Genomic DNA, 288358 nt, shown 5'->3' on the forward strand with positions numbered 1-288358 from the left:
TTTGAATCGTCAAACTGTTTCGTTTACTTTTACTCTTTCGCAAACTTTATTCATTTCTTTTACACTCTTTCAGAAATTCATCTGATAATTTTTTATATTAAATTGAATATGATGTAAATAAATTCTTTATTATTATTAAAATGTATTTATTTATTAAGAATTTTTTAAGTCGTTCGTTAAAAATTATTATTTATTAAATAACTTATTAAAAATATAAATGTATTTTTTTTATTTATTTTTTATTTATTTTATGTTTGCATAATTATTTTTCATTTGAAAGAAAACGTCTCCAACAGTCGAAAATAATAGAAATACTTTCATGCAAAATTTGAATAAATAAATGTTTTTATGTTATTGCGATTCGAAATAATATTTGACTGCAAGGACTCTCCATATAATATATATATATAAATTTTTTACTATATACAAATTTTTTTCTAATAAAAGAGAACGTGCGTGTGTGTCTGCAGAGAAGAATAAATATGTTTTTGAGGGTGGAAAAGTATAATGTTTGGTAGAGCAAATTTTTAATTTTTATTATTTAAAAGCAGCGAAAAATTTTTATGCTTTCTGCAATAACTTCCGAAAATGTTTCCAAATTAAAAAAAGATTTTAATTCATCTTTAAAATAAAAGTATATTTATATATATATATCTTTTTAATTATAAAATCTTAAGATATTCTTCCTTGGTTTTAAAAATTTTTAAATTTTGATTTTCAGCAATATCGTAAATGAAAGACAAATCATTTTCATTGTTCAATCAAAGCTGGACGATTTTCCTTTGTTAAAAAAAAAAATGAGACAAAATTATTTATACTTTTAATATAATAAAATTTATAGGCTGGCATGCTATCAATAAATCGTGTCTTCCGAGGCAGATTGTTGGACTTAGAGCTTCCAAATTTGGTTGGCAGTTAACTATTTCTTATGTAGCAATATTAAGAAATCTTGTTTCAAAAATTAGATTAAAATTTTAATAAAAAATTAACAAAATTCCAGCATTTTCTTTAATAGCTTCGAAATATATCACTGACTGAAAACATTTTAAATTTTTAAAAATTAGTTTTTCAGTTATCCTTTTTTTTTTTTTTTTTTTTAATTCCACTCAATATTTTTCTTTTTTGATTTTAGCATTTTTCAAAATACTTTTAAACATATTTTTCAAAAATATTTTTCATTGGTTTAGTAAAATATACTTCAATATGAGCACATTGCAGTGATACTAAATACAGTTTTATGTGGATATTATTGTCATTTTAATTTTTTAAAAATAATGTAAAACTAAACAATTAAAATCTACAATCTTGGCTTCCTATGTTAAAATATGTTTAAAAGTATTTTGAAAAATACTAAGATAATATAAAACTAAAAATTAAAATCTATAATCTTGACTTCCTATAATGTTTTGCATGAAGATTCAAATCTACTTTATTATTTTCATTTCTATTATTTATTTTAAGTTAACATAAAATTAAAAATTAGGTATAACTGGAGCATCATCTTTTTTTTTCCTAATAAAATACAGTTGATTTTTTTTATTTGACCAGTTTTTATGGCTTTTTTTAGCATTTAATAAAAAGTAATTTTAAAAATTAACTTTCTATTAGTTTTAATATATTCACTTCTTAACCCAATCATTAAATAAGTCTTCCATCAACTACAAGATACTTCTTTTCGAAGGTTATGATAATTATTTATATATTATAGTTTCCTTCAAGAGTAATTCTCATAAAAAGCTAAAAAACAGTATTTCTTATAATAATTTACAACTATGTATAACTTGTTCCTTTCTTGCAATTCATGCATTAATTTAACAAAAATTAAATTTATTGCAAATACTTTATAATTAATTGACATAATTAAAGTAATACTAAATGTATGATGGACAGACCAGCTGGTCACCGAAAGCAGCTGGTACACCCATAATTATTTCGATTTCGCTTCCAAAGTGTACGTCTAACAATAATCATTCTTATAATGTAAATGTGTTTTCAATGTGAAGCAAAACAGTGTATATCATCGGGGAACGCAGTGTTTATATATTAAATAATTAGCTAACATTAGAGCTCATGTTTCTTCTTCGACTCTAGCCATGTCATACATGGAATACCTGCTTAGTTATGCACCGACTCCTCTTAATATCCAAAATTAATATTTATTGACTGATTCTCTATTTAGCATTTATGTTCAGCTGCCGGGTATGCGCCTATATTGTTATATTAATGTTGAATGCGTAGCATGGACCTTTAATTGTTCTATAAATTTCTACATATCATTTCTAATCAACTACTATTCTTTAAATAATCCACATTTATTCTCTGAAAATGTAATGAACTTGCTTGTAAATTATTTGATGAAAATAAGCTGGAATGTATAAACCCCTTCAAACCCATAATGGGATTTATGATATATGATTTTATCAAGTAAATTCTTCCAATCAGACTTCAAATCTTAAGAAATAAAAAATTAAATTAAATTTGCACCAAAAACTATTGTTATGACTGTTTCAAACGCTATCAATAGAAGGATATTGGAAAACCTATCAGGAAAAATGATAGAAAAAAACCACGAAGGGGCCCGAAGTGGAGCAGTTCTCTTAGTTTTCGGAAAGGGGATATCCTGGAATGGCAAATTTTCAGGCATTGTGTTTTAATTTTGTTCAATTAAATCCTATTAATCCTTCCAATGGTTAATCCATTAATCTTATCCGGTATCAATAACATCATGTAATTGATCTTGACCACTTGTTATCTGCTAGGAGAAAACAGAGTAAGGAAAAAATGTCTTTGACGGCAGTTCAAAAAGATCCTTATATTTTCTATAGACTACTTATATTCTCTTTTCAAATTTATCACAGAAATTATACAAAAATGAATATTATGGTGATTCGAACCTTTAATTAGTATGATAATATTTTAGGTTTCATATTAATCTATCTTTATATTATTCTTTTCCTTTAATTACAACAGCAATAAAGTAAAATATCGACAATATCAAACACATTCTTGAGTATAAGACCAAGAATTAAGCAGGATCGATCTTTAGTCTATTGCTTCCAATTGGGCGACGTTCATAAGGTCTCTTTCATATTTCCTGCATACAGGGTTAATTTTTTTTCCGCCTTGCCATGGACATTAACAAACATAAAAGAATCCTAGTAGTCTTTTTACGAAGGGTATTATTTGTTCGTAACATAAAATTTATAGCTACTTTGTAGCTTTAGTAGGGAAAAAAAGGGGGCACGAGAAGGGCATTGGGACCGGATATTTCTGTACGAGTCAAACGTCCAATAAATCTTTCTTAGCTCATTGAAAAAAGTGGTTAGGGAGTGATTAGTCTTTGCTAAAAACATATAATCCTGCTGGGAAGAATGTTTAGTGAGAAAATGTATTGGTATTTTAACTAAATTTTGATACTTAAACATAAGGGAAAAGCTTCTGTCTGTTTGTACCTGTGCTGACTTTACAAACCAGTCTTTTTGACATGTATCAATCAAAAATGGCAAATATTTAGTTTGGTAGGTAGAAATGGGCTTTTCAGAGGGATTTTTAAAAAAATTTAATTAATTAAAAATTAACCGAAATATTGGTCTTTATTCGGGATAACTTTTTTAAAATTTACAGTAGAAAAAATAGTTTTTATAGCATTATAAAATTAAAAATATATATATCCTTTTAACGATACCAAATTTTTTTATCATACAATTTTTCTTACAATATTTCATAAATTTTTTGAAACGTATTTTAAACGTATTTTGCAACAATATATATTTTACTGTTGGAAAAAAAAAAAGCTAAAAGCCGTTTTCAATGTTGCTACTAATTTTGTATCGGCTTTTTTTTTTTTTTTTTTTTTTCATCAGTATTACCAGTGTTTTTGTCTGTCATTGTTCCTATCTTTTTTTTTTTTTTTTTTTTTTAGAATTTACAATTTAGAAGAATTCGGAAAGTTAAAACTCTTCACTCAGCAACGGAAGTTATTAACTTCTTGTCCACTTAACATACTATTTACTTTTCTAAATGGATCTTGGCGAAACTTTTCATGAGCAGAAAAAAACTTTCAAGGCATTTCTTTATTTAAAAAATAATTAGCGTTTTATGCATTGGATTCTGGTTCATTATAAAAGTGGCGTTTTCTATAAAATTTGAATAAAGGAATTTTAAAATAAAAGTTTTTAACAAGGAAATGTTAATGTTTGAAATTATTATTCTGCACTGAATTTATTCAAAAACATGATATTTGTTCTAAATTCGAATTCTCTTGTAATCCTGAAGGGTTATTTTTAAGAATTTTATTTTAACTTTTGCGAGCTTAAATCTCACAAAAATAAGTATTTTTTTTTTTTTTTCAATTTTAAAAACATTTTTTTCTATATGGTAGATATGGATATTCTATCAACATTTTTCTTTATTAATCACCATTTTAACAAGACGCATTTATCCATATGTCATTAATGGGAACATCTGCAATAATAAATAATTTTTCTCCTGAAATAATTTGCAGAAGGGGGGGGGAATCCCATTCCAATTTCTTTTGTGAATGAAAATATGATGTTTGAATGCTTTGTGAGGAAATTGAAGAATGCCTTTGGAAATTAAAAAAAAAAAAAAACATGAAGATTTTTGAATTTCTTGCTTCTGATAACAGATAAGACGCATTTCATATTTATATATTCATCTACGGATTCTCTTGACAATTTCAGTTTCTGCAGAAAGAAAGTTTTCCAACTTGAAATTAATTATAAAACATACTTACGATCATTAATTCAACAAGTACGCTTAAATTATTGGGCAGTTATATCGATTGGATCTGAAATCAGCCGGATTTCGGTTTTATGTAAAAAGTTCACAAAAGGAAATAAAAGGAAGAAAAATTGCTCCCTAATAATAAGCGGCAATAATGATCTATGAATTTTCAGTTATTTTTTATGTAAGTCCTAAAAATTATTTATTTCTGACAATGTTCTTGCATTTCAATTTTCTTTTTGTGCCAAATAAAGAATTTTCATAAATCTTTGTTAAGTCACTGAAATAAATAGTATAGTGACCTATTTATTTATACAAATACTTATACAAAAAAATAGTATACAAATTTTTGTTCATTTGTTGGCTAGCTTAGGTGCATTCATGAATTAAAAATTAAAGCATATGTATTAAAGTATATATAAATTTACGAGTATGTTTGGTTCATTTATCAGTGTAACAAATACGTTTTAATCATTTTCTATTTAGCGTTAATTTCTATTTGTGATTTCCATTCTATTGCTAAGTTATATCTATAGCAACATTTTATTTAATACTTGTCACTGTCCAACTGGCTAGCCAAAGTTAATGGCCGCTAAAATTTTCAATTAAATACCTTACATAACTGGGTCTTATAGCTTCTTAAGCAAATTATTTATAAGCAATATTAGTATAGCATTTTTTAAGGTGGAGTAAATGTTTCTTATTTTATTAATCGTTTGGTTAACTAATATACATTTCTATATTACAATAATGAATGTTTCTGAAACAAATCACTTTTATTTCATGAATTATTATTGAAAATCAAAATGAGAAGGAATTAAGCTTAAAAAAAACTAAGAAAAAGAAAAATTTCTTGAGAAAAAATAAGTGTTGAATAAAACATGACTTAAATATTATGCAAAAATTAACAAATGATATTTTACAATTTAATTGAAAATTCTATTGACTAATTTAGAATATACTAATATTTTTATATTAAATTAAAAAATAATTTTTATTTTTTGAAATTAAAAATTACTTTGCAAATTTTCTTTAAAAGTTTTAACTTCTGTGCATTATTATGAAAGTAGAAAATTCAACATTTAGAACAAATTTATCCAAGATACTAGAATTTTTAATACAATTTTTCTTTTAAAATATTATTACACCAATCGTATAATTAGAAACAATTGATTCTATTACCTGTTCAAATTTAGTTTGGCTACTTTCAATCAAAATTCTGATTTTTAGCATTAAAAGAAGAATTTAATTGCTGTATGCATAAATAAATGTATTAAGCATTTATGAAAAAAATTAATAAATTAGAATAAGAAATATATGTATTGAAAAAGTACTTTTTAAAATAATGTAATATTAATCAGCTTATGCATATAATTTTTAATTCAATATAAATCTTATTTTAACAAAACAAAAATTAGTTTTATTACAAAATTTAGTTATAATAAAAATTGTTTTATTTATTATAAATAGAAAATATTGAATATTTTGATGATTCCTTTGAGGATTTTTGGTTATCATACTTTCTTAACAGAGAATAAGCCATATTTTATCAAAAACTTAGCTAAAATTATATTATATATATAACTTTATAATGCATATTTTTACAAGTATGAATTATTCAATTTGAAAACAAATTTTAAAGAGTTTATCACGCACATTATCAACATTAAAAAAAAAAAAAAAAAGAATAGACAAAACTGCAAGAAAGAGATTACAGATTTTTATTATTGCAATTTTTAGACCCCAAAATATAAATGCTTTATTGCTACTACAAATACTAGCAAATAAGAAAATCAAAGCATGCCTGCAGTTTTTAGCTAATTTTTTATAAACATTTAGCTTTGTACATTAAACAAAATATGAGCATTAAAATTAATAGTATAAAAAAATTAAAATACTTTCCAATGAATACAGCCAAATTGCAAGAAATAAATTAAAACTACATCGAATTTGTATTCCGAATAAAGCATCATTTTTAGCTCCCATTAAGAATTTAAATGAAACTTGTAAGTTCATTCCATTACTTTGTGAAAACTTAAAATTTCATTTAACAAACCAATAGATGGTAGAATTTAATTATGAGTTAACATATTAGTTTCTTGCCATTTAATTAATTATAAATAGAAGGCGCCTGTAGAAAATTCAGCTTTTCCAAGTTAACACTGTTCTCAGCCACAGTCAACATTCATTTCTAGTCAAAAATTACATTCATAAAACGTAATTATGAGCAAAAATAAATATATTATAACACGGTATTATTCTTTTATTAAGAAAGATCGTGCATAAATATGTTCTGCCTTCATCATAGATCCGACCAACAGTCGTCCACAATCCACCCTATACATTCCAAAAATGCGCTTCATTCTTGACGTGTAAATAAATCTTCACCTTTTGGCGAAAAAAGCTTTTCCGTAAGCAACCATACATCGATTCCCCCATTTCCATCACTACCGAATGAAATCCGTCCACCAGTGCTGCTCCCTCCCTCCCGTTTGCTGCTAAAGCTCCACCCCCCCCCCTGTGAACTTCTAGTGGGGGGGTTCAAGCGTCCTCCGATTAACGAGTCTCTTTGTTTTTGTGTGTATTAGTCCTCTCTGTTTTATGAATTTCTTCTTTTCACAAAAAATGCTGTAAAATATAGCATTAATCATTTCATTATTGGCGGGAACTGAATTTTTATTTGATCGAAAAGATATTGACTCTTATCTGATTGATAAGATTGCATGAGTTTAAGTAAATATTTTTAATCCATTTACTAGAATATTTTCTGAATGTTTTAATTAGCATTAATTATTTTCAATTACTGATATTAAACTTATCTTATGACCATTTTGATGATTAATACATTAATAGTATCGAGTAAGAGTGTAGGAAGTTATCCATACTTATTACATTTCAGTGAAAGATATGTCAACTCTTATATTAGTATTTTCAATATCCATTAAAAAGTATTTCAGTATTGCTAATGAAGAAAGATAACTGATTCATAAGTCAAATAAGGAAGTAACCTAATAGAAAATGCAAATAATTATTTAAAAAATAAAGAGATAATTAATAAGATTAATTTAAAGAGAAACAGTAGGCAGATAATTATGATACAGTGTTAAAATCATTATGTGAGCATTTTGTAACATGTTTTTCCTACATTTCTGTATCTAGAAAATTATATAATTATATAAAAATCATTGAAATTAAATAATGTAGTGTATTGTACCATGATTTTCTTATTATCAGTAACATTTCTTTTATGTGTTGATTTGTTTATTCATTTAAAGAATTAATGTTTCTCTGATTGATGATGGACTTTTTAATGTTAGTTAAGCATTCAGATAAAACTCTTAGTGTTGATGCAAATCATGGCACAAACTTTTGACTTTTATCTTCTTTCTCTCCATGTTCAGGATGAGTATGGTCAAGGTTATCCAGTTGCACATTTTATCACTAATGATTTAGATTACAATACCTTAATTGCTTTATTTTCAAGTTTACATTGTTGGATTCCTGATCTGAATGTAAATTCTGTAATGACCGATGATAATGGTTACTCCTTTAAAGCATTTAATTCTGTATTTGGTCCAAATATAAAACATCTACTATTATGTTTTTCGTGCTTGGAAAAGGCAGTTAACTTCAAAAGTGTGCAATAAGTTTTGCTGTCGATAAATGTTACAAGAGTTATTAAAAATAATGAAGGAAGTGTCTGAAATAAATTTTGAAAATAAACTTTCAATGTTAATCGACTGCACATGCGATTTCCAAATGAAAAAATTAATCCTCAGATGAAAATGAAAAAATTAATCCTCAGATTAAGTTTTTTAAAACTTCTCATAGAAAAAGAAAGGAACTGCTCGGCCCATAAAAATTGCAATAAGAAGCAAAAATTAAATAAAGGACTTCTTGATGAACCTAATAATCTTTTTGAGCAAGAGGCAGATATAAAATCCTTTTATATTAAAAATTCTGAATGTGTTAATCTTGATGTGTTTCATAGATTTAATAAGTTTAATGTCACAAATCCTACTGCTACAATATTAACTAATTAATAATATTGATCTTTCATTTTATATGTTAAAATCTTTAGATCCATATGTTACTGTCAAAAAAGAAAAATATCTTCAATCAATATCATCAAAGGTTGTCTATACGATTCAGTTATTGATGCATTTAATTTTGTATTAACTAGAAGATTCACAAATTTCAAAGCTATAGAATCTTTACACTCTCTTTTGATTTTTAGTCAAAAAAACATTCTTCAATTTCCTTGGATTCAAGAAATAGCAAATTTTGATTTTCTAATAATACCTGTAAATTTAAATTCCCATTGGACATTAATTATACCCGATTTAAAAAATAAAATATTCGAATATTTTGACCCATTTTGTTATAAGCCAGATAAGAATACGTCAACATTAATAAACTGTTGGTGTATAGTATTAAATTATTCGCTCAATTCAAATAGCCACTGACAGATTGTTTTTCCACGTCATGTAAAACAAATAGATGATTTTAATTGTGGTGTCTATATTAGTTACTATATGTATCAAAAATTAAACAATTTATCATTGACTGAAAATTTCAATATAGTTTCTTTTAGAGCATTAATGTTTGTACCAATCACTGCAGGCTTAAATTTTTAAAATGCTAGTTTTGTTTTGAATACTCATTTACAGCATTGTATGCTCACTACATTTCTTTAAGTAATTAAAAATAATGGGAATTGGACTGTACGCCATTAATATTTTAAACTTTAAATTAATGAAATTCCCAATGGTTGGGTTTAGGTGATTGTCCAGACATTTTCTGGCTTTCACTTAAGCTTTTAACTTTTAGGAAAAATCCTTGTTTGTTTCAGTAACAATCAAATGTGAATTATCACTGTTGCATTGATGTGAGAATGGAGAACCCAACTTCCTAGTAAGTATATGGAATTTTAATCTGTAATATAAATTAAAAGATAATATGTGAATTCTAGATATTGAAGTGTGTGCTTTTTTATGTGCTTGAAGGGTTGGAAAAATTGTTAAGTATTCATGTTGTTGCTTGCATTATTAAAAATCCCATTTTATTTATTTTGTCTTCTAATAAAGGAATAACATTCCCAGTGGTTGGGTTTAGGTGATTGTCTAGATATTTTCAGGCTTTCTCTTAATCTTTTAACTTTCAGGAAAGTTAGTTTTAAGTATTTTAGATTCAGCTGAAGTAATCAATTCTGCATTGAAATTGAAATGGAGAACTAATTTTCATGAATGTTCAAGAACCTTTTTTAAATGTGGGAAGCTTTATTTAATGTAAGCTGAAATGTACTGCAAATTTTTTGAGTAATCGGAAATGAAAATTCAATTAAAGTGGTTTTCATTTGCATCTGAAATAAACCTCTAATAGGCATTGAAAATGTAATGAAATTTGGTTCATGGTATTTACACCAAATTGGTTTTCTACCAAATTTTGTTCGAAATCCATTCATATATAGTCTATGTGTCCAGCTGTGCGAATATAAATTAACATGATAAAAGGAATAGAGCTGGAGGGATAAAATTTGGTGCATAGATTTAACATGTTATGTATAGATATCTATCACATTCGGATCCAAATCAGTCAGTTGAACGTATATTAGAAATAGGATTTTCAAGAGCATGTAAACTCTATTTGCTCTTTGAATTTGTGGCTACAATTATAGTTTTGTATCAAATTTTGTTTTCAATGGATTGGGGAAAAAATTCCTCTAAAACAGAAATTTGATTTCCGGTTTCTATTAACCGCATGCTATGGAGTAATCCTACTAAAAAAACCGTCGAAAATCACACGATATATTCAGTAAAAACACTAAATTTACGCCAAAGATTTATATTTCATTACCGTTCTTTGCAAATGTTATAATAAAGGTACAAGCTTTTATCCAAGATCCGCAATTTTATGTGGGAATAGGGAAAGGGATAACGCCCTTATTACAGCATAATGATGAAGTTTTGGTAAGATCACTCCAGCTGGCTTATTTAATTTCAAAATAAGATTTAATTAAAAATAACGGTTTTTTTTAGTAGACAGGGCCCTGTCTATATAGTTTACTAGTATTCTTAAGTCCAATACTAAGATTATTTTGCAAAGTTTCCGTACTTTTACCTTTACTTTAAAATTACTTTTTACCCGATTATCTGAAAGATTGTAATGTTTCCTTAGTAAATAAAAACCACCCTCCTCAAAAAGGTCATAAATGTAAATGTTCTAATTTTGGGATAATTCCGAATGGGGTGTTCTAATTTTGGGGTATTTTCCATTTTTTATATTTCTGAAGAAAAAACTTGGTTTTTAAAAATTATTCGAAAATAGAATATCTTGAAGTTTTTATTTATTTGGAGAGTTTTAAAATATCTTGCAGGTTACACTTTCATATGCTTACCTTCATTTTCTACGCTATTGCAAAATATTGCACCAATCGGTAATTAATAAATGAAAATGTTTGATGTTTCTTTTTAAAGAGTCATTTGAATATAAAACCAGTATTCAAATAATACATATAATTATTAGTATAATCAAAAATATTAATTGATTATCATCGAAAGATTTTGTTCTAAATTAATGGAGTTTGCTGAAATTTTTAGTTAATTTTTTTTTTCTTGTCTATAAATATTTTAATAGATAAAGTTTTATCAAAGTAGATGTTACAAATATTAGTTATTTTTTATTCAAAATCGACATTCAATTGTTTCTTTGACGATCTACGCCTTATTTTTTGCATGTTTTATTGATTAATTTTTTTTAAAGAAATTATACAGTCTACCATTCAAGGACTTCATTTTTATTTTCATTACATAGTTAAAATTAATTGACTATAAATTATTTTATTGTTTGAATTAAACACTTGATTATAAATCAAATTGAAATAAACTGATTATCAAAATTTATATCTCGAAATAAATCATCGAAATCTCCCCGGCGTGTAAATTTTAATTTCCAGTTATCAAACTTGATTTCCTTAAATATCCTCCATGTATGGCGAAGATTTGATTTCCTTCTCCTCTGGAAGTTAAGGTAGCTTTTTTTTACGAATTCCTTTCCAAAATAAGTTTTGTACTGCTTTTAAAAGGGACCGAAATTTAGCTGCATTAAATTCTTTAGAAGGCTACGGTGACTTAATGGGAGTGTCAGATGTTTGAAAATTCTTGGCACAAAACTTACTTTTATAGAAGATTTACAGTTTATGTGAGCCTTTTCAAAGTTAAATCTACCGTCCAATTAATGAAGAATCAAACATCTTCGCAATGTTATAGAAAAGAAATTTGCAGAGTAGTATACCATCTGAAACATCAGTGAGGTTTCAACCAAGTAATTGAAGCAGTGTTACAGTTACTTTTAAACAAGACAAGTTTACGTATCAATAAAAATGCTACAAAACAAAGTGATAACTATAGTTATTTCAAAAACTGAGATTTGGGATTTAATTTAACATCTAAAGCAATTGAAATAAAAACATTATTTTTTTTATATTGTTCTCAAATCATGACAATAAAAAAAATTTAAATGCTAATTAACATCGTTAAATACAATGCTAAGTAGATTTCCAATGTTGAAAATTAAATCTTCAACGTAAAAAACATTACACCAGAAATGAAACTATTGCGTAAGATGTCTGAGGTCCTCTATCATGTGAATAGTTACGAATTTTGTTACGACTGTAGTTACGAATTTTGTCACTAAAAAGTGCGAGCGCTGCTAAAGTTTTGAGTCTCTATATTGATATTATCTCTTATTTATTTCTAATCTGTTTTTGTTTGTGTGTCTAGTTTCATGCATCGTTAATAATTGCTTTTTTATAAAATTTTTGCATAAATAGTAACGGAGTTAAGCTTTGCTTGTAGCAAAAATTATATTTCTGTTCAGTTAAAAAAAATCATATCATTTATTTTTCTTTCATAATTAACCGAGAAATTCTATACTAAATGGCTAAACTAAAATTATAGAACGTAATTCTTAAAAGTGAGCGGGATGCTATGATTAGCGTTAGATAGATTTGGCGAGACAAAGGACGAATTAACAATATTCCGACCAAACCAAATATCGTGTATCTCAAATAATAATAATAATAATAATCTTAAATGTATAAAATTTGTTAGAAGCTTAATTGATAATGCAAGTCTGAAAGAAAAGCATATCCATTTGATACTCAAGAAAAACTACATAAATATAAAAAATGCAGTAAAGCATGCTGAAGAAAGGCAAATCCTCATTCTTATTATTATGTGTAATATGTATCCTCATTCTTATTATTATGTGTATATCTTATGCCAAGTCAGCTTTCCATGTTTAATTCAAAGGAAGCTAATCCATATTTATTTCTCTCTATATATTTTTAATTCTGTAGTTCTTCCAAGTAATAGATTCTACTGTATGCTAGAAAGATAAATTACTCATTAAAAAAAAATTGTTACTTAGAGATTGAATTAACACATTCAAATGATTGTCTTGTTGAAAGATTTACAAAAAAAAAAAAAAAAAAAAACAAAAAAAAAGATTTTAAAAAAAAAGTATTTATAAAATATGAACCAAAATATTATTAAAATTGAACTTGAATATTCATTATACATTTAGGTACTTGGATTCAACAGATTGTCTGAAACTTAGATTTTAAATCTTTGTAATAATTCAAAGTGCTATAACATACAGTTTGAATTAAAAATTCATTAACTAGCATAACATATAGGACTCGCCCTTCTAGTACGATGTGGAAACTCAAGTTTGTTCTCGTCATATGAATGTAGATCTAAACTATTAAGTCCATTCCAAATCATTTCTTTAAAATAATGATTCAAATAAAGACTTTAAAATAACCTAAACATATGATAGCTTAAATTGATGAAATTCAGTCTTGAAAATTAACTGAGACGGTCAATAATTCAGTTTCATGGACCAGGCAAACATACTATGAAAAGCAGCTGTTAATTAATAGGAACATAGTACTCTGTTTTTGTTGTGATTTATGGTTTTTTTACAAGCCCGCTGACAGTTATCTCTCAGTTATTTAAGCAGAGTGAGTGTCTCTTGTTTTTTCAGTAGTGCCAAGAGTATGACTTAGTTACTTCATGTGTCACAATTGCTTGTAGAACCCCCGTTTAAAGGGAGGGCACATTCATACACCTTACAGATAGAACACAGAAGAAGAACAACCATGCCCAAACTAGGACACCCAGGTCATGGGGAAAACGCACAATGCCTATGCCAGAACGCCGGCACTCTATATTTGTTGTAGATCCAAAGTCATACTAGTACTTTTCATTAACTTCCCCTACTCATTTTTCAAAGCCATGAGCAAAGTGTTTTCTCAAAAAATAACTTGAAACATACATTGTTTCATATTTCCAAAAGAAATCATACAAATGCTTTTGCTGCAAAGCATAAAAAAAAAATAATTCTTTCCCTAGTTGATTTTTTTTCTTTATGAAATACTTCAAAGATTCTATACTATATTTTACAACTTTATAGTTCTATAATTGTGATGACTAGAGTGATTGCTAATGAAAAAAGAAAAATGTCTCCTCAATGTAATAGATAAGATCTTCCAATAATTTAAATAAGAAAAAAGAAAATTCTTTTTTTTAAATCAAACTTTCACGATAAAGAAGTACGATAAGTATTTCAACTCATAATATGAAGGTTAATTTTTATTTGATCTACTATTTAAATTTTAATTATTTATCTACCATAAATTAATTAATCATTGTTTTGATGACAACAGTTACTTCATATTTACAGATCCTCTATCACTCTCTTTTTAGTTTTTTTATGATACAGTTTTGACTAATTTTTTCAATATTATAACGTAGTTTTCTCTTTATATAATTTTTTATATTAGATCTATAATATTTATTAACAGATTGATAAAAAGTAAGATAAATTTAAAATAAGACAAATTTACTGAAAACATATTAATCATCAACCTTAATTCAGATAATCATAAAAAATTTTAATTTCGAGTTGCATCGTGCTGAGTGTGAGAGTGATCAGGATGTGCTTGGTTGTCATCTGGGTATTAAAATCTTTTGATTATTTTTCTGACACTCTTTCTTCATTCATTCACAATGAGCATGCATTTTTACATTTGGCTAGACGCAGCTTGAAGACTGTTATTGTCATTGTGTTTGAAATGATGCGAGTAAATTCATTATTATATGTTAACCTTGCCTAATTATTGGATTCTATACTAAGGCAACCTTAATAAGCTAAGAACCATCACAATGACAAGTGAAGCTGCATTAATTTATTAAAAGTAAAATAAATTGCTGAATGCAGAGTTTCACATAACTCTGTATTTTAAAAATAGATGAAACTACTTATCAAGTCATTCATTGATGATGCAGATCTATGGAACTTTCTTTTGCTTAAACTGTTATTAACAGTAAATAATAAGATGATTTTTTTTTCACATCATAGCAATTTTTGCAAAATATAAATACTGCCAAAAGATGTTTTTTTTCTGTTAGAAAAGCAGTTATAATAATATATGAATGAATATGTCAAGAATATAAAATTTGTACTGCAGTTGCATTCTTTAAAATGACAGATTATTATTTTTTCTAATAATTTAAATTCTTGTTCAAAGAAAAGTATCAAGAGTGCCACTGTTTAAACATTCAAGTTAAATTGGCATATTCCTAATTTTATTGAATTTAGATATAACTAACATTCAACTTTTATTTCTTTTAAATTTTTATTAATTTGGTTGAAAAATATCTGTTCATAAATCATGATTCAATAACTAGTAAGCCATTAAAAAAAACCCATTGGCCATTGATTGAAAATTTTAACAATTGCAATTTATTGTTTATTAAAAAAAATATTTGATAACTGTACACCTAAAATATTAATGACAACTATTTTGCAGAACAAAAAAAAAAAAAAAAATTGTTCAGCAAACGAAAGAACATGAATTGTTTTATATATATAAAATGAATTTTTTGCCAATTAAATCTTTAAAATATTAAGTGCTTACTTCATTAAAAATAGTATATTCCTTCTTTATACAATATATAGCTTTTGAATTTTCATTTAAATATATCAATACAAATGTAGCAAAATTAATAAATCTGCTGGTAACAATCAACACTGAAAATCACTCTGTTCTGTGCAAGCATAGAATAATAACTAGCAGATAAATTGCTATTATTCATATAAAATAAAGAAATATATTAGAGGATGCACCCCAATATTAAAGGGCCAGTAAAAAAAAAAAATGTTAACATTTATTTTGCAGATTTTACTTTCAAAGGTTAAGCTTTATTAACAACATTTATATTTTCACTTATTCAGCAGAAAAATTATTTATACATTTAAAAAAAAACATTTGTTTCTAATTAAATATGGCATTGATAGAAAATATCATTACGTCAACTGTGCTATTAGATAATAGAAAAATACCAGGTTAGATGATAGGCTGCTAGAAGCTATGAGAAAGTACTATGGAAATAAGTAGTATTCATTAGAAGGTTCTGGTAAAATAATCCCCCCCCCATAAAAAACCACATTAAATATAAAAAGATGAATCAACAGTGACAAAGGCAAGATCTTTTCAAACCAAAGAGTTTTCAACAATCATATATAGCGACCTTTTACCTGTGTTCAATGATTATTGTATTCTCACAACAGTTACTTATGAAGCAGATTAATTTAATTGTTGTAGAAGTCTCAATCTCTAACTTCTTCAGATTTATTCGAATAACCTGAACACAAAGTTGCTGACATGCTTAAATATAGCAATAAGTGGAATTTTAATCAATCATTGAGCTCTTGTTATGATTTCAACTTATTATACAAATTGCTCTGTCATCCACATCGTTTGGTAATATATTAAAGTCCAAAAAGTCAAGATTAACTTTTTAACATTTGAAGTTAAAATAATGAATAAAAAAAGCATCATGATATTTTATTCCTATTAGCATAATATATAATATATCTGCAATGTTGTTGAGATATTTTGAATGTTGTACAATATTATTATAACATTGCAAAATATTCTATGCTTATTTTAGATTTGCTTTATTCAATATTAGATACTTTATGCACTCAACTTCCTTATTGTTTTCAAGGTGCAAAGAATGTTCTTGGTACTTACCAAGTAATTCATCATGACTTTCTCATAATTGAAAGAGATCCAAAGCAAAGCATTTAATTTTGTAGGAAAGTTTTTAGAGTATATATCAGCAACATCTCAGTTATCTTTAAATAAAGCATAATTTAAAGAGGAGATAAAATTAATAACATTTAAAGATTAACAGAACTGATGATGATGTATTTCATTTTTATTAATGTGACTACATATATGCACTATGTACTTAATGGGTCTTACATTAATTATATGGTGTATGGTACACATTTTGTTTTTTCATTTGTATCATTTTGTATAAAGTCAAATAATTCCATTTTTAAAAATTTTATTCAACCAGATTAAATAAGGATAAAAAAATAACATATAAAAGAAATCTATTGAAATTTTTTTCATTTGATTAAAGTATAACTATATTAATTAAGAAAATAATCAACCATAATTAGGAAAAAAATGGTTAAATATGAAGAAAAAATACAAAGAAAAGATCCATTAGGAGCCATTACCACAGGATTTCAAGTTTATGATTCTGTTAGTGAAACTGATTAGCATTTGCACTAAATAAATCATTTTTTGAAATGGTTTAAGACAATTTTCTTTTTTATGACTCTATGAATAACTTTCAGTGACAACTGTACATATATGAAGCACTTTTACAGTTGTAACATAGACATAAAGTAATGTTTTAAATGTTCAGTTTTTTCTTAACATTAAAGGCATTGTTTTCAATATAAAGACGTGTTTATTAAAGCCAGTATGGTAAATTCATAATTCATTGAATTAATTCAAAAATGCAAAAGAAATTATTTTGTGTTTTCATTGTAGTGAAACCCTAGAGTGGAACGATGATGATTACACTTTTCAATCTGTGTTTACAAATTTTGAGTCAGATATCAAGGATTATTTTTCATCATTTATTTACACACAATTTTTCAAATTCTAGAGGACAAATTAAACCACAGAATCCTTCCGGTTTTAAAAACTTAGTTACAGATTTGAATTGATAAGAAAAAAAAAGTAAAATAATGAATGTCATGTTTCTCTAATAATTCAGAGCTGAAAGAACTATTTGAAACTATAAAATTTTTTAACCTAAGACAAAAAATTATGAGCAGTAGACACTTTGATACAACAGTAAAAAAGAAAATATTTTTAAAGAAATCTTGTTATATGCTTTATCAAATATAAGCCTAGTTATTTATTTAAAAAAAATCATCTAGTGCATTCTTGAATACTGCACTTTCAAATTTATAAATGGATATCGAAATTTAATGATGTGAATACAATACATAAAAACTAATGAATGAAACTAACTAATGACCTGTAGAGGAATTACCAACACTCCCTTAATTTATAAAAATAAGAATATTGTTGGAAAATATTTGACGACTTATATATTAATAGAGATATTTATTATCACAGTAAAACAATTTAATCAACTATAACTCTTTGGGGCTAAGCAGATTAACAACTGTCTTAAGGCTTGCTCATTGTTTTATTCATGGGAGAAATTTATTTAATCCTTTCAAGTCTGATGAAAATATTAAGTATATTTAAGATTATTTTTAAAAAATAATAAGTCATGAAATGATATAAATTTTTGAAATAACTAATTATATACAATTCGATATATTCTAATATATTTCCAATTCAGTTAAGCATAATATGAATTAAAAGAAAATTTATAAATTAATAACAAAATTTTATAAATAGAACTATTTTAAATTACAGTTAATCATGAATAAAAGTAATTTTTATTAATAATATAAACTATGTAATTGCAATCACTAATTTTTTTATATAAAAAATTCTGCTTAAGTTGGAATTTTTATGCCCATTAAAAAGTGAAACAGTTTTTTTTTCAAATTATATATACATATATGTAACATATGAGGAATTTAACTATCCAAATAATAGAAAATTATCTTAGTATTTTTCAGGTCTTTATCAAATAGTAATTAAACTTTTGTGTTCATAAAAAATAATATTGGCAGACATTTTTCTCCTCAGTTATTTTACTAAGAGATTTCCCCCCGAGGGTGGCACCTCGAAATGAGGATGAGATGCTTCCGGCATGGTGGTTGGATCTCGCCACCCTGGAGGGTACACTAATAGGTGGGGGATCTGACTTCTCCCATCGATGACAGGACATACTTCTTTAGTGGAGGGTTGTACCATGGCCGGTGTCGGCCCTTAAGACTCAACCAAAGTTCCCGCAAATGTTGCTGTCATTCAGTTTTATGGTTTAAATCCACATGCCTTCGTGGCGGGTTGGAGAGTTAGATGGCTGACTTACTAAGATATTCTAATAGGGATTTCTTCAACATTTGTAGACTTAGGGAAAGAGAATCTTGGGTATCTTCAAAAGTACGTCATACACATTAAGGAATTTTATCCCTTTGCTCTGAGAAATGCAAAAGTCATCAGTTTTTCAAAGTGCATGTTAGAATTAATTAAATAAAAAAAGTGGGAATTGGATCAGAAAATGAGAACATTTTAGAATTAGCTAACATGGGCTAATTTAAAATAAATACTAGAAAATTATTTAATAAAGATTTTAAAATATTATTTTAAATTATCCTATAATTTTGATATTGTTAGGTATTTTAGATTTAACTATAAAACCACTGAAAAGTTGATATATAGAAAGTTTAAAGTAACACAACACATATTTATAGATATAATGTTACAATGCCTTTTCATGCTTGAAGTTCATTTGTTTTGTGGCCTGAAAGAATGTTGAATTTTATTTTAATGACAAATTCTTAAAATTAACATAAATGCTTTCAAATTATAAGATAACTATCTGCTGTGTATAAAGTAGTAGTATTTCCTAAAATACCCAAGGAAACCACACCATGAAATTATTACTGTGAAATTAAACTGCTCTGAATTCCTGATCTATTATTATTTCTACTACATTTTCACTGTCTTTAAAAACCTCCTGTTTAGAAAGCATGATAATATAACATACATTCAATATTTAATAATGGTTTAGATGCAAGTAATATTTCAACCAGCATTTACGGAATTGAAAATTAATATAATACTATCCTAATTCTTTTCCTAAGCACCATTTTCTTATAAGAGTATCTAAATAACAATTTGAAAGCAATTTCTACATCAACAAAGCAGAAAATTCTAATTCTGAAATATAAATGGATACTAATTCTTAATACAATATAAACACATTGACTATAGCAATTGTATTTCTTTATATTTCAAAATTAAAGCACACCTTATGTACTATACTCCAGTGAGTTTCTTTTTTCTTCCTTTTTAAATGATGCCATCAATTATTGTGATTAGTTAAACTTTTGTTACTTTACGAAAATTGGGAATAAATAATTTATAAAGATTTTAATTTCAAAAATTTATTGGGAACTGCCAAAAAAATACTTTTATATGAATCTTGCAATCCAAACTTTCAGCATATATTTTATTTACAAATTTCAAGTACAGCAATACTGATAAATAAAATTTAAGGGAATTAAATGCTTATATAAGTAATAATAATTTAATAATAGAATATAAAACAAAGTATTATCATGACCTAAAATTAGAACTAAATTTATATTGCAGAGAGGAAAAAATTTTGAAATATCATTCCATTATAGAAAAATTAAAATACATTCCTTGTTATTCATATTGTTTGACAATAAATCAATAATTCCTTTTGCTGTTTGGATTATCTCTTCTTGTCTTTCTTTGCCATAAATATAAGCATAAACCATGATATGATACATATAGGAAATGTCAAAGTATTTTTAAGGTGACCAGGAAGTAAACTGATTAGTTCAGCACTCTAGTTTACTAATTGATGACATGTTTTTTATTCTATCCTACATGAGAATAAACCTTCTATATTAATTCTAACCTCCTATGAGAATAAAGTTTAAATCTACAGGCACAGCATTAATACTATCTATAAGTAATAAGTGATTGTAGAAACCGATATAAAAATAATATATTATGGTAAACAATTTAATGAAACTTTTAGACTTATAACAGTAAATTTGACTAGTTCAAATATGATTTTTAAGAAACTCCTCTGATATTATAAATAAAAATTTTAAAATAAGAAATAAACTTTAAAACATTCATTAGCTATTATTATTGCAACCATACTTCATTTTTGTGACTAAACATTTATATCTTATTCTTTTCAGTTCCAAAATAGACGTTTATCATTATTATTTTGTTATATTACATATGAATATAACAATTCAATAACAAATTAAATAAATTAAGCTTTAAATGATCAAACAGTGTTAAAATATTAATATATGTCTATTTATAAATATAGAATTAAATATTTGAATAATGGTTATGCTCCAACGTTTCATAAACATAATGAATGTTAAGATCTACAAATCCCAAATGAAACAATATTATATGTTAAACTATGGATGTGTATTTATAAATTCTAATGTGTATTTATAATTGTATTGTAATTCTAATGTGTATTTATAAATTTATCTTAGAATTTCTACTCAGTATCTTAAACAGATTAAATACAAAATAATCAAGTTAAATCTTGAAAAAAAAAAAATTTATTTTCTAAGAAGGGGAAAAAAAAAAGAGTAATAAATGAACGAAATAGCAAAATTGCAGATATAACAGTGATAGTTGATTTGTACTTTAAATTGGAAAAGATAATATAGTAATAATAAAATAAGCTGAATTCAAAGAGAGGAAAAAAGCTTGTGAAGTAAAGACATTTATTTATAAAACAAATTCAGGAATATTTATTAATTATTTTATAGCATTCATCCAATTAATACTCAAAATCAAAGTCATAATAAGGTGGGTCAAAGGTTTGAACTCGAACATATCCATCTTCTCCACCACTGCTGTAACTTTTACCATCTGGATGAAAAGCAACACTGTTGATAGGTCCAAAGTGACCTGTTAATCGAGCAAATTCTTCTTCAAATATTAAATGAAAGAATCTGGCATAGAATTTACCAGCTCGTGTTGATGTTGTTGTTACATCCATAGCTTCTTGACCACCACCCAAAACCACATGATCTCGGATAGGAGATATAGCAGCAGAATTGACAGGTCGTTCTGTCTTGTATGTTTTCAGCAAATCCATTGTTTTGGTGTCAAACAGCTTAGCAGTATGATCCTTAGATGCAGTGATGAACATGGTTTGATCTTTGTAGTATTGAATGTCATTGATGACATCACGATGCTCATGCTTTGATGCAAACTTCTGCAAAGATTTCAAATCATACTTGCAAAGTGCACCATTATCAAGGCCTGTAAGCAAATATTCATCCAATGGACCCCAAACTGAACTTGTCACTTTGTGACCTGGTAAGGGAATTGAACATATTTGTCCATTGCCGCTCATCTGAGATGGGTCCAGGGTGTCAACAACTTTGATCTCACACTGTTTTCCCATAGATTTGTCAGTGGAATACATTAAAATTTTTCCAGAATACGAAAAATTGCAAGTACGTACTGATGTATCCGTATCGATCATAGTCAGGCATTTTCCAGTTTCAAGATCCCAGAAACCACATTTGGCATCAGCTGCTCCAGTGGCTACTTTAGTTGAATCCCAGTTGACATCTATGCACCAAACCGCGCCATTGTGCCCATCAAATGTTCCAAGCCTTTCACCGTTGATGGAATACCAGACATTTGGAGTAGGATCTTTAGAGCATGAGAAGAGTAAATCCCCTTCTCTATTATACTTAATTTGGGTGATGGCCCTTTCATGACCGTGAAGCATAAGCGGCCGCATTTTTTTCTGATAGTTTTCAGATCAAACTTGATAAATTTATCAATATGTTAACAAATCTGTGTTGGACAACCATCAACGTGCAGCCACAAGCGGAAGAAACCAGTTACAGTCAAAGATCATAAAAATTTTGAAAAGGTTTTAAACTTTTTAGTATTTTAAAGAAAAATTTACTTTGAAATAATGAAATAATATTTATCAAATCCAAAATGTTACTATCCTATACATTTCTTGCATTTCATAGAAGGATAATAATAAAATTGGGGCACACCTTACAAAAAGATTCCAAAACATTTAATAATATTTATATATGCTGACGTTTTTGATAATTCTTTCTCAGAATGACAATCAGAAAATTCCATTAAAATATTTTTTATTAGTGTTACATTAAAATAACTAATTTACAAACTTCACCTAAAAATTTATTCTGACAGATAAAATCTGATTCTCCTTTATGTAAATAATTTTGCTATTGTTGATTTTATATATCTATTCCAAATAATTGTTATTTCAATTACATTTTAATTTTTATAAAGTTTTATTAAATGCATACGAAGTATTTAGAAAGCAAAATAAAAATTTTAAAAAATGTCATTTTATGTTATAATTCTTTCTTTAAAATTTATTTTTAGTACAGCATATCGTCAGCAGATGGCGACTATAGTAAAATCTACTTTTAATCGTAATTTCAGAAGGTAGAAAACGAGTTTCTGATACTACTTAATTCTTGTGTACAATTTCAAACATTTTTTACCGAATAGCATTAAATAACAATAATATGCGGTTTCGAATGATTACTAAGATTCCGCAATTCAAAAAGAAAAATGAACAATCGCTTCCATCATTTTTCACTTCATTAACGGAATTCATTGGTCAACTTTGGACGACAAATGGAGTCCACTTTTCCTTCCTCATTCAATGGTTCCAATCCTCGAAAAAGGATTCTTACGTTCTTGGAAAACATTCTTTTTCGCTTTAAAGTTGGGATCTTTTACATGAAACATGGGATAGTGCTGAGGTTTCTTGGGAGGATTCTTCTTCTAAAGGGATTCAACTAGAACTGAAGACGAAAAAGTTATATTGTATGATACTTATGGAAATTATGCGATTTTATCAACAATTCAGCTTTTTTTTGCAAATGTTATTTTCTAAATTAAGTAACAAATAATTTTGAAATTAAAAGAATAGATGCATTTTTTTTCCTCCAAAAGGGATATGTACTAATAAAAAAAAATTATTAAATCAAATTTTTTCCGCACTTATAGTTAAAATTCAAGTATTTCACACATTGTTTTAGAGCTGCTGAAAAAATGATATAAAAGGCCACCGCCTTCCAGAATATGTGAAAAAGCTTTTTTCTTTTTTAATTATACTGACAGCTGAGTTTCAAAACTGTGTATGAACCTTTCTTCAGTATAATATGGATTCCAGATATTCCACTGTCTCAAGCAGCACACGTATAGAGATGCATAATCCACGATTTTTTGAATAACAAATAATTTTGCTGTTGTTATTTTTAAATACTTGTTCTAAATATCTGCTATTTCAATCATATTATTAATTAAAAATTATTACTTAATATTAAATATAAAATTTATTAACTGTAATTAATACTTAATTTACAAATTTAAGTAATGTGTGATTGAATTAATTATCTATTTCAGCTTACTTCTTAAATCTGATTTTTTTTCAAAACTATTTATTTAATTTCTTTATTGGAATAAATCATTTTCTGAAAAATTTGAATTAAATATATATGTCATTTCTTTAAATTGTTTACTTTATTTCTATATTCTATCAATAGATGGCGCCAGCAGTAAACGGAATATATGCAAAATCAAGTCACAAACAATTAAAAAGGATTTGTATGAAATAGTGCATCATCAAATGCGAATATTGGAAAGTCAAGATTACTCTCATGATTCACTTTTCCAATAACCGGTACCGTTCACTTTTCAACCCATTCACAGATTTCTTCTTTTCTGTTTTGTTCGAGAGCTTCCATTGGACAGATCGTATCGATTGTTACTTTCGATCGTGATCCAAAACCTGTAATCGAAATATCACCAGTAAGATCGTATCAAGGATTTGAATCATACCCCTCTTTGAAAAGTATTGATCACTGTATTTGTGGCTTTATGATATTGGTTACGTAATAACCGCTCGTCAAATATTTGTCATCCCTGCACACGTATAATATTTTATGATGTAAAACAATATTCTCAATATTGTTTAATATTGAATAATTAAACATTATAATATAAAATTGTACAATAGTGTGCTACAGGCTGTGCTACCTGGGGTTATCTGGAGATTCTCCACATGAAAAGCAGGCTTGTATAAAAAATATACAAAAATGAGAAGCTAATAAGTTACTGAAGTTAAGATAGACATTCGATTCAATCAACAGCATGCACCGTTACTTCATAAACTGTAGTTGAAAAAAAAAAAAAAAATTCTAAAATCGCGAAAAATATCTCCCGAACCTTTGAGTTTCATATTTATCAATATTTGCAAGTAAAATAATAATAAAAAAATACCTTTCATGATTTTTTTTAACTTCCTAACATTAATTAAAATTTTCTTTATACAATCTGTTTACAATTCCACAGACGCAACTAAATACAAACTACTCCAAAATAAGGGATAATCATAAATTAGTTTCGTGGTTCTTTAAACCATATATGGCAATACATGTCCCCAAGAAACACTTATGAGAACTGTCACATCAATTGAAAGTAGTTATAATGGGGTGTTACTTTTAGCAGTAATACGGACGGTCACTAGCAATATAAGCAAGAAAGATTTTCCTACCATTTTTTATCATAATCGAACTATTAAAATACATTCCTCTTCAAAAGAATGTATGTCATGCATTAAATGTCCAACAACTTGTAATAGAGATTTTTTTTTAGCATAGGAATGTTTACTATTTAATAAAATCAAAGATCAGTTTGAAAAACGGTGTTATCTAAAGCGTATCAAATTTTAAACATACGCACGGTGGAGGAACTTTAAAATCAGATTGTTATCGTAGAAACATATCTTTTATAACCAATAAAGCAGATTTGATTGAGCATATAATTTTATTTTATAGAATATTTTAAAGTAAATATTTCAAAAATCATTCGTGCAATTCCATACGCTCTTTACACTCCAAAAAGAAAATGGAATCGTAAATCGTATGAATTTTATAAGAGAGTGAAAAATTATCGCATATCCCATTGGTTGTTTTATCAAATAAAAAAAATGAATTCTAATTTCTCATTAATTCCTTGTTTTTATTCAGAATAAAGAGTAAGAGGTCGATTCTCTATTTTAATATATTATCTTTGCTGTTTGGAAAAATCGATTATTGAATTCAAATATATATTCAATGCGCTGAATTCTATTTATTTATTCAGATTATATTTTTAACATTTTCGAGTTTTTTATTTATATTACTTAATATATTAAAATTATTTAATTTGTTTATTTATTGATCATAATTAATTAAAACTCAATGAAAGCTTAAAAATTTTAAATGTAAAGCTTTTAAACAACATTTTTTATTAAAAAAATCTTAAAAACAAATATTCGTAGCAATAATTATTTTGGAATACTGCTAATTGAAAAGACAAAATTGTACGAAATTTTGATATACATCTAAATTTTGTAGAACAAGAAGCAGTTTGCCAAAGAAAACAAATAATTCATATACGAGTATTGGAGTAATCCTATAACTTACTCGCATAAAATAAATTTTTAAAAATTCTATTTTTTTCAGTTATTAAAGCCACTATTACAGTTTGAATGATAAATTCAAACTTTTGTTTGTTTCTTAAAAGTAATTTTATAATAGTTCTTATCAGTAATTTTGGAGTTCTAGTAATATATAAGAATTGCTAACATGAAAACTATCTTTTTCTGTTATTGTACTGATTTTTTAGATCCACTTTAAAAGAATATTTAGACAAATTCAATTTTATTGTTGCCCCTTCAATTTTACGCTGTCAGAATTTTTATAAATGTAACTATTAGTATAAAAGTAAACGAAACCCTTTAAGCTCAAGAAATTGAAATTCGTTGCATTTTAAATTATATGGCACAATTTGTTTTTTGAAACAAATGAGAACATTAGATTTTAGAATAAAAACAGTGATGATCAGTGCAATCTATATAATAAATGATACGAAAAAAAAAATTCTTAATGAGTGTTGGAAATGTCAGTTATTTTGAAATATTGTTGGCTAATATAACAAAATTCCAGTAATTTTTGGTATATCACCCAATTTTGAAAAAAAAAACATTCCGACAAAGTAAAAATTCTTGAACAAAAAGAAGAATAAACTTGTAATTTACTTGTTTAAAACAACTAAAAATTTCAAGATTGATTCTTTTTCTTTTTTCGCTATTAAAATCTCTATCGCAGTTGTGGATAATAAATTCAAACTGTTGTCTGGTGTTCTTACAAGAAACTTTGGTGTTCTTCTAAATGCTTATGAATTTCAATATCCTTTGAAGAGCTTTTAACAGAATGTTTAACTTTGGTAAAATATTTTACTCACAACAATTCTCGAGTTTCTGATGAAACAAATTAAGTGACGAATTTCAGGTTAAAGCAAAACGGATATTCAGATTTTTGTTCTCTTATGTGCATTTCACCATAAATTCGACAACATCGCTCCAATATATCTAATTGTGGATATTTACAACATTACCAGTATCAGAAAGAATTTCTTTGACACTGAAATTTATAAAAATCTGCAATAGACCGAGCATGGACTAAGAAAACATCAACTGAACAAGAAAACAGATCTAATTTTGATTTCACGTCGATATATTAATTCAAATATTTGCTCGTATAAATAAATGAGTATAATGTATTTATCTTTTATTATTAAAGTATTATTTTGCATATTAATGATTCATTGTTGTTTAAAATGTAAGTTTCTGAGGATTCTTACTCACTAGCCGCCTTTGACGACCAATATGAAATAAATGAAATTCGCCTAGATTATTGACTTTTTAGACTGTTAAATTATTAACATAGGATGCCCTTTTTTAAAAAAAGTTAGTCTTATAATTTGATGCGACAAAACATGCAAATTCAATTAAAACAATTTACTGCAATTTACAAAATGTATATATGACGAAATAAAAACCGAACTAAAAAATCTTGCAATGGATTTAATGATTGACAAAAGTATATGCTTGAATATTTTGAGAGTTTGAATTCCATTATAGTATTTAAAAATATTGTTTCAAATAGTGTATCAAATTGTATTAAAATATTATTGTAGGTAAATAAAAAAATTGAACGAAACGGAAATATATATAATTAAAAAGGTCTCTCTTTTTTTTTCTTTTACCTTAAGATAATACATAAAGCTTTTTATAAGATAATTGTTTTGGAAGAAATGAGTATCAATTTCTATAGGCAAATCACAACGATTACGGGACTTAAGATTAATATAAGGCTCCAAAATTGAAAAATTTTGGAGCGTTTTCTCGCCAAATATAATAGGGACAATTTTTTATTGCAACTTTAAAAACTGTTTAACATTCCTGGAATACACCCAGGATTGCAGACTTTTAGAGAGCTTTTTAAAGATTGGAACGATTTTGATGTGCTTGGCGGAAAACCGTACATTAAGCTTAAATCTTACCACGATTGCTTATCTGGTAACAGTTAAGCCTATATTTGCGCTTCATTAAACTTTTTATTTGAAACCTGTTTTTTTTTTAAAAAAAAAAATATTTCTTTTATATCTTCTTTGCTCTGACTGAATATCCTCTTTGGTGACATGGCGAAGTATCTTCAGAACACTTTTAATAATATTTTGAAGCTCCATTAATTAGCTAAGTGAAGCGTTTGATTCAGTATAACTGTAAAAATGTTTAATGCCTGAAGCAGTCTGAAATTCGTATTTGTCTGTTCGCATTGTTCGCAGTCTGAAATATTTTGTTTAGGTTTGATTGTTGCCATTCGACAATTTGTAATAAGCTCGATTTCTGTACCACGTACGTTAGCGTTTTATATAGATAGATAGATGATTTACACTAGAATTTATTAAAAGAAGAAAATCAATAACTTCTTATAGTGTATTAAATAAGCAAAAGCGCGAGTACTTAATTATACCAGAGATGAGAGAGGTGCATAATTTTTCTTTGCCAAGGGAATCAGGAATAGGGACAGCGAGAGATTTAAAACTAATTTTGCTTCAAGGCCTCATATTTTCAAAATCCGTCACTGCTCTAAAGGTAAAAAAGAGCTCTGAAAAGCTTAAAAAATATTTTATTATTTTTAATAGAATTTTTTAAGGAGTAACTTCTACAGGAATTCTCATCCGTTCTATTGCTGGAAAGTATATTATGATATAATAAATATGATATTGATATTATGATATGATAATAAATAATAATAATAATAATAACTTTTTATTTAAAGCCTGGTTTTTTTTTTAATATTTTTTTTATATCTTCTTTGCTCTGACTGAATGTCCTCTTTGGTGATATGGCGAAGTATCTTCAAAACCCTTTCAATAATGGCGATGTATTTAGATTGCCCAATTTTGTGTACATAATTCCAGGTAATCGACAGTTGTTGAGACGAATTTTCACAAATTTTGTTTCAGAATATCTTGGTCACCTAGCTATCTTGATTTCACTTGATGTGAATCCAGGTAAGAGTTTCTTAAAAGACCACGTTTATTGATAAAAACCATGTATATATTTTTAGAATTTTTTTTTTTATGTATTACATTTTTTTTGGTATTTTTTTATTTTACAATTTTCGAGAGCATCATCTGAAATCATTTTCGTTGAATCGAACTTTGTCTCCTATTTCTTTAGTAAATAATCTTTCGTGTACTTCATTTTATTCACAGCTTTGTTTTTACCCACAACTTTCGAAATAGCAAACCGTGCACAGAATGGATATACCATGTACATGAAATGGACATTCAATCGCTATCAGCACAAGATAGTGTACGATATCTACAAGATATTTGATATTTCGAATGCCAGATAATGCCGTGAAGATATCAGAACGATATTGTTAAACATTTATACTAATAAGGATAAATGCATTGAGAGAAAAGAAGGAAAATACTGTTATTACAAAGAGGAATTTCCAAAACAAGTTGTCAGAATTTTATAAAAAAAGCAAACCTTTAGAATAAAAAAAAAAAAGAAAAGCATGTTTATCGCCATTTCACGCAGTTAAAAGATGCCGAGCAGTTTTAAATTGCCTGATATGTTCTAAAAAACATTTTCCTATAATGTGTGATGTGCTTGATTCGCAAAAGATGTCTGTAGAGGGAAAAGAAGATAAACCCGCACTAGATGTTAATATGGCTAATTTTAATAAACACAGCCCTAAGATATTTCTTCAAACTCTCAAAGCTAAAGTGGTATCGGATAATAAACAGAAAATTGTGAGGTTACTTTTTGATTCTGCATCACATAAATCTTACATTTTGAAAAGTGTAGCTGAAGAAATGAATTATACACCCGTTCGATGTGAAAAATTGGTACATTCTCTTTTTGGTGGCGTTATCACTAATGAATTTAAACATAATTGTTATAAAGTAAAATTGAGAAATTTGATTGGAAATTTCGGCTGTAATTTTGAAGTTCTGGATCAATATATCATTTGTGACAATATTAGACCGGTTTTTAAAGGTCCCTGGATAAAAGAATTAGAGGAAAATCAGATTAATCTAACTGATATTAGCGATACTTGTGAAGGCATTGATATTCTAATTGGAGCTGACGTTATGGGGAAAATGTTAACTGGCAAAAGAAAAGTCTTATCTTCAGGTCTTGTCGCTGTAGAAACTTTCTTAGGATGGACCTTAATGGGTAAGGTACCACAGGAAGAATCTTCGGAAGAAAACCTGGCTTTAACAGTGCTGTCCTTATTTGTAAATGAAGCTGAAATCACAAATTTATGGAAATTAGATTCAATCGGAATCAATGATCCTGTTGAGAAAAAATCTAAGAACGAGATTGATCTTCGGACCAAGGAGCATTTTCTAGAAACGGTAACAATTAATAAAGATGGTCGATATGAGGTTTGTTTACCATGGTCTGATGATAAGTCACCTTTGCCCGACAACTTGGATTTGGCGAGGAAAAGGCTCGACTACACTACCTCAAAACTTATAGCTATGAATATGTATGAGAAATATGAAAATATTCTTCTAAATTGGTTAGATGAAGACATAATCGAGGAAGTTCCTACCAACGAAATGAACTCTTATGGTAATTATTTACCTCACCGTGCAGTGATAAAACTAAGCAGCAGCACTACTCCAATTCGTCCGGTGTTTGACGCTTCAGCGAGATTAGCAAATTATCCATCTTTGAATCAGTGCTTGGAATGTGGTCCTAATCTCATTGAGCTTATTCCAAATATTCTTCTTCGATTCAGAGAGGGACAGCTTGGCGTTATAGCTGACATCAGGAAAGCTTTTCTGCAAATTAGTATTCGTAAAGAGGATAGAGACTTCCTTCGGTTTTTGTGGTGGGAAAATAGAGAAGAAAAGAAATTGAGAGTTTTTCGTCACACAAGAGTTGTTTTTGGGGTAAAATGTAGCCCTTTTCTTTTAGCTTCAGTAATTGAGTACCATATTCAAAAATGTGAAGGATTTGAAAAATCTTTGAAGAAAAGACTTTTGGAGAGTTTCTACATTGATAATGTCGTTACTAGTGTCGACAGTAAAGACCAATTAGATCGATTCATTGACAATTCTAAAACCTTGATGGCAAAAGGTGGTTTTGATCTTAGAGAATGGGAATGGTCTGGCGACTGTGAAACTAATTCAAAGGAAGAAACTCAGGTATTAGGTCTTATTTGGAATAAGAAATTAGACACTTTGAAAATTAACATGAAATGGCTGGATGGCATTAATGTGGAAAAAGTAACTAAAAGGAGTATGTTATCTACAGTACATAAAGTATTTGATCCTTTTGGATTCACTGCACCAGTGATGCTCTGTCCGAAAATAATGCTACAAAAGGCATGGACATTAGGTACAAGTTGGGATGAAGAAGTAACTGGTGAGCTTCGTAAAGAATTTCTACAGTGGTTTCAAGAACTTAAGCATTTGTCTGACATACAGATTCCTAGGTGTGTTCAAGCATCTTCAAAAGATATAAGCAACTGCACTATTCATACGTTTGTTGATGGAAGCAAAGATGCATATGCTGCTGTTACATTCCTTAGAATAGAAAATAATGGTCGAATCGAGCTATTTCTACTTGCAGCGAAATCTCGAGTGGCTCCTTTAAGAGGCACAACTATCCCAAGAATGGAACTTCTTGCGGCGGTGATTGGAGCGAGGCTAGCGAATTCAGTTGTTGAAGCTCTTGGTTGGAAAAATGTTACGATATATTACTGGAGTGATTCTACAACAGTGCTTGCATGGATATTACGAGAAGAAAATTGGTCTGTCTTCGTTAGGAACAGAGTCCAAGAGATAAGGAAGTTGAGTAATCCTACATCATGGAGACACATACCTGGTGATAAGAATCCGGCAGATTTACCTTCCAGGGGCTGCAAGGCAAAACATCTAGTCTCCCTAAGATGGTGGGAGGGTCCACAATGGATGAAAAATGCTTTTGAATTTCAAAACATTATGGGTTCCACCAACCATGATTGGAATGAAGAAGAGATTAGAAAGGAAAAGTCTAAGACGACTTTTATATTATCAAATAATGAAGCCCGTGGTGTTGCAAACTGGTACTACAGATATTTTTCGAACTATGATAGAATAGTTCGTCTTGTTGCATGGATCCTCCGCTTCATGAACAACTGCAAAAATATAACTGAGAAGAAGCATGGTGAATTAACCGCTACAGAATTTCAGGAAGCAGAAATGAAGGTTTTATTTATGATACAGAATGAGTCTTTTCTCCCAGAAGAAGAAAAGAGATTAAAAACCCTACAAGTATTTAAAGACGATCGTGGCATCATCCGTTTGAAAACTAAAATTATTTATCGCAAGGACAGTGAAGATTTTCTTAAACCTATTGTTCTTCCTCCGAATCATGAAGTGGTAAAGCGGTTAATCTATAATGCTCACGTTAAGAACTGTCATGCTGGAGTCCAGATACTATTGAATGCACTTAGAGAAAAGTACTGGATCCTAAATGGAAGAAAAGCGGTGAAACATGTGGTGGCCAATTGCATTACGTGTAAAAGATATAGCTCAAAGAACATAGAAGTTATAAGTCCCCCCCTTCCAGAAAATAGAGTAAAGGATGCTGCGGTGTTTCAGATAACTGGCGTTGATATGGCTGGACCTTTATTCCTTAAAGACAAGAAGAGCTGGGTTCTGATTTTTACTTGTGCAGTGTACAGAGCAGTTCATTTCGAGCTTGTTACTGCTGCATCGACTGATGTTTTTTTAATGGCCTTTAGGAGATTTGTTTCTCGCAGAGGAAGATGCACAACAATATACTGCGATAATGGCTCCAATTTTGTTGGAGCAGCCAACTATTTAAAACAACTGGATTGGAGCCGCATCCAAAAATATGGAGCAATAAACTCTATTGACTGGAAGTTTAATCCTCCAACTGCTGCCTGGTGGGGCGGATGGTGGGAGAGATTAATTAGAATTTTAAAAGATCTTTTGAAGAAAGTGTTAGGACAGGCACGTCTCAATTATGAGGAGATGATAACGGTTTTGGCAGACTGCGAGCGTGTAATCAACTCAAGACCTCTAACTTACATTTGCGAAGAGGAAGCTATAAAACCAATTTCTCCATCGATGTTCATACAAGATGTGCATGAATGCAATCTTCCTGATATAGATGCTGTAGAGCAAAATTCTGTGAGCAATAGATTCAAATACAGACAAGCAGTGCTTAAAGACTTAAGAAATCGCTTCAGATCTGAGTATTTGGGTGCTCTCATACAGCGGAGAAATAAAAAATCAAGAAAATGTACAGTTACTGTTGGTGACATTGTTATGGTGGGAGCAGATAATAAAAAGAGACTTGTCTGGCCTTTAGGTCGTATCACAGAAATCATACCAGGTAAAGATGGACATGCACGACTTGTTCGAGTGCAAACTTCACAGCAGAATTTCCTGCGACCAATTCAAAGAATATATCCATTAGAGTTAACATCCTCTGATGACTTCTCCACTTCGATGACACCAGATGATTTGAATAAGTCAAATGACATCACCAAAACTTCTGACAGTACTTCTGGCAACGAGATGAAATTTAGTAGAGCCGGAAGAAGAATTAAATTGCCAGAGAGACTGAACTTGTGATTTATTTTGTTTTTTGATTGGACATTTTCACATTAATTTTTCATTTTTATATTTAAATATTAATTGAAAATTTGTAAAACGTTGCCATTTATTGAATCTCTTAACTGTGTTTAACTAATAGTATTATATTTTGATTATTATTTATAATCAAAAGGTGGGAGGATGTTGAAAATGTATTAATATTTTATTTTATTTATTTGTTTATTTTAGAATGGCAACGTTATTTAAGAAATATTTTTTGCTGTCTCATTTTGTAGATGGCAACTTGTAGATCAATCCCAAGATGGAATAAACAAAGTTTGAATTTTTTACCGGTGGGATATCGTTTTTCTATTTTAATATAAAAAGCGAAAGAAAACGGTGTTTTTTCTTAGGCAGCTTTAACACACCTAGCTATCTTGATTTCACTTGATGTGAATCCAGGTAAGAGTTTCTTAAAAGACCACGTTTATTGATAAAAACCATGTATATATTTTTAGAATTTTTTTTTTATGTATTACATTTTTTTTGGTATTTTTTTATTTTACAATTTTCGAGAGCATCATCTGAAATCATTTTCGTTGAATCGAACTTTGTCTCCTATTTCTTTAGTAAATAATCTTTCGTGTACTTCATTTTATTCACAGCTTTGTTTTTACCCACAACTTTCGAAATAGCAAACCGTGCACAGAATGGATATACCATGTACATGAAATGGACATTCAATCGCTATCAGCACAAGATAGTGTACGATATCTACAAGATATTTGATATTTCGAATGCCAGATAATGCCGTGAAGATATCAGAACGATATTGTTAAACATTTATACTAATAAGGATAAATGCATTGAGAGAAAAGAAGGAAAATACTGTTATTACAAAGAGGAATTTCCAAAACAAGTTGTCAGAATTTTATAAAAAAAGCAAACCTTTAGAATAAAAAAATAAAAAAAAATCTTACGCTTTTTCTAAATAAATAAATGAAAAATTGAAACAGGAAATAATTTGTGCTATCATCTTAAATATCTTCAGAGTTGTTATTATTTTGTGCATTTGAAGTATTCTTGTAGGGCAGTTCAAAATAGTAAGGCTGTAGGGGAAAGGGCGTAAGAATTTAAACGTTGGGAAACATTGCAAAAGCTGTAGAGATTTATTTTACTTAATTGTGTCAGATATAGCGATAAGCAAAAAACAAAACATGAATTACTACAATGGCATTAGGACAACTATATACAATTATAAAATTTACACTGAACAGTTATTTACACTTATTTTAGTTGTTTTGGTTCTTGTTCCGAAATATTTTTTAATATTGTGTGATCATTTTCACTACTTCAGTAGTCTGTGGTTCTGTTTTTTTCCCCTTCTCCTGTTAATTTTTTTTTGTCTGAGGAATTGTGCGAAAAACACGATTATTACATTGCATTGGTTTTTATTAGTGCTTGATTTTAAATATTCATTTAAAATAATTCTTTGGGATAATTTATTCTTACATTTTGCAATTAGGAAATAGTCAACAACATTTGCTGTAAGATTGTTGTATTCTTTTATACGTAAGTTGAACTTATTTTTTTAATCAATCGAAATCAAGTGCTCAAATTCATTTACTTTAGTTACGGCTTAAAAGAAATTTTTTAAAATTAAAAACGATAGATGGCACTGCTAACACTATGATCGAAATCACAGGAAAGCAGGTGAAAGTTGCCGAGATTCACATTATCTATACTTATAATAAAGCTCAATGTGTGTGTGTGTGTGTGTGTGTGTGTGTGTTGGCGCTCTACAGGCCAGGTCATTTGACATACAGCTATCAAATTTGGTACATGTATACCTTAGAGGTCGGGAATGTGCACCTGGGGTCCCTTTTTTTGAAATTTTAATTAGAATTTTAATTATTAATTAAAAACTAACTTTCCCGCCAAAAGAATCTTCCATTTTCCCCACCGCCAACTTTTCCGCCAAAAATATCTTCCATTATCCCCAGCGCCAAACGAGAAAGGCTTCCGTTGTTTTTTTCTCCCAACAGTAATGAGGCTAGGGTTAAAATTTTTCGGCGGATTATTTCAATCGGTTCTGTTTATTTTCTTAATGTTTGATGCATTTAAAATTAAACATTGTTAATGAATCAATCTTTCAGATTCATTCTGAAGTACTTTTGAATTAAAATAAAACAGAATGAAGGAAATTAAAAATTTCTAATCCGGATAGCGTTACCCCAACTGGCGTAGAAAAAATCACGTATTTGCGTTACGTAACCGGCGAAGAAAATTCACGCATGCGCATTCTGTTCGGATTGTTGCCATGACAACATGTATATGCTTATAGTTTTAAGTACAACGTTTTTTAAGTAGTTTTTTTAAAACCTGTTTTCAACCGTTTATTTTAAACGATTCGTTTTATTTTCTTAGTGTTTGATGCATTTAAATTTAAACATTGTTAATGAATCGATCTGCTCATAATGAATCTAAGAAAATTTTGTTGACCAACTCTTGAGATATTACATAAATTTAAAAAAATATTCTTTAGTGCCCATAAAGTTTAAACGCTGAGTGACTCTATTTTCAGTAATCAGATTATAAAAAAATGCTTTGTTTCAGTAAAAAATATTATTATATTAATTGAAGATAAATTCTTTTCACTTTAATTTAAAGCATAAATTCTACGGGTGCTAACAGAAAATGAGAGAGATACATATTACGTTATGACTGAAGGCCTTTATAATATTATGAATGAATTATATGATAATCAAAATTTGAAGTTTTAAAATATTTTGATGAAGAAGCTATTAAAGTAGAAATTGCATAAAATATTTAATTATTAAAATTTTAACGAACATTAAGATTGGCGAACCGGCTGGTCGCCAAAGGCGGCTAGTAAATAATAATAACGTCTGAAACGGGGGAAAAAAATCCTGAGAAAGATGTAATATTTTTAAAAATATCTTTTGTTAATAGCAAAATTACCATCAGGAAATTGCCATCCACTTTGATGAAAATTTATATCGAAAATATTACATTTTAATCCAATTTAAATTAATTTCAATAAATATGAGAAAAAAAAAATCCACGTTCGATTTTTGCATTTATTACAAGATTATTTTTCTTACATAATTTACGAATCTGAAATATTCTTTATTTAATTGTTTGCTCCTGTGATTTTTAAGGTATATTTAAAAAAAATGAATCAAAATAAGAAAATTATTCGCAAGAACATTTCTTTTAGGTTCTTAAGAACATTAATTGTAAATAGAAAAATTGAAATTATTATCAACTACGATTACGAAGCAAATTTTATATTTTATACTGAGATATGTGCATATATATTAGGAAACTACTAGATATAGTTAGATCAATTTATGATCAAATGATATTACACATAAAAAAATCTTCTTTATTTTTATTTTGGCATCCATGATACAGAAGAAAAAGAGTCATGATGACAGAGTAAAAGAACCTGCATTTATATATGTTAGATTGAAAGACCAATTATATATTTTATATGACATTGGGCGCTAAATTCATCCATTTCATTTACCGTTTCGAATAGAAAGGATCAAAATTCGACGAAAGTTTAAAATAATATTAATAATTAAATAAATTTAATTAACATTTAATTAAAGACAATGCCTAATTTAAAGATAAATCCACTTTTTCAGAAGCAAGCAGTTGTTGCGAATTGTAATGATAAAATGATAATAGAACCATAGCAGAATCTTGCTTGAAAATTCTGTATGTGATTTCTGTTGTAAAAAAAAAGGTTTCTTAAATAGTGTAAAGTTCATAGAGATGAGTAAGGTTTCAGTGATTAGAATATTTTTAATAATCTTTTTCAATCAATAAATCTTTTAAGAATAAATTTAAAATCTTTAAGAATAAAACTTTTTTTACTGAATTCTAACAGTATATTCATTTACATTAAAGAATTCAGAAATACATTGAATATTTCGGTTTCATTCAATAACTGTAAAGATTTATCTAGAAATCGACATATACATATATAATAATTTCTGAAAAGCTGCGGATTTTTTAAAAAAGAAACACAGTTAAAAAATTAAAATAATCATTAAAAAAATGTTCATTTTGAAATCAATAAGGATTTAATGAAATTATTCAGATACTAAAATTCTCTTTTATATTTCACTAAATTTCTCTGATCCGTGTCATTTTTTAAAATTTTTGTTTTGTTTTAGCTCATCGCACGTTTCATTCACCTTTGGTTTTATAAACTAACCTTGGGAAAATCTCTTTGTTGATGAAAATATTTCTTGAAAATAATTATTTTCTTTCAAACAATGGAACTGATTACCAATATATAATAATATTTCTCAAAAAAAAAAAAAAAAAAAAGAAGGAGAAGAAAGAAGAAGAAGAAGCAGAAAAGAAGATATATAGAAAAGTTGCTACAGAATTTATTCACCTGGAAATTTTCAGGTCAATAACACAATAGTTTCAAACGGATAGAAAACTTTAAAGAAAATGTGCAGAAAAATAATTCTTGAAAATGTTCTTTTTCTATTTTTCAAAGTATACAAAGAAATACCATACTGTAATCACCAAAAAATTCGAACTTGAGATTTTGACAAATTTTTACGTTTCAGATTTTCCTGAATTAGAAAAGCACAGTTTTGCGTGTTGTCTATCTATCTGTAAACCCAATGATCCAAAAAAAGCTTTGAGCTAGATGGATGAAATCTGGCTCATACTCTTTATACTAAATGTGTATGTTTCTATAAAATTTTGAAATGTATTCAGAAGAAGTTATGAATATCCGGCTGTCTGAGTATAGCTATGATTACAAAACACAAAGAGCTAGTTAGGTAAAATTTGGTACACAAGTTTAGCATCTAAATTGCAGATGAGTATGAAATTTTGAACTAAATTTGTCAAAATGTTGTCCACTGTCAGTCTATGTATTTGCATACTCAAAAACGTAATGATTTAAATAAATGAAATATATTAATTATATTAGAAACTCTCTTCAAACTGTGTTGGACTCCGAAAATAAAAATCTGAAAACACTTGGTGTTCACGGTTCAAAGCTGGAATGTTTTTGCTGGGATGAGAGGGTAATAACGCGTTCATAAGAGAGTATGTGAGAAAATTTTCTAGAGACCCTCCCTCTGATGGTTCTTTTTCCTTTGTTATCGAAATGTAATGAACTTGATGTCTATATTAAATTTTTTATTTTTACTTGTAAATCTTTATAAAATAAAGGAACCAAACATAACAAAATTTGGAAATATTTTAATAGAAATAATCGAATTTTGACACAGAAAAAATATAAACAAGCAAATAGAAATAGAAATAAGAAACAAACAAATATTATTGGCGCTTCGTTCCGGCACCATTCCTCCCGCGAACATGATGCTGTGTACGTAATTGTCAATATCTCTTTTCTTTTCTTTTAGTTTTCTGTGTCTAATAAATGTGCTGTCTTCAAGAAGTTGTAGCCATTTAAATTCATGAATTATTATTTTTTTTTTTACTAATGAGATAAAGTTTAATTCTTTAAAGTGATGGAAGTTTACTTTAAGAATATCGAAGAGTTTTAACTAAAACCAAGCTATAAAATTGCTTTAATTTTGAGTTCAAAAAAAAAGTCACGGACACTGCGTGACTTAGGTGAGTCAAAAGTGGAAACTTGACTCACGCAAGTCACGGAGAAGAGTCAAGTGTCGAGGAAGAGCATGGGAAGTGTTCTCACAATTTTTATGCTTTCGAATCTGGAGAATCCGAAAATTTGTATTGAATCGTCAACTTTTTGGAGATCTAAGATGCTAATTTAAAGCAGAAATAAGGTTTATTTTGTAGAAGTATTAAAAATTTATCAAAAAGGTACGAATAAATTAAATTCATTAAATGAGAAATTCTATAAAGCGCAATAGCCAAAATATTGATTCTGTACATTTAATTAACTTTTTTTTTGAAATTTTATTGAAATTAAAGGGGAAAAATTGTACTGGAAGGAAAATAGTTAAAATGCACATTGTAAAAATGACATTTTTAAAATTTTAAAGGGAATAAATATGCTTTTTTTGCATTAATAGACTCCATAAATACCAAAAGAAAAGTTTGATGTTTCGATTAATATTTAATTAAAACTGAATTAAAATTAATTTTGAAATTATTTTCTTAATGAACCGAAAAGTAATTATATTTCACATTTGATAATTCTAGGTTCAGATCTAGGTCGAGTGCTTTGACTTATGATTTTCCACGTGCAAATCGCAATTTATAGATAGTATCAGTAATTTATAAATCGCATCATACTAAAAAATTAAATTTTTTTTTTTAAATCATCGTCTGAAGGAAATGACTCTGATTGTTAGTTAAAAATCAAGAGATTTTGAATAACAAAGAGTATTGTATCAGTTATCAAAAAATTCCAAATATTTTTGAATAGTTTGTAGAGTCCAAAACGAGATATGGGTTATCTTTTGGCTTGTATGGACGAATGCATTTCTTAGAGGGGGGGGGGTATGAAATGAAGGATTTATTAAGAAGAAATAATACCTACAATAAATAAAGCAATGCTGGAGATTTGTAGCTTATCAAAATTGACTAGTTTGGTATAACGTGATGCTTACTTCATAACCAGCTTGTAATGTAAACTAACTTTATCACATAAGAAAGATAAAGTTTTTCACCATTTCATATTATCCGCTATCTGATTTTTCAGAAACACACACACACACACACACACACACACACACACACACACACACACACACACACACACACACACACACACACACACACACACACACACACACACACACACACATTTATATATTAAATTTTTCATTTTTCATTTTTCTAAATGGCAAAAAAAGTTTTGGAGCTCAAAAGATTTTGGGATGAAAACTAAACATCGTTTTTCTAAAAATTAGTGATTGCGCAATACAATAGTCATGTGATCATTCCAAACCAGTTTCAATCAAATTTTCACAAAAAAAAAAAAAAAAAAAAAAAAAAAAAAGGTTTCCCCCCCCCCCCCCCCTTTTTTTTTTTTTTTTTAGTCTCGAGGAAAAAGTTTTGGAACTCGACCGATTTTGAGAGGGGGAGGGGGGAGGAAACTGTCTTTTTCTAAATATCGATGCATGCGTAATCTGATAGTCACGTGATTGTTTCAAACCGGTTTAAATTGGTAAATGACTTAAATCAATTAAGACAAACAATGACTTAAAAATAATAATGTTCTCACATGATCATTTGAAATTTGAGATAGCAAATATCAAATATATATTTTTAAAATTTCATGCTATTCAATGAGACTGAATAAAATGAATCTAATTGAAACGCTGTACTACAAATTATTGCGTGGGCAAATTATCCTACGAAATAAAATTAAAAATGAAAATATTACCTGAGTTCCTATTCAAGGAAAGTAATTTCTTTGAAATTTTAATTTTAGCATTGGCATAAGCGCACGATTGCACATTTTGATAAATAAGTGTGAATCTCATCATAAAACATTGTTGCCTCAATTAAATTTGATATTATGAAAAATTGACATGAAAAATTACGGAAATAAAATTGATATAAATAAAGATATTAATGAATATCATATCAATTAAGAAAGAATTTAAGATAATGAAAAATCCTTTTATTGAGAATATAGTTGAGTAAGGTATGAGTATCATTCTTTAAAGACAGGTCGTATTAAATGATTACCTATCTGGTGACATTTAAATTTCACTAAAGCTTTTGCTGGACACCTATTTCTATCATCTTGATACATTCTTGCATCTTCTGACTAAAGCCTTTGCTGGACACTAGATTTTGGTGATACGGTGAACCTTCCTTCTGGCATTTCTAACAATATTTTGCAATATCATCTAAGCTAAGTATTGAATTAAGTGCAGCGTAAAATCATCCAGTGAAATAGCGAGTAATATTCGTATGACAATTTGTTTCCGTCTGAGAGTTGCCATTCGACAATAAGTAATAAGAACAATTTCTCTGCCACCGTCTTATATTTGTATTGATGCAATTAGCCAATTAGTCTTGGATAGCAATATTTTCCCTGCTTATATGACTTAGTTCTGTATCAATGGGGTGACTTGCTGTAATTAAAAAGAAAGTCCTGGGTATAAAATTGTTTGTAATTCGCTATATTATCATTCGTATAAACTCAGACACGTTCAGCAAAGCAGCCAGATAATGCACGTGCCTACTCAAAAGCTCAAGAATTAAAAATTTCTTAGTATACATTCTGAACTCTTTATTAAAGAAATTTTCTAATTGTTGTGATGTCGGAGAGTATTAAGATAATAATCGTAAAAGTACTTAAAAAATTATTATTGTTTTGTTGCTTAATAGATATAAACAGACTGACATAACACCTCTTCATGTCCTCGTTCTTGTGTTTATAATCATTAATATTACTGAAAGTTGAACAAATAGACCAATAGATAAGCTAACATAATTCCAGAAATTGACTTTTCGAGCTTGAAATGAGCTAATGTATGAAGTTTCGTCCAGATATTGAAGTCAAACTTTTGACGATTACAAATTTTCTCTTTGTATATATATTAAAAATTGCACTAAAAAAAATCCTATTTGGAAATTAAGTGTATGATCAATCTGATATGGAATGTTGGGTATAAAAAACTGAAAGTGTGATAAGCGTCACTGTCGACACGTGATTCTTGTATTCCAAATGAATCATCCAAATATTTTAACATCTGAAATTACTGAAAGGATTTTTTTTTTTTTTAACTTTCTCTCATACGTAATATAGAAAAGTATAGTAATTGTCAAAAACTTCGTACTCGAGATTTTGACGAATCACTATATTTTAGAGTTTCCTGAGGTCGAAAAACACATTTTTGGAAAGCGTCCGTCTGTATGTGACAAAGATAACTCAAAACCGCATTGAGCTAGACGGTTGAAATTTGGTATGTAACCTTTACGCAAAATTTACGCAGATATATATTAAATTTTTAAAAAAATCCATTCAGAGAAAGTCCGTTTGTTCGTCTGTTTGAATATAATGTAACACGATAATTACTAAACGAAGAGAATCAGACAGATAAAATTCGATACATAGATTTGTCTATAAATGTACTGTAGATGTTAAGTCTAAATTGATGTAGATCTATAGTCTACACTGTACTTCACATGATAATTCAAAAACGCAATGACTCAAATAGTAGTTCAGATAATTGAGGTCTTTCTATAAAATAAAAAAAAGAGGAAGTCTAAGTTAATGAACAATTCTTTATACATAAATGAGAAAAAAAAATTTAACATATTCATGATGAATAATGCTTCTTCATTAAGTAAAACAACAATCCGTGTCTCACACCAAGACAACGAATGGGAGATTTAACTACTTCCGCAAAACCATTCAAGACTTACAACGAGCCAAAACGTATGCATTCTGTAAAAGTGATAAACGGCGTTAAGGACCAAGTGTTTGAGAAGAGGACAAACGAATCTGTTCAAGTTGCTAACGAGAGAAAGCAGGTCAGAAGCGGAAATTGCAGTTTTTTAGCGTCCAGGATTATATTCTCTTGACTGGTTTCCGGCAGACCCGTTTTCCTGGGTTTTTAATTACCTATTTATCACTTTCTCATGCTTTTCTTTATTTCTTTCATTCCCCCTCTCACATCCCCACCTTGTAAAGAAAAGGAGCAGGTGGTTAGAATGCTGAATTAAGTAATTGTGACGCCTGGAGCCAAAGAGTCGCGATTTTGACATTTTATGTGGTTTCTGGAATGCTGCATTGCAAGAAGAATGTTGTCACGTAGATGAGTCACGTGATAGCTGCTTTTAATTTTTAAAAGAATGGTAAATAAAATTATTTTTTCTAATCTTTTCTTATACGAAGCGTTCAAAATAGAAGTACTGCAAACGAAAATACAAAAAAATCCGAACTTGAGAGTTTAACGAATAAACCTGTCTGAGACTGAAAAACACATTTTTGAAATATGTCTTCTGTGAACACAATAACTCAAAAATGCTTTGAGCCAGACGAAATACATTTCGATAAAGTCCCCGTATGTTGGATGTTTGTTGGACTGTCCGTATATTTACAAATGAACGCGACAATTCTAAGCCACGACACACTGGACAGAAGAAATTTGGTATATTTATTTATTACTAGCATAGAATAAATAGATATGTCGAAACAAATATTATAATTGTTTGGATGGAACAAATATTATAATTGTTTGGATAGAACAAGTATTATAATTGTTTGGATGGAACAAATATTATAATTGTTTGGATGGAAAAAATATTATAATTAATTGGATGGAACAAGTATTATAATAGGAACAAGTGGATGGAACAAGTATTATAATTGTTTGGATGGAACAATTATTATAATTATTTGGATGGTACAAATATTATAATTGTTTGGATGGAACAAATATTATAATTAATTGGATGGAACAAGTATTATAATAGGAACAAGTGGATGGAACAAGTATTATAATTGTTTGGATGGAACAATTATTATAATTATTTGGATGGTACAAATATTATAATTGTTTGGATGGAACAAATATTATAATTAATTGGATGGAACAAGTATTATAATAGGAACAAGTGGATGGAACTAGGTATTATAATTGTTTGGATGAAACAAATATTATAATTTTTTGGATAGAACAAGTATTATATAGGAACAAGTGGATGGAACAATTATTATAATGGTTTGGATGGAACAATTATTATAATGGTTTGGATGGAACAATTATTATAATTATTTGGATGGAACAATTATTATAATTATTTGGATGGAACAAATATTATAATTGTTTGGATGGAACAAATATTATAATTGTTTGGATGGAACAAGTTTTATAATTGTTTGGATGGAACAAATATTATAATTGTTTGGATGGAAAAAATATTATAATTGTTTGGATGGAACAAGTATTATAGTTGGATGGAACAAGTATTATAATTGTTTGGATGGAACAAGTATTATAATTGTTTGGATGGAACAAGTATTGTAATTGTTTGGATGGAACAAGTATTATAATTGTTTGGATGGAACAAGTATTATAATTGTTTGGATGGAACAAGTATTATAATTGTTTGGATGGAACAAGTATTATAGTTGTTTGGATGGAACAAGTATTATAATTGTTTGGATGGAACAAGTATTATAATAGTTTAAACATGTTAATTAAATGTAGATCTGCCTATTTGTTGTTTCCTGAATGCGGTATCTCAAAACTGCAATACTTGAAAAGAAGATTTTATCATACTCTCTGCCTTTGACGAGCAGCTTGTTCTTCAAAATTACTGACTTTTTCTCATGTTAAAATTTTAACACGGAATCCATTTTTTAAAAACAAAATCCATTTTTTATTTCATAAGATTGAAAAACACAAATTTAATGGAATCGGTCTATTACAAATCATAACGCGTGCAAATTAAAAAGTGTATACATTACGAAATAAAAGAAATGAAAATGATTTATAACTGTGCTGTGAATATGCCATCGCTTTTCCAAATGAAGATCCCGAAGGATTTCAAAATTAAGTGGAGCCAACTCATGCTTTACAAGGTATGCTTGTATTGATCGAATTTACCTTTCTTCAATTCCATTTTCGAATCCTATGCGAATCACACAGAAGATAAAAAGATTTAAATTACAACAAATTTTATCAGCAGTGAGAAGTAACATGATAGATAGCAAGAAAAGTTTGGTTTTATTCATACATTTTAGTGACATGGGGATTTTGAAGCGCAATACTTGATTCATGAATCAACCTTTTTTATTTAAATTCCTTAATTACCGAATTACTTTGTCTACAACTTCTTATTCGTTTTTTTTACATCATTGGATAAATTCTGATGCAGATTAATCACTAGAAAAAAGAATTTTTAATTAATTAAAATAACTTAATTAACACAGTTAGTTATTAAGGATTTTTAATTTTTGTCCTTAGCTAATATCCACTGCTTGCTGTCAGGGCTGTATTTTTCGTGTACTTTTGAATACTGTCGAAAAAAAAAATAGTGCGATATCAGAATGGTTTAAATGGCATCAGAATTATTTTAATGGCAGTCCTTCCGAAATATAAAGGGTTAAAAACAGTTGATGAAAAATTTTCAGACAGATATAATAGTAGTATTAAATTTTAAAAATCCCTGTGTTCTATCTGTGAGGTGTGTGAAAGAGCCTTCCTGTAAGAAGGGGTTGTGCAAGGAAGTGTATGAGTGTCATCTTCCTATGAGCTAGAAGTCAGATTTCTGGTCTCGAGTGCTCAGGGGCCTTTACTCTTAGAAGCTACTGCACAAACTCGGCTTAAATCGCTGCTTTCGTCAGCGGGTTTATTTATGGTAAGTGCCATAATTAACAACAACAACAGTTTAAAAAATCAGATTACTCATTTTCTTATGAAATCTTTTATTTTTATGGCTATTACAAATATCTTTTAGCTTTGTTTTTATTTACTTAGAAAAACCAGGAGATCAAAACATATAATTCGGAAACAGCGCTTGTTTCAATGACAAAACTAGGACACAGGACAATAAAGACTTAAAACCGATGAGTTTAAAATCAATAATTTGATTCAGAAGAATGGCACCAATGGCAATGATGTAACCGCCAAACATTTGCAAGACCCAAGGAAAGCAGTTTCTCACCAAAACAAGAAAATCTGATGACTGCTGCAGTAACTCGGCGAAGACTCTTCTGTTAGACATGTAGTCCAGATGGAAATGGGAAGAGATGGCCATCTTCGTCAGTAGGCAAGCTGTGACTGTCGCGTTAACAACGCTGTAGCATTCCAGTATTTCATACTGACTGAAATCTGGAATTTCCACTAAATTGAGTTCTGGGTTGGTTTTGTTAAATAATTTGGTGTCCCCAGAGGTACAGAAGGTGTTCCGAAGTTCTGATAGAAAAGTTCGATTGTTCGCATCTAAAATGAAATGAAATAAATTGCAATGAAATCAATTCATATAGTTTTTTTAAAACTAATAACATTAAATAATGTTGTCAATTTTTATAAAACTTAATATGATCCTGGGACTGCCCAAAGTCGACTCAGCCTTTCATCCCTTCCGTGGGTCGATAAACTGAGTGCCAAGCATGCTTGGGAACTGAACACTGGGGGTTGCGTATTAGGCTGACCACCTAACCGGGACATATTCCTTGCACCCCAGGATCCTCTGTCAAGAAAGCAGACCTGGTCACTGTAGGCCTCGGCCCACATGGGCTGTCGTGCCACTGAGTTTAGTTTCATGTATATCTTAAAGTGATAATGTTTATATACTGGATATAAATTGCTCAGTGCTGTAATAATTTTGTATCATGTGACATACATAATGGAACATGTTTTAAAATGCTCCAAAGAACAAATCTTTGCATCTAGAACTTTAAATTTCGTATGGAAAGGTTCATTGAAAAGGTGTTTTCAAAATTTTATTAAATTATGAATTAAAAATGAATCGAAATTACACTATTTGCCCCATTTTGAAACAAATTATGACGCAGAAATTACATTTTAAAATAAAAATTGAGCTTTTCAGTAACACCCATTTTATTTCCTGTATATTTTTCTCTAACTTTAATAACTTTAAAATATGTTTTACGTATATTTGACAACAATATTTCTCATTGTTTTATTCACTGTAACTGTACTTACTCATATGTGTTGCATCATTATTGAATGCATGTTTTTTGTATGCGTATTATCATTGCCATGTATTTAAGAGAAATGAAAAAAAATATATATATAAAAACTAATAAATTTAATTCTGAGTTTTAAAAGTATCGGGTGTACTTCACTCAATAGATTATTACAAAAATTTTCCTAAAATCCGACCTTGGACTAAAAAGCGAAAAACCCAACAAGCTCATTAACAAATAAGGGCGCTTTATTTTATACAAAATCTCTTAACACAATAGAATTAGAATATTTACGAAGTCGTATAACAGTGGAATTGTATACAGTGCCATACACTATTGCATAATATCATTCAATATGTTTACCTATCTGATATATCCATAAATTGTAATAGACTTTCTTGGTAAGGATCATCAAAATATTCTCCAACCATTAGGCTTAGTCGGCTATCCTATAGAATGGAATCTTTTGATGAATGCCATAGTAATGTGTGGACAGAAATTATTGCTTCCATGTTTAAAATAATGAATAAGCTTTGTTGATTTCAGTTGTCATTTACAGAACCTAATTCATTACTGAAAAACATAATCAATGCCAACAGCACAAGGCAAACAGAAGCCTGTAATTTTTAGAAACCAATGTACAAATTCACCAATATATGCTTAAAACCGTTTCACCAATATATATTTAAAATTTTGTAAGGTAAAAACTAATTACCTAATGAGTATTAACTAATTAGGATAACATATATGCAGTTATTAAGCAAAATGAAATAGGAAGGATAATTAAACTTTTCAAAAAGATTTAATTGTGATTAATATACATCAGTATACATTTGTAAGAAAGCACTTATACATTTACTATTCCTATTTATTGCTTAGTATAAAGATAAATTATAATAAACACTTGTGCAATTACCACTCCTATTTATTGCGTAGTGTAAATGTTAAGAAAAAGCGTGTGCACTTACCATTCCTTTTTATTGCGTAGTGTAAACAATAGGAGACACATTTCTCAAGAAAAATAGCACTGATTAACAAAAGCATAACACATTTTATTTGGTTACTTCTATTTTCTGGAGGAATTTCTTTTTGTATCTTTTCATATTGGATTAACCCAAGTTGCGGGAAGCCAGGCCAGAATGGACAATCGTTACTTGCCCTGAAAGACATTGAAAGAATTCCTGATTACATTTCTTCATTTAACAAGATTATTTTATAAAACAAACAAATCAAAATCATGACCTAGTTATAATCATAACATGAGCGCAGTCTCAATACAAATAATACCTTACTTTAAAAATATAATAACATTTAACATGAAGCCGTATTCCAACGACCTGTCGCCTTACAGACAAGGCACGCTTTCCCCTTTGACCCTCTCTTGCGGTTGTCTGGGGTGCTTTGATGCCTGTCCAGTTTACTGACAAACTGGTAAAATCAAAATACCCCAGAAAACCATAAGAGAGGGAAAACAGTGAAAAGCGTGCTTCGCCTACACGCTTATCACTGGTCGTAGGATAGGTCATAGGAACGTTGCTTTAAGCCATATCATTGACTCTCCAACCCACCCGAAGGCACACGGATAATGAATACTGAATGACCAGACCGCCGCGACAGCAACACCGGCGGGAACTGTGGTTGAGTCCTAAGGGCCATCACCGGTTATGGTACACTCTTCCCTAAGGAAGTACGTCCCGTCATCGATGGGAGGAGCCAGACCCCCGCTTTTTCATGTACTGTCCAGGGTGTCGAGATCCAACTACCATGCCAGAAACATCTCATCCTCAATTCAAGGTGCTCCCGGGGGCGATAACATTTAATTATAAACCCTTTCACCTACAGGTTTCTAATTGCAGAATTTTTGGTGTTTAAATCTGTAGTTATCTGTTAAATCTATTTTATCAAAATAGTTATTTGTTTAAAAGACAAAAATAATCTGAATTTAAGAATCTCAAGTGTATTACTTATATGAATGGAAATTAAGCAAATTCTTACATATTGTATTTAACGTAGTTCAGCTTAAACGGAAATCATATTCAAACAAAATATCAAGATCATATGTGTGACTCAGATTAAAAGCAAGAGTTTTATGTTACTTTGTTTCATCTATTCTCATCAAAAAATCAATTCTGGTCGTAGAGACGATGAAATTAACCGGTTGTTCTTAATCACACAAACAGAAATCAACCAAAAATTTATAACAACAATCTCTGTAATTACCTATGCAAAATTGTAATAATTGCAGCAATAATTCGTAAAATCTGTTTATTAGAATTTTTATTTTCTAGCATACGAACCATGAAATTAAAAAAAAGTCTTCTTTTTCGTGTTCTTTCCTAAACTTTTCCGCATACTCCCTAATATACCGCATATGAGTGTAATATATATGCGGTAATATATATGAGTGTAATATAAGAATGAAACTAAGCATGCATTTTGAATGTCTTTTAGTTAACAGATTAAAACCAAAATTTAACACAGAAATACAATTTTTATACCAAGAACACTTTTAAAATTTCATTTCATTGTGTTTTTTAGTTATTGTATTTACCGGTCAACTCTATGGCGGATTCCATTCAAAATTTGATAAAGATCTATATCTTAAATTCTGAATTTGTGAACCAAATTTTATCCATCCAGCTCATTCTGTTTTGTAGTTAAAGTGTTACCCTGTGATCAAATAGTCAAACAAACTAATCTCTAAATGTATTAAATAAAAAAAATTGATAGAAATCTGTAAATTTTGTGAAAAATACATACCAAATTTCATATTTCTAGCTCTAAACATTTTCGAGTTATTATATTCGCAGGCAATAGACAGAATAAGAGACATTTTCAAAACATATATTTTTTGAACTCAAAGATGTGCGATATGTAAAGATTTGTCAAATCTCGAGTACGAGTTTTTCGATGATTACAATACTTTTTCTTGCATACGTTTCATATATCAGAAATTGAATATATATATATATATATATATATATATATATATATATATATATATATATAGTTTTCAAAAGATTCGATCCTAGAAGTTCTGATAGATCTTAACATCACGAAAAATAAATTATTGGAATTATATATGTGTTTCTGAAAGAGAACAAGCTAAGTAAATGAAGTTCACTATGTGGTGTTTAATATTATAATTGTAGATTCCTATCGTGCATAAAACCATTTCATATACGCTTTAAATAGAGGCTATGGGTAAAATCTATCAGATATATTTCAACTAAGATTTATTTAATTATATTTTTACTCTGCTTTAAAGCAATACAAGGAATATTTCGAAAGGAACCTTAAATTTTGAAACGTGGTCAGATGATGAGGATAGCATCTGAATTTGATGGAGGCGATTTTAAATTTGGATCTATATGGTTCCAAAGTTTTGTGGCTCCTATCCTTTACAGATTTTGGCGTCTGCTATTATTATGGGTAGTAATCCTTTTTCATCACCAAACACAGTAAATGATATCTAAAGTTTTCTTGAAATCAAAGTCGATCGGATTCAAAATGTATCGTTATAAAATAGTGTAAAAATGCTTCTTGTCCATATTTTGCTTCAAAATCATCGAAGAAACCTTAAAATTTAGATTAATCTGTAATTAAATTAAAATTTAATTTGTATTTAAAAAATCTCTTTTTTAAGAAGCAACAGCATATTAAATATGGTAACTGGTTTCCATTTCCAGCCATGTAGAACATTCGGAGCAATTTTTGGTTCATACAATTTACAGGTGGTATGTCAGCTTATAAACATTATTATGTTGAAATTTTCAATAAATAAATAATTAAAATAGTTACAACAATAAATGGAAACTAGTTGGTATTTACCTAGCAAGGATTATAAATGTCTATTAAATTCTGATGAATTGTGAATGGCAATGATTACATTAAAATTTTTTTACTGATATGGTTCTTTTTGCATTGTTTGATAATTTATCAAGTCTAGATTAGCTTACTTGCGACCATCCAGTTTAATTTAAAATAATTAATTAGACTGTTATAAATGTTATTATTAAAATCTGTTATAAATTGAGTAATAATTTACTATCCCAAGATACTGAACTTTTTTATGAGCCATCAATTTTGATGACGCTTTCAATTTAATTTAATTTTTCCTATTAATATCCTCATTTATCAGTGAGCAGTAACACAAATTTAAACAATTTTGGAAAGAATTAAGACTACGCATTATAATAATCTTTTATTCATGTTGAAAGTGTACGCATTCATTCTGTTTCATAATTTTAATTTTAAGTTATGTTAAAATTTATAAAATTCATCTTAAAATTCGTACACTATTTCTATTTTTTGATATTCTTTTTCTGTGATAAATTTTTAAAACGTGAAATACAATACCTGAAATATACGGTACTATGTACTAAAGAAAGAAAAATTTTACCTATACTATGTACTTAAAAAGTTAGAAAATATAAACAAAATGGTTTTCTTGAGTAAAAAGAGATACATAGAGCATTTAAGAATGATTTTCTTGCTTTTTTGCTATCTATCTAGCCTATCCTAGGCTATTTTATTAAGGTGCGTTAGCAAGAAGCCAACAATTGCGCACAATGTTTATCTCTCTGCTGTTGTTCCGCACTGTCGTAATGTGAATAGTTGAAGCAATGTTTATCTGGACAACAAAGAACAACCATTTGCCATTGTCCCATTGGGATGACGTAATGTCCCTGAATTAGGCATTGCCTTCTATAGTTGGCTTCAATAATTGGCCCTGAGTAAACGTTGCTTTAGACTGAATAGTTTAAAACTTTACTATACATTAAAAAAATCAGAGCAAATAAGATTTTAAGAAATATTTGAAACTTCTTTTCCCTCTTTTACTGTCGCACTCTATGGACAATTATGATTTAATACATTCGCTTATTTTGTAATTACTCTGAAATAGCTTTATTCCCTTATCGTTTTATATCATCCTTTATCTGATGGTTGAATTTATAGTTAATGTGGGTTGAATTTACAGTAACAGGCAAGCTCTTCGAGTGTGATCAAACGGGACAATAATCTAACATTACAACAATTTGAAAATCGAGAATAATTTTTCATCTTTCAGCTAGATTTAGGATTAAAAAAAAATTAGTTAGAGATTTTGCTGTCATGTAATATTAAAATAATATTAACCTTTTCACATTAGCACAAAAAAAGTAAAGTAGTTTAATTTTCATCTTAATATTTAATTTAAAATGATATAAGATTTATATTATTAAATCTTAAATGGATTTTAATTGAAATAAAATTCCATTGGAATTCCATAGCAACTGTCGAGCTAGGACTTACTGTGATTATTTATTTTACAGAAGCATTGAAGAGAAAAATAAAAATAAAAATAAAAATGGCAACAGTGAGAGAAAGAATAGCAAATAAAATATTATTGCAGAAATGGAAAATAAGACTTTGGAAATGTTTTTAAAACAGTGGATGCAAATTTACTTGGAAAACAAAAATTAACGTTTTTGGAATATTCTATGAATAATATCACTGTTGAATTTCACAATGCCATTCGCTTTTTCGAATATTTATTGAATAGAGCGAGAAAAACATTTTCGAAAACTCATTTGCAGACAATGTAGCATTTGAAGATTTACACGACAAAATCTGATCGCGTGTAATAAATTCGTCAATACAAAGTGTAGCTATTTGAAAGGAAATAAAAACAAAGCAACGTTAAAAGTGTTTTAATTTTGCAGCTGTCATCAAAACAATATAAAACGAATGATTAGCATACACATTGTAAGAAAAACTGTTGATGTTTTATCTCAAAAACAATCGTCTGCATCTGTCTGAACATCGAATAACGTAACAAACAATTGAATTCGCCTTTTATCATAAAAGACGACTCGCTCGGAAAGCAGCCAAGCGTTCTGTTCTACGATCTGTGAAAATTGAAAATGACTGCTCTTTTTCTGCCGAAGACAAGAACACCAATTACGTTTCCTTAATAATTCAGATCTAGGGTGCAGATATAGTGAGAGGAAGGAGGAAGAAAAATAAAATAAAATAAGACCTTTCAATTTGTTACTAGCGAATGGCAACAGGAAAAAGTTTAAAACGGTTTAATGTTCTTCCTGTTACAAAAATATGAAAATTTCTTGAATAGAGTCTTGAATGGCTGTAGGAAATAAACAAGATGACTAACAGTTGCCACGAATATGATGGAAAATTATTTTCCTTTGTATCTTAACATGCCTCGGAAATATTTTGTTTTATTTATTAAAAGAGGAACTAAATTATTATTTTAAAAATGAGTTTTTCATATTCTAAAGAATATTATTTAATAGACTGAAAAATAATTTAAACGTAATATTTGCTTTCGAGCTATCTTTATAGATGGGTTTACCCTCAGCAAGTTATAAGATTCCAGAAAATCACACATGCGCAGAAGGAAAATTGCGCATGCTCTGAGAGTGGGGACAATAGAAAGTTTTTGTCTGGTCGGAACTTTTTATTGTACAGTTTCTACGCTCTTACTGGATGGTTTATAGCTGGCTGAATGTAAACCCACTTTATAGTTAATAAACAACATTTTTTTTAAGATGAAAAGATATATTTAAGAATTTAGCAAAAATAATAGCTATTATCTTGCACATGCTTATTTTGTTGTTATTATCCAAGTTTATGTGCTGGTCACTTTAGCTATTAGTTATCACTGCTTAGTAAAAACTAATGACATTTTTTATTTTGCCTTTTTTACCTTATAAAGTCTTGTTACATTTCTAATTTATAGTTAACATTTTTTTTTAAAAAATGTAATTCAAACTGAATAATCTTATATTAAGGAAATAAGAAGAATAAATATCTTATACTAAGGAAATTTTTCTTTTTTATGAATATTTAAAAAGATAATAAACCAAGTCATGTAGAAAGAGAAGGATTTAAATTCATTATTTGAAAACACTTTATAATTCAATATTATTTATTGTTTGACTAAATTATAATGGCAACATTCCCACTCTTTATATTAAAACACAGAGTAAGAAATTTTAGAAGACAATCGATTTTTACCTACAACTGTGATTCGCCTGCATTGATTCCAAGAAAAATACGTAAATAATTTACCATATCATTATATTACAAATAAAAATCTTTCAGTTTATTGATATCAATTAGAAGAAAACAAAAGTCTGAAACTCTTACTTATATTCCTGTTACAATCAAATTGAAATTTAATGAGTGGGATTTATGAATAACTATGGAGAAAGGGAAATTAATTTAAATAAACAATTTTTGCTGCTAAAATTGTGAGAAACCATTTCCTTTCAGTTCTTAATATTATCAAAAAGCTTGCTCCTCACGAGAAATGAAATTACTCAAGGGAACATTCTCAAATAGATTGATAACAATTCATTAGACAAAGTCTCTCTGTAATCCATAATACCGGAGTTCGTGTCTGCTTTCTTCGCTCCATCAAGGTAATAATCATTGCATGTTAAGAAAAAGGATAAAAAAAAATCCACATCCTTTTATTCATCTTCTTAATACTTCCTCTTAATATGTTTCGAGTTATTCGTGAGCCACTTTTGAGCATAAAAAAAACTTGTAAGGAAAGTAATAAAAAAAGCATAAGAGCTTGATTTCACTGAGAAAGCATGCTTGCTAATCATAGCTTATGAAGCAGGAATTTTAATTATAGCGCGGATATTAATAACTTACTGAAGAAAATTGCTCTCTGTTGTTTGTATATCCAGGAACAAAAAATACCTATAACAAAGAGATTAGGATTATATTTGCTTACATTTGGTGAATGAAAGAAGAGTTCGGAAATTCTGTCGCCAAGAGACCGTGACGTAGATGGTAAGAATGTTTATGTTATTTTTGCTGATGGAGTAAGGCAACTTCGGAAGTTTATTTTTTGAGAAAAAAATTTTATGAAAGAAACCCATTTGTTATTTAATATAATATTTTTGTAAGGGAAACAGTCAAATGAAGCTAATTATGAATAAAAGAAAGGTCCCTGGCATGTTCCTGTTTGGCAAGTACAAATTTCAAAACATTAGGAATCTAACATTAACATAACACCATACCGCATTCTATTTTTTAAAAAAACAACATATTGACACATTTTATTAAGTATTTTAATTCCCATTTATTTTCACGTCCTGTCATACTTAGAAAAAGTATTGTAATTATAAACAAAAATCCATCTCGAAATTTTGATATGTCTCCACGTTTAAACTCCTGGAGTCCAAAACACCATTATTATCATTGCGTTTGTATTTCTGTGATTAAGATAAATGGAACGATGTCGACAGATACATTCTTTATTTTCCACAAAATTGTAGATTTGCTAAATTTTGGTCGATATCTATTAGTCTTCCAAATGCATATAATAACTTAGAAACGATTACTAGGATTATAAATCATCATCTAATTTTGGCCCAAACCAATCAATGAACCGACTGTCTTCAGATTTTTAAATTTCTCGAATATTATCTTTAAACTGTAGATATTGGATCTGGCATAGGTATAGATCCAAGATTGTGTCATATTTTGTAGTAAATCCTTCAGCCAGTAGTCTGCTGCTTTGTTTGTATGTTAGAGAATGATAGCATAAAAACGAACTGTACAAAATAAACTTCATGACACCAATATAGATTTTTATCGATTTTTCCACATCATTACATTAAAGAAAGATATTCAAAATCTAAATTTGGTTTTCTTCTATATATTATTATGCTTAACACAAAATGTTCACCATGGAAACCAGTTGATACATCAAAAATTTGAGAGAAAAATATTGATGTTAATGTATTAATTTTTTAAAGTTTTTTAAATATATTTTTTATAACAATCATATTAATTCCTCATGGTCACACGGCAAGAAATTGCCAAATACTTCATATAAAACACTTCATAATTTCTTAGACTCTGGTGTGTATACAATGGAAGGCCACCATGCAAAGTGGACATTTTCAATGAGACCTTCCCTCCAATTCATCATTGGACAAATGCCATTCTGGACTGCATAACATTAAATTTGAAGGTAACATTCAGAATCTTGGAAAACAAATTTGAAAGTTAAGAAGGAACGCACAAGGAAATAACACAAGAAATGCAAGAAATATATTTTATCTTATATGAGATATACGACTAACTCTTGTTATCGTACTTCAATATCAGCAGTTGGTAAGTCACTGTTTTTAATGCATCCTAGAGTGTATTTGAATTTTTTAAAAAATTTGCTAGCATTCGAATAGTTTTATTTTTTATTAATATATTAATTATGTTCGAAAGAAATTTCTAGATAAAATATATAATAAAAATCTTTAAGGCTTAATGGTCGCAAAGTTTCTATTAAAAAATTTATTTAGATAAAAAAAATATTTGATTGAAATAGAAATTGTTAAGCGAACAAAATCAGAAAGAAATGCAAACGTTTTGAACATTTTGTCCCATTTTTTGTTTGTTTCAGTTTAATCACAGTGAAAATCGTCTGGATTTTTAACACTTACGTAAGAAAGAAAGACTATTATCGTTTGCACTATTAAAATTCCATTGTGCAACTGTTAGAGAGCGTGCAAAACATTGCCACCTGTTTATTCTCCGTCCCGTTTTATAATCTTTTTTCATACTTACAGAATTTATTTCAGGACTAGATTTTAGATATATACAACAGAAAAAGAGGAAAGTTCAAGCAAACATGAATTCAATTACAGTAAAATTATTGATTTCTTTAGGCTCTTAAATAATTAATATAAAATACATTTTTTTAAAAATCACCTTGTTATTTGATTCGCTTGAAAAACATGAATGAAAAAATTGAGAATACATATATGATACATACATATTATGATATATAATATGATATACATATTATGATATGAAAGTGGAAATGAAAATACTTCTACGGAATTAATGATTCAAAAGTGAAATTCATCACACTGTTTAAAAATATTGTATAACAAAATGAATTTAGAAATATTATTAAAACTTAAGGAAAATTGTAAAAGAAGTGATGTTATTTAAAAGGTAATTATTCAATCTTATGAAAATTAAAAACATTTTTGTAGATAATCGTTTTGAAAGAATATCTATTTCCATTTACAAATCATAGCAATTATTCATCTGGTGACGACTAAGTTTATTTTATCGATCGATTGAACTTTCTGTTTGAAAATTGTTTCTTTATTTATTTTATTATATCTGTTTTCTTTTGACTGAATGGATTGCTTGACGATATGGCAAATTATCTTCAGATTATTTCCAGAAATATTTTTGCAGCTCTATTTGGAAAGTTAAATTTAAATACAGCTGTAAAAACGATCAACGAAGCAGTTTGAAATTCGTGCGATGGTTGGTTTATATTGAACTGCTGACATTGGATAATAAGTAATAAGAATGTACAATAGCGTTTTTTATATATAGATAATTTTTCCTCATTCCAGAGACAAAAGAAAACAAATAAAAAAGCAAGCAGAGTTGTTCACTTTAACAATAATGAAAATTGGATTGTAAAAATTTGTGTAAACTCCGTGACTGAAAATTACCTTTATCTTCGAATAAGTATAAAACTAAAAGCATAATACTAATTATAAAATTCTTTTTTTTTTTTTTTTGAAAACGATGTTTTTTTTTTTTTTTACTTTTTATATAGAGAGAGTATGATAATAGTGAAACATTTGTGTTCCAGATTCTGAAGAATATCTAAACTTTAGATTTGATTTTCCTAAACATGAGAAAAACAAAACAAAAAGGCTGCCATTGTGTTTTTATAAATACAATAGTATATATACAAAAATGTTAAGAGTAATTGGTAACAAGAATCATATTCAAAGTTATTTTATTATTTGTTAATTTTTCATCTTATATAGAAAATCAGTGCAAAAGAAGAAGAATATCTAGTAAAAAAATATCTTAATTGATACTAAGATAAGGTTTATCGCTTGAATAAAATAACATTTTATATGGTGTTTTATTTTTTAGTAATAGTTTGTTTTCAGCTTTATTTCACATTTTTTTCCCTCATATTTGGGAAATTAAAATAGACTCCAGCAAGACAAAATGTTCAGAATATGATTTCAAATTGATGTATGAATTTAAATAAGAAACATGCCTAAATGAGAATGAGAAAGTAAGAAACGATTAGCATAATTATTTCAATCCCACAAATATGAATAGGGATTGCAATACCGGACCAAAATTTCAATACCGGTATTCGGTCTTTTTTAAATCTTAATACTGGGATACCGATTTTAATACCGGTATTAGAAATTTTAGAAAAAGGAAGAAAACGCAGGTGTTTCTTTGTTTTATTTGCCAGTTTTGTTAGAGAGTGTAAATATCACAAAAATAATTTGTAACTTATAAATTATAACAGTATATAATCACAAAAATGTAAAGGAACATCTTATTTATTTAAATCACAAAAAAGGGTAAATATCACATTCAGTCTGTGGTACTATTACAAATTTTTGAAATGTGATCTTAAAAAACATAATGCATCAATTGTACTGTCATTAAGCCTGAAAAGTAATTTTGTGTAAAAATGACCAGCTTTCGAAAACGCTGTCTTTCGGCATCTACGCTAGTGGGTGGTACTGTTAGCAATGAGCGATATATTTTTTCCAAGTATTTACCTCTAAATCCCTCATCTTCAAATAAATCGATTTCTTGTCTGATGGTTTTGGATATAGATGATTTCTGTATTGCATTTTGGTTCGTTGAAATTTTTTTATTTATTGCTAATTCTAATTTTTGTTCAAGAGAAAATTCTTTATCTCTATCCACAGTAGTGACATCATAATCTTCGATAATTGAACCGAATTTTTCTAAATGTGGATAGGTTTGTGGGTAAAAAAATGTTAATTTAGAAATTTACTCTAAACTTAAATTAGAAAACTTACTCTAAACTTAATCAGATTTGAATTGGTTATTTTCTTTTCTTCTATTTCATTTTCATTTTTAAAATCATTATAATTATGTAAATACCATAAAACATTTTCTATTTCGGTGTGCCTTTCTTCTGTGCGATTTTTCAATGTAATATATAATTATTCAGATAGTGATGTGTGCTGTTCTTTCAGTGATTGCAACATGAAATTTATTGTTGCATTAGCTGTTAATAAATTAGAACCTCTCCGACATAATGCCTCAATAGACAGTTTTATTGGAAGTAGAGCTGATATAGTTTTGGATGTTAAGTCGAATTCACTACCTGAAAGATTAATTTTCAGTTTAAGTCGATTATTGCTTTTTGGATTGGATTTCTCAGTTTCAAATCGTCCCATCATTAGAAGTAAACTATTCCAACGTGTTTTAGAATCTAATATTAACATATATTCTGTTTTATTTTCAGTTAGTATATATTTTAGTAACATATCCTTTTTTTATTGGGGAACGTTTAAATATCTTAACAATTTTTCGAAATCTATAAATTATAGGAAGCAATTCTTGATAGGTTAATATTTCATCCTCATTAACAATATCTTCTTCAACAATTACATTGTCATTCTCTTCATTGTAAATATCACTCTCACTCTTAGTCTCTTCAAAGTTGGAATCCGAAATTTCTATATCCACAGTATTTGGATTCTTCTATTCTTTATTTTTTTGGTATAATACATCTATTAGTCCTAATTGAATTCCATGTGCATATCACAACTGCTGATTTGCACCAATCAACTTTTCTCATAATTGTTTCTCCATCAGTCGTTATGGATACAATATTTTCTTTCAGGGATAATCCATGTTTCGCTAATTTAGATTTAAGCAATGAATTAAGCCATTAATTAGCTAATTAATTTCGACCGTTAGGGAGACATAAAAACAAAAACGTATACTATTTTGCTATGTTTGCGATTCCTGAACATATAGTAAAGACAATTGAAAAATTTTTTAGTAAATACCGAAAAACCGGTATTTAAACTTGTGAATACCGGTATTACAAAATTGTACAAATGGCTCAAAATACCGGTATTCGGTATCCCGGTATACCGGTATTGCAATCTCTAATTAGGAATGAATAAATTTCTGGTTTGTATTTCTGAATAAAAAAGTTAAACCTGTCAGATATCCGGTAAATTGCTATTAATAAGCGTGATGAGAACGAACAAATTCTGGACGAGATTAAAATAATTATCATTTTTATACTATTCTAAATACACTCTAAACATTGATCTCTAATTTTTATGTAATGTAAATAGGTACATTAATTAATATAATATAATTGCAAAAATGTTATCCAATTATTAATGTAAGATAATTTAGCCATAGACATGAAAACTATTAACATCGAACTGTAAGAGATGGTTATAATCGAATCTTTAAATTTCAATTAGATCAATATACATATAGAAACTATATAATTTCATGTATATAGAACAGTTCTAAGCTGAGTTAGTTGTAAATTTTTACTACATATTTCTTCTTCTTTTTATATCATCCTTTCCTTTGCGATATGACACCCATACCATAAGGAATTAATATTTTTATGGGTATCATGATATTATATAATATTGTATGGCATTTAACAATATTGTACAATATAGTCTAATTGTATATGATAACGAATAATAATTTACAACAACTTGCATACCTGTGGCACGTGTATCCAAGGAGTTCTAGAAATGGTCTCGGAGTTAGGCAGAAAAAATATAATGGTAATGGTTAATATATATGTATGAATATGTTGGTAATTATATATCAATAATGTGGGTGATTTGTGGTACGTTGAGAAGTGATGATAGATCAAAATAAAACATAAAAAAAGAGGGAGTGGTCACCCTAAAACTTTCCCGCATACTCTCTAATTAATTTGTTATGAAAGAAAACGCCTTACATAGCAGTGGCGAACAATAGTTACGAAATATGTTTTGCCGTGAATTCAGCATTTTTACTGAATCTATCCTGTCACCCTTGGAGAGTTATTTAGCGATTAATCCTTGGTATGTAGTTAATAGTATCCGAAAATCGAATTTATATTTTAGAAGCATTTTTCCCAACCGATTGAGACAAAAATTTGACATAACATTATACTTATAGTCTAAAATTTCCTTCAAACTTGATATATTTAGGCCATTGCGTTTTTGAATTATCGCGTTTAAATGTTTCTGAAGGTATAGATCGATGGACAGGCTCCCGTAGTTGGATTTGACTTAAAATTTGACAGGTGTCTATTCTATAGATGTAAAATCTATGTACTGAATTTTATACATCTAGCTCTCTTCGTTTTGTAATTATCATGTTAACCCTTTCTAGAGCCGTGGGAAGTATGCTTCCCACCAAATTTATCAATATTTGTATGAAATTATGTAGGTTGGCATAAGTTCTGACACATTTTTTTAGAAAGACAGAAACTTAGATGCTTTAGTTCTTTATCTCACACAAAATGATGTGTCTTGATTTGTCACTTAATTATGAATTAACTAAATTAATTAATTAATCAAATTAAATTTATCTAATAAGCTAAATGAATTCCTTTTCTTATTCTAATTTCAAGCCTAAAAATATTTAAACATAATATGACTAGAAAAAAATGGCCCTTTAAAGGGTTAACTAATATTAGAACAGCTGGATGGACAGACTTTCTCTGAAAGATTTTATCCAAAATTTGATTGAAATCCACAAATTTGGTGTAAAGACCATATACCAAATTTCAACCGTCCAGCACAAAGCATTTTTGAGTTATCATTGTCACAGGCAAATGGATATATTCCAAAAATGTGTTTTTCGAAATCAGAAAAGTCTAAAATGTGGAGATTCGTTATAATCTCGAATTAGATTATTACTATACTTTCTTTATACTACATATGCTAGAAAGTAATAAATTAAAACATTGGTATACAATATCATGCAACGTGTTGTGCTACATAATTACTCTTTTCTCTGCAGGAATTCTTTAATAAGTTGCATTTTTTAACTTTCGCGTTTTAATTTATATTTTACCTTATGAATATCAATAGCAATCTCTTTGGTCTCAAGAACAAACTGAAGTGGAGCGTTTCGAGATTACAGCAAAAAAGTCGGTCTATTGTTTTTTCAGGAATGAGGAACAGGACCCACAGTTATTCTAACGTCAAACACAGACACACTGGCAGGACAAACAATAAGCAATACTCGACAAAACCGACCACACTTGATATGTTTGGGCGTGTATATAAGCCAATTTTTGCCGTCATTTTGCTCAATGAATCTAGACAAAGAAGTATCTTGTCTATTTCGAAGGATTAAGGCTGGATGTAGTTTCTAGTTTTTGCGTGAGCGGTCAATGAGATATATTATTTTGCGTAGCGTGGGCTAGCTTAATCGTGTGGCACATGAAGACAAGACAGCTGATGATTGTTCAATACTTGACAAGTTTCTGTGAGGTAACTGAATGAATCATTAAGGTGGAAATTGTATGTTAATAAGTTAATAACTTTTATTGGAATAGGCCAATCTTATACGGAGGAACTTGCTGATTCAAAACTGACGATGATAATTTGATTTAACTGAAAAATCATATTAAAAGGAACTATATCTAAATATAATTACAGGCAAGATAAAATAATAATTTTTTTATCTAAAAAGAGAAAAAAATGGGCTGGCGCCAGAATTATACACGCATCACCATGTAAAAAAGGGCAACAAAAGTTTAATACTTTTAATAAAACAATGAATAAAACATACTTAAACAATAAGCAATTTTAAAAAAATAAAATAATCCTAATCCTAGTTAATCTTTGGCATAATTTAAAAAATGGTGTCTGTAAACAAGTAAGGAATTTTAATAAATAAACATTTCCAAGTATTTTGAATAAAAAATTCTATGGTAAAACTTCAAAATAAACAAAACAATTTACATATAAGTTCATTTTTTTTGAAAAATAAGAATAAGTTTTTATTGTTCCATTTATTGTTCAGCCGTTAAGTCTTAGAATGAATTAAGGGCTTCAAAACTCTTCATTGGTAATTGCTGAGAACAAAAGTTTAACAAAATTAAATATTGACGCATTAGCCTGAATTTATTTGACTACTTTTCATGATAGGGTTCTTGGAGAAAGAAAGAAAAATTGGGTTTAATACATTATAGGAAAAAACTGTAATAATTCAGAAATATTTCTACTGTCTAGATTTGATATCTTGTATTCAGTTTTCAAATTAGACAATTTTTACATCAAAACATCGATAACGAAGCAATCAATACATTTATTTGAATACCATGATTTGACAGTGGATAAAAAATATCTGCTTCTAAATTTACAAAATTTTCTAAATTTCAGATTGGTAAGTACGTTGGAGATAGAAAGAAGCCATTGACCCAATATCTAAAATATATTTCTACTTATAATAAAGATTAATGTATGTGGAGGCTGGTGCTCTACACAAATTGCCAAACCATTTGATTTACATTACTAAATAAGGCTCATATGTATAAATTGGAGTGTGGAAACGTGCTTCGCAGAATATTTTCGTTAGAATTATAATTAATTAAAGTTTAAAATGAATTTTCGAGTTTTTTCGTGATAAATTTTGGAAATGTTATCCTGTAAAATTTTACACCATTTCAAAATTTTGATTAATTTAATTCAATATATTTTTTTGATTTTTTCCCCCAGAAATAAACGAAACGAAATATTCACTTTTAGCATTTTTACTGAATCTACAGGGTCATCCCTGGCATGAGTTAATATCCCAAAATCGAATTCGTGTTTTAGACAAGTTTTCTTTCTTGACCAATTGAAGCAAAAATTTGACATAAAACTGCACTTGTAGTCACAAAATCCCGTACCAAATTTGATATATTTAAGTCAATGCGTTTTTGAGTTACCGTGTTTAAATTTTTCTGAAAGTACAGACCGTCAACCCCTTGTTGGATTTGACTCGATCTCTGACAGGTGTCTATATTATAATGTGAAATCTGGATACCTAATTTTATTTATCTAGTTCTCATCATTTTGTAATTATCGTGTTTACTTATATTCGAACAATAGGACAGGTGGACTCCATCTCAACAGATTTAACTGAAAATTTGATAGAAATTTGCAAATTTGGTGTAAAGACCGTATACCAAATTTCAACCGTCTAGTTCAGAATATTTTTGAGCTATTTTTATCACAGACAGATAGACGGATATTTATTAAATATGTGTTTTTTGAACTGAGGGTGGTCTAAACAATGGTGATACGTTAACATCTTGAATTCAAGTTTTTTATGATTATTATACATTCTCTATACTACGTATACCAAAAATTAAAATTTATATTTTAAATAATACCAATTTTTTAAATATATATTTTTCGATTTTAATACATTTTTAAATAATATTTTAAGAATTATTTTATTGCAGTATATTTGATTGATATAAAGATTCGGTTTAAATTTCCAAGTGGAATAGATTTCAGTTTCCTGGTTTTAACGGCTGAATTTAAGGAATAATTTTAATTAAAATCTTCAAATCTTGTGGCTTTTGCAACTTTTGTTAGTTTTTAAATTAAGGCTATGATTAAACAGTTATAAAGCGTATCTAATATTCAATATTGATGCTTCATCTTGTGATGGTATTGTATATATAAAGATAGGGAAAGAATATTAGAGAAATGCATAACGCAATTGAGAAGAATAGTTTAAGGTTTCTAAAATAGTATGCCCATCAAAGTTTAAATTTTAAAAACAGGCTGCCGTGGAAGATATTAAGACAAAGTTACGCAAAATATTCGATTGAAATTATTAGTAACCATTAATCCTCCCGGAATCAGCTGGTAGCCAGAGGCGGCTAACATAGAAGTCAGTACAATCAAATTTTAAGGATAGGATATTTACCAATTTTTATCCCTACACGTCCAGAATTCAGAAACTTTCTTCTTAAATATATTTTTTGTATATAAATATATTACTATTTATAACTTAAAATATTTTTAAGTATTGGAAGACTTTAAAAAAGTTTTGCCTTTCAAAGTACGCACAGCGCGGTTTACCCAATTTAAGCGAGCAGGATTTTTCAAGTTACAAATGCACAATTTTTTTTCAATTAATTACGAAATTTAGCGAAATTGAAAATCTAGTTAGAACTAAGAATCTAATTAAGAATTTGAGGAATGTTATTTTCAACCACAGATGAGTTTCTGAGTAGCTGTCCTTATAAGAATCTTCAGTTTCACTTCTAAATTACTGACTTTCTAAAGCCTTCACTATTTTCACTATTCTTCAGATTTATAGAATACTCGATAATCCTATAGCTGTCTTCATTTTTCAAAAAAAAAAAATCACTTACAGCTCTACTAATACTTGATAAATCCATGTTTTTTGCAATACACAAAAAATAATTGAAGGCACAAGCAAATACGTACCATTTACAAATCAGCGGAGTGGTCCACCCAAAACTTTCTCGCATATTCTCCAACAGACTTGTCATGTCAAAGAGCGCATTACATGGCATTGGAATACAATAGTTTACAATATATTAAATTTTGTCGTGAATTTATCATTTTTATTGACTCTATCTTGTCATCCGCGGAGAGATATTTGGCAAATAATCTCAGGCATGCGTTAATAGTAGCCAAAAGTCGAATTTATGTTTTAGACGCATTTTTCATAAGTGATTGAAACAAAAGATTGACACAAAATTTCACTTGTAGTCACAAGCTCCTATACCGAATTTGATGTATTTAAGTCATTGTGTTTTTGAATACCGTGTTTACATTTTTCTGAAAGTACGTACCTTCAGACAATTAAACGATAGTTGGATTTCACTGAAAATTTGACAGGTGTCTATATTATAGATGTTAAATATCTGTACCGAATTTTATCTATCTAATTCTTTTTGTTTTCTATTTATCGTGTAAATATATTTGAACAGCTGGACAGACCGACTTCTTTTGAATAAATTTTAGTCAAAATTTAAAAATGTGTCCATTTGATGCAAAAATTATATACCAAACTTAAACTGTCTAGCTCAATAACTCTTTTTAAGTTGTCTTTGTTACAGAAAGACAGACATTTTCCAAAAATGCGTTTTTTGAACTCAGGGGGATATAAAACGTGGGGATTCATTAAAATATTGAGTTTGAATTTTTTGGCGATTACTATACTTTCTCTATACTACATATATGTGAAAATAAAATAGGAAGAAACATTAAAAAGCTCCAAGCTTTTCCGCAAAAATGGATCTATCAGGCCTAAACTAAACTTGAAATATTGTATATTAAAATATTTCTTTTATCCTGCACGTAGAAAAAACGGAATCGGCATTGTCAACTATCTTCACGCTAGATTTTCACGAAATCTATTTTAGAGGAATATAACACTCTTCGTAAAACGCTGGAGCTGTTTCCAGAGGATCAATTTCAATTAATTTCTCTAATTCTACTATCTACGCCACAGGTAAAAAGAAAAAAATACGATAGCGGGCAATGTATTGAACACTGGAACATGCACAACTGACATATAAAACAAAATTCCTTTGAGAAGAAGGCGAAACAAAAATTTTCTTATAAAATATTAATTAAATCTGAACTTCTCACTTATTGATGACTTTATATATTAAATGAAAATCTTTTCAAATATAAGCACACTTTATAATCCTCTTTGCATTAATTCTAACAAAGTAATCAGATATAATCATATTTGAATTTCATGCGTAAAATTCTTATCAACGTATTTGCAACTTCCGAGATAATTTATATCCTTCTGAGCAGCCGAAAAAGTTCCATTTTTTTACCGCCTTACGAAACTTATTCTTTTTTCGTAACCTTGACACCGATTTGATTGCAGTGCAGAACGAACGTTTCGATGTCTGTAACTGCCTTTTCGTCGTTCCGAAAACGCCTGCTCGAAGGCTGTTGCCAGCATTGAAGAGAAATGTCATTATTATTATATTAAATTTTAAACGACGGTTGTTGTGATTATGACTTCCTTCCTGTCAGGTGAAAAGAATGGGATGTTTCGAAAGTTCAAACAAAATGTCGATAGCATTTTGAATATTAAATGCACGTTTTATTTTTGTTGCTTCAGTGGCAAAGAAAAAATTAATCTTAATCCATTGTTAATAAGTATGACGAGGAGCTGCGTAAGCGGCAAGTGGGAAATTACATCAAGAAAACAAACGATGGAAGGAAGCGTAGGCGAGGGAAAAAGATGAAATAGATTAATTTGAATTTTAAATGTAATAAATTAATTTGATTTTTCAAATATTGCATTCATAAATTGCGTTTTTTTATACAGTTGATTTTTTAACGAATACGTGTGTAATAAATTAATTAAAAATTCATTTTTATAAACAACACATTTTTATTAGGGTACAAAAATGCAGATTTTATTATCATGTGAGAAGACGATGCTGTTTTGGGAATGGGATTTGTGATATCGAAAAAAATTGGCCAGATATAATTATTACTATATTGTCATATTAAAAAAATATTAAAATTTCTAAATTTATTACCTTATTTTGAAAATAATTAAAAACAAGTGGATTAAAATTTAAAAATGTGAAGAAAACTAATTATAGAAATAAATAAGAGAACAAAAATATTTGAAAGTAATATTATGTAAAACTTCACAATTTGTTGGATATTCCCAAAGCTGAACGTGCATTCTTTTGGTTGTATTATTATTATTTTTTTTAATCTTTGAAGTGAGATTGTGAACGTTTCTTTTTGTCTTGCTTTTATTTTAACTTACAAAATTGACCGAATTAATATGTTAAATTGTATTTACTTCATAATGGTCTTAAGACCATTGATTTTAAAGAGTTATCAGCAGGAGAACCCAACAAGAAAGACCAGAAGCTGTTCGAAAATATCAACAAAAGTCTGAAAATAAAGAACAGCGAGAAGCTCAAAGAAAATATCAAGTTAAGAAAAGAAAATTGTTGGATCCATTGAGTCTGTTGATTTGAAAAAACAAATCAACGAGAGAAATTATAAAAATAAAAATAAATAAACCGAAATCGTAATCTTGGTTGGAATCAATCAAATATCAGCATGAATTGGCTTGGAGTAACTAAGTGAAGAATAGTAATAGTAAGTAACAATAACGTAAGAAAGATTATAGGTAAGTGACAATAACGTAGGAAAAGAAAAATTTCGGAAATATTTATGATTTCAAAACTGTAAGCGTTTTGAACTCTGAAACAGAACCTTCAACCTCTACATCTTTTAGAATTAATGAATATATTTCTGTATTAAGGTATGGAAAAAAGCACAATCTTAATGATGTTCTCTCTTTTTTTAAGAATATTTCAACGGGGCAATTTATCCATGCTTGTGTTTTGACCAATTATAGTTTCCAAAAATCCATGTCTCGCCAGTTTAAGGATGCTATACAAAATAAAAATATATTGATAAAAATGTGAGAACATGTTGTTTTGGGAATGGGTTTTATAATGTTGAAAAAAACTGTTCAGATTTAAAAATAAAGACCATGGATCATTGGAGATTATCAACTATAGGAAATAAATTTGTAAAAAAAATGTTAAAAATCAGAAAAATTCCAAATACATATATTTGAATTTAGATTTTGAATTACAACTACCTACTTTCAATCCTAATTAGATTATTGAAAATATTTCTGCAAAAAGATAATGATATGAGGATCAATCTATTTTTTTCAAAATATTTCGAATGGTCCGATTCATTAAAGCATTTCATGTGACCAATTATAGATTAAAAACACACACCAAAACTAGGTGATCAAAATTTATATTGCAAAATAAAAATGTTCTCACGTGATTGATCTAGCGGATTTCAGTTAAAAAAATTGTTCGAGTTTTTTAGTTTTTAATTTATAATTCATCATTAAAAAGCATTATGGACTTTTGTATTTATTTAATTGATTTACGAATAATTAAATCCTTAAAATATTGAAATTGTGCATTCTCATCATCAAAATACACTTACATAAAATTTCAATATTCTAATACATCAGGAAGTACATGAAAAATCGATTTCAAAATTCTTATGTTATAAACATAAAAACAAACAAATAATTTTTTTTTCAAAAGCAATGTTTTTTTAAGACATCTCAATTTAAACCTTATTAATTTCTTATATGTAAATTATACAAAGAGGAAGTAGTAAAATAGTTAAAAAAATCGAATTCGAAATTTTGAGGCTTCAAACTTTCTTTTCTCCGAAAAACACATTTTTGGAATTATGTTTGTCTATGAAGCTTACCCCAAACCCCTTATGCTAGACTAATGAAATTTTGTACACTAAATTTATAGCTTTAAGTCAAATTTTGAACGAAATGTATTACATTCAGAAATCTGTCCGGCTTACTGAGTAGTAACGAACATGGCAACTAGAAAATGTAATTAATTAGATAGATAAAATTTAGTACATATATTTAGCATCTAAAATGCAGATACGATCAAATATTTGAATTCAAATCCATCAAGGGGTTTACAATCTGTCGGCCTGTATTTTCTCTTGTACGTAAATATGATAATGCTAAAATGCATCGATTTAAATAAATGAAATTTGATAATTGTAGTTCTATGTCTTTTGTTTTAATCGATTGTGAAAAAAGAGTCCAAAATCCGTATTTGATTTTCTGCTACCTGTGTATTGTATTAACCGCATGCCTGTTATTAACTGTCAAAAATCAATATTTCTGAAACATTTTTCGAAAATTCATACAATTAATACACAAATATTGGTTTACTTTTCTATACTATGTAGGACAAAATTCTCGTGAGTGGGGCTTTGAAAATAAACACGTGAGTACTGTGTCATTCACATCCTTGTACAAGATCCACAATTTTATACTAGGAGAAGGGGTTAGAACACTCTTTATTAGAGAGTATACGAGAAAGTTTTAGGGAAATAATTCCTACTGGTTATACTTATATAAGATTTTCACATCCAATTTCAAGTGTTCGAATTTGGCATTACTTTTCTTTTTACAAAGCCCGATTTTCAAAGAAATCAAAGGATCCTTTATTTAAAAATGCATGGAGGTGTGCAAAGCTAAATTAATTTGCCTTATATATTACAAAATATGTAAGGTTGAGTCATAGCTCTAGAAAGTGTCTTTTGCAATATTAAACAAAATTATAATGTTATAAAAGCTCTAGCTATAATTATAATAAGTAACTATATTCTAGCTATAATTAGCTCTAGAAAGTGTCTTTTGCAATATTAAGCAAAATTAGTTATATTAAAGTCTCGTTTTAAAGCAATACTAGGGCTATTTTGGGATGGACCTCGTAATTTGAACCGCGGTCAGATGATGAGGACGACACCTGAGCTTACAGCCCCTCTCCAAACTTCCATACCACACCAGCAAGAGGACGTTTGGCCCCGATGGATTTAACGAACACCAAACCCGCTTATACGACTGTTCTTCGGTAGAATCAGGTCTCGAGCCTGAAACCCACTGGTTCCAAAACCGAGGCCTTACCACCAGGCCACCACGGCCTTTGCAATATGAACTAAATGATGATGGCTATTACCATCATTTCCCGTAGATGAATTTAATTCTTCAGTGATTTTTTTATTCTGACTCTACAGATCACTTTACTGTCATAATAAACCTTTAAAAACCTATAAATAGATTTCTAGAAAACAGAATCGAATATGGCGATCTAATATACTCAACAATATTGGATCTATAAATAGGATCAAACTTTATTAGATCGCTATTAACTGATTCAAAAAAGTATTGCCTTTTGTAAAATTCAGAGGATTAGTATGGAATCGATTTCTGAATAAACTTCAAATCATAAACATTCTTATGAAAAGCTATTTAGGAAATAAATACTGGTTTACTGCATCTTTATTTAAAAACACTCATAAAATCTCATCACGAAGTAAAGACTAGCTTGGAATATATGATTCTGGTTGTTTGTTTGCTCGTTGCCGAAACCTATTAACCTTTAAGAGTCCTTCCATCAACATCCATTTGAGAAAGCAATAAGCGGCAAGAAAGTCCTCTGCCATCACTTTTTACCAGCAAAAACATCTCATTACAACAGCTCATTTCCCCGAGACCTATTCCAACATACTGTTTAATTCTAACTCACAGTTAAAATCATGACAAAAGCACCTGCCTCATTTAAGGAATCACCATAAATTCTGAACGTCCAGCTGTTCGGTAACCATGAAAGTCGTGATTCCAAGTCCGAGATACTTTATTTTTCTCCCTCATGAAACTGCTAATACTATCTCATAGCTTCTGTCAAATGATAGTTGGAAACGATTAACGTCTCGGATCTAACTTGGCATCCTTTTGGACGGATAAGCCTATTTCGTAGATAGGTAGCGTAGTTAATAGAAGAAAATACTTTTTTAAATGCCATGATGGATAAAAGTAAATTGAGCACATTTTTTAGATATCAGCCACAGACGCAAAAATATTAAAAGATTGTGCTTGAAACCTACACAAAGAGTTTAAAAGCTGCGCTTCGCCAATTAATGGACGTCTTGTCCATCTCTCATTTATAGTGTTAGTAACATCGGATAGCGGATAACACAAATTAAAGATATAAAAATGAATTACAGGATTGACCGATTTGATTAATCATCAAAATAGAATAGATATATTCTGCATTTAATACAATAAATAAAGAATGATTATTCAGAAATTATTTTTTTTAAAAATTGATATCTGTTATTTCAAATGTCAAGTTATCATGAGAAAACATTTTTTTAAAGTCAAGTGCTATCAAACCGACAGAAAAACATCATGTTCTCACATGACTAATACTTCGCAATCACCAACATTTAGAAAAGCGATGGTTTTTGACCGTCTCAAAGTTCGAAAATTTATTTCTCGAGGCCAGAATTTTTTCGTGAAAATTCGGTTTGAAATAATCACGTGAATATCAGATCGCATGCGTCAATATTTAGAAAACGATGGTTGTTTTTCATCTCAAAATCTTTCGATTGCCAAAACTTTTTTTGCCAAATAGAAAAATATGACCCTGGCCTTTATTGGCCAGACAGGAGAATCAGGTATATGGCGGACATTCGCACCAAATTGTAACTTTTTATTGGCGATAAGTCGCCAAATGTGACAACTTTCTTTATCGTTTTCTAATAATCCTGAAACCGAAAAACTAATGCCTCAAAAGTGATAAATCGTCAATTTCCAACTCGCGTTTTGTAGTTTCAAAAACCTCAAACCATAACAATATCATTTTCTTTAATGATCACATGATAAAAATTAAAATGAGTTAATTAGAATTAATTGTTTGCAATTATTTGACCAGAATTTAAAAACACAACTGCAGTTATCGTTTTGTTTTTAAGAAGCAATAGTGTCCGAACTAATTCATGAAAATGTTTCAGCTTAAAAGATTAAGTTGTGCCTAGGTTACCTCTCTCTCCGATAGCTGTTAATAGATCTTACATCTTTTCGATTAGGCTAGTTGTCCGGGAGTGAGTTGCTGGAAATCTAATGTATTGAAATCTTTTTTTCAAAATCATTGTTAGGAAAAATTGTATTTATATTTTGTTTACAATCGGTCACATATCTGTTTACAATCTGTCACATATCTGTTTACGATCTGTCACATATCTGTTTACAATCTGTCTGTATTTTGTTTACAATCTGTATGCTTCTGTTATTCTTTGATAAACATATTTCATTCTCAAATGCTTTTAAAAATTCTGACTACGTATATTTCTGTAGTAGGTGAATGAGTAGTTGATTGCATGCTAATAATTTTAAAATAATTTATTTTCAACTAAAAGGGAATTTTGGCGACTGACAAAATATCAAATGAAACATTTTTGAAAACAAATAAATGAATCGCCTTGAAATAGTATTTTTAAATTCTTCAAATGCGTGAATTTTACTCCAAAAGAAAAGAAAAATTTTAAAGGTTCTGATGACCACCTAGCCTAAACAGAATGTTGAAAATCGTACCAATTTTGATAATGGTTCTGAAATTAAAGTTTGACGCCGTATGTCTGGTAGACCGGAAGGGGAATAATTCTACGTGCCCTGACCGCCTGATATCGCCCCGTTCGACATGGGGGTGAGGGTGACTCAAACGCTTTGGTGCGGTTAAATGAGTTTAAGGGGTGAAGAATTGTATTTCTCAACGAGCGCTTTTAAACTCACTTTAACTTCTTTAACCGCCTAATTAGAGTCTAAGTGAGGGCCCTGTCGAACGGGGCGATATCGGGAGGTCAGGGCTCATAGGGATGAAGTGAAAGAGAGAGCCAGAGAAAAGCAGGACAACAATGAAATCCCTCTTTATTTGGCTGAAAATGACATAAAATTGTTTAATATGGCCTTTTATTTCCCAATGATTTTGAATTCTATGTAAATTTTAAAATAAATACTTTTTATAGATACCTTCACCAAGACTATGTTCTATCTGGAATGTAAATTGTAATTCCTTTAACATTTTCATCGCGGCAATGGCGCGCTCCTTTATCCCATCCTCTGCGCTAAGTCGCTCTCTCCGCAGATTCTTAGCATAGAGGGTAGGACTAATATAGAAAAATAGAAAATAAAAAAATATAGATCATATAGAAAAACCTTGAGTAGAGTTCGAGTTATCTCATCCCTCGCGCATAGCGAATATTCCTGGAAAGACGAGTTATCTCGTGCATCGCGATGATAGTGTTAAGCATTAGCCGCATTATTAAGAATTCCGGAGAAGCGAAACAGGCCTGCGAGAATTGCCATTTATTTTTAAAAATTACTCAACAATTATTCTTCAAATCATCATACACCAGTTTCTACATAGTTAACTATGCAATTATATGCATAGTTGCACAGTTAACTATCAATCATCAATCTAATCATCTTCCAATTTTCTGCTTAAGCATTTCAGAGTAGAAAGTGCGTTTCAAAAAATAATTGCCAACAAAAGTTTTCATATAATATAAGTACTTTCTGAATAACTCTCGACTAATAAAGTTTGAGGGGGCCACACTGCTTACCTACGAAAAAAAAAAAAAATGGATTCGTCCTCCATTCCATAGGATGCCAAGTTGGATTTGAGACGCTCGAGAGTATTTTTAGCATTTTTTGCATCAATGTCTTTTCTGTGTTGGAAATCAAGGACTCATTTAAAAAAGAAGAAAACAAGGACAAGTGAGAAGGATTCGTCTCATCCATTTGAAGGCCATCTGGCCATTTCAGATGAGCAAAGAGAAGTTGGAACAATAACATCTTTTCTCTTTTCCACCTGGAGCGATTATACAGGTTCTTAGTCAGTGGGGAAAATATATCTTTTTACAACTATTCAATTTTTGTTAAAGATGATTAATGGGTTTTAAATGACTCCTCAAATGGTGGGAAAGCAGTTTGATTTTAATGCAGCAGAGAAAACGAAATTATATGCTTAATTAAAAAAATGAGTAGTTATTTTCGATGCCATTGTTAATTGACTTCGCAGTTGAATTTTACGAGCAAATATAATTTGATGCATGAATTTCAGTTTTAAAAAAATCTATTTTTTTTCTATTTGTATTTTTTAATTTGTTTTTTACTACTTTTATTTTTCAAGGCAATTTAGTTAATTACATAGAATTACTTATTTTCTTTAATCTTTATTATTATAAATATATAAATTATTTGTTTACGCAATTAAAGCAATTTTTTCCTTAAAGATGAAATAGACTTAAAAGCATTTTTTTTTTTTAAAATTCCAACTTATCGTTCTTACTTTTTTGGTGATTACTTTCACTGATCATTTTCTAATAATATTGAAAATAATTCAACTGTATATATTGATGGAATTTCACTTTAGTGCTAAGAAGTCTTCAGTGTTTATTTAATTATTATCTGGTTTCAAATTGCCTCATATGAATTAAAAGTTGATATAACAAGCATTATATGTTGCATATTTTAATTTTGTTCCATTTAATTTTTCATAATTGATATCACTAAACGTATAAATATGGATTTGGTAAATAAAGATTTGGATACAAATAAAAGAATTCGAGTTTGCTTTTTTTTAAATCTTCATTAATTCCAGTTATTTTATTCTTTATATTAAAGTAGTTGTAGATATCACGAATGCATTCGCTGATAAATTCAATTTAGAGGTATAAAACAGTTTTCAGTTTTCATTTTACCATCCTTATATGTATGCATTATTCATTTCTATCACGAATTTTTTTGTTTTTAATACTTTTTTACGCTGAATTTCATAAAAGGTGATGGCAGCGTTCAGACGATTCAAGGGAACGAGATCCTTCAAGCTATTGTTATTTTTTGGATAAGGAAATCTTCCAAGTTGTTGCCTATGCATCAGGATGCATTTATTTTACTAAAATAAGGGTTTTCAATAAGATTAACTCAGATTATTCGCAACATTAGGAGAGAAAAAAACCCCACGAACAATCCGTAACTTGCCGGAAAAGGACACATATTTAACCTAAAATATATTAAAATAATATAAATGAAATTTAAATCTCTTAATATAAATGAAAATTAAACATAGAATTATGACTTAAAAACCTTAGATTTCTGTTAAAATTTGTCAATTCAATTTTTTAGATATAAGGACGATTTTTTATATTAAAATATCTCTATTTATTTGCTATTGAATCTTTTAACACCACTATCATAAAATTATGTCATAATGTTATACAAAATAGGGCCACATTTAGATTATCCACATGACCAATCAATATACAAATTTCGAATTAAAATGATAAGGTCGAAAACGACAAATAGGATAAAGTATTTGAAAAAAAGTCCTCAGAAGGGATGTATGTCGAGATACTTTCCAACGAAAAGTTACAGACATGTGCTAATCTTACTAAGCATTACCCCTTAGCGAAATAAAATCGTCCAAAAGTGCTTGCTTTAGGATCCTGAAATGAATAGTACAATTGTTGTGTTTCTTCGAAATTGGTCGTTTTCTCTATCTTTATATATATATATATATCAGAGAATCTTTGTATGTGTTTTTTATATAAATTAATTTTTGTCATTTCTTAATGAAATCTTGAATATGCAATTTCGAAGAATAATAATTAAACCACCAACAATTTTTCAAGGTCCAAAAGTAATCGGAAATTTCAGTGAATTAAAAAGTAAGCAAAGTTTTTTTTGTTTAGTTTTTTTTAAGATATTTTCCAAAGATACAATATAACGAAAATGATTTTTACATTCTCTTAAAAAAAAATAAATCTATTAATACCAAATTAATAGTGGTTCTATTTTCTTTAAGTTAAAAACAATATTTTTTATGATTCGTAATAATTTTTTTAAAATAAAAGAATTGAAGTAACTTCATAACTTTGAATTATTCTTCTGTGTGGTTTTTAAATTTGCACGTGAGTTATTTTATCATCCATATTATTTATGTTGTACGAGACAAAAAATCTTTATACAGCGATTAGTAACACCGAGATTATTTATGCTTCAGAGTTTAAATTTATTATTTTTCCATTAATTAATTTTTTCTTTAATAAATTAATTAATAGAAATTTATCCAAAATTATTATTAATTTTTAATATTTATATTATTTTTAATAGTTTATATATTATAATTTTGCAAATATTTTTGGCTTCATTTAAATTTTTTCTAAAAAGTGCAAAAAGATATTAAAATATGAAGAGATTCAAAGTTTCTTTTTTGAAATACGCTAAATATACCCATTTCAAACTATATTTTCACTTACCCAAATTAGATCTTATCACACGCTGTTTAAAATTTGTTTCAACTGAACTCATTGAACAAATTGATTTTTATCTTGTATGATAAATATAGTGCAGTGAAATATCTTTTCTCACCATATTACAATTTGAATTTTTTTTAATGTTCTGGAATATTTCCTTTTTATTTTACTTTATAATTGTTGATATTTTGTTTCATTATAATTTTAAAATTATTATAATTAGTGTATTTTACACATTTTAGCTAAGAAAAATGGAAATAAAACACTTTTTAAAATTTTTTTATATAGATTTAAAAACATGGTTATGATCTCCAAACTTGAATTTCTTTCAAACAATAATGCGTCTTATTTGACATTATATTTAACGTTATTAATATCTAACAGTTATTTCGGTGCTTTATGCTTTATTTCAAAAGCAGCCATAGAAAAAGTTAATCCAATTTCAGACAAATTTCAATTTTTATTAAATTTAGATTTTTTAGTCTTATTTAAACAAAAAGCTTCAGTATTACTTAATGTGTTTAAAAGTCAAGAAATCCACATTCTTTATGAATAGAGTGGTTTTCACTGGCAGTTAGTTAAATAATAATAATAATTAATATTTGCTGGCGTTCTAAAAAGTAGACCATTAGAACAGAAGTACTAAAATTGGAACGAATATTCTTTGGAATGTGAGGCAAAGTTAGGATAATTAAGTAAATTTTGTAAAAAAAAAAGTTAACAAAAAATTCAATTTAGGATAAAAAATCATTCTTAATTATCTCACAAATTAAAAATAAAACTTTTCAACGGTTTCTTCTTTCAAATAAATTTAATTCAGCAATGAATAATTATGATAACTAATAGTTCTCTGCTGTTTCAGTTGTGATGAATTACACTGAAGAAATATGCGAGTAGACAAAATGTAATTACCGTATTTTATTCTTGTTGAAGAGAGCAACATGCTTCTACGTTAATTTTTCTGATGTCAAGAATTTTTGCATAATGAGCCGAACCGAGCCTTCGCTTAGCAAAATTTGCCATTCTTATAAGATGCAAATAACTGCTATGACCTTCACCATTAATTTTCAGTTAAAATGTTTAAACATATGCTTATAATTTCGAGTTATTTGTCATAGTCCAGGCAAGTTTTTTAGTGACAGGGGAATGAATAGTGTTATTTTGTTGCTCCATCATCAGTGCATGAATTATTCTGCAAAGAGCATTTTAGCTGAACGATAGATCATCAATGATTATCATGTAATTTATCCCATCATGTTTAACCTGTTCTTACAGCATGGAATTGCAATGATTTTAATATAAATTTTTGCTTTGATGCTGATTATCTTATTGGGAACATACATTTACCCCGTCATTTTTCTCATTCGGATTCCAATTAGATTATTTTTAACTGTCTCATATACATGTTTTCTCATATACATATCATATACCTCATAACACAAAGAAGAGAAATAGACAAAAATTCGAGTTTGAGACTTTAATGAATCGCTACATTTCATACCTTCCTAAGTCCAAAAAAAAAACATCTTTGAAATGATGTCTGTCTGTTCTTTTGTAAATACGATAACTTCAAAAGCGTTTTAAGCTTGACGGATGAAACCCCTTACGGTTTTATGCTGGACGGACATTAACCCCTTACCTGCCGAGGATAACTTGCGAGATTCGGTCCCCAGTGCCACGTATATATATATATATATATATATATATATATATATATATATATATATATACACGTTTATAATTGCGAGGGGCAGGGGCAGTTAAGGGGCAGTTAAGTTAACACATTGACTTAGGGAGACGTATATATACGCCCGCGACAGGCAAGGGGTTAAATTTGTAGACATCTATTAAATTTTGAATGAAATCTAGGCAAAGAAAGTCTGGCTGGCTGTCTAAATAAAAATTTTAACAACAAAACGTTAAGAGATACACAACGTAATGTAACATAATGTAAAAAAGCTATAAATAAAATTTGATACGCAGATTTAGAATCTAAAATGTATACCCGTATCAAATTCTGAACACGCCCCACCAAAGGGTTGACCATCTGGCGATCTTTATTTTAGCATATAAGTGAAGGCATTCATTAAAAATGCTATGACTTAAATAAACGAAATTTAATATGTGATTTTTGAGATTACAGTTGTAGTTTTATGTCAAATTTTGGTTGAAATCAGTCAGAAATACATGTTCGGTTTTTAAAATACATGTTCAGTTTTCAGATAATTCTGTATTATCAGATTTCCATGAATTTATTGCCTAACAGTACCAGCTAGATTCACGTCGAAAATCGGTCTTTCCTTACTAGTTTTTGAAAATGCCCTGCAGGATATTTACGACTTTATCCTAGGTTCTCAATTTTATGACTTGGCGTAATTAGATAAAATAAGGAAACATTTTAGGGAGACCACACCCGTTGACTTTTTATTTTCCCGTATATGTAGTATAGTGAAAGTATAGTAATGGTCAAAGATTTCGAGTTTGAGTCTTTGACGAATCCCCACGTTTTAGCCCCCCCCCCCTGAGTTCGAAAACATATTCTTGGAAAATGTCCGCCTATCTTTGACAAAGGTATCTCAAACAGACTTTGAGCTAGACAGATGAAATTTGGTATACCGTCTATAAACCAAATGTGTAGATTTCTATCACATTTGGAATAGAATCTGCTACGCTGTTTGAATATAAATTAACATGATAATTACAAAAAGAAAAAAAAAAGGATAAAATTCGGTACACAGATTTAATATCTACATTATAGACATCCTATATACTATGAAGCAAATTCAACTGTGGGTTGACTATCTGCCTGTCTGTATTTTCAGAAATACGTAAACACGATAATTCAAAACTGCAATGACTTAAATGTATCAAATTTAGAATGGGATTTTGCGATTATTAGAGCAGTTTTATGTCAAATTTTTGTTTCAGTCGGTTGGGGAAAAACGTGGCTAAATCACAAATTAGATTTTTGGATACTATTAACACATGCTTCGGATTAATGACTAAATAACTTGCCAAGGATAACACGATCGTTTCAGTAAAATTGCTAAATTCACTCCAGAGGTTAATATTTCGTAACTATTGTACGCCATTGCCATGTAAAACGTTCTCTGGAATAACGCCTTTAATAGGGAGTATGCAGGCGTCCTGGCATAGGAGTAGCGCGTCTTTCCCGTGATCTGGACGTCCCGGTTTGGGCATGGTTGATTTTCCGTTGATCTATCTGTGAGATGTGTGAATATGTCCCCCCCCCCTGTAAAAAGGGGTTGTGCAAGCGAATGAGTGATGCGTGAGTAGCAAAGTTGTACTCTTGGACCTAGTTGGCGTTACTATAAAAACAAGAGAAGCTCCCCCTCCGGCTTAAATCGCTGTCTTCGTAACAGCGGGCTTATCCGTGGCAAGTGCCAGAAGAAACAACAATGAAACAATATAGGGAGTATGCGAGAAAGTTTTAGGAAGATCATTCCCTCTGGTTAATTTCTTTACGGAGAAAGTGCTGTAAATCTTTAACATTTTGACCTCAAAGTTTTTGAGGAATCTCAGCATTTCAAATATCTTGAATAGAGGCAACATGCTTTTGAAGTTCTGTTTGACAATTCAATATACGGCATTATCCTTTCGACATTCTCTTATATCGAAGCAATATAACTCATTTTATACCTCATACTTCTGTGAAGAGGATCAAGAATGAATTTCGGGTGTTTTTTTATAATGAGATTCAAAATTTGGAGCCAAAACTGGAAACAGATCTACGATTTTGGCGACAAGAGCACATATCACACTTCATTCGTCTTTATGAAATTTCATGTTCACAAAGACGCTAATGCTTGGATTAACTGATATTACACGATACTTCATAGTGTAGTGGAAACAACAAAATACGCGTTTTGGAAGCCACCCGACGATTACTAAAATTTATTATAAAACTGCAATTTTAGCAAAACAATCAGATAAAAAATTTGATTTAATGAAGTCTGCGCATTTTGTAGTTATCGCGTTTACATGCTTATAAATGTACGAACTGACAGACGGTCGACATTCTGGCAGATCTAACTCAAAAGTTGTTAGAAATCTATATTTTTGGAGTTAAAATTGTGTATCAGGTTTCATTTTCCAAAAATTGTGGAGTTTTTAATTATCGCGTTTACATGCATACGAATGTACAGACTGACAACAAAAGTCATTTCCACAAAAGATTGGGATCACAGTTAAGTTTTAATGCTTAAAATTGTATCTAAATAAATTTTATCCAATTATAAATTTTGCAATTACTATATTCAATTGTATTCCAATATCTAGACTTCCTTAGTTAGACTCTAACTCAAAGTGTTTCCATTTTGACAGACAGACATAATGTCAAAAAAATATTTTTTGGAATCGAGGACGTCTGAAACGTTTATAGCCACACGCGAAAATCAATTTACCAATTTTTTAAATGTCACTCACGTCTTCGAAATATGTTTTCGTTTTGTTCTGTCTCGCTTGTGACGAAATCGACTGGTTTGCTTCGAATTTGTACATGATAAATACACGGAAATGGTGAAGATGACATTTAAATTGCTTCTTCTTCTTCTATTCATCAAAGAACAAAGTCGCAAGGACGGAATTCAGGCTCCTCTGTTTTGCTTTCTTTTGATTGTCCTTCTTTCGTCTTCATTCTTTATTCATAGTTTTCCTGATTTCTTCTTTTTTATGGTATGCAACTGATTTCGGAATGAGATTTTTTGAAAAAAATATTGAATAAATTATATTGAATACTTTTTGAATAAAATATTGTTTTGAATTTTCGTATAATATAGATGAAAACCAGGAAGAGTAGTCTCCTTAAACTTTCATGCCAAAGAACACCCTGCATAGCACTGGCTCACAGTAATTACGAAATATTAACTTTTAGCTTGAATTTAACGTTTTTACTGAATCTATGTCATCCTTGGCGAGGTATTTGGCGATCAATCCCTAGTATGCAGTTAATAGTAACCGAAAATCAAATTTGTACTTTTCTCAACCCACTGTAGCAAAAATTTGATACAAAACCACATTTATTGTCACAAAATCCCATACCCAATTTGATATATTTAAGTAATAGCGTTTTTGAATTATTGCATCAACATGTGTCTGAAAGCATAGACCGACATTCAGTCAACCTGTTGTTTTATTTGGCTCAAAATTTCACCGGTGTCTATAGATATAAGTTTATTTTACTGAATTTTATCTGTCTATCTCTCTTCGTTTTGTAATTTTTTTGTTAAATTATATTCGAACTGCCAGACGGACGTACTTAATAGATTTGGCGAGACTTGGGGACATCGGCAGTTCTGGCATTTTCTAGGTATTTTATATAGCTATTTATATTCTCTTTTTTTTTGTTTTGTTCCAAATGAGTGAAAATCCAATATGTTCATAATGATAGTGACAAAGCGTATGCAAAGATTTTAAAAAAATTATCAACATTCTGATTCTATTAATGTGATTTGTTTATGCTATATATATTTATTCCGAATTCAAAACTGAATTTTCTTCAGAACATTATCTATAGAATATTATCTTCTGTCAAATCAATCGTTTGTAATAGTAACAGATAAGCTAAAATTGCAAGAAAATATTCATACTTTTGTCACATGATATCCTGACTACCATTTCAGCCAATTCGTCATTAGAAAAATAATATTTATTCTTAGTAATATTTTTTTCTCCTAAAGCACCCAACAGTGACCTGAATTTAATGAAATTTTTCCAAAATTCAGTTAGAAAAGATATTTATAAAGTTAAGTTCCACAAATCCTTGAATGAATAAATTCCTATTCTTTCGGAAAACAAAAGCGCGGGAAAAAAAAGAATTTGCTTGGAAAGTGGAACGTGATCAAAACAATGGTTTCTCTTTTTAAATGTGAACTCTACAACTCTACGTAGAATGAGTACTCTGTGGTTATTCTATAAGCTTCCGAATTACAATTTCATAGAAAATGCACCTAGAAAAATTCACAAATTTTCCGTTAACTGAATTTAGCGGGATTCTCATAGCGCCTTTGTTAATGCAATCTTGATTTTTCAAGGTGAAATATCTGAACAACAAGCTATTAATGGCAGAGTGCTGTAATAATTTTTAAAAATCCAACAGTGCTAAATATGATAGATTTATCTCTGAAATGTTAAATACCAAATAAGCTGAGTAGTAAATGAACCGACATCAATGAAAATTCAACAAATACTATAAACACGATTCAAAATCGTATTCTTTTTTTTTTTTTTTGTAAATACGTTAAGCCTAATTTTAGAACATCGGCTGAATTTCTTTCCCCCTTTTTTCCGTTTCTATAAAACAAATCTTCCTGCTTGGATCTACTACGATTTACTCTTTTTTTCTTCTCCTTTCTTTCTTCCTTTTTTTAATTCTTCCAGGAATCATGGCGGTATTTTTAACGTCCTTCGAAGAACTTAAAATGGTTGAAAGAAACACAAAAGTAAACAGAAGGGAAAAAATTGTTGTCACGCGCTCGGATTAACAAACATAATGCTTTTCTTGCTTTCCTTTGAATTCGAAATGGTCAGCGGTTTTTTTTATCACCGAATAGGTAAGCATTTCGGGGTCGTTTTTATCTTATCACCAATATCTCAACCGGTTTCTAAAGACTTTTCTATTTTGACTTGGCCGGAAAATTACATAATTTTTATTTTCATGTTATTTCATTGTTGTTGAAATTGAAGAAATGAATGGATATTGGTATAAAATGCATTGAAATATTTTCCTAAAGAATTTATAAATCCTATGGTTCCTTATAACATTAAATATAATCACACAATTAATATCATAATAATTATAATCACACATTTATTAAGTATCAGAAAACTATTAACTGAAAAAATCATATTTGTTGTTTTTTAATAATTCAAAACTCTATTTAAGTTTTTTTCTTTTTTCTTTTTTAACATAGAAGTTGCCAAAGAATTGCAATAGTAAAATTTTCTTCATATAATTATAACCTGATAGGAATAAGGAAGAGAAGGATTCTTTTCACTTCTGATCTGTATAATAATTCATTATTTATGACTAAAAAACAAGCAAAAAAATTTTTTGGTGAGCACGTGCAATGATTAAAAGTGAAAAAAAGGAAAAGAAATAATATTAAATGGAAATTAAAAGTAATAAATCAAAGAAAAATTATTTCACTATTTAAATAGAAAATCAATAAAAATAGTTCTAACTATTGGATTTCTGCATCATCTGTGTGATTTAGTGGAACTGTTGAGAAATGAGTTTCAAAATTTCTGAATTCATTGTGGAACTTTAACGCCGAGACATCAACTCATTTAGATTCATAGATCAAAGTTTTTATATAGTTAAGTCAATATCCCTTTTGAATTTATAACAAAATATATTGAATTTTATATCTATAATTACTTTTATTTTTTAATTTTCAGTAATCACCAAGACCATCCTGATCAACCGAGTTGTGAAAAAATTTAACTAAGGATGGCAGATTAAAGAAAATTTTTCCCAAATAAGTGGCACCTGGCGTCAAAACCACAGTCATTTTACACCAATACATAAAATTTATCCATGTTTCCATTGTTCGATTATAAGTTACATAAACTGCAGTTAAGGGCCCGAACTTTCTTATAAAGGACTAAAAAATTGCCCTACTAAGCAAGTGTCATATATGCTAAAAGTAGCAAGTAGCTTAGGATATCATCAAGTTTTAATTTGGCACTGATCATGCCTCTAGAGTTCTATGTCATAATTGTAGAGGGTGACTTACTCGTAAGCTGTCACCGTTCTACCCTTTTTTGTAGATAAAAAGACATTTTCATCCCTCTCACTTCTCTAATTCTTGTTCTACTGCATTTAGAACACCATTGTTCTTGCCTGGTGGCAGCCAGCGCACAGATTTTCCACAAGTTTTCTATTTTCATTTAATATAAATGTATTAACATAATTCCCTATCTTCTAATTGGTTCATCGTATCTATTTCCATAATAATGTTTTTATTTTACATCAACAAAAATAATCAGAATCAAAATATTCCATCCAAGGAAATAAACAATAGAGAATATTATGGAAAGAACATTTTATTACACATCTGCGTGATGTAAATTTTTATTTCCTTTAGTAAGATATGATAATGTTATATCGTAATATGGCGCTTCGTTTAGCAATGTGAATAAAAGCTTTCTTCTTTGGCGATCCTCTTACAGTTTTAACATTCCCATCTTTTGAAGGACAGCGAGATCAATTGGCGTGAAATACAGTCTTAAAACTGCATGAGAATGACATGCAATTTTATTCCTTATCGCATGGGTGATTTCAAAACCAAAATCTTAACAGAACAACAAGAAAATGATTGTTTTCTGCGTCGATGAATGATTCCAAAATAATCCGAATAAAATCTTTCAACAAGTTCGGACAACTTGTTCAACAAGGATTAGTTGCTAAATGTCATTATTGCAAAGGTCGGTTTTTGATATAAAAGCAAATAGAAGTGTAAGGCGATTATTCTGCAAAGAAAGAAAAACATTTGTCACGTTTCCCAATAGTTAACATTTGAATTTGCAGCATTTTCCTGTTCCATTGAAAAGATTCTTTTGAAATTTCTGCGGCTTTCGCAGAAACATATTTTTAACCATTGCCTCACGAGGTCAAAGAACATAATGCGGATTTACTGTCTTTCTATTTCGCCATTCCATCTGATTTATAAAGTCTTTCTGTGGGAATCTGAGAAAAATAGTTTAAAAACAGTTTTGAGAAGTATGGATAAAATACTTTATAATATAGAAATTTTCAAAAGTTTTTACACAATTGTGCGTTACGACATAATAAAGTTCAATCCCGAGTATCCGGTTCGTGATTATCCGACTTTCGTACCATCCAGCCTAGTTTTCTTTCATCGTAACTAAATGAGGAAGGCAAGGTGTCTATTAAGCCATCTATCAAAGACTTTTTCAAAACCTAAAGTTTTGACTCTTATCTTAGGATTAATTTTTTATATCTGTGTAATCAATTATCAGCGAAAAATAAAAGCAGTTTGAACCAGCTTTCTTAAGAAGTAAGCCTACGATCAATATTTTGCTTCTGCAATTCACCTGGCCGCAGCTGCGTTCACAATGAGATTAAATGGAGGGCTTAGTACTCAATAAGAAGTGAGAAAATACGTATTATAACATATTATACGTATTATTGATCAAAACTCTTCTTATATTAATGGGCAAAGAAATGAATTCATAGAACTTCGGCCTATCCGGCTTTAAACGGGGATGGAACGTTTGAGAAATATCTGAGCGCTCAGCTAGCAACTTCCTACACTGGAATTAGATTTTTAATCTGACAAATAAATTACTTTAACTTTTTAATTAAGTTACACAAAGAATCCATCCTAAATTGTAGTCTAACATAACATAACGCCATTCTGTGCCCACCGTGCCTATTGCACTGAGGTTATCTAAATAGATGGATGGGCACAAGATGGAAGAAAAAAAAATAAGGAAGAAGCGCAAAAATCTCCCATGGGATTTTCACAGTGGGTTCAACTGAAAAAGAAACATTGATGTTTATAGATTACTAGTTAAAGAAAAAATTTTTTAACAAGAACAACTTACAAAGTAATTGATGATTGCTAATTGACAAATAATAATTGAAAATAGTATAAAATTTGTAAATTAACAGAAAAATATATATATATAAAGAGAGAGAGAGAGAGAGAATTGAGAAATATCTACAAATTTGATAGAAGGATCGTATACCAAATTTCCTCCACTTAGTCGAACACAGGTGTCAACAGGTGTTGAAACTGGTGTTTTAAGTCATAGTGTTTGCAGACAGACAGACATATATTATTCCAGAAATATTTTTTTCGAATTCTGAAACGTTGAAACAAGGAAACGTAAAACAAACTTCAGGGAATAATCTTAGAAGATTTCATATTAATACTTTAATAACTTTTTGAAAAATCATTGTTACAACCGATCGTTTTCTTAAAAAAAAATCGTTTCTCAGAAAACGTATTAAAAGTTTTTATACAACACAAAATAATGATTGTGTAAATGTAATAAAATAGTTACAATTTCATTGAAAAATCACATAGTGTAAAACATAAGATAGTTTTAGAAACCTTATAAATAAAAAAAACTATGAATTAAATCATCAATATAATTTAATTGGAAACGATACTCTTAAATCAACCTTATATATATAATCTAATCGGATATCTTAAAAAGAGGGGAAAAGTTTCCTTGCGTAAGGAATTATAAAACATCATATTTGAATTATATTTTGTTCATAAAAGAGAGACTGCAATGCTTAGGAAAGAACGAGAAGTTCACTTTTATTTGAGATGGAAGTTGATCATGTGTATATAATAGTGTTGCCACTTCAAGGCGATCTGGTTTATATTTCAATTGAGATATCAAGTTTTCAATGTTTATTTACTTCACTTGATGACTCCATTAAATGAATGAATCAAATCTCATTGTTGCCGTTATCATTAGAATGCCCAAATAAATATCTTTATTATAAACACTACTATTGTCCGTTATTAAATTTCCATCAGCGGAAGTGGTCTTCGTAAAAATTTCTCTTTCATTCTTTAATAAAGGTGTTATACGAAAGAACTGCTTGTTTGGAATTGATTTTCAATAGTTATGAAATATTAGCCTTTGAGGTGAATTTTAGCACTTTTATTGAATCTATCGTTTGGTTCTAGGTGACTTTTCTGGCGATTAATTTCTAGCATACGATTAATACTACCCGAAAATTGAATTTTTTTCAACCGATTGAAACAAAAATTTGATATATATTACACTTATATTCACAAAATACCCTGCCAAATTTGTTATGTTTATGCCTTTGTATTTTTGAACTATCGCGTTTATATATTTCTGAATGTACAGACCAACGGACGGTCAATCCCTAAGTGGATTTGGCTCAAAATTTGAAAGGTATCTACATTATACATATTAAATCTACACGCCGAATTTTATCTATATATATTTCTTCATTTTATAATTACCATATTAATGTATATTCAGACAGACAGACAGACTTCCTCTGAACGTATTTTTACTCAAAATCTGACAGAAATCTACAAATTTGGTGTAAGGATCATTGGCTAAATTTAAATTGTCTAGAAGCGTTTTTGGGTTATCTTTGTTATAGAACAGACAGACAGACGGACATTTTCTAAAAATGTGTTTTTCGAATTCGGAGAGATCTAAAACGTGTAGATTCCACAAAACCTCGAGTTCGATTTATTTGATGATAAATACTTTCTCTGCACTTCGTATACGAGAAAGTAAAAAAAATAAATAATAATACTAATATTATAATAAAATTCTAAATAATCATGCATCGCCATCTCTAACTCTATTAATAACCAGCGGGAGTGGTCCCCCAAAACTTTCGTATGCTGTCTAATAAACTCGTCCCGCAAGAGAACACCTTACATGGCACTTGCGTACAATAGTTCCGAAATATTAACTTTTGGCGAGAATTTAGCCTTTTTACTGAATCTATCATGTCATTACTTTCGAGTAATTTGGTGATTAATTCTTGGTATGCTTTAGTAGTAGCCAAAAATAGAATTTGTGCTATAGATGCGTTTTTTCTCAACCGATTGAAACAAAAACTGCACTTGTAGTCACAAAATCCCATACCAAATTTGATATATTTTAGTCATTGCGTTTTTGGATTATCACGTCTTTTTATTTCTAAAAGTACTGATCGACAGATGATCAACCCTTTGTTGGATTTGGCTCAAAATTTGATAAATGTCCACATTACAGATCCTAATTCTGTGTACTGAATTTTATCGATCGATCTCTCTTCGTTTTGTAGTTATCATGTTAATTTATATTCGAACAGACAGACAGATGGACTTCTTCTGAACAGATTTTAGTCAGAATTTGATAGAAATTTGCAAATTTGGTATAAAGATCTTATACGAAATTTCATCCGTCTTGGTCAAAGTGTTTCTGTATTATCTTTATCACAGACAGACAAACACGCATATTCCAAAAATGTGTTTTAGGAACTGAGGGAGGTCTGAAACGTGGGGATTTGTCAAAATTCAGAGTTCCAATTTTTTGACGATTTCTGCGCTTTCTCTACACTATATGTACGCGAAAATAAGAATGCAGCATGCGACATAAATGAAATTTGGCACGTGGTTCTGATAACCAAATAGTTTATGAGTATCAAATTTTGGAAATAATTAACCAAAGGGACAAGGCGCGAAATTTCTTTTCAGTTTTTCTTCCTGATACACTTTTTAATATGAAATGAACTTGTCACAAAACGCCCTGTATAATATAAATACAGCGAAAATACTTTCGAGAATGCTAATAAACTGGAAAGCAGTTAACAAGAGAATAACTAACTTTAATTTAAAATAGTATCATCTTAAAAATTCTTTTTCCTAATTTTTACTATTTATAGGCCATGCCAATCCTATTTTAAGGTAAAATGACAACTCATCCACAGAATTCCTTTGAATATGATTAAATCCCTCTAAAGCTAGGATCAAATTATATCTGTTCACAAAAGCGCATGTGATGGATTAGAATTGGAAATGAAATAAAAAACATCAAAATTAAAAAAAAAAGATAAGTAAAGAAGAGCGAGTATTTACCCTCTTCCCCTAGCATAAAAACTGTGGATTTTCCGCATGGCCATGAACGCAATGAGGGCTCAGATTTTTATTTTCAAAGCTATGAGCGTTTTGTGCTTCGTAGTATAATGAAGAAAATTTGTACACATTTTGAATTCTTTTTTTTCCTGATATATATTTGATATAACTAAAATGTAAGCAACACGATTGCATAACAAATTTTATTTATCTGAAAAGTTGGGTTTTTAATTGATCGTATATAAATACATGTGATTGTATGCAGCGGTAAACTGTCAACCTGCTGATAGATTTTGTTTAAAATTTAATATGGGTATGATCTTTAGATGTTGAAAATGTGAATCAAATTTCATACATCTAGCTCTTGATGTTTTATAGTTGTTCTGTAGACTTGTTCTCAAACAGGCAAACGAACATATAATAATATTTCCTTTAAATAAATTTCATTCAAAATTTGAAAAAAAAAAATCTGCATATTTGCTGCAAAGACCACAAACCAAATTTCTCCCGTCTAGATGAGAGTTTTTGAGTTATTGTATTCGCAGGCAGATAGACAGAAAAACAGATATAATTCCAAATATGGGTTTTTCGGGCTGAGGGAGGAATGAAATGTCGTTATATGTTAAAAGTCGAGTTCAAATATTTCAACGAATACTTTCACTTTGTTTAATTGTATGAGAAAAGTAAATATTAGGAGTGTTATATTATTTTTAATAATGAGAGCTGAAAGCGATTTTTTTTCTATTCTTTATTTGTAATATTGTGCAGAAATTTCCTTTAATTAAGACAAATCCTATCATCCTCTCTCTCTTATTTTTCAAAAAAAAAATCATTCAAAATCTAAGAAAAAGTAGTTTTAGTTTTAAAAAGATCTTTTCACTAATTAAACCCAATTAGTCACAAGAGACTGCTAAACACGTCTAATTTTGAAACAGGACAGACTAATTGCAATTATTCCTCTATTATCGCATAGGATTCTTTCTATTTTATGATGAAATCCAGAGAGAGCTGCCCTTCAGTTCTGGATGGAACAACTCAAAATTGCATCACCCTTACCTGCTGCACCTGGTGAAGAAAAACGATCGGGTGCATACCTCACCAGGCACGGAAAACGTCGAAACGCCCTCAACAGGTCGCGATCTTTCGCTGCATCCCTTTCTTAGAGGGTGGACGCTAAACACCGAACGAGGAAATTCGTGCCACTGTGGCCGAGCATGCGAAGGACGCCGCAGCCAGCGTCGAAATTAGTTCAGGGACGCTGGCTGGCCAAGAGTGTTCGAAAGGAACCTCTGTTTCTTGTTCTTCTGTATCTCCATTCACTGCAACAGAAAGGGCGGCATACGCTATTAAAACAGAATCATCCTCAAAATTGAGTTTCTGGCGGATATGGGTCAAGATGTAATGGCAATGGACTCTTGAAAGTTTACTGGCTTTCTTGAAAAAGATGTCTTTTTTATTTTCTGTGGGTGCGTGGGAGAGGAATTCGGATGCTTGAGCCTGTAGAACAGGTGGTCGGTGGAGGGTGTTCGGGAAAGTCAAGTTGTTCGATATATTTATACGTCTGGTTTGGGTGATGTCTGCAATGCCACGATTTGGAAAAGTTAATAGAAGTCTTATCTCTTTTATTGGGTGACGTTTAGTGTGAAAATTTGCAAATATGACTAAAATTTTTTTTAATAGTATTATTTATTGTAATTTCTTAAAAATTTCCACATTCATAGAACAAATTGGTTAAAATACCATAACTGATTAAAATGTTTCAAGATATTACAGTTCTCATTGTTTTCTTAGTGTAGTTGAAATAGTTTTACATTCTACTGTGGAAATGTTTTCAAATGTCAAAGTAATGCTATTGTATAAAAAAAAGCAGAATTCTATCATTTTTATGTAATTTAATCATTGTTGATAGTTTTTAAAGTCAGTAGATTGTTTTGATTTAACTTTACACGCTATGGAGAAAGTTGTTCAAAATTTCAATGCAATTTAGAGTGAATAAAATGTAGGAACTTATAGAATATTTAGATTTTTCAGATTATTGTTGTTTATGCATAATTTTATCCAATTGAAGCTACTAATTCCAGATATTTATTTTAATAATATATATTATAAGGGGTTATTTGTATTTATAAATTTTTTAATTCCATTTTTTTGTGAGTTTTTTTTTCTCCAAATATCATTAAATCCTCATAACCTAAAATTTAGGAAGGACAAATTTTTAAAAATCACCTCATTTTCAAAAGACAATATAAATGAAATCTGATAAAATTGGTCACTGGAATAGTTTTTTGAAATATGAATTTTTTTAGTAGATTTAACAGATGAAAAGTATTTTTGATACTGATGGTCTTTTTTCATTGAGTTTTTACTTTTGGCAAAGAATATTTTTTTTTACTTAGCTTATTTTCATTCAAATATTATTAGTTTATTAATATTAAATTTATTTTCTATTAATATCAGTCCACTTAACATGTAGCTTCCAATTTTCAACTCTAAGCTGCTTAAAATCTTTATAACTTTAATCAAACTAAAACGGAGGTATAAACGACCCTAGTTGCTTATATTTTTACTTTACAAAATGCTGTTTCGGAATACCATAAGATGTAATTAAAGTATTCAGTTGTATTTTGCGCATTCTTATGCGGAGAATTGCATAGTAATGATCGATTTCTTAAAAACAGACCTTATTTATTATGTCTATTATATGTTGTGGGGGCTAGCCACTTTATTCTTGAATGAATTTCTTGTTGATAGCACCAACCATTAACAGCTTTTGGGCAATGATAATGCAACAGTGAAGAAACTTTGTTATAAGAGGAGTTAGCATACCTTGTTAATTGTCTTTGTTCTTACAAATTATAATTTCATAGTAAGATTATCGATATAGCGAAGGTTGGTTTATTTCCTACATAGCACTTTAGTGCAATTTTTTAAAATTTAATTTTTGAAGGACAGCTCCGAACCTTTTCTGCATACGCCCAGTTAATTAAAAAAATTTTTCTCAGAATTTTCACCATAAATGTCTTTTACTGCATTGTATATAAAGCCGTAGAAAAATATAATTTTACAGCCAATTTCTATTTCGGAACGATGCCTCCTGTTTGGTTTTATTTCGGACAAAGTATATTAAAACTGTAATAGCTTTTTTTTTCTAATGCACTTTTGAAAAAAAAATGGTAAGCGGTTCTAAAAAGAAAAGTGTGATCTCGAAAAGAAAAAAAAAAGTACCAAACATTTTTTTTTCGCTAAATTTGTCAGAAATCGATATTTTTAACATGAACGGATATCTACATAGTCGGATATATTTTGTAGCTATTTAAAAAAGAAATAATCATTTTGAGTCATGCAAAGTAGCCATATTCAACGTCTAAAGATATAAGAAAACCATGAAAGGAATATCATAAAACTTAGCCATTAAAGTTTTGAAAACACTATTGAAAAACGCGAATGGAATTTCTTTTTCATTATTCGTTTTTGTAAAGTATTTTGAAAAAGATTCGTGCAGTTTAGTTAACTTGAAAGTGAAAACGTGATTTTGAGCCGGCATTTATAAGCCAAAGAATGCAATCGTGAGGGAAAAGGCATATTCTCTCAAAATGATAAATGTTCACGTTTTTAAAGCCGTATTCAACTTAAGAAATTAATTTTTCTTCATATTTTTCTGACATACTTCTTTTAAAAAATGGAAATTTTCTTTTACGAGAAGATGGCGAATTTTTTCCTTATTTTAAAGTAATACCGTACTATGTAGAAATTTTGTTATACTTTTAGATATAAAGACATTTTTTCGCAAACTATATATTTATATGAATTTACTAGCTACCTTTGGCACCCAATTGGTTTACCGGAATTAATGATTGCTAAAATTAAATACTCTCTGTAATTTGGTCTTAATGTTTCTTTCATATATAGCTCTTATTGTTCCAGAAATTTGTCTCTATTCTCTTCATTGGTCATTGCATTTCCTGAATTTCCATCCCTATTCATATACTTACAAGTATATCATAGGAAAGAGCAGAGTTTAAACCTGCTTGACATAGCACGAATATGTACCCTTATTAATTACAATTCAAAATTAGATTTGAGGTGTACATTTCCATTCTCCAAAATATATATGTGCCAAGTGTAGCTATAGATCAAATGGTATGACCTATAGAATGTCAATACACACATACAAACACACAGGAACACAGAAACACACACGCACATGCATATTCCTCTTTATTATTAGTACAGATTAGTAACCTTTGGCGAGCAACTAGTTCCCCAGGGATATTGATTATATTTGTTAGATACCTTTCAAGATAGATCATTTGGCAATAACTTCATGTGCATGATTCTGTCAAATTGTCAGTCATTAAAGCCATATTATTTTAACTATATCCCATATTTTTTGCTTATTTTGTATATGAACCTCTTTAATATAGGGCCTGTCCTGTGATATCATGGCGATGCTAAAAACATCAATATCCGGTTCATTTATCTTCGCGTATTGTGTCTTTATTTGTTTAATCGTCCTATAAATTGTACAGATATTAATCAGAATTTTTCTCCTTTGACTTTCAATAATGGAACGAAATCACAAGATTGAATATTTGATGAAACAATGAAAACGGTTTTGATTTTTGAGCTATTATTACAATTCGGCAAAAAAAAAATCTTTAAAAAAATTGCCAAACTTTAGGAAAAATTTGCGCGACTGTATAATGGATGTCATTAAAAAATGTCTTTCGATTTTGAAAAATATAAAAATTATTTTTGTGCAATAATATTTTCGGAAGTTATCTCGGGAAAGCGTCTGAAAGCGGCTTAAATTTTAAAGAATAAAAATTAAAATTAAAATTTTAACGAAATCATTCTATAGTGCCTACTCCCACCCTCCAAGGCATATGTGTGCCAAATTTGACAGCTGAGATAAAACATTAAGTGATTAAAATTCAAATACTAATTGTGAATATTCAACATTAAATGAAATTTGAATTTCATGGTTCCTAATGTAGTATGGGTGTAAATGTAGATTATAAAATCTGCACAAAACTAATAGAATTTTCATAGTAAATAAATAAATAAATACAGCGAAGATGTTTTTTTTAAAAAAAATATAGTTATTTTCATGCGCGTTGGCATTTTATTGGATGTATATTGAATTTTAATTCACAAAAATTATTTACCAGAATTTATTTGAATTTTGTAATTAGTAAAATTCTATTCTGAGAAGTAGCATTAAGAGCAACATTAATATATATGTATTATTACATCAAGTATTAAATGAAAGAAGAGTTAGGTATTTGGGACCAAAGAACATTTAAGGTTGTCTTCCTTTAAAATTGAGGAAATTAGATAAAAAAAAAATTTCGCTTTAATAATAAATTACAAACTTCAGATTTGTCCACTATCAAACACACGTTCCTAAGTGCTGAAATGGAAACTCCAAGTAAACTTTACATATATGTGACAAACGGTGAAACTAAGAGTGATTATCCGAAGTCTTTAATATTGATTAACTAGCCGCCTTTGGCGACCAGCCGGTTCGCCAATCTTAATGCTCGTTAAAATTTTAATAGTTAAATATTTGTGATTCTTACTTTAATAGCTTCTTCATTAAAATATTTCAAAATTTCAAATTTCAATTCACTCATAATATTATAAAGGCCTTCAGTCATAACGTGATATGTATCTCTCTAATTTTCTGTTACCCCTCGTAGAATTTATACTTTAAATTAAAGTGTAAATGATTAATCTGCAATTAATATAATAATATTTTGTACTGAAAAAAAGCATTTTTTTTTAATAATATGATTACTGATAATAGAGTCACTGAGCGTTTAAACTTTATGGGCACTAAAGAATATCTTTCTTAATTTATGTATTATCTCAAGAATTTGTCAACAAAATTTTTTCAGATTCATCATGAACAGATCTATTAATTAACAATGTTTCATTTTAAATGCATCAAACACTAAGAAAATAAAATGAATCGTTTAAAATAATCGGTCGAAAACAGGTTTAAAAAAACTACTTAAAAAACTATGTACTTAAAACTATAAGCATATACAAAAAATATATATAACTAACATAAATACAATTTAATTACAAAAGCATGCAACTAACCTAAAAATAATTTAAATCATTGAAAACAGGTTAAAAAAACTACTTAAAAAACGATGTACTTAAAACTATAAGCATATACAAAAAATATATAACTAACGTAAATACAATTTACTTACAAAAGCATGCAACTAACCTAAAAATAATTTAAATCGTCCGTTAATAATGGTTGTCATGGCAACAATCGGAACAGAATGCGCATGCGTGAATTTTCTTCGCCAATTACGGTAACGCAAATGCGTGAATTTTTCTACGCCAGTTGGGGTAACGCTATGCAGATTATACATTTTTAATTTCCTTTATTCTGTGTTATTTTAATTCAAAAGTACTTCAGAATGAATCTGAAACATGGATTAATTAACAATCTTTAATTTTAAATGCATAAAACATTAAGAAAATAAACAGAATCGTTTGAAATAATCCGCCGAAAAACGTTAACCCTAGCCTCATTTCTGTTGGGAGAAAAAAAAATTGAACTCTTAGTCATTTGGCGGTGGGAAAAATGGAAGATTTTTTTGGCGGAAAAGTTGGCGGTGGGGAAAATGGAAGATTTTTTTGGCGGAAAAGTTGGCGGTGGGGAAAATGGAAGATTTTTTTGGCGGGAAAGTTAGTTTTTAATTAATAATTAAAATTCTAATTAAAATTTCGAAAAAAAGGGACCCCAGGTGCACATTCCCGACCTCTAAGGTATACATGTACCAAATTTGATAGCTGTATGTCAAATGACCTTGCCTGTAGAGCGTCAACACACACACACACACACACACACATTGAGCTTTATTATAAGTATAGATTACATTTCAAGTGAAGTTTGATGGCTCTAAAACATTTTAATAAGAATTCAAAAACTGTACGAAGAAAATTCATATTATGTATTTCAATTTTTCTGAGATATATCAAGAACAAACAAACGAAAGTCACGGCGCGAGTGCCGCAGCAGTTGCCAATACAATCTTTGAAAAAAAAAAAAAAACCCTCTTCTCTTTTTTGATGTTTGAAGTTAGCAAGGAAATTACTCGAAGTGATCAAACCCAAGCACCATTAAGTTGCGATTATTGTAACAAACTTGCTTCATTCTTTTGTTAATTGTAATCATTAGAGCAACCACATGTAACGTAATAAATTCTGTTTTTATGAAACTAATTGTCTTTACAATTTTACCGTGAAATCTTCAGGAGATTGACTTTCCACTGATTCCTGATGAATTAGACCACTTATGGAACAAAGCATGTCTTCGATGTGATGAAAAACATACAAACAAACAAGGTCATTATTTGTTCGAAACTGATAATTACAGCTAGAAGACATCATCTGACATTGCTCTTTACGCCAAACAGAGATATAATTTACGTTTGCTAAATACTCATTAAGATTTAGGCCTCTGATGATTAGACTCAATTTCTACCCATTTATCATCTAACACTTATTGTTATCTAAACACTTTTCATGGCTAATTAATGTTTGTGGTCAGATTGGAACAATACAAATGTGCGCGATCATCAAGAACGAAACATAGACATTAAAGTTGATTAGAGGAACAAATAAGATAAAAGAGGAGTTATTTTTAGATTCTTGAAGGGACAGACTCAGAGAATGACATACTTATTTTTCTAAATTTCCTGTGTTGTGTCTGGAAACGACTAAAATTACCGGAAGGAGTAAAATGAAACCTACAACCTTAGGGTATGCAAATTTCACAGCTGATGAGCTGGAGTTGTTTATGTTTTTTTTATTTGTATGAAGACAGATGTTTTAACATCGAGTTTCCAAGCAATACACAGTATTTCAAGACATAATACACAGTTAGCAATATACGTTTAGACAGCATAATCAGCATAAAATAAAATAATGAAAGCTCTTAATTTTTATGATCATATCTAAAATAAAATGGTGCTAATTCTTCTTTAAATAAAAAAAAACTTTGCAAATTTATACAAATGCGTAATGTAAGTTTATTAAATTAAATTAATTAACTTATTAATAATTAATTGTTAAACTTCCTTCACTAAAAATTAATTATTCATATTATAAAAACGGTACAAAAAAAATCCCATGCTATGATACATAAATCAGAACGCTAAACTTTCAAATATTTTATAATAGCTCTAATGTATGCAGCATAGTTTATTGTAGATGCTAATATGTTTATTACAATTTATGCACATTTATTTTAAAGAGAAAAACAATTGCGAATATCTTTAAAAATAATTCCAGTTAGTCAGTTGAAATTCTGGTGAACATAACATTTTGACCTATTTAAACATCTCTATACAAGAGGAACTAGTTCTATCTCTGTTATTCCAATTTTCTTGCTGACAAGAACTTTATTAACATAAAATAAGTAAAGACTTTCTTTAAATTAACTGTCAAAATGTGGTAAATATATTATATTAATGCCTTTGGAATGAATAAGCAAGACGAAAATTTTCTGGAAATATGTTTTGAGTTTATGAATAAAAAGCAATCCAATTCCAACCGATTTGTAAAAGTGGTTTTATTTTTTTTTATTTTCCCACTTCAATTTGTTTTATTAGGGAAAATACATTGATCTTTATCGAAAAATTACTATGCTTGCAATTTTGCAATTTTACTTTTGCCTTTTGTAGAATCATATTTTAATATAAATATAAATGTTTGGATATTTAATCTTTTATACTTTATTATAAACATATAAGCATTTAATAATGTATTATTATATTATTAAAAATGCTCTTGAAACTTTGTATTGCAATGCTTCATTTTGAAGTTATTATATAAATTTTATTTTATGTAATGGTTTCTTATTCTTATTTTTATATTTCATCTTTTCCTTGTTTTTAAAACTAAGTTTACCCTGAGTTGGCATATACCTATTTCTATCAAAGAGGTCAAAATGACCCTTTTCGGTATTTAATTAGAAAAATATAAATTGAACCTATCTATTATGAAGTTAATGTAGGAAAAACTTTTATATTTTCCAAATAATATGTTGATGCATGGTGTGATTGAAAGGCAATTCCTCTGTGTTTATTTAGTAAAAAAAAAGTGTTTCTTTTTAAAATCTAATCTAGGTTTTCATCTATTCTTCTAGCATCATCTTCTACCAAAACATTGATTCACATGTCTTCTTACTAATAACCTATAATAATCTCTATCTACCTGACTTTCGGCTTCGTCTTCTTGCTTCCTATATACACACATTTTACTAACACATACTTATTTCTATATTTATACCTACCTTTATCTATGTGCGTCCCTATCAAGCCGTTACATATTTAAATATAAATGTATGTATTCTCAGCAATGTAATCTCACATATACGAATCCAACGCCCTACCGACCAGGCTATCCCGCCTCTCGGAGCAATTTTGTCTAATTAAGTTGAATCTCTCGATTTATATTGTTCTACGTTTTAAATCATATTTCACTGATTTTGGAAAAGTGTGTTCTGAAAAAGTGTAAAAAAGAGATTATCTCCACAATTAATCCTTAATTCACAAAGAACTGGACTTGCATGATTTTGATTTAACATTCTTGAAGGTTAAACCTTTGCACTCGGAAAAGTAATTTGATGCACACTTTTTCACCTAATACAGAGGTTTGTTTATTGCTCTGAAAAATAAATATGCACAATTGTTTTAAGTCGAATTCCTTTGAAATATTAATTTACATCTTTTTACCGTTCTGCAGGTGTTTTTAACAATCAAAATTGAAAAATAAATAAATAAAACGTCAAAATGATGCACCGTCTTGAATCGTGACTGAGAGAAGAATTCGGGTGCAAAGGGTTTAAATTGTTCATTTGGTGATGCTTTAACTTGTATAATGTTGCGATTAAAGGAAAAAAAAGCTAAAAAAAAGGGTACACGCTTATTATATATTATGGACTAATTATCTAAAAACTGAACCCAAGTTTTAAATAACTATTAAAAATAACAATAACACTTATTAAAGTCATATAACTCAAGTTCGTTAATACAAAAAATAATTAAAATATCTAAATATCTACAATTAGAATAGAAATCACATTAATTAATCCACTGTTAAAACAAAATCTTCATAGAATTATTTCAAATCATTGTATTCCATGTATTTTTTGGATCAATTGTTGGTAATTCGAGGCTTAGCTTTAGGCGAAGAAAATTTATCTTTTATAGTTAAATACAATTAATTTATAATTATTTAGTGATTAATTATTAGCAAGAAGTATGCGATTTCCCAAAAGATGCCTTTACGAAAAACCATAGGAAATTCTTTTTATGGCAAAGTGCTTTAGATTATTTATCCAAAGAAATTGCGCAATGTTGTAGAAAAAATTAAATACAAATTTTGGTCGATTTCAATGAGTAAATAAAAACGTTCTATAATAAATGAAGCAATCTGAAGAAGTACATGTTAACCGGTACAAGGCAGGCGCAAAATTGAAATAGCCGTTTACATTATATCAATGTATAATTTAGTTATTTTTACATCCCATTTTGATTCAACACGATGGCTCTCTGGAGAGAATCACGTAATTTTCACTCATAATCAGATGATGTAAGCGGGAGGCATTTGTTTCCAGTGTATGTACTGTATGCTGCATCTCTGTGTTTATTGCAATAATCCACTGTAGAAACCATCATCTATGCTATCAGCGAATACATTCATTGGTTGGTGGAATGCTCCACTAAAGAAAAAGAGACATTTATCCCATTAATAATAAATAGGTGAGCACGTTATTAATGATGGAACCATTAATTCGCCAAATCATCAGGATTTCGTTTCCGGTAAAACCTATATGCTTATTTGTACATTCTTCTCATTTTCAAACTCGACCCCCTCCCCTACACATTTTAGGAAGGAATCATCTTCTGAATATGCATCAATCTTACTTCTCATTTGCTACCGATCATTGACCAGATTCTACATTCTTGCATTATTGGCCTTTCGAAATGTTAGAAAAAATTGACTGGCGTGTGCAGACATTTACAGCATCTCTATCCATTCTTTCTATTTTGTCAAAGAAAGGTTAAGTTTTGAATAGATCGTTTAAATTACAAAGTCGAATTTGAAAACTATTGAAATGAATTGTAAAGTTTTTTTAAACACAAATTGGATCCTTTATTCTTATTTAACATGCCTTATCTTATCGAATGATAGTAATTTGGTTTCAGGAATTCATCAGCATGATATCGTCTGGTAAATTAACTCTTTACAAAAGCATAATGGCCAACATTTAAATTCTCTACAAATGGAAATTTTAATGAATAAGGATCCGTTCCGGTTTCTCAAAAACAAGGTGCAAATACAAATACAAATAAACATGGCATTCTAAGCTTGATTGATAATCTAGGAAGTCATGTTTCAGAACTGACTGACAGCAAAGAATAATTTTACATTCAAAAAATGGCGAAAATTGAGGAAGAACTTCAACTCCTTCCAATAAATGAGCATGAGAACGTTGACCATTCAATTGTTCCATGAATGCATTCTAACTCATTATGAACAAAACGTTAGAAGGAAGCGAAAACGAACACTTCAATAGAACACCAAGCGATTCTTTACACTTCTCCTTTCTTCTCTCTTCACTTCAGTTTCCTTTTTTGATTGTTTTTATTTTTGAATCAGCTGACCAAGCCAATCTGACTCGCGCGCAACCAGTTTGAGAGAAGAGTTTGGTAGGGGGGTGGGAGGGGATGGAATAGAACTTTTCGCGGCAATGTAGGCCAAGAAAGGTAATCGCCATAACGACTCTCCGTCCCTATTTGGGAAGTAGGGCAGCAGCTTTCTCTCTCGTTTGGGAAAGGGGAGATGTCGTCTGCTGACTTTTCTTCACTTTCGAAACCACTCGCCTCGACTCGACCGGACATTGCATGCGGAGAGTCATAGGGAATACAAATCGTTTGGCGCTGCAGCCGTATTCCGCGTTTCCGCGCTTTTCTCGTATGGATTTCACTTGACGATTGCTTTTCCAATCTATAAGATGATAAAGTGTTTAAAAAGAGTAAAAAGGAAAACTGACGGTTCGAAAAAGTTCTGTTGATGTTGTTCCGTTGAATGGACGATTTATAACTATTATTGGAATACATGTTTCTTTTGGATTATTAGTTGTGGATTATTTTTTATATTCGCGTAGAAAAATTTGTCAAAATATTTTGTTCGGGTAAGTTTTTTTTCTCATTTTTATTCTAGTCTTTATTAGACTGAAATTAATTTAAATATTTGTATATTTTATATAATAAATTTTTATTATTTATACAGATAATGCCGGAAGTCATGTTGTTATTGATATGGGCAATAACATTACAATATTTAAAATATCTAGTTATTTTAAATCTCTTTTTTTATTATAAAGACATTTTTATGTAAATTGGTTTACAATGGAAGAAATCTAGGAAAATGGAAACTAATCAAAATACTGAAATTTTCTATACGATATTTGATTTTGCTTTTGTTTAGAGTTGTTAGGATATCTTATGTAATTAAAGTTTGATTTCACAAATAAAGTTTTTCGAAATAAGGTTTTCAAATACTAATTTTTATGAGTAAATGAAATGTAAAATACGTTTGTTTTATATATATAAATATTATTTTTAGTTAACGCTGAAATAAAAATAGTTTCTGGTATATTTTTTATAAAAAGCAACTTTTATCTAAAGGAGTTACTAAAAAATTCTCATTATAAGTCTGGAACATTATAATATTCCATTCGTTATAAATTTTCCCCGTAAGTTCGAAATTAAAATAAAATTTTTGTACTAGATTCTACACTAGATACTAGATGCCAAATTATATAAGTATTTTTAGTTTGTAGCATTTACAAAATACTAAACACTTTGCCAAATTTTTATCAAATTTACTGTATTTTAAAACTTTTTTATACACATAATCCTTAATTTACAGAGTATTTCAAAATATATGTTAGTTGTTAGTAAATATTACAGTTTTAAAATGCAATTGATTTGAAATTTAATGTTCTAAAATTTTGATTTTAATTACTTTGCAATTTTATTTCAAGATTCAAAGTGAGTCTAATTTTTTAAGCAATACAAATTAAAAAGTTAATCCCTTGGGCACTAAATTACTAAAAAAAAAAGCTTGTGGTAAGGAATAAATTTTTTTGGCACATGGAATAGTAAAGCAGTAAGTGATAAATAAAATTCTTTTATATGATTGCTATATATTGCATTGAGACATTAAGCAATTGGAACTGTAAAGGAAATGGAATAAATAAATAAACATACGAAACAGCAAGAAACATTTAAAATCAAATTATTTAAGAAGGGAAATTTATTAATTAATTGGAAGAGTAATGTATACGTACACTTCAAACCAGTTGATAAATGCAGTTAATTTTTACTAAATTCCAGAAAATAATTTATACAAACTAACTAATGAAAATTTTGACTTCATTTTATATGTTAAGTGGTTGAAAATAAATTAAAAAAATGTCCTTTAAAGAAGATAAAAATAAAAGACTTTAAATACGGTTAAGCCAAAGACATCACTCTGCTATGAGGGAAATCTTAAAGATAAAAATATATCGAAATCGGGTGACTTAAAGTTGCGTGCGAAGCAAATATCTCAATTTGGATGACATTAAATTCATATTGTTCTTTAAAATCAATACATGATTTGAAGATGATTGCCATCTATTAACTTTATTCAATATTGTCATTATTTAAGTTACATTATTTAATATTTGAAAAAATCGATAAAAGTACAGTAAGCACTTGAATCTATGTTTGAAACGAAATAAAACAAAATTTTTAATGAAATAAAAATTCCAAAATTAAAACATTATTATTCTTTTATATTTTATGAATAATTTATTATTTAGAATTAAGCATTTATTATAGGCTTTGGTGCTCATTAAAGAAATTTATAATAATAAACTTCTTAAAATCTGATTAAAATTAAGTACCAGCAAATAAAATTGCAACAACTGAGTTTTAAATACATACAAATGAAGTCCGATTAATGGTAAGTTAAAACACCATTTCGGTTAACTAATAAATAAAGCTTATTTAGTATTAACAGATTAGAAGTTTATTTATCGTAGGAATTGGATTACATGAATTTAAACACAGTCCTTGTTTATTAACATTCCAGCCTTGGACCAATATCTAACTTGTTAACAATGTTTTTTTCCCGAAATAAATCGAAAATTACTTTTTAAATCGCTCTTTATATGCAAAGCTTGTGAGTCAGTCTAAATAATTCACAGTAAGAAAGACTTTTAGCAACAATCTGCATTTATACGCAACGATAAATAAACGTCATCTTGCAAAATGTGTAGTAATTTGAGATTTGATTATCTGTCTGTCGAGGAAAAATGAATAAAAATTAATTTTAAAAAGTTGGAAATGGGAAATTCTGTTATTTTTTCTTCCAGATCTTTCTAGCATAATTTTTTTAAATTCAAATTTACTGAACTAAGAATTCTTTTATAAGATTTAAATTTTCAAAATATTATTCCACAAGTAACCAACACACTTGTAGGAACAGAAATTAGAACAGAACGCTTATTTATTGGATTATAATTGAAAGTGCAGACGAATCATATTGCGAAAAAAAAATAAAAGAAGATTCGAATTTTTAAACCGAAATATTGTTGCATTAGAACAGTTTGGATTTGATTCGCTTATCTGTATATTACACTTAAAATTTACTTTTAATTATATAGTAATGGCAACATAAACTCAAAAAAGTATTTATTTTTTCGGTACAAACGCAAATAAAATTACAGTAACTAAATGAAAAGTATTAATGTAAAATATATTTCAAATATTTTAAAATTTATTCAAATTAGAGAAACTAATTTTGTTTCCATACAATTTTTATCCCTCAATAATTAGTTTTTTTCCAACAAAATGCAAAATATATAAAAAAAAACAACCCTAGAATGTTTGAAACGCTTTTTTTAATTCATTAATAGATCTGTATTAATAAATAAAAATATTAACATTTCTTTTAGTTTCTAATTTAAAATCTAATTAACACTTTGAAAAACATTCTTTATTGATTTGCAAGAAGTAATGAAGCAATGAATGCAAGACACATGACATATTTTATAGTCGTAAGTCAAATGATATGCACTGTAGAATACTTTGAATGATTTTTTTCCCTCTATGCATATTATATAACACGTGTTGACAAGAGAAATTTACGTACAGTATGCAAATCTACAAATATTATTATGTTTAAAATTTCGAAAGCGTTTTATCGTAATTATTAATTATGTTGTTATTCCACGATTTTGCTTCATTTCTATGAGTAATTAGGACAGTAAACAGTATTTAAAACATTCATATCCATGAATTTTATCTCAATTTTCAACAAATTATCAACCATTAAATAATTAACTCGAAACAAATTAATTATTTAATTATTTTTATCTAGAAATTTTTTAATTATTTTTAAATAAAAATGTAAGATTAACTGAAAAATTTTTAATTATGCATTACAATTTTTTTTGTTGGAACCAAGGAAATAAGTTCAAAGTTATCCTTCCTATATGATTTACAATGAATCACTTGCATATATTCATATAAGTGCAATTAAGAAATAAAAAAACGCACAATATAGAGTTAAAGGCATAGATTAAAAAGTAAACATCCATTTAAAATTAAAAATAGATTAGGATAAAATGTTATTAAAATGATAAAATTACAATTACCGACTATTAATTATATTCTGAAAGCTACGTTATTTTGGTAACTCATTAAATCAATTCTAATTGTTAATTGAATTTATTCGATAAATATTTTTCGTTTCATTTCTTTAATTTATTTGATTAATAAAATTAATCAAATTAATCAATTAGTGTGAGTCATAACCGTCAGTTTTGTAAACAGGTTAATGACATTAATCGGTAATTATTCATTTTAAATGGTTAATCGCCTTCATTTCAACAAATACATATCTCTAATTTTTTACATTATATGAAACTGCATTTGACTTTCCAAAAAAAATGTCGAATTATTTTAAATAAAGACATTACCCTCTTGATATTTTGAATCATTATCGTAAGTCAAATGAATCTACTTATGTTTTCTTCAAACATTCTCTAATATATTTTATTTCTTTTCTTCTACGCAAAAGACATAACGATTATAAAGTTATAAAGAGAAAAAAGGTACTAAGATTTAATGAATATCGCCCATTTAAATCTGCAAGAATCAAAAACCAATCTTTGGAATTATATTTGAGTGCCATATCTGAGTGCCTAGATATATAACTACATTAATTTAAAAATGTGACAAACAAGTAGGATGAAAGTAGGAATGTGGCTTTTATTAAATAAGCAGGTGTGGTTTCGCCAAACTTTCTAGCATACTCTCTAAAAAAAGTGTCATCTCCCATCCTAAAACTGTGGACCTTGAGGAGATCTGGGAATGCCTTGCATGCACTGGGAAACAATGTTCACGAAATATCGATTTTTGGCGTGGATTTGGCATTTTTACTGAATTTATTGTGCGATCTTGGACTGTTATTTTGGAAATTAATCCATGCAATTTATCAATAGGTGCACGAAATTGGAATTTGTGTTTTAGACTCGTTGTTTCTAACCAATTGAAACCAAAATTTGACACAGAACTAAGCTTTTAGTCACAAAATTAAATACCAAATTTCATATATTTATTTAAGTCAATGCGCTTTTGAATTATCGAGCTTACATGCTAGGTAAACAGAAAATCAACCTCATGTTGGTTTTTCAAATTCAATTGATATCTATATTTTAAAGGTTAAATCTGCTACTGAATTTCATTCATATAGCTTTTCCCGTTTTGTAGTTATCTTTTTCGAGTAGTTATGTTGTTAAATTCGAGTATCTTAATTGTAATGTTGTAGTTCTTGTAGTTGTCTTGTTAAATTCGTGTAGTCGGACCGTTTCCTCTCAATGGATTTCTCTCAAAATTCAACAGAAATCTACAAATTTGACGTAAACATTCATATACTAAATTTCACCAAACTGGTTCAAAGCGTTTTTAAATTATTTTTCTTAGACATAGATAGATATAAGGTCAAAAATTTGTTTTTCGAACTCGTAAAGTTTAAAACGTGGGGATTCATCAAAAAAAAAAAAAAAAAAAAAAAAAAAACGAAATCAAAATCTCGAATTTTCTTTTTTTGATTGCAATACTCGTAGAATATTGTAATCGACTAATACTTTTTTGTGGATTATAATACTCTACGCGTATTGTAATTTAACGAGAAAGTAATAAAAACAATCAAGCTTTATTAAATTTTGGACAAACTCTACATTTTTTTTTCTTCTGCTTTTTTTTTGAAAGTACAAGAGTCGTAATACAATTATTTTTGAAACTTGTATTTTGTTCATAATTTCAGATGAGGATTTTTTATACTTTAGTTATTGCAGTTATTTACTTGCATGCTATCATTTAAGATTAAAAGAAATATTGAAAACATTTGTAGTTATTGATTTATATTACTTTTGCGTTGCTATTTTATCCAAATGAAATACTTTTGCATTTTTATAATATTTAATGGCTTGTATATTATTATATAAATGGTTAAAAATATTTTTTTAAAAACTGTAAAAGAGGATATATAACCAAATTATTGAATAACAGAATAATCAAATATACTAAATTAAAAAAAAAATAGTTTTTGGAATTTTAGGACTGTTAAAAAACATTTTCTTCTACTCATGGTTCCGAAAGTTATCTTTGGAAAACATGAACATTATAAAAACAATAAATAACAATCCAAAACTGTCATTGGAAAAAGATCTTGATATTTTTAGTCGAGTTTTATAGATGCTACTTAAGAATGTTTAGTTGCAAGTTACGTAGGTATAACAAGTTTTGTTCAAATTTATAAGTGGTGTTTATATGTAGTAAAGACAATTGGAAATTTGATATATATATAATATGTCCTTGATAATGACAACATATTAAGAACTAATTATTAATTTATACGATTTTATCTAGCAGATAAACAACTTTTCATCTCTAAATAAAAATGAGTTTCGTAATTTGAATTGTAATTAAGACTAAGTTGAAACGAAAATAATAACTAAAGCAAAAAAAAAAAAAAAAAAAAGTGAAGGTTAAAACAAATGTTCTTTAACAGCCATCGAAGAAGAATTAATTTAATTCCGATATTTAAAATTCAATCAATTTCAATTGCCTTTGTACAATGACAAATGATGATTTTCAAAGAACAAGTAGCGCACGCATTATTTATATGCAAAATTCATGTAAATGAAAGCAACAACTAAAATATTAAACTTTTATTCAAACAGTAATTAGTGAATATCGAATAAATTAATCTTTATAAATGTTTTTTTAGACTGTTTTTAATACAGTGAAAATATTGAATACACTCTTTCATAAATTACAAATACCGAATGGCGATTTGACTAAAATCTGATAAGTTTTCTGTGTTGTTATAAGGACTGCATATAATACTTTATCCACTAAGTTCATTTTGCCTTCAATTTCTCTTTTTCAGGCGATCATACTTAATTCAAAAAGTATAATTTTATAAATTTTTAGAAATCTAAATTTTACATCGATGTTCGTCAAAACCTTAGAAACAATTCTTTTGAAGATTAAAATACTACACGTATTTTATTTACAAGAAAAAAAAGAGGGAGAAAGCAATGGTCATATTCAAATCATTGTATTTTTATCTTTTAATATACGATGTTATAATGATACGGATATTGATACTTTAAAATCTCCTTGAGTTTGGAAAAACTTTTTTAATTATTCTTTCTTGCCCGCCATGTACAGCTTGTGTTATACTCACGAGAGTTTAGAGTGGTGTTCTGTCCATGCATATACATCTCAGAAACGCTGCAACAGGGATGCATTGAAATTTAGCAAAATTTTCTAACACTAAAAGAGTGAAGTCCTTCAAAGTAAAGATGTGATTTTTCTAAGCATAATAATCAATTTTATTTATTGTACCTGTACGAAACTCAAAATTCCTGTCTTAAATGGTAATATATTTTTAATGGTTTCATTTATTTATATGTGTTGGCTTTCTATATAGTTAAAATCTAAATGCATTTATTTATATGAAAATAAATCAGAATGAAATCATTAAATACATAAATATTTTAGCGTTATAGCTGTCAAAAAATCTAAATAGATAAATTGATTGATTTCAATTTACGAAATTTTCACTGAATTATGAAATAAAAAAATATTAAACATTCATTATAATGAATTTAATGAAAGTACTTTTTTAAAACAAATTTTTATAATATACTAGAAATTAGATTAAAAAATTACTGTCCATTATTTTAGTCTTTTTAATTCTTTTTTATAAGTATTATGGAATCGCAAAATCAATTAATTCTGAAATTCATTGCCAAGTGATTCTAAGTGTATGAAACTAAAATTCAACTATGTTATTCGATTGAAATTGAGAATCAAATTTTGATAATATTAGAACAAAGTTATTCTCATCGAGAACACAAAAGTATGTAAAATTTGAAAATTAGAACTTTAGAAAAAAAAAGGCAAAGTCAAGTGAAATAAAAATGTTTAAACAGAATTAATAAATCGTCAGTGGCAATGGTAATGTTGAATACATTTAAATTATTTGTATTGATTCCTTCGACAATCTTTGTTAACATCAATTGGAAAACATTTGATGGTGTAGCACATAGCGCAATCTTGAAGATCTTTGTAAGTGATATCCTGATATGGAAGTATACAAGAAAATGAAATGGAGAATACGTTCTCTTTTATTTTTTCTGTAGGTGATAAAAACAATCGCTGTAAAGATAAGTTGCATGCATTATTCAAATACAATTTACCTGACTCTCACTATGACGCACGGATTAATCTCTAGAGGCAGAGGAAGCAGATGCGTTGACTGACAGATAATTGTTGAGTCCCACTCTTTCAAATGAGTCATTTTGCCTTGATGCTTCAATACAAAAAATTGTTGTCGGAATGTTTGCGCATTTATTTCTTGACTCTCCTTTTGAATCCTTATAAGAATACTTTAGGAAACACCTGCCGTGCACATTATGGGATTTAAATAGCAATATGTCTTCTTTAAGGAGCCATTTGCGAGGGATAAAGTAACAAATAATTTGATATTTACCAAGAACTTATCAAATCCATTTGATATATTCAAAAATATATAAGCTAACCCATAATAAATCCAAAGCAATGAATAATTATAATTAAATTCTCATAAACTAAGTATTGCTACAATAAAAACCAGCTGGAGTAGTGTCCGTAAAACTTTCTCACTTACTCTCTGATGAAAGCGTTATCCCGAGAACGCCTTGGCCGATATTGGCGCTCAATAGTTACGAAATAATAATCTCGGCGCGAATTAAACATTTTTATTGATTCTATCATGTGATCTCTTGGCAAGGATTTTGGCGATTAGTCCCTGGCATGCGGTTAATAGTATCCGAAAATTGAATTTTTGGTTTTTAGACGCGTTTTTAACAACCGATTGAAACAAAAATGTGACATAGAACTGCAATTGTAGTCACAAAATTCTATTCCAAATTTGATTTATTTAAGTCTTTCTGTCTTTGAGTTATCATGTTTACATGTTTCTAAAAGTACAGACAGACAATACCTTGTGGGATTTGGATCAAAATTATTAGGTGTCTAGACTATAGATGTTAATTCTGTGTACTGAATTTTATCTGCCCAGCTCTCTTCTTTTTGTAGTTATCGTGTTAAATCATATTCGAACAGCCGGACAGACAGGCTTCCTTTAAGCGGATTTTGCTCAATATTTTATAGAAATCTACAAATTTAATATAAAGACCGTATGCCAAATTTCATATGTCTAGCTCAAAGCAGTTTTAAGTTCTTTGTCACAGACAGATGGACGGACATTATCTAAATATGTATTTTTTAGTACTAAGTAAAGATTTACAAAAGTACCTCCTACTTTTGTAAATCTTTACTTAGCTTCCTCGAAAACTAAGCTAAGGTTATTTTTGATAAAAATGCAAAAATAAATCATCTCTCATCTCCCACGTACTTCCCATTTCTAACGAAACAAACCATCGAATTCCGCATTAAATGTAACACTAGTAATCAATTGAAAAGCGATAATTTACATACTGACACAATTAATTAACGGATATCGTGCAACCTTAAATAAACAGCCCATACATTGCGGGGGATACAGAAAAACAATTATTTCTGATAATCCCATTAATCACTTACTTAAGAGGATTACGTAAATTAATTGGGATTTTCACGCCTGTTAAGTAAGAAATGGGTTTCAAAATTGATTTTATCAGTTTTTGTTCCTAATTTGCAAACATGCGGAATGATTAAAAATAAATACATAAAGGAAAATGAGGTAAAATACGAATTACCTTTGTCATTTTTCCTCTGTTGCAAACGTTGTTGTATTTGAGGTATAATTTAGTCACTCTTGATGGATGAAATGAATGTTCTCAATTCAGATTACTTTTATGTGTATCACGTATAGCTTAAATATTTTTTTTTGAGTCAAGCATTAAATGTATTTGTTAGTTTTTGGTGTATTTGTTAAAAGGTTTGGCGTTTATGTAGAAATGTTTACTTCAGCATCATTCGAACAGGGACAAGTTACGTTTTAGGAAGATTTTATACCAATTAAAGATGAATTTATTCTTGATCTTTAATTGGAATATTAATTAACGATCTTTAATTGGATTGGTAATTAATAAAAGAATATATTATTCCTAATTCCTTCACATTGCTTTTCTCGTTTTTTGAAATCACTTGCCGCCTTTGGAGGAACAGTTTGCTTGCCAATATTGTTGATCTTTTAAGTTATTAAAAGATTAATATGGAATGCATTTTTTAAAATGTTAATTTAATTGATACGACTTAAAATAAGACTTTAAATGAATCATTCTGGAACAAATTAAAATTACATATATTATGAAATATAAGCGTAAGTGAAAATTCTATTTCGCAATTAATAACAAAAAAAGGTAATTTTTTATCTTAATTTTAATATTAGTAAAAGTACGCGATTTATGTTTAATGAGTTTGAATTTCATAACATTAAAAATGCAATTAAAGTGGGCATTACTCTTTAAAAGCTTTTTTTCAAACCAAACCTAACATTAAAGGTATTGTAACATTATAAATTAAGCTTGAAGAATTTATTAAAAGCGAAGAAAAGAAAACTGTATAGAAATGAATTATTCAAGAGATACTTTTACGAGTTTTAAGATAATGCAAAAACCTTTTTGGGAAATTATTATTTTTGGAAGTCATCTGTTTCCAGTAGATAAGTCATAGCGAGTATCCATAGTGATGGTTAAGCCTATTTTCACTCTCGATTATTAAACATTCCGTTTAAAATTTATTTCCTAATTTCTTTACATCTTTTGACAGAATGAAGTGTTTGAGATGGCGAGCTGAATTATGCGCAGCTGTAAAAACGCTGAATAAAGCAGTCTGCTGAAATTTTCGTACATCGATATGTTTACATTTTATTGTTGCCATTCCGTAATAAGTAGAACGTACGTTAGTGTTTTGTATACAGAGGTTTTTACTGTTTTTCAATTTTATCTCTGAACTAGCCTTAAAAACTACAAATGAAAAAAAAAATGAATTTTCTCCTCTCTGCTATAAATATGAAACAAAATAAACGAAAAGGAAATTTTTGTTTTAAAACTGCATAGAAATATTTTATAAAATTGAAAATTCTTGAAAAAGGTATTTAAAAAAAAGCAAACTATGGTGTTTTTTTTATTATCAGGAGGACAACATTACCAGATGCAAAGAATTACTACGGAAGTAATGAAAGATACTGTTTGAAACGCGTGTAAAAATAAAAATATATAATCTATGGAAACTTTTAGACTTTTGTATATCGAAAGCTTAGAAATATGTTAAAATGTTATTTGAATGATCTAATTCCTGATTCTCAACTTTTGAGGAGTAAAGACATGAATGATTAAAAAAAATCTAAAAAAAAACAAAAACTTTAGCATTTAAGTAATAACATTTGGACTTAACAGCAATTAATGTTATATTTGGTGATTGTGCAAAATTTCATGAGAAACTCAAAATTTCGCTCAAAATATGCAGTCATCCTTACACAAAATACCGCTTTAAAATACATTAGCACTGCATTTAGAACTATTTAATATAATATAATGATACGTAAATAACAATCGGCTTGAAATCAAATAAAGTTTTAAATTCAGTGAACTTAAAAATTATTGAAATTTGAGCAAGAATAGATACATTTAGTTAATGCAAAATAAAATGCTTATTTTAAATACATAAAAATATTATGTAGAATAAGATATTTATAATTCAAGGGTAATAATTTAAATATGTAATCTCTTATCTATTTATATTGAATGTTTTTAATAACTTATACAAAATTCATGTGATTGGTATATATTTCGAAAACAGATTTAACTGCAAACTAATAGCAAAATATTAAGTTATTAAGTTAATACAAAGCTATTAAGTGTCCATGCATGTGAAAACTGATAGATGGTCAACGCATTAAGAAATTTAGTTTAAAATTTGACACAAATCGATACTTTAGATGCTAAAATAGTTTCAAACATAAACTTATTCTTCGAAGTTTTTTTTAATGTTTTTTGATTATCATGTACACTTATTATTTGAAAGCTATACAAACTTCTTTCTTTCTCTGGTTTTCCTTCACAATTCGACACAAGTTGACAAATTTGGTATCCAAAATTTTATTTAAAAAAAAATTTAAAGCGGTTTTGAATTACCATGTTTATAAACAGATATGATTCCCAAAATCTATTGGTCATCTCGCTAAAAGTTCAAATTTTTTTTATTCGGCGAGTTCCTTTCTGCTCGAATTGCTAAGTGATTTCAGCGATTCGTCATGTTTTTATCGATGATCTTAATCATCATCGTTTACCTTTTTTTAACTCTTCGGACCCGGACATGCAACGTTATTGAGGAAAACTCCTCACAAAAACATTAAGTTTTTAAAAGGAATTGGTTAAAACCATTTTATCTAAAACTCCATATTATTTATTACTGTAAATGTTTCTCATCACTGTAAATGCCAATGTTGTTGTGGAAAATTCCTCACAAAAATATTTTTAAGATTTTAAAGGCAATTGGTTTTAACCATTTTATCTAAAACTCCATATTATTTATTGTCTATGGCGTCACCATATTTTTTTTACATTTTTATCATAGACTTTTAAGCATCTTTTGTTCTTTTTATTGATGGCTCTTTGAATTTTTTCATACAATTTTTTTTCTTATTGATCACGTGTATGATGCAGTATAGCCTTTCGGGGCTCTAGTGTCATTAAAAGCAATTCTCCATTCCAATCCCAAAATCTATTTTTAGGACTCGGAGAAATCTGAAATATGGAGATTCTTCGAAATCGCGAGTTTGAATGTGAAAATACTTTCAATACTTCTTCTCTACATACTTCATACACGAGGAATTAAAAAGTGAAGAAGTGGGATCATGGTTGATTGAATGGGTGCCGCATTCACTCCTCACTTAAACGTCTCTATTCCCTATCGCTTAATATTTCAATACTTGGTGGCCTGGTGGTAAAGTTTCAGGACCGAAAGGTTTCAGGTTCGAGTCCCTATTCCACCGAAGAACCGTCATATAAGCGGTGCTGGTGCACGTTAAATCTGTCGGGACCAAACGTTCACCCGCTGGTGTGGTGTGGAAGTATGGAGAGGGGTGCCAGCTCAGGTGTCGTCCGCATCATCTGATCGCGGTTCAAAATTACGAGGTCCGTCCAAAAATAGCCTTAATGTTGCTTTAAAACGGGACGTTAATAGAACTAAAATTAAATTAAAAATTTCGTGCGAAAAAACTACTTGAATTCAGATTTCTCTAATCTTTTTTCACTGCACCACTTACATATAATTACAAGAAATATATTAGATCTCTCTTGTATCAGTTACTGACAAAATCCTTGGCACCTTCCAATCGATTACAAACTATACTCAAATAAATCATTGAAGCATTTCCCAAATTTATTGAGAGAAAATAAGAGATAATTTAACATATTTACGTATAAATCACAAACACTACATTCGCAACTATCATCTATGAAGAAAACTTACACCTCTTAGTCACGTCTATACTTGTCCAGCATTTGTATTATTTTTGATAATCCAGAGCTTGGATGGCGAGTCACGTAACATTTCAAATTTAGTTTAATAATAATGACTGAAATAATTACACAAGGGCTTGCACCTAAGAATTTTTTTTTTATATTTCTTAGATGTGTATGATAAATAAAATGGCTAAAAGTATGAAAAATATTAATTATAATTAATTTTCCTCGATTTATATCTTTCTAAATCAGGTCAAGAGGTTTCCCTGAAAGTTTCTTGTATATTCCCAAATAAATGTTATTTCTCCTTCGCCCGATGTAATAATGGTGGATCTTGAGGACTTCGAGTGTCCAGATTTTTATTTTTAGAGTTATAGCTTCGTATGAAAAACACATGAAAGATTTGTTTGAAGAAAAACTTATAGAATATATAGACGTCTTTTTATCAAAAGACTGAAATCAAAATATGATATAGAACTACCTTTTTTTAGAAGATCACATATATCTAGATACATTTACCTGAATCAATCCTTTTGTGGGTTAAATGAATGCGAATATATATAATGACAGGCGGCCCAACCCATGGGTGGATTTAGTACAACATTTGATACAATTCTGTATTTTAGATGATAAAACTATGTAACAAATTTTATACATTTATTTTTTTTGCATTTTGTGCTTATCATGGTCAATTATATTCGGATAGATAAACTTCCTATGTATGTATTTTATTCAAAATTTGATTAAAACCAACACATTTGGTACATATACAAACAAACATATACAAAAACATATACAAAATTTCACCCATCTTGTTCAAAGAGTGTTTGAAGAATTTTATTCGTAAACAGACAGATATCATTTGAAAGATTTGGTTTTCAGTCTCAGAGAGATAATATATGTAGATATGTAGGTTCGTTAAGATCTTGAAATCGAATGTTCGGACGATTACAATATTTCCTCATCGTATATTTCATAAGCGAAAAATTAAAAAAGGATTTGCTTCCACACACAAGAAATAATTTTTCTTGCTATCCATGAAGAAACCAGCTGGTGTAGTCTCCTCGAAACTTTCTCGCATACTCTCTAATAAAGGTGTTATCCCAAAGAACATATTGCATGACATTGGCGTACAACAGTTACGAAATATTAACCTTTGGCGTGCATTTACTATTTTTACTGAATCTATCATTTGATTCTTAGCTATTTATCCCTGGCATGCGTTTTATAGTATTCGAAAATCGAATTTGTTGTATTGGACTCGTTTTTAGCATCGATTGAAACAAAAATGTGATACAAAACTACACTTGTATTCGAAAAATTCCATACTAAATTTGATATATTTAATCTTCACTTTTATATGTTTCTGAAAATTCGACTCAAAATGTGGTCATTGCTTTTACCGATGGTTCTTCAGACTCCAGTCTTGACCAGGGTGGTGCCGGCATCTTTTTGACCTATGCAAATGACAGATCTGAATCCCACAAAATATCTGTTGGTAAAATTGCCTCAAACTACACCTGTGAGCTGGTGGCTATAAAGGAGGCTTTGAATCTCTACCACACCAAAGAAATCCAAAATTCTAATGGACTCTTATTATTCTCGGACTCTCGTTCTGCCCTCCAGGCCATATAAAGAGGAAACTCCCAGCTCACCCAAGATATCATCCTGCTACTAAACGAAATAACTAAGGCCCAAAGAACCTGCATTCTCCAGTGGATTCCGGCACACGTCGATATCGAGGGAAATGAGAAGGCTGATATCCTGGCCAAGGAGACCCGAGAAAACCCTCAACTTTCTTACAGCCTGACCCTGACTGATGCTCCACTCCATCCCTGCCCTAAATTGTGATCGTACTGTATCCACAACCATTGCTAAATTGAGGACTAAACACTTCAGGGAAATGAAAATATCTTCCGATGGCCATCGAAGCTACAGAAGTTGTCCTCACTGCATTGATACTGGACTCTCCCCCCGACCATATCTTTGATTGTCCAGCCATTTTGCGAAGCTCTTCAAGATCCGTCTCGATTCACCGCATTAACTTCTCTACTCTACAGAGGTTATTGATGTGGCCAAAGCCGTTTTAGACACTTTTGGACAGATCTAATCCTATTGCACTACTGGACAAGACAACAACAACATATGTTTCTGAAAGTAAAGACCGAGAAATGGCCAACCCCACGTTGGATTTTGAATCGAAATTGGATAGGTTCTACACTATAAATGTTAAATCTATGAAATTGATTTATCTTACTCTCTTCATTTTATAGTTATCGTGTTAAGTTTTATTCGAACCGCCCAAGGGAATTCGTATACCAAATTTCATCCGTCTAGCTCAAAGCGTTTTACAGTTATTTTTGTCATACACATACAAACGAACATTTTGCAAAAATGTGTTTTTCGAATTCAGGGAGATCTAAAACGTGGTGATTCATTAAAATCTCTAGTTCGAAATTTTAGGCAATTACAATTCTTTCTCTGTATGCTTCTCGAGGAAATGAAAAGTTAACCATTTCATAGGTAACAAGCGAGTTTGTCGCAATATTCCAATTAGGTCTCAGTTTTAACGAACTGCAATCAAACCTAGTCAAATCCGACAATTCAGTGCATTACGTCAATTATTCTTTTTCAAATATTAATATTCTCTCACCTCATTAAAGGCATGATTATCATTACTTTTATGTATTGCGAGTAAATACTATAAAAAGTATTGATGACTTTAAAAGTTGGCTCACAAAGTCAACAAAAATCATTGCGCGAGTACCGATTACGGAAAAATTACTTCAAAATGATGCTTTAAATGTGCAGGCTTAGACATTATGATTGGAATTCAAAGTCAACAATTTTTTCTGCTTGGTAAATAATAGTTTGGGCGTAATCTTATTGGCGTAATCGGTCGATGACACCATATTGTGTAGACTCTTTAAACATCACGACATGAAAAGAAATGGCAGATAAATGGCGAATTCTTGTTTTTCGAACATAAAGACCCGAACTCTTATTAAAATAACAAAAGCATACCTAACCAGTAGACGAAAGTTGTCCAACTAGTCTTGGAGGTGTAGATAATGGACCATATTCATTACCAGTTTTTTTCAGAAAGCTCACACAATAAGAGAAATATAGCAGTGGTCTCATACAAAGCCTTAAATTCGAAACAATGGCAATTCTACAGCGATAAAAAGATTCAAAACTCGTTGTGAAGTGCAATGTCAGTACCATCGTGAGTGGGAGACTGAAAATTGTGAAAGAATTAATTTTTTTTGTTTTCTCAATAATTCTTGTTTTAGATTTTTTTTTTACAGCAGAACTTGTTGGAAAATGCAAATTTGTTTAAATTTATTCATAAAATATTTTTGTTTATTTCTGGAATGCGTGTATAATTATTTTAGTTACATGAAATTTGAATTAGAATGAATAGTCCTGTGATAAAAGTTCGTGTAGTTCTTACAAATGCATGCATTTTTATTTTTATAGAATAAATGTGCAGGTTTTAGAGAGAAATTTTAATGAATTGGAAGTTCAAGTTTTATAAATCAATAAAGTTTTTTTTAAAAATAAATATATTCTTAGCAATTAATTTTGTTTAAAGATTAACTTTCCAAAATTATTTTTCAAGTGATCTAATTTTTTTATAAATGATAAATTTATTACTTTTTTTTTTGTCAAAAAGAAATTTTAGAAGAGCATTTGTAATACATCAATCAGAACATTTTTACTTGCACAGAATTAGAAAAAATTCAGTTCTACATTGTCCCTCAAATTAAAGAGAAAAAGAGAAATCATTCAGATTTATACTCTGTAAATCTTTTGAAATTAGACCCTACTGTAGTTGGACATTTTAAACTATAGTCTAGCCTAAATCTCTAAAACTGGCATTTTTCTAGAGATTGGTATTTTATTTTCAATTAGCTAGTTTTGGTAACTATCGCGTTTTTATGAATTACTACTTGCAAAAAATTTCAATAAAATATTTTAGCTTGGCTTTCTTGATTTCCCGAGAAAAGCTTTCTTGATTTTTGCATTTCAAATTTTGATAGGAATATGATTCATGTTATATTAGAAGCCTTACATTTGTACTATTCATTGTGTTATGCACCTTACTATTACATTCCATCTGTAATCTCACTAAATAAAATTGAGCTTTAATCTGAAACGGAAAATGATTAAATATTAAATGATCTAATCTTTAGCTTGATGAAGGAAAACATTTGCATAAAATATATAAAGATAATCAACAATTGGGTTCATCATTGAAAGTTTCTATTTATGAAGTATGTTCCATAATTTTGTAATTTCAAAGATATTTTTATTCGATTAAAATTTTAGTGTATTGCTATAAAAAAACAAAACTATATGATTAAAAAACGATAATGTGTTTTTTATATATTCATTTATATTACAAAGCAGATTCATAGTGTTTAAAAATATACAGACTATTAAAAATATTTCGTCAATGCTTGCTTTCGAATGTTTTTTTTAAATTCCGGATATGTTGCATAATATTTTCAATATTTATATTTTTTTTATCCCTTCAACTACAACTGCTACGAAACTCAATTCAAAAATTGCGTTAAAACCAACCTTAAAATGAAATATAATCCATACGAAAAAAAAATCAAAACATCATATCTAAGTTTTCAAACTTATGAAATCAAACGCGAGTACAAAAATTTTGTCTTACATTGAAAAATTTTAATCTTATAGCAGTTAAAATAATTGCAATTGAATTGAAAGTTTTTGAGTAAAAAATGCCGAAATTCGCTTAATATTTCATTAACCAAATTTAAAACAAAACTAAATAAAGATTAAGAAGTACACATTCTCAGTTTCCAATGCATCTTTGTACCAAATTTCTGAGATATAAATCCATCGGTCTGCTCTCTAGAGCGACAACAGGCATGTACACCATAAAATCTGCCATTATTATTGCAAAACCTCTTCATTCTTTTACTTATTTCTACTACTAGACTAGCAACTATCTGACGACCAGGTGATTCTCCGAGAATATCGATTGTGTTTAGCTTCAATCAAATTTCATATGCATAATTATGAAGTTCATGAGTCCTTCTGCAAAGTATTTTTAAGAAATAAATTATGATAGACACTAAAATTCGTTTTATTTCAATTGTCTTACACTTGTCAAGTTTATTGTGTAACTTTTTGAATCGAATCAAATCTCAAAATATTGATGAATTATTAAAAAATATATAAATGTTCTTCGTAATAAATCTTATCTTTTTAAATAATAATAAACATAAAATAATTTTTCTTTTAATTGCACATTGTCTTTCGTGGTAATGGGACTTCATTTTCTTATTTTTCATACAAATTGTACAAACAATAAACAGAATTCGCTTCCTTAGTTTTCTCTAATAAAAGAAAATCACGCGTTTAAATTTTTGACTAAACAATGAAAAAGGTTTGAATTTTTCGGCATTAACGTGGATAATTATTTAAATTTTGCAAAATATAATTTTTATAAACTGTCAAAATTTACGAAGAAAATGCACAAAAATTAAATTTTTATCATTAATAAGATTAAAAATTTTTTTCAATATAATGTGAAAAAATATTTTTTGAGCAATGTTATTTTTAGAAGGTTTCGCCGTAAAATCGCAAATATTGCTTATTTTTAATTAAAATTTTAAACAAAGAAAGAAATCGTTTCGAATTTTACATTCTCGTCTTTCCGCACACAAAGCACAGGCACATTTTTCTTTATTTTTAATAATGATTGTAGTAAAATTTTCATGTTTTTAATCTTCTAAAAAATTGATAAAATGACTCATTCTTCCCCGTTTATTTCTTTTAATGATTGAATTTTCAGCAACAAAAGTTTAAAATATTTAAATATCAATTTTACATTTTCAATTGAAATAATACTAGAGTTGAAATAGGCTTATATCGTATAAGATCAGATTATATGAATGGGATATTGAAAACGCTTAAATATTCTTTAGCCTATTTTTAAATTAATTCTTCTTTCCATGCTTCATGAAGGCTGCGCCTCGTAATATTTAGCTCTGAATAAATCAGCAGAGCCGGCTTATTCCTTCACCTTCCCTATCGCGATATAACAAAGAGATTTAATCTACATCGCGTAAATCAATGGACTACATCGTACAAATCAATCGACATCGACAGTTTGTGCAAATCATTCAGCAGATTTCAATCGTACAAGCTCAGTATACATATTGAATTTCTTATATAATCGACTCGCGAACTCAATTACAAGATATGTTATTGTTGCTTATTCCCCTTGGATTGAACACGTATTCAAACCAAGACAAGAGATCGGGGAAAGAGGGGTGAAGTAACGTTTGAGGGTAAAGACCCCTGAGCCCCCGAGGGCAGAAGTCTGACTTTAGCTCAAATGAAGATGACTCTCACACACTTGCTTGCACAACCCCTTTTTACAGGGCAGCTCTTTCACACACCTCAAAGATAGAACACAGGATAAGAAACAACCATGCCCGAACCCAGGGCACCAAGGTCACGGGAAAGATGCGCTAAGCCTAGCCCAGGCGTCACAAGATATTGCGAATAGAAGGAAAGTATTCGTAACTTAACATCTTCATCACATCGCTGACCAACTTTAGATAATTGTCAACTTTGCTAATGGAAATTCGCCCCTATCTGTGGACCAATTATTTTTGAGCATTACATTCACTCACAGTGCCAATTGGGACTTGAAAATATGTTTCAGTTAATCTTAAGTCTTTTTTTAAAGGTGTATTTGAAAAGTAAAATACTTTATACTAGCCAGCTTTTGTGACCAGCTGACCCGACCAGATGATTGACTTTTTTTGGCAGTGATGATGACGTCGTGTCCGCGTTACCACGGAAAGGAGGTGCGGTAGCTTCTCAGTGTAAAGACCCCTGAGCACCTGAGGGCAGTCTGACTTCTAGCTCATATGAAGATGACATTCACTTGCACAGCCTCTTTTTACAGGGGGGCGTATTCACACACCTCACAGATAGAACACAGATGAAGAATAACCATGCCCGAACTGGGATTCGAACCCGGGACACCCGGATGATGAGCTACCCCTATGCAAGGATGCCGGCTATTTTGGCAGTGAAATGATTAATATGGAATGCATTAAAAAAACTCTCAACGTGGTATTTGATAGGAATAAAGATTATCCAATTATTCAAAAGATTATTCAATTTCGCTCACAATTTTATAAAATTTACATCTTAAATGTAAAACTAAAAATCAGTTTACATTAATCTAAGTGATTAAATTTTAGAATTATTATGTTGACACACGTGTTAATCAGGCAAGCGGTTAACTCCTTAACCAATTTGATTTTAAATTGTATACGGATCTACTGTTTAGATTATAAGTGTGCGCTCCAAATTTTATCTTTTTAGCTCTTGCGTTATATATTTATCGTGTTCACTTGTGCTCCGACAACCGGACAAACACACTTCCTCTGAATGGATTTCGCTCAAAATTTGATAGAAATCGACAAATCCGCAGTAAAAACTATATGCCAAATTTCATTCGTCTAGCTCGATGTCTGAATTATCGTGTTCAGACAGAAAAAAATTCCAAAAATTCCAATTGTTTCCAATTGTTTTTCGACTCCGAGAGGTTTGCAAGTGAAAATTCGTCAAAATTTCCAGTTCGAATTTTTTGATAGTTACAATACATTTTCTTTGTATGATTCGCATATGTGGGAAAACAATTAGTAAATAAACTTACCACATTTAAAAGTATTGGATTATTGGTTTACCCCGCTAAATATTCGGAATAATTTTTGTGTAATGCAGTTTACAAATATCATCCAAATTCTATATAGTATCAAGCTAAAATATGAAATGTAATCAACCAATAAATTTTTATCTAATGGAGTCAAAATACAGTGAAATAATCAAAGAAGATGCTTCTCGAAATAAACGAACATGTTATCCTCCCCCCATACGTGGTGGATCTTGAAAGGCCGTGAACACGAGTGCTTGTTGCGTTACTTTTATTCTTTTAACTTTTATTATCCCACGAATGAAAAATTTTACGTTTCCTTGAAAAGAAACAAGAATATATATTTCGGAAGTCATTTTTTTGAAGTCTAAAAGGAATTAAGACACATAATTAAATTTTTAGTGAAAGATTACATATCAAAGTTCATTCATTGAAATCGCCGCGTTTTCAAATAATCACTTTTAAATGCACGTGAAAGGACGATCAAAAGATGGCCCCTTTATAGATTTGCATTTTAAATGTTAAACTTGTGTAGTACATTTCATTTATGAAAGTCAATGGGTTTTTGAGGCATATAAAAATACAGACCAACAGATTGTTAACTTTTCAACAGATTTGGTTTAATATTTGATAAAAACTACATTTTAGATGCGAAATCTATGTAAGAAATATTATTCATCTAGCCCTTTAGTTTTGTGTTTAGCGTATTCATATGTATTCGGACTGCCAGATTTCTTGCAAATGAATATCGTTCAAAATTTGATAGAAATGAACGTATTTTGTGAAAGGATTCATATCAAATTTCGCTCTTGGTGATAAAAGTTTATTTTTTTTTTAATTATGGCGCTCACATAGAGAGAGAGAGAGATAAAACTGCTGGACTCTGGGAGAATTGTGTAGTCAAAATTTCGAATCCGAATTTTTTGAGGATTACAACAATTTTCTTTGTATATTTCATATATGAGAAAATAAAAAATAAATTAATGAGTGAATAATTCATCGTAGAGACAACCGCAGTAGAATTTTTCACGCTGTGAACAATTTAAGGTACTCAACTGGGCAGAATCAGTAAAAGATAATTTCCGTTTATATAAATAAGTTAAGGTCACCTAGATTAACGATCAATTTCCAATCTATCGAACAGAACGTGAGAACTATTGTGGACCTCGTATTTTTAAATTGCAGTCAGGTACGAAAATGACATCTGAGTGTTTATTCCCTCTTTAATCTTCCATAATAACAAGATTCTCAGTAGATTTTTTATTGCACAAGGCACATTTTCCGCGGAAGTAGATCTCATACTTAACTACTTCCAGTAAAATGACGAGAATAGATATTCATTGAATTTTCATGCCATACAGCACGATGACGAGCTACACTCGCCATGCGACTGCAGTTATTCTTGAATAGGACAATAAATTTGGTTTAAAATTTCTGGTGTACTGAATCCGGTATCACTTCTTTTAATATAATGACCATTACATATTGCATGCCGTTAGAATTTCTTGATATAAATCACGACCAAATTGTTGTTAGTCAGTGGGATTTCATTCGTAGAAACAGAGTGAACGGTTTGATCAATATATATTTTTACTAAAGGAAAAACGTGTTGGGAAATAAACACTCTAATGGATAAGAGTAGTGCACGCTATGAAGATCAAAGTGATTAGAGGAATTCTGAAAACTCAGAAGAAATAAGCATACGTTTACTTGATACTGATATTTAAATTCATGACAGTGAAATACTATCAAGAAAACTAGGCGACTAATAGGAGATTCAAGTGAATGTTCTGGAATCGTAGACACATCATCATCAGAATGGAAGGAAATAGATGATTTGCTTAAAACAAAGAAATTTTCAGGAGTGCCTGGTATAAACGCTCTGATGTTGGAAAAACTATGTGCTTATCCGAAGTCATTAGAGTTTTTTTTGACGACGTGTTGAATATGAACTTACAAATTGCAATTATATCCATATTAATAATATATTTTTAATTAATACTATGTAAGAATTTTAAAATGAAACGTTTTTTAAATAAAAATTAAATGGCTATTTTGTGCACAATTTTTCATTATTGATTCTTACTGGAAGTGGTTAAGGTTTTTCTACGAGGCCTTGCAGACGAAATCTAAGCATGAATCCATTAAAAAGATAATTTAGTTTTTATACTTTTATGAACCTATAGGAAAATGCTAATTGCTCTTAATCAAAGGAAATAGGGGAACCTAATTTTGCTATATGTGAATAGGTTTATCTTCTGTCTGACTCAAATTCTAAGAGCAGGCAGTAAAACAAAGGGTAATATATTCGCCAGGCCACAATGAACTCATTCTGTTCGTTCAATAGCATCCATCGCCCCTGGCGCAACTGTAGGTGAAATATGCAATTACTTCTAGAAATGAAAGACTAGCTTTAAAGATGCATTGAAATGACGCCTTTTCATCGCATCATTACCGTTTGTTCTCATCTTATTGCTATGAGCGGTCATAATATAGCTTAGAGAATAAGATCAGTGATTTTCGGGTAGTGTTTTTTGTTCTCCCTCAGAACTTCATCGTTTGTTTCCATATGTATGTCACCTGTAGTATGTAATGAAATATTATTCTATCAGCAGTGGTCTGCCGTCTTCAATAGTAATCATTTAAAGGTTTTCAAAATTGACTTTCTTGTAGATAGTCTTTAACAATTTTCATTCCTTTAAAACATAATGTATTTAAACTTGAATTTGATTTTAAGAAAAAAAAATGCATTTTCACCATCTTAAAATTGAATACATTAATTTAATGCTTCTAAGATTTCCATATTATTTCTTCTGCGATTTCAATTTTTTCAGAAGAAATGAGTTACACGAAATTGTACTCGAATGAATACAATTTTCTTTAAATATATTAGTAGTGTACATAATATTTTTTATGAAGTATAAAAATCAAAGGAATCATAATCAGTAAAAAAGTTCTATTTTGAGACTTTGGGGAATCTTCACGTTTCATAACTCCCCCCCCCCCAAGTTCGAAAAAAACATTTTTGGATTCAATTACGGATTAGACTGTTACATAAATTTAATAGACGGAATAAAAATCAAATTTGTGCATTTCTGTTGAATTTTGAACGAAATCCATCCATACAAATTTTATTTCTTTATCAGTAGAAAAATTAACAAACACATTAATCAAAAACATTACACATTAACAAAAAATTAAGTTATTACTAAATAAGTTTAATACGTTGTTTTAGCATCTAAAGCCTAGTATAAGTGCGTATCAAATGTTAAGCCAAATTCGTCTGTCTGTACACTTGATTACATATAAACGCAAAGAAATAATAAATGAAACATTGTTAAATCATGTGTAAATTTGTTACTAAAATTGCATTTCTATGTCACCTTTTGATTTCAATCGGCCAACAGAAAGATGTCAAAAATGCATCTTCGATTTTCCTGACTATGCTTCGAAGAACAAAACGCTCATTTGCGGAACTCTTGAAAATAAAAATCTGAGCACTGGTCGTGTTCACGGCCTTATTGAAGGATCGCAATTCTTATGTGTATATGGAGAGAAGAGACGTAACATTTTTATTAGTTGATATGCAAGGAAGTTCTTTGGAATGACTGGTTGGAGGTTTGTAGCATACAAAATTGAAAAATTAAAAATTTGTTTCGCAAATTTAAATCTTGTCGTAGGAGAGAATGAGAGCGAAATTTGCAAATTTACGATTCTGATGTAAGAACACAAGTTATATTTTAGCCATAAGTCTCTGCGGATTGAATTTTTTTTTTTATCCACACAAAGACATATAATACCAAAAATGAGTTTTTACGTTTCTGGAAGACTTAAAACTTGGAGATGCCACAAAAACTGCAATTATAATTTCCGATGAAAGAGATAAAAGTTCAAAGAATATATGCAATTCTTTAAACACTTTATTCACATTTAAAAAGACGAGTTCTCCAGAGTTATTTTAGAGTTTATCGTGAATATAATTATTGATTTTCTAGCTGTGTAAATTGTTTTTGTTATTATCTCAACTCTACCATTTGCGTTGTATTCAATCTATCATTTATTTAAATTTAAAATAAAAAGATCTTATTTGCTGTAGCGCAAAAACAACAACAAAAAAAAAACAACTTCCATTTTATTTTACATTTTTGTTTCAAATAGAAATATGCTTCTTCATCTGAAAATATGTATTCATATTATGTAATTGGCCTTATTGAATTTTTATTATTCTAATGTAGAAAAATATGCTGCAGTTGACATAATGAAGTTCGTTTATTATTATTATTATTAATCAAAAGGTTTTCTTCTGTACCTTCTCCTGAGAGAGTTTGCTTTATATAGAATTCATCAAAAAACTAAAGTCCTGCGAATGTAAACTTTCAGCTATTTATGTAACTTCAAGTATCGGGAAAAAACAAAATTCAATAAATAAAATCGTTTTGTAAATAAAGAACACCGAAATTGTTTTAAGTAACTGTTTGGAAAACTGCGGTTTATTCAAGCATTCATTCTTTTAAACAACCTGCTTGTTTATTTTTTCGAAAAAACGAAACTGCGATTCTTGTGTTAACTTGTTTATTCGAATTTTCAAAACAGATTTCGTCTTTTACAAGCAACTCTTCGAGTTCATTCTTCGAAAAACAGACAAAACGATCACCACTACTTTTAATAGTTGTGGCACGATAGTATTTTTTCCACCATTTAGCGGGTTAGTCGAAATTGATTTAATATTTAACCAATATTTAACCTACAACTAAAAGCTTTGCGCTGTATTCTGAAATTCTGGAAGCATTAGAACAAATTGGTGAACTGGTCGTTTCCTCTTTATTTTACACTGAACTAATGGCGAAAATTTTAAGTAAGCTTCATGACTAGTCTTTTTTGATGAGCAGTTGGTTTACTGTTAGTTTGTAAATATTAGTTGTGTTTAGTTTTAATTCAAACATTTATTTATACATTGATATTCGTGGTTCTCACATTTAAATATTTTTAATATCTAATTTTAAAGATATTTAAGCTGAGCTATTTTGGTAGTCATCAAGTCATATAAAGTCATATTTGCGCGCAAATTCCATCAAATATCTTATTGTACGTTGTCTAATGCGGCAACTTAATAATTAATAGTAATACAAATACAAATTGCATTATTAACTGTAGCATTAAAATTATAAAGTGCATTTATGTTTGCGTTATATAAAGGTGTGTGTTTTGTAAATTGAACTGGGCTGCTAGGAAAACCAAAGAATTGCTAGAATCTTTCAACACATCAGGGAAGATCTCACATAAATTAAATTGGTTTCAGGAAAAGAAAAAAAAAATAAGTACTCTAGAACATCGTAAAAATTATGCTTCTGTAGTAATAATTTCAAAAGTTATTGTGGGGAAACACTAAAATTTCGCTTAATTTTTGATTAATTGAAATAAGAAAAAATCTTTCCAAATTGCATATTATCAGCCTCCATATTAGAATTTGAAACTTTGGTACCTTAAGGTCGAACGATCAATAATGGTATCTTAGACGACTATTAAGGAATGCTTGCGACCTGTAGAAAAGGAACTCTTTCATGTTCTCTTTTATTATAAATAGAAATGTTTTAGATGACTTTGCTAATAGATTCCGAAAAAATAGGAGGAAAGAAAATAAGAAAGTAGAAACTCATAAAAACATAGCCGAAAGATATGAAAAAAATAAATAGAATGTTCTTTCCTCAGATTTTAACAACAGAAGAAATAGAAACGATTAAATATTTAAAGTAAAGATAAAAACAGAATACATTTCATTATAACAAAGAAATATATTGCTATAAATTATGCTTAAAATATTTTTAAGAATTAGCCAAAATTAAGGAAAATTGCATAAAAATTAGTACTATTTATAAAGATAAAATTCTAATGATTTATAATACCATATTTAAGACGATACAAAATTTCTGTTTTGTGTAATAGTATTTCTCTTATTGATAAAAGTAAAAAAAATAAGTAATTGAATTTTTCGCAAAATTTTCCCCAAAAAACTCATTGCTAGGTACAAATCTTCAAAACTATGCTTCTATCAAATATGGTAGCTCTGGAATTTATTAACAAGCAGACACACGCAGCTATACATACGCATATTTACTTTTATTATTAACAGAGAGGGATAAGTTTTGTTATGTCAATTGTATTTAAAGCTTAGTAAGATTTAAGTTCGAGATTTTCTACGATCTCAAAATCAAACATTAAAATGCTTATAAAATATCTATTAGGTACTACGCTTAATTCGGCTACCACATTTGGCAAACTATCGCCAGGTTTACGTTTGAAAAAAAAAATGCAGTGCACTGTGATATTAAGCCTATCTAGAATATCAAAGTATAGAGACATATTAAATATTTTGGAGTACTATATATATATATATATTTCTTTCTAGCAGTTTAGCTGCGATGTTAATTCATAAGCATTAATTAATTGTTTTCACATTTTGTGTTTGCTCTGTCATTGAATCATTTGCTCATCATCATGTCATTTGCTCATTCATCAATTCTGAAAAAAAAAATATTTATCAGAGGGTATTTTTCTATTTTTATTGGTTTTATATACTTTGTTTTATTTCCCATTGTTAAATTTTCGCGTTTATTATAATATGTCGCATATATATTATGCTTTATGATTAATCGGTTAGTATTAATAATAAGCAGTAAAAATGATTAAGCGATTTATGACATTGATCGATTATTATTAATACCAATCGCGCTTAATATTAATATTAATAAAACCGATTATTATTAATAACCGATTAATTATTTTGACCATAGAGTGCTGTTTTTATCAAGTAAGAATTTATTGGGATTTTTCTTATGATATAGATTTTAAAACAAGGGGAAAGAAATGACGAAAAAAAAAAAAGACATCGAATCAAAATAATTGTCTTATCTGATATCTCTTTACCTGATATATATAAATTTAATTTAATTTTACTGATTAATATAATATATCGTACTTCTATATCTCTTACGGATATTAATAAATATTCATAACGTCTATAATTAAATTATTAAACAGTAATGATTAATTTTGGAGTATATTTGGTTCTGTCAAGTCGCCAATTCGCGCCTTTGTTTGAAATACATGTCAATGAAATTTTTACATCGTCAAGGACTCTAAAAATTTATATGGCTGACAAGATAAACAATATTATGCATCGCTTATGTGTTTTAGTTATTATAGTGGTCACAAACTCAAAGGTCATATTAAGGTAAATTTTAAATGTGAATCATTCTTCCACTGTAAAGATGGCCACAATCTGCTGGGTTTTAATCTTTTTTGTTGAAGTCTATTTTAGTGTGCCCTTTCAAATCGCAAACGATGCAGAATCGCCATTATCAAAAAGCAAGATGTCTGCTAAAACTAGCAATGCAATGCAGCAGTCTCCGAAGAGTTGTTGGCAAAGATACTTCATTTGAAACTTTGGATTGCTATATTGAAGACAAATTATAGGGTCACATTTAATTGTATTTCAGTTATTGTGTTAAAACTAAAATTAAATGTATCGATTTACCTAATTTAAAACAATCTAATATCAAATCATATAATCTGAAGTGTAAATATTCATGTATATTTCGATCAATAGATTTCCTTTTATAATATTCCGTAGATAATACTTTAATTTTATCTACCCCAATGTACCATTATACTATTAGATGATGACAAAATTTTCTCCTATCGCGTAAAAATGCAGCCAAATAGTCATCAGAACTAAAATTCCGTAGTTTTCGAGAAAAAAATATTAATTCAAAAATGTTATTTACCTTTCGTGATGAGTCCTCGAAATTTGACGCTTTCTTCCCAACATAGTTTGAGTGTTTTTTCTTCGTTTAATTGCCATTTAATCCTATTGAATATGAAATTTATTAACTCTCCCGAGAAATTAGGACATTTTGTTCAAACACACTAGGTAAAACAATTCATCTTGGAGGGAAATCAATCACGGGCAGCTCGATTTTCGCTTTATTGTTTCTGGCTTTACCTGTGTCCATTTTTGTTTTTATAATATTTTGTTGCGATTAATGATTTATTCTTGATCTGATTTCATCAGTTTTGCCCTTTTTTCTTTTCTTTTTTTTTCGTGTATTGTATCGAGGCAAAACGGACAAAATTTTCCCATACATTTCAGCGAAGGAGAGGTCGTATTGCCCCAAACCTGACTTACTTCCGTTTATAAACGAGTTGTGAATTCTGGTTTTGAAATTAATACATCATTTTTATATCAGATGTTTAAAAGTTTTTAAAAGCATTCAAATTATTATTGAGCACAGATAAATGGTGTCCAACTGAAATTACTTCAGAAGTTTAAAAAAAAAGAAAAAAAAAAAAAAAAGACCCACATGCTAGTAATTTTGGCCTTGTTTAGTTTTCATTCGCAGTTCAAAAGAAAATTTTAGAATTGATATATTTATGATTTTTCTAGTTATTTAATATAAAATGCACATAGTATGAAGCTTAGTTTAATTCATAATTGTGATTAATTCATTCGAAAGATCACAATTGTGAAGTAATTGTAATCTTTATCGAGAATACCGAGTACGCCTCACTCAAGTAAAGTGGCTAATTTTATGGAATTAACAATCACCGGAGTTGGATGGTATTGCGTAATATTCCGACTGTTTTTATTTATTTATTGTATTGAGTTGTATATTTTCTTAAAAACACAAGGTCTGAAATGTTTAAGATGAAGTTTTTCAAAATGATTCAAGAAATCAAATCACATGAAATTTAGCAAATTGTTGTTTGATATCAAAATTGCAAATCTGTACGAAATTTGGATCTAATTGGTATACAAAAAATTATTACAACGCACGGTTACTATGGTGTTACAAACCGATACATACAAACATATTTGTTTTGAGCATACAAACGGAAATAATTAATATATTATCAGTTAAATATATATCTTATTATAATATGTTAATTACATCGGCTTTTAGGTAGATATTTTAATAATTAGATGTCGAAGAACTCATATATTTTTTATTATTATAGACTAAGCTTTCTGTTGTATCTTTTATGAACAATAAAATAGGACTATCAACGCAGGTCATATAAAAAATCTGAACACATATTAAAATAGCTTTCAACCATTTCATGTTGTATCTTACAACGATTCAGAACTGAGAAAATCTTATGAGGGAATATTATCAATCAATTATGATTTCAATCAATTTAATTTGTAATTTATGAATCAATCATTCTATCAAATGAGCAGAATTGTATCCCAATTAAGCGTTTGAGTTGCCTGTTCCAATTAAGGAATCGCCTGAATAAGCAGAATTGGATATAATAATATTAAAAGATAATTTTAATTGCAATTTTTTACTATTTTTATCTATTGTTATGAATTTGACGTTCATATGATATATCATATTATATTTTCTCTATTTCTAGCCAAAGAGCGCACTTGAAGAAGCGATGTTCCAGTGTGGACCTCTTTCTCCGAGTCAAACCTTAGTTTCTGATCATTTTAAGCAAGCGCCAATAGATCTACAGAAATCAGAAGATATCCTCAACATCCATAGAACATGACATAAGATTATCAGTTTGGATATGATGAATAGATGGATAATGTAATCAATATTTATGATATCAAGAATGTTGTTCCATTAAAAGATATTCAAACTAATTATCCATGTCTCTGGATTCGGACCTTACCGCTGGATTCCAGGTGAAATACTTGGGGTCCATCTGTTTCACTAGGAAGAAACGCAAACCTCTGAAAGGAATAGTGTCGCTGCAGAGACCACTACTAGACCTCTACACTGAAGCTCGACGTAGAGGTGAAAATCACAGAAGTATTCATCCTTTGGCTCTAACCCAACATTTGGAGATTTGCGATTATGGCTTGGTGGTCGCTGAAGGTACTAACAGAGGAGAGACGGTCATTACCAAAGTTATTACTCCTCTGTCCAATGTTATACTTTGGGCAGCTGTCCGATTTCACGCGAGGATCATCAAGAAAAGGGTATGTATAGTAGAAAATATTTCTTTTATATCTGTATTTATCTAATTGAATATTTCCTGCTGTCAGAGATGTTTATATACTTATGAGGAATATTCTTGAAAAAAAAAAGTTGCAATAACTTCAAAATATGCAAATACAATCAAGCAATTTTTACGCCGTCTTAAATACCACAAAATTGTCTTTTTAATACAAACTATTTATTTACTTTTTTAATCTTTTAATTATCCTATATATCTGCTGCTCTACTTGCATTTATTTTCTTTATATGAAAGGGAGAATCAAAATATACTTACTTTTACACCGTACAATTAAGGTGGTTTTAAGTCCCCCAACTCTAATATTAACTAGTAATAAAGACGAATGTGTATTCATCGTGTCTGTTGGTGCTGTACGAGACAGACTGTTTCACCCATTTTGTATATATATATATATATACTGTGATAACTTCTGAAAATATTATTAAATATTATTGAACAAATTTGTCTCTAATTATAATTTAATAATTTTGGCAATTTTATTTTAATTTTGCCCAATTTTCAACAATAATTATTTTAATCGTTTCTTCTAATATTTAATCGTGCAATTTTCTTCCATTGTTGAAAACTTAAGATGTAGGCTTTTTTTAAAAATATATGTGTAGTTTATGAGACGAATAAAAAATGAAGTTTACAATATAGAAAATTTTAGAAGTTATATGAACTGGACATTTACGTTTTAATAGCGCTGGAAGACATAGAACTGGTCTTCATTTGAACGATTCCTGCACATAATCAACGAACATAAGACAACTAAAATCTCACTATTGTATTCTCTGACAATTTGACGTAATCATGGATATAAAGTTATGTCGGATATAAAGATGATGTCGTGTCCGTGTTACAACGGAAATGGGGATGCAGTAGCTTCTAAGGGTAAAGACTTCTGATAACCCGAGGGCAGAAGTATGACTTCTAGCTCATATGAAGATACACACTCACTTGCACAACCTTTTTTTTTACAGGGGCGAGTTTTTTTCTTTCAAACAAATGTGGTCGCATTGTATACGTCAGATATACTAGTATATATTGCTAGCTAACATTAGTAAATAATATAGATATATAAACTTAATTTAAAGTAGACACAAACAAATAACAATATTTTTCACCGCCATGTTTCATAATTGCTTTCAAATTTTTTGTGAGCAATTCCTTCTTCTATTTTCTCCAGATATAAGGCTTGTCATCGGATCCAAAAATGTCGAATTTACTCTCATCAGTAAATAAGACATTTTTCCAATAAGAAAAGTCTTTATTTTATCGTTCCTTGTGAATTTAAGTCTCTGTTTTGCTAATTTTGCTTATTTATGAAAGGCTTTTCTTCCATTGAGATCTGCCTTATGGAGCACATTTTTTATTGTTGATAGACGGACTTTTTTTTAGTCCTTTTCAACAATATTAAATAGTTTTGGTGTATTAAGGAATGGATTTTTCTTTCATATTTCTTATTAAATATTGCAGATCAGCTTCGGTGAAAGTCTTATTTTGGTCTGTCTTAGGCTTATTTTCCCCATGATTATTAGTTTTGAAGCGTTAAATGGTGTCTTTGAATGACTTTTGTCGATAAGCTCTGATATTTTTGGTACAGACTTTCTATTTTCAGCATGCTTAATAACCAATTTTCCTAACTCAAGGCTTGTTTGGCCCTTTTGCCGTGACATTTTAAATTAATATTTACTTTCACAATAAATAAAAATAACACTATTGGGAAATCCCCTTGAACAACTAAAATTTTAACCATAAAATTGGCAGTAATTTTCATCCAGTGCTGCAATTAATACGTTCTGAATTGTGAGATATCCGAGTTTGGCTTACGGGTTCTTTTCCACAAATTTTACTTTTATGTCTAAATTGTTAATTATAATTTATGAATTGACACTATTTGGTTCTGTTTTAGCTGTATAATAAATTCACTGTTAAAAAACATTTTAGCGTTTTTCTGATTCATTTTAATTATATTTTGGCAGAACAAGTTTTTTTTTTTCCTATGGTGTGGGAAGATTTTTGTATCTTTGCATAAAAACTTGAGTTTATTTTTTAATTTAAAATTTTTATTTTTGATGAAATTTCTCAAAGGAAGTTTTTCTGTTTTTCTGTCATGTGTTCATGGCGGCTGCTAAGTAGATAAATTATAACAAGGATAAAATTTTATTACGTCAAAAACTACTAAACCGCATCCTTTTACTATTTGATACGTTTCTGTATTTTTGAATTTGATAATATAGAAACAAAAAATCAGGCAAAATGGAATTTGATATGCAGTTTTTAAGTAAAAACTAAATATCTATTTAAAATTTCTAATTCAGTTGATTATTGGACCGTAAAACTTTTACAAACCGTAAAAAGGACCTTTATACGGACCGTAAAAAGTTGCTTTATAGCAAACTTAAATACAAAGCACTCCATATCGAAGAAGTATGTTTGGAAGTCTAAAAAAGTAAACCATTTTTGCTGAGTATTTCCTTTTATGTACCGATTCGTTTAAAAGAAATTAATGGAGTGAAAAAATCCATTTTTAATGTTTTATATACAGCTATTCGTTATTATAAATAAAGATAATAATAGTACAAATGTAAGGCATATTTTAAAAGCATTGACGCTTTTTCATTTATTATTTTATAATGCTATTATAATCGAGGCAATCACTCAGAGATCTAAATGCGAAGTTTGCTGCCCCGCCCAACGAAAGAAAACGAGTTTCATGTGAACTGGAAAGTGGCACTTTATAACAGTTATTTCAATATCTATGGATCACTATTTTCTTCGTAATTGCCAAGTATTCGTTTAAATCCTGCAATTATTCATTCCAATGACAATTCAAATAGCAACTACGATTCAGGATAAGAAACTCTTTTAAAATTCTGGAATTTCGAAATCTAATTTAGATATTGAAGTATTATTTAGAAACTAGCAATTCAGATTTGCTTCGCATTTAAAAATATTTAATGACCTAAAATAAAGGGAATAGATATTATTTTTTATTTAGTTTATATTTATGAACACAATCGTATTGTTTATATCTTGGTTTACTTCTTAATCCATGGTAATGACAAACAAGTAAACCGCTTTTCTTACTAGTTTGTTGTGCATCACACAATTCATATTTTAAATTTCAGAAATCTAATTTAAGTTAATTCAAATTTTATATTCCATTTCTGAAATTATGTTTTCTTTTTGCTTTCCTTATCAAATTTTATAGAGATCTCTTTGGTTTCGTGGCAGTGTTTAGCTTAAAATTTCAAGAACAACAGATTTGAGGTCTTATTGAAAAGATGCTTGGCTCTGTATACGGGCTTGGTAATCATACTTCGTTAAATCCGTTAGCATGTGCGTTTGCATTGAATGAAAATATTATATATGCTTTTAATTATCGCATTTGATCGTTGCCTTTTAAAATCTTTTCATTCGAGGAGTATGGTGACTTAATTAAAAGATTTCGACTTAGAAAATGAAAGATTCGAAGCTCTTTTACTAGATACTTGGTTTTCGTTAAATGACGAAGTGGCTCAAATGTCTTTGCGGAGAATCTTGGAGTGAAGGATGCTGATTCAAATGCCGTTCTCACCATCTGATCACTGTTGAAAAAGACGTGATCTATTCCAAAACAGCCATCGAGTTGAAACAGAAAAAGGACACCGGAATGCTGGCCTAGGGATAGCGCATCTTTCCCGTGATCTGGGCGTTCCGGGTTTGAGTCCTGATCCGAACATGGTTGTTCTTTTCCTTGAGTTCTATCTGTGAGATGTGTAAAAGCGTCCCTTGTGAAAAGTGGTTGTGCAAGCGAGTGTGTGAGTGTCATCTTCATATGAGCTAGAAGTCAAGACTTCTGCCCTCGGGTGCTCAGGGGCCTTTACCCTCAGAAGCTACTACACAAACTCGGCTTAAATCGCTGAATTCGTCAGGCTTGTCTATGACAAGTTCCATAAGTAACTACAACAGCAAAAAAGGATGTTAATTTACTAAATAAATACAATCTTTGAATTTAACATTGATATAATATTGTGATTTGTTCATTTCTAATATTATTGATATTGTTCATTTCTGTTTTCATATTGTCTGCTTTCAGAAATTCCAAATGATGAACTGACACCAAAGATTTTGCTGAAAGACAATTGATTTCAAAGTCAATTCACGAATTGGTTCAATCACATGATAAACATATCTTTACAGATTATATTTATTTACGAGTAAGAGGTCTTACGCTTTTCTTTGGGGAAGATTGGTTTGTGCTAAAACGTCTGTCCAGAGCTTTCCAAATTTGGCATTGGTATTTCGTGTGCATTGCATGGGTAATTGCACATTTAATTAATTCACCTGCTTTTGCATTTGATTATTAGCATATTCAATTCAACCTTTGTAATCTAAAGAAATAGTGGTTCTAATGAAGGAAGAGCATATTAGTGATGAAACGTTTTGCCAACAAAGAAATTTGTACACTAAAGAAATTTCTTTTTATTCAGAAGTTTCTCTATATACTGGCTATAATTACAATTTCTGATTCCATTAATTACAATTTCAAAAGTCCAACAGATAGCCATAAACATACTTTGACTTAAAAATTAATGCTCAACAGGCTAATGTCTCAATTCGATCCATTGTCGTGTTTTGTATATGATTGTCGTGTTTTCCAGTATTAGTTTGTATTAAGAAATATCATCATGGAAGCATTTGACTCAGAACATCATTTCAAAGAAGGTACTTTTGTGTTTTCTCCTCTAAATGTGTTTTTTATTGCATTGTTCAAAAACTGGGAGCCTGTTTTGAGTTGTAGCGAGCTCCTGTTAAAGTTCTAGTTTTCATACAAACAGCCAGCGGGAGCGGCCTCTCGAAGACTTTGTCAAATATTCTCTAATAAAGTATCGTCTCAGAGAACGCCTTGCATGGCATTGGCGTATAATGGACGAAATATTAACATTTGGCATGAATTGAGCGTTTTTACTGAAACTATCGAGCCAACCTTGGCATTTTTTTGTTGATTAATTCCTGGCATGCCATTAATGACATCCGACATTCAAATTTATGTTTTCGACAAGTTTTTCAAAACAGATTGATGTAAATTCTATGACTACAAAACTACAAATGTAGTCAAAAATTCCATAACAAATTCGATATAATTAATCTTTGCGTTTTTTTAATTATCGCTTTTATATGCTTCTGAAGTTCAGACCGAGAAAAGGCCAGCCCACTGTCGGATTTCTCTGAAATTTGATAATTGTCTACACTATAGGTGTTACATTTGTGAACGAACTTTTATTTTACCTAGCTCTCTTCAGTTTGTAGCTGTCGTCTTAACTTATATTTAAACAGCCGAACAGACATACGTCGACTAAATGAATTTTACTCAAAATTTGATAGATATCTACAAATTTAATGTAAAGATCATATACAAATTTCATTCATCTAGCTCAAAGTGTTTTTGAATTATTTGACAAAGGTCAGAGGCAAACATTTATCAAAAATGCATTTTTCCAATGATGCATCTAAAACGTGGAGAGTCGTCAAAGTCTGGAATTCGATTTTTTTTAAATCTTTACAATTCTTTTTTTTTTACTACATATATAAGAAAACAAAAAAGGATACATTTTCTGTGAAAGTTCTCGAAGAAATAAATTTACTTACATGTATAAAAACGTACTTTTATCTTGTACATTTAAGGTCTTTTCATCAGTAAAAAAATGCAGACTTTCTTTTTATTTTAAGTTCTTGATTCATTCTCTTATTTTGATTTGTGTGATTAGAACAATCAAGAAAGAAAATGTATTTCAAAATGTGAAGAGGTGAAATGAAATGAATTTAAAAAAATAATAATAATCTGTCATTTGATGCTCAGAAAATAATTGAATTTTTTATTGACTTATTCCCCATTTTTGAAAATACGCAGTTGATACAGAGAATGGAACTCTAAAATTGGAACCGCTGTATTATAACAAGAACTGAACCTTATCTAGTATCTCATTTTGTAAATTTCCCATATTTTCTGATCCCTAACGACGAACTTAACCGACACCTGACACTGGTGGATCTTGCACTATAACAACCAAAACCGTCATTTTAACGGTTTTCCTACTTAAAAATTTTGATATAATTTTTGCATTGTTCTAGAGCTTTATGACAACTTTTAATGAAAAATAAGAGCAATTACATATTCCTATTCAATTTCCAGTCAGCCATTTTAACTTCCCTAATCAGTATGACCTACACTTGTTTATATCAAGACACGTCAAAATGACCGTTTTAGTAATTTCAAAGTTTATAATATTTTATAGATTATCTATGCAATGATGGACATCAATACGTATTTACACTCATTTATACATCGCTTTTAGATTTTCCTTGGAAAAATTTGAATTATATTGTTCATATGAAATTATATTGATTCATCCAAAGTATCCGACAACCGTTATAATGGGATCGATTTGAATCTGATTATGATTCAGTTTAGAACTAAAAGCTCTAAATGGATATAAATGCAAATACAAAATGTTTTTCTAGTTTTTTTATTAAAAATTAAGAAATTCAATATTATCTTAAATGTTATTATTGTTAAATTATATTCTTTTATTGACATAAACTAAATCAAAATTTACAATGAAAGCCATAATGATCAAAACTCCATCAATTTGACGTTGTGGTAAAACTAAGTATATATTTAACATCGGTAGTTCTGGTGTTCAATGGAAACTAAGATCAGTGCCGAATCTGAGACTTCGTCTCTAGATAATATTTGTAAATCTTTAAAATATAATCAATTCATATTAATATGTTGAAACAACAAACAAATTTAAATCCTCACACAGAATTGAAAAACTGAATTTTGCTAACAACTCTCCATACTTTAAATAAATCTTTACTTCCAGAAGAACTGATGCGTGTGGTAAAAAGGTTGTATTTATCAATTCACCCACCATTTTGTCAAAACATCCTAGTTTATAAAACACTTATCTTTTATTCAATGTAAATTGAAGCTTTCTGCGTAAAGAAAAAGAAAGGAAATAAATGTCCTCACACTTTCAGTATTGAAAATGATATATATTCACCTAACAAGAAAGGCGTTAGTTTCATCAAGGTTACGTCTTTCACTGGGTGGAGTACCGACGGAAAAAATAAATACATCAATAATCAATCCCACTCATCTTCCAAATATCTCGGAAATCCACTTTAACCACCTTAATTCGTTAAATCATCAAGGTTTTTATTAAGTAATTAATTCCTAGTTTTTAAAATTATGTCTTACGCTGTCATTTATAATGATGACATTCCATTTCTACTTCACAGGTCTTTGGGGCAGCCTTCGTTCCTCTTGCCTGCTCTGATGGCGTCTTGGACCACAAGTCCTACATTTGCTTGGCGTCCAAGCAGCGATTTCTGGTCAGTTTGACCCATCCTTCTGTGTTTGCGTGCATCTACAGGAGTGTGTCTTCGCCAACAACTTTTGAATGCCACGCGTTTGTGTGTGCAACAGCTGAAGATGCGCTGGCGGTCGCTGGACTAGCCACCCTGGCTAGTCAGCAGAATGACCTACCATCAGTTCGTAGGAGTCTGTACTTGGACCACCAGCCTAGACGACGGATAGCAGCGTCTGTCGATTCTGGAACTGACTATTACACGCCCTCTGATGTTACTCCTGCACCTAGAGAAGAAGAAGATAGGGGGTACGGACCACCATTTCGGGAAAATGTGATTATCAGAACAGACACGGAGGAGGTAAGGAATGTTTTTTTTTAAAAAAAAAACTTTAACGGGATTACTAATATTCAGATTTATTCTCCTCAGAATAGTTTGGGTTTAAAGATTTGTTAGTGTTTCTATTCAAATTCCACAATCGTTTCTACATATCTTTGCAATATCTGGGATATGTATATCTTCATATCTTGCAACATCTGAGTATACAAAAATGCAATATCTGGGATTTTTGAAATAACCATATAATATTATTAAATTCGCATTATCTTATAAATAAATCCGTTTTAGATATGAAATATTCATACTCTGAAGTTATGCTTTTCAAATTAATGGTAAAAACATAAGTATAGTCAAATTAAATTTTTACAGCTCATAATTTTTCACTAGGCTAACTATTGCGCGCATTGGAAAGCCCCGTCTACCTCAGGAAGATCACGTGACCAGAATAAGACAATGGCAAATAGTTGTCCCGATGAGACAACCATTTCCCATTGTCCTGTTGAGGTCATGTGATGTTCCTAAGTTTGGCGTGGCCTCCCATTGTGCAGTAATTGGCCTCGTGTGAACGCTGCTTTATGACTACTGCTAAATATACTATCAAAATCATAACAAAACTATTCAAACAGCTAAAACTGCTATCTTGGGGTAACGCATTAAATCTTCAAGTCAGATTTCATATAAAAAAGTTTTTGTATTTGAACGAGAGTAAGCCTGTTTGTACAATATAAATATTATTCTGAAGTATTTAGGATTCACAATTATCTTACTTAGATTATTCAAGATTCACAATTATCTTAGATTATTCAGGATTCACAATTATCTTACTTAGATTATTCAGGATTCACAATTGTCTTACTTAGATTATTCAGGATTCACAATTGTCTTACTTAGATTATTCAGGATTCACAATTGTCTTACTTAGATTATTCAGGATTCACAATTGTCTTACTTAGATTATTCAGGATTCACAATTGTCTTACTTAGATTATTCAGGATTTGCAATTGTCTTACTTCGATTATTCAGGATTTGCAATTGTCTTACTTCGATTATTCAGGATTTGCAATTGTCTTACTTAAATTATTCAGGATTTGCAATCGTCTTACTTAAATTATTCAGGATTCACAATTGTCTTACTTAGATTATTCAGGATTCGCAATTGTCTTACTTAGATTATTCAGGATTCACAATTATCTTACTTAGTAAAATAATTGAGAAAGACGAAATTGTCTAAGTAAGTGTCTTTCACAATCACTTATTTAGTAAAGAAATTAGAAGAAAAAAAACTTATGATTCTGTATGCTATACTGAAAGGACAATAATTTGATATTTATACTCTTTCAGAGTAAATAATAACAATTTCAATGACAAGATGATTTCTCAGTGCATTTTATTCTTTGATTTATTCTCTTATACTTCACATTACCCTTTTTTTTCTCCAGTTATTTTTGCAATTGATTTTAAGTTGATTCCCTTAGTGATAAAATACTATCTTCGACATGTTTTAAATTATAATGGATAATTGCTATTAATTAGTAATAAACATATAATAATTTTCTAATCCTAACTAATTAATATAATCAATAACTAGTTAATAGTATTAACAGTATTTTGTAGCGTTTCTAAATAGCTAAAAGAAAATCAATCAATGTCACAGTTTTCATCGACTGTCTTTGAATTTGCATCTAAACCAGTTCGAAGTCTACGACTATCTATGCCTCCAATTTAAATAACTTCAGGGTATTATTATTAGCTGCCTGCAATGCATGTCCGATTGCAATACTTTAAACTAATTGCTTGATTGCAATTACAGCATTCATTGGAAAGAAAATTAGTACAAGGTTATCCAGACGAGTTCGAGCTAGTTTCAAGGTGAAATTGGAACGAATTGGACAAAGGTTAAAAACCTGGAAGTTCCGAAAACATCAATTGTAGCAGATGACAATCTTATAATTTAGGAATAAATTATTCGAATTTATTATAATAACAAGTTAGGACATGAGGATTATAAAAATTGATGAAACGGATGTCCGATTTTTCGATAATTAATATGAATTGAACGCGATATTGGTTGCTTTTTTCCACCCGAATTATTTTATGATTAATGATAATTTACTTTCTATCCAAAAAAGAATTGTTGATTTATACTAGTTATATCCAACTCCATGTTCTTTTATGTCTCCTGAATTTTTTATGGCTTGGTTTGGTAGTGTTTATTGGCACAAAAGCCATATATGATCATATTGCGCCACCTGAATTTTTTTATGAGACTCAAGTCTTATTATATTATGCTCATTATGCGATTAAAGAGGATTCAATTTTCGAATTTTTTTATGGTTTGGTTTGGTAGTGTTTATTGGCACAAAAGCCATATATGGCCATTACTGCACCACCTGAATTTTTGTATGAGACTCAAGTCTTATTAAATTATGCTCATTATGTGATTAAAGAGGATTCGATTTATTGTACAAAAAAGTTTTTCAAAATTTCTTTCTTGCTGAAAATTGCACGGTTCATTCTGATAATGTGTTTAAAATCATTTTTGATGTCCACAGAAAATGGAGGATTTATGTATTAGTAAACGAAATTAAATTTTAATGTGAAATGATTATATGTGTTGGTAAAAAAAATATTTTCAAAAGATTCTCTAACTGAATAAATACATTTCGTTTCCTCCTTGAACTAATAAAAATTACTTTGGAATTATTGTTGCAAAAAAATGATCCAATATTTTAATCCATTCATAAAATGAATAGCACTCTCATTTATGAACGAGTGTGCTTTTAATCTAATATCTTGAATGAAACTATTACCAAAATATTTATTGAAATTGTAATTTAATCATTTTGGATTAAATATTATATGTTTCAATTGAAAAGAATAGGCATATTCTATATAAAGGCCTCTTTTTTTCATAACATTATTCATTTTATTTCCGCAAAAATCAAATAGAATATTCTAGAAACCATAATTGTGTATCATGATTTAATAATTATCTATGACATATTATTTTATAAGAACCAACAAAAAATATTAACTTTTATAGAACTTCTGCCGAAATTCTTTTTTTTTAAATATATTAATAGGTATTCATTTTTACGATTTTCACACAAACATTCAATAGAAATGTGATTGATTTAACATAAAAAATTCTCTGCATATTGGCAAATACCTTAAAGCATAAAATATATGAACGGTATATGGTAAACCGTTATCTAATTTCATGGGATAATATTCAACTCAGACATTTAATTTTAACACTATCTTTCACTTTCATTTCTAGAGCTCGGTTTAATGTAGATAAGGTAGACTTTATTGAAAAGAAAAAAAATTAATATTTTATCAAAATTTCCTTTTTAATCATTGCTGCCTATATATTGAGTACAAGAATAATAATAATCATTGTTGCCTATATATTGAGTACAAGAATATAGTTTCGTCCGAGCATAAAAAAAAGTGCAATATTGTAATAAAAATTATTGCACAAAGGAGGCTGTTATGAGTATTCTAATTGGTGTACTTTTTCATCATTTTAGTCAGCTAAATAAGAATGTGATGAAAACATGGCTTATAACTTGAATTTGCTTGAAATAAATCTTTCTCGAATAGGGCAATTACAATAAATAAATTGTTAGTTACCTTGAACTTTATTATTGATTCATAGCAATTCATTTATAGTTTATAAAAGATCTTGATCATGCAGTTTAAATGCAGTTGATAAAACGCTTCTAACTGCACCTCGTCAAAATTTGCACAATGTATTGTATATCAACGGAATTTAAATACCTTCCTACTTTTGCGCATGCGTTAGGATGGGTTTAATTCGGAAAAATAGGGTTGAGAGGAAAGAAGAAAGGAAAATAAATTCCGGAAATGTGCATATTCTTCCGCGTGTCACCCCTTAAAGAGATAGGATCATCGAAAAGTGGTGGTCCCAGGATACCGAAATGAACAGTACTGTTCATTTCAGTATTATTTGTCATTCTTTGGCCTTGATTTTCGCCCTATTAGATACTTTTTTGTTCAATTTTTTTCCCACATGTATGTGAATATGGTGTCGTTTCTGACCGCATTATTTTAATTCAGTCTGCGAGTAATGCGAGTTTATTTTATTGTTAAATGTAAACGTCCCGTCCTTCCATCTTTCCTCTACACCTATTTTGACGAATTAAACCCATCCTGATGCATGCGCAAAAGTGCGGAGGTTTTAGAATCCGTTGTCAAACAATACATCAATGTTGTATTTATTTTGAATTTTGAAAATGCGCAGTGAATTCTAGTATTACCATGGCGAATTTAATTTGAATACCAATTTACTTCCAAGAACAAAATGACTAAAATACAACTACATTTTTTCTGAGGAAAATATCAATTACGTTATATATATCAGAATTTTAGAAGCAAAGAAACATCTTTTTTTTTTTTTTTTTAATTTCTGGAAGATTTCCTTACAAACACAGAACTCGTTTCAAAATTCTGGAACAACAAGGCTATATGTCAGATTGATTTCGTTTTTATTTCAAAGATCTACGTGAGCAATATCAGCTTACTTTCAAAATGAAAAAACAAAAGAAAAAGATCACATCCAGCTGCGGAATTCCGAAATCGAGTTTGAATCTTGTCCCTATTACCTCAGTTGTGCTGTTTAGTATTCAGCGTCACAGAATTTTTTTTCTTGGAGGCAGAATGTGTAAAAAGCTGATAGCTGGAAACCTACACCTTTTGAATGCGTAATTAAATGGAAAAACGAGTTGGGAAATCAACTTGATTAATCAACATCTCGTTACTGGGTTACTTTATGGTAACACGTAGCAAAAAGGCCATTTCTTTCCCAACTTCTCTGTAGGTAAAAAGTTAATTAATCAAAACACAGAAAAAGTTTAAAAAAAAAACATGGAAGTCCTTGGATTAATCTTGGCAAAAACTTTCCTCTAAGTGCCATCACGCCCTACTTATTTCCAAGATTTTATTAATTTGTTTTCGCTTATTTTTTTCATGCATTTTACGAATGCTCTTCCTGTAATTATGCACAAATTCTTAATCTTATATCATCTGAGTTGATAACGTGCGATTAAAGTTACTTTTACTAGGAAATAGCTCATTTTAACTTATATTAATAGGCATTTTACTGATTAATTAATTTCGCGAAAGAAGTTATTATTTTTATCTTTTCGGAGAACAACAAAATTATGCTTATATTTCTTCTTGCCTTTCTTATCTCTAGTTTAAGTACTGCATATATTTTATAATTCTTAGAATTATTTGTTTGTATTGTTACTTATTCTTATAAGAATTAAGTATTTATTAATGCATGTAATTTATACCTGCTATTCTTAAAGGATAAATTATAATGCTTCTGATTTAAAGCTATTAGTATTATAAGAACATCATTAATGCTTCTGTTTTTTTCTTTGTATAATTTTTATAAGAATATTACTATCTAACATGGACTGACGGATAATTATTTTGTGTTTTTAACATAAATATTAAATTAACCTTAGTGTAATCAAACATGGACAGACACATCATGTTTTGTTTATTCATGTTTTGTTACACGTTTGTATTGCTTTTAGTCTGAAAACAAAAATTGGAGTTATAAATACAACTTTAGTAATAAGATTGCATGCCTATTTTCACTTATCTTAGCCAATTCAATTTTGAATTATAGCGATTACACGCATGCAAATGCATAAGCCGATAGACAATCAACCCATTGAAGGATTTGGCACACAATTTAATACAAATATACAATTTAGTTGTTAAAACTTTGTCCAAATTTTTTTTTATCTTTTTCAGTAATAGCTTCCATGCGAGACAGACATGTTTCCTTTGAGCGAATTTCCTTCAAAATTTGATACATATCTTCAAATTTGATGTGAAGGACCAAATACCAAATTCCATCCATCTAGATCAAAGCCTTTCCGTGTTATCGTATTAACAAATAAACAGATATAATTCTTTAAAAAAAACATTTTTCAAAATTTGGAAGGTCAGAAATGTAAAGATTGTCAAAATTTTCAATTTCAATTTTTTGACTACTACAATACTTTCTTTTTATATTTGAAAAAAGTTAAAACTTCAGTAACGGTCAATAACGATTGACATAAATAGAATCGCCGTCGCCAAATTGTCGCCAAGTGAAATATATTCCACCGTGAGTTCGCATTAAATATCTATGAAATGCCCAGTTTGTGGTTGCGGTTAGTCTGGTCAGTGGTTAGCTATCGGCAAGGAAGCCGCTAATTTTAAACCATAAAGTTTGTTCGAAAGATATACGTGGTGTCTAATGCTTATTCATAAGTAGTTGGTATTTCTTACGTCAGTTAATGATTTTCAAATTGTGGCGAGCCATGTCTTTAGGTTGTTGAGCGAAATGACAAATTATCAGAATGGAAACATGTTAAAAAAGGGAAAATATGATAATATAATATAATATGTTGTCATATAGAAGCTGACTAATATATGTTAGAAACTAATGTGAATTTTAGACAGTAATTCGACGTTTGATTCTGATCTATTTAAATTAGACATTGAGTTTCTGGTTATAATAATATAAAGGTTTGAAGCAAGAACTAATAAAGAAGCTCTTAATTTTGAATCATGGCCAGATGACGATGTCGACATTTTTATTTTTTAACTACGTTTTAAAAAAAACTACACCCCATATCGAACTGCATGTAGATTATTCTACAATGTGACGACATTTATCTTTTCTGCAGAAATTGTTTTGAAAATTAAATAATCTTAACATATATACCACGTTTCACAAGCACAAATTGGAACAAATTCACCTATTTGATCTATAGATATTCAATTTCAAATACAGATAAGAAATAAATGTATAATCTATTAAAGAAATAACATATTTTCAAGCTATAACTATTTCCAGGAAATCATTGAGTTATCAATTTTTTATAAATGCAATCGTAATACCTATGATCTGGTTCAAATTTCATGTAAATTATATAGTTTATGTTCTTACTGCCATTGCCTCTTTTACGAAAAGTTTTCGTGAACTTTCCCAACATATTGAACTTCAGCAACCAATGATTAATGATCTGTCTGTTTATATGCAAATTGAATTAATCCGGAAGGTTTCCCTACCTCCCCAACCTTGACCGCCGTAATTGCAGTTGTGACAAAACAGTAGAAAACAATAACTTTCTCTAGAAGAAACAATAATCCTTATAAAGGTGAATGTCTTGAGTAATGTTATTGAAAATCGTATAATTTTGAAATCCGAATCAATCTTGACGGTCAATGAAGAGCAATAAATAGGTCAATACGTAAATTGGTTTTCTACTTATATGGTTCATTTGATTTCAACACTTATTTACTCGAATAAAAGCAATTATTTTGGAAAAAATTTTCCTCTCCTGTATTTGCAATAATACTATTGCCTATTATTATACTTATAATAATTGGACAATTTTTCAACTTTTTGAGAGAATTATGCAAAGTATATATACAACGTGACTACAGTTATATTCATCATAATGGGATAGAAATTTTATTTGACGATTGATAGAAAGACATTGATTGAAAGGCGTATTGGAATATATGACGAAGATCGTCGTTCTTTCACTTATTTAGTCACTATCGCAGAACGATACATTTTTGTGTTTAACCTTATCTGTACTTATATAAAGCTCAATGTGTGCGTGTGTGTGTTGGCGCTCTACAGGAGACCGTTTAACCTACAGTTACCAAATTTGGTACGTGTATACCGTGGAGGTCGGGAATGTGCACCTGGGGTTCCTTTTTTTTGAATTTTTAGATAGAATTTTAACTATTAATTAAAAATTAACTTTCCCGCCAAAAAATATTTTCATTTTCCCCACCGCCAAATGAATAAGGCTTCAGTTTTTTTCTCCAACAGTAATGAGGCTAGGCTTAACATTTGTCGGCAGATTATTTCTAACGATTCTGTTTATTTTCTTAATGTTTGATGCATTTAAAACTAAAAATTGTTAATGAATTCAATCTTTCTGATTCATTCTGAAGTACTTTTGAATTAAAATAAAGCAGAATAAAGGAAATAAAAAATTTCTAATCTGCATAGCGTTACCCCAACTGGCGTAGAAAAATTCAGGCATTTGCGTTACCATAACTTGCGTTGAAAATTCACGCATGCGCATTGTGTTCTGATTGTTGACAACGGATACGGACGTTTTGAAGGCTTAACCTGTTTTCGACCAATTATTTTAAACGGTTCTGTTTATTTTCTTGCAGTTTCATGCATTTAAAACCAAACACTGTTAATTAATTGATCTGTTCATGATGAATCTGAGAAAATTTTGTAGAAAACTTCTTGAGATATTACATAAATTAAGAAAGATATTCTTTAGTGCCCATAAGGTTTAGTTTAAATACTCGGCGACTCTGTTTTCAGTACTCATATTTTAAAAAAATGCTTCGTTTCAGTAAAGAATTTCCTTATATTAATTGCAATTTAACCATTTCCACTTTAATTTAAAGCATAAATTCTACGGGAGCTAAAAGAAAATTAGAGAGATACATATTACGTTATGGTTGAAGGCCTTTATAATATTATGAATGAATTATATGACTTCCAAAATTTGTAACTTTAAAATATTTTGATGAAGAAGCTATTAAAATAGGAGTTATATAAAATATTTAATTATTAAAATTTTAACTAGCATTAAGATTGGTGAACCGGTTAGTCGCCAAAGGCGAATTAGTTGTATAATAAAGATAATCAGGAAAGCATTTTGGGCATCATCCATTAAATTGATTTTGTTTAGGACGATATGATCCACAGTTTAACCCTATAATGCATGACTTCTCTTTTTTTTATATATATAAAAAATGCATTTGTTTTTAATAACTGCATATAATTTAGGAAAATTATTTTTAAAAATGTAATTATTGTTTTGTGAAGTTTGAAAAAAAATTAAAATGTACCACATTGCTACATTGTGAATTGAATACTATCTCAGTGACACCAATTACATATTATAATAATTCTTCAATAGAAATAAAAATCCATTTTTACCAATATACTTTTTAAAATGCGAAAAATATTGTGATAGTATTTTTAATGGTAGTACTACACATGCAATCGCCATCTTGGTATTTTTCCAAGTTTTCAATTTAAATCTAATTCTAGTAACGCTATTGTCATCAATCGGTCTTTCTAACAGATGTTAATCGCAAAGCATTTTAAAAAGGACTTTTAATCACTCATTCTTTTCCTCTGGAACAGTCATGTGAAGCTTGTAAATAAAAATAAAAACTTGTAGCCAATTGGCTACACAATGAACTGTTGGGTTAAGTGTTAGTTACAAATTTTATAAGGGAATAGGTACAAAAACATTGATTTTTCGTTGTATAATTAAAGCCTGAAAAAAAACAGCATGTATATTTTCTCGACTTTATTCCTCACATTAGTAACAGAACGTGTTTTTGTGTTTGTCTTCATTGTATAGTAAAGATAATCAGCATTTTGGGCATCATCCTGTAAATCGATTTTGTCCAGGATTTGACAAGATCGGAAATTTAAACGTTAATTATAAATTTTGTAAAAAGATAGACACATAAACATTGAAACAAGAAACATTAAAATCAAAGAATGGGAAAAAAACCCGACTTTTTTCCATTTCCTTCGATAATGTGAGGACATTAGCACCAGACTGTGTTTTTGTGTTTATCGTATGGTAAAGATAATCATTAATGCATTTTGGGCATCATCCTGTAAATCGATTGTGCTTAGTATCTTATACTATCTACAACAATAGCACTAAGATAATATATTAAGTTTATTTCGATATGTTGTAATATTTTTGAACTATAACATTCTTATACCCATGAATAAACAGAAAGATATACAGATTGAAATAATTCTTTTAAAAACTTGTTGCAGGTCCACAATATTAGTGATCAAACCATGTGTTAAAATTCAAACTAGTAACTGTGTTTTTTGCTTATAGGATTCACACAATCGTAGTAGGAATCGAAAAGGCTTCTCTCATAAGTATTTTGTAAGAAATTTGAAAGAAATCTTTATCGTAAGGTCGTAAACGTATAACATCCAGTTAACGAGCCACAGCTTTTGAGTTGCTGACAAACAGACTAACATATGTTTTTTTTATGACTCTAGAAGTTCTAAAGCATGGAAGTCCTTGAAAATCTTGAAATCAGAATTTTTATATCGCTTGCAGAAATTTCTTCTTTTTGTATATCGACTCTCTTAGTAAAAGAAGGTTAAAATTTTGTCGAATTCAGGCACAAAACGTTCAGTTTTTCTGTATCTAATTTAAAAAAAATATCAATGAGATTTGCATCAGAACTACATAAACTACGAATCATCATACAAAAGGGAATAATTAAAGCAACTATAAAGCTTTTTTTAATCATCACTGAGAACATCATTATGTATTTCGATTTTTTTAAAACTGCGCTTAACTCGTCGAACACAACTGCTTTTGATCTCAATATCTTTACAAAAACTTATCTGTTGGTCACGACAACGAAAAATTGCTCTTGAAATTCAGTGCTTCTTTTTCATTGTCTTAATTTTGATTTTAGTAAAATTACAGTAAATTAAATCTAATTTATTCGTAGCACGATTAAATTAACAGGTAAACTTTAATGATGATTAATATACAGGATATCCCAGAGGAATAACGAATAAATTTATAAATAACAGTTTGTAGAGACAAAAATTTGACGCTTTTTTTTCCAGGAAAATTGTTTATTTGTGTCATTGGGATGGAACTGCATTTTTTATTCATTAATTTGTATGCTTGCAATTTTAACAACTAACTTGGTGCATTGTATATTATACTTTAGCAATCTTCTCAAAGATTTCAAGTGAATGGACCGGCTTGGGGTTTGGATTGTGATATTTATTCGCAAAGTCTTGGAAGTTGTTTAGATGTTGCTGGTCTTACAGAACTTTTATTTCTTTCGAATGTTCCTTTTTTTAAGAACTTAGGCATCTATAATCTTACTTTTGGCATTTGTTTCGGCTTCGGAGTTTTTGCACATACGAGAGTGTAAATTTTCTGATGTAGAAACCAGGTCACATTATTAAGCAGTAACAATGATTCTAGCTATGAACAATGATACGTTTTTGATGACAAAAAGAATTTTATAATTGGTACAACAAATCTGAAAAAACAATCAAAAGTAACATAATTGCTGAAGAGGAGGAATGTTCTGAAATTAATATGACCATTGTGGGTCACCTATATTAATTCTTTTAACTTTTCTTAGTTTTCATTTTACAACAAGGAAGGGTAGTCAGTACTCTTCGACGCGATCACCATTGATTGCCCCCCCCACACACACAACAATATATTAAAATTACCTTCTTACAAAGTGATACAATTCCTTGTAAAATTATTTTGACAAGCTGTGACTGTTACTATTCAGAAAATTAATTCTTGTTGACTTAAGGTTTTTATCGATATCAAAAGCTTCCTTATATGCTTTGAAACCGTATTTTTATAGTGTTTCATTCCGTTGAATAATTTATTTATAGACAATCGTTATTATAGTAAAACAATTTCTGTTTTATTTACAATTTAAAAATATATTAACAAATTAAGTTTTTAAAATTATTCTTAAATATATAAAATATTTTTAATAAAAATCTGGTATTCTAAATAAAAATTTTAAAGACAAGTAATGTTGATATATAATATCTAATTAAATTAAGATTCAAATAACATTTATAAAATATTTTAATTTCCATTAGATATGTAAGACTTTTCTTGTTTTCAATATTTATTGTGACAGATTTCATTATCGTATTATTCTCTGTGCTTCCGGCTTTTAATATTTTTGATTTGCCCACCAGAGTTTTTTTCTAAAAATATTTTTATAATTTTAGTCCATTAATAAAAATGTACTTTTTGAAAAGATTTTCTTTTCTTGTTATTTCTATTAACATTTTATTTTTGATATAATACATAATTCAGTAATATATTTATTATGTTGTGATGAAACATTTTCTTCTCAGTACCATAATGAATTTCTCGTATTGAATAAAAATTGAATGAGAAAATTAGACAATTCATTCATAATGGAGTTCTGAAAGTATTATAATACCATCGGGAACACACAATTGTATAGAATTCCACACGAATAATATGAAAGAAAAACACTTAGGGAGTAAAAGGCTATTACAAAACATCATGCTTACAGATACGAAACAAATTGGATGAAAGATTGTAAGATCTCCCTTACTCCCTTGAAAATGATTGAGCTGATGAGCAAAAGAATTTGTATACATACTAATCCTGATTTTTATATTCATCATATGTAACATTCAAAACTATCAAATGTACAAAATTTTTTATAACATCCCACAATTTCAGGAATCAAACTCTTATGCCAGTGTTATAAAGGCAGCTTCGCCGAATATGGGACGACGACGATTTGGTATGGGGGCTCGTTCACAGTACAGGACTCAACCTCGAAAGCGATTCATGAATCACAGAGAGGCGCGGGCTCTCATCGGAAGGTGCGGAGTTCCCGGTAGACCTTTGCCTGAAGACGAGGAGCTTTGGAGAGCATCTCTTCCACCCCATGTCAGAAATCCAGATCTTCTTGAAGAACAGCAACGATTAACACCAGCGTACGACCAAAGTAAGTACCATCTACTGATTTCTGTTGAAATGATGCAGACAAATGAAAGCAATCATGCCATTTGGTGCCAACTGTCAAATAGATAATTCAGTTTCATAATTGGAAACTATAATTAAAATATGGATAGCCTGTTTTTAAAACTGAAAAAAATCCAATTCATCTCACATAAGATTGTTTATAGCATAGAAAACATTTTATATTCTGTTGCTTTGAGAAACTGAAGCAAAGCCAATTCATCTCACATAAGATTGTTTATAGCATAGAGTACAATTTATATTCTGTTGCTTTGAGAAACGGAAGCAAAGCCAATTCATCTCACATAAGATTGTTTATAGCATAGAGTACAATTTATATTCTGTTGCTTTGAGAAACTGAAGCAAAGCCAATTCATCTCACATAAGATTGTTTATAGCATAGAACACATTTTATATTCTGTTGCTTTGAGAAACTGAAGCAAATCTATTTCATTCCATTGCACAAATGACTGTTTGTAGTATTAAAGTTAAGTTATTTTTATTTTGTTATATTGTGTCAAAATAGTTATATTTTAGGACGTCTGTTTGGAATTGTAACTATACTGGACTTTTTCCTGGACTCCTCCTGGACTTTTTCCGATATCTCGTTCTCTCAATATTAGAACAGGAACTGAATCTCTCTACAAGTTAAATCTAGATTCATAAGTTAGAAGTAACAAGGCCCATTGCTGCCTGGTACAAGGAATTGTTTTCTCTTGTCTAACTTAAATGAACACTCTTTTGTCGTCGATTAAGAGCACATACAGGCGACCTCATGATGATAAATCTTAATATATATAAATTACGTGTCACGTTGTTTGTCCGCGATGGACTCTTAAACTACTTAACCGATTTTAATCAAATTTGCACACCGTGTGCAGTTTGATCTAACTTAAAAGATAGGATAGCCCCTTTTTTGAATTTTTAATTAGAATTTTAATTATTAATTAAAAACTAACTTTCCCGCCAAAAAAATCTTTTCATTTTCCCCACCGCCAACTTTTTCGCCAAAAAAATCTTCCATTTTCCCCACCGCCAAATGAGTACGGCTTCAGTTTTTTTCCCCAACACTCATGAGGCTAGGCTTAAGATTTTTCGGCGGATTATTTCAAACGATTCTGTTTATTTTCTTAATGTTTTATGCATTTAAAATTAAACATTGTTAATTAATCCATGTTTCAGATTCATTCTGAAGTACTTTTGAATTAAAATAACACAGAATAAAGGAAATTAAAAATGTCTAATCTGCATAGCGTTACCCCAACTGGCGTAGAAAAATTCACGCATTTGCGTTACCGTAACTGATGCTGAAAATTCACGCATGCGCATTGTGTTCTGATAGTTGACAACGGATTCAACGAATTTTCAACGGATTCGAACTTGATTTAAATTATTTTTAGGTTAGTTGTGTGCTTTTGTAATTAAATTGTATTTATGTTAATTATATATTTTTTGTACATGCTTATAGTTTTAAGTACATCGTTTTTTAAGTAGTTTTTTCTTAACCTGTTTTCAACCGATTATTGTAACGATTCGTTTTATTTTCTTAGTGTTTGGTGCATTTAAAATTAAACGTTGCTAATTAATCGTTCTGGTCATGATGAATCTGAGAATATTTTGTTGACAAATTCTTGAAATATTACATAAATTAGGAAAGATATTCTTTAGTGCCCATAAAGTTTAAAAGCTCAATGACTGTTTTCAGTAATCATATTACAAAAAAATACTTTGTTTCAGTAAAAAATATTATTATATTAATTGCAGATTAATCCTTTCCACTTTAATTTATAGTATAAATTCTACGGGAACTAACAGAAAATTAGAGAAATACATATTACGTTATGACTGAAGGCGTTTATAATATTATGAGTGAATTATATGACTATCAAAATTTGAAGTTTTAAAATATTTTGATGAAGTAGCTATTAAAGTAGGAATTGCATAAAATATTTAATTATTAAAATTTTTACGAACATTAAGATTGGCAAACCGGCTGGTCGCCAAAGGTGGCTAGTTGTATATATATATATATGTATATATAACGTAAAAACAATAGTTTTTGAAGCAGAGTCATTGCCAAAGAAAGAGAAGATATTTTGAATTTTGAAACTTCGCTTTTATTCCATCCAAGCAAGTACGTCAATCTACAATATGACACATGAGCGAAAAGAGATAGGAGCGACATAAATATTTTCCCCAATTATTATATACTATAAGATTCTGATTGGGATTTCTTTACATGTGTCGATTTAGGTAAGCGAATTATAAGGATCGTTTAAAAGAATTTGTTTAAGTTAACAAATTCTATCCCTTCACTCGGAGTGCGAGAATTGCCGATTTCAGCAATTTTACATGGATCGTGTTGAATTAATTAAATAAAAAAAGTGGATTTGGATCAGGAAATAAAAGAACATTTTAGAATTACGTTTATACGGATTAAATTAAGATAAAAATTAGGAAATTAATTAGGATTTAATTTAGATTCAGATATATATATCAACTCAAAAAGTAGCCATTGTACTCGTATTGAATATTTTAATAATAGAAGCCATTGATAGAAAAAGCAAAATTCCTGTCGCAGCAAGAGCGAGATAAATTCTGTTTATCTAGAAATTTAAGGAGGGGAAAAATCCCTCCCACCGATTTTCCTACTTTTGGAGAATGAGTCGAAAGAGGGTGTAAGAGATAAAAACTGATAAACTTTCTAGCAAGATGTCACATGTTCACACAAAGATATCCACATTTTAACCCATGAGATAAGAAGAGCTCGTTGTATAAGATACCTCTATTAGTAATAAATTTGAATGTGAGTGTAGGTTGGTGTTGTAAAAGTAGCCATTTGACCTACAGCTACCAAATTTAGCACATGTATACCTGTTAGAGATTTTTTTTAGAATTTTCATTAGTTGAAAATAAAAGTAAATTTTGGCGTTTTTCCTTGATAACTTCCGAAAAAATTATTATATATAATAAAAAAAAATTCTTTTTAAAGACATCAATTTAATAATCCTGCCAATTTTTAATGAATTTTGACAATTTTTATTTAATTTTTTTTTTGTCAGTTTTCAACAATATATGAACCTTGCTCAGAAATTCAAACCGTTTCGATTGTTGCATCAAAAGCTTAATTAACCACGTGATTTTCTTTCGTTGTTTTGAAAGATAGAGAAAAAGTTGCAATACTGCGAAATTTATAATATAGATGAACTAGACATTTACATTTTTAATATGATGTGATGTCTTGAGATTAGTCTTCATTAGGAAAGATTGATATACATAAAAAAAAAGAACTTGTATGATAAATAAAATAACGTGAGTTTAATGAAAAATCTGGCGGTATCATGGACATGAACTTATATCTAAACATTTATCTGAAATCAACATAACCAATATTTCCTAACACTAGGTGGTCGCCTGATGTGACTAGGGTGTATATATATATATATATATATATATATATATATATATATAAAATTATAACCTCGCTTTCGCCATTTTTTACTAAAACTTAAGGTTTATTCTTAAAAAGTGATTACTTATTCATACAAAATACTCTCCATTGTTACATCATGCTCCACTTTTTCCCATCTTTTTGGAAATTGTTGGATACCATCACGAAATCTTAAACAGCGCTTTTTGAGGCAATTCACGAATTCATTTATTTCTGGACTTCTCCATAAGAGTAGAAATGCTGATCAGTTAGTGTGCCAGCGATTGAAACAGATGATAATCGGAAGCATTAATATCTGGGGGTGTACGGCGGGTGGGGTAAGGCACCTTCTCATTTTAGCGATTTCAAGTATGTCTTAACCTATCTTGAATGTGGCCTTGATATTTTGAATATGGCTGGAAGTTAATCTTGTCCTGTCTGTCGCTATTTGTCTTATTAGCGTTCTTGTCATATGTATCAATTATATTCGATACCAATCTCCTGTAGTGATTTCACTCTCCTGTAATGGTTGAGTGGTTTTAACAACTCATATGTTACAAATCTGTAATGTTGCTTCCCAGCACGGTTGGTTCAATCACTCGAAAGACCGTTTTACGATCAACCCTGTTGGTTGCTGATGGATTGTCGAATGAATGATTCCAGAACTTGCGACAAACTTGGCGATCATTTGGCATTTACATAGTTAAGCTCGAAAGTCTTTATGCGACGTCCTATCTGGCAAATGCATCAGCACTTGTTATGAAAAACCAATGCTGCGCGTTGCCTTACACTTTGAATTAATTACATACCTTTTACTCTTCAGTAATAAATGTAATACTGAAATGAAATTAGTATTATTTCCGATGATAATATAATATAATATGATTCCTTTACATGTGAATATAAACACAACTGTAATTAATAGAAACTCTTCCGCATTGATTAAGATGTATTAGAAAAATGACTAACAACAATTCATTGCATTTCACGCGATTTTATCCGCTGGATTAAACTCTTTCAGAAGAATATTCATATTTAACACTTTATAAAATATAGGAGTGGATTTACTATTATAAAACTTATGGTTTCATCGTTAAATAAGTATCATAACTTATTATTGCATCGTTCTGCTTTCTAAAAGTATTAGAGTCGCAACATTTCGTGATTCATTGTCATTTCATTCTATCTAAACCACAATTGTAATCGTTTTAATAACTGGTATCAATAATAATGCTGTTGGTACTGCTAGAAAAAGCGAGATTTTTCTCAGACGCAAGAATTTTTGGGCGTACCTTTTCCTGACAATATATATTATTCCAAGAAAATGTCTTTACAGATAATTTAACCTCAGGATGACCTTGAATTCATAAGCAAAAAGATCCATTCATTTTCAGAGAAAAAGAAAGGAGAATCTAAATACACTAAGGTGAACTTGATATCGTCTGGAATTATTCGAGGTAACATTAAAGGTCATCAAAACATAAAATAATTTTGAAATTTAATGCTACGCAAATAATTAAATTACTCATATATTAAGATCTATTTGTTTTTTATTACATTTTTAAAACTGAACTTTTAAACAGGCGACTTCATTATTTTTATCCTTTTCATTTTTTCCCATTTTATTATATTTATCTTCCCTTATAATATCTTAATATCATTTTACCGCATATCATTAAAATTTTAATCGTATTTTAGGGAAACTAAATCAAAGCTTTTAAAAAAAACTGTTTGCCCTTAATTCTCATTAAATAAATATGCCATATTTTATATAGTCACTATATATATATATATATATATATATATATATATATATATATATATATATATATATATATATATATATATATATATATATATATATATATATATATATATATATATATATATATATATAGCATCGACATTTGTTTCATTTCATTTCTTCGGTACAGCAAAATATGTACATCGACGTTTAGGGTTTCAATTTTAAAAGACCACGAATGAAAAATAATATTACTTTTATTTTGAGTTTTTAAAGCCAAATAATATCAAGACTAGAGAAAAATTTCGTATGCTTCAGCAGACTTATTCTCAATGTACTATCAATTAAAGTTCATTTTAATTTGGTGCTTATTATTGTTGATAAAACATGTGATGGTTAATCTTTCTCGTTTCACTGTTGGCAGCATTTAAAGTTTAATTTTCACTACAAACTTTCATCCGTAGCCTAAAATAGAATATTTGTTTCTTTACATAATTTGGACCTTGGCACTGAAAAGGCTTAAATGAAATGTTTGAAAACATCAAAGCATTCTTTTTTTTCATTATTAGAAAAAGAAATAGCAGACTTAAAACCATCCCATTGCACAAAACAGCTTTCAAAGCATATCTGTCCATCTGATGTGTATAACATAGGCAACACTGTCTGAAAACACAACAGATATACAGACATGTTCTTTTATTACTATAAAAGATCACTGTATTTGCACATTCTCTTCTTAAATATCATATTTTTCCCCTTAAAATTTTTAAAATGTCTATAAATTTTCGCATCAATTCATTTAGGTGAGCCAGATCAAGCTCCAAGTGAGCTGACCACACCGGACACCCGGTACAGGAACATATCGACCATGACCGAATCTCGTCCAGTGGAACCCAATAACAACAAGGAGACGGATGTCAAAGAAGCATACCTTGTCCACCCCACAGAAGTGTTGGCGGAGACCATCGACCTTAGCAGCGAATCGGCCTTGTCCGCTCACTCCTCCGCATCTTCAACGGCAGGTTGGCGACCTTTGTTGCCTGCCGATGCGCCAACGGACGACCCACCACTCATCAAATACACGTACTTTGGATACGAGACATATGCCAGACCCACTGACGCCAACAGAAAGGTTTCGGGAGCATCAGCTAACGGTTCTTCTGAATTTGGTGGGCAATGTGTCGTCAAACCACCGTTGGTGGAGATCCACGATAACAGTGGAAGAACGTCCATCACCAAGAGGATGGTGGAACAGAGGAGGCCCAAGAACAGGAAAACCCATCAGAAATCTGGTGACAGCCATAAAGAAGGTAAGCATACACATTGCATTATGCATGTTATGTTTCTATATAAGACATGGTAATTATTGAAGTATGCAGTATGCAATAAATTCCTAAACACGCGTTTTAATTGTAAAATATTTTTCCAGGTAATATTGAATTTGACTTATCAAATGATAACGTTATTTAAAAGTTACTGCGCAGTTTTTAAATATTTTCCAATTTTAATATTAAATGTTTTATGAAAGTTTTATTTGGACATTACACAAGATGAGTTTTCAAAATTATAAATAGAGAAAAAAATGCTGCATATATTTATAAGAACTTTACAAAGACCTTTTTATGAAATATAGTTTCTGTTGATAAAACTCCATCTTGACTTCAATTCAGTATTATGAAATAAAGTGAGATACCTAATACACTTACTACTTCAAAAGAATTCGCGTGTATGAATTTTGAAGCAGCAAAAACGAAGATAGCAGTAGCTTTAATCAGCAATAGCTTTTTTTTTTAGTATTAGCAAACTTAGAGGAAATCGTAACATTTTTACGAAAAAAAACTTGTTTATGCCCTAATGCATCTATGATGTCATGCATATATCGCCAGGATATACAATTTGTCTATTGTTACAAAACACTGAGCTTTATCAATTTCTAATTAATTCAAATTAGTTACAAAAAAGTTTCAAATTAGTTAAATTACAGAACATATTTGTGTTCTACGATTCAAAAAATTATTTCAAAAGTATAGAGCTACGTGCTATTAAAAAGTAAAACACTAAGCACTAAATGAACAATATGTTAATTTCTTACCTTAATTTGTTTACGCTAAAGTACGCAATATTTCATACATTAAGCTGATTTGAAATACACACTATATAAATGTTGTTAGCAAATAAGAAAAAAACATAAAAAGGCTAAATTTTGACGAAATGATTCTACTGTGAGAAAGGATAACTATTTGCTTCTTGGAAAAAATTATTCGTAAATGTAATTGTGCTTTTACTCATTAATTTCACTTAATATCATTAATTATTTCATATACTATTGAATTATTTCGTAATTTATATATATAATAACTGGTTATTTCATGAAACAACGTATTGTATGGAATTAATTTTACAATTGAAACTGCCTTCATCTTTTACTTTATAAAACAACTATTTCATAGTAATATAGGCATACAGTATGACATAAAGAAATTAAATTCAAATAAACGGTTTTTAAAATTGTTTCAATGCGATATTCAAAATTTATATGGGATAAATATTTGTGCTTCCATTTGTCTCTTTATAAGGTATTAAAAATGCATTTTGCCACTAGTAAATCCTTAAAGCACAATCACGAGTCTAAGAAAAATTCTTTAAAAAGTGGTTTTTACGGGAATCTACCAGCCTTAAATTTCAAAAAATAAATAAATAAATAAATAATAATAATAATAATAAAAACAAAAATAAAATAAAATAAAAAATCATAAAATATTTTTGATAGAATATAAAATAGTAACGAGTAATTATATTTAAAAAGTTTGATTTAAAGTTTTTTTATAGATAATTTAAAGGCACTAAAACATTTATAGTGTCTCCTTTATAATTTTAATAATTTTTTAAAAAATAATTTTTCTTCTAAACTGCTGATGGAATGAATTATAATATTTTTTCACCATCGAAAATAGTTTAAAAATTGAATGGATCTACGTTGCCTTATTTATATGAAAAATGCTGTCAAAATTAATGATATTTTTGATTTCAGCATTGTTCCAGATATTTTCTATTAAGTTGAGCGCCTATTTATTCTATCACAATAATGTTTTCTCTCTTATTTTCAACACTGGGAATATAATGAAAGAATCGTGACACTAAAATAAAAATATTCTTTGATGTCCGTTTTTCTATCAACGCATATTTATTTGTGATTGTTCTATTCATATTTTAACAAATAAATGACAAAAACTTATGATTAAAATTGAATTCCTTTCCATTCCAATGACGATTAGATTGCAACACTTACAATCCTCTCTCTACTGACTTACAAAAATGACTCTAGTTAAGAATCCAATTCGATTGCAAGTTCCACAATGATTAAGAATACAAGATATAAGATGATTCTGAAATATTTAAGCATTTGAAGAAAAGTGGATAAAAATGTCAATCATGAAGTCATGTCATGTCAAAATGTTATCACAAATTGTTCCCATTTGTTGATTGTGGGAAGTGGTTCATCCTCCCACAAAATTCTTCTTTCTGAACGAGATGAGTGTCTCAGAAAATGATAGCAGTTACTGGAACATATGACAATGATTATCCTGCCCACCGAGTTTGTAATGTTGCTGGGTCTCGCAACAACAATCGCTACAGTGGGCGATAATGTTTTTAGGGCGGGGAATAAAAACAAAATTCTTGATATCTAACAAAACAAGTATTACAATTTTTTTTGTTAAAAATCTGGTTCATGTTGATCTATTTTGAGTTTTCTATATTATTGTTTTTATATCGCGATGTGTAAAAAAAAATCATCTCATAATTTTGAGCTTTTCTGTACATCGCTTTATTCCAAATATGAAATTCGATCTGAAATTTAAAAAAAGTTCTATAAATTAATATATATAATTTACATTTCCGAGAAAAAGGATTCTTTGTTTGTTTGTTTTTTCTTCTCTCTTTATTTGTGTTTTGCATTTATCCATTGTGTATATATTTTGTTCCAACCTTTCTCTGTTTTGTAAGTAATATGAAAATATATGTTTCATTTATATAGTTTCTTTTATTATTTATCCATATAAATGTGGCCAATTTTTGTATTTTTTTTCTTATATTTTCATATTATTTGCAAGCGGGCATTTTTTTCATTGAGACTTTTTTTGAGTGCTTATTTACGTCTGCAAGCAGTGTTTTATTTGTTTTAATTGGCAAGATGTATCCTCTCTGACTCTCAAGGCTGGACTGGAGAGTTCCAGATTCGAAACCCTACTCCATTGATACTAAGGATAAGTATAACTTCGAGATTCAAACATCGTCTCAATAGCTTGTCAAGGAATATGGAAAAAAAGGCACAATTTTTATTATTTGTCCATGTTCAGAATTTAGATGTTTCAGAAAAGATATTTTCCAATATTTTTCAATTCGCTTCCAAAAGGGATATTTATATAACAAATGTCAAAAGCCAAAAATCTGAAGTTTCAAAGTAAGTCAGAAGGAAATGTACCCTGATTTGGTGGCTTCCGCGTTTCTCGAATGCACATGACACGTTTCGCTCATCATTATTTAGGGTGAATTTTGGATATCTTCTTGTATTCAAAAATTGATAAGATTTCTTACCTATTTAAGCTCATTTTATTTAACTGGGGCGTTAGCTTTCTGATCTTATTCATCATTCATATATTAAACGAGTCTTGCTGCAAGCATTTTGATATTGTGAAATATTGAGGAATGAACCGTATAGATCATCGTTTTAGTTTGATAACAAGCAATAACTTTCAAAACTTAAGTAAATAGGTAAGTTGCGGCTCTATGTGCGTTTGTGTGCTAGCCAAAGCGTTACAATGCAATTAATGTTATTTTCAAAAACTAGGAACTGTCAAACTAGAATATGACTAAAATATCTAAATGGCAAATATTTTATCACACTGATTAATCGTATCAGGGACATGTAACTAACTTTTTTCTAGAGTTTTGTTATAACGCAAATGTAAATAATCAGGATTCAATGAATACTTTTCCCATCATTATGAAACTAGAGAATAATTATAAACAATTACTGCCGTAAAATAAATATTGTTGAGACGGGGTTGCGAGTATTTGTTTTCCCACAGCATTTACTGTGCCTTTATAGTTCTGAGGTTAACCTTTTGTCATATCTCTCCTTATTTCCCCAAAACATCCCTTCGTTCAAAGAAGTTTTTATTACAAAAATTAAGTCTCACGGGGGGGGGGCACTTAGAATTGAGGATGAGATACTTCCGGTATGGTGGTTGGATTTCGTCAGCCTGGTGGGGACACGAAAAAGTGGGGTCTGGCTCCTCCCATCGATAACGGGACATACTTCCTCCGTGATAATAAGCCCTAATAAATAAAAACGTCATCTAAAATGACTTCGCGCTAATTTATCATAAAAGATAACCATCACTCATCATGATAATCAACAATTCAATGGAAGATTTTCATTATAACTCTTGATTATGTTTTATGAATTATACAATACTAAATTATATGAAACTCAATTTTATGAAATTAGCTTTAAATGAATACATATATTATCTCATATCCGAGGCTGCATCAAGTTTAATACGATATTCGATATTAGTATTCTCTTTATGCAGGCTTAAGAGATACTATTAGTATATTCATGGAAAGTTTTAAATATTTTATTGCTTTCTCATGTATTTGGGACTCTTCTCTTGTTGTCACCTGGTAGACTTTCCTACAGGTAAAATATATATCCTCTACTTTTTATACGAATTTATATACAGGGTGTCCTAGAATTCATAGGCCAAACTTATCTCATTTGGGTAGGTAAAATGCAAGGTAAATGCAAATATAAAGAAGCATTTTTTGTATAGCAATATGGTGTCAGAAGTGAAAAGTGTAGGTAGAATATTTAAGTGTAAGTAAGTGCAAACAAGGATGGAAAATTTCAAAACTTCACTGCAAAACTTTCAGTCGTCGCTTCAGTTGTTCATGGAACATCTGGCATCTTCGAAAGAGTATACACTAAATCACTTGCTAGACGCTACTATGCCTATATTGATGCTGGTGGTGGAACATTTGTGCACTTACTGAAATATTATGTAAGTAAAGAGCTTTCTATTCATTTCTTCAGTATTTCTTTCATTTTGGATCCCACATTTCTATACAAAAAATGCTTCTTTATACACATTTTACATACCCTAAAACTTTGGTCCATGAATTTAGGGACATCCTTTATACATAATTGTATAGCTTTATTTTCTCATTTTAACTCCTTATATTTTGTATTTTTTTCCATTACCAACATTTCTATCGCAGACTCCCCCCTCCCCCCCCCAAGTAGTCTGTCATTACCTTCAAAGGGGTATGCAGACATTTTGGTTGAGAACCTTAGCTATAAAAAGAAAGACAATAAGAGATTTCTCAGTGTACCTGATATATTATTTGATTTTTTTTTATCTTTTACAGGCGTAATCAAAGGCAACGGCACTGGCAAAGTGACCATTAACGTCTCTTACAACAATCTTCGACCCGAAAGTCGCAACTCGTCTGCTTCGTCCAGAACAGTCCCTCACGGAGTACGGTCTTTCCACAAGAATGGCCACGTTCGCAACTGGTCATCTCTGAGCCAAACCTCGGCATCTTCCTCATCGTCCTACAGAGGAATGACCACACTTCCGACAACTTCTCACAGATCCTCCCAGAAAGGACAGCAGCACCATCCCCAAAAGGTCATCAGATGGTCATCGGAGGATCGACTTCCTCGGAGACAGAGTGGTGGCTTTTTCCTGAGCCTTAAGAGGTTGAGCATCCAGTCTTTGACCAAAGCAAAACACAAGACTGGAAAGTAAGAATGCCTTCCATATTCAATAACAATTCAAGTTATTTGTATGCAAAACTAGAGGGGGTCCCTGACATTTTTTCATATACTACCCAATAAATTTTGATCCCTTTCCCCCCTGCATTAAATTATGGACTTCGGTTAAGGCTATGACTTCATACATAATGCTCATGAAAGATAGTTACTGAAAGATATATATAGATATTTGGCATGAATCGGCCTTTTTACTGAGTTTATCGTGAGAATATATGCTTTATATTCTCACTCTCTTTTGCCCACCAACTGACGCTAAAATTTCAAATAGAATTAGAGTTGTGGTCATGAGATAACATATCAAATTTCATTGATTTAAGTCATTGCATTTATGGATTATTGAGTTTATGTGCATGTGAAAGAACAGACTGACAAACGGTCAACCGTTTAACAAAATTTGCACTCAAATTTAGAATCGCTGTCAACCGTGGTTCAAAATTTCATAAAAATCTGTAATTTCTTTGCTAAATCTGTGTACCAAATTTTATCTACCTAACGCACTTTGTTTTGTAATTAACGAGTTCGCTTGTTCTAGAACAGTCAAACAGACAGTTTTCTTTTGAATGGATTTCATATAAAACTTCCCAGAAATCTATAAATTTAGTCCGAAATCCATGTACCAAATTTTATTCTTCCAGCTGAATGCATTTTTGAATTATCTTACGCACAAACAGACACAATGCCAGAAATATGTTTTTCCGGACTCATGAAGGTTTGAGACATTGGGGATTCGTCAATGTCCCGAATTCAAATTTTTTGACGATTACAATGTTTGTTCTATACTTTGCATACGAGAAAGTGAAAATAACCGCGACTGAAGATTTCTATACGTGGTAGGATTATTTCCTTAACAAAACTGTCAATACCTAGAGATGCCATGTTTTCAATAAAATTTATTGTTGGGGATATCATTTATTTTACAAAACCATTGAAATATTGCCGCATTGAAAAGAGGCATTCGACTCTCCATGGCCGAATGGTCATAGCACTGATCTCATAATGCACATTTATTTATATTCTTAATGAATTTCTATATTTAGCGAATTCCAGCAGCTAGAGAGAAGTCATCGCAAGCGCGAATATAAAAAGAATATAATTATGATTATTTATTAAGATTACAGCAACGTTGCAAATTATTTACATTTACATTGCACCCTGAAACTATAACTGAATAGTTTGAAGAATAATTTGTAAATAGCAAAGAAAATAAAAAAATATCTGATGAAATTTACAAATTTCTGGAAAAGAAATTGCAAATTAGAATCACAAGTAAAATAGTTTTTAGAATTTTTTATTGCTGTAAAAATTAGTCTTGTTAAAAAAAATTGGTATTTATTAAAGAAAATACAAAAACTTTGATTAATTTTAAAATTGAAATTCTACAATATAGCTATGAAATACATCATTTTGTCCTCTAAAGTGTATCAGCAAAATTTGGTACTCTAGGTCAAACGGTTGTGTTGTAGTGTGTCGACATACATAAATATTTTCTCCTTTATTACATAATAGATCAAATACAGTATTCAGCACTTTAATAAGTTCTTAGAATAACCTGCCCAATACATTAAATACCACTTATTTTAAGAAAATTATCATTTTATTTTATTTAAAGTTTTATTATCATAAAACTTTGTTTTTAAAATAAAACACAGATTCGATTATTACTTATTTATTTGCAATTAAAAATAATTTAATTGTGATTATATCGTCCAGAAACTGTATTAGCTTCACTTTAAAAACTTTTTATTAAATCAGAACCATTTAATGCCACATCAAATATCTCAGTAATTCTTTTGTTAATACTGTTGATTTTTAAGTCTGATAATTTCCTTCTTATTACTGCTAAGCCGTCTTATCGAACCATTTGCTGTTTTTTTTTCTGCAACATTGTTTGTATCATAATTTGAAACACGTGTTTCAATAGGAGTCTTTCACTCAAAAACAGATTTAACCTCTAATAAATATTTTTACCATATTTCTTTCAATAATTTTGCTATAGAATCAATAGAATTATTATTGGCTAGTAAATGTACGTATTTTTTTCGTATGTTAAAACTCTTTTTAAATAAGTATGGTAAATTTAGAGGAAGTTTTAAAGAGAAACATATTCAATAACTCTTAGAATCTAGTTTATATTGCCCTATTATTGTGGTATTTAAATAGTATTAAAAACAAAACATTTTAGCTGAAAGCATATATTTTGCTAACATATGAATAAGAGAATAAGTGTTTTTTTGAAGGATTGTTCCATTTTATTTGGAATTTTAATTCCGAAACAATGCTCATTTAAGTTATCTTAGGATTTTTAAATCTATTCATGCTGCTTCTGCGTTTTGAAATATAATTGAAAAATAATTTTAATACTCCTAATTGTGAGGTAAGTTTTAGTTAAACAGTCTAAAGTTAGCGATACAATCTTTGAAACCTAAACATAACTATTAAGTTTATAAATGTGTTAACGCGCAATAAATTTTAATTCCCTCACTAATGATACACTTGTATCGTATAATTTAAATTTATAATGCTACTACAGCAATTCAAAAAAATCAAAATTATATGAATCATATTAAAAATGAATGACTCCAACCTATTCTGAAAGTAGAAGTAATAATTTATCGTCAAAAAAAGAATGCATCTTCTAAATAGGTAATGCATTAAAGGCAGAGCTTCATCTTTAAAATACAAAAGTTCATAAAATACCTTTATTTTTGAATATTTGCAATATTAGGTCAATTTTCTAACATATTTCAACTTTTCCTCTTCAGTTTGTTAATGTATCATTGCTATGATGATATCAATGGTGTCGCCAAATTTTAATACTTCATGCTGAATTTTTAATATTGTAATCTCATAGAATTATTTTCTTAGATTTAAACTATAATTTATTCATCTAGGTTCATCTCGAGCATGAAAACAAGATTGATGGGTACCAAGCGTTCTTCTGCGGACGGTTCAGAAGATTCAGCTTACGATACTTCAGAAGTGTGCCTCAGCCCAAGCGGTCGCCAAGGCTCCTCCTCGCCATCACGCCAACCCGCCCAGAGGAATGCCGCTCGTCGCCAACAATCTTGGAGTTTCCATGATCTTAGGTCTGCCGCTGTTGAGAAACCAGTGGTTCGACGGAATCACAATGTACACCACAGAAGAAAACACAGAAGACGCAGCAGAAAAGCTGGGCAAAGCTCCTCCTCTTCAGATTCTGGTGTTGAAGCAGCATATCATTCCGACAACAGCGGTCGCAAGTCCGATCCCGGCCGCTTGACCAATGGTTCTGGTGTAACGCGAGTGCAAGTGCAACATGGCATGGGCACTGGAACTTTTCAGAGGTGGTCGAATACCAACATACAAGATGAGCTGGGATACATTCCATAAAGATAAAAGTATCTGACTTTCAGACTGAGTCTTTCAAATCACTGAGTGCCAACTTTAAATAGCATCGCTAGCAACTTGCAGAGATGTGAGAATAACTGTAGAATAAAAGAAAAGTGAATGACTGAGAGACTAGTTATTAAGGATTTGTCTGCCGGAGTAATTTTAGCGTGTTTGTATCTAAGTGGCAATGAGAAAATCATGTTCTGGATACCATGATTTATGTGTAATTAAAGATGTTTCTTTTTCATTTAGTGTGGTTTTTTTCCTCTGTTTATTTCAGAGTTGTTCGATGAACTCTTTAAATGAAGTACGAATTAAGTTAATTATGTCTAGGTGGTTAGGGAACATCAAATTTCAATCACATGCATTTCAGACTATAGGAAATCCAAATAATGAGAACTAACGAATAAGATAAATAAGTATTAAGTATAGACATAATTCAATCAGCAACTATACTTTCACTATATTACTTATACGAGAAAGTAAAAAGGGATGTTATTATGGATATTGATTATAAATTGATCGTGGCATTGGAGTTTTTTTACAAACAATGAAAAGTATAAATTCATGAATAACTGTTTTATCACGTTATTGCAGATGATACTGAGACCAATTGAACTGGACAAAATTTGTTGATCACATAGCATCGGGCTTGCTTTTTTTTATGGAACGGGACACTTGAATGCAGAACACGTTCTTTTCTTTTATATATATATATATATATATATATATATATATATATAAAATCTCAGAATGATAATGATATCTGAACGAAGCAATATCAATGTAATATTAGATTACTTCACAGCTAGGCGATTTCATAACTCAACCATATCTGATTCGATATGGGGCCGAGGTGGTAAGATCTCGGCTTCGGAACCGGAAAATTTCAGGTTCGAGACCCGATTCTACCGTAGAGCCGTCGTGTAAGGGGGCCTTCTGCACGTTAAATCCGTCCTGACCAAACGTCCTCCCGCTGGTGTGGTGTGGAGAGAGGGTGCCAGCTCAGGTGTAGTCCTGGTCATCTGACCGCGGTTCAAAATGACGAGGTCCGTCCCAAAACAGCCCTAGTGTTGCTTCAAACGGGACGTTAACATAATTAAACTAAACTATTGGACTTGTAAGTTCTGGGATTTTTGCAGGGACGAATTTTCAGTAACAATTCCTTCAGACTACAAAATATGATCCAGAAAAGTAACGCGATTTTTCCTTACTTAATTTAAGATTATACTTTCTGCATCGTTTAAAACTTCTTCTAATGTTATATTCTTCCACTGTTTTACTCCAAACTATTAAATCATCAAAAAAAAAATATATCCGCTATTTGGATATACTTCACCATTTCTGCCTCTATTCTCTTAACTCTTTCTGCCACACACATAATACCACAAGACCTCAAGATTATAACAAATATCCATGCTTTAGATCGCTTTGAATTAGAAAAACACATTTTTGGCATCTGTACATCTGTTTGTTTTTCTATGGACAAGATAATTCAAAAACGCTTTGAACTAGAAGGGTGAAATTTGGTATATGGTTCTTGCATTAAATTTGTAGAATTCTATCAATTTTTGAAGGAAATACATTCAGAGCAAGTCTGTCCAAATATCAGTTTACACTGTAATACAAAGGAAAAGAGATGGATAAAATTTGACAGATTTAACATCCATATGGCAAATATCAATAAAATTCAAAATCAAATCTATCAAGGTGTTGTTAGACTATCGATTTATAGTGTCATAAGTATGTATACAGTAAACCTAAAACGCAATGATTTAAATATTTGAGTTTTGGTATGCAGTATATGATTTCAATCGGTTGGAAGCAATGCAAGACTCAAATTAGATTTTCTGGCACTTATTGTTAAAAACAACGCATTCATCGCCAAACAAATACACAAATTCGATTTTCTATATTATTAACCACATATCATAAACGCCAAAAAACCAGCACATGATAGATTGAGTAAAAATGCTAAAGACCGATATTTAGTAACTATTGATCGCCGATGCCATTTGCAAAGGTGCATAATTTTATACGAGGAATAAATAACTTTACTGGAGACTATGCAAAAGAATTTTGTGGAAAAAACTCGCGCTGGTTTAATTTCTAAGTCAGCTACTCGTAATAAACGTTCAAGAAGACTTCCATCCTATAACCATCTAACAAATGTATTCACTGAAATTGATTCATTCAGAGAACCATAATCACAAATCCGAAGTTTTTTTCGAAGCTCCGTGATGAAGTCGTCCATAGTTTGTCCTTCCCTCTGCACAAGCAGAAATAATTTCTGATCTTCATAAGCTACATTACGTCCAGGAACGAGATAAGCTTTAAACTTTTCAAGAATTTGATCCATCATAGCATCGGTCCCCACAGAGAATGAAATTACTACTTTCCATACATTATTTACCAATTACACGAAGTAAAACTGCAACCTTATCGGTCTCAGTGACGTATTTAGTGACATTGCTGTTCTAAAGTTGTAATCGTTGTTTCCAAATCTTTCAGGATTTAAATGGATTCAAATTTAATTCCAACAACAGAGGAGATGCTGAGTTTTCTGTGAAGGTACTCAATTTCGAAGTTTAAGTTTTCTTCTACCACCATGTTGTCTGTCACTAATAGATGCAACACTGAGGCCAACTGAACTGAACTGAATTGAAACATAATAGTTCAGTTTGTTTAATAATCATACATCGCAGGAAAGAACGAGCTTGAACGTTAAAAGAACGAGAATATAAAAAGAATGATCCAAATGCTGATTGAATTAAAGCATATACAGTTCTGAAAGGTAAAAATATTTCTTTCGAATATATCATATTAACTGTGCTTCCCTATTACGTTATCCGGGTTTGGTATTTATATGCTAGAGGATGACATAAAATTAACTCATTTCCACAAAGATTATATCTTAATTGACATATATTTTTTTGAAGCAGAAGCCACCGTCTAGCGTTTTCCACATTTCCTTTAATTATCCACTGTTAGTTACACTGTTTCCCCACTTAATTCAAATTAAATCGTTTGTCTTTAACTACGAAGGACTTGATGTAAAATGATCTCACCGTAATATTTGTCCTTCTAATGTTAAATGTCTGTCTTTATATTCTTCGGAAAAGGTTTTTAAACTCAATATTTTCATTTTTTTATTTGAAATAAATTTTATCTCTATCTCAAATCAGTATCAATTTTCAAATTTCAGTCAAAAAGTTTATTCAACTAAACTTTGTCAACTTCTTCAGTTTGTTCCATACAATATTAATGGTTGATCGATTCGATTTTCATCTAAAACAAATTTTTCTTTTATTCATTATATGGAAACAACATGGTCAAATTTGACTTATCCGTCCATCTGAGATTTGATGCTCTTGTGTTCATTATTTTTCTACAGAATTCTGATTTGGAGTAATTAAATAAAATGTAAAATTTTTTGCTTTCAATTATTTCTGCAGTTGAACATTTGTTTTCGTCTTTTAATTTTCCTAAAATTTTTGAATCAGTAAAAACATATTTTGCATGCTCATTTATACTAAATTGTGAATATATATTATTTTCTCACATAAATCTCTTTGGAAAAATAGTTATGTAAGGAACTTCTTGAATTTACTGTTTAATTTCAATTATTTAACTCTTTCTTATCAAATAAATTATAAAACATGTGATATGAATCACTAATTATTCAATGTATTTGCAGTCTATTGTGCGCAATGCGATAATTCTTATCGTAAAAAAAAATCTTTTGTATTTAACAATACTTTTTTACTTCCTCATTCACAAAATATAGAGAAAGTATAGATATCGTTAAAAAATCCGAATTCGAGATTTTAAAGAATATCCACATTTTACATTTTCCAGAATTTGAAAAACACATTTAAAAATAATATCCATCAATCCGTCTGTCTGTGGCAAAGATAAGTCAAAAACGCTTTCTGTTTGAAATTTAGTAAACTTTTTCTACAGCAAATTTGCAGATTTCCATCAAATTTTGAGAGAAATCCGATCAGCAAAAAAATCCATTTGTCCGGCTTTTCGAATAAAATTTAACACGATAGTTACAAAGGAAAGAGAGCTAGCTGGATGAAATGTTGTCCACAGATTTAACATTTATGGTGTAAGCAAGCTAAGTCAGTTATTGGCTAACTTGTCAATTAAATCATTTCTTTAAAAATATAAATACTACAAATTAAAAAAAATCAGAATAATATTAACATTTTTTCAAATATATTTTATTAGTTACTATCTTTACATTTTGTTAATTTTGTTATTACAGCCACCAAGCGTTTGCTTAACTAATTATACGCATGATTAACTAATTATACGCATAACTAATTATACGATTTAACTAATTATACGCATGATGATTGCATGATTGCAATCATCTCCAAAAGGAATGAAGATGAAATGTGTGTGTGTGTGTGTGTGTGTGTGTGTGTGTGTGTGTGTGTGTGTGTGTGTGTGTGTGTGTGTGTGTGTGTGTGTGTGTGTGTGTGTGTGTGTGTGTGTTGACGCCCTACAGGCAGACCTTCTAAAGCAGCTATTGAAATTTGATACATATATACCTTGGAAAATGGGGAATAAGCACCTCAGAGAGAATTTTTTGAAATTTTGCTTAATAAAAAATTAAGCGAAATTATTTCTCTAATTCGCGATAACGTTCACAAATATTATTGTAAAAAGATAAATGTTACACCGTTTCAAAGCATAAAATTTTTTTAATACTTCAATTTAACAGGCGAACAAATTTTTAGTGAATATTGGCAATATTTAAAAAAATGTTTTCTCCTGATTTTCAATAATATATTTCATTGAAATTCAAATAATTTTCATTGTTTCATCCAATATTGAATCACATCGCTATTAAAAGTTAAAGGAGAAAGGTTCTGTCCAATACCTGTGTAGTTTATAAGACAAATAAAAAGTGAAGTTATAATATCACGAAATTTAGAAATAGATGCTCTGGATGTTTATATTTTTAATAGCCCCATGAAGTTATGGAACTAGTTTTAATTAGACAGGTATATATACACAATAATCAGAACTTAACTAAGACAGTTAAAGTAACTTCTTAACCACTTAACTGTTTTATTTTCTTTCCTATCTAATAAGATGACACCTTCTATTTTGGGAATATTTTCTTATTTTGATTCAAATGGAAATTCATCGAATACTTGGCTTATCTATGTATTCGAATTAATTTTAATATTGAATTATAATAGTTATGAATGGTTTATTTTTTGCTTACAACTATCAAAATTCGATTAATCGATGCACGTATGGCATAAGGGCAAAACAGTTAAGGGGTTAACGTCAGACAATTTGGCGAAATCATGAACATGAAGTTATTAAAAAAATGATTTATCTGAAGTCAAATATAACCAATATTAACAACGGATCAGCTGGTCGCTTGAGGCGAATAATCATAAATAGATAAAAAGTTAATTTAAAATTTTACTGAAAAAAAATAGTCTGTCATAAATCATTAAAATACGATTTAAATTAAAAATATGGTGAAATGTGTGATTTAATTGACAAATTTAGGAAATTAGGGGACCTAGGATTGTTATTGGCTAATGCCATAAATTCTCTAAATTTGTTACTGTTTAAAGGTGAAACCAGAAAGATGCTCAACGCAGGAAATTTAAGGCTTCAACCTCCCTGCCGTTTTCTTTAAATCAACTTCTATACACCTCTTCGAGTAAAGTCGTTGTTTATGAGCGATGCATTCCAGTTCTATAAAAAATCCAATCACCCTTCCATCTTAAAGAAGTGGGCGCCAACCGTGATTCCACGGAAAAATGCGTGACTCTGACACCTGCTTTAAGTGGGCCCACGTATGAGAGGTAAACGCAGGTCACCGGGATCTTCTTTAAAGTACAATATCCTCAAATTGTGAGCAAAACAGAAGTCTTCTTTTGCTGAACCAGACTGCCATTATTGGCTATTGATAGTTTGAATAGTGTGAATCTTTGATTGTGAAAATTAACCCGTTGCATACGGGTGGTTCCTCTTATGCACCATTCAAGACGGTGTATAATTTTGACATTTGTTTTCTTAAAATTTTGACTTAAAAATACCTGAAGATGTAGATTAATTTTTCAGGTAAATTGAACTTAATAATACATATTTATTTTTTGGAGCTATAAACAAATTCTTGTATTGAGAAATTAATTATGCATGAAATTACTTTTCCGAGAGCAATGGGTTAAATCTGTTATCATTTTGGGATAAAGAGTGGACATAAATTATTCACTTGATAAAGAGTTGCTATAAAAAATAAGACTAGGAGACAAAGTAGGGCAACCTGCTAAATTTTTTTTAACAATTACAAAAATTATATTAACACGTTGAATGCCACTCTGATTTCGAATGATTTACTCGAGTGACCAACATGAATTTCTTATTACGCGTTAAATATTTTGGTGAACTATTTGGTGATATATAATTTGCTTGTAATATGTTTTATTTTAAATATATATTACAACCGAATAAGTTAATTTGTATAATCATTCGTAATCACCATGACTCCATGGAGCTGAAATGTAGTCGTTTGTTGTGTTTGCATTAATGTCTTCCAACTATTTTTGATAAAGGTAATAATATTGAAAAATTTATGAACTTTAAAAAATTTACTCGAATTATGTTTTTGAGTTATCGTGGTTTCGTCGGTCATCGTCGAGACCAGTGGAACTACAACAGATTCAGTGCCGGTCATCGGTGACCACAATGGCATTCAACGTGTTAATACACCTCAATATTAGTTCCGAAAATTTCAAATAAGTCTTCGATTTCCTTTAGACTTTGTGAAGCATTTGTGGAATTAAAAAAAACCTAACATTTTTGTGTAGATTTGCTTTCTTAATTTTTCCCCGCTGTGAATGTTTGTGTCTTGGTTCTACAGATATCCCCCCCCCAAAAAAAAGTTAAATGGTGTGATATCAAGAAAATATTAATACAATATAAGTTATCCACATTTATCAATCCGGAGATCTTGGAATATACTGTAAAAATGAAATTACGCATTCGTTTCTTTGATGCAAACAATTTCCATTTTCTTGAAACAGTTTTAATTATCTTGTAAAGATTGTTCCGTTGACGGAAGTTTGTTACATTCACATCTGATTGGCCTCTGAACTGTTTTGAAGAACTTTTTGTGTTATCTAACCAAAGAACTCGCATTGCCTTTCCATTGAAAGACATAGTTTTGTTTGTAAACAAATAACTTCCCCTGTTGCAACTGTAAAAGTGAGAATAAACGAATTTTTTTTAAATTAAAGATCATTTCGATACAAATATTTCTCTCATACGCAGTAAAATTCCCTTTCAATTTGATTTTGTAATTCGGTGAATAATTTATTGGCATGTTGTTAAAACAATGGGGGAAATTTTCAAACGAGAAATGTTGCAAAAGACGTTAAAAATAGTAAAAATGTTCAATCCTATCTTCCTAAGTTTTCTAAAAAAAATTTGCATTATTTTTTTCTATAATAAATTAAAGAAACCATATTAAGGAGATTGGATGCCTTCATTTCCAAATATTTTTTTTTTAATTTGATATATATCTATAATATTAAAAAATAAAATAATATGTGAAATTTAACTTGTTTTTAAGTTATCAAATTTACACGCTCGCTCACAAGTACATAGAATGACAGACGATTAACTTTTTCGTAGATTGGGTTAAAAATTCAGCACGGGTGTACTGCCCTAGTTAAAAAGCTAAATGCTTTACAAAAACCTATTTGATATTTGCATTGTGAATCATTGTATTCAGTTATATATGCATTTAAACATATATCAGCAAATGCTTGGCCGGGAAGAAAGAAGTTATTTGAAAATTTAACTACGATTTATTTTATCCCGGAAGGCATAGTTTGTACAAAGAAAAAGTGCTAAAAAATGCCTACGTCTACATCGTGATAAAACAGCGAAAAAGAATCAAATTTTAAAACAAAGTTACAACTTGGCGCGAATGTCTGCAATGTACCCGATTCCCCTGTCTGGCCAATAAAGGGAAGGGTCGTAAAAAGTTATGGTCCAAAGAAGCACAGAGAAGAAAACGGAAGAAAGCGAAGGGATATATATATATATATAATTATAATGATAATAAAATTTTTTAATTTTTAATTTTTCTAACTAGAAAAAAAGTTTTGGAGTTCGAGCGATTTTGAGATGAATAAAAACATCGTTTTCTGACTTATCGAGGCACGTGTAATCTGAAAATCCCGCGATTGTTTGTGTTTTCATGTTGGTTTTTCATGGGGAAAAAATGCTGGCCTCGAGAGAAAAAAATTTTTAGAACTCGATTGATTGGAGATGTTAAAAAACATCGCTTTTCAAAATGTTGGTGATTGCGAAATACGAGTCATGTGAGAACATGATGTTTTCCTGACGGATTAATATCACGTGACTTAAAAATAAATGTGATGTTCACATACGATAACTTGAAATTTGCGATAGCAGATTTCTATTTTTAAAAAATTATTTAGTTATTGCTATATTTATAAATGCAGAATATCCATTGAAATAATATGTGCAACTTATAAAAGGTGAATTAAATCATAGAAAAATTCATAAATATGCAATATGCATTCTCACAAAATTACTAAAACAAAAAGTAACTAAAATAACTTTTTAGCGGGCTAATTAATTTAACATTTTTTGAAATATGAAATTATCTTGACCAGTTTATAAAAAAAATGGGGGGGGGGAGATATGCTCATTATGTACTTTGCGTAGGGCCTAAAATGTCTGAATCCATTAATTCTTACAATGCCCTCTAATCAGGGGAGAGATGCATCGACTTCTTATCCTTTTGGTATATAATCGATTTTCAGTGAGTAAACCAGCGTTTAAGATTTTTAATCCGTATCGCATTGATTCCAAAGTGAACACAATAGCTTGGACACGTTCATTGCATCTGGAAAAGGAAATAGGAGGATTTCCTTATTCTTTAACAGTTGGCTAAAGAGAGAATTCTGTACCCAGACTTCACGCTAAAACTTTGATCTTATTTTACAATTGACATAAGTCGCTTCAGTTAATAAGATCTTATTTGACGTAAGCCGATCAATGTATCAAACGAACTTTTCTATACATTTAATGGCAATGATAATTACTTTATGAGGCTGCCTTTTACAGATGCAGCCACCTACAATCACTCAAAAAAAGATAAAGAGGCGTCAAAGAAAATTTCATTCATTTCATTCATTCAATTCATTTCATTTTTTTTTATCTGAAGAATTTTTTACTCGCGATAAATGTAAATAATCTCGCAGCGCCATCTAGTTTACTTGAAAGTAATTGCACTTACATGACTGTCTGAGAAATAAGTCGATCAGATCGAAGCGTATGCATAAAAGATCACATTTTATGAATTTCAATTTCAAAAATAAAAAATCTTGGGGGTGGAGGGACTTACAAAAATTTTACCTTATAAACTATAAGAAACCCAAAAAGAAAGTTAAGAAGTTGAGAAACCATTTATTTAATTGTTTTGGATTTTAATTCAAAATAGTTAGTTGAATTGATGTTTCTAAAGCATTTCCTCGCTTTTGAATTGCAAATGTAAAGTATTTTATGTTACTATATCAAATATAAAGAGTTATATGTTATTTAATGTACAAATTATATATGTAATTTGCAGATTCAATATTTTACATTACATTACACAAATCCAGGTATAACGTGCTACTTTAAAAATTATCAGAAACCAATTTAAAGTTTATTGCTTTTTTTTAAAAAAATTATTGGACCCTATTAGTTGAAATTCAATGGATAATAATTATATTTTATAATCAAAATATATTGAAATAAAATTTAACATGCTTTAGCTGTATTTTAAAAACCACAATTAAAATGACTTACAATTAGAAACAAAATGTTAATATGCTACAACTATAAACAATTAATATTTGTTGGGTTTTTTTTAACTTTTTTGGGATAATTCTATAATGATGCTCAAAAATTTTCTCAAATAGCTTTTTTTTTAGAATCTTCCGGACATCATTATCATGAAACATATTAGTTTTTATATATCTAAAGCTCCAATATCACCTTATGGCAATACAAACTCAGCAGTCCCACAGCTGAGTGGTGGATCAACTCGGTGAATTCTTAAGATGAGTATTTATGTGCTTCAGTAAGAAAAATATTACTAAATATTTAAAAATATTTATTAATATATACAATCATTTCCACATTTGCAGGAAATGATTGTAGATGTCGTGCTGCCATCTATGAAGGAGAAATAAAAACATTTTCTTAATTTGCAAATTTTGACCTTCAGTTGTAGAATGCAATAAAGTTTCGGAATTTAATGAACCCATTAAAATCTTATAATTTATAAGATGGGTACCAAAAACATATGCAGTTTTGTTAGGAATACAAAACATATATATTAATTAAAAAAAAAGCCGGATATAATGCATTTCATAGAAAAGTTGCAGATTTGGAATTTTTGCATTACTTATATAAGGGCAGAAATAGCATTTTTACCTGAAAAAAACTTAATATTGATTAACAGAGGGAATAAGTGACCCTCTACAAAATATATCGATAACAAATAAGACTCCCACATTTACAAGCCTAGTTATATCCGAATCTTATTTTGAAGAAAAACGAAGTCTATTTTTGGAAACATTAACGGCACCTCTGCTGACATTCCCCTTCTGGAAACTTCCTCTTCATGCCAACAGGAGGGGCATGCCCGGTGCATACATGTCTGAATTTCTGTCACTAACTGCCGGCCCGATACCTCTCTGGAATCGAAAGTAATTGTCTTATGTGTGTATACAAACCTAGCTGCTATTAAAAGCTGCTTTTAAAAAGAACTTAAATTTATTAAACTGTTTTTGACATTCCTTATTAAGCAAAGTGCTTGTTGAAGGGTATAGTTGCAGGTGCAGTTCTACTCCAATTACATTCCAAATTCAGAGGAAAATGCTAAACAAGTATAATGGGCGGAAAACAAAATTTTTCAGTTGCTATTAATGTAATTCAGTTGCTATTAACTAGTTTTAATATATCGGATTTGGGTATCATGTCCCCAAATACGACCTAGAGCTGATAGAAAAAGCTGATAGAATACGAAAAGAGCTGATAGAAACTTGGAATAATCCAATCCTAACTCCGAAACTTTATTCCAAAGTCACTTGACTTCAGTAAAATAAGCATATTTTAATGTCTATAAGCTGGTTCAGTAGATAAATTAAATGCTAAATAGCACAAAAGTCTTAAGATAGACTTAAATTTAAATATTGCGAGAATGGAACAGAATGCGTTTTAAAATTATTCGTGTAAAGCCGTGGTCCAACGACTTGTCGCCTTACAGACGAGGCACACTTTCCCCCGTTTTCCCTCTCTCTGGCGGTTTTCTGGGGGGCTTTGATGGTTGTCCAGTTTACTGACAATTTGTAGGTAAAGTGGAACTTTATTGCTTATTATGAGGCAGTTATTTGCTTCTTTGAATCATCTTTCGTATTTAATAATTAAGAACACAGGGAAATGAAAATCTCACCTTCTTAACATTTCTTCTGCCTTTGAACTGGATGTGGGTGACTTTATATAGATAGACCTCGTAAAAGGGATCTTCCTAATACCTTTACTAAAGGGTGTCCCAAAATTAACTCAAGATTTGAATTTGTTCCCATTAGTGTAGTAAAGTTTTGGCAGTCCAATTAAAAAAAACCATTTGTGAGCTGATAGTTTAGGGCTAGTAAAAGTGGAGCGTTACACAATAGAACAACGCATTAAGGCAATACTTGAATTAAATAAAAACACAGTTGTTTCTTCAAATTGTTATATTTTTATTGAATTATAAAGTACACAGTATAGGGTTATGTATGGAATAACAATTAGGGGTACACATGGCCTCCATAGCTTTGCTGACACAACCGCACTCTTTTTTCGAAATTTTTCATGACCATTTTGCATAAATGTGCCTGAATTTCGCTCTTCAATGCACACATGCTTGTGAGCTTGTTGGAATAAAACTTTAACTTCAAATAATCCCATAAAAAGAAATCCAGTGGTGTTAAATCACACGATCTAGGGGGCCGATTCTCCAATTTTCGAACTGCGGCCGCCAGACTTTCATTATTTTTTGAAATATTGTTCAGCAATGAAAATACGTTGTTCTATAGTGTAACGCTTTATTTTTAAAACTACCAGCCGTGAAATGGTTTTTTAATCGTTATTAACACTTTACAGCATGAATGGTGGCAAGTAAAATCTTGCGTTATTTTTCGGGCTGCTTTTATTAATAAAGGGAGGGTTTTTTTTTAAATTACTTGTAGTATTACCAGAAGAATTTCCTGGAAACAGAATTATTCCATATTGATTAAACAAAAAAAAAATCAGATCGAAAAAAAAAAAATTACAGACTAATTACATCACTGGCATTTTGCTAGTTTTCTTTTTGAATGGAGTTTTACTTTTTCGCATGTGAAGTATAGAAGACAAAAAATATTGTAATTTTTTAACAATCTGAACTCAAAATTTTCATAAATCTCTAAGTGCAAAAAACATATTTTCGAATTATGTCTCCCTATGAAGTTTGGCATACCGATTTACACCAAATTTGTAAATTTCTATCTAAATTTTATTCTAAATCCAATCAGAAAAACTTTACTGCACAAATGAACACTGTTATTAGAAAATTTAAAGTACTAGATAAATAAATTTTATTGCAATTTGTTTACATCTAAAATTTAGATCCAGATCAAATTCGGAACTAAATCTGACAACATTTGTTGATTTGTTGAACATTTGTTGATTTGTACTTTCGCATACATATAAATGCAATAACTCAAAATCGCAATGTTTTAAATTTTAATAAATGAAATTTAATACTTGAATTAATGACTGCATTTATAATTTTGGCCAATTTTCGTCACAATCGATCTGAAAAATGCATGCGCTAAATATATTCGATTTTCTGGTATTTATGTATCAAATGCTTGCAGGAATTAATTGTCATAGATCACACGCAAGATTCAGTAAAAACCTTATATTCATATCGAAGATCGATATTTTGTAATAATCGATCGTCATTTCCAAGCAATTAATGCACAAGCACTGGTTTTCTTTATTATATTGCCAAGCATACAACTCCTATGTGTGAGGATCTGAAAATAAAAATCTGAGCATTCGTTGTTTTCACGACCAACCCAAGGGCGCTATTTTTTTGTTTTAGAAGGAGGACAACATCTTATCAAAGAAAGTTTTGGAGGGATTAATCCTTGTGATTTTTCATTTATTGAGCTCTTATGAGTCATTATATTAATAGATAATCAATTGTGAATTAAATTTTTAGCTTTTATAAACTGCAGATTACAACTAACCACAGATTTAATTCCTTGCTACTATTTCTTCTTTTTTATAAATTTTCCCTTCAGGAAGAATTCATTAAAAATCGTAATCAGTAAAAAAATTATCTGAAGATTTTATATATATATATATATATATATATATATATATATAAACTTTTGATGTATGAAATGATATAATTTTTAGACAATTTCCCTGCGTATTATGTATATCTTGGCATTCTACAGAAGTGCAATTTAAGCAATGTATGAAAAAGTTCATGATAACGCAGTTATTTAAACTATTTTTAGTTTTGAAAAAAAAAAATAATGCACAGAATATTATTTTTAGTAGTACGGCCATAGAGATAGGACAACAATTTGTAAATGCCTGTATATCACTGATTTCATTTAAACACTCACAAATATCAGAAATGGAAATGTCTTCGCTAAGATTGCCATCATCATGTTGGTTTAATCCACCGTAGAATTCAATTTCATTGATAATTTTTTAAACAGGTTCTTATTTATTTTATTTTTTATTTAATTTTATTATTTTTATTTATTTATTTATTGGCATCGGAGATGTATTTCATACTTTACTGGTTTGACATTTGCCTTTCTGTAATATGCCTAGGAAATGCGTGAAATGTTTCATTGTTTCATACATTATTGATCAATTTCGGTATTGAAACAGTCTATAGAATGCCGATTTTCATTAGCTTCAGTAACATTTCTCTTTCTCTCTCACACTCTCTCTCTTTATGTGTGTGTGTTGTGTAAACGTATTTTAGCAGTTGCGAGGCTGAAAAGAAGAAACTTTCCAAATGTTTAGAATTTCGGTTTATTTCACCACAAGAGGCCTTTTATGTTCTAGAAACTAGGATGAAACTGACATCCATTCACATCGCTATATAAGTGCAAAAAAGCGAAAGAAACCGAAATTTTCCCCTCAGTGATTTTATAATGAGATTTTTATAGAGATGTCTTTGACATGTGTAGATTCAGGATAGAAAAATTTAGATATCTTTAAAAGAATGCGCTAAGCACTATGAATTTTTATCCCTTCATTTGGCGCGAAATGCTAAATTGTGCAGTTTTAAAAAGCACATCTACAATTACTTAAATAAAAAAAGTTGGAATCGGATCAGGAAATAAGAGGACATTTAAGCATGAAGTTAATATGAAATATAACTTTATAATAATATAAATATAAATTAAAATAAAAATTTGAAAACGAATTAGGGTTTAAATTAGATTAAGATCTATCATAACACACACATATATTGTAACATTGGAAAAATATGAATTTTTTTAAAAACATCCAATTATATAATTGCATTACTTGTATAAAAGTTTCAGTCATCAAAATGTAACATGACTTGGAAAAAAATTCTATTGAATATTTCAGTTTATTAGCATCTATACAGCGTCCAGTGAAAACTTTCCTTCATGCTGTCCATTTGAATAGAATATGAAATACAACATCTCAAATTGCAGCCGAAATACTACAGGAAGATCAAAGAAAATATCCAGTATACTAATAAAGAGAGGATCAGTAGGAACACACCTTGAATGCTTTTAATTAAAATATGGCGTCTGTAAAAGAAACAAAATATCAAAATTACTCCAAATATAAATGGTAGCATCGGTTTTCAAATATCAATGTATTAAATGCAAGGCTTATCCAATACAGATGTTGCAAGTTTTGCTAAAATGTAAAGTTTGTAAAAGTGTAAGTAAAGTATAAGAAATACAATAATTAGTTTCGCATAATTACTTAAAGTAATGAAGTAATTATGTAACTACAATGAAGTAATTATGTAAAGTAACGTCTACTACAAATGCTTTACATGGATATTGTAAGCAAGTCTTTGTATACAGATTTACGGTAATAATTAAAACAAATTAATTAAAATAAGTTTCTGCGAATTAATTTAAAAAATTCTATGAATACATATATATATCATATATATCTTATTTACTTAATATGTGGATTCATAAAAGAACCATTTATTGGAACTTTTTACTATCTGCCATTTAACGGATTACAAATTATGCATTTTATTTGTAAAAAAAAAAATCATGTTTTTTTAAACAAAATCAATCATCATTCGATGATTTGATTACTATAAAGACTTTATTTTCAGAAATTTTATAAAAGCAAATAGATATAGACGTCATGATTTTGAATTTTAGAGATATAAGCAATAACTAAATCAGTATCTAGTAACACCATACAATTCTTGAAAATAAAATGGCAAAATATACGATTATCTTGTCTTATAGTCCGAGGTGAATGAACGGTTGAACCGCCGAGGAGGATTTTCCAGGCTCTGTGACCGACTCGAAACTCTCATTAAGGAAAATACATATATAGGTTCTCAGACAGAGGTATGTCATCGGATATGGGCCCTTTAATTAGGTAACATCGTCATTAGTGTACTTTCCAGGTACCTTAAAATCATAAATTCCTGACTTGTAGTGTTCGTGCTATGTAAGCAGGGGAGAGAGTGCTGTAATTTTTAATAGTGATGCATAGGCGAACTTTTTTTTTTTTTCATTTTGTTAACTTAGTCATATCATTGACTCTCCGATCCGCCCGTAAGTACACGGATAATAAATACTGAATGACCGGGTCGCCGCAACAGCAACACTGGCTGGAACTGTAGTTGAGTCCTAAGGTCCATCACCGGCCAAGGTACAACCCTTCCCTAAGGAAGCCCGTCCCGTCATACATGGCAGTAGCCAGCCCCCCACCTTTTCGTGTACTCTCCAGGGTGGTGAAATCCAACCACCACGACTGAAGAATCTCATCCTCATTTCGAGGGGCCCTTCAGGGGGGGGGGAGGTTGTTTAACTTATTTAGATAATGCAAACAATTATTATCAAATTATTTAAACTAATTAAATTTAACGAGAAATTTAAGATAATTTATCCTTTTTTTTTCTGCAATTCTACTTGCATTTACGAAGAATTATACAACTGCTTTTGAACTATAAACTGACAGAGTAATGTAGAAATAAAATACTTTCCTTATTCATTAACATGAAATATTTTATGAAATAATTATTATAAAAATAAGCGTAATAGAATTCTCTCTATAAAAATTATTAAAAATCATTTAAATATGTGCTCAGTTATAAAAAAAAATGTTTTAGTCGTTGATTTCAAAGCAGTTACAGGTAACCTATAAAGCGGTGTAGAAATTCAACTCTTTTTGTTGTTCCAAAGTTGAGTTTAAGCTATGATATAATAAGAGGAATTGGTAAAATAAGAAAAATGATTAATTTATTTAGTTAGAGCTACATTTGGTTAAATACAATTAATTTTGTACTAAAATTTTTCTTAGAACTTATTGGAATGATGATTACAATAATCATAAATTTGGTATCTAGATATAATAAAGTGACCATGCGCTACACGATGAGATGGATTACAATGAAATTTGGTGGCTAACAATAAGGATTTGCAAGACAAAGTTTTTTGTCTTGGAAACGATACAAGATACTGGGAAAATTCGATTACCAAATTGTAAAGCGTTTTCAGTTTAGTAAGAAAAAGACACTGAACGAAATAATACCAAGAGAATGTAAATATAAGAAATGTAAGACATGTAACATGTGCATTTGCTAGATTGCAGTTTTCCAAACCTGTCATGTAACAGTTCTTCAACAACAGGAGAAAAGATCATATTCTGAATAATAATCATCGATCCTATGGCTTTGAGTATTTCGAATACCATCGAAAGTAAAAGTATCTGCTTAGAACTAATGATTTCGCTATATTTATAACTCTTTCCTAGTGCAGGCCGCGGTGGCCTGGAGGTAAGGTCTCGGCTTGTGAACCGTAGGGTTTCAGGTTCAAGACCCGATTCCACCGAAGAACCGTCGTGTAAGGGAGTCTGTTGCACGTTAAATCCGTCATGCCAAACGTCCTCCCGCTGGTGTGGTGTGGCTTGGAGAGGGGTGTGTCAGCTCAGGTGTCGTCCTCGTCATCTGACCGCGGTTCAAAATGACGAGGTCCGTCCCATAATAGCCCTAGTGTTGCTTTACAACGGGACGTTAATATAACTAAACTAAACTTTCCTAGTGCAAGAGATTACTATCGTGCAGTTCAAGGTTTCTTTGCTGTATCTAGACACTAAGTTTGCGGCAATATCTGTCGCCGTTTCCAAGTTATTATAGAGTAAGGATTTTAATGGATACTTTGTATATGCGATACTTTTAAATGGAAGATAATAATCAAAATTCATTTAAGAAAAACTGTTATTTCAAGCTAATCGTGTTTTGTTTGACGATGAACTCTGTAAACAACTTTCCTGAAACAAAATTGCTCAAATTAATATTAAAGCTGTAGCAATGATAATAAGATTTTATTAAGATTTATCAGTATTTTTTAATGAAAACGACTTGATTTCCTTCAAATTGAATCTAGAAATTATTAATTTTTTTATTTATCTTTAATTATAATTTATTTTCAAATTTTATTTCCTCGAAATTATTTTATGTGGCAGGAAGACATTTTCAACCTGATATCCAGCATTTCTGTTATTGAAATGCTTCTACCTACCACTTATTCGTCAGAAATTTTGAAAATTTTGTTTCATTTCGTTTAGTTATATTAATGTTTCGTTTGGAGGTAATATGATCATTACGTTGGGATTGAACCTTATAATTGTGAATTACGGACAGACGACGAGCACGATACCAGTACTGGCACATTTCCGAACTTCTGCATTAAACAAATGGGTGAGTGTTTTGACCACGATGGTGGATTTAAAGTGCATATCTAGGTAAACCATGGATCTGTAGTGGAACCGTATTTAGAACCAACCTGCAGCCCTCCGGCTCCAAAATTGTGAGATTATTACTAGATTCATGTGGAGCTTGAAAGAAGTGAAAGAAAACAACAACCAAACATCGCATACTCAGCAGAACCAAATTGGAATTGGGGTAAAATACAATTTGTTCAATAAGTGCACTCCTCTCAAGTGTACTCTTAATAGCTCACGCGAGAGTCTATCAAAAGATCGAGGACAAAATACGAATCCAGCATCCTCATCGAAATACCACAAATATTTCTGCATAATTACGACCTTCTATTTTTATCGCCAAATGCATCTGTAAATCGTCAGATGTTCGCCATAATGACAACATTGACCAGGCACTTTCAGCATCCTTTAAAACTGCCGATGAAACTCTCTCAGTTGCTATGAAGCAATATTACAAATGCATAGCAGAACTTTTAAGTTACATATACATATATAATGAGATGTCGAAGCATGATAAGAAATGCTTCATATGTTTCATTACAAAATTATACGAAGCCATCTTCGGGATAGACATTTTAATAGCACATTAAAGACTTATTGATTTGTTATATATAACACCTTTCCGATGTGACACAGAACCCATTTAAAAAGCTGTTCATTTTGAACTGCCATCAGATTACTAGAATTGCTATTCCATTCTCTGAATTTTCAAGGCACATCATTACTAGAATGTTCCGATGCAGTTTGTCAGCTTTAAAATATTATAAATATGAAGGTTGTCCGAATGAAAAAAGGGCAGAATGACTGCAGCTATAGCAATGTCACAAAACACGGATATAAAGGGTTGTAGGAGGTGTGCACTACATACAGCATTCAATAGTGAAAGCTGTTCGTATTAGAGGAAATTGGTCGGAAGTAAAGTTGTGCTATACATGGATACGTCCGGATTGGAAGAACGCGTTGTAGGTACAACGGTTTCTGATTCTTCGATTGCCGTGGACCACTCTTGATTGATGTCCTGCCCCAAGAGAACACTATCAGTTCAGCACAATACTAAAATACTCTGACAAAACTAAGGAAAGCAACCAAAAGCAAACGGTCAGGCTTTCTCACACAAGTGATCCTTCTCCATGACAATGCCCACCCACACACTCCTGTGAAACCCGGACGACTTAAAAAACTTTTTGTTGGGAAGTGTTGGAACACCTGCCGTACAGTCTGGATTTCTCACCCTGTAACTTCCACATTTTTGGGGGCACTTAAGAGAGCATTATAGGGGACACATTTCCATTCAGGTGGCGAAGTGTAGAGATGCATAATCCACGATTTTTTGAATAACAAATAATATTGCTATTGTTATTTTTAAATATGCGTTCCAAATATCTGTTATTTCAATCATATTATTAATTAAAAATTATTACTTAATTTTAAATATAAAATTTATTAATTGTAATTAATACTTAATTTACTAATTTAATTAACGTGAGATTGAATTAATTTATCTGTTTCAGCTTACTTCTTAAATTTTATTTTTTTCTCAAAACTATTTATTTAATTTATTTATTAGAGTGAACCATTTTATGGAAAAGATGAGTTAAAAATATATGTCATTTCTTTTAAAATGTTTACTTTAGTCCTATATTCTACCAATAGATGGCACCAGCAGTAAACAGAGTACATGTAATCAAAGTCAATCATGTCACGAGCAATTAAAAATGATCTGTATGGAATAGTGCATCATCAAATACGAATATCGGTCACACCCGTAAAGTGGAGCGGTGACTTCCACTTTCCAGTGAAGCCTCGCACTTTCCGGTGAAATCACCGCTCCGATAAATTTCAGTGATATACAATTCAATGATACGATATGATAATTCCAATAACCGGTCCGTTCACTTTTCAATCCAGTCACAGATTTCTTTCGAGAGCTTCCATTGGACAGATCGTATCGATTGTTACTTTCCAGTGAAGTTACCGCTCCGGCAAATTTCAGTGATATCGTATCGATTGTTACTTTCTATCGTGATCCAAAACCTGTAATCGAAATATCATCAGCAAGATCGCATCAAGGATTTGAATCACACCCCTCTTTGAAAAGTATTGATCACTTGTAGTTGTGACTTTTTGATATTGGTTACGTAATAACCGCTCTGAAAATATTTGTCATCTTTAGCGAAGTGAAGGAAGATGTGCAGGACTTCCTCAAGAATCAACTACCATCTTTCTACAGCAAATACATAGATCTGCTATGAAAACGTTGGGATCTGTGTTACAATGACAATGGCAATTTATTTTGATTTACAATAAAGGTATTATTTTCCTTCAGCTTGACTATTTTTTATTTGGACAACCCTTATATGTATATAAAGCGAATAAAAAGTTAAAATGATGATTTGTCTACACGATCAGTCACTCTGGTGAGACAGCTTGTGTCAAAATAAGAGCCAACAGTGATTTCATTAAATGAATGGCTGTTACACCCTGGGTCATTCTATACTATGGAAATGACTTTACGTCAAGTCCGTTACACAAAATAACAACAACAAAAAGAAGATATCAAATTCTACGATATTTACCGATGTTTGGTTTTTTTCCTTTCCAATGGAGATTTCTTATCTATCTTCCAGTCGTAAAATGGAGATGTTATAGGAATTTGTAATGATATATCTAGAAACGTTGCCTCTTGGAAATCCAAAGACAGGTTCTGAAACATAGTTGTAAAAAATTAGCATCTTGTATGAAAAAAAAAGTGCATGAAGTCACGATACAGTTTAAGATAAAGTGCAATGAATGCAAATAATTTTCCTGTGATTATGTTAATTTAATTCACTTAATTAGGTTATGGTATGCATCAATTTATCGAAAAACCTGATGAAAATTTCTCATAATAACATTCAGTCACTCACCTTTCTGTCCTCGGGGTGGAGCAATTTATCGAGGAATTCTACATTATTCCTCTCAAATACAAAGCGTCGAAATAGAAAGAAGTTTAAAGTATCCATAATTGTGTCATAAAAACGGTACATTTTATACACCCTAAAATAAAATAATATTTTTCAATCAGCAAATAAAACAATTATAAAAAAAAGTCATCCAAAAATATCTTACTTAAATCATCTTAAGATTCGAGTACTTAAATTATGCGCTTTATTGCATTAGTGATTTGTGACTCATTCACACACGCAATATAATGCATTTGGAAACAGGTAAACATGTGATGCAATGCAAACATTTATCAGGAGTAACATACCCAGAAAATATAACAATGAGAAGATGTTTGATTGACAAACATCGGTTTATTATGGGCAGCCCTAGACAATCTAATACAAAACATTTCAGTGTTTTTTTAATTAACAAATTACTCTAAAATGCAAACTATTTTCAGGTATACTCGTTAATTTTCATTTTAAATTACAATAACACATTCACAGCGAGGTTCTCAAAATATTAAGACCAATGTCCACATCCGACATAACAAAGAGATGACGTTTTGTAGGGAAGCTCAGAATTATTGTGTGGGGTCTCATGTTAAAAACCATCAATAAAAAATCGCCCCTAATGGTAAGTAAGAATCGCAAAACAAGAAAAAGTAAGCTTCTTTCAACAAATATTACTTCTGGATCTTATAAATAATTTAGACTCATCATAAATTCGACTACTATTCATAATACTCATAATAATAATAATAATAATAATAATAATAATAATAATAATGCTTGTAAGTTTAAATGGTAATTTGCATAAATGTTCGGATTGAATTGAGCGAGGATTGAACCTTTGACCTTGTGGTTCACAGCCGAGTAACATGACCACAATACAAAAGTAATTGCCCGTGTAGCGTAGCTGTTAACTGGCTTATAAGCTTTCACCACAGATTAATAAAGCAATGATTTATTATTATTACTGCAACGAAGCTAGCCACATGTCTCCGTGGCTCGTTGATAAGACATCGGACTGCGGGCAAAGAGATTGCTGGTTCAATCCTTACCAAATAAATTTGTTATTTATTTATTTATTTTCCTTTCAGCTCTTCCAGAAGTTTCTGGAATATTCCATTATTATAATTTCCTCAGAATCTTTGTACGTCATTTCCTCTTCAGTTAGTTCTAGGAATGTTCTAGAACATTCTATATCTGTATATAAGAGCTTGCTTCATAGTAACCGAGGTCTTTGGTTTACTTTGAATAAACTAATATTGTTCTACGAGTGTTCTCTTCCTTAAGCCTATAAACGTGATATTATTATTAACCTATTAACTCTGATTTATGCTAATAACTCATCATGATTCAAAATCTATAAAAGTGGAGGATAATTCATACTGAATATTATAAAATGAACGATTTACATCCATATTTATCTATAAAATGCAGTTAAAAGCTCCCCAATGGGAGTGGTCTCTCCAAAACTTTCTCGCATACTCTCTAATAAACTTGTCGTGCCAAAGATCGTCTTACATGGCATTGATGTACGATAATTACGAAATGTTAACTTTTGTATTGAATGTAGCATTTTTATTGAAGCTAACCTGTCATCCTTGGCGAGTTATTTGGCAATTTTTGCCTAACATCTGGAATTTTTGTTTTCGGCACCTTTTCCTGAACCTACTGAAGCAAAATTTGACACAAAACTGCACTTGTAGTCACAATCTCATACCAAATTTGATATATTTAAGTCATTACGTCTTTCAATTATCACGTTTATATATTTCCGAAAATACAGACCGACGGCCAATCAACTTATAGTTTGGTGTACTCAAAATTTGACAAGTGTCTATGCTATAGATGTGAAATCTGTGTACCGAATGTTATCAATCTAGCTCTCCTCGTTTTGTAATTATCCTTTTAACTTGTATTCATCCAGCCATACAGACGGACTTCCTCTGAACAGATTTTACTCAAAATTTGAAAGAAGCTTACTAATTTAATGTAAAGACGGTGCACTAAATTTCAACAGTCTAGCTGAAATCGTTTTTGAATTATCTTTGTCACTGATAGACGGGCGGATATTTTCTAAAAATGTATTTTTCGACCTAAGAGAGGTCTAAAGCATGGAGATTCGTCAAAATCAGGAGCTCGAATTTATCAACGACTTCTCTACTTTCTCTAAATTATTTTTAATGCAAGTAAAAATGAATCTAGACTCTCTGTTCTCTATTTTTCACCTCAATATCCTATTTAGAAAATTATTGAATGTTAGAAAATGTGCCCGTCCAGATTGGCTGTTATCTTATTAATAATATCACTGATGTTATTGCCACTCATTAATTAACAAACTTTGTAGTAGAAAATCTCACGCTCATCGGCTGAACACTTAAGAGATTTTTTTTTAAAATTATTATCGACAATTATATTAATATTATTATTATTATATTAGTATCGACAATTAAGTCAATTTAAACATTAAAAAAACCTATATATGTTGCTAGAAAGCAAAATAAGAAATTGGTATTTCTCATGCGATAATGACGCAAACCCAAATAGCAGAGATATTTTTAATAAGCCCAACGTTACAGACGGCGGTGGACGATTATGTATAATGGTAAGGAAAAAAAAAAAGTCTTGCAATTGCAATTTATTTTTGGTATAATCATAGGCTTTGTTCACATTTTATGCCATCACTTAGGTATAAAGATTGCTTTGTTCTTTGTGTCGTATAAAAGAGAAAGCCTTTTCTCACCTTTTTCCTTATATTTTTCAATTAATCTTCATAATTATTCAATAGAAAGACAAGAAAATTTCGAAAGAGTTATTTAAAGCCTGCAACAGATTGCACATTATATTCCTTTATAGCTAATTGTAATTATTTTAACGAATGCCTCGACATTTCTTCTTATTAGTTCGTAAAGAACAAAAAATTTATCACATGTATAAGGTTAAATAAAATTAATTAAATGCATTATAAATCTTAAAAAATAAAAATATTATTTGTATTATTAAATTAGATTTTCTTAAAATGCTGATGAGGACGGAATATCCGAAAGAAAGCAAAAAACTATATTAAATAAATTAAACAAAGAATAAGAATTGAATCAGATACTTAGTTAAATTTTGATGATATAGAAACTAGAATCCTATTAAAGAAGAAAATTCAATGTAAAAATAGTTAGATATTTCAAGTAATGAAATGAAAAATAATTCTTCAAAATTATAAGGATCGGTTATTTTTGTTTAGCAAAATTAAAGTGGCAAGAGCCTTTTTAGAGGATTATTTTACCAGGAATTTATCCCTTTCTCATGTTACTTACTTAAGATTAAAATGTTTTATGAATTTGCTTGGAATTTGATTAAACCTTTGTTATTAAAAGACTAAAAAATATACAACGATTTAAAAAAAACTGTATCGCGTATTACGATTAGTTCTAGGAAAAGTAAACAATAAACACATTGGAAACTACCGTCATAAATTATAGCAAATAAAAGAAAAAGAAAATATTTGCTCAGTTGTATCTACAAACCATAACTTTTCCTCGTCAAATTTTTAGAGTGCAACACAGCTGTCATTATAATGGAATATGACATTAAATGTTCATTTATAGGCACATAGTACTAGCAATTTGTTTAAAAATATTTTTATGAGTTTTTACAAAACAAAAAATATGTGGAATGCTATTTTTTGTATACCTCTGTGCAGTACCAAGAGGGTTTATTCAATTTGAAGAAAACGTACCTGGGTTTCTTCCCTAAAAGTTTCAGCATACCATCCAAAACAATCGCAGGGAAATAGTGATAGTAGAGAGAAACAATATAGTACAGATACTTGTTGGGTACTATGATTAGATGACTGTACTCCTCAAATGATTTCGGAAGTGGAAATTTATGACTCATCTGCGTCAGAGTGTCAGTGAATGTCGATAGTTTAACATCAAGTTCTTCAGTAGCTGTGCAATTCACTACTAGCGGAGAACTACATCTAAATGGTAGAAAACAATCATCAGTAAAACATATAAATGGTATAGATAAAAAAAATCGGATAAGTAAAAAATTAGCAAAATTCACTACTAGCGGAGAACTACATCTAAATGGTAGAAAATAATCAATCGTCAATAAAACATATAAATGGCATAGATGAAAAAATCAGAAACGCAAAAAAATTAGAATTTTTAATCAAAATGCGTTTTTTTATTGTACCTGGATCATTTCGAAAAATGTATGCATCAAAATTAAATAAAGAAGCGAGTGAAAGTAAGAATACTCTTGATAAATATGCAAATTTATATAAATAGAAATATATTTTAACATATACTATTCATTCAATGTATTTTTATTATTTCAAAGCCTAAAAAATAACATTAATACAGCTCACAAAAATTTAATCTACAGATTTAATAAGCTTTCAAATTCGAAATATAATTTTTTATTTAATATCAGAAAGGAATGACAAAGGGAAATCGTTTGCTACTCGAGGATGAAGAATCTTTCTCGAAGCGGCCATTGAAATGGTATAATGTCGTCTAAAACTGTAATATTCAAAACTTTATAGATGTCTCGGGTTTAGTTGCAAAAGAATGGAACAACTTTTGATTAAATTATAAGCGTGTTAAGAATATTTTACTAACTATGATTAATAAAGCCATCCAATAAGAATATACGAAAACTGACTTTAACTTTTTAAAAAGAAATATATAAAAAAAATTATGTCATTTCAAATATTTTTCCATCTGGAAGCATATTATTATTTCTAGCAGTTTAAAAATTAAAAATTAACTACTATATCATATTTAAAACCGATTCTCTCCCTCTCTCTCTCTCTCTCTCTCTATATATATATATATATATATATATATATAATGTGTGTGTGTGTGTATAAAGCATATATTTTTGAAGGAATTTCGTGGCTGAGGAGAGAGAAGACACTATAAATTTTTAAACTTCGCTTTTATTCCATCCCGGGAGGCATAATTTCTGTACAACGAATGTGGACAAAACATGTCCGTTTACAGCGCGGCCCAAGAGCGAAAAAAAGGGCGGAAATATTTATCCCCGGTTATTTTATACCAGATTTTGATAGGGATTTCATTACACGTGTCGATTTAGGGAAGAGGATTATGGGGATTGTTTAAAAGAATTTGTTTAGATCGACAAATTTTTATCTCTTCATTCGGAGTGTGGGAACCGCTGATTTAAGCATTTTTACAGAGCTCATGGTGCACTATTTAAATAAAAAGTTGGAATTGGATCAGAAAATAAGAGAACGTTTTAGAATGAAGTTAATATGAGCTAAATCAAGATAATAATTAGGATTAAATTAAATTTTAAAATATCATATATATATATATATATATATATATATATATATATATATATATATATATATGCTGTAGTCTTTCTGTCTAATTCAATATTTTGCTTGCATAGCCCCTCACATTTGAATACAGTATATTCGAAGATTTCAAGGACGCGCTTAAAGTTGTTTGCCACCCAACAATTTAGGCACAACCTGTTCTGTCACCACTTCGGCAGTGGGAGAAAATTTTCTCATACAATGTCATCCCAGAGAAGAACTAAATATAAATAGATTTGTTATTTCTTTTGCTTCTCTTTATAACTTTTCATATTATATCATTTTTTTCAATCTTATCGTCTTATATGGATTTTAATTCCATAAGAAGCTGACAAAAATCCCAGTAATTTAATTTTAATTCTGTCTTAAGACACCATTCTCCGATTTATCTATCATATACATGGTACGATACAGTGAAACGTGTCACTTGCACCGAAGATCCAAAGCTAAACAAAACAAATCGATCCATGTTAGCCTTTTATCAGGAAGGCAAACGAGGAACTTTAAAAGATACCAAGGGTGAGGATTCTGAGATAAATAACAGGCTACTGGTTATATTTTGAACTATACGAAGAAATGTTTCCTTCTTGTGTCTGTGGGTCATAAAGAAAGACAAAAGTAGAAAACAAATCGAATGTATTACATTTTTTTTTATGCAAACACGATTAGTTTCCGACATAATCGCCATGATGATTCAGGCATTTATCTGTGAATCAAGTCTCCTGACCGAAAAATGTTGCTGCCAATCATAGAGCTGAGATACTGATAAAGGGAGTACAACCTTACTTTGGTGTAGGACAAGATAAAATCAAGTGACTTCGGGATAGAATTTCTATTCGCTGTAACCGCATTCTCCATTATATTTCAATGGCAGATTTTTTCTCGCTTTTGAATGTTAAATTTTAAAGCGTATTTACGTCATGATTAACTCTTGATGTGAAATAGGATGCAAAGAAAAAGCTTCTAAGGATAGTCCTGCATCATTTCACAGCTATGTACAATAAACATATTCTTTTTATATCCATTTTAAGTCAGTTTAAAACTTCGTAACTTGGATCACTCAATGACTTTGATGTTATAACTGAATAATATTTCATAGTTTGGTTTAGTTATTGTATTTAATTTAGTTAACTTGTTATTAAGTTTCATTTAAACTGATATAACTGCATTATATTTTGCTATTCGCTTTATTTTAATCTCGAATGTGTTGCACGCGCTTGGCTGCAAGCTTGGTGTGATTTTTACTCGCCAATACAAGTGTTTGCATAAACATTATTGATCAATTAATAATTATGTATTTATTTTAATTCACATAAATTTACTTATTATTTCCAATATGTTGTTTTTTTACCATAAATATTCGAATCTTATTATACTGTGAACGATATTAAATCATCATTGTGAATGAAATAGTGAAACTAAAATGTATGTTTTATTGAAAATGCTATATAGTAAAATTTCATAAATATAGTAGTAATAATTGCATGTTTTTATAAAATTTAATTAAAATTTAAAAAACTAACTAGTGGATATTCTAAAGATAAGAAACTATTAAAGTAACAAATGCTATTTTTATCTATAAAAATTTTCTCTGAATGTCAACATTTAATAATAACTTATTGTGTATGTACATTACCTAAAATCATCGTTTTCATAAAAATTTCGAATTTCTTTATTATTTTGTATTAAAGTTAACACATTTAACATTCCAAAAATGATTAACTTTTGTTTATACGGTAGTAAGAAGCAAAGTTACCGGGCAAAATTATAAACCAGAAGTGAAATATTAAAAACTTATATTAACAAGGGGAAGGCACGAAGTTTAAAATTGAGTTCGGAATGAGATTTTGTATAATGATAACATACATTTAGAATATTCATTAATGAAAATATTAAGACCCAATAACCACCTTGACACTTTCAATATAGCTTATATACTAATAATGTTTGCCGTGACCGAACGCTTGAATAGTGTAGTGGTTACGGTACTGGAGTAGTATTCGCGAGGACCCAGGCTCGATCCTGGGTTAGTATTTTTTTTCTTTCTAAATTATTTAAAAATAATTTAACAGTTTTAATTCATATCTTTTTCATTTTGTATGCAAAAATAAATATTTATTCTCATAATTTTTGGATTAAAATTTAATTTTTAGAAAGAAAAATAATTATAAATACGAATGTATTTTTTAAATATTCAGAAAAAAAAAGACTTAGATCACTTTTATAATCTGTTTTTATAAAAGTTTTTTTTATCAGTTTGAGATAATGATAGAAGTATTTGAGCATGTAATGTAAAATTAAAAGATGTTTTTAGGTAAATAAAAGAAATAAAAAAGAAAAATAATCACTTTTAATTAATGCAAAAATAAGCAAAAAACTAAACATGATTTAAATCAACAAACTCAGCTATTGATATTATGAAAAAGAAAAATTATTTTCGAAACCAGTTTGCTTAGTTTTTTCTTATTAGAATGATAATCTCAAAATAACAAAAGAGAAAAAAAAACTTCAGAAATTGAAAAACGATTGGACCAAAGCCGGAAAGCAAAAGATTGCGAGACAGATTTTGAGTGTGCCAAGATTTGCGATATGTCGCCAACAAAGATAATCTTACTCTCAGATTATCCCTAAGTCACGTGACTCATGTTAGGTACACTTGTTTCGATGACAAACATGCGACTAGCTCCCTCCATTTATATATCAGCTCTATGCTGCCAATGGTGTTTATGATAGCATTTCAGGTACCTGACTACGTTGAAAACATTGACCATTTTGTCGAAAAGAATATTTCTTTTTGTTGCATATCACATTTTTCTCTTTCTAAAACTGTTAACATGCAATGCCATCTAGAGGTAAATTCCGAAGCTGGCATTCATTTTTCAGTCACAGTAACATGCTAGGGCGAAAATGTCATTTACAAATCGTGGAGCGTTATAATTTGAGTACAAAAAGTCATTTTGAGCACATTAATGCTAAGAAGAAAGGATCAAAATACTTATTTGTTTCCGATTTCCAAAACTGTCACCATGACAAGTATAAGAAAAGAATAAAAAAATAAAGAAAAAAAAAAGAACCAGCTATTACAAGATATCATTATTTTCAGTGTACAAACTGTTGTCCGTCCTCTACAGTTTTGGATTATTGGTTGAAATTTTATTTTAGAGAACAATTTGCTGTTCTAACAGAAGTAACCACAATAAATCATCGAAAATCTTGAAATTTTAACGAAAAACTCACATAAATATACCTTTTTGATTTTTCTCCACAAGCAAAAGTATATTGCGACCACTTTTCTTTTTTCCAAAAAATTCTATTTTCCTCTTTTGTCCAAGTCTTGCAATGTAACAAACAAGTATACTTTTATGACTTCCGTTTTTAGCGTCTGTTCACAAGCTATCTGTTTATACTAAATAGATAACGTTCCGCAGTTTTGTAACCGATATTTCCTTCTTTTTTTCGCTGTTATTGAGGTAGGAATTCTAACTCTTAAATTTCACAGTAGTTAATGCTATAAGCAGTCTCATACCATTATTTCATTATACCTAGACATTCCTTTAAAGCCTAGAGTTGGGATCACTTTGAAGTTAACACTTTACCGACCGGTAGCAGTTCGAACATACTATGCCATTTCACCGCCCGCTCAGCTGCACCCAGCTGCACTCGAGAAAACGACAGCTGAATTTTTTTCAGGGCATGCTGAATTGGTGGAAAACGTAGTCACCACAGATCGGTCAAAAGTCGATTAATCGACGACCGGTCGGTAAGCGCTGGGGAGCAAACGTCGAATAATCGACGACCGGTTGGTAAGCGCTGAGAACAAAACGTCGATTAATCGACGGCCGGTTGGTAAGCGCTGAGAACAAAACGTCGATTAATCGACGGCCGGTTGGTAAGCGCTGAGAACAAAACGTCGATTAATCGACGGCCGGTCGGTAAAGTGTTAAGGGGGAATGAAAAAGTTTGATAAGGCAAACGGATATTCTAAAAATTCTCAATCGACGAATAAAATGTTGCATATTTTAGAGGGGTAAACATTTTATGCAATTTTTCACATCCATGCAACAAAAGGTAAGATTAAGAAATGTGGTTTTTCCAAATTCCGTAGAATAGTAAAGATAATGTTCACACTAATCCCATATGTTGCTTAAATGACACAAAAAAGTGTAAAAATGCTTTTTTGTAGATAACCAGCATTAGTTTTGTAGAATTAGAACATTAAAAAAAACCAAGGAAATTTTTACATTAATTCAAGTTAATGAGTTAGTCAGTTCATACTGGCGTGATATACTTCAAATTAGTTTGTTTATTTAATTCTGAAAGTCTATTGTACATCTTGCTGAAGAGAATAAGGCACCATGCATTTAAATTACTGATGACATGCGCAGTCAGGCTTATCATGTAGCACCTGACGGTGACATGATTTCACTATTATACTACTGATTTTGCATTGATAAATTAATAGTTTAAAAAATGAGAAATAAAATGCATTTTTTCCAATAAGAAAAAGGAATAAGTACTTTTCGTTTAGCGGGGCACAAATGAAAAGTCGCCAAATAATATGGTTATAAGCAAAAAAAAAAAAAAAAAAAAAAAACGTCGCCAAGGTCTGCGTCAATTTGCATAAGAACCTAACGCTACAACTTTTTTAGCGACGTTCCTTAGGGCTTTTATTTGTCTAAATTATTTGACGACTTTTCGATTGCCCCAGGTTGAAAAAAAAGTACCAAAAAGTATATTACCTTTTTGTTCCTGTATACCACGCTGCAATCACATGAGCATTTGAGACAATGTCTACTGGCACCAAATTCAATTTGCAATTGGGATCCGCATGAAGAACTTTAACAAAACCTTTTCCCACCTTCAAAAAAAATGTAAAAATATTGAACAATAAGTAAGATTTCGGATTATAGCCATCAAAAAAGGCTTTAATAAAAATAAAATCAGAAAATGTTGCAAGATATGCACATGGCAAATATAGAATGAGAATTCCAAGCTGTTAAAGAAGGTAAAAATCACAGTCAAATGGTGTAATTACATGAGAAATCCTATTCGTAAATACTTCCCTTATAATATTGCAGAATTTCCCAAATTTATATCTGTAATTTTTGGAGTACATGGTGGGTCAGATAGAAGTACACGAATGTTTATTATGTCGAGTATTGATTTCTGAATGTATTGCAAATGAAAGTCGAAATTTCTCTTGAATTTAGGCACTCTTAAGATTTATTGTAGACTCATTCAAAAGTCGATGATATGGATAAATTTTTAATAAATTGATTGGTTGTTGCTGGTAGGAATTTTGGGACATTGCCGATTAGAGAGTTTGAGGGCAATTAAAATTATTAACTATTAAATTCTTTGGGGGAATCTGTAATCCGTAGAAGGCTTGTCCCCAGGTGGTGGATAACAGAACGCCTCTCCAATGGTTTACCATTGGGTGGTAGGAGGGAAATAAAATATCTTTCGCTGACAGGTAGAAGTCCAATCTCTCTGGAGGCAATGGCAAACCTTTTTCTTTGGTACATCTATTACCGCAGATTTCTTAAAGCTTGGCTGGTTGCCGCTGATGGAACCACTTCGGGAGACTTTACAGTCCTGAAGCATCCAAGCTGGCGGCAGTGGTCTTCCGGACCTTTGACAATATCTGAGACTTTCTTTCCTCACTTTTTGCATTTTCATGGACACGACAACAACAACTATTAAATATTAGTATTTTAACATTCATTCAAGTATTCTGATCGAAGTAGTATCACCTCATCGTTTTTTTCTTTTTTTCGCTCTTTCTAAATCTAATTGAATTATGACAATAACACGTATGTTAATACTTAAAGCAGAATACATCAAAGATGAATAATTGTTTCCACAAAATAAAATTTACAATTGACAAATAATCCACGTGTTAAATACGAAATAAAAATGCTGCTTTTTCCTCTCTCCATTTATATGGGTATATCTGTTTTATCTTACATATGTCATTGCTTTTTTTATAAGAAATATATCTTGCATGGAGAGAAAGAAATAGGATAAATCTATAATTTTCATTAAATTGGGAGCTATAACCCATTTTACACAGAAGCTGAATCATTTTTCAAATGCAGTTATCTAATATAAAATAAGATAAAATCTTTTGATTCATTCTGGTTTTGAAAAAAAGATTAGTTTAATACAGCGCTTCTCAACCTTTCAGTATTCGTGACCCAGTTTTCAATCATAACTTTCATCGTGCCCACCCCCTTACAATAAAATGTATACAACAATAATGTATATTGAGTATTTTGGATTCTGTTTTTAAATTATTTTTAATTTACTGCCAAAACAAGAGTAAAAACGAGCCAAGGTTGGCGAGAAACCACATCTTGCATTTTGGATAAGAATGCAGTGAACAGATGAAGTGAATGAAAGTGGAGAAAATTTAAATATTATATTGGAAATGAAAGCCATACAGGGAGATAACGTTAAAAGAATATGAAAGTAGAAAAATTCGTCAATGAAAGTTAACCTAGACGGAGTGAGCTAAATTTAGAAACGGGGAGTACATTTTTTAGAATAATAAAAGAAATAAAACAGAAGCATGACAAAACAAAAGTGAAAAAAATAGGAATGTTTGTGCAAGGAAATCCACACGACTTAGGTCGTCTCGAGCATGCGCGGAGTAAATGTTTTCTCATAAGAAGAAGGAAAATATTCGATACGCAAGTTTCAATTCCTGCCAGTCTCATTCGAGTCGATCCTTTTATCGCTATCGAATCAATTGCGAATTTTTATGTTATATATGTTTTCGTGTTAATTGCAATTCACCATATAAAATATTCACGGCAGCAGATTTATGCAGACTCATGAATAAATTTTTAAGCGGAAGTAAGCAAGCATTAGACGATAGTCAAGCATCAACAAGTAAACAGACGAGCGTGGTTCCGAAAATAAAATCAAGGAAATATTCTCAAGAATACTTAAATTGTGGGTTTACCAGTACTGAAGTAAATGAAGAAAAAAGGCCCCTGTGTATCATTTGCTCAAAATTGTTGACCGCAGACAGCATGAAACCTAATAAACTTAAACGACATTCGGAAACGCTTTATAGTGAGTACGTCAACAAACCCAGAGAATTCTTCGATTTAAAATTAAAATCATATAATAAGCAATAACAATCATAACAATTTGCGCGACAAATTGTTTTCAATACAGTTTGACGAAGCAACAGATAGTAATAAAGATGCCCATTTAATTGCCACATTCGAATTTGTGGTAATATGTCAGTAGTAGAACTACTTTTCTGAAAACCAATAGAACTCAAAACATCAGCACTCGCATTATTTGCTATTTTAAATGATTTTATGAACGAAGCAAACATAGAATGGAAAAATTGCGTCGGAATATGCACCGATGGCGCTCGTTCAATGTCCGAAAGATTCCAAGATATACAAGCACTTTTAAAACAAAAATCGCCTCAGTGCACACATTGCATGATCCACAGAGAAACTTTGGCTTCGAAAGAAATGAGTCCTGGTTTGAATATTGTGTTAACTACAGTTGTAACTGTAGTAAATTATATAAAAATGAAACCCCTGAAATCGATAATCTTTTCCGCACTTTGTGAAGACATGGGTTCAGTACATTCAGGGTTATTATTTTATTGCGAGGCAAAATGGTCATCACGTGGGAAATTTTTGCAACGTGTTTATGAATTAAGAGAAGAAAACTTCATTTCCTAGAAGAAGAAGATAACAGTCAGGAGGCTGAGAATTTCCGCGATAGTTTATTTGTGATGAAATTGAGGTACTTGGTCGACATATTAGAGAACTGAGAATGGCTATTTCTAATATTAAGCCTTACTTCGAAAAACTTTGCTCTGCAAGACAGGCCCCAGGAAGTCACTAATAATTATTAAATCTGTTTTTAATTAAGTATGTTTTGATTAAGTTGTTTTAGTTCAATAAGTTATTAAATATGTCGAAATGTATTTTGTTTTCTATGTGTATGTGTGCATTTCTTTCAGCAATATTTTCTCTTTCAGTCATAATATTTTCTCTTTTTCTCTTTTAAATAATATTTTCTCTTGGATAATCTTGCCCCCAACCTTCTAGTGAGCTCGCGCCCCCCTAGGGGGGCGCGGCCCACAGGTTGAGAATCGCTGGTTTAATATGATGAGCGGTTGAATTAAGGAAAATAATAGATCTGTCCATTCTGGTGCTATAATTTTCTCTGGACACAGATTTAGATAAAAGTTATAAGCAAAATGTCATTAATTTGGTGTTGAATATAATACATTAAACAGAGACAAAAATTCATGCCTTACCCCAATAGTAAGTGCCGCTATACCAGAATTTTCTTCTACATATCCCTGAAAAAGAATGTTAATATTTTAGGCTTAGTTCTTATGTTTTGACTTTATCTGGCGTGAATGCAACAGCCAATGCATTCTGTAAGTAATGAATTTTATACCATATATTTAATAGAAAATGTCAATCTTAAAGCATTATATTAAGAAAAGCGAGCAAGAATTCTGTTTGATAATTGGAGTTCGGAAAACGCAATTGCCTTATCATAACTTAAATATTGGCAGAAATTCATCGATAAAAGATTTGATGAAAAAATATGTGTTTGTATTTCATTATAAAAATAAAAAATACTGTCATAATTTTTTAAATATTATTTAAATAACAGGAATATCCGCGTAGAGATGGAAATGAAAGTTGATTTTTCAAATTTTATAATGGTAACAATGTTTCTACTCAAATTTAAAACTTTACAGAACAAAAATTCTTAATTCTATGTGCATTCCAAATGAAATTTTTTAATTCTTTTCATTTTGTAAATCTATATATTAATTTATTTAGCTATGATAACCCAATGACTGTTGTGTTTGGATCTGATAGGGAAATTTATTTCAAAATTAGCATTTGATTTCACTAAATTCCGTTCTTTAGATGAAAATCTTTTTTTTTTCAAGTACTCGACAAAAACTTGCTTTTCAATTATTAAAATTAATATAATTAAATTTTTGAGGTCTATTAGAAAAAAAAGTCCTAAATGCATGATACACCATTGTCAATTCTTGGATGAGATGCTCGATTTCCTTTTAATAATTCTTTTTTTCTTAAACCATGTTGATACTTTTCATTTTAATTAGAAAGCTTTTAACAGTTGTTTTTGTATTATCAATCTAACATTCACTTTGGGATAAAGTATTAAAAATTTGATTTTTCAAATCCTGTTTTTACTATCACATCTCATCATCTTGTATGCATATGCAATTGAATCTTAATACGTTCTAGTCGAAGCCATGCGGATGTCAATGCCGGCTGCAATAAAGCAGTCCCACCAATAAAAAGGGACAACACTAATCCGTAGGTAATCTGAGAAATCGATTGGGGACAACTCCTTCATTTCAAGGTCTTCCGGATCATCACGAAATAGAACAATCCTCTCAGGAAGATCTACTTCAACCAACTACCATTCAACACTAAGTCCTCAGTTGCGTTAACAATATCTTGAAACTTTCATAATATAGTGAAGGTAACTAGTCTTTTTTAATATAGGTTGTTAAAGAATTGCTTATTAAACTCCAAAGAGATAAGTGCAGTATTGATTCCTTTCACTGAGATGACAAACGTCTGCATATGAGAAGTAGCCTTCGTATCACTCATTAATTGTTTAATATCCATCAATGATTGATAGGAGACTCGAGAACATGGAAATTGCGCCTACCAATAGCATTAACACTTTATTTGACACTTTCTGTCCCTTAATCTATTTAATGCTGTCAATTTTAATATTTTATTTTTCCACCTTTAGGATTTTTAAAATCAATATTAAGTGAGAGAGCTCCATTATTCAAGCATCGCTGCTGTAGTTCTTTATTCCTAAACAATATCTCGAAAATAAATTACTCTCTGTTGCAGAAATTTACTTCTTAGAAATCCCATGCAGTTCATAGATTATATTATGTCCATTCATGAGGTCTTCACTCAAAACATTGAGATTATCCAGTTAATTCCTAGTAAATACTACCTAAATAAGTTATCTTTATTTCACCCATGTATAAAAAATTAAAAAGACCAAAACACCGTTACTGAAAAAATTAATATTGTTTAAAATTTGTAAATATTTTGTATTTTTATTATATTTCTGTGTAAATCTGTCAGACGAATCCGATATTTTGTGTTAGCGAAGGATCGGTATCTCCAGCTGAAAGGTTGCTGCTTGGCGACCAGTTTGGCGACTTTATCACCGACTTGGCAAAAGTTTTGTCGATCTTGAAGACATTTCATAAGATTTCGAATGTTCGAGATTTGAATCTGTAGTACTAATAAATATTTCGGGAGTTACGGGATTTTTCTGGAAATAAGTGGAATGATGCTTACGTTATATCTCGCCAAGGAAGGGTATAAATAGGACGTGTCATAGAGAGATAAGTTCTCTAAGAGTATTCTCGTTTGTGATCTGATCGTCTGAGTCTTTTTGATGTCTGTTATTCGGTTATTAGTTACTACTGAATTACGCTGTACTCAAGTATGTAATTGTAATAATTGATACGTGTAAAGTCTTGAATTTGCTGGCATTTTCTGGAATAAATATTTTAGACTTTTAAAGGACTGTTTCTTCATCGACTAACAAATCTAAAGAACGCCGAATTTATAACAATATTCTGTCCAATTTACAATTAATCAGTTTGCAGTTTTGCTGCGGAAAAACAGCTTTGTGAATACTCAATTGAAATAATATACATTGTTATCATTTTGATTAAACAGCATTGTATGATTTTCTTCAAATATCATGAAAACTGTTAGATACGTACGAATTCTTCATTGCCCTTTAAAATCAAAAGATAATGACAGTATATAAATGCTAATATAGAAAATTAAATTATAAATTTTCTGCTTACAGGTATTGGATGTTTCCATGTACTTATAACAATTGAAGGACGTATGATAGCGACCGGCAGATCCGACGCTGTGTCCATTATGAGGTTTTCTGCTAGACATTTACTAAAAGTATATGCATTCGGCCATTCCGGCTTGCAATGGGAATACAATTCATGAAGCCCTTCATAGTCTTCATTTCTAGTTTTAAAAAAAATCAAATATATTTCAATTCCAATCTTTATTTAGTATCTCATTTTTGTAAAATTGTCTTTTTCCTAACCTTCGAACAGAACTGACACACAATGAAACGTACTTTTATTTTATAAAAGAGACTACGCAATAATCCTTGTTTTCGCTCTTATTGCACATTAGTCACCTTTGACGACCAGTTAGAGTATTAACTAGTCTTCAAAGGTTATTTGGTATATTGGTTATATTTCACTTCATTCAAGCCATGTAACTGTAACTTCATGTCCTTGATTCTCCCAAACTGATTCGCCCAACTTTAAAGCCGGATTATTTCAATCGTTTTACAATAATTTTGATCATTTTATCTATGAGTTTATCTAATAAAAACCTTTCCCGAGATATTATAGCTTTATTAAAAACATTAATATATATTTTATTTCCTAACTTTCACAATATTATAACTCCACTTTTCCTTTGGGTCCTTTAATTACAGACATATTAAACAAAATTTTTCTTCTTTAGCTTTCTTTGAATATCATGGTAATAAAAGAAATTTATTTTTGGAAATTATGCAAAATTTTTTTTTAATTCGGCACATTTCAGGTAAAATTTGTAAGACTATTAAATTAGTATCATTAAAAAGACAATTTTTCAAATTTTGATACGGTTTCGAATTTATTTTTATGCTACATTACTTTTTAAAGTTATTGCGACAAAAAAAACCCCTCCAAAATTCAGCTTTGTTTTAAATTTAAATTAATTAAAATTTTCAGAAAATAGCTCTTAGGATTACATTCCCACCTTTTAAAGTATACATGTACCAAATTTGGTACATGTATAGAAAATGGGCTGACCTATTGAGCATACTACACAAACATGCTCACACATTTATCTTTTTTATTAGCAGAGATAGAAAATATCATGTTCTGTGTGCATGTATACTCTGAACTTTATGTCTTTCTTTTTATCATTATTTGTTCCTTTTGCTTCATTTTTTTTCAATTTTATAGTTAATAATATTTTTTTGGTTATTTATAAGTGCCTTTGCAATGAATTGCAGTGCAATATTCTTTTTTTTTTCGGTTTTAATAACGTCTACATAGTTTGTACTAAACTGGTTAGGAGCCACATGTGTTCTTATAATGGAGATGTTTGGGTATGTTAATGCCTTACGAAAATTCTTATGACTACTGTGAAAAATGTAAGGATTCATCTGTTGCCTTCTGAGGATCTCTTGAAGGGTGGAGGATCTCTCTTTATTTTCGACCTTTCTGGTCTTTAAGTCCGAAAATCCGTTTTTGTAACCTCTCAGCTGTTATTTATTCTACCTTTTCAGAGTGCATTTGGATTTATTATAAAATATTACACGGAGGAATAAACAACTAGTCGCGAATAAAAATAAATGGAGTTTTTAGGTTTTCATACTTATTTTTCAAAGAGACTAATTTTTAACTTGAAAGATTAAAAATTTTAAGAAAAAAAGAACTGTTCTTTGGTCATAATAATCATTTTAATATATTTGCTAGCATTAGAATTCATAATTTTTTAGAAAGGCCCTTAGTAAGTAAAAGAGTGCAAATCACATTTTTTTACGTCACTTTGAGCATTTTCTAAAATGAACTATATATACGTATATCTAATAATCAAAACTGTGATTTTTCTGCATAGATTAGAATATATATGTAGCTTTCAAGCTTATTTAATATCTTAATAAATAAATAAGAGAATTTTACAACTATTTAACGGATGTTGAATGGATGCCAGGTTAATGTCGTCTTGTCGACGAGCTTGGAAATTTTAGTGACAAGGTTCTCAAATATCAGAAAATTTTGTGCTATCTGTGTTTCCTCTGGAATAAAACATTATTTGTTATCGAGCTTTTGCTTCTTTTTAAACAGACTTTCTCCTAACGGTGTGTGTGTGTGTGTAATGTTATTTTTAGAAAGCTCTTTGTTAAATAAAACACCAGTGAATAGTACTCTCCAAATAGGAAGGTAGAAAACTTAAGAAAGTGGCGTGGAATCGCACTTAGATCTTATATAGAGTCAAAATGGAGTATTTTCCTATGTAAGCTGAGACAGCATTTATTTTAGGTGTGAGGGGACTAAAGAACCTGGGGAAAAAATGTAAACATCTCAAATATTAAAGTGAAGCAGAAATTCATATGATTAGAAAATATTTAAGAACTCTTATATATGGAAACTATTGGATATATATCATATATTAAAGCAAGATATAAATGGTATGATGTCGGGTGAATAGTAGGTTTGCTCCTCTTTTAGTGATGGACTCTTTCAATTTCCTTGACCGTTTGCTTTTATTCACTTTAATCAATAATAGAGTTTGGGATGAAAATAATTATGTTTTCCATTTATTTGTTAATACTGTCTGTATGAATTGGGCTATTATGCACATTTATTTCATCTTCTAATAAAGTGTTGGTTTTTTAGCTGCAATATTTTCCCTTTGTTTCCCAAGTCATGTTGATTTCTTGTGATAGCATATGAGAAAATCCATAAGAATCATTCCCAATGATTTTTAATTAAAATGAGAATATATTGCACCAAATGACTTTTAAAAACCACCCAAAACTAAATTTAATAAGGATTTATTAAGCTATTAATAATTTTTTAAGAAAGGTTTAAAACTTATTTAAGTGTTCGCGAGTATCAATACAATGAGAATTAAATAAAATGATTTAAAATATCTAAATTATTTTATAAGAAATGGGCAATATTAAAAATAAAATAATTTTTTTATTCACAAAAAATAATTTTAATTAATAAATAACAAATAATTTTCTTTGCATTTTGTAAATAATATTTTAAGAAAGTTTATTGATAAACTAGGATTTAACAATGTACGAACTATTTTTGAATTTTATTTTATTTATGTAGATGAAATATTTAAAAATTGGCAATTATCTTAAAGCGAATGATAATTTGGAGCGATTTAATATTTTTATGAATGTATATACATTTTTTACCAATATTAGTGATTTATAATTCTGCAAAAGGAAAATTTGAACTTACTTCAATGCATCGACAAATTTCTCTGCTCGAAAAGGTAATCTGTAGACTTCTTCTTTTAAAGTAAAATCGGAGTGATTGCAGTTACTGAGCGCTGTCGAAGTGTATACTAAAACCTAAAACCAAATGAACTTTTGAAGAATCATGTATCGTACGTAAAAAAATGTGTGTATAAATATAAGGACTGGATATAAATTAGTAGTAATATATCGATAGCTCTGAAATCCCTTTATTTTCGTAAATATAAACATATACCCTCAATATAATTTCTCACCTTCTGCCAAAGTCACTATGCCCACTTTTATTGTTGTTCCTCCACGACTACCCTATAGCACGAATAATCTCCTCCCTCCTATTGAAATGGATTTTTCTTATTGTGTTTTTTTTAAATTTTATTTTGTCGAATATATTATAGTTATAGGGATGCATACCGTTTGAGCCCTATTAGTACAAAATACCCAAACAATATTGTTATAGTGCTTTCGCGCTATTTACCGGCATTCAGAATATTGAACAAGATATTGAAGGTATTGTAATACTATTTTGTGCTAATAGGAAGAAGAATGGATGCTCCTATTTCTCGCATCTTGTCTTATCGTAAGAGACGAAAAGACAATAAGTAGTATAGTCTTTCTTCTGAGTGCTCGAAGAAAATGATATCAAAGGAAATATTCACAGCAATATCAATATTTTGAATTGAAATATAGCTTAGTGCAATATTACCTTGTGAATGTCGCATGCAGCAATGCTATATCTTATATGAATGCATAATCAGAACATTCATCTTTAGTAAAACTGGCGATTCAGATTATTTCCCTTCATTGGAATGTCGTTTAACCCTTTAAAGGGCCATTTTTTTCTAGTCATATTAAGTTAAAATATTTTTAGGCTTGAAATTAGAATAAGAAAAGGGATTCATTTAGCTTATTAGATAAATTTAATTTGATTAATCAATTAGTTTGGTTAATTAATAATTAAGTAACAAATCAAGACACATCATTTTGTGTGAGATAAAGAACTAAGGCATCTAAGTTTCTGTCTTTCTAAAAAAATTTGTCAGAACTTATGCATACTTCCCACGGCTCTAGAAAGGGTTAAAATGTGTTTCATAAAAGCGACTCCACATTTTACCCATTGGGATGATCCATCCGATGCAACTGTCACCTTCCACTTTTCTATTCAAAGGATCTTATGTAAATGCCTAAGGCAACAGACTATGTCTTGGACAACCTATGGGATAATTCCTTTTGATGTTACAAATTTACACTGTTCAAGGATGTTATCAAAAACCAGCGACAAGGCGTGTGGTAGCCAAGTAGGATATGTCCAGGAAGATGTTAATCGTGAGATACACCCCTTCCTTTCAGTAAAAAACATTTATATCTATTGTGCCTCAGAACGATATGGCAATGCAGTATCGCCACATGCATTCGGAGAGATCTGGCAACAATGTTGTCCATTAAAGCCATGGACGATTAGATTTTTATAGAGTAGCGTTGTTCTAGTTTTATAAATATATTGTTAGGTAATAATGCGTCCCTTACTTCAAACCACTTCACAATGTTATTAGGTAAAAATGGTTATTCTCGCTCCCCGAATGTCTTCGCCTGTCTTTAATCCATTTAGAAGATGCTAGTGCCATCTGGTGAGCCCCAGTAGAAATACAAAAGTATGCCATTACTTTTTATCGATCTTTGTACATTATATAATGCTCTGTAATTGTCTTCGGTGACATTTGGATTTTAAGGGATAGTCGTGCCTTTATACAGCACCTTTCTCATTGGACGAAAGTGGGGGACAAGATTTGCATGAATATCTTAGACCTTATTGCCGGCTCTCCGCTGAACACTCTATACACTTTCAGTGGGTGGTCCCCTCACATGTTGGTTTAAATGGTAATGAGAAAGCGGATAACTTAGCTAAGACTGCCTCAGCTGACATATTTCATGGTGATGCAACACTAACTTATTCTGAAATATCCTCTATCAAAAAGATGGAGTCAAGTGCACTTTGGAGAGTCCCACCTGTTCACCCTTGGTACTTTGGTAAGGGTCCTGGTTGGTATCACAGCCTGAATATCTCTAGAAAACAACAAACGGCTCTCTCTTGTTTTTTGAGTGGACAAACCAAATCCCTCACCTTCCAACACGATCGGAGGATCTTTGCTGCATGTCCTTGGTGCAAGGCACATCAAGCCTCCCCCAATCACATTCTTAAATGTTTAAAGTTTACAATTTTTGAGGTTTTAAGGGATTTTTGAGATTTTAAGGGTGGACTTTTTAGAGATCTTTGGTTTCATGGAGGTGGTATAGCGCAGCTATAACACCTGGGATTAGAAACAGCAACAACATTATATAAAAGAAAACAATAATGATTGAAAAATAACATATCTTGGTTAATGCATAATTCTATTGGTATAATGCAATTTCTAAATTGCTGTAGTTAAACATAATATAAAGAAGACTAAACTTACTTCAAGTTTTCTCATTTTCCTGCATAATTCAATTATGCTATTCAGACTCAAAACATTGTGCAAAAGTGTGAACCTAAAGAAATACATTATAGATGAAAAATAGCATTCTCATTAAGTACTCTATGTAAAGAAGGCATTTATATCTAAAAAAGAAATTGCTTAAAAAATTCCCAAAATCAAAGAAATAGCCGGACACTTTCAATTACAGGATCGATTTCGTCAATTTTTATTTCATGTGTCAACTTCTTACTATTCTCTAATTTCGACATAATCTTAAAAAAATATCCTTTTATGTATATTCTCTATGAATATTATAAAAAATACAAATAGGAACTTTTGAAAAAGTTCCCCTCTTTAACAAGGTATTTTTCTTATATTTACTTTAAATGAAAGTTAATGTGTGACATTAATCTTTACTTTCTTAAAAGGTGGAGAAAGAGGATGATTTACATGAAATATCCCATTCCTTAAAACCTGTTTTTTTATTATCTAGATAAATTTGAATTTTATGTCATTCTTTAACTAGCCCCGAGCTTATGATTAACATTTTGAAGAAATAGCTTTCTTTCCCTGACAGCCTAAAGCGTCTTTGATAGTATTCAAATCGCAATGATGTGGGAATGTGGATCATAATCTCTAAAAACATTAAATTATTGAAAGCTAAAAAATAGTAGATCCTAAGCATCGTTTACTTTTGAATAATTTTGCGGTCTTGTAATTTCTGGTGTAATTTTTCGAGTGAAGCGTTTTTTTAAAATGGAAACAAAAGAGTTAATTAAAGGAATTTAGACTTTTATTTCACTTCGAAAAAATAACTCAGAACCTGACGGTACAAAAATAGATGATGATTATATATATATAAAACAAATAATATATTTAAAAAAAAATTTAATTCTTACTTTGGTCAACAAATTTTTTTTTATTTTAGTTACTTTTTATTAAATAGTTACAATTAATATAAATATGTATATACATATTACAGAATTATAATATTAAGTGGCAAAATAGAAATTGAATTGAAAAAACTGCATTTACATCAAGTGCCATCCACTACAAATTTTACATATTACTTATTAAAATTTTTAGCTTGGCGACAGACTTGGTGACCATTTGGCTACTCTATTTAAAGTATTAAAAATTAATTAAATTTAATTAATGAATTAATATTTGAAATTACATAATAAATAAAGAATTACGTCAGAAAATATATAAAAAAAATTTAATCGAATTCCTACTTATTTTATGGAATTATTTATATATATCATATTATTTATGATCGGTGTCGCATCAGTAATCTCAGAGCTCGGCGACAAACTTGGCACCCATTTGGCGACATGGCAACGGATGTGGAGACTTTGGTGACCAAATAGAAATTACTGGATAAATTTAATTAATTAATTAAAATTTGAAAAAAAACCTGTATTAACATTAAGTGTCATCCACTATAAGTTAAAAAAATGTATTTGAACTTGAGTAGATGAATAAAAAGTATTTTATTAACGATTGAAAATTTGAACAAAATATATAGGGAGAGTGTGAACTAACAGTAGGAATTGTAAAAAGGAAACAAACAAACACTGCAGATATATGATTTCCAAGCGAGTTGATTTTATTCTGTTTAATCAAAAAAAAAAAAAAAAAGAGGAATAAAATTTTAAGTTCAAGTATTATACAGTAAGTGGTTAAGAATAATGTGGAAAAGTTTTTGTTTTTTGTTTTGATCATAAAAATGAAACCTGTGTTGTCTTATTTTTCTATAATTATATTGATGCATTACGACCAAATGCACCACAAGACCTTAGTTAACTAATTTAATTATAATGTTTCAAAATTCAACACACAGACAGTAAAGCAGTCTGAGATATAATTTATACTTGATGCAACTCTGAGCTGTTTGAGTTCTGATATTGCATATGTGGTTCTGCGGTACTTGAATTTCAGACTGCATTTTTAAATATCTAGTCTTATTAAAATTTGCATGAAACTATACATATTATTTACAATAAAGTATTTGCTATAAGTGTAAATTAGAAGGCGTGCTAACCCTGTGCCTTCCATCTATACATTTCAATACCTGACAAAAGGGAAGTCAGGTTTACATTAAATTTAAGAAGACGCTCAACAGTATCAGATGGAACCAATTTTAAGTTCATTTAAATAGTATATTTAGTGTACAAAGTAAGTGGTAACGTTGTTTTAATCCCTTGAAATTCAAAATGCTTTATTCTGTCTTAACTGAAGTCATGCGGAAGTCAATGTCGGCTGTCAAGAAACATTCCACCAATCCCAGAGTACAATCTAACAAGTATAACTAGAAATAACGATTGGAGATAGATTAAATACACCTTAAGGCCTTCAGTACCATCGTACAACAATTCCCTGAGGTAGATCTACTTTGCAGCATCCATTTAATAGCAGGTCCTTAGTTGCATTGAAAATGCCTTTATATAGCGCGGTTGGTACAATATTTTGAAACCTTTCAAATTCAAAACGGTTGCTCGTATATCCAGAGAATTAAAAAGCACTTATAGTAAAGAAACTCTGCTGAATTTATGCCAGCTGCTGTGCTGTGTTGTGGTGTGGAGGGGGAGGGTGTCGGCTCAGGTGTCGTCCTCGTCATCTGACCGTGGTTCAGAATTACGAGGACCGTCCCAAAATAGCTCTAGTGTTGCTTTAGAACGGGACGTTGATATAACTCTAAAAACTGCTGAATTTATGAGGCAACTTGCAACGGCTCTAATGACGCTATAAGGAATTTACAAAAAGAGTTAAAAAAAGTAAAGGAAGTCGGCCAAAAGGTTCATTTAAAAAAATGTATTACTAAAAACACAGTAAAAGATTTGATAGAGTTGCCTTTAAAGTTGATGGAAATATTTGCAATTAAAACTATTAATTTTACGTGGCCAACCAACAACAGTAAACCACGTATACTGTTGCCAAATATTTATATAAAAAAATGTTATGGCAAATTTTTGAACACGTGTGCAAAGTAGTATTCGTTACTGTTTACTTACTCCAACGGTTTCGTAAAATGTATGATAGCCGCGCAATGAAATACAATGGACGCATCTTCAATCAACAGTTGTTCATCTTCTTCACTCATTCCCAAATTCGGAAGCGATGCATCTCCCGGTATCAAGTGAACTTTATCCAACAACTCTCGATTTTCTTCTTTGATTTTCTCGAATATCTTAAAAACATAAAATACAAGACATTTCAGAAGTCTAAAAAGATCATTTTCGAATATTTAAAAATGTTCTCATTTTATTATCGCACTTTATAATAAAATCAGAAACATTCCTCAGAGTGCATTCATCTTATTGATAAAAAATTAAGTATCTATGATAATAATAAATATTTCTGGAAATACTTTTAAAAAAAGGTAAAATTAAGATAAATTTTTTTCGATTTCTCTTGCATAATTTACACAAGGACCTAAGTAAGTATCACTACACTGGTTCACATGTATGGAGCCCCCGTTCTCACATATGCGTATTGATTGTTTACATTCAGGAATCCTGCTAAAATAACTTTATATGAATTTTTATCATTTGTGTAAATGTCCAAAAGTAGCACTAATTATTTTGGCTAAAAAAATAACTTTCATTCAGTATGGAGGACAAAATGACTGGTTCCGTTGACGGTGTGTGTCATTTCCTAGTGCCAATTAGTACCATTAAAAAATTGAATAAAATATTGTTCAAATTTGGCCAGCTATGGGAAGTTAATTGGTCTAACATATGAACATAAAGAAAACAGAAACGCATTTAGGAATGAAAGCATAAAACCATCTTGATTAATTATAATTTGATTGTAATGATAACTGTCAATTTCAAAATTTGAGCTCTGCAATTTTTTTAGAAAAATATTCGAAGATCATCTAATGACCCCCACCCCCCAAGAAATTTGGAGAGGCAATGAATTTACCCCTAAAATATGCACAATTTTTGCTATTTTTATTATAGTAAGGTACTCAAAAAAGTATGAGATTCTGAATATCATAGAGCATGAGTTGAATTTTAATTCTGTTTAGAATAAATACATTTAAATCAGTAATGTTTACAATAACTAAACATAAATATACTAAAACAAAATAAGCCATTGTATATCAAAATGTACTGTGACAAAGATTAAAACTATTTCTATCAAATGCATTTAATATTAATCTATAAATCGAGAAGTTCTTGCTCCCATACCTTTTTGTTGAAAATTTGCTCTTTTCTAACTTCTGGCGGCACATTTTTCTTTGATCTTACAAGTATATAAATGGTCTTGATTCCGGGACAGCATCTTAACAAATTTTCCAATATAGCCTGCATAAAAAAACAAATATACAACATAGGTTTTTTTTAAAAAATTTTGCTAAAAAAAACCTTGGAGAAATAAGTATGAATTTTATTTCGTTATTTCATTTAATGATATGACAGCAAATTTCATATTTAATTCAGGAAAGTAAAATAGATAAAAATCCGTTCAAATAACAGATATAAAAAAAGAAACAAAAAATTCAACATTTATGACAAGAAAAAAAATTCTTATAACTTAGTTGGAAAGTTATTCTTATAACTTAGTTGGTAGTATTTTTTAAAAATTATTTGTCAAACTAAAAGAATTCTATAATCCGAACGTATGATGTGAGATTCTGCTTGAAAAAAAAATAATGATTGAAAAAAAAATAATTAAATTAACTTTTTTCCTTTAATAAAAAGAAGGCACATTTTAAAAAGAATTTTGAGATCAAGACAAAAGTGTAAAAACATGAGACGCTGAAAACAATATTCTATGTAAACTGAAATTTTAATTCAATTTTTCAGATTTAATGAACGTTTAAGGAATATTCTTTTTCATATCCATTGTTGCTCAATTTTTTTTTTTTACCGAACTGTATTTAGAGGCTCGCATTTTTACAGTTTTGTTTTGACTTCTGAATTTTTGATGAAAAATCAATTTTTATTGTCTTTTCAAGCTGCAAAGCTCTCCGCATTTTTAATCATGTACCATATCATTTTAAATTACTTCAAAACATGGGTGATTTAATATAACATTACAACAAAATATTGATGATATGATGAGATAACAGATAGAGGAGGAAAGGATTTTTTATCAAGTAAAATATAGAAAAATTATACAATTTCAATTAAACTAGAATAGCATAATTCAAAACCAAACGATAATTAACATCGATATAAATAGTGAAAAGAAAAGTACGCTTAGCAAACAATTTCCGGAAACGTGCTCTTCTTACTCACAGCCTATCTGTGAAATGAAAGAAGATAATAGGTACGGAATTCTGAAACAAACAAAACTTTTCGGTATACTATTAAATGAATATTCTTAAGGCTCTTTTCAGTTTTGAAATTTATTTTTCTTTAGTCTTTATTTCATTATGATTAAAAATATTGTAATCAATTTCAAAATAACTAGTGTAGTTTTAATTGGATTTGAATAGGCGAGAGATATGCTACAAAGAGAATGAAAATATCAACCTAGCTCATGGGTTGGCTATTCAGTTAAAAAAGGATGTAAATTTTAAAATGAATCCAGGTGAAAAAGGGTTACATTTCAACAAATTCTTTATTAAAGATTTCAATTTGTTTACCAAAATTTGTAAAAGAACTGATTGCAAAATAATACCACACTCTATTGTTTTATATTAAAAAGAGACGGTGACAAAATTTGTTGAATAATAAGTTTACTATCAAGTTAGACCCTTTTAAGCAGTCATGCTTTTTCTACGCTTTTAAATTTTATTTGTTTATGTTTGTATGGATGGAATTTTACAATGGTCTTTGTGAGCTTCACTAGAAAGACTCTAGAAAGTTGCAGTTCTGTATATTTGTATGTTCCCGACGACAATAAATACTTAATTGTTCAATTAATCATATTTTTTATGTAGTTTTCAATCAAAACGAATAATCTCAGTTGATACTGCATTCCAAAAAACTGATTAAAAAGAAAAATTACGAAATATATTAGACTGGCAAGTAAGAAAAAAAAAAACGAGAAATTTAAAAAGACGTTCAGAAACATACTTGTATTAGTTAACAAAAGAGTGCAAATTAATTTTTATGGAAAAGTAGGAGGTTATAGTAGAAGTTTTAAAAAATAAGATGGTAAAATAATACTTTAAAGCCGAAGTGGGCATTAGAAAAAAAGGAAATTGTAAAACTTGTTACGAATACGGAATTTTCGAGTATTTATATCATCAATCTCAACTTGAATGATGTTTGAATTGAATTCCAAATTTTACATTTGAAAAATATTTTTTATATTTTAATCTGTTTATTTTTATTATTTCTGGTACGTTTATTTAGTAATAAAATTTGCTGTTGCATTTATTGCAGTCAAAACTTCGTAAATACTTACCGCTCCAATAAAACCCGTGGCTCCCGTCAGGAACACAGATTTGCCGTCATAAAAATCCGCTACTTTAGGATAATACTGAAATTTAACAGTCGCGCTAAACATTTTGTAAACGAAGACTGATTATTTGACGTTTCAACTCAAGATCTTCAACGGAGTTGTTGAGAAAAGATCCGTTAAATGACAACAATACATCAAAGACCCATTCTGACTAATGATCCAATGCCAAAATTACATTTTAATACCTATTTCATCGAGGAAGTTCGTAGCATCAAAAAAATAAACAGTTGGCCCGCCCTTAAATAGTGGAAATGATGTTTCCAAGAAATCCCTTTTATTATGTCAAGTATCACGACAACATTTAGACATTATTATAAAGCTAATTATTAAAATTATTAAAATTTGGAGGATAAATGTTTTTGTTTAAATGACATTTCAAACCATAGTTCTACAGCATAAAAGAAAAAGCTATTGAGTGTTTGTGCATCTATTCATAATGTGCAATTCTTATATAATTTTCGTAAATTCTTCTATTTTTAAGATTTTTATTACATTGTAATTGGAGAAATTTTAAAATGTATTTATGAAATATGTCATATTTCCACATATCTAAATTTATAAAAATTCTCGTCACAAGCCAAAAAGTGAATGAAGATTACTTTTTGTCCTGAGATTCTGTCGTTCCCTCCAATAAATTCCTAAAAGTTTCCCCCTTTCAAAAGAATCGTTTTCAATGACTTTAGAAAATTTAAAGGAAATTCGAAGCTGTAGTCTGAAGCATTATAACTTTATAATGTTTCACGTGTATGTATATTATTTTTAACAAGTAATGTACTATAAGCAAAAATAACATGCATGGGCATAAACGCAGTTAATAAATAAATGAATGAAAAGCATTCTTGATAATAATTTTAAAAATGCCTTAAAATTAGAGAAAAAAATGCATGGAAATAAAACTGATATCATTGAAAAAATGTTTGAATTTTAAAATGTTATAAAAAAAGATTTATATGTAATTATGTGTTCGCAAGATCTTGAGAAAAGTCATCAAATATCGAATAATTATTAATTAAAATTAGAATTAGAATTTTGAATGCCGTTTCTTAGTGTTCAGCAATTATAAAAGAAATAACTAATAAGTAATGTACTATAAGCAAAAATAATATGCATGTCCATAAACGCAGTTAATAAATAAATGAATGAAAAGTATTCTTGATAATAATGTTAAAAATGCCTTAAAATTAAAGAAAAAAATGCGGGGAAATAAAACTGATATCATTGAAAAAATGTTTGAATTTTAAAATGTTATAAAAAAAGATTTATATGTAATTATGTGTACCGCAAGATATTGAGAAAAGTCATCAAATATCGAATAATTATTAATTAAAATTAGAATTAGAATTTTGAATGCCGTTTCTTAGCGTTCAGCAATTATAAAAGAAATAACTAATAAGTAATGTACTATAAGCAAAAATAATATGCATGTCCATAAACGCAGTTAATAAATAAATGAATGAAAAGTATTCTTGATAATAATTTTAAAAATGCCTTAAAATTAAAGAAAAAAATGCGTGGAAATAAAACTGATATCACTGAAAAAAATGTTTGAATTTTAAAATGTTATAAAAAAAGATTTATATGTAATTATGTGTTCGCAAGATCTTGAGAAAAGTCATCAAATATCGAATAATTATTAATTAAAATTAGAATTAGAATTTTGAATGCCGTTTCTTAGTGTTCAGCAATTATAAAAGAAATAACTAATAAGTAATGTACTATAAGCAAAAATAATATGCATGTCCATAAACGCAGTTAATAAATAAATGAATGAAAAGTATTCTTGATAATAATTTTAAAAATGCCTTAAAATTAAAGAAAAAAATGCGTGGAAATAAAACTGATATCACTGAAAAAAATGTTTGAATTTTAAAATGTTATAAAAAAAGATTTATATGTAATTATGTGTTCGCAAGATCTTGAGAAAAGTCATCAAATATCGAATAATTATTAATTAAAATTAGAATTAGAATTTTGAATGCCGTTTCTTAGTGTTCAGCAATTATAAAAGAAATAACTAATAAGTAATGTACTATAAGCAAAAATAATATGCATGTCCATAAACGCAGTTAATAAATAAATGAATGAAAAGTATTCTTGATAATAATGTTAAAAATGCCTTAAAATTAAAGAAAAAAATGCGGGGAAATAAAACTGATATCATTGAAAAAATGTTTGAATTTTAAAATGTTATAAAAAAAGATTTATATGTAATTATGTGTACCGCAAGATATTGAGAAAAGTCATCAAATATCGAATAATTATTAATTAAAATTAGAATTAGAATTTTGAATGCCGTTTCTTAGCGTTCAGCAATTATAAAAGAAATAACTAATAAGTAATGTACTATAAGCAAAAATAATATGCATGTCCATAAACGCAGTTAATAAATAAATGAATGAAAAGTATTCTTGATAATAATTTTAAAAATGCCTTAAAATTAAAGAAAAAAATGCGTGGAAATAAAACTGATATCACTGAAAAAAATGTTTGAATTTTAAAATGTTATAAAAAAAGATTTATATAATTATGTGTTCGCAAGATATTGAGAAAAGTCATCAAATATCGAATAATTATTAATTAAAATTAGAATTAGAATTTTGAATGCCGTTTCTTAGTGTTCAGCAATTATAAAAGAAATAACTAATAAGTAATGTACTATAAGCAAAAATAATATGCATGTCCATAAACGCAGTTAATAAATAAATGAATGAAAAGTATTCTTGATAGTAATTTTAAAAATGCCTTAAAATTAAAGAAAAAAATGCGTGGAAATAAAACTGATATCACTTAAAAAAATGTTTGAATTTTAAAATGTTATAAAAAAAGATTTATATATAATTATGTGTTCGCAAGATATTGAGAAAAGTCATCAAATATCGAATAATTATTAATTAAAATTAGAATTTGAATTTTGGAAGCTGTTTCTTAGTGTTCAGTAATCGTAAAAGAAATAACCAAGAGCCAAATTTAGTAGCAACAGACACAACGGTTTCCCTGTGCTAAATTTGGAGCATTCTTGCATCATACATCTCGTATATTGCAATGTACAGAAATTATCTTCTAAAAAATTTAATAATATTAAAAAAAAGGAGAATTTAAAAATATCCCTTTTAGCCTCTATCTTCTTAAAATTACATTTATAACCCCTTCCATGCACATGCATCAATCTCTCTCTGCTGATCGCCTTTGATGACCAGCCGGCTCGCCGAGGTGATTGGTGCGAAATATTTCGATAAAAGCTTTTAATTTTGATCGCAATGGACCCATGAACAAAGCATTTATAAGTTTTTAATTTTGATAGATATGTATTTTGTACTACTTCAGAAGCCTCACACCCATTTTCTTTTTTATGCTATGCATCAGTCTTCTGTGTCTTTTCATCTAACTTAAAATATTGGTTTTAACGAGACTTCTTTTCTGTAATGAAAAATTGGGAGTTTGTTAAATTTCAACTGACTCAATATGCATGAATAATTAAAAACTACTCTTAAGATACATCAGGAAATAAAGGAAATTGTTCTGAACTGAAATTCTTTTCTCAATATCGAATTTGTTTGATAATTTTTGTTAAAGAGAACTTTTGTTTATTGATTCAATAAAAAAATACGGTGGACTAAAATAACTAGACTACAATAATACTTCGATTTACCAAGCGATTATATACTTTTGTACATTCAATTGTATTACAGATAAGAACAGCACTTTCTAAAAATGCTTAGTTAAAAAAATTCATCAATGTTAATTTCAGAATTTAAATCTTAAATGTAAAAACCACAAAATTAAATAAAATTGAAAAACTTTATCGGAAGCAAGCTAAGCTTTAAAGAAAAACTTGCTCTATGCATAAAAAAAATAAATTCGCCACATCTTCATAACTTGACTATCAAGAATAGAAGAAAAACCACGCTAAAATATATTTAATAAAAATGAAGATTATTTGAATTTTAATCCATTAATGAAAAATGTTTTCAATATTTATATAACTGTAAATAATAAGAATATTGAGAAATCGAACATTTTTTTTTTGTATTGTCAGTTCAATGGAAAAATATTGCCAAATAAAAATTTACATCCAATATTTTCTGATTCTTTCAATATCATGACCTTATCGGTTGAATTTATTGATTCCTACTGATTTGTTTTAGCTTGTTTTTCTAATTTCTACCAGCCTTGAACGACTGTAATTTTTGAGAAGCCTTTAGAAATAAAACAACAAGAATGAAATATTATATTGTACTAAAATTTCTTTACTAAAAGATCTTGTGAAATCTCGATCAAAATATCGTTATTCTGCTGCTATATTATAGGCGTATCTTCTCAATCTTCATGATGTTTAATATTTTGCTCTTAAACCAATACCAATAGTTAATAATAATTTAATAGTTTATACCAATTAGCTGCTTAGTTTAATATCTGCCAATCAATACAATATCGACTCTCCCATTTCAAGTCAGAACAATTTCCTTTTAGTTGGAGAGGAAAATAATTATATTGCGCAATTAAAACCTACGCTGCTAGTGATGTTGATGCTATTTCCTCCATTGTTTTTTCCTTATAAAGAACTTTTATTTTTGCATACATTTTTTATCCTTGTATAAATAACTAGAAAAGAAGTTTCAACAAAAATTATAATACAATAATAAAAATTGAAATAATTATTATATTATTTTTAATTTTAAAGGTAAATTTTGATTTTTAGTAATCATTATTTACAATTTTAAATTACGTACAGTGAAGTACGTACTTCTTAGAGGCTGCATACATCAAGAAAAATATTAGATTCATTAAAAAAATTATCTGAAAACGTTCACAAGACGGAAAGTTTTAATTACAAGTGGCAGAATAAAAAATTCGACTTATTTGAGGTTGTTATCATGATAGGTATTCAATTCCTTAAAGAAATTATATTGAAACGACTGAAATAAAAGATGGAAATTTATAGCTACAAATGGCAGAATAAATACACATTTTATTTTTAATAACTTTAATAAATAAAACGTAAATAAAAATGTTGGAAAGTATTAATAATTAAAATTAGTACGTTATAAATAATTATAATAAAAAATAAGACATTGTCATAGAGAAATATTATGTTATAAAAATATGTTCTTATTAAAAGATTGCAATAAAAATGTCATTGTCATGTAAAAAATGTGCAGCATTTCATAGACAATGATTGCTTAATAAAACTACAAAATATACAATCAAATCACATGTAAAATACAGTAATACTGATTGCGAGCATTATGTTGAAATAAAGTTGTAATCACAAGATAATATACCGAATTCTATTGATTGAAGTCATTGTGATTATGATTTATTGCTTTTATATGCAGCCGAAAGTACAGGCTGATTGTCGGTCAAACGTTTGGCGGATTTTGTTCAAGCAAAGTACCTATATTCCGGATACTAAACCTGTAAACCTGTACCAAATTTCATCTACCTAATTCTAAGTTCACTTATACTCAAACGGTCAAGTAGACTTCTTATCGATTCTTTTTTACAAAATCATAGAAATTTACAAATTTGGTCATAATTCCTAATACCAAATTTCAATCGTCTACCTCAAAGCATTTTTAATCCCTTCTGGTAGGATTTATTAATGAAAAATTGTGCATGAAGTAACCATTTAAATTTTATGTAAATACATGTATCATTTAATAATTCTTACATATTCAAAACTTGTTCAAAAACCTCTAATGACTTAGGATTAGCACATAGTTCCCATAGTGTCTTTATTTCAGACACATTACCTATTTCCTTCCACATTCACTCTTTTAAGAATGTATCTAAAACCCCAGAGCATTCACTAGGATCCATTATTAGTCACCTAGCATATTTCCATCTTTTTGGTAATAAATTACTATCATTAAGTTCATTATCAGTATCAGGTAAAATGCATGCGTAGTTCTTCTGAGTTTTCAAAATTCCCCTAATCACTTTGATCTTCATAGTTTGCACTACTCTCATCCATTACAGTATTTATTTCCCAATACATTTTTCCTTTAGTAAAAATATATTGATCTAACCGCTCACTGTGACTGTTTATATGAATGAAGTCCCACTAACTGCCGGCGTCCTGGCCTAGGGGTAGTGCGTCTTCCCCGTGATCTAGGCGTTCCGGGTTCGAGTCCTGGTTCAAGCATGGTTGTTCTCTTCCTTGTGTTCTCTCTGTGAGGTGCGTGAATGAGCCCCCCTGTAAAAAGGGGTTGTGCAAGAGAGTGTGTGTGTGTGTGCTATCTTCATTTTAGCTAGTAGTCAGACTTCTGCCCTCGGTTGCTCAGGAGTCTTTACCCACAGAAGCTACTGCGCAAATATTTGGCTTAAAATAGTCACACGACAAAAAAAAAATTTCACTGACTAACAACAATTTGGTCGTGATTTATATTGCCACATTGAATAGACGCAGTCGATTCTCCATGGCCGAATGGTCATAGCACTGGTATCTTAATCAAGAGACCGTAAGTTCGAATCCCGCTAGAGACAATGCGATTCACAGTCTGTGTAAATATTTAATTCCTTGATTTTATGTTTTCCTTTATTTCTTTTTCCCGAAGATTCTGGACATTTCTTTAGTTTACCAGATAAGTGTTCTGGACTTTTCTTACTGTCCCCAGAAAAGTATTCTGGAACTTTCCCTCTAGTATAGAAGCAGAAGACCTGTCAGTCACTCTATTCTGAGTTCAGAGTTGAGTTAATAAATTGGTTTAGCTCTACTTCTTGTGTGTGTCATTGAGTTCCACACTAGAGTACCTACGTGACAATATCAAGAAATTCTAACAATAGACAATATGTAATAATGATCTATAATATCAACATAAGTAATAAGAAGTGCTGCCAGATTCAGTACACCAGAAATTTTAAATCAAATTTATTATTAAATTAAACAGTAACTGTAGTCGCATGGAGAGAATTGCTCGCTATCGTTCTGATGGCAAGAAAACTCCATGCTCGTTATTTTACTGGCAGAGGTTAATTTATCAAGCTCCCAGATAAACAAACATGATGACAAAAAAAATGTTTTGGAAACTGGAATGTTTTTCCCCCGGAGATCTAAAATGTGATTCTTCAAAATGTCTAATATTTTGATAATTGCGATATTTTCTCTTTGTTCACTTCATATGCAAGTAAATAAAAATTCATATTAAATTATCACGCTTTAACACTGGGAATATAAAATTATCGAAATCATTGTATGTATACTACGACAATATTGTCATAGTATATGCAGAAACAACTCAAACTATTTCGTGCGAAGCGGAAGCTTGACTACTATTAAAAATTCCTCTCCTTATTGAACGATGATAGAAAAGAAGCTAACAACCGAAAGTTTTACAACAAAGTGCCGCTAAAAGATCAGTCGATTACTTTTAATTACTTTTCAAATGTTAACCTCTTAGTTATTTCAGCAAATGAAAAATATGTATAAGTGTTGATATACACAAGGCGATCAACATGTATATCTAGGTTTCTGATTTTCATTGTATTGGAGGGGCCGTGGTGGCCTGCTGGTTATGTCTCGGTTTCAGAACCGATGAGTTTCAGGTGTGAGATCCAATTCCATCGAAGAACCGTCGTGTTAGCGGGTCTAGTGAACATTAAATCCGTCGGGGCCAAACATCCTCCCGCTGGTGTAATATTGAAGTTTGGATAGGGGGTTGCCAGCTCAGGTGTCGTCCTCGTCATCTGACCTCGGTTTAAAATTACGAGGACCATCCCAAAATTGCCCCAGTGCTGCTTTAAAACGGGACGTTAATATGAATGATTAAACTTGGACTAATTAAACTAAATCCATTATATTGAACAAGAACATCTTTCTCTGAATGAATTCGCTTGTTTTAAAAAATCAACAAATTCGGTTGTAAAGACCATATACTAAATTTCATCCATTTAGTAATTTAGTTCAAAATGTTTTTAAGTCATTATTGTTACATGTCGATAGACAGACTTAATGCCTTAAATATATTTTTTGAATTCAGATGGGAATAAAACAAGAAGAATCGTCAAAATATGTTCAAACTCTCTGACGATTAAGAAACTTTCCTTTTTTTGTTCAAGAGAAATTAAAAAACCCTGTAATTTCTTTTAACCTCAATAAATCTTCCAAACAATGTCTGTATACGGATAGTTGACATAAATTGTTTCATCTGAGATTATGGACATTTATTGTAGCTATCCTTGGTTGTAGTTTTAGTTAGTTGCATTAATATTCTTTTTTAAAATTGCAGTTAATATAGTTTTAAAATAGCCAGTTCGAACTCTTTATAAGAACATTTCAGATAGCAACCCATACTCGGGAGAGAATATTAAATCTACGTCTGCAGATTTAAGGTGCACCATTTTCAACTGTCTCATGAATCCTTAATCTACAGGTCTGAAAGCTAGAGTCCCTTACTATGTAATTTTCTTCTCAGTGGATTGAATACGAAAAAAATACGAGGTTATATATATATATACACACAATCTTTCAATCATTCTTCTTAAGTTAGTTCTGATCATCGGTCCTCTACGTAACTGTTTTAATAGCTGGTATTCACGAAGGAAACTGCCATTTTCATGCAGCTGATAAAACAGCTTCACTAATTAGGCATGTTCACGTAGTGACAACGCCATATATAGGCGAATTCTTGCAAAATGACTTGAACTCCCGCAACACTTACTTTTATATTCGATATCGTGTCACAAAGTACCCGTATATGAAAATTACATAATGAACTTTTCGTATCGCAGCTCCAGGATTTTCCCTATCTGCGTTTTTGGAACTAATTTTTTTTTCTTGACAAATCGAGACCGCATACTTTAATGTGTATGGTGGCCAAATTTTGTTATATTTCACCCAGTACATAACACGCTACAGGGCACCGAACACCTGTTATTTCTTGATCACCCTGTATATATGTATATAAAATGGACGTGATACAGAAATCGCGCAAATGTAAACACATTATCATACGAATTTCAGACTGCTTCATTAAAAATGTTTACAACTGTATTGAAATCAGTACGTCGTTTAGCTAGTTAATGGAGCTGCAAAATATTACCGAAAATGTTTATTGCGTCACCAAAAAATGTTGGAAAAGAAATATAACGACGCCGTGTCCGCGTTACCACGAAAAGGGAGAGCAGTAGCTTCTTGAGGGTAAAGTCCCCAGAGCACCCGAGGGCAGAAGTCTGACGTCTAGCTCATGAAACTCACACATATTCACTTGCACAACCCCTTTTTACAGGGGGGGGGGCACATTCACACTCCTCACAGATAGAACACAGATGAAGAACAACCATATCCGAACCGTGATTCGAACCCGGGACGCCTAGATCACTAGGAAGATGCGCTACCCCTATGCCAGGACGCCGGTAAAAGAAATATAATAGAAATCAGGAAAGAGTTTTCATAAAGAAAGTTTAACCAAGAGTAAAAATAGTCTTAAAAGTTCAGATAAATAAACGTAACGACTTGAATATGGAAATGGATGTTCATACTTTCAAAAATTTATATTACAAAAAAAAGTCTTTGTATTATTTTAAAAATCTAATAAAATATCTGTAACAATGTATATAAATGCTACAGATGTATTCGAACCGATTTAATTAAAACATTTATCTCGTGTTTTTTCCAATCTTTAACACAGTGGTAGGATTTTCACATCTGTCTTTATTTCGTAATATGAACACTTTTTAATTTACAGCAAACTGATTAAATTAAATTCGCGTTTTTCAGTCGTATCGAATATCAGAAAGAAATATTTTTTACATGCATTCCATCTTAATCATTTAACAGCCTAAAAAGTCAAACTGGGCAAACAAACTGGTCTCCAAAGGTGATTATAATTTTAAATAATATTTAATAAAATAGTAAAAAAAACTTACAAGAAAGTTTCTATAATTAAGTTTATATATATATATTTGTTAATAAAAATTATGAATGAATTAAAAGAAATAGTTAAACTGCATTTATTAATCCAGCAATACAAAATTTAAATACAGGGGGTTCATTAATTATTGTCGGGGTTTCCGTACCTCATAACTTTCGAATAAAAATTATTACGCAAAAACAGATTACGTATTCGTAAATTACAACTCAAAGAATTTTATTAATGATATTAAAGTGTAAAGCTTGCACAATTTGCACTTTATAGGCATTCAGCTGAAGGCGATTCTTTGAGTTGTACTTTACGAATACATAATTCTTTGAGTTGTAATTTACGAATACATAACTCTTTGAGTTGTACTTTACGAATACATAATTCTTTGAGTTGTAATTTACGAATACATAATTCTTTGAGTTGTAATTTACGAATAAATAATTCTTTGAGTTGTAATTTACAAATACACAATTGTTTGAGTTGTAATTTACGAATGCATAATCGCCTTCAGCTGAATGCCTACAAAGTGTAAATTGTGCAAGCTTTACACTTTAATATCATTAATAAAATTCTTTCAGTTATAATTTACGAATACGTAATCGGTTTTTGCGTAATATTTTTTATTCGAATGTTGTGAGGTATGGAAACCCCGACAATAATTAATGAACACCCTGTATAACTCAATGTTTTCTGGTTTCCGATGTTGATGTTATTTTAACCATATTCAAATTTCAGCAAGTACTTACGGTTCCAACAAAACCGGTGGTTCCTGTTAGGAAGACCCTCTTGCCATTATAAAAATCAGCAACTCTTGGTAAATGCCAATCTTCAGCTTTCGAGTGAACCATTTTCTAAACAGTCCCGATTTTCGGGGATAAGCAGAAGCAGTTATTGCAAAACGCTAAAAATAAAAGACTCGAATTCCAAGACAGCTTTATAGCTACTTTAAAGAACTCCTGATTAAATGTTTTTACAACTCAAATACAGATTTCTTCTCAATAATCTATTTAGCAAACGTTTTAGTCATATGCAAACATATCTTCACACGTTTCTTATCGCTTTAATCACAGCTGCAAGTTTTTGTCGTTATAGTGTTTTGAAAAGAAGGGATATTTCCAAAGTGCGTGGAAAATTTTAAGTTGTTGCAGCTTCAAACATATTTAACAAAATGAAAATGAGACAAAATTTTTTTGGTCTCGTTTTGTGTTTTCTATATAAAAAAATTTGATGTAAATGCACGCAAATTTGAAATTTGACATAAATGTACCCTTTTGATATCAAAACCGTGTATCATTTTCTATTTATTCATCAGTTAGGCTTTTGAGGCATTGTGCTTAAATTCACAAGAGCAGATAGTCTGTAATTTAATTAATTGATATAAAATCAGATATTGATCTAGTAATAAAGCCAGAAGCCAAATTTTATCTACTTAGCGCAAGACAATGAGGCTTTTTTAATTTATAAGTGTGCATATTTTTTGAGCTATAGATAATAGAATGTAACAAAATAAAATATTAAAAATAAGTTAAAAAAAATATTCCGAGAAATATTTCATTATTTGTAACCGTTTCTATGTTTTTTTAACAGAAATTCTATCTTTAAAAGACCGCAGTTTTCCGACGTAGCAAACTACGCCGAATTTACTCGCACTCAGAAATGCAGAAATCATAAGAAAAGGAAAACTTCTACTTAGATCAAATAAAACCTTCATGCAGTTGGATTTCTGCCAATTTCCGATCGAAGTAGTTTAGGGAGCAAGGATTTCGAGAATGAATTTTAGTTAAAAAGCAACAAAAAATCTAATCGCCTACCATCTTGTTTTAAATATAAAATAAGTATATATATATTAAAATATATACAACTACTCAAATGCTGTTTGATAAAGTAAAAAAAAAAAAATTCTTGACTTTTATAATTATTTTTCATAATAATTACTACCATTTAACAATGAAAATTAGTCACTGAATCTGTTATTTTATATCGGTATATTTATTCAAAAGAAAAGTATTCGTTTTAATTACGTAGCAAAAAAAAAGCCATATTTTAAACAGTGGGAGTGATTTCCCCAAAAGTACTACCCCATACTTTTGTAGTGAAAGCTTATAAGCCAGTTAACAACTACGCTACCCGAGCAATTGCTTTTGTATCGTGGTCATGTTACTGGGCTGCGAATCACAAGGTCCTAGGTTCTATCCTCACTCAATTCAATTCACCACATTGGTGACGATGAACCACCTCGGACGATGAACCTTCAACCTTCGTACAGCTGTTGTGGCGCCATCTACCCGCAACCAAAGTCGTCAGACTCACTTCACGCAGCAACCCAAAGTCGTCAGATTCATTTGACGCAGCAACACAAAAAGACCGCAGCAACCCAAAGTCGTCACACTCACTTGACGCAGCAACAGCATCAGCAACCACTCACCCATACACGCTCGCCATAACGCTTGGCGCTTCTCAAATGAGTACAGGCGCATGAGAATCAACAGCTAAAATACATCACCACTCAACAGCCAAATCGTTCGACTCACTGAAGGGAGAGTCTGTGGTGAAAGCTTATAAGCCAGTTAACAGCTACGCTACCCGAGCAATTGCTTTTGTATCATGATCATGTTACTGGACTGCGAACCACAAGGTCCCAGGTTCTATTCTCGCTCATATCCATCCCCTACACTTTGCAATAAATTACGCTTTATCGCGTGCTTGCAAAAAAAGCATGTTATCCTACAGAACGCCTTGCAGGACAATGGCTTTTAATAATTAAGAAATATTCATCTTTGGAGTGGATTTAGCATTTTTATTTATCGTATCGTGGGATCCTTGGCAATTTTTTTTGCGATTAATCCTTGGCAAGCGATTAATAGTATCCGAAAATAATATTTGCATATTATAACAAAAATTTAACGCAAAACTACATTTGCAGTCTTAAAATCCTATATCAAATTTGATATATTTAAATCATTCCATTTTTTTTTTACTTTACTTGTTTTTGATGGTACAGATCAACAGTGAGTCAAACCCTTCTTAGATTTGGTACAAAATTAAAAAGATATCTAGACTATACCAAATTTTATATATCTAGCTCTCTTCGTTGTATATTTATCGTGTTAACTTATATTCAAACATTCGCACAACCAGACCTCTTATGAACTGATTTTGCTCAAAATTTGATGGAAATCTACAAATTTAGTGTAATTAACATGTACCAAATTTCATCCAACTAGCTCAAGTGTTTGTGAGTTATCTTTGTCACAGACAGACAGACATTTTCCAAAAGTGACGTGGAGATTCATCAAAATCTCGAATTCCACTTTTTTCTCTATACTTGGTAAATGAGAAAGTAAAAAATGATAATTAAAGATGCTGACTTGTAACTCCCTAAAATATTTTTTTCGGTAAATGCAATGCTAAAACTGTGAAGGAAGGGTTGTCAGTTCCTTGTTTTATTCAATAGGTTTTCAATCCTATTCACATTCATAATGAAAGGATAGAGAGATGGATGAAATAGAGAGATATTTTATTCAAATTTGATAAAGCTATTCAACATTGATATTAGGATTACATTCCAAATTTCATCGATTTAGTTCGCTTTTTGGGGGGGGGGTTACAGTGCTCACAAACAAACATTCTTTTAAAATTGAGCTTTTTGTATTCTGGGAGATCGTAAACATGGAAAATTTTCAAAATCTAATAATTGAATTTTTTGGCAATTACACATTTTTATTTTTTTAATATTTCATACACACAAAAAAAAAGAAAAAAAAAAGGCTTAAATACTTTCCTTGAAAAAGTTTGATTTACCTTTTCTTCACGTTATTATAAATTTAACATATAAGTTATTTATTTTTCACGATATCTATTTGGGTATCCTCCAATGTAAGACTTCCTTCGCGGTTTGCTTCCATTTTGTACCCGTTTCTACCAACATAGGCTTAGAAGAATTAAAAAAATTGTATACAAAAATTTATGCAAATGGATAAAAACTTTAATAAAAGAGCACAATTCACTTTTTTTCATTTGTAAGTTAGGTAAACACTTTTATTTTCTAGAAAATTATCATCACACATTATAAAATATTTCTTTTTCACTAACTGATAGCATGCTCTTTATTATCATATTACTTATTTTTAAAATATTAAATTTCTGATCTTTAAAACTAAATAAAGTACGGAACAAAGAAGTGCGATGAAATGCATACAGTTATACATCCAGGAATCAATTACAATTGAATGTTGTGGTTTTTTAGTTTAATCATTATGAACTATACTAAAATGAATATAGTTTTCTGTATAAAATCGGATTCTCTCCAAACCGCCGCAACCAGACAACTTTCAATGCAATACTCAAATTTGTAGAAAAATTTTTTTTAAACTTTTCCTTGAAACATCAATTTCAAAATATTAATTTGATAGATTATTGTTATTGCTTTAAAAGTTAATTTATGTGTTATCAATTATATAAAAGGGAAATGGGTCTAACATTTTTCTCATTCCTTTTTTTAAAATTATATATGTGTATTAGGGCACAACATTCTAATTTTTGAGAAAAATAGAATCCATTTATTGTAAGAATAATAATATTAAACTTGTAATGTTTATTTTTAATTTAGACGTCATATTAGATACAAATATAATTCTTAATATAAATTCTAAATCCAATGCTTAAATATGATTCCCAATCTTTTAATTCTGTCATTCAAAATATACTCGAATTATTACAACTGTCACTATAGGGAAATAATGATTATCATTATATTATTTGCAATTTGTAAGCAAGCGCAAGAATGCTAACTCGAATTTCTGCATTCTACGTGTAAGAAAAAGACGTGATAAATGTAAAGATGTGAGGATAATGATAACATTCCTTCACGGGATACTATTCATGTGTCTAAAGTAACTAGATAAGATAGTTATTCCGTTATATCCGTTATTCTTTTACTTTCTGGTATTCGATGTACACAAAGAGAAAATACAGGGTGTTCATTAATTATTGTCGGGGTTTCCGTACCTCATAACTTTCGAATAAAAAATATTACGCAAAAACTGATTACGTATTCGTAAATTACAACTCAAAGAATTTTATTAATGATATTAAAGTGTGAAGCTTGCACAATTTGCACTTTGTAGGCATTCAATTGAAGGCGATTATGTATTCGTAAATTACAACTCAAAGAATTATATATTCGTAAATTAAACTCAAAGAATTATGAATACGTAAATTACAACTCAAAGAATTATGTATTCGTAAAGTACAACTCAAAGAATCGCCTTCAGCTGAATACCTATAAAGTGCAAATTGTGCAAGCTTTACACTTTAATATCATTAATAAAATTCTTTGAGTTGTAATTTACGAATACCTAATCAGTTTTTACGTAATATTTTTTATTCGAAAGTTATGAGGTACGGAAACCCCCACAATAATTAATGAACACCCTGTATTATAATCGTTAAAATATTCGAACTCAAAATATTGACAAATTTCCATGTTTCAGACCTCCGGGAGTTTGAAAAACACATTTTTAGAACTACTCTTCTCTCTGACTGTGAACGCAATAACTGAAAAGCGCTTTGAGAATGAAAATGATAATACGGATTTTATACCAATTTTGTAAATTCGTTGAGAGATTTTGAGTGAAATTCATGATAAAATGAATTCTGTCTGTCCGATTTCATATATGTCTAAGTATACAAACGTAAAGATCCAGATCTTCCCAAACAGGTTTTATCATCTAAAATGTATATTCACAACAATTTAAGGTTTGACAGTCTGAATAATCATTGTTGTTGTGTTTTGACTGATGGAAGCACTTACAAACTCGCTGACACGTTATCTGTGAGTGATTTAAGCCGAAAGAGCGTCTCTTGTTTTTTCAGTAGCGCCAACTAGGGCCAAGAGTACGACTTAGCTACACACACGTCACAGCCCCTTTTACGGGGCGGACTTCATTCATGCATTTCATTCACTCATCCACAGATCGTAATTTAGACCTGAATCAGAGAACGATCACCTCTGAACTAGTACCCCCGGTGGTATTTCTCTCGATATGGAGGACTTTGAGACCACGACAGATTTATACGTGGACCAGCCATCACACACACGGAGAGTCTTCGGCTGGCGGGGTTCAAATTCGCTACTCAAGGGATGTGAATCTAACAAACCACCAACCAGGCTATTCCGGCCTTGAATTTTCGTACATACGTAAACAGAGAAACAGAAACAAGCAAAAAACGAAATTTGATAAATCATTTTGTGATTACAATCGTAGTTTTTAGCCAAATTTTGGTTTCAATACAATGATTGAAACCAAAATCTATCCGAAAAAAAGATAGTTTTATAGTTTTTTTTTGTGTGTGTGTGTCAAAGTCCGCATGATAGATACAATAAAAATACTAGATTCACGGCAAAGAACTATATTTCAAAATTATTGATTGCCAGTGTCGTGAAAGACATTCGCGGCCCAACCCTAGATCCACAATTTTATGCGGGGGAAGAGGATAATATTTTTATTAGTAAAGATGTGAGAAGATTTTGGAGAGACAGTTTGATTAGGTGATTTTCACGCTGATTTCTGAAGGGTGGAAAAAGGCAGTTTGGGTTTTGTAAGGCTGAAAAGGGGTAGTGGGGGGGGAAGAAAGCTCATTTGACTGAAAGTGAAAGTGTAGGCTGTCATCGCTTCTGTTGGGTTAATTATGTTTTTATACAATCAAGATCCTTTTTTTAAATGCCTACTATCAAGGCATTATTTTACAGCCACCCCATAGCTTCAATAAAACTTTTACCGGCGCCCTGGCCTAGAGGTAGAGCATCTTCGCCGTGATCTGGGCGTCCCGCGTTCGGGCATGGTTGTTCTTCCTTCTATGTTTTATCTGTGAGCTCTCCCCAACCCCTTGTAAAAAGGGGTTGTGCTAGCGAGTATGAGCTAAAGCAGGGTCGGCCATCTGGAGGGTGCGGTGGATGCTATGCACCGGGGTCCCGTGATTGAGGGGCCCCACTGTGATCAAAAATTAAAATAGTGTTCTGAACAATAATAGCGTTTATACATACTGAAAGTATACGTTTGTTTCCACGTGGGTGGCTGAGCTTCGACTTACACTGTTATTGGACTACGATCACAGTGATATCTATAACAGGGGGCGGGGGTTCATTTATAAATAAGGAGATCCCATTCAAACATGTTAAGACAGAGCAGCGTGATTTCTGGACGCATGCGGCACCCAGAAGTCGAGAATGAGGCTGGGAAAATGGTGGACTTGTAAATCATCAACTATCTACTTTTTTTTCTACATCTAATCTAACATATTTTATGTGTGCATCTGTGAATATTTATATATATGTTATTGCCAAAGCCCGAAATACGGCCAGATCGCGAATTGGCCGGCCAATTCGCGAACTAGCCAAGAAGTTTGGCCAAAGTCCGAAATACTTGCAATTAATGTTGTATTTTCTACTTTGGCTGGCCATTTCGCGAAGTGGCCGGGAATCCTTGGCCAAAGCTCGATGTGATAATCTATACTTATAAATAAAGCTCAATGTATGTTTGTGCGCGTGTGTGTGTGCACCCTGGAGCGATTTTTTTAAATTTTTAATTATAATTTTAATTAAAAATTAAGCGTAATTTCGGCGTTTTATCGCTATAACCAGAAAATATTACAGCACAAAGCCCCTTTGAAGAGAAGGCCGGCTCTGAGCTAAAGTCAAACGTCTGCCCTCGGGGGCTCATGGGGTCTTCACTCTTAGAAGCTACTGCAACCGCTCTTTCCGTGGTAAAGCGGATATGACATCATCATCAATAAAATATTTGCTATTGAAGAAGAGCCTTTCTTTGAGAACGTATTTACTCATGAAAGAAATTTTTTGGTGTGGAACTTATGAAATGGGAAGTTGAGTCATTGATCAAAATGAATATGTTCTTGATCAAAATTGAATGAAGTACAATTCAAGTATCTTGATCTGAAGAAGCGCATTTATTGCGGTTAAAAGAATGGACGAAGTGAGAAATTTAGGTGGATGGGGTGTTGATTCAGCCAGTGGCGGTTTTCCGCACATGCGTTGGAGGTGGTCGTTTTGTGATTCGAGATTGGGGGGGGGGGAAGTGGAGGATCAGGAGAAGATCTATATCGAAGAGCAGAGGCGGCGGAAATTCATTTGCTTTGTAGACTAGTTCACCCCCAAATTTTTTATTTTACTTTAAAAAAAGGAATAAAAGGGGAGAAGGAAGGAAATAAACTAATGAAAGTGAAAAAGTCTAACGAAACGGAGTAAAAATACAAAAAAAAAAAAAAAAAAAAAAGACAGGCAATAACAATGATATTCGAGAAATTTATAAGATATAAAAAGTTATAAAATATTAGAAAAAAACGATATATCCACACCACTTGTTCTAATATTCAAAATAAGTTGCAATATAATCTAAATGATTAGCAATTTAATTATTGGCATCAGCTTAATGATTGGCAATATCATACGATTTGAATATTATTTTTAAATGACGGAAATATGAGCCAAAGATTAGTATGTATTATTAATCGAGGGACGATGATTCAAATGTTTTTTTTTTTAAGGAAATGGGCAGTTTTGTTTTATTTTTATTAATTTTTTTATTTACAAGGATGGTGTACTCAGCAAGTCATTCTATTTCAAATCAACTTTCATTCAAATTTCAGAATATATTTTTTTTGAAATTATTTTAAATTTATTTGCAATCCCGTGAGATCTAATTTGTTTTCTCTCTCTAACTCAAAAATCAACATTTCTAAACCATCATAAAATAAAGAAGGAAAAAAAAAATATATTTTTTTACAAGAAATATTACTATTGCACACTTTCCTACCTTCATTGCGACAGTGACTGTTTGACCTGATGCAGAAGGGATGTTATTGTTTAGTAGAGATTTCTGCGTATTTTCGTTTCTTGTCTGTTCTCATTTCTATTACAGTTTTTTACTCTCACAAGAAATTGGCCATTTTTTAAAAAAGAAATTTGAAGAAATCCAGCTTTCGGGCATTTTGTGAAGTATAGTGACAAACAAATGCAGTTTTTCAGAAATTAAAAATGCAATTTTTAACAGTTATTTAAAACATTTATTAATTTCCCTTTTTTTAGTGATTAAAAGAGAATTGATTCAATAATTTTCTGCATTAAAACATTTTTTTAAAGAAAATTGAACGTAATTTGTAAGAAAATGTAATGAATCATAGTTAAAAAATGAATTAACAATTTTAATTTTGATGTTTGTCATCTATTTATTTTCTTATTAATTTATTACTTTTAAATGAAAAAATATGAATTTAAAAAAAATCCATAATAAACAATGAAAATCAACTATTATTTGAATTCTCTCAATTTCAGGTTTCTAAAAATACCATAAACAAGAAACTTTGAGACATATTATTCTTAGAATTTATTTTATGGAATCTTAAGATTATTCCAACACAAAATAAAAAAAAAATTATTAAAAAGTACATTTAGTGTAATGTAGTTTTTTAGTGTGTTATATAATTAATTAGCATCAAATATTTTGAAAGTACACTGAATGCTTCATGAAAATCGCAATTTTAGAAAAGAACATTTAATGCGTTTTGGTATGTATCACACTAGAGGAAAAATATAATTTTGACTTTTTTGGACTTTCAGTAAACAGCGCGCATTTCACGAATAAAATCTTGATGATAACTATGATCATAATCATTGACAGAAAGACACTGTGGCAACGATAGCAAATTTTTCTTTTTACCCTAAATCCAGATGGGATGGTCTTGCTATTTGATGTGGCCTTCATATCTCTAAAAAAGGGGATTAAAGTATTCTGACAATCGCAAATTTAAGCCCGAGGCAAATGCAGCTGCCTGTATCACTTTATCCCTTCAACTTCCATTGATCAAATATCTCACTGTTACTAACTGTTCAACCAGGGATTCGAACAAAATCAATTTTTTTTTCCTCAATGGAAGCTGTAGCGAGACGTTAAAAAAATACTTCAACTTGTATTGTCCAAATTAAACTTGCCTTGAAAGAGATGAGGCAATTGAGGAAATTAACAACATGAGAATGTGTATAATATAATCATAAAAGATATAAATATGAAATATTATTTATTTTATAATTTTGAAACATAATACTATTTTTAATTTTTAAAATATCCTATCCTATAATCAATGAATATTTAAACTGTGTTAAAAAGTTTTGACATTTTTTTAAATTATTTTTTTAATAAAATATTTATTATTTAGATTTGTTCTACATTTTTTTACTTCAAAATTGTTTTCATTAACAATTTTTTTGAATTATATCAACAATTTTTAAATAATTTTGTACATTAAATTTAAATAATTTCAAATTTTTATTACTTTTAGTTTAAAATAAGTTATATATTAACTAAAATAATAATAATAATTTAATTATTTTAATATGCATTTTTAATAGAAAATTAATAAACAAATATGAAATTAAATAGAAAATACCATTCAATCTTTGGGACAAACAACATTGACATTGTTCATTTCGGTTCAAACGGATCATAAAGAGGAACTTTTTTCCCGTTAATAATAAATCTCATTAGAGTTCATAAGGAAAAGTTCATTGGCTTGTTCAGATTTTTGAACAAGCCAATTTTTTTAATTGAATAAGTTGCCTTAAAAATTTTTTTTTAAAAAGGGGGAAAAAAAGGCACATTTTTCTAGAATATATTAAATTTTTTTAAATTCCTATTTGAATAAAAATTTGAATGCTTGGGCATTGTAATATCCCTCCTATTTAAAAAATACGCAAAGACAGGAAAATGTGTATAATTTTATCACTTTATATTACCAAAAAATCAAAGATATATATATATATATATATATATATATATATATACAGTGGTGGCCAAAATTGTGGACACTTTTGAAAATATTTATGTTTTCTAACTTTGTATGCTTATAGAAAATGTTACATTTCACAAAATCCAAACTCTTACATATCATTTTAAAGAGAATTTAGTGTTGATTTCAATACAAAAAGCAAAATTCAAATATTTTCAATACAAAAAAGTTATTCTTACTTTAATCTGAATAACAAACACAGTGATGAAGTGGATTGTAATTCCTAACTTTCCTGATCAATCACTGTTCTTATTTTGGGAACCAGAAAAATGTTAATAACTGCCTGAAGAAGATGACATCATGTTTAAAGTTGGAACAGGTCATAATTGTGCCTTTTTTTATAGAAGAAAGACTGTTTTTTATGTAAACAAATCACAAGTAAGAAATTTTGTTAAGATTTTTAATATTTAGTAGGAATTGTTGTAAATATTTCTAATATTTAATCATGAAGCAATGCCATCAAATAAAAGAATAGACTGGACACTTAGAAAGAGAACTAAGATTATTGTATTACATGAATGTGGTCTTTCCAATGCTGAAATTGCAAAACAGGTGGGTGGTTCAGTGACTAGATCTGGAGTTCAAAAGTTTTGTTTACGATATCAGGAGACAAATTCAATAAAAAACAAAGCAGGAAATGGGTGAAAAAGGTGCACCACATCTGTGGAGGACAGAAGAATAAAAAAACTATGTCTCTATGCTCGAAGAATGTCATCAGCGGGCACCAGAAGTCAATTGAATGATGCTGGCAGTTATGTCAATTCAAGAACAATCAGGAGAAGATTATTAGATGTTAGACTAAGAGATAGAATTAAACAAAAAAATTTACAGCAGTGTATAAAAAGATTACAGTGAGTAAAAGAACACATTAATTCGCCAGATGATCAGTGGTTACATGGAGTGATGAAACAAATATATTGTTATTTGGTAGTGATGACGAAAATATGTAGGACATAGAAGAGGCGAAGAGCTACATAATGACTGCATTCAGGCAACTAGAAATAACTCAGTTAGTGCAATGATTTGGTCTTGCATGTCAGCAGACGGTATTGGTCTCTTTCATGTTATCGATGGGACATTAAATGCAAGAAAATACATTGACACTATTCTAGAGCCAAAACTTACACTTTCCATAAGTGATCTCTTTCCTAACAATGCATCATTCATTTTTCAGCACGATTCAACCTCCTTGTTATGCAGCAAAAATATCAAAAGTATGATTTAGTACAAAGAGCAATGAATTGTTATCATGGCTGCAAAACCGTCTTAAATGCAAAATTATTGGGAACTTATGGCACTGTTTGAAAACTCATATAGATATGAAGCGTTCATCAAATAAAAGAGGATTAATTGATTCTATAATTGTTTCCTGGCATCAAGCAACAACGAAGGAAGAGCTTAAAACCATTCTCAGCTCAATGAAACATCAATGTGAAGCTTTAATAAAAAATAAAAGCTATCTTACTAAGCACTAGTAACTCACTGCAGTCATCAGCATCTAATGTATCTCGATAATTATTACCTCTCAACTTTTTTTGTATAGCAAATATTTGAATTTTGCTTTTGGTATTGAAATCAGTATTAAATTCCCTTTAAAATGATATGTAAGTGTTTCCATTTTATGAAACGTTACATTTTCTATAAGCATACAAAGTTGGAAAACATTTAAATTTTCAAAAGTGTCCACAATTTTGGCCACCACTGTATATATATATATATATATATATATATATTAGAATCCGTTGTGAAATTGTATAGTTCTACCCTAAAATCTCTCGTACATTTTAGCAAAAACTAATTTTTGTGTTCAGCTTCATCGAATACTACAAGATATTTGCCTAGCGCTTTGTGATTTTTTTTATACATTTTGAGTTATCGGGTGAGAATTCACACTGTTAGAGAAACATAAAATCTCAAAAACTATATCTTCAAAATACAGGATGGTTATAATTAAATTTTCACTTTGAAATGGTCATAAAAGGAAAACTACTGGACCAAATGTTATCAAACTTGGTAAGTTTAAAGAATTTCATGGAACTTTCTTTTCCACCAAAAAAAAAGTTCAAAAACTCACCACCAGGAGGGTAAATAGTGATGCATGCAACATTGTTAAACAAAATAGGGCATGAAGACACTGGTTTCAAATGTATCTAATCATTTCTGAAATGTGTTACAAAGCATGTTCAATGTGTGTTATCTCAAAAGCACTGTTTATGGTGAAAATCTAAACTGTTTGTCGGAACTGAAAGATGCGATACATTGACACGTGCATAACATTCCTCCTGATATGCTAAAAGCTACTGTTGGGATTGCAGTGATGCAATTTAACGTGCTTTCAGAAATGGTGGATTTCACATGCTAAGTAACACGTTTCAGAAACGATTAAACATATTTTAAAACAATGTCTTCATGGCCTGTTTTGCTTAACAATTTTGATTGCATACAGTGCCATTCCCCACCTTAGTGGTGATTTTTTTTCGCGGAAAATAAATTTTCACGGCCTTTTTTAAACTATTACCAAGTTGTTTGACAACATTTGGTCCAGTAGTTTCCCTTTTATGATCATTTTAAAATGGAATTTTAATTATAACCACCTGGTATGTCTATACCAAATGCCGCAGTTCTCTATCAAACGGTGGGATCTGTAGAGTATCGGCACATACACAAGCATTTTCTCTATTATTAGCAGTAGAGACTACATGCCTTTGACGAACAATGGTTTGCTAGTCATATTCGTTTGCTTAGTTTCCGTTACATCCTTTATGCGCAATCTGACTTTTATGATTTTTCTCAACAAGACATTTTAAACGCCCTAACTGTGACGAGCATTAATGTTGTGTTATCTTATTTACTTTTGCTTTAATTATTGTGTACATGAAAATCCTAATGTCAATGACACCATGGCGTCATTATCGAGTTCAATAACATCATAGTGTCATTAAAAGCTTAGATACCCAAGTAATCTGTTTCGAACTGCACGTTATCTTTTGCTGTAATATAATTTTACTTTCTGATTCTTCGGGTAACCGTGCTGATAATTTAGCAGAATTTTTCTTTCTTAATTTAAAGAAAAGGAAGAAAGTTATGCTATATGACATATAGGAAAAGAATGAATGCAGTTTGAATTTCTTCACAGCAATGAAAGCTATTGTTGAAATAAAGCATAAAATTGGTATTTTTTTTTCAAAAAATCTAAAATAAAAAAAGTGCAATGCAATTAAATAAATATCGTGAAAAAGGCAGATTTTAATTTTTTAAATTTTATACAATATATATAAAATATTTCCAAAATATTGAGAACAATTGCCTGAAACGGTACTATTAATGGTATTTGGTGTAAACCACATCAAATCTACGGTTTTGGTACGCCAAATTCCATCCGTCTAGCCCACAGTCTTTTGAGATTTTGAGTTATCATGCTCACAGACAGACAGATATAATACCAAAAAGCAAGAAGGTCTGAAGCATGAAGATACATCAAAATCTCAAATATGAACTAGGGGCCACGGTGGCCTGGTAGTAAGGTCTCGGCTTCGGAGCCGCAGGGTTTCAGGTTTGAGACCCGATTCCACCGAAGAACCGTCGTTTAAGGGGGTATGTTGCACGTAAAATCCGTCATGACCAAACGTCCTCCAGCTGGTGTGGTGTGGTGTGGAGAGGGGGGTGCCAGCTCAGGTGCCGTCCACGTCATCTGACCGGTGTTCAAAATGACGAGATCCGTCAAAAAATAGCCCTAGTGTTGCTTCAAACAGGACGTTAATATAACCAAACCAAACTGAAATACGAACTTGTTGACGATTAGAGTATTGGCTAAAATTGTGGAAACCTTTATGGAAAAGTGTGCATTTGGAAATTTGGTTATTCATTACAACAGTAGTTTTTTTCAGTAAAATTCTAAATTTTTATACTATTTTGAAGAGAATTTAACCAAGAATATATTGCATTGAATTATGTTTATTATGTTTATTTTTTAAGTTACAGTAAAAAACAAAATAAAGAAAAAAAACCCTTTCTTAAGTTGATAAGACATAGTAGCGTTTCTTTATTTCAATGTAGCCAACGAATAGGAGTTTTAGAAACTCAATAAAGTAGACCCTTATTATCAGTTAACACCATGCTTTGAATTGAGAGGAGGTTGTTGTTGTTATTGTTTTCGTAGACATAGTAGCGTTTCTTTATTTCAATGTAGCCAATGAATAAGAGTTTTAGAAACTCAATAAAGTAGACCCTTATTATCAGTTAACACCATGCTTTGAATTGAGAGGAGGTTGTTGTTGTTATTGTTTTCGTAGACATAGTAGCGTTTCTTTATTTCAATGTAGCCAATGAATAAGAGTTTTAGAAACTCAATAAAGTAGACCCTTATTATCAGTTATCACCATGCTTTGAACTGAGAGGAGGTCGTTGTTGTTGTTTTCGTAGACATAGTAGCGTTTCTTTATTTCAATGTAGCCAATGAATAAGAGTTTTAGAAACTCAATAAAGTAGACCCTTATTATCAGTTAACACCATGCTTTGAATTGAGAGGAGGTTGTTGTTGTTATTGTTTTCGTAGACATAGTAGCGTTTCTTTATTTCAATGCAGCCAATGAATAAGAGTTTTCGAAACTCAATAAAGTAGACCCTTATTATCAGTTAACACCATGCTTTGTATTGAGAGGAGGTTGTTGTTGTTGTTTTCGTAGACATAGTAGCGTTTCTTTATTTCAAGATAGCCAATGAACAGGAGTTTTAGAAACTCAATAAAGTAGAAATTTTTATTATCAGTTAACACCATGCTTTGAATTGAGAGGAGGTTGTTGTTGTTTTTTCGTAGACATAGTAGCGTTTCTTTATTTCAATGTAGCCAATGAATAAGATAAGGGTCTACTCAATAAAGTAGACCCTTATTATCAGTTATCACCATGCTTTGTATTGAGAGGAGGTTGTTGTTGTTTTCGTAGACATAGTAGCGTTTCTTTATTTCAATGCAGCCAATGAATAAGAGTTTTCGAAACTCAATAAAGTAGACCCTTATTATCAGTTAACACCATGCTTTGTATTGAGAGGAGGTTGTTGTTGTTGTTTTCGTAGACATAGTAGCGTTTCTTTATTTCAAGGTAGCCAATGAACAGGAGTTTTAGAAACTCAATAAAGAAGACCTTTATTATCAGTTAACACCATGCTTTGAATTGAGAAGAGGTTGTTGTTGTTTTTTCGTAGACATAGTAGCGTTTCTTTATTTCAATGTAGCCAATGAATAAGATAAGGGTCTACTCAATAAAGTAGACCCTTATTATCAGTTATCACCATGCTTTGTATTGAGAGGAGGTTGTTGTTGTTTTCGTAGACATAGTAGCGTTTCTTTATTTCAATGTAGCCAATGAACAGGAGTTTTAGAAACTCAATAAAGTAGACCTTTATTATCAGTTAACACCATGCTTTGAATTGAGAGGAGGTTGTTGTTGTTGTTGTTTTTTCGTAGACATAGTAGCGTTTCTTTATTTCAATGTAGCCAATGAATAAGAGTTTTAGAAACTCAATAAAGTAGACCCTTATTATCAGTTATCACCATGCTTTGTATTGAGAGGAGGTTGTTGTTGTTGTTTTCGTAGACATAGTAGTGTTTCTTTATTTCAATGTAGCCAATGAACAGGAGTTTTAGAAACTCAACAAAGTAGACCTTTATTATCAGTTAACACCATGCTTTGTATTGAGAGTAGGTTGTTGTTGTTGTTGTTTTTTCGTAGACATAGTAGCGTTTCTTTATTTCAATGTAGCCAATGAATAAGAGTTTTAGAAACTCAATAAAGTAGACCCTTATTATCAGTTATCACCATGCTTTGAACTGAGAGGAGGTCGTTGTTGTTGTTTTCGTAGACATAGTAGCGTTTCTTTATTTCAATGTAGCCAATGAATAAGAGTTTTAGAAACTCAATAAAGTAGACCCTTATTATCAATTAACACCATGCTTTGTATTGAGAGGAGGTTGTTATTGTTGTGGTTTTTTCGTAGACATAGTAGCGTTTCTTCATTTCAATGTAGCCAATGAATAAGAGTTTTCGAAACTCAATAAAGTAGACCCTTATTATCAGTTAACACCATGCTTTGTGTTGAGAGGAGGTTGTTGTTGTTTTTTCGTAGACATAGTAGCGTTTCTTTATTTCAATGTAGCCAATGAATAAGAGTTTTAGAAACTCAATAAAGTAGACCCTTATTATCAGTTATCACCATGCTTTGAACTGAGAGGAGGTCGTTGTTGTTGTTTTCGTAGACATAGTAGCGTTTCTTTATTTCAATGTAGCCAATGAATAAGAGTTTTAGAAACTCAATAAAGTAGACCCTTATTATCAATTAACACCATGCTTTGTATTGAGAGGAGGTTGTTATTGTTGTGGTTTTTTCGTAGACATAGTAGCGTTTCTTCATTTCAATGTAGCCAATGAATAAGAGTTTTCGAAACTCAATAAAGTAGACCCTTATTATCAGTTAACACCATGCTTTGTGTTGAGAGGAGGTTGTTGTTGTTGTTTTCGTAGACATAGTAGCGTTTCTTTATTTCAATGTAGCCAATGAACAGGAGTTTTAGATACTCAATAAAGTAGACCCTTATTATCAGTTAACACCATGCTTTGAATTGAGAGTAGGTTGTTGTTGTTGTTGTTTTTTCGTAGACATAGTAGCGTTTCTTTATTTCAATGTAGCCAATGAACAGGAGTTTTCGAAACTCAATAAAGTAGACCTTTATTATCAATCAACCCCATGCTTTGAACTGAGAGGAGGTTGTTGTTGTTTTTTTCGTACTTTTTTATTGCTATCAACTTAATCAGGATTTTTTTTTATATTCTTCCGTTTTGTGAGTTGTCAAAACATAATAAATAAATCAAATTACATAAGAAGTTGACTGCTCATCTGTTCCCCCTAAAAAACAATATGAAAATTTACTATTAATATAAACAAGGTTTTAGTTATACTGAAATTAGATAGAAAAGGGGTGGAAATCTAGCTGAAAGTGGTATTTCTAAATTTTTTAGGAAGTTAAAGGAGAATTATGCACTACAAAGTCAAACTGATAGAGGTAGGAAATAAAGAGCAGGACACCAAGTGATGATACATTACTTAAAAAACTGCTTTGACTTGATGAAAAATTTGCTTGGCAGTATGCAGAGTGAAATAGCATAATGCAATGCTCAGTGCGTGGACCATTCGACTCAGATTAAACAAATCTGGTCTAAAAGCAAGAATTCCATAAAAAAAATCCATTTTTAAATTTAAAAAATTATTGAAAGTTTTAAATTAATCAAAACCTTATGTTAACTGGATAGCAGAATAATGAAACAGTGTGATTTGGAGAGACGAAACAAAAAAATTTCTGTTTGGTAAAATACGTGAGGAGAAGAATATAAGAATAATTTAAGATAAAATATGTAAGGAGAAGAGTAAAAGAATACGTTAACATAAAATATGTAAGGAGAAGAATAGAAGAATACAATAGCATAAAATATACAAGGAGAAGAATAGAAGATTTCCATCCTATTATTAAATGCCCAGTTTGTGTTATGATCTAAAGTTGTAACACTGTCATGTTGTGTAACAGTAAACATATACAACAGTAAAATCTATGAACAGAATTAATATAATTAGGGGGAATATAAAAGGACAAAACTATGTAAAAGAAATACTTAATCCTTTTTCTAAATTGTTGCCTTAACCATGTGATATTTTCACAGACAATGAAAAAATTTATATTTCAACAGAATTCAGATCTATGACATGTTGCCACTGTACGCAAAAACTGGCTTCAAACAGTTGTGTTTCGCATTTAGAATGACCTGTGAATAACCCAGACTCAATCGGAAATTTATAGAACACGATAGAAAAATTTGTTGCCTAGAAGTTATCTATACTTATAATAAAGCTCAATGTGTGTGTGTGTGTTGGCGCTCTACAGGCCAGACCATTCAACCTACAGCCACCAAATTTGGCACGTGTATACCTTGGAGGCTGGGAATGTGCACCTGGGAGTTATTTTTCGAATTTTTAATTATAATTTTATTTATTTAAAAATTAAGCGAAATTTTGGCGTGTTTCTGCTATAACTTCCGAAAATATTACCGCACAAAAAAGATTTTTACATAAAGTTAAAGATCAAAAATTTATCTTTTAAATGATACCAATGTTTTTACCTTAAAATTAAATTTCTATTTTTAATGAATTTTTAAATAAATATTTTCACTATATTTTTCAACAATTTCTTTCGTACAAAATAAAAATAAAATTTAAGCTGCACGAGCACGTTTCGCATTCATGGTAAAAAATTAGCTTTTCTCAAAGTGTTGCCATTACATTGATTAAAGCTCCAATTAAAAATAAATTAAATCTTTTTGGAAATGAAATCTGAAAAAATATAATTTTCGGCACGTGTCTGTAGGAAATAAAACAAATATGAAATATTATTTTTTCTAAAAAATAAATCCAAGAACAATTATTTTATTATCTTTTACACTCTCTATATTATTAATCCAATAAATCAGTTTTATTTTAAGGCAAGTTTTGTTTAATATGAACAGGATATACATTCAAATCAGGGCCACACAGCTAATTTGTAAACCTTTAGTAAGACACAGATCTGCTAAAATGGTCTAATTGGAAAATGATTATATTTTATGTAACTTGATTCAATAAATGCTCTAATAAATAACGAATTTTTGATTTTACATAAAGCTTCTGCTGTGGAAATCACGATTAACAAAATATTCTTGAAACACTAATATTTTAAATAAAAAGAGTTTATTTCCAATCAATTAAATCAATCACTTAAACTGACTGATTTATGAAAATTTATACATAGCTATTCAATAAAAAAAAAGGATAATTTTAGATTTTTCATCGATCGTTTCAAAGAAAATACGCCAATTAGCGCGCAGGTTTCTTAAGATTAATTGGCCTAAGATTATGAAAATGTTGAGTTTTTCTAAATTTTTAACATTCAAAACTTCATAAATAAGTCTTAGTTGATCGTGGAAAATAGAAAAATTCATTCATTTATTTAAAATTTGGTGTATCCAGAATATTTCTCAGAATATGATACCTTACTGCATTAAATTTAGACTTCATAATTTTTGAAATATATTTATAGGCCGGAACAAAATATTATTATTGATTTCATTTCAATGCTTTTGAAAGCAAAACTAAAAACTGAATTTTATGCTGAATCTGAGAAATTTTTGTTGAATTATTGTTTGAGATATTACATAAATTATGAAAAATATTTTGTAGTTCACATAAGACTTAAATACCGAGCGATTCTGTTTGCAATACTCATATTCCATAATAATAATAAATAAATAAATAACAATAAAGATGATAAATAAAATAAAACGCTTGGTTTTATTAAAAAAATATCTTTATATTAATTGCAATTTCAGCATTTCCACTTTAAATTAAAGTTGAAGTTTTACCGGAAATTACAACAAATTAGGAAAATATATATAGTAAATTGAACGAAACGATCTAAACAACAGTATAAGTTTGGTATGACTATCAAAATTTGAAGATTAAAAATGTTTTGTTTGAGAATCTATTAAGAGACCAGTTACTTAAAATGTTTAATTGAAAATTGTAGCCAGCGGTAATACTGGCGAACCGGCTGGTCGCCAAAGGCGGCTAGTTAAGTAATAAAACGCAATTATATGAGGCAATAATTCAGTCATGATGTCGCAATAAAGTAGCTGAAGAATTATAAGCATTGGTGAATACCACATCATAACGTTGCAAGCCATAAATAATGCTAAAGGCTATTAAATACCATAATTTTTGCATATACCATTATTTCTATGTTTCCTTTTTCTTCTTTGCTATTTCTGCTTCAATATAAATATCCATTATAAAAGTTATTTAGTTAAATTCGTGATTAAATTATCTTGAAAATGATAAATAATTTTATATATTAAAATATTTTTAGTTATTAAAATTGATTTTCTGACCAATTAATTCTCAAAATGTGTTTGCCCCCACGTGATTTCTATTATTTTGACCACTACTTAACGATACTTTCACTTTGTACATAAGAAAGAAAAAAAAAAAAAAAAAAAAAACGTCTAGTAGAATATTCGTCTAGTGGTGAAATTCCAGTATTCGGAATCATAAATATCACAATGTTTGTGAGGTGAATGGGTTATAACGGATATCTCAAGGTCCCCATAATCTATCCATCTATATCTATACTTATAATAATGAATGAATGCGTGTGTGTCTATTTGTGTGTGTTTGTCTCTCTCTCTCTCTCTCTCTACGTGTGTGTTAGCGTTCTACAGGCCAGACCGTTTGACCTACAGCTACCAAATTTGGCGCATTTATATCTTAGAAGTTAAAAATCTGCACCTTGGAGCTATTTTTTAAAATTTTTAATTAATTAATTAAAAATAAACTGAAATTCGCGTTTTTTTCTCAATAACTTCAGAAAATATTATTACACAAAAAATATTTTTATATCAAGTTAAAGTTTAAAAAAATATCTTCTTAATGATATCAATATTTTCACCTAGAAATTAGGTTTCTAGTTTTAAAGAATTTTTAAAAAAATATTTTAGCCGTATTTTTCAACAATTTATTTCTTAAATATGTATATATATATTTAACTTGCTTGAGTACGTTACACGTGCTTGGGAAATAATTAGCTTTTATCAACGTGTTGTCATCCCATTGATAAAAGCTGAAATTAAAAAAAAATAATAATAATTACTGTTACTGGAAATTAAAATAAGAAAAGTAACATTCAGCATGTGTCTGTATGAAATGAAATAAATATAAACTGATTGCAAAAAAAAAAAAGAAAAATGAAATCTAAGATCGCAAATTTCGAGTTATCATGTGAGAACATTATTATTTTTAAGTCATTATTTGTCTTAATTAATTTAAGTCATTAACCAGTTTAAACCGGTTTGAAACAATCACGGGACTTTTTTATCAGTCTCTATTACTCTCTCTCTCTTTCTATATATATATATAATTTTTTTAAGCTTTCCTTTTCAATTTTTCTAGCTGGCAAACAAGTTTTGGAGCTGGACCGATTTTGAGATGAAATAGCAGCTATCATGTCATAGTTCTACGTCAACTTTTTAAAAGCGCATCTTCTGTCAAAGTAGCATACGTAATAATAAAGCAATACTGGTAAAAGAAGGTCAACCTTTTAAAAACGCATCTGCTTTCAAAGAAGCATACCTAATAATAATGCAATACTGGCAAAAGCAGGTAAAAAAATATATGCGATTAAAAAATGATGATGAAAATTGCCATTTATGCTTTATTCATTGCCTACTCGATTTCGAGTCCCAAAACCCCCTAACGAAAACAACATCATGTTCTCACATGATAAAAAAGTATTTTTGATTTTTTTTATAGTATCTACATTATTAATTCCTAAATCACCCTTATTTAAGACAAACATGGTTTAATATAAATTATATGGTTAAATTATGGAGTTCAAATACTTTTTTTAACTGTGCTCTTGATATAATAATACGATATTTTAATATTTCACGATTAAATTAGATATTTACCGACTTATTTTTTAAAAATGTTGATGCCACATGACTAGGACCATTTGATGCTATATTTGAAGAAATTATTGAACTTCAAATTACAGAATATTTATAATAATAAATTATGAAATGTTCTAAAAATCGAAACGTAGAAAATAACCAACGGGATCCCCGAAATATTCTCCTCTCTTCCCTAATAAAGATTTCATTTCCTAGCCTAATATAAAAATTATAAAAGTTGAGTAACGCCCTGAACATCTCGAATGTTCATATTTTAATTTTCAGAGACCCTCTCATGAGCATTTTGGGCTTCTGAATATTTAAATATTGGGCTAGTATGCATTTTCGCTATTTTTTCCCATCGATGAAAACCAAAATTTGATACAAAACTGAAATTTTAATTACATACTAAAAATTAAATCACATACTAAATTTCAATAATCTAAGTCATCGTGTTATGAGTTATCGCATGTAAATGTACAAATGTACATACCGACAGACAGTCAACTGACGACGGATATGATTGGAAATTTGATGCAGATCAGGACTTTAGTTGTTAAAACTGTATGCTGAATTTTATCCGTACAACTTTTCATGATTTGCAATTAATGCTTTCTGACAGACGAGCAAACTACCTCCGAATATATTTCGTTCAAAATTTGACAAAAATGAGCAAATCTGATGTAATGATAACTGAACAAATTTCATCCATTTTCACAGACAAAAAAATTGCCAGTGCAACTAAATAAAGAATTAGTATAATGAATGTGTTATTTGGGAATGAGCATCAGGCTTTCGTTGATTTATAAGAAAAAATTTTTTTTTGAATGATTAAAAATTTTATAATTTGGTTTGTAGTCAGTCCACCCCAGTGCCATATAGCAGTTAATATTATAACCAATTATTATTTTTCCTTAATAAGATTTGGGTATGTATCCCATTTAGGACAAATGACTCTCCCAAAATATGAATTTAAATAATATGCCGTAGAATGCAAGCAAACATTGTATGAAGTCCAAACTAATTTTATATAATGATATTAATCGATATATTTTGAACAATTATTGAAAAAATAATTATGAAAGGGGGTTTTCTGGCGAAAAAGGCAAGTTAATTTAATGACGTTTGAAAAAAGTCGTTTGGAGAATCGTTAAAAAGTGGCGTTTAAATTTGTAGATATTTTTTCGTTTTTATTTTACATTGCGAATAACTTTACACAAATCATTACGGGTAAGGTAGATTTCATGGACGCAAGCGATATATTTAATTGATTCTAGGAAGAATCTGGAAAAAATTTATGTTTATATTTAAAATACAATTAACATGAAGAAAAATGTCAAACGTTACATTGTTTTGACATTTTTCTTCATGAGAAATTAGGTTATATTGTTTATTTTAAAGCTAGAAATAGCAGAGTGTATCAATTTTATTATTTTTATTTTACAAATTATAGGGAAGTTGACAGAAAATAAGGACAGGGCATGGTTAAATGAACATAACAGTAGAAGTCTTCTAAAATAGTATGAATTATATATCTATAAAAATTTGAAACTTAAAAATATTTTGCTTAAGAAGCCATTAAGACCAAGTTACATAAAATATTTAATTAAAAATGTTAAGAGACCATGAATTATGGCAAATAAGCTGGCTACTAGAGGCGGATGCAATAAAAAATTCAAATGGAGTAGAGACATTCAATTTTTCAAGCTAAACGAAATAGTAAAAACAATCCAGATTACCAAAAGCAGACATGATATCAATAGATTTCCTGTGAATTACTTTTTTAATATTAAATTTTATTTAAAGTTTTTTTTAATTAATATTTCTTTCTTTTCCCATTCTATAAGATAAAATAAATTATCAAGAATAGTTTTATTATTCACGAAAAATTATTAGCAATTAACTATTTTAAAATACTTCTAATTCTCGATAATAAATAGATTCTTTTGTAAGAAAATCAAGATGTAAGGTTCCTTCTCACTTTTCGGTGGAAGTAAGTGTCTTCATTTTTCTAGCATGCTGTAAAGTAATTATAATCAAAGCAGAAATTAAAAAAAATCGCTAAAAAAAAGAAATTCTGTGTTAAAAAATAATTTTCAGTATATCAAAATAATTTTCATAATAAATCAAAATAACTGACAGTCTCTACTTTTACAGCAATAATATCCCAGTTAAAATTAAAGGATGAATGATTCTGTAGGAATACAAAGCCCAGTAACATAGAAAACATACGAATAAAATCTAATAATGATCCCCCGCTAAGAAAAATCATAGGAAATATATCTTAACGTTAATAAAGTGGCGCCATCTATTGTATTAAAAGAGAAGGTAGTAGAATTATATAAATACTATATTCTTTTATAAACGTACTTTTCAATAAATTATTTCATTGGACTGGATCATTTCGAATGATAGTTGTTTATTTTTTAAATTCGAAGCTTTTTATGTAAGGCAATAACATTATTTCTTTGAATTTTAAGATGTTAATTACAAAAGTGAAACTAAAATTTAAGGATGTTTTGGTTTTTCTTAAAAGATCTAAATGAAACATTTACTAACAATAACACTGAAGCAATTGAATAAATTGTTAAATAAATCATTTAATTGGTAACTAATCTAATAAATTATTTAAGACAGTAATTTTTTTTTTTTTTTTTTGAAAATTTCTAACAAATCTTAGTTTGATATATTTAATTTTGAAATCACTATTCTAAAATTGTTTATTAGCCAAACGCTCATATATACAGTTATGAGCGCTGGGGGATATGCAAGTCAAAATTTTCGATTCTTTTGTCTTATGAAAAAAAGAAATGCAAATTAATGTTAGACTTATGTACCCCGCCAAATTTCCAGCAAAGAAAGTAGATCCCAATCAATATTTATACAAACAGATAAATTACGTAAAGAAATAACATTAAATTTTTTCAACCTGTATTGTTCTAATGCTTATAACCCAAAATCCGAAATCTGAAATTAAAATCGTAAAGAACAAAAACAAATTTATTATTAAAATTTAAAAATTTAAGTTCAAAAATTGGTTTTTCAAATTTTTTTCGGTAAAAAATAAATAAACATTAATTAAGGAATTAAATTTTGGAAAGAAATTTTTTATGTTATAAGACTTCAAATTACTACTAAATAAAATATTTTTGTCTGGAGCTGGCAAATGTTTTGGACCTGCAATAGGTAAAAAATATTTGCCAGCTCCAGATGTTTTGCCAAATAAGTCATCAATTGAATCCATATTGGTCAACTATGCAAATATATACCATATACCATAAGAAAATAATAAATGCCAACAAAGGTGGAATCACAATCTGTGTTAAGCAATTCTGAAAAAAAAAAACTATTTTTTTCTTTTTTCAACTCACAATTTTAAAATCAAATTTGACTTTGAAATCGTGAATTAAAATTTTGTTTGTTTTGTTGTTGCTGTTAAGAATCTAGATTTAACATGCTGGAGTGTTCTCACCAAAACTTTCTCGCACATTCTCAAATAATGGAATTATTCCATAGACATACAGCCTGGAATGACATTGGCGTACAAGTTACGAAATATTAACCTTGGCGTGAATTTAGCATTTTTATTTAACATATCGTGTGGTTTGGCGAGTGTTTTTGGCATATGATTAATAATATCCAAAAAACAGATTTCGATTTTAGACGCGTTTTCGCAATCGATTGATACAAAAATTTTACTCTGAGCCACAATTGTAGTCATAAAATCCCAAACCAAATTTGATATATTTAAGTCATTTTTTTGAGTTATCGCGTTGCAAGTTTTTGAAAGTACAGACCAAAAAATGATCAATTTCTTCGTTGAATTTGGCCCAAAATTTGATAGGTGTCTACACAATAGATATTGAATCTGTGTATCGGATTTTGTCCATCTAGACTTCCTTGTTTTGTAATTATTGTGTTGCTTATAATCAAAAAGGCAGACAGACAGACTGTTTCTGAACGGATTTTGCTCGAAATTTGATAGATATCTGCAAATTCTACGTAAATATTACTTATCAAGATTCTTGCGTCTTTGTGAATGCATTTTTTTTTCCAGTTATCTTTATCAAAGATAGACAGACATTCTCCAGAAATGTGTTTGTTGAACTCAGAAAGGTCTAAAAGGTGGTGTAGATGAGTCAGACACAAAAATCTAGAGTTCGATTTTTTTTTTTTTTTTTGACGATTACTATATTTTCTCTTTACTATTATTATACGAGATAGTAAAAATAATGATATACTAATTTGAAAGAAAGAAATAGTTCTGAGGATGCCACCAGTGTCAAATCAACAAAATCAAAAATCAAAATGGCTGACAGTAAATCTTCTACGGTTTTGTTTGTCTTGTTAATCGTTTTGATTGACGTTTCGGCATTGCTGGCATCTTAAAGGAGATGAGGGTATGCCCCAAAATCGATGTGAATTTTAAAAAATAATATTTCAAACAATTATTAAACATGACTGCTTTCTAAGTCGGTTGCGTTGTCGCATGCAATCTCTCATTCTAGCGGAAGGGAAAAAAAATTATTTGCATCTCGACCAAATCGTTATAACATTCCAAAAATAATGATTTTCAATTTTTTTTCAATAAATTCAAATTTTTCTATTTCAAAATTATAAGATTTAGTAAGAATAAGTCAAATCACAGACTAAATAACATCATCATCTAAATAACATCAGCCGTAACTCAATCATAGAGCCGAATTTCAAAAATATCGCCGAGAATTTCAGTTTTCAAAAAACGTTTTCACCTTTATAAAATAGCTATAACTTTCCAAAAGAGATTATTTCTTTTAAAATTTTTATGAATACCTTTTTCTACTTTAAAAGTATAAATTCCTGTTGCATATCATCAAATTTACAGAAAAATACATAAGTAATCCCAGCTTGCATACAATAAGGGTACCAATATTCAAATATATGAAACGGAATTTTAATTTCCGAGATGGCAGCGCCTGAAAAAAAGAATCCTTGTTTACTTTTGAATTTAAAGATCGTAACTCTCCAAAAAATCACAATAATAAAATACATATCATCAAAAAGTCGGAAAATAAGTTTCTCTTCAAAATTACAATGAAATTTTTTACAAAAACACCATTTTTACATAATAATTAATTTTCAAGAGCCTTAGCTTCAAAAAAAAAAAAAAAAATCAACCGCATTAGTTATTCGATAATCATTTGATGGTGAATAAAAGAAAATAAAAATATATGTATAAGAAATATGAGCACCGAAATAAAATCGTAAGGAGCAATAGGTCCTCACCTGGTTTTATTTCTTCTCGGTAATAAAAGGGAGCTAAATCCTAGGGACGGATACCGCCAAATTTGGCGCCAAACTTTAAAGATCGCTTTAAAGTCGCCAGCGTCTCTTGAAAATAGTCATAATATTGAGAAATAAAATTCTGAAGATTACAGCGTCCGCGAGGCTTGGCGAGAAAAATTTAGCTTAAAATCGGCAAATGGTACCCGTCCCTAGAACTGTACCTAAAAGGGAAACATTCTGACTACTTTATTGAGTAAGGAGTAAATTAAACCAGCGGGAATGGTCTTTACAAAATTTTTCCGCATGCTCCCAATACAAGTTTAACTATCTCTCCCCGCTTAAAATTATGGACTTTGGGTTAGATCACAAATGCTTCGCATGGTATTGGCGAACAATAGTTAAGAATTATTGGTCTTTGGCATGAATTAAGCGATTTTACTGAATCTATCGTCTGATCCTTGGCGATTCTTTTGGCGATTAACACTTGGCACTTAGCAATAAGTATTCGAAAATCGATTTTACCATTTAGTTTTGTTGTTTCCAACAAATAAATATGGATACCAAATAAAAAAGTAAAATAATAATAAAAACGGTTAATATAAAAGAATAAAAATTAAATAAAAAATTTTGATTATTGGATAAAATTAATTGGATTGGATTTGGACAAAAAATTAAATACAACTTCAATCAATAAAATTGCTAATATTTTTTTTCACAATTTGATATTTTACTAGACAATTCGATGAGACTAATATTTCAACAAAATTCATTGATATGAAGTTAATTTGATTAATATTAACCATGGGCAACCAATTAATGATAATGATATTGGCATATCGACCAATTTTATAAAATGAATCTTTTCAAAATAAAAAGAAAGCCCTATTTTAAAATAATTGCCTTTGGTGATCAGCTTGTTCGCTGCGGATTTTAGCTATATTTAATTGCAATTAAGTGATTTAGCCAACATTAAAGCCATGTTATTTATTTATCTTATATGCTTTCTGATCATTGTATACTTGAAACTTTCTAATGGCGATCAATTCCAGGATATCATACCACTATAAAAAGCCATCTTATAAATTTCGCAGCACTGTAACCTCACTTTTTTCTTCTTAATATTAAGTAACTACACAGATATTAAACGGAATCCTTCTTCGTTAGCTTTCAACAATGGAAGAAAATCTCATGATTAAATATTTGATCAAACTATGAAAATAGTTTAATATCATAGCAATAATGTATTATATTATTGAAAATCTGGGGAAAAAATTGATTTTTACAAAATTGCGAAAATTCCGGAAAAATATGCACGATTAACATATTAATATCTTTGAAACGAACATTTTTTACAAAATTTTTAACAGTTTTTAATTTAAATTAAATTTTTATGTAATGATATTTTTGGAAATTATCTTGGAAAAGCACCAAATTTAGTTTAAGCTTTAATTTAATAAATTCTAATCAAAATTTAAAAAAAATTGCTTTGAGGTTTACGTTCCCCCTTCCCCAGGTATATATGAGTCAAATCAGGGAGCTGTAGGACAAATGGTCTGGCCTGTATAGTGTAAACACATAGATAGACATCCAGATACTTTCATCGTTACTTTTAGTAGATATTATGATTTTATGCTTACGAATTGATGAAATTAATTAAAGATAAAAATTAGCAAAATTGGTCCAGTTTTTGAGAAGTGGGAGTTCTATCTAACTTTTATTTTCCAATTTATTCCAAAAATAGATTCAGAAATAGCTGACGACTTTTCATTACAAATCTATGAGTCATGAGCATTCATATGAAATAAAAATTGGGGAAATCAGTAAATTAGGCATTTTATTATTTTGGATATGAATCGGGAAATTGTCAAAAATTTTCCACACAGAGATTGTACAGTAAAGTAGTTTTTTTTTTTTGTGATTTCTTTTAAAAATGAACGGTGGCAGAGAACAAGGGGTCAGTGATAATATATCTAATTATCATTAACTTTCATATGAAATAAAAATTGTCGAAATTAGTACTATAGTTGTTGTGGAAAGACTGGTTCTTTGGTTTTCGCAAAATTATTTTAATTCTAACTACTCTAATGTGTATATAAGTCATGGAAATCAGATTTCATTTTTTATTCGGTGAATAAATTCTACTTTTACATGAGTTATCACAGAAAGATCACACTTTTTTTTCTTTTCTTTTATTTATTATTATTATTATTTTTGAGTTTAAAAAAAGAATATTTAAATAAAGTTTTCTGATAGTAAATAATATTTATCAATAAATCAATTAGTATTATACAGATTTTCCTTGAATAGATAATATAAGAAACAAAAGACCACACAAAAGTTATTATGAGTATATTTATTAATAAAGATTTCAAAGGAAATGATTTTATCGATTTTATATACTAATTACTATAATTAAGAAATAATTTTTTTTTTGACTTTTATCAAAGAAATAATTTAATTTCTTTTAACAAATAGGGTTTAAAGTTTTAATACGTGATGAATCAAATTTGCAGCTCACTAAGAAAATCTAAATTTTATTCCTTAACTCTAGATGAAAAGTCCCTAATTGGATGAGAAAAACTAAAATACGTCAGTAAATTTTCAAACTTTTTCTACGTCTTAAAATCATGTTAAATGTCATGACAAATTCGGTGAAATTTCGCTTTGAGAAATTCAAATTTGGCGAAGTTTTTTTAAATTATTATTAGTCTGATCAACCTAAAAATTAGTGACTATTTTCTAACTTAAACTGAAGCCTTTCCATTTGATTTTTAAAATACAATAGCATGAAACAAATAAAAAATAATTTTCTAACAGCATTTATAAAATACTGTGAAATACATTTATAAATACTGTGGTTTTCTGTGAAATATTTCTTTTATATGTTCCCCCCCCCCAAAAAAAAAATTTACAACAATAATTTCTGCAGTTGAATTATCTTTATTACCTCAAATATTTCTATATTGTAAAATATGCTAAAATTTAAATCAATAATTATCAGCTTTTTGAAAGCAGTTTTTTAAGAGCTATTAAAAATAAATGCGATAAAATTTGTGCGATGATGAGAAGAAATGAATGCGATAATAAGATAGCGATAAAATTTATTTTAATAGTTTTTAAATTTTATGGCATAGGCTTATAGGAAAAATAGTACACTTTTATTAGTTCTACCTGGCAATGGAGACTTTTTTTTTTCGAATATGCCCTATTCTAAATCAAAAAATTAATAATTTAAAACTTTTTTAGCAAGACTACAGAGCTTCTTCAAATATTCGTTCAGGTGAAAGGATTTTCAAAATATTAGCATTCTCAATATAAATTGCATCAGATTTATCAAAAGTGTTAGAAAAATAAGTAATTACAGCCGAATACAAGAATTTTAAAATTTAACAAGAATAATATGTGAACTGTTCATCACAATATAGCTTTAATCGAGAAACTTTAAAAAAACATTAAAAGAAAGATATTTATTCTATAAATGTATGCGAATTAAAATATTTGTTACATATATTTTATAGATAAAAAAACAAATGAAAATATTTAAATATTGAGAAACTCCACATCATAGTTTTTCGCTTCCTTATTACTATATTTTATCGCTGCTATAATTTTATCAACCACTTCTTGTTCATAATTGTGTTTCTTCTTTAAATGGCGAGCCAGTTCGTACCTCTCTATATAACTGCTTCCGCACAAACCACAAATATACGGCCGCTCACCATTATGCTGCGTTATGTGTCGTTTTAAATGGCTACTGTAGCTAAATGACCTAGAGCAAATGTCACATTTGTAAGTTCCTTCATTCAAATGAAGCCACATATGAGATCTCAGCTTTTTATCAGAGGGAAAAACTTTGCCACACATTTTACAGGGAAGACTCTCAATGGCAACATGCTGCTGACCATGGCGTTTGAAGTTACGTTTATCTGCAAAACGACGACCACAAATCAAACAGGAATACGGTTTCTCACCAGCATGATTAAATAAATGGGTTTCCAAGCTACCTTTTATAGAATATTTTTTACCACATAAATGACAAGCATAAGGTTTCGAGTTTTTATGTATAAACTTTATATGTCGTTTCAAGCTACTCTTCTGTGTAAATTTTTCATTGCACAGTTTACATTTATATTGTTTTGTTTGTGTATGCTGTGTGCATTTATGTATTCTCAAGCTTCTTTTTGAACTGAAATAATTATAGCATATATCGCACTGAAAATTAATCATATCTTCATGCTCTGCATAATGACGTTTCAATTGCTCTTCTGATGTAAAACATAATTTACACCTAAAACAGTTCAGTTTATGTTCAAGTACATGGGTATCAAAATCTGTGGTATTGAAAAAGGTTTCATCACAAACCAGACAAGTACATCCGATATGTTGAGCACAGTGATCAACATAATCCTGTGCTTCTGTAAATGTTTCTCCACAAATTTCACATGTAGGACACTTCTGAAAATGCTCAGAAAAATGAATCAACAAAGAAACTGTGGATTCATACCATTTTCTACAAATACCACAAACATAATAGCATGCTCTACGTGTTTCTTTAAAACTCTGTGATAAATTGTTTTCATGTAGATCTTCATCCAAAATATCTAAATATCCTTCTTGAGACCCTCGGTGATTGCTTTCATCAACCATATCAGTTGCAACCTATAAATCTAAAGAATAATAAAATTTGCAGTGCAAACGGAAATAATAACGATTCACACTTTTATAGAGTAAAATTATTTTCAGCTATATCGAAACTCGCACAATTCGATTCCTAAATTTTTTAATATTGCCAGGTGTACGACTGCAATTATATTTAATATAATTTCGAGATAGGTTTTTAAATTTTGACCGTTATCTTCGTATTGCTTAAAAATTTCTTAATATAGATTGAATATTTTTTTTAAAAGTCAGGGCCATAATTATCATATAAAATGATTATAAAATTTAAGTAGTTTAATATTTCTTTAACAACAAATTCTAATAAATTTCTGCGACAAAATCATTTACTTTCCATTTAAGCTGTGGCAATCAAAGTCTGTTTATTTTGATTTTAAACGCGCAAAAGAAAAAGCTGGAAACCACTGATAATGTTCAAATACATTCGTGAATAAATTCATTTTAAAAGGTATCATCTTTTCATTTTTTAAGAATTTCTTTACATGTGAAAATGGCAATAGTTTCTGTAGCCGCAGAAAATTATTCTAAAATAGTACTCAAACATTTGAGATATAACCCTGACATTTGAATGAGTATAGTATCTGTGAAAGTCATTATGGAACAGTTAATGACTTATTTTAATTTTGTTATTTGGCAGAATTCTAAATAGCATTTAACTGAAAATATATAAAAAAAATTATGTTTCGTGAGTATTAGAATATTTAAATTAGTATCTCTGAGAGTAATTAAATTAGTATCTCTGTTAATTGCTGGAAAGTGTTAAAAATTCATTAATTATGAATGAAAAAAGATTTAGATTATGTATATATCAGCACTGCAAATTTTACTTTCGACTTATTAGTTGAAGTTCAGATTCATCTCAGAACATTTTAATAAATATTTTATAAATATAAATATTTTTAATAAATATTCATTGAATAATATTTCTGAATTTATTTTAGTTAATATATTTAATTGAATTGACTTGTTATTAAGCATCATTAGAACCAATACAACAACATTATATTTTCCCACTTGCTTTATTTTAATTTTGTATTGCATTTACTTGGCTGCAAGCTTAGCATGTTGTTTCTTTTTTTTGGTTTTAATCGCTAACATAAGTTTAAATATAAATATTATTGACAATAATAATTGGATATTTATTTTACTGCAATTTTAATACTAAATCCTTATTATTTCCAATATTTAGATCTTTATATCACAAATGTTTGAATTATACTATGAATAATATTAAATCATCTTTGCCAATGAAAAAGTGAAAGTAAAGTATATATTTTATTAAAAATGTTATTTTGTAAAGTTTCATAAATATTCGTAGTAGTTACTCTTTAAATGTACTAATTGTTATTTAATAAATTTTAATTACTTTAAGATCTGAAAAGAAAGTAATAGATACTGTGAAGATTTAAAAGAAAGTACACAAGAAAGAAATATTATCTTTATTAATAAAACTTTTGTTATAACTTGAAATACATTCCTAATCCCAAATCATTTTTTATAAAATTTTTGAATTTTTAAAAAAATATTATTTTGTATTAAAGTCAATGCATTTAGGATACCAAAAATGATTTACATTTGTTAGGAATAAAGTGATTAATAAAATTAGAAACTGGAAATGAAATTTTTGAAACTAAAACTAAGTCATAGAAATATTTAAAAAAAAGCTGTTTTTCACTCTTAAACAATGTGAATGTACCGTTTACTGTATTGATATAGAATTGAGTTCTATTCATTTATTTCTTATAACTTTAGACATTCCTGGCAATGATTTCTAATTCTGATAGGCAGATTGTTAAGTTTGTTTATGCTCATGTTCTTTATCCTCTATACATTTGTTGAATGTTTTGTTTTGAACTCTCTAAATATATTATATTATGCATTTACTGTTGTATTTTTACCTTGATAATAAGTTGCCAAAATGTCATTTCATATTATTTTACCTTACAAGGAGTCTCCAAGTATTGCAAGGCAATTTTAGTAGTCATGCTTAGCATGTCGGACAATTTTCCTTAATGAAACTCCATCAAAAAAGTAATTTACAATAAAAGTTTTGCTGTTTAATAACAGACATACATAAAAATTTGCATAAAGATTTATAGTTTGTATCAGCATTTTGTTACTGTGGTTATGAATATAATTTTAATAAAAATTACTTGTTTCTAGCTATAAATATTCCTTTATTATAAAATATTCTGTATTCATAATTTATTTTGTAAAAATGAATGAAAATATAAACAAAGTTTTCAAGCTTTTTCCTAGAAAGAAGAAAATTGTGGATGTCAAAATTGGGATCGAAAAATTTCATTGTATCAAACCACACTGAGATATGCTTCAAACACTTTACACTTAATTCTTTTAATCAAAAAAAAAAAAAAAAAAAAAAAAGAAGAAAAAGCACTTACCTAAAAAAAATGGCTGTACCAATTTTCTTTGATTTTCCTCATCTCTTGCAATCCAAAGCAAAAAGAGCAAAACCATTAGGGAAGAGAAATTCTCAAGATGTGATTGCAGTACTGTCTGAGGTTTTATTTATTTTTTATTTTTATTATTATCTTAATAAAAGAATCAGAATACTTAAAGAATAAAATAATTTTTATTGCTGAAAAAGGAATAAAAAAGTAAATATGTTTTAAATCAACAGACTTTGCTATTGATGCTGTTAAGAAGAAAACATTATTTTCAGATGATAATCCTAAAACGAGAGGGGGAACCTCTTTTTAGAAAATGTTATGCCAACCCAACACCAGGAAGGAGGAGGCTGCCTGAAATTTTTAGGGAATATTCATGTTGGGTATACTTATTTTGAGAGGGAAAACTAACTAGCTTCCTCCACTTATATCTCTACTCAGTGACAGAACCAGATATCTAAAAAAAGGAAAAATTATTTTATAGCCTTCCAAAATATATGATCAATCTATATGTATTTATATATATGATCATTAAAAACCTGATTATATCTTTTTTATTAAAATTTAATAAATATTAATCAATGAGAGAAAGAGAGAGGGAAAAAAATAACTTTTTTTCTTTCTAAAACAGAATTAATGATTTATTTATTATAAATAAAAATGTACTGAATGTTAGTTTTACCATTTGAATATTTTTTAGCCAAACCACTACAAAATTTAAATTTAGTAGATGTTACTATAATATGACTAATTGATTTCCATTTATAAGAAATTGCTGCCTGATTAATTGATTTATATTATTTTTCCCTTACACATGAATGAATAATTTGTGTGTATTCTTTTATATTTTTAAAGAATTTACTGCAGTTATTTTGGTTTTCAAGATGCAAGTAATGTCTTGGCAAAGCTTAAAATCTCCAAAAGTTCGGTAGTGAAAGTATTTTTTTTTTTTTTTTTTTTTTTTTTTGTTGAATTATTCTACTATTTTTAGAACATTGATTTATGCATTTTGTAAACTTGTTACTCCATTTATATTGTCTTTTTACAAACATATATATAAGTATAATTTGGACATTTTATTCATTCAACTAATATACTGATTTTTTTTTTGGGGGGGGGATTTAAGTGGTTGAATTCAATTTTGCTGTTGTTATTTTCAGTTTGGAAAGAAAGGAGAAGGGGGGGGGGGAGAACTATCTAATTTTGAACAAAATATGGGGTTTAATTTGATTTGGTTACATAATATATGTTGGTTTTGCTTTCTATAATTTGTGTGTTAGATTATAAATTCTAATATAAAAACTAATAAATTCATGCAAAAACTTAAAAGTTCATATGCAATGTATTGCTTTCTAGACTCTGCCTAGCTTTTGAACATTTTCTCCATGGAATGAAATATACAGCTGAATCAGTACCCTTAGAAAATTTCCCTCCTCTGGCATAAACTGAATCTAAAATCAGTTTTTTATTATAGGGAAATGCCATCTTTGTCCTTTTTTTATTAGTCATTCATTCATAGATTTGATTGGTTATTCTAGATTATGTGGGATGTACTATGGTATTACTAGATATGTATTTTTGAATTTTGATAAAATTTGAGTTAAATAATATTGTGGTGAACTAATGTTTTCCAGTTAAGTTATTTCAAATGATAACATTATATGCATTATTTATTAACCTTTTATTTTAATTAAAGGCATTTTACATACAATTATTGTATTTGTTAAATGCTGAATGCTTAACATTGCACAGTTTTTGCTTTATTAATTCCTTATGAAAGAAAAAAAAGTTACAATCTTATATACATACCATAGTGTTTTATTTGCTTGTACTGGAGAATCAAATGCATGGCATATAACTGTGCAAAATAACTTTTTGTATGTTTATAAGTCACCAAATGTGTTGATTTTTCAAAATTATAATAATTATTATATTAATTTGGCAAGTTTCGATACTTTGGGCTAGAAACCTAGTACCAATTCTCCTGTCTTATTTTCATCATTTTGTTAAAGGAAAGTTCTTTTATATTTTAATAAAATATTTTTTAAATTAAAAGTATAGTTATTTTCTTTAATTTGATTATATAGTATACTCTACATCTAAGTATACTCTGTGGTATCTCTTTAAGTATATTCTCTGACTACTCTACAATTTTTATTCTATTGTTTGACTCTTTTGCATGTCTTGTTGGACAAAGATCTTGATTATAAAAATGTTAATTAAAATATGAAAATTAATATAATAAAATGGCTGTATCAAAAAGTGAACTGTATAATTAAAGGACTTAAGTAAGCCATTTCTAATAATGATATTGATACGGTGGGGAAGAAATAAATTAATTAATCTACTAATTAATGTGATAGTTATTTTAATACTTATTTATAAATAATATTTTTATTGATCTTCCAGGTATAATAATAAAATTCTTTTAATTAATCTGCCTTGAGAATGAATCCCTCTCCAGAGGAAACATGATAATTTAAAATAAATTCTTCTGTATGGATGAGAAACCCTGTGACCTCATGGTCATGATAGAAAATGTAAATCTGACTGTGACTCATCTTGTTCAGATGGGTGCAACTGTAATGAGTTCAAACTTATGCTACCTTACAGAATTTGCAATTCATTAAATATATGTGCATCAAGCTGTATCAGAATCATTCTAATCATTTGTAATAAACAGCCTAGAATTCTTAAGTATAATTATTAATATAAGCAGTTCAAAAATATTATCCATATATTTTTATTTGATTTAATGAAATATTATAAAATTCAGATTCAGCTGTTTAATTATTTCAGTGGCATACCTCTAACCTATTCAAAAATGATATGGATTGTTGAGCAGCTTAACCACTTAATGCGTAATCCCTAGTACGATTTGGGTATGAATTACTGGCAAATTTGTGCAAGCCTGAGTTCAGCTTGGGCGTTTAAAATTTTATGGTTACTCTTCTATGCAGCAACAAAGTGAAAAAAAATTTTTCATGAAAAAATATGCGCATTAAAGGGTTAACCAGTTTATAAGGATATGCTTTTATAAACCATTATTATCTTGTAATGTTTTTAATTTTTTGACAATAAAGAATCAAGCAAGCAATGGTGTCCCTAAAATTGATTAAGTGGGTAAATGTGTGCAAATAGTGGGCTCCTGTACTGAACTATCTTATGCAAATACCAGAAATTGTTATTAAATTATGGATTTTGATGAGTGATCTGCCTGATGTTCATTGATCATAGTTTGGAAATAGCTTATTGAGATTATTGGAAATACTGATTTACTCAGGAATTGCTTTCTTTTTTTAAATTAAATTTTTCCAAAGGGTTCAATGTAAAAAGCCAAAAAGTAATTTTTCACAAAAGATAATTAATTTTACTTAGTAAAATAAAAATAATAGAATAAAATAATAAATTAAATATAAATAATGATTCAGGATGCATAAAAATTGAAGAAACAAATTTTATTTCATAGAAATAGTAAGATAAATGAATCACAAGACTAATTTTTATTTTTAGGCATCGGCTTCAAAATGACATAATAATGAAAGGCTTGTCAGTCAAGTAAAATAGTTGTTTATATATATAGAACAAGTATCCAGTTGCCTTTTTTTAATGAGCTTGATATATAAATACTGAATATCAATAAATTAATTAAATCTTTTTTAAAAGCCAAAGTACTAAAAATTGAACTCTTCGCATAGCTTTGGCTTACATTAGTAAGAAATATTAACTTTTGATGTGAATTTATCATTTTTACTGAATCTATAGTGTCATTTTTGGCGAATTTTTTAGTGATTAATCCCTGGCATGCAGTTGAAAGTATCCGAAAATCGAATTTGTGTTTTAAACACCTTATCCTCACCCGATTGATACAGAAATTTGACCCAAATCTACGCTTGTAGTCACAAAGTCACATACCATATTTGAATAATTCCGGTTTTGAGTTATCGCAGTTACTTGTATCTGAAAGTACAGACCGACAGGCAATCAACCCCTTGCTGGATTTGGCTCAAAATGTGACAGGTGTCTATACCATAGTTGTTAAATCTGTGTACTAAATACTATCCCTCTAGTTCTTTTAATTTTATAGTTATCGTGTTGACTTATGTTCGAACAACCGGACAGGCAGACTTCCTCTGAATAATGCTTGCTGAAAATCTGAGAAATATACAAATTTGGTGTAAAGACCGTATTCACCAAACTTCATTGGTCTACTCAGAGTGTTTTTGAGTTACCTTTGTCAGACGGGCATTTTCCAGAAATGTGTTTTTCGAACTCAGGTTGGTCTGAAACGTTAAGATTCGTCAAAACCTCCAGTACGAATTTTTTGACGATTACTATACATTCTTTATACTATGCATGCGAGAAAGTAAAAAATGAAGTTACGATATCTTGAACTTTAAAAGATAGATGAACAGGAAATTTGAAACTATTGGAAAATTATTTCACATTGATTAATTTTTGATTCTGGATTTTGAAACTGAGATTAAAAACACTCTGGAGCACCAAACAATTTAAGGACGAAGAACTGAAAGCGTTACTTAATGAAGACTCATGTCAGTCTATAGGGGAACTTGCGAAATCGTTAGAAGTTGTCAAATTTTTCGGAGGGTTGGAAAACAGTAATTGATTGAAAGCCGAAGGAATGTCTGAACAGCATTGTCAGTGGCTGCTTAAACCCAGAAGCCGAGAGACGGCAAATGCCAATATAAGAACAATGGCAGATAGGGTGTGTTCTTTTTTGCATTATATCGAGATTGGCCAGTAAAAATGAATACATTACAATAATATTAGATGTAGAAAATCGTGACCACCATGGTTTGCATATGTTGGATCAATTGGGCATACATAATTATTAGTTTTTAAAATCAAACAACCATCAGAGGAGATAACTATCAACTACATTTTATGCCTTGAACTGAGAATTGGAAAAAAAAAAAAAAAAAAAAAAATGGCAGTTATGCGATAAGAGATAAGATTTGCAGCTTAACGGCCCCCTTAATTGCAGTACGTTACGAAATCGCGAAAATCTTGGAAACACTTAAATGTACCTCACTCGCCATATCATTTTTTTTATCCGATCGATGACACATGACTTGGGTGAGCAATTCTCCATTCTTATGAAGATGCAAAAAAATTGATTGACTTTCAGGTGGTCTCAAAAGGTGTGTCGTATTTCTCTTGTAAGATTTAAATGCTACCTGAAAGATGAGAAGATTAGGAATAGATAGCGGTAGAGAATACTTGCAGTCATATGTTTTTTAATAATAAATAAAATATTAATTTTCGAAAAAAGAAACAGAACTTATTTAACAACCCAATATAAGAGTACAATTCTGTCAGATATCGTGATTGAAAAGATTGTATGTCTTAAGCTTACATAACATATACATAAAACATCTTTTGGACTTTTAATGGTGATAGGTTTTATTCCTGTTTGTTCATTCTAGCTTGGTAAAGCTAAAGCAAATTAAAAGTATGCAATGTCGTATAAATAATGCGTAACTTAAAGTATCGAAAAAATAAATTTAAAAAAAAAAGAAGATTCGAACTTTTTGTCCGAAATTATAATAATGTTTAATCCATTTCTGTGTGCTTTTTAAGAATTTATTTTTAATTATATCACTACGCAAAGCATACCAGGACATTGCAAGTATATAGAAATGATAGTAACTAAAACAATGAAAAGCATTTTTGTGATATATATTTAAAAGATGTTTTAATTTTAAATTCGAGGCAAATATTGCAAGGCAATGAAATTGTATAAATTATAAGTTTTGCCATGTAAAAAAAAGTTTTCTGCAGTTATCACATGCTTGAAATTAAGTAATAAGATTCTTAACATGTCAAATAATATTTAAACACTTAACTGTTTTATTTTTTTTACTATCTAATAAGACACACATTGATTACTTTACTTACCTATGAATTCGAAATAATTTTAATATTTAATTATAATCGTTATGAATGGTTTATTTTGTGCTTACAAGTATCAAAATTCGATAAATCGATGCACAGATACAGGCAAAACAGTTAATTGAAACATGATTAAAATTTTGGGAATTCTTTGTTAGCGAGAATCTACTATCCAAGAAGTAAATAAGTGCCAAATTATGTTGCTCGAAGTGCAACCATCTGGTTTGTAGCGCATCTTGAATGTGCCTCATGCATGATGCGAATTGTCATCCTATTGAAATTGTCTGTCTTTGAACACGATAACTCAATACGCTTTGAGCTGGGAGGACGAAATTTGGTTTACAATTTTGCATTAAAATTTGTAGATTTCTATCGATTTTTATATGAAATGTATTCAGAATAATTCTGTCTGCTAAACTGAAAGAATATTCGTGAATACGAAAATTACAAACCGTAAATAGCAAGACAGTTGAGAGTTTGGTCTGTAATGTTGTTGGAATTAAATTTCGAATCAAATCTGTCAAGGGGTTGTCTATTTAACGGTCTGCACTTTTGTAAACGCGAAAATTCCAAACTTAGTAACTGGAAGAAATGAAATTTTGTATTTGGTCTTGAGATTACAGTTGCAGTTTTATCAAATTTTGTTTCAATCAGTCAGGGAAAAATAGGGGCATTCGATTTTCTAGTACCTGTGTTAATCGCATGTATCACTTTTCCTTAAATACTACTAGTACACAACTCTCCTGTGTGAGAATGAAAATCTGACCACTCGTAACGTTAACTCCTGTAAGAATGAAATAACAACATCTGTGAATAGAGTTGCCTACGGCAATGCCCTTCCCGCACAGTAAGCATATTATGACGGAACAGAATTCAATGTTATTAACCTTCTTCTTATAAATGTAAATAAACCTCTCACACTTTTTTCCAGTCATTCTGAACAGGAAACTGAATGCAATTGACGTTTCAAAGCGGAGTTGGTCACCAATATTTTGAGCATCAGATGTGTTTATGGCTCTATGTCAGTCAACATTCTCAATAAAACGAGCGGATGAAAAGACTATTTATTTACAAGATAAAAGTTTCAAAAACCTGATGGATTCCGTTCGATTCTTATTGTGCAGGATACCCGATACGATAAGCAACGCTATCAGCAGAAATCGCATTTCGTTCTGTAGATAAAAGTTCGGCGAATCTGATTTCTCCATTTGGAGCAATCTAAATAATTCCCATCGTCGTATCAGCATTCTGACGAGAATTGTTGTTGAGGCCTAATAGCTATCATAAGGCAAGGTAAAATCCCTTTAGTAGAGGATAGAACTGGTCATTACTTTGCTCACTTGGAAAGCTAACCACCATAACGGAAGCTTCTCATCCGGGCATTTAAAGTGCCTCCAGTTTGTACACAAACTAATTATATATGATTTCAATTCTATTTTAACAATGTATTTATAAATTTTACACAACTAGCAGTGATTTGCATTGAAGCAGAGCACTTGTAGTCTGTATGACTTCCTTCGAAATTCATTAATATTTGTCATATTTTTAATTAAAAAGATGATGAATATCATCAGTATAAAACTGAATAATAGAAACTAAATCTATAGAAACAGTATATACAAAATCTTCTTTAATAAAAAAGAATTAATAATGTATACAATATATTATAATGATACAATTATTTAAAATATGTACTACGAATAATATAAGGGGGAAATAATTGTGATGTACAATTCTTCTGAGATAACACAAAAAAATGGACTAATTATGCACGTTATCCAAAGAATAAGCACAAGAACTTCTTAAAAATATATTTAACACATTGTTTTGCATTTTATTTTCACAATTTAGCAATATTTATTAGATCTGACGCCACAACCTTTTGACAAACATAACTGCGCATGTTTTATAAAATCGCTGTAAATTGTGTTACATTCTGTAGAGATGTTATTTTCTTTTCTCTCTCGCAAGCTACTTAAAGGATTCAATAATGAAATTGGAGCAGAAAGGAAGGGACTATTCCAAATTTGAATTGAATATTTTAACATATATAAACTTCGTATTCTTCTTAGCATTTTATGTAATAAAATAAAAGGTGCGGGTTTAGTCCATGGAAGTTTTCCTAGATTTCATTTGCTTCAATTATCGTTTCATTTTAAGACGATCAGGCAATTGTTTATTTCCCTTTACATATTAGATTGGTCTTCTAATGATAAGGAATATGTGACCGAATGAAATTCATTCTTTCTTGAGTGTCTAAAATTTCAGTGTGATTAACTCCGAAAACAGCAGTCCTTGCTTCAAGATCCCCTGAATAAATTTCAAATGCTTTGTCAAACATCCTTTGCGAGAATAAAAGATGGGCCATGTAGAGTCGAGAATCCAATGTCTTTTTGTTGTTTGGTCCAAGAATTTGGAGCCAAATTTCGTATGTCTTTTTGAAAGCATTCAAAGAACGTTCTTTTTCGCCTATGAGGTAAAGGTTCTCAGCCATTTGGAACAATGTATCTGATGTTGCAGGATCGTATAGCCCATACGTTTCTTTCTGGATTTCAAAAATTTCCTCATATATGTCTAGAGCCATATTAGGTTTTCCTAATCTCCGCAATAATTTGGCAACCTGTATTTTTAAATGTGAGCTATAAGATGCAGCCATGCGGGATTTGTTAAGCTTTTCTAAAATTTCCAGGCTCATTTTTAAAGCTTTTGAAAACGTTCCACATTCTGTTTCTCCTTCACACATTAATTGGACGACGTGAATTTCAGATTTTATTGTTTTTGCGTGATCCGATCCTAGTATGTATTTCTGTTTTCCAACAGCATCCTCATACATTTGAAGTGCTTCCTTTTTCTTTCCTTTATTGATAAGAACCAGTGCCATTTTCCCCATAGCTACTAAAGTTTCTTCATTGCAGTCACCTAGAATTCTTCTTCGAATTATGTAAACGTTTTCAATAATATTTTGAGCTTCATCATAATTTTCCTGATCAAAAAGGACTTTAGATATATCTTCTTGGATATCAAGGACGCCTGGATCTTCATCTCCAAAAAGATCGACTCTTCTTTGCAGAATTATTTTATATTGCTGTAACGATTCTTCTAAACGCCCTTCCACGTAGAGAATATCAGCTCTTCGAATTTGAATATTGACGCCAGACTGAAACATGGATTTCAACATCTCAACCTCTGGGTGTTTTTTTATAACTGCGAAAGCAGTTAAAGTTTTACCGTCTGAATTTTTCGCTCTCATTAGAGTTTTTGCGGTGTCCAAGTCAACTGCATCAGTTAAATGATCCGAAACGAAATTTTCTTTATTTTGAATTTTTGAAAACATTACTTTCAAGAGATCCAAATGTTCGATAATGTCTATATCTGCGGCATAATTGACTGGGGTTTTCTTGGAGTTGTTTTCAGCATCAAACATGGCGCCACTGCGTAACAAAGCTCTTACTATTCTTGGATGTGAGCAGGCGGCAGCAAAATGCAGAGGCGTAAATCCACTTTCTGATCTTGCATTTGGATCCGCATTGTATTTTAAGAGAAGGTCAACGAACTCCTCATAACCCTTCCAGGACACACAGTGGAGAAGAGTCATGTTTCCGACGGTTTTGATGTTTGCGTAGCCGAGTTTTGAAAGTCTTAAACCTTCTTTCAATAGAGCTTCAAATTTCGAGACATTTTTCTCCATTGCTGCTGCAAACAAATTATCAACAAATATGAAAGCAGCTAAAATTTTAATACTTGAAATCTTTTCTTCAAAAAGATGTATATATGCCCCATAATGAAGCAAAGTATGTAGAACATCTACGTTACCTAAACGCACTGCTATGTGTAGAGGAGTGTCTCCATTCGCATCAACACAGTTAACATTCAAACCGTATTTAATGAGAACTTTGCACATTTCAGACTGATTCCCGGCCGCTGCGTAGTGCAATAAAGACCAAAATCTTAAAAAATCTCTGTCGTCAATGTCGATTCCTTCGTTTAGAAAATATTCCACAATATCTTGATGCCCTTCCCATGTTGCTAAATGTATAGGTTTGGCACCCGAGGAATCTCTACTGTTAAAAGTGGCTCCTTTGGCTACTAAATGTTTGACCAGTTGTAAGGATCCAGAGATTGCAGCGTAATGCAGCAAGGTGTGACCACTACGGCCTTTTAAATTTATGTCGAATTTCGAACGTTCCAAAAGTCTTTCCATTATATCTAAATTTTTAGAAAAAATTGCCAGTTCAATGGTGGAATTGCCATCAGCGTCTTGCTGAGTAATGTTCGCACCATTATTAATTAGAGTTTCTACCATCTCATAATCACCTATTCTAATAGCCATGTCAAGTGGAGAGAATGGATCTCTCACATTCGGATCTGCGCCATTTAACAACAGCAGCCGAGCTATTTCACAATAACTGTTCATTGTTGCAGTGTGGAGTGGTGTTTCAAATAATTCATTCTTGGCATTGATATCTTTTGTTTTCTGTAACTGTAACAGCTTTTTTACAATATTTAAATGACCGAACAGAACTGCGGTGTGTAAAGGAGATTCATACCATTCAGTTCCAGATTCACAACATGCGGGATTCCTAGTTAAAAAATATTCCACCATATCTTCGTGCCCACTTGTGATGGCAGACAATAAAAAATCTCTTTCTATTTCAGCATTAATTTCTGCATTATTTTTGATCAATATACTCACAATATCTTTTCTGTTTCTTTGAACTGCTAATTTTAGAGCAGTTGTGCCGTCACGAGACACAGTATTTACATCAGCTCCACAATCGATTAGATAAGTAACAATTTCTGCATGGCCATTTAAAACTGCAAACTCCAGAGCCGATAAGTCTGACGGCCTACTTTTAGCATTAATATCACATTTATTTTGAACGCAGTATTTAACGAACAAAAGATCTCCTTTAGCTGCACCTAATTGTAAAGGACTATCATCTTCATAATCAATGAAATTGAGAGGTACGTTTTCCTCGATAAGAATATATGACATACCCATTGAAATAATTATTCTTAATGGTGTTTTTCCGGTGTCGTCTTTGTTATAGATATTAGCGTGATTCTTCAGCAAATTCCGGACAATATCTTTATGCTTCTGAATGGAACTTAGATGCAGGGCTGTTTGACCAGAGCTCATTTCAAGACGTGAGAATAATTGCAAGAGTTCACCGATATTCAAATCTGCGAAGAATGGTCGTTTATTGTGATTTTTATCATAACAAATATTTTCCTGAAGCTGATTCACGTTGCATTTTGCATTTACATCATAACCCTTTAAAATCAAGAAGTTAACTATGTCTATATGCCCTGCATATGCAGCCAAATGTAATGCAGTATAGCAACTATCACCACACTGAAAAATATTTCTATCATTTATCAACAATTCGATAATGTTTAGGTGGCCGAAGTATGCTGACCAATGCAGAGCTGAAATCTTAGAACCAGCATAACATTTATGAAGCATCATTTTCACAAGTTCATAATGACCGAATCTAGCAGCCAAATTGATTGGACTGCGCGAAGAATTTTCATTTCTATCAACAACTGCATGGTTTTCTATTAGAAGTTTTGATATAGCTATAAAACCTTCTATGACAGCAACAGAGAGAGGTGTCAAACCATCTGCGCAAGACGTATTTCTGTATGCTCCATTCCGTAATAATACATCAACTACTGCGTAGTGTCCTCTTCTTGCAGCCAAATGGAGCGGCATCATTCCATTCGAGCTTTTTGCATTTATATCAGCACCATTTGTAATTAAAAATTGCACAATATCCACATGACCTCCTAGCGCTGCATAATGGACAGGAACAAAACACATCTCAGATACGTTATTGACATTTATTTTCTTCAATAAAGTACTAACTAAATTTATATGTCCTTTCTCTGATGCTAAATGTAAAGCCGAAACTCCCAAAAATGTTTTGTTATCATCATCATCTGGTTGCATTTCCAAAAGAATGCTGACAGTTTTGGTATGATTCTGAATGACAGCATAATGCAGTGCAGCATTCCCGAAAAGATCTTTAGATACCACTTCAGCTCGATGTTTTAACAGACACCGTACTACATCGGTGTGACCATTACTAGATGCAAAATGCAATGGAGTTCTTCCGTGTATATCTCTTCTATTTATTGATACCTTCAATTCTTCGATTAAATATTCCACGATGGCAAGATTTCCATTCAATGAAGCTACATGTAAAGGAGTTTGAAAATTAATATCAACTGCCGAGACATCTAAATTGAATTTTAACACATGCTTCACTACTTGAAGGCAAGGGCTTTTGGCAGCAAAATGCAAAGCAGTCTGTGACCATAGATCTCTCGCAAACATATCTGCTCCTTTACGAAGGCAGTGTTCCACTTCTTCAATTTTACCTTCAGTCAATGCATTAAAAAGTTTTATCTGCTCATTAACAACCGATAAATCTTGGGCAAGAGAGATTTTTAAGCGTTGTGGATCATTTTTTATTTTTTTACCTATCTGCCGACGTGGCTTCAACAGATCTTTCGTTCTCATTTCTGCTGCGTTTAAAAGCATACCTCTGCAGTCATCCCCTAAAACAATGCTAACCAAAGCATTCCCATGCGCTAAATGATTACGTAAATTCTTTCCGTTTATTATTGGGTAATCGCTATCTAAAAAGAATGAATTATTGGCTAAACGATTTGGTAAGTTTTCTAAAATAGTCATCGAATCTAATGTTAACATCTCAATCATGGATAACTTTTTCAATTGTTTATGTGAACACTCCGATTTTTCAAAGGGTATTTTATTTGTGTAACAATCATTAATGGTTTCTTCGAGTAAAGAGAGTATGTGCGATAGTGTCATTTCCATTTGATCTTCGAGTTCTGGTACTGGTTTAAAGAATTTTACAATATTTGGTTTTTTGTTGCACTCAAGCATTTGTTTGAATTCTTTAATCCATTTAATTTTACCGAAAAGAAGTTTCAGAAATCGAAGTGTTTTGGAAATAGCGTCATTCAAACGATCTCCTTTTGAAAAATTACTTTCCATCAACTCGGTAATAATACAGTGGAAAATTATTTTTATATCAGATGAGAATCTTCCGGAATGTGATAACAGTGAAACAGGTTCAAATTTTTCCTGAAACTGACTTATTAATGTTACAAAAGAATAATCGTTTTCGCCACAATCACATTCAATCAGCTCTTTTAATATACCGACAAAGGTTTGAAAATCATTTTGCGCGTGTTTTAAACTGATTTTTTCGCGATGGATTACAGAATGAAGTTTCAGAAACATTTCTTCAGTCCGATTTGCTTTGCATTCAATTTCCTGTTTGAAATTCGTAATCAGAGTTTCACATTCTTTCAAATCTTCTTCTTTCATTGAGTGATCTTCTCTTTTCTTTTGAGTAGACAAAAGTAACTCTAGACATTCTGGAGAATTTGTGTAATAACAAATTTTATTTAAAAAATATTCTCTTGATTTTAATTCATTAATAAACAAAAATTGATCCAGAAATTTTTGGATTTTTTCTACACCTTTAAACATAACGACATTTAATTTCATTATGGAGCTCAAGTTGGCTTCAAGAGAGATTGAAGTGAGTGAAGTGAAATCTTTATATATCTGTCGTATTTCTTCAGGGTCATTGGGTATATCAGATTTAAAACTTTCTGACGAATCGTCTGCATTCGACATATTTCCAACGCAAGCGCTTTGAATCATATTCTGAATTCGAGAAAGAAGTTCCAGTGCATTGCTTAATATATTTTTTGTTTCCCTTTCCAGTTGCAAAGCTAACTTTTCCAACTGTTCGATGCTATTCACATTTAAATTTTTTGCTTCGTCTAACTCTGTGTGCATTGATCCCGCGAATATGTGGTTTTGTTCGAGAAATAATCGTATAGTATTGATGTCTTTAAAAGATTTCAATTTATTCAGTAATTTTCTCATTATTGTGACTTTTTTTATGTGAATCATATCAATAATCGCCAAATTCATTTGGATGATGTCAGATTGTATGGTTTTAAAAAAATCTCTCATTTCAATCTCGGATCTCACTGCAAGAGATTCCGCGTGTAATAATCTGTCTCTCAAATGACTTATAACTTCCTTAATGTTATCGGATAAATATAAATATAACCATACGTATGTATCGCTGGATAATTTGGGGGTGTTGTTTGTACATTTCAAGTGCTCGCCGATGACTTGAAGCGCCCTGATAATAACTAAATGGTCACATTTTTCAGTTATATCAGCAGACAATGCCAAATCTATACAACTTTTTATTTTTTCAAGAGAGTATAAGTCTCTGATTTCAACGAAATCTTCACATAATTCCTTAAAACCTACCAAGTTTTCAATTCCATTTATTTTATCGATTAATAAATTTCCTTTTTTAGTCTTACTAACTACTCTGATCTTATCTTTTACTTTAATTAAAATTTGCGAAAAAGTTTCCAAATGCGTTAGTAATCTTTCTTTATTCAGTACTACGTGGTACATTGGATTCGTTCGGAAATGATTTTGGCAAGAACGGATGTAGATGACCAAACAAAACTCGATTTCTTCCCATGGCAATTTACAAGTGCATGTTATACTGGATTTTAGCGCAAAGATATTTCTTGCAATGTATTTCGCAAAAAGTAAAAATTCCTCATTCGGTTCCAATTTCTCGTATTTTTCTCTGAGGTAGTTAATATTTTCAAGAACAAAATCTATTCGAAATAGCGTGAGACTTTTAAGGTTTTCGGTATCATTAATATTTCTAGAATTTTTTTTCCGAGAAGAAACTTTATTGAAAAATCGAAATTCCACTAATTTTCTTTTTATGCATGTCTTCATATCTTCGCATATATAAACGTTCCTGATCGTCAATTCTTTGAATGCTTTGGAGAGAAGGTCATCCAATGTATCAGAATTGCTTTTATAAAAATCATTCAGCCATTTCTCAAGAAGAAGTCGGGGTATTTCAGTCTTATTAGAGCGGATGGCGTAGTAAATAGCATTGTGACATTCGTCGTCTTCTTCTTCAGGCAAAAGATTGCTCTTCTTGTTCAAAAACGGTAAACTGCATACTTCATATTCATTTGAGAGCAGATGTTGAAGAACTTTTACTGCAGCCGATTTGCAAGCGAGGCAGATTAAATTAACATTACCTAGATCTCCATAAGCTTTTTGTTGATATTTGCTGTGGATTTCGCTATTCACACTTATAGTTATGTAATTCACCAAACCACATGTCATTTTGTAGGAATCCAAATCATCTTCAATCACAGCATTCTTAATCGTATAGAGGATTTGAACATATAATTCCGCTTCTTTATCTATATGTTCATGTTCCGCCATGGTAACTTTGTATGCTTCTCAGTGCAGAGTGGTAATTTAAAATGCTTCTTATTATTTATCTTTTTGGAACTTCTTACCTTCTTTCGGTTTTGATGCTTTAAATTAAGGAAGATAGTTTTGCCATATCGATCTGAAATATATTATTGGTTTAATCCAGATGTTAGTTAGTGTCGAACTTTTCATTCTGGGGGATTTAAATCATAGTAAATCTGTGTTACCCTACGTAATTTCAATCTAAAGATTGAAACATCTTTCAGATAATTCTTTGAGCGATAGGAATTTTCAAAGTAGGCTGCTCAGAGAAATTCACCTGAAAGTCAGAGGGACAATTTTTATAAATTTGAAATAGAAAAAAATTTCTTTTCTAAAAAAAAATGTTATAAATATAAATTGAAAAATTTTCATGTAGAGACCACCATCTTCAATTTGCATGACAGAAAGTGTCTTTTCAAAGTTCTGCTCTTAGAACAATTGATTTTTAATTCCTTTTTTTAAATACATAAAAAGAAAATAAAATTAAATAAGTAAAATTTGAATGAAGAAACTGTAAAGATATCGGTAATTTGATATAAATTTTATATACTGCTTACAACGGAAAATTTTTAATCTATGAAGATATTTTTAAAAGTAGCTTAATTGATAGCACATTGGAATTAGCTATTCTATGCAGGAACAGTCCCACACCTTTGTTCGACGTCTTAGTATTAAAGACATCGTTGAAAAGATTTATCTTGATATAGTAGAAATATAGTACACTCCTGAGTGTCCGGTTCGTGACTATCCGTCATACGTACACATTGGAAGACATTGGAAGCGGGCCCCTGCTGCGGTCCTCCTACGTATCATGTGCAGAATACAAGTTACGACAGGAAAAGAGCAGCGTACTGCTTGTTGTTCATTGTTTCGTCAGTGTGTAACGGGTCTCAGTTGTTGCCGCTATTCCTGATTATTTCTGCGCAGTACGTACAGTATTCGTAAATTTTTCTTGGGGTTTGCTTAATGGTTTTTTAAGTGCGCCACTGTGAATATTTCAAAATGAGTGATAAACGAAAAAAAGTTGTAGTGACTATGGAGAAGAAATTATGCTCTATACAGCGACTAGACTCTGGTGTAACAGCAAAAAATATAGCTTCGGAGTTGGAAAAAGTGCACTGGGGAGGTTGGAAAAAAAATCCAACAGAAAATGAAAAAATTTGTTGCGCAAGCTAGTGAAAGTAGAATAAAAGTAAGAATAAGAAAAAGTAAACATTTTTTTTTTTTTTTATTGGTGGACAAAGAAATGAGTTCACAGAGCTTCTGCCTATCCACCTTTTTTATTATCCGGCCAACCATTCCGCCACATTAAGCCGGATACTCCGGAGTGTACTGTATGTTTCTCTTGCATACTTGTGTGCGACAAGTATTTGCATCAGCTTGATTCAATTTATATATTCATTTTGATAATGTCACAAATGTCAATTTGGATTCTTTCATCTTTCTTTTTGTTTGACATATTAAGAATTTACAGTACTATATTTACTTAACTGGTTGAGATAAAAAAATGTGAAATTTTCAATCAATTTGTTATAGTTTTTTTACTTTATATATGTATTGCTGTAGCAGTTGCATTACTCTTATCTTCTCTTTTGGATACTAGATGGCGATACTTGATTAGGCCATCCCATATGTCATCCCTTAGTGCATTGCGATTGTAATTAGAATGAGATGTGACGCTGAACTGAGTTTCCCGCCACCACATTGCCTATTAACTTATTTCATTATTGCTCGCTGTACTCGAGGCTTCGCCTGCGTTTATAAACTCTATATATAAGAGAGAAAAAGTAATATGCATATAATTTTACGTAGTTTTTTTAATTATATTCATACCCTTAAGATGTTTTAGAATCCTGAACTATTTGAATAGCAATTAATTAATTAATATTAAATATTTCAGGTAAATAAACACTCTTACTCTCAACATATTATCATATATATTTTGATATAGTTTTTTTTAGTTTGTCATATATATTTAAAGCTTACTTGGAGTTCCTTGCTCTAGAACATGGCAACGAATATTTGGTCATGTGAGAATTAGGGAAAAGTTTTAATTGATACTGTCAATTTTAAGGAATTAAAATTTAATTTAAGAGGATATAATTTTAAGATTAGGAAATCGAAAAGGGCCTTTTGTTTTAAATACTTAATACATATTATATATTTCATGAAATTATATACGCAAATATCTTAATTGCTACTTGAAATTGAATTCTTATAATTCCAAAAATTCTTTAAAGTTCAAGTCAATAACTTTCTTGGAATAAGACGCAACGTACACTCAATATAATGCCAACGCGCATGAAAATAGCTATAATTTTTGAAAATATTTTCGTTGTGTTTATTTATTATGAAAACATTTTTGGTTTCTTTAACACTTGAAAAAACACGCGTATGTGAAATATAACTAAACAGAAAAATATACTTAACACATTGCGTACGGGTTACGAGATTTCTCGTTTTTAGCAGGCCGAACGTTGTGACCGTTTCACAAGATATCTCGTTTTCGTGTTTTTTCGGCTGAATCGACGCATAACCATCCAGAGGCAAATATTTCTGTTATGTTTCCAGGGTAACAAAGCCTTACGAATTCCTATGACAAATGTTTAGTACAATAACTGAATGTCGACATTCCAAGCATGTGGAAACAATCGATCAGTATAGGCAGTAAGTACATCGGTAGATCTATACCAATCGTTTATCGTACCTTATAAAGTGCTTTATTATTGTACATTTTGTTTTTTCAAATTTCGTGTATTAATTTGTGAAGAACAGCTTTTTCAAATGTAAAAAATCTTATATAATAAATAGAGGTATAAAATATATAGTCATATTTAAGAATACTTTATGTAACTATAATAAATACGAAATGCAAATTAAAAATGTACATATATGCATCCTATTGCTTGCCAAGAATGCTTCTAGAGCCTTCAAAAAATATGCGAGTCCTGGGAGTGCGTTGAGCGCGTTTGTTTAATATTTTAACCCTTTAAAGGGCCATTTTTTTCTAGTCATATTATGTTAAAATATTTTTAGGCTTGAAATTAGAATAAGAAAGGGATTCATTTAGCTTATTAGATAAATTTAATTTGATTAATTAATTAATTTGGTTAATTAATAATGAAGTAACAAATCAAGACACATCATTTTGTGTGAGATAAATAGCTGAAGCATCTAAGTTCCTGTCTTTCTAAAAAAGTTTGTCAGAACTGATGCCAACCTACATCATTTCATACTAAGATTGATAAATTTGATGGGAAGCATACTTCCCACGGCCCTAGAAAGGGTTAACGAAAAAAAAAAAGTAAGAAAGAAAAGAGGCATTGTTATAAATTGTCTTTAAATTCGTTTTTAAAAATTAATTAAAATTAAAGAAATAGCCGAATTGAGATAAAATAAGTCACTAGAAAACTAATTTTTAAAATTTTTTTAACTAAAACGAAATAATTTTTTGTAATGATATGCTTAGAAATAATGCAGGGAAAAATGTAAAATCATTGTAAACCCATTTCACACCCCTGAAAGAGGAAGGGCGAAATAACTTTTTAATAGTGCAATTAAATCTCTTTCTATGTGCTTCTCAAAATGTGAGCCAAATATTGAAGCCGTCCAGGGTTGTGGAATTGTGTAAAATTCAAAGCAACAGACGAGCTATTTATATTTTATTTTTCCAATTTAGAAACCATTATGGATGTAGATTGCTATTATTATAGTTTTTAAGAGGCATCAATAATTGCTATTTCTTCGTATTTTCTATCAGCGCCATAATCTGGAGTGACGTAAGTAAAGATAACATTGATTAGCATTCTTTGTCAGAAGAATGCTAATCAAAGATAACAATGATTAACATTCTTCTGTCCGTATTCTAAACTTTATTTTGCTTGTTGAGATATGTGTAATAGCTTTGATGATAATAAAAACAATCTGATATACTCGAAATTGAAGCCTTGATTTCCGCTTAATTTTTAGCCACACTAGATCCGCTGTATATTATTTATTTAACCTTGTCGATTCTCTTTACTCAAAAGATACAAGATGCCTGTAAACCGATTTTTAATCAGTAGCATGCTTGGAAAAATGTACAGAATTGAATTCAGAACATTTAATATAAACCTACGATTTGCTTATAGAATAATACGTTAGCATTTTAAATAACAAATAACATCTATAGATGGATAAGAGAATTTATAACAAGTGAACTACTAAATTAAACAAAATAATAGATTCAATAGCATTCATCAAAGAATAGAGTATAAATCAATAAATAAAATAACAGTATACAGAATATAACACAAAGAATAAATCGCTATTGAGACCCTGATGGAAAACTTTTTCTGCCGAAAACAGTTTGTGCACATTTTTTAAGTTAATGATCAGTTTTTAGCATAAAGCTTTAGCATTTCACATAAAGAAGAGATCAACACCTTTTCCGAAACTACAGTATTAGTGCTTATAAGCTTTATTTATTTCTTCATCGAAAATCGATGTCGAGCAAATTTGAAAATGCAATGCTTGACATGCATAATAATTTAGAAATCGGCATATCACTGAATATTTGTGTCACTATAAAGATCAGCCCGAATTCTATAGCTGGTATTTAGCTGCAGCTTTATTCAACAAATGCTTTTTAATTGATCTTGGTTAATTAGTTACCACTATTAAAAATAGAAGAGAATGTATGTGTTGGTATACAATAGAGGCTTGACAATAGACCGAGAATTAAATTAATTAAAAATGTAAGCTTTTTTGCGTTTTTCCGCGATAACTTCCAAAGCCACGGTTAATAAAGAGATTATTTTTATCAGTTTTAAAATTTCATATTTATAATAATACCAATTTATTTTCCAATCGATTTTTTTTTTTTTGAATTTTGAATGTTATTGAAATTATCTTTTTTTGTATAATTTTTCAACAATATATTTCATTACTGCAGTGAAATTCAAACTTGGTTTCATTGTTTTATGAAATATTAGCCGCCTTTGGTGACCAGCTGGTTCTCCGGAAATATTTCTTTTTTATGTTTTCTTTTCATTATATCTCTTAGACATAACTTTATAACCATGATTTAAATACAATAAATTATTTTTAAAAAGCAAATTTTCATAAGCATTATAGTTTTATGACTTTAATAGTCTTACATATATTTTACTCATTGTTTATCAGACTTTTTTTTTTTTAATGGAAATCTGTTCCATGACACCATAGTACTATTATAAACGTAATTATCTGGTTCATCAATCTAATTTTGGCATTATTGTATCTTCCCTTTTTTCTTCTCTTCCATTTCTCTTTATCTTTTAACAATGGTAGAAAACAATGGTAGTCTGTTTTAGATCGGATAAAACAATAAAAGCGTTTTGAATTTCTGGGGAAAAAATGTAATTGATTGCGGCAAGGTGAGGAATGACGGGAGATAAGAAATGATCCTTTTTACCTGTCTTTCAACATTGGGGAAAAAAAGACCACGTGAATAAATATCTGATTAAACAATAAAAGCATTTTGAATTTTAGGCAACATTGTAATCTATTGAAGATTATCCATTTATGATTTAAAATCCTGAAATGAAGGAAAAATTTTTACGGCTATTAAATTGGTATTATTAAAAAGACAATTTTTTTAAATGTTGAAACAATGTAAAAACTACTTTTGTGCTATAATAATTTCAGATGAAGCCAAAATTTTAATTAAGGTGTATGTACACACTTGGAACTTCGAAAATCATTTAAAATACAGAATATTTTGTTATTGCTTAATAATGTTCTCTGATCCTTTAGTTTTCAAACGATACCCAGATGTTGTCAATATTCGAACTATTTCTCGAGTTATAATTATTTTTCTTGAGGTGCTTTCTTTGAAAACTCTAGTTACGTTTTTTTTAAAACTCATTTTATGAAGAATGATATTTTCCCACTATGTTGCTTCATTCAAACAATCATAACTCAACAAGAAATTAAACAAATACAATTATTTATATATCAAAATTATCTGTATGAAACAGTGGATGTTTTGTGCCTCACTCAAAGTTATGTTTATAGAAATAAGTTTTTAATAGCTATTTAAATGTTAAAATGACAGAAAAAATCTCGCTTTTTTTATTCATTGTTGATGAAACAATTATTAAAAAAAAAACTATATATTTTTATAACTTGATTGAGGCAGACAACATGAAGACTAATATTAAGCATAATTTCCAACTAGAATTGTGTGCCTGAACAAATTAGAATTTAAGATATCATGTTTAAAAAAATAGGCTAATTAGCTCATTAAATATTATGTAATTAATTAATAATTAGTGTAATATGGTTTTTTCTCACTGAAATGAGTTTAAACATATATTAATGACCTTCTGTGAAAAAACTGGATTTTTAAAGTTAAAATTTAAAAAAAAATCTTCTAGTGTGTACGTACACCTTAATTTTTAATTTATTTGAATTAATAAATTCGAATCTTCATTCATTTTGTTATTAGTAGAGGTTGTCCCTCGGGGGTGCACCTCGAAATGAGGATGAGATGCTTCCGGGATGGTGGTTGGATCTCGCTACCCTGGAGGGTACACAAATAAGTGGGGGATCTGATTCCTCCCATCGATGACGGGACATACTTCCTTCGGGGAAGGTTGTACCGTGGCCGGTGATGGCCCTTAGGACTCAACCCCAGTTTCCGCTATTGTTGCTGTTGCGGAAATCCGGTCATTCAGCCTTATGGTTTAAATCCGTGTGCCTTCGTGCCGGTTCGGAGAGTCAGTTGGTTGACTTATTAGTAGAGGTTTAATTGCATAATTTCCCACTGTTAAAATCAACGGAGGAAGGATAGTGTTTAATATGTTTTGGAATAAATGAAGTGAAGTTACAACACCCCGGAAGCTGTAAAAATCCATGAGCATGCAGCTACTTTGTGGTACAATTCGGTTTTAACGGCGACCAAAAAGAGCCAAGAAAAAAATTTGTCAAATTATAAAAATATATTGAAGTGCATTATTATTTATTATGAAAATTTTTGAACATACGAATCACATACTATATAGTTTGACGATTAAAATCGCCAAATTGGCGAAAAAAAATTTTTGGCGCTTTGTGGTCACTGTTACATCCTACAAGTACCTACTTTTTTTTAATAGCATTATGATCTTCTGTGACTTGATTCGATTAAAAATGTTAATTTATACAATAAATGAAACAAGTATAAAGCTACTAAAATAACACGGTTAAAATATAAATTACAATTTAAAGTTAAAAAAACAAGTGTAAAGCTATTAAATAACACGGTTAAAACACCTATCATAATTTAACGTTTAAAAATCAAGTGTAAAGCAATTAAAATTACAGAATTAAAATATATATCACAATTTAACGTTTAAAACATTTTGAGGCTATCATAAACATCAAGATTTAATTCAAAGTAAACAGGTTTCTTGTACTAAGTAATTTTCATGGATAACCATTGACAAACTATTTATTAGTTTCATACTATGCATCAGACTAGTTTACAAAGTGGCTGAAATTGAAAAAAAATAAACAACTATCAATATATCTATCGATTTTTATGCCATTTCATCCTAATTTTACTGTTGAGGCTATTGATCTAATTTTTGTAAATGACATGTACTGATATGATGAGAGCCAGATTCATTTATAATGTTACGAAATTTCCCGGGGTTCGTTTGGATAGTGGGAGTTATATGGTGTGGAGAACGCTCAATCACCAGGCGGCAGTAGAAAATAAAAACAACGACGTTTATTTACACGAAGACACACAGGACAGCACAAAGACGACAACTATATACAGCACACAATTATCTTCAGCCGAGACGTGCAGCATACAACAGTATACACAGCAGCTCTACTCCGTCGCTGCTCCGCTAGTCCCTGGAAGACGAGTTCTTCACCGTCGCTTCCGACTACTCTTCGACTCCACTGGTCCACGATCAATTCACATTCCGCTCACAACTACGACGACTCTGTCGCTTCCGACTTCTCCTCAATTCACCGCTGCCCGGCAGCTGCGGGTGCTTCCTTTTATAGGTCTCAGGAGGCGGGGCTAGAAGCCTCTAAAGCCAATCAGGAACGTTCGAGGCGTATCTCCGTTCCTAGTGGACGGATCGGGAAAATTCTCGATGTTTCGGGTATAATCTATTTTGGTGCCAAAGTCGCCAAGCTCTGGGACCTCCTATGGACCCGACTATGCTGGGAAGCCGCATCAAGGATTCGTAACAATAATATTGACTTTTCAAGGGTATCATGCGGAAGGTTAAAGGATTAATAAATTTGAATTATGAACATAATTGAATTTCGAAAATAATGTAACCAAAGTTTGCATCAATATATCCAAAATATATTCGATAATTAAATATGTCCATATTGTTTTGGTAGGACATTAATATATGTCATCCATGTCTAGTTGCGCAGTTTCACCAGTAAATCTATTTTTCTTCTGTAAGGGCATGATTAACAATGACAAAGACACGCAGAATGATTTTCAGGATGTGACTGCAAGTCTCTTTATAGATTTCATTAATTTATAGTAGAAATTTTTTTAAAGTGCCCTCTGTTGATCAAAATTGGAACTATTTTTATTGCAAAAATCCTTTTCCCATAGTCCATATAACGTGTATACCACGTTTTTTAAAAATCCGATGGGTAGAACGAGTTCTTGAAGGGTCTGAATAGTTCACTTTAACTATAAGCACCCTGTACATAAAATAGATTATTTAACCAGTCTTTAATTTATAAAGCTATAAACATACACAATTAACGGTAGAACATCTATATATCTTGCATATCTATGTAGCTAAGAGGTATTTGCCATAAATTTATACTAAAAGCAACATACATTTTGCCCTTTGCAAAGAGCTTCTCAGTTTCTTATAATCATGGGGGGGGGGGGCTTTTCCGTTATCAGAAACAAGACAGTCCTGCAAAAATGTTTATTTTATGCATCCATCCATCTTAACAACTTTTCTGAATAAATAAAATAATAATAAATAAAAAAAAATATATGAATTTTAGTCTTTCTGCAGATAGTGAGGGTTTCAGATTCAAGACCCGATTCTACCAAAGAACCGTCGTGTAAGCGGATCTGGTGCAGATTAAATCCGTCGGGCCAAACGTCCTCTCGGTGGTGTGGTGTGGAAGTTTGGAGAGGGGGTGCCAGCTCAGGTGTCGTCATTGTCATCTGACCGCGGTTCAGAATTACGAGGTCCGTCCCAAAAAATAGGCCTAGTTGCTTTAAAAACGGGACGTTAATATAACTAAACTAAACTGCAAGTACTGATTCGTATCACGATATTTAGAAGAACATAGTCTATGTGTTTTTAGCTACGCGGTGATGTTACGGGAATATCATTAGAAAGTTTCATATACACAATAAATAAAATTTAAGTAAGACAATTAAATCAACACGGCGTTAATGTCAGACAGTTTGACGAATCATGGATATGAAGATCTGTCATAAATATTTACCTGAAATTAAATGCTACCTATATCCCCAGTGAACCTGTTGGTCACCAGAGTGACTTGTAGTATTAAAATTAAACGTATTGGTAATTAAGATTTCGAAAGTTCTCTTGGGGATGTAACTAAGTCAAAAGCTAGTGTAAAACGATACAGATAGCAGTTTGTGTCGAAAATTGACTTATTTCCTTTTTTTGCTGAAATCTAAATAATAAGTTCGAAACAATATATAGAAAATATCATTACATTTCTCTAAACAGAATTTTTTACTACTAAACTCCTAACGTGTCACGCTGTTTAGTGGTCAATATGTGAATTTAAATTGCTACAATTTTTAAAACGCTTTTTTATATCATTTAACAAGAAATTAAAGTAAAAATTGCAAAAAAGATGAGAAAATCTCTAAATTTTTTTGTTTTTCTTTTGTAGAAATGTAGCTTGTAATGCAAAGCATTATAGTGTTTAATAAATAAAAAACCAAATGAGAACACCTACAGCCCTAGAATACATACCAAAAAAAATTATTGATAATAATAAAAGATAAAGAAATTGCAATAGGATAACACACAATATCTACTTAACAAATATTTTAGTTTGGATCTCATAAACTGTTTATATCTTTTCCCATTGTAATTTATCATTATATTTATTTATTGATTACTATCATTTCCAAACCTATCTTTTTGTTTTGTATTGTGCGTCGGTGTTAGTGCTTTATCATACGTATTTAAGGTAACATTTATTTATTTCCAGTATTGTCTATATTTGCATTTTCAGCTGTTACCTTTTTTGAAAAAGTCTTTAATTTCTCATCGCTGGTGTCATAATATAAAAACTGTTTAAAAATGTAAAACACGTTTTTAAATAAATTGTGATTTTTGATCAAAAATGTGATTTTAACATAGGCTTAAAATAACTTATTTAAAGGAACCATAAATATAAAATTTTGTTGAAAAGATACATTTGAAATTAAACGCCATCTGTATTGTTAGCAAGTAATCTGACGACCAAGTACTCTATTAATAATAAGGCAAACTTTACAGAACAGATTGTGAGAATAAGAGCTACTAAATTTAGTACAACATTCTCTGGAAGTTAGGAATGTGCATTTGAGAGCGATTTCTTCACATTTTAATTTAAAATTTAATTAATTAAAAACTAATTGAATATTACCATTATGTGAGAACTTTCGCAAAAAATTGTAAAAGAAAATAATACTACATCAGAAAATTCAGAAAAATTATTTTTTAATGGTGCCATTTTAAATATGTTGCTATATTTTAATTAATTTCTACAATTTGTGTTATTGCAGGGTGTCTATAAAAGATCTCCGGGATTTAAAGAATCATATCAAGTTAATTATATGACTTTGGTCAGATTAGTTAATTTTAAAGAAATCATTAGCTCATCAAATTTTGTTCACACCAGTTTCAGTTTGTTTTTTCAACACTAGGTAGCGTCATTAACCTTGAAGTAACGTAGCACAGGCTCATTCCATAATGCAATGCGATGGCGAAGCCACAATAAAAGACTCAATATGTTATTTGGCTTATAGAAACTGGATCTGTTAC

At 29.8% G+C, this 288358-nt stretch overlaps 7 protein-coding genes across 9 annotated transcripts in view; 2 read left to right on the plus strand and 5 right to left on the minus strand.

The window, feature by feature from the left end:
• Positions 1-21544: 21544 nt before the first annotated feature.
• On the minus strand, positions 21545-22692 carry LOC129976513 (eukaryotic translation initiation factor 3 subunit I-like). Its single transcript, XM_056090119.1, has one exon. The coding sequence runs from the start codon at positions 22593-22595 to the stop codon at positions 21618-21620; it is 978 nt and encodes a 325-aa protein (XP_055946094.1). The 5' UTR covers positions 22596-22692; the 3' UTR covers positions 21545-21617.
• A 6396-nt stretch (positions 22693-29088) lies between these two features.
• Positions 29089-34628, plus strand: LOC129975536 (uncharacterized). The gene is made up of 4 exons (XM_056088596.1): positions 29089-29257; positions 30792-32420; positions 32499-33485; positions 34486-34628. The coding sequence occupies exons 1-4, from the start codon at positions 29089-29091 to the stop codon at positions 34626-34628; spliced, it is 2928 nt and encodes a 975-aa protein (XP_055944571.1).
• An 11607-nt stretch (positions 34629-46235) lies between these two features.
• LOC129975537 (uncharacterized) lies at positions 46236-109539 on the minus strand. The gene is made up of 3 exons (XM_056088597.1): positions 109439-109539; positions 48407-48597; positions 46236-46728 (listed from the first exon to the last, which is right to left on the minus strand). The coding sequence occupies exons 1-3, from the start codon at positions 109537-109539 to the stop codon at positions 46277-46279; spliced, it is 744 nt and encodes a 247-aa protein (XP_055944572.1). The 3' UTR covers positions 46236-46276.
• LOC129976080 (uncharacterized) lies at positions 101361-168375 on the plus strand. The gene is made up of 7 exons (XM_056089455.1): positions 101361-101803; positions 131826-132399; positions 139710-140138; positions 152460-152730; positions 158722-159228; positions 164351-164729; positions 167651-168375. The coding sequence occupies exons 2-7, from the start codon at positions 132067-132069 to the stop codon at positions 168126-168128; spliced, it is 2397 nt and encodes a 798-aa protein (XP_055945430.1). The 5' UTR covers positions 101361-101803; positions 131826-132066; the 3' UTR covers positions 168129-168375.
• A 14438-nt stretch (positions 168376-182813) lies between these two features.
• The window catches only part of LOC129975663 (fatty acyl-CoA reductase 1-like), a 109682-nt gene continuing 4137 nt past the window's right edge, over positions 182814-288358 (minus strand). Inside the window, exons 1-12 of one of the 3 annotated variants that reach the window (XM_056088771.1) lie at positions 217412-217626; positions 215242-215358; positions 214060-214235; positions 211046-211118; positions 208576-208688; positions 205375-205552; positions 202786-202830; positions 199229-199347; positions 192876-193118; positions 189116-189245; positions 188786-188913; positions 182814-183034 (exon numbers count right to left, since the gene is read on the minus strand). In XM_056088771.1, the coding sequence (XP_055944746.1) occupies positions 182944-183034; positions 188786-188913; positions 189116-189245; positions 192876-193118; positions 199229-199347; positions 202786-202830; positions 205375-205552; positions 208576-208688; positions 211046-211118; positions 214060-214235; positions 215242-215358; positions 217412-217513 (1515 nt within the window). In that variant the 5' untranslated portion in view covers positions 217514-217626 and the 3' untranslated portion in view covers positions 182814-182943. Of the gene's footprint in view, positions 183035-188785; positions 188914-189115; positions 189246-192875; positions 193119-199228; positions 199348-202785; positions 202831-205374; positions 205553-208575; positions 208689-211045; positions 211119-214059; positions 214236-215241; positions 215359-217411; positions 217628-288358 lie in introns of those variants that run through there. The other 2 variants (XM_056088773.1, XM_056088772.1) reach the window with 2 other exon arrangements.
• Positions 258519-262184, minus strand: LOC129975538 (gastrula zinc finger protein XlCGF8.2DB-like). Its single transcript, XM_056088598.1, has 2 exons — positions 262058-262184; positions 258519-259645 (listed from the first exon to the last, which is right to left on the minus strand). Exon 2 carries the CDS (start codon positions 259623-259625, stop codon positions 258519-258521), a length of 1107 nt encoding a protein of 368 aa, XP_055944573.1. The 5' UTR covers positions 259626-259645; positions 262058-262184.
• On the minus strand, positions 269681-275369 carry LOC129975662 (serine/threonine-protein phosphatase 6 regulatory ankyrin repeat subunit B-like). The gene has a single exon (XM_056088770.1). The coding sequence runs from the start codon at positions 275337-275339 to the stop codon at positions 270183-270185; it is 5157 nt and encodes a 1718-aa protein (XP_055944745.1). The 5' UTR covers positions 275340-275369; the 3' UTR covers positions 269681-270182.

Source organism: Argiope bruennichi, chromosome 7 (genome assembly GCF_947563725.1).
Source record: "Argiope bruennichi chromosome 7, qqArgBrue1.1, whole genome shotgun sequence".
NCBI classification, from domain to species: domain Eukaryota; kingdom Metazoa; phylum Arthropoda; class Arachnida; order Araneae; family Araneidae; genus Argiope; species Argiope bruennichi.

Coding starts and splice junctions, on each gene's coding strand:
- LOC129976513 (XM_056090119.1), bottom strand. CDS start 22,595: ATGCGGCCGCTTATGCTTCACGGTCATGAAAGGGCCATCACCCAAATT.
- LOC129975536 (XM_056088596.1), top strand. CDS start 29,089: ATGGCGAAGTATCTTCAAAACCCTTTCAATAATGGCGATGTATTTAGA. Junction 29,258..30,791: donor TTCACTTGATGTGAATCCAG/GTAAGAGTTTCT, acceptor TAAATTGGTTAG/ATGAAGACATAATCGAGGAA. Junction 32,421..32,498: donor TATAACTGAGAAGAAGCATG/GTGAATTAACCG, acceptor CTTTTCTCCCAG/AAGAAGAAAAGAGATTAAAA.
- LOC129975537 (XM_056088597.1), bottom strand. CDS start 109,539: ATGACTCATTTGAAAGAGTGGGACTCAACAATTATCTGTCAGTCAACG. Junction 48,598..109,438: donor TGCGTCATAGTGAGAGTCAG/GTAAATTGTATT, acceptor AATGTCTTTCAG/GGCAAGTAACGATTGTCCAT. Junction 46,729..48,406: donor CTACGCAATAAAAAGGAATG/GTAAGTGCACAC, acceptor ATTTCATTTTAG/ATGCGAACAATCGAACTTTT.
- LOC129976080 (XM_056089455.1), top strand. CDS start 132,067: ATGTCTCTGGATTCGGACCTTACCGCTGGATTCCAGGTGAAATACTTG. Junction 132,400..139,709: donor CGAGGATCATCAAGAAAAGG/GTATGTATAGTA, acceptor TCTACTTCACAG/GTCTTTGGGGCAGCCTTCGT. Junction 159,229..164,350: donor TGGTGACAGCCATAAAGAAG/GTAAGCATACAC, acceptor TATCTTTTACAG/GCGTAATCAAAGGCAACGGC.
- LOC129975538 (XM_056088598.1), bottom strand. CDS start 259,625: ATGGTTGATGAAAGCAATCACCGAGGGTCTCAAGAAGGATATTTAGAT.
- LOC129975662 (XM_056088770.1), bottom strand. CDS start 275,339: ATGAAAGAAGAAGATTTGAAAGAATGTGAAACTCTGATTACGAATTTC.